The sequence below is a fragment of the Notolabrus celidotus genome, chromosome 1 (genome assembly GCF_009762535.1).
Source record: "Notolabrus celidotus isolate fNotCel1 chromosome 1, fNotCel1.pri, whole genome shotgun sequence".
In the NCBI taxonomy this organism is placed as follows: domain Eukaryota; kingdom Metazoa; phylum Chordata; class Actinopteri; order Labriformes; family Labridae; genus Notolabrus; species Notolabrus celidotus.
Window position 1 is genome coordinate 39623477 of NC_048272.1, and position 265444 is coordinate 39888920.

The 265444-nt window shown below is 40.8% G+C and overlaps 2 protein-coding genes across 2 annotated transcripts; one reads left to right on the forward strand and one right to left on the reverse strand.

Annotated features, from left to right (window-relative positions):
- Positions 1-87580: 87580 nt before the first annotated feature.
- Positions 87581-185907, forward strand: cntn3b (contactin 3b). Its single transcript, XM_034695787.1, has 23 exons — positions 87581-88166; positions 98278-98414; positions 104886-105021; positions 125012-125187; positions 138958-139056; positions 142348-142551; positions 145904-146006; positions 146302-146486; positions 153565-153701; positions 154142-154271; positions 154805-154955; positions 162248-162375; positions 167121-167296; positions 171115-171232; positions 173197-173355; positions 173629-173778; positions 176345-176415; positions 176758-176992; positions 177480-177589; positions 178491-178677; positions 181815-181927; positions 182027-182192; positions 182655-185907. The coding sequence occupies exons 2-23, from the start codon at positions 98360-98362 to the stop codon at positions 182744-182746; spliced, it is 3081 nt and encodes a 1026-aa protein (XP_034551678.1). The 5' UTR covers positions 87581-88166; positions 98278-98359; the 3' UTR covers positions 182747-185907.
- Positions 185908-223987: 38080 nt separating this feature from the next.
- On the reverse strand, positions 223988-239052 carry LOC117819944. Its single transcript, XM_034693495.1, has 5 exons — positions 238617-239052; positions 238004-238487; positions 224431-224550; positions 224250-224342; positions 223988-224149 (listed from the first exon to the last, which is right to left on the reverse strand). Exons 1-5 carry the CDS (start codon positions 239009-239011, stop codon positions 223988-223990), a joined length of 1254 nt encoding a protein of 417 aa, XP_034549386.1. The 5' UTR covers positions 239012-239052.
- Positions 239053-265444: the final 26392 nt, after the last annotated feature.

Here is a 265444-nt window from a genome sequence, read left to right on the forward strand (position 1 = left end):
GCAGCTACAGCCTGTCGGCTTCCACCTGAGGCCAAAATTCGAAGGGTAACTGCAAGTCTCTGAGTAATGTCTACAGGCATACTGTGTGTACTCTGGCGTGAGATAAAGGGCTGCAGACGACGAACCAAATCGTCGAATCTACTTGCCGACATACGAAAATATCGGAAGTGCATTTCCTCATCCATGTCTCTCAGCGGTTGAACAAGAGCCAAAAACTCCCCCGTGCTCTGCCGAAACCGATTAAGCGGTCGTACGTTCCATCTCCTCCGACGTCTCCTCTCTTGTTTTCTTTTCAATAGCTTCAGTATGATCAACTGCTGCTCAACATTTATCAGCTCCAACGCCAAAATACTACGCTCGATGTCAGTCGCCATGTTTCACTGAATACAAACAAAGGAACTGACGTATTATACGAAGCGAAACCGGAAACTGGGGCTCTGACAAGCATAAAAAACACACTGCCAACTAGCGTTTAGGTGGAGTATTGCAGCGCGTCACAGACACTCCGACGCAGAGGTATGACATGTCCACATCTGCGTAGGTGCTACGGCGTAGCCTATGCCGTAGCACCTACGCAGAAGTATAAATCAGCCTTAACCCTTACTGAATGTTAGAATCATAACCTGTAAATGTGTTTATAACTGGTTTATAATGACCATAATAGCTCATTTGTAATTGGTGAATCCATCATTTATAAAGTATGAACAAAGAGTTAGTTAACACATTATAGAGAGAAGTGTTACCATATATTCAGTATATATATATATATATATTATTTTTTATTTTGGTACTAACGGTGCCCCATACAAATTCATACAGCTGCCTAGCGGAAGTACCAAAATAAGAGCCTCAAAGCGATACAGATATTCCAACCATAGTCTGTCAGTACTGACTCCTATGGGTTACTAGCCCGACTGCCTGCTATAAAAATGTTGGAAAGGCAGGTTTGGAGGCCATTAAGAGATTTCACAACACTCAGAGACAGTACTGACCCAGTCTATGGTGCGGACAAGCTAAGTTGCTATTGCTAAGTCTGTATCTCTTTATGAAGCTTTTATTTTGGTATTTCTGCTGGTCGGCAGTGCGAATAAGCATATTGTCTAAATATTCTGGATTATTAGATTTAATATTTAACAATCAACATTTACATCTAAATTTCACATTTAGATTTAAATGTGAAAAAAAACTGCCTTTTAAAAATTCACACAATGTTTTTATGACGCTTTGGAGCTAAATGTGGAGAATTGCTCAGTCAGACAACTCACCTATACTTAAGATAAAGTCTATTGCAGCATACAGTATTGTGTTTGGCGTATTGGCTCTGAACCTCATTACTCCTCATAGATTATTTAAAGTCAGACATTTAGGAGTAATGAGATAGGACTAACCCCAAGAGCCCGCAGGTGGATGCCGGGGAAGAAATGGGTATGATGTTTGCACACAGCAATGAGCAGGACAGCTGGAGCACTGGCAAAGCAGAGGCAGAGACAGGAAGACTTGCAGCTTACATTGACCGCCAAATGACAGGATGTTGAGATCAGCTGATAGAGAGGATGGCGTGTCAGTATGACAAAGCGCAGCTCCAGTTGTCTGCCTGAACTAGCTTGCAGGCGGTGCTCTAATTTGGTATTTTCAGTGTGCACAACTTTACAAACAGTGCCCCATAGATTTCAGTCTGAACACACATTTATAGCTGTAGCTGCATCTTTTTCAACAAACTTAAAGATTGAAAATAACAGTTGTCCTCATGAAACATTACAGTTCATAAACTATCCATGTTGAAAGAAAAATAATATTAATGGAATACAATATTTTGAAAAGAAGAAGAAGGTCTTAACAGAGTTTAAATAGTGTAATGCACTACCAGACTGAATAAAACACCAAGCTAGAAAAAACAAAAAGAAACACAAATATTAAGAGCATTGTTCCAGGGTTAAATACTTTTTATAACAGCTGTTGCTGTTAGCAGAGGATCATTTTTTCCATTGTCAGCAAGACAAGAGGAGGACAGAGGCATCAAGAAAGTGAAGCCTCAAAGTAACAATAAGCACTGGTCGTATGCAAAAAGACCGAAAGCTCTTAGAGGATTCGAGTGAATTCAGTTACATAATATCATTATTTTCTCAGCAGAATGTTATCCTTTTCTGTATCCCCCCTAATTTTTATCTGAGCTTCTTTTTACAGATGACAAATCCTCTGGCACCGGTTTTGTTTGGTGTTCTGGTTTACAAAGAATCATACCAGCTGCTATCTTTTACAGCTGAGCAGTTTCAACATAACAAGTTCACATTTTAAGACAGTACGTACATGTCCTTGCTTCAGGGAGACTGGAGAGAGCCAGTGGTTCTGCAATGCATCTTTAGTTGTTGAAAATGAATGGTCAAAATAGACTTTGAGTAGAAACTCTATATAGATCAGAGGCAAAATGAAGGGATATTACTCTAAGGCGTCCATTATCTGATCATTTCAATACCACGGCCAAATAGAAAGTGCTGTCCCTGCAGCTTTTAGCATCACAGTCCTTTTTACAAGATGTGTCCATTGTACAGTTTTTCCCCCCCAGCTCATCAATCGATGAGCACTCCACCATCCACCGTTTCTGAGAGGCTGCGTTCAGAGCTCTCCATCCTGATACAATCTAGATGACATCTTAATAAAGGCTTGATGACCTTTCCCATGCAGCATGCAGTGTTTCACACTTGACCATTTAGTTAGGGACCAGTCAATGCTTTGCTATGTATCATTATGAGGAGACTCCATTTGGGTCGATATTCAGGGCACTGGCCGGTTTCCACACACTCAGCTCACTCTTCGTCTCTATGAAATATCAGTTAACCTGTGTGTGTTTAGTCTTAAGAGCAAGCTTTTGAAAAAGGGACATTTTGCTTTGAGAAGCACTTAAAGATTGCATGTTTACAGGACAACTTATTAGACAACATACATGACCTTTCAAACATTAAAAATTGTTTTGTTATGTTAGCGACTTGTCTTATACAAATCACAGCATGAAGATAGGTTTCATATTAGGTGCTAAATTAGCCTTGAGAAATCAATTTGATACTTCCTTTATATTTCAACCATGCCTGTCATAAGAACTGTTGGAATCAATCAATCTTTATTTGTACAAATCCCAACAAATCTTATCTTCAGACTCTAAACAGAGCAGGTCTAGAGCGTACTCTATGTTCTATTATTAACAAAGACCCAACCTCAAGACCGGATAAGATCCAGTCCCATCTTACAGACAGGACTCAGTCTGATCTCATCTTAATCCACCATGAGCAGAGCACTTTGCAGCATTTAGCAAGTTACAGTGGCAAGGACAAACTTCCTTTAACAGGCAGAAACCTCCAGCAGGACCAGACTCATGTTAGACACACATCTGCCTCTACTCAGTTGGGGTTGGAATGAGTGATAGAGGAGATTAAGAGAGAGAGTGATGAGTGATTGCATCTCCACAGCAGCAGCAGGCAGTCTACAGCAGAGATCCAGAGGAACCTACGAGACAAGGGAGCTCAGGGATGGTCGATGGTTTGTAAGTTTAATATGCGTCAGTGTCAGTTCCCCTGGCAGTCTAAGCCTGTAGCAGCATAACTGAGAACTGGTCAAAGCCTGAGCCACTGTTTGTATCTTGTATCTACCTCCATTATTTGACATTTAATGCAACTAGGATAAACTGTAGTTTAAATATCACATTATCGAATGTGATATGTATAAAGAATCCACTTTACAGTCACAGGGTTCCCACGCGTCCTGGAAAACCTGGAAAACACCTGGAAAATGGGAGAAAAAGTAAAATGTCCTGGAAAATTATTCCAACATGACTGCGTGCGACCTGACAAGGTTAAAAAAACACATCCCCATTCAACATTTGTGGCCACTTTTGTCATTCAGTTCTATATAGGTCAATTTATGCACTGATCCTCTGATTATTTATTTATTTATTTATTTCAGAAAGGCAGCTTCCAGATTCCTTTGCAGGCTCTTTTGTTTTTTACTTAGCTAATTTCATATTGTTTGAGAAAAGAGAAAGCTGAGATGAGAGTTGCCCATCATTATTACTTGGTTGCACTAATAAAGTGCTGTACATCTGTGGTTGCATTGTTCTATAATCAATTTGCCATCATTTTTCAGCATGTAGGAGTTGATTTCATGGATAGCCATGGACTGCATGTCTTTCAATGTAGACTTCCACTGAGAGGAACATATTAGATTATTTAGGAACTAAATTAGGAACTCAATTTAGACTGTCACACCAGCTTGATCATCATTGAAAATGTCTTGGAAATGTCCTGGAAAATGATCTCTGGAAAAGAGTGGGAACCCTGCAGTCATTTTTGGCCAGTAAGTATTGAGAGGGGGGTTAGTTATTGCTGTAAGGAGGTGAATTAGTCAATTTAGGAAGATGTACCAAAGTTTACAGTATAATTTAGTTTATTTTAAAAAGGACACTTCTAATCCAAGGTAATTCAAAAATAGCAAAATGGGAGGGGGAATGAGGGATGCCAGCAGAGGGGTGGCAGCCTAACATCAAAGGGTGTGTTCCAGGAGTGCAACTTGCTCACCACTCGTGAACTCACAGCAAACAGCAAACAGCAACCAAGGCAAACAGGTGCAAACTATTGTGTCCAGGTGCGCTTACCACTACCAACAGTGCAGGGAACCACAGAGAGTGCCTAGCCTCCACCAGCAGCTGGCAACCACCTCACTACAGGAAACAACAAAAGTATTAATCAAAGAAAAACAAATAAACCAGTTGGTTCAGTTTAAAAATGCATTAAGGCAAATACTTTCAACATAAGCAAAACAGCAGCAAGGCCTGAAATACAGAATATAAAACACATTACATATTAAAACTTCTTTATAACCATGTATAAAATATCAACCCTCAAGTTATGCTGCCTGACTTACCAGTTAACTGGATTCACTATAACAATGACAAGGTGACAGCTACCCAGACTTCAAGTCTTTACGCTTCAAATAAAAGGACCGACAGGAAAAAAAAGACACAAGTACAAGATATAAGATGGGTCCTTTAAAATATCTCCACATCTCAGCATTGAATTAACAATGTTTGAAAAAAACAAACCTTAGGAAAGCAGACACCAGTTCACATGAGGCAGAGAGGCAGACAGGGGGCTACTTCAAGACAAAATTCAACTTTGTTACTTTTAAGTAAATGCAAAAATACTTAAATCAAGTTTGGAATAATCATTCTGATTCCTAACCTACCTCAGCCCAAGGAACATGTTGCAACCAGCAAGCAGACATGACAAAGAGGCAGCCATGTTGCCAAAGGTGCTTTATATATGGTTCAGTTAATCCCAACAAATGTTATCTGGAGACTCTTTCCAAACAGAGCAGGTCTAGACCGTACTCTATGTTCTATTATTAACAAAGACCCAACATCAAGACAGGATAAAATCCAGTCCCATCTTACAGACAGGACTCAGTCTGATCTCATCTTAATCCACAGTGGCAAGGACAAACTCCCTTTAACAGGCAGAAACCTCCAGCAGGACCAGACTCATGTTAGACACACATCTGCCTCTACTCAGTAGGGGTTGGAATGAGTGATAGAGGATATTAAGAGAGAGAGGGGGATGATAGTGGTGAGACGGATAGTAGTAGTTGTAGCAGCTGGAGTCCCGCACGTCCACAGCAGCAGGCCGTCTACAGCAGAGATCCAGAGGAACCTACAAGACAAGGGAGTTTGACGTTTAATGCAAGTATTATAAACTGTATTTTAAAAAACATATTATCATGGTCAGTCATTTAGGCAATGTTTGGGCGAGTTGATATTTTAAAATGTTGTCAAACAGGAACAAGGCAGTGGCTTTGAATGTTTCAAATCAAGAACATGAACAAGGTTATGCTTTAAAAACAGCAAGAATAAGTTCTGTTGTCAATCTTCCCTTACTGTCTTCAGCTACAGACTACCTCAGTGAGCCAGCTGCTGTTTCAAGGCAGACAGCTCATTAATGTGAATGAAGTATTAAGGCAGGGACGTGTCTACATGGGCAGAGAGGAAGTTAACGGCACTTCTCCTCTCTTTGAGAATAGTATCAGATGATGAGATGGTACGAACATGTTGAGTCTTCTGGTGAATTTATAGTTATGCATTTACCCACTATAAAGGGTGATCCATAATATCATGAAAATGAAACTACATGAAAAATCGCCATCAGTGCATGATACCAAAGAGGGTCACTCTGTGAAACTGCACCTGCACGCCCAGGTTTAGTGAGACCAGGAACATTACAGCTCCCGCCTCTTGATTACGGAGCTCAATAATTCAGAGATTTAGCCAAGCCCTTGTTTAACAATTGAACGCCAATCAGCTAGAGAGGATCAATCTCAGCACAGTCACTCCAGTGTTTCCTCTAATGTAGATATGGAAGCATGTGTGTGGTCAAGTTTTTAGCTGCTGTTCTGCCTCTTGTCTTTCAATGACATTTGTTTTGACCTCTGAATCAGCTATAGAGAATACAAAGTGGAAAACTAATCATTTCTTTACAAGCTACTAGTTACATTTCCATGTGTCCAATATTAGTCATAAATGAACAGCCAGTATTATCAATCAATACACATTGAAGTCCTCTTTGGCAGATTTAATTGGTGTTGTCCCCTTTGTGCTGGTTTATCAGGTATTTAATTTGATCAACTCTTTAAACACAGACATAAAAAAGATACAAACATGTTCTCTAACAATTGAACACACCATCATGTTGACAGTTTATATTAAAATGCACTGTCAGTGAATACCATGAAACTTTAAAAAGGAATCCTTTTTTTCCCTTCCTTGATATTTCCTCTGATTTTCTGTCTGGTACCTTCCCTGTAAGCTGTGATTACCTTCAGCCCTGGAACTGGGGGTATGTGAAGTCTGGGCAGAGCTTTAATCAGGCTACCAAAAAACCTTGATGAGTTGCTGATGATGCAGGGTAGTTTTGGCAGTCCGCTTCTCCAGCTAAGTGGAGCAGGAGCAGCAGCAGCAGCAGCACACCGACTAAGGTCAAGCCAATGGAGTCTGAGATGCCTGAAAAGTTCGGCTGCTGTGGTTCTGTACAGTCCTGAAGTCCTGACCTTGACCTTGAGCTAAAGACTTGATTTAATCTGATGTCATCCATTATCCAGCCTGCAGATGCTAATACCTCTCTATGATACAGTTATATATGTACGGCTCAATGAGCATGCTTTAAAGCTGCATCATCAGTGGATACTGGTGGACTTGAGATCAAATACAGGTAATACTCAAATTGTCAGCGGTTTCTCTGGGTCACTCTGAAACTGATCCCAAAATTAAGTGAAGTGCTTATGCAGCACAAACGTGGCTAGCAAGCTAGCATGATGAATTGGTGGACTATTTTCAGCTGTGATCCCAGCAGTGAGTCTGGCTCCGTGCCACTGAGGGGTCGGCCCGACAACTTCGCATGAGGCCCTAGGGCGGGAGGGACAGGCAGGGCAGTGTGCCGGGCTTGCACTGGGCCTTGGCCAGCTCTATGAAGTGATTCTTCCAGGACAGCAGATGGGGGACTATGTGAGCTGGAGCTGCATTCCCTCAGCTCAGCCTGCCGCTCCAGAGGACTCAACCAGCTGGGCTTTGAATCATCCCAAATCATCTGGCCTCTGTCACTGCAGGTCCCAGCAGTGAAATCAAAACTTGCTCCTCCAGATGGAAAGACAGACATTACACAATATGTCCTGGTGCTCTTTGTGTGACTCGTGCCTGACACAAATACAGTAGTAGTAGCAGACTGCACATTTACAGAGCACTTCACAGCGAGGCAGTGATTTTATTCTGTTAATGAACACACAGTGATCACTTTACTGTCATGTGTCAGCAAGGAGGGCAGAATTTATTTTTCAAGATTTCTTCCAAACAAAAAAAATAAACTCTGACCACCTCTTTAAAAGTGCAGCGAGCTATCATTAATAATCAATGCACATATATGAAACCTACACTGGGAGAAAGAAGTGACACACCTGTTGTGATGAATTCCACTTCATGCCTCTCTCAGTAATCAGCTCCAAAAGGGCAGCATGCACTTCACACAATACCTGACATGCTGTGTGTCCATGTGTGTGGGTGTTCAGTGGAATCAACAACCCCAGATTTAATGAGGCACACCTGGCCCTCATTCATAATGACAGACTCAATGTCAACTAGAAAAGTTCCTTTTCCTTGCAGCAATTTGCTTGGACCAGCTCTTAGTTATGCTGTCATAGGCTTAGACTGCTGGGGGAACTGGCGCACTGACACACTGGGATCCTACCTCACCTGTCCCATTGAAAGTTACTAACCATAGACTTTTCTGGAGTCCCTGAGCTACCTTGTCTCGTAGGTTCCTGAGCCGTAGACCCCTTGAAAAAAAGAAAAGGAACATGGTGTGAAACCACTTTATTACACAAAGTAAAAAGTAGTAGAATTTATTTAGTTAAAATATTAAAATTACTCAACAAATAAGGAAATAGATACATAAACGCGTCATTATGATAAACACCCAGGCTCTTGTTCTGCAGCATCATTAGAAGCTAAATGTCATGCCTGCTAATTCCAGCTGTTTACAGCAATGAAAAATATTACATGTTCATCATACAGCCATGATATCATCCAGAATTTGTGTTTTCCTTTAACATGGACTTCAGCATGCTCTTATATACAAAGTCATCCCAGACTTTACCAGAAAAACTGATTTATTTCAGGGAGCACATTGATGCATTGCAATGGCTCTTTGAAGAATGTAAGCATGAAGATGTGAACATGACTTATTTGACTGTTCCTTTAATTCAAGTTAATTCATCATGCAGTCATAGAAAGTAGTGTAGGCTTGGTACTGTCATGAAGAAATGTGAAAAACAATAAAGCTCTCCATTCATAAAAACAAATATTTTCTACTCGAGTTTGAAGCTTTTAAGTTTGACTCCTCACCTGTAAACTTACCTGTAAGAGACTGTGAGGTTCCAGATGCCTCCCCTCTTTCTGTATCTGTTCTCTGGTCCTCCACTCGTCCTGCTATGTCCCCTGGGGTCCGTTCTTCCCCTGGTCCTGGTCTGTCATCGGCGGCCTTCCGCTCTCCTGGCTTCACCGCTCGCCTCTCACTGTTTACGGAGGGATGAGGAAGAGACGGGCGTCACATTCTTTATCCGACCAGCTGCAGACTCTTCCTCTGGCTCGAACTCCCTTTCTCCCTCATGTACAGTCATGGCCAAAAGTTTTGAGAATGACACAACTATTAATTTTCCCAAAGTCTGCTGTTTCAGTTTTTATAATGGCAATTTGCATATACTCCAGAATGTTATGAGGAGTGATCAGCTCAACTGCAATTAATTGCAAAGTCCCTCGAGTAAGATTGCACCTCAGTCAACCGTCTATCGAATTATCAAGAACTTCAAGGAGAGAGGTTCAATTGTTGCCAAACAGGCTCCAGGGCGCCCAAGAAAGTCCAGCAAGCGCCAGGACCGTCTCCTGAAGGTGTTACAGCTGCGGGATCGGGCCACCACCAGTGCAGAGCTTGCTCAGGAATGGCAGCAGGCAGGTGTGAGTGCATCTGCACGCACAGTGAGGCGAAGACTTTTGGAGGAAGGCCTGGTGTCAAGGAGGGCAGCAAAGAAGCCACTTCTCTCCAGTAAAAACATCAGGGACAGACTGATATTCTGCAGAAGGTACAGGGACTGGACTGCTGAGGACTGGGGTAAAGTCATTTTCTCTGATGAATCCCCTTTCCCATTGTTTGGGGCATCTGGAGGAAGGCTTGTTCGGAGAAGACGAGGTGAGCGCTACCATCAGTCCTGTCTCTTGCCAACAGTGAAGCATCCTGAGACCATTCATGTGTGGGGTTGCTTTTCGGTCAAGGGAGTGGGCTCTCTCACAATCTTGCCTAAAAACACAGCCATGAATAAAGAATGGTACCAGAACGTCCTCCGAGAGCAACTTCTCCCAACCATCCAAGGGCAGTTTGGTGATGAAGAATGCCTTTTCCAGCATGATGGAGCACCTTGCCATAAAGCAAAAGTCATAACAAAATGGCTCGGGGAACAAAACATTAAGATTTTGGGCCCTTGGCCAGGAAACTCCCCAGATCTTAATCCCTTTGAGAACTTGTGGTCAATCCTCAAGAGGCAGGTGGACAATCAAAAACCCACAGATTCTGACAAACTCCAAGCATTGATTATGCAGGAATGGACTGCCATCAGTCAGGATTTGGTCCAGAAGTTGATTGACAGCATGCCAGGGAGAATTGCAGAGGTCTTGAAAAAGAAGGGTCAACACTGCAAATATTGACTTATTGCATGAATTCTGTGTAATTCTCAATAAAAGCTTTTGATACTTAGGAAATGCTTCTAATTGTATTTCATTATACCATAGAAACATCTGACAAAAACACCTAAAAACCCTGAAGCAGCAGACTTTGTGAAAATGTAATATTTGTGTCATTCTCAAAACTTTTGGCCATGACTGTACATGTCCCGGAGACTTTCCCCTTTCATTCGGCGTGATTCCTCTGGTAAAACACACAGTAAATGACTGATAGTAAGCTGATGAATACACCGCTAGCCAGCTCAAGTTGTGCAAACTACGGTTACATTAGCTAACTTACAATAGTAAAATCAATCTCTAGAAATAAGTAGCACACACAAATCAGCAGAACTTACCAGATATTCCCAGCGTTTTAATGACTTTCATAAAGTTCATCTGGTCCATGGCTCGAGTCCTGTATGTCAACAAACCGAGTTGACAAGCAGACCTCTGAAAGAAGTCCAGTCCCTCTTTCCGACGTAATCCTCGTCAGTGTCTCCTCCCGATGCTGGTTGGCCATCGCGCCAAAGCGTCAAGCGAATTTGTCGCTGTAGTTGAATATTTTGAAATTGGGCGAAGACGCGATGGATACAAAATTTGCATCGCGAGTCGCTTCAAACGCATCGCCCGGCGCAAATTTGTGTCTACACATTGACTTTCCATGGGATTTGTTGTGTTTGGTGTGAATGCACCGTAACACTGCTGAAAAATGCAGAAGCATGAAATAAAAATAGCTAAAAAGCTGCTGAAATATTTGGCTATCCTGTTGAAATTCAGAAGGTTTAATACAAGCAAAAAAAAATAAGTGAAACTAGTTTATAACCCATAATTATTATATAATTATGACAGGCCCAATCAAATACTTAAGGAAATAAAACAGCTTTACACAGACAGACAGACAGACAGACAGACAGACAGACAGACAGACAGACAGACAGACAGGTGGCTAGAAATGTACAGTAGCTGTGTAATTATTAAAAATCTGATTGTTAAAGCATAAAAAAACATCAGGAAAAAGGAATTTACTTCCTGGCATGACTGAAAAAAAGGCTTGTATATGGAGACTTCATGTTGCTTAAACAGTAAAATCTCAAAAACTGTAAAAGATAGAAAATAGTTGAATTAAACACAAATAGATGAGAGATGTGTGAACGATTTGAAGCAGAAATCAAATCTGTGAGTGGAAATATGCTAAGGTTTTAGCATCTCAAAGTTGAATGCATTTAAAGAAAACTTTGTAAAAAGTGTTAAAATAAAGTTGAATAATTCAAAGGTTAAAGGAGAAGAAATGTGGAAAGTCATGGACTCGTATCAATTGCACAAAATTCAGAACAATATAATAATAATAATAATAATAATAATAATAATAATAATAATAATAATAAGAATAAGAATAATAATAACAAGAAGAAGAAGAAGATTAATAATAATAATAATAATGATAATAATAATAACAAGAAGAAGAAGAAGATTAATAATAATAATAATAATAATGATAATAATAATAACAAGAAGAAGAAGAAGATTAATAATAATAATAATAATAATAATGATAATAATAATAACAAGAAGAAGAAGAAGATTAATAAGAAGAAGAAGAAGAAGAAGAAGAAGAAGAGGAAGAAGAAGAAGAAGAAGAAGAAGAAGATTAATAATAATAATAATAATAATAATAATAATAATAATAATAACAATAATAATAATAATAATAATAATAACAGGAAGAAGAAGAAGAAGAAGATTAATATTAATAATGATAATAATAATAATAATAATAATAATAATGATAATAATAATAACAAGAAGAAGAAGAAGATTAATAAGAAGAAGAAGAAGAAGAAGAAGAAGAAGAAGATTAATAATAATAATAATAATAATAATAATAATAATAATAATAATAATAATAACAAGAAGAAGAAGAAAAAGAAGAAGATTAATAATAATAATAATAATAATAATAATAATAATAATAATAATAACAAGAAGAAGAAGATTATTATTAATAATAATAATAATAATAATAATAATAATAATAATAATAATAACAGGAAGAAGAAGAAGAAGAAGATTAATAATAATAATAATAATAATAATAATAATAATAATAATAATAATAATAATAATAACATTAATAATAATAATACAATTTAGGAATAACAATAAGTTGGAATGCTGTATCTGCATGTCAACTGAATGAGGCTCTGGTCTCAACAGATGTAAAGATACAGCATCACTGCATTAAGTATAATTGCAGCTCACATCTCTTTAAAACCAAAGTGGTTCAGTCTTCTTTGTTCAAGCAGTCAACACAAAGGCAGCTGATTCACTTAATGCAGGATTAAAGTCTGAATGAAACTAAGACCTTCAGACAGCCTGAACAAAATGTCTCTGTAACCCTAAAGTTCTTTAATGTTCTTTTATTTTTACTGCCCACTGAAGTCTTTTGTAGGAAACCACAGTATAGGCTCTGGTGTTTAATTAAGTTTTCACAACTCCTGTGTAAGAATGTGATCCATGAAGTTATTGCTCACTGCCAAGATATCGTCTGGGAAATAACTAGGCAAAATCCATAACCTGATGGTTTTATACCGTTGTATTTGCATAGATTCAACAAAAGATATTAAGTTGTACTCAACTCGACTCATTTTTATTCATATAGCACATTTCATACATTCAAGCATGCAGCCCAGCGTGCGTCACAAAAGAACAGAGAGACAGAAAACAACAGGAACAGATAGAATGATACAAGACTAAAACAAGATAGAGGAAAGTGATATGAAATACTTAATAGAATAAAATCAATTAAAAAAAAATCAATGAATTAAATAAAATCAGATTAATACCAGAAAATAAAATAAGATAAAATAAAATAAAAATGATCCTAAAATAAATGCAGTAATAATGGTAATAATGTAGTCAAGGGCTAGAGAAATGACTCCAAGTTAAAAAGCCAATGAAATAATGTAAGTCCAAAGTGTACTTTTAAAAACACCCACAGAGCTTGTAAGAGCTGATAAGACTATATTTTCATATGATAAATTAACTAACATTGGTTGCCTTTTTAATTTAAAAAAATATATATCTGTTGTTAGATCAAGGCTTACCATGGGTGAGACCTTCTATAATTCTCTGTTCCACTATTTTACTGTTAGAGGTTTTTCTTTAATCCATTGAAATCTTGCCATTAACAACTATTTGATATCTTATCATCGTATCATATTGTAGCATTGTAGTGACATTTCTATATTTTAAAGGTGACATATCATGCAAAATTGACTTTTTAATGGTTCTTTACCTGAAATATGTGTCCCTGGCATGTCTACAAACCCCCCGAAAATGAAAAAAATCCATTCTGCCCCTGTTTTGATTTCTCCACCTTTCTGTAAATGTGTGTGAAACGAGCCGTTTCAGACTTCCGTGTTTTTGTTACGTAACAACAATATCCGGTCTGTCACGGAGTCAGAGCTCAGAGCTTGTTCAGCCCATAGACTGTATAAAATAATACTGAATCCCCCCTCCGTTTTTCATTACCTGCACAAATGTGTGCTAACAAGGAGCTTAGGAGGGAGGCATGCTAGTTGTAGGCTGTCTTAATAAACACAAAGGTCGGTTTTACTCCCCACGTCTGCAGATTTGAAGATCTAGTGGATGATTTTTATTTATTATGGATAAGTGCTAGCGCTAGTTAGCATAGCTACATGTCGTAGCTGTGTACCAAGACACACGTCGACATACTGACAAATAGAACAACAAGAAACACAGAATCTGTGACCAATCCTTCAGAAAAGGTCCCGCTGCCTTTCTGGCAGAGGTCAGGTTTACTCCTCACGTCTGCAGATTTGAAGATCTAGTGGATGATTTTTACTTATCATAGATAAGTGCTAGCGCTAGTTAGCATAGCCACATAACTACATGTTCGCCCATAGGAAAATAAATTTAGAGAGGAGATCTCAAAAGTGTTTCATTTCTGTCTCCTAGACAACAATCCGATCTGTTTGAAAGCAAAATGAGACTATAGCTTATGTCTCCTGTTTCTCATTCTTTCCTTCAGAAAACAGTTACAAAAAGTCTCAGCTTAGTCTCCCTTTCAGTTCAAAAGGAGATCTGGTCAGAATCTGAAATGATTCTCAGGTATTTCTCAAGTGTTGTGACTCCTTTTGAGCTCAGGTGGAGAAATCAGGGAGCTCTCTCAATTGTCTCAATCTAACCTCATCCATTTGTTTTTGTCAGTTTTTGTGTCTCAAGTTGAGCTCAGATGGAGCAAAGAAAGAGCCTGAGCTCATCTTTTCATGAACATTTATAGTGCCCTGCAAAATTAAGATTTCAATGTTATTGTCCACAAACTTACAATTCTCATTAAAACATTTGAACCACTTCAAGATCAGATATTTAGATGTGAAATGATCTCTTCTTTGACTTCACAATATGGTCCTTCCTTTACAAGTCTGTTTGGAACAAAACCACTTCACAAAGATTTAGTGGATTTGAGAGAAAATGCAAAAGATAGAGATTTCATCCCAGGTATGACCGACCATTTATTTAAAATATGGGCCGCAAAAAGGGCTGAACAGATTTAGCCTGATTATTATAATTAAAGGGGTGGATTCTTTTGGGCGCTGGTGGTCTAGCGGTCTAAGCGCCCCACATACAGAGGCTACAGTCTTCGTCTCAGGGGTAGCAGGTTCGATTCCCGGCCAGTCGACCATTTCCTGCATGTCTTCCCCCGCTCACTACTCCCCACATTCCCTGTCTCTCTTCAGCTGTCCTGTCAAATAAAGGCAAAAAGGCCAAAAATCTATTTAAAAAAAAGAGAAGAAAAGCAGCCATTAATGAGATCTCTCATTTAAGTCTCAAATAAGACTCATGTCATGGTCTCAACTATTTCTCCTAGTGAATTTTAGGAGAAACTAATGAGAAACCAATGAGAACAATTTGAAACTTGATTGAGGCTGAAGTGAGAATCTCAATTTTGTCTCCAGAGACTTAGAAGAGAAAGCCTTGAGCAGTAAAATTTTCCTCTGGGCGTAGCTGTGTACCAAGACACACGTCGACATGCTGATAAATAAAACAACAAGAAACACTAAATCTGTGACCAATCCTTCAGAAAGGTCCTGCTACAGGCGCCTCTCCGTCAGGATCAGATTCTGGATCAGATTCAGAGGGTTGAAGAAACATGATCTCTGAGCAGCCGTGTATATTCAGCCAACATGTAAACATTAGATCAACGTGCTGGACAGCCGAGCCACATCCACTTCCTGAGGGGGCGTGGTCAGAGGGAAAACAGACTGTTCTGAGGAGGACTGAAGAAGAGGGCTTTTCAGGCATGCCAAAATCTGATTTCAAAGTGTTTTTTTGAGTATAAACTTTAAAGACATGTTTTGGGGACCTCTTAGACCAATATATATTGATGAAAAAAAGCGTGATATGTCACCTTTAAATGATACAAAAACTGTCCAAGCTTGAAGGTGAATTTCAGAGATGTCTTGTTCAACCTAAAGGCCAAACTTTAAGACATCTGGAATGTCATGTCCTTTCTTTAGTCACCTTGGGATATTACCAAAACAGATCAATAAAGTTCAGTAACAGAAACACTTTGACTGTATTGGACTCTAGGGCTTCTGCAAACCGTCAGGGTATCTGGGTGTGAATATGTTTTATGTCACATTCAGTGCAGCAGCTCTTGCGGGAAAAATGGAGGTGTGGAAACTTCACAACTTTTACAAGACTTGAGAGGCGGCAGATTATAAAAGGTGTGATCATTGAGTTTTTGTGTTTGTTGTGAGTAAAAAGAAGATTCTTTCTGCTCCTGGAGAAATGTTCTCTGTGACCTCAAACTCATGATCAGTGTTTGAATATATTTTGTCCAAAAATCTGTATCCTACATACTTGTTACTGTGTATAGATAATGAAAGGCCAGTACTCTTAGAGCTGGTATTCTTGTGTCATACTGGTTGTGTACATAATTATGTACACATTCAGGATTCAAGTAGGCAGTTAAACACACCACATATTTGCACATATTTGACCTCATACAACCTCCGCCCCAGCACTTTCTATTTTGATAAACAAAGCCGATGAAAAACCCCACACTAAGATATTTGAAATATATCATGTGGCAGCATGAATGACAACAGCAGGACTCTATCTATAGAGTCTGCCATGTTTCCACAGTAGCCCAGAAGGCTCTACAGTTTTGACTTTTTCTCAAGCTGGTTTTCTTCATACTAAGAGTTTTACCACAGGGAGGCATTTCCTATTATTCTGGTTTATATCTATGCCCTGGTTCCATTTACATGTATATATGTAGGATGGAAAATATCTTAAACAGAAACATGTTACAAATGTATAAACTACATGGAAGTCCAGAGGAGGGACAGATGCAGCATGTAACTGTATGCATGTCATTACACAACTGAAAATAGGCGCGTGGGTAAAAAACAGTAGTGGATCTAATCTTGTTTTTCGGCCAGAGGAACTTTTTCTCTGAACTACGTGCGTTTCGACCGGTGGACCCAGGGTCTAAATTTAGTTCAGGGGTAGATAATCTCCCCCCTAAAAAGCCCTTGCTACTATTCAAAGGTCCAGGGGCTTCCGGGGGGCAGGGCCTGCAATGCTGAACATGTCTTATTGGTAGATTAACCGCAGTGTTTTAATTCCACCCGTCGTCCACAATGACATCACACACATCTTTTTTTATTTGTTCTATCTTTTTTGTATGTGTGTGTACTTTTCAAAAGAAGAAGCTGTGATTCACTTGATTTAGCAGCTTGTAACAGTAGTCTTCTCTCAGCCCACCGTGAATGCGTCTCTCCCGGTGTTACGGTTTTAAAAGTGACCCTGTAAACTGGAGACCTTCAGCTGAATGTGTCAGTGTTGGTGGAGTTTAAACAGCTGTTGAAACTAGTGATGTGTGGATCGATACTGATATATTGATACTTCCGATAGTAGATCTTAACGCTCTAAAATCGACTCTCAAATCAAAATATCGATACTTTTGATTCTTCAGTCATTTGAGGCAGTGTATATCATTAACAGGAACACAGTGGACAGTAACTAAATCATTGAGATCTTGTCTATATGATACGCAGTTGACGGGAACTACAAGTTCTAATTCTTAATAATTAAACAAAAATATATTGTAATGGTTTTATTGTTTTACTTATTTTCTTTTTTTTGTGTTTAAAACACAATTTTCACATGTTTTGTATGATTGTTGCCTCTTTGTTTTTTCTGTTGTATTAGCTTGGCTATATTGTAAATGAGGCCGCCACCTCGATATACTTACGAGTTTAAAATAAATAAATATCTCAGAAATACACTACTTTTTTTTTAGATATACCAGACACATTAAGTTGCACAAAGTATCAGTATCGGATCGGTATCCCCGATACCAGCCTGAATTTTACTCAGTATCGGATTGGAAAGGAAAATCTGTGGTACCGAACATCAGTAGATGAAACACAGAGAGAGTTCCAGGGAATGCAAACTAGTTTAGTTTTTATAAAGATTTCAAAATATCCTCATCAGATATTTAATGATCGTCTAAAGACATTTATGAGGGATGCATCCGGCTGAGAGTCTCCAGTTAACAGGGTCGCTGTTTAAACCAAAACACCGGTCGATCTCTGCCACGGCTTTTTGAGTTCAAAAGGATTTTAAAGCCGTGTTGAAACGTCTTTGCTACTCGCGCTTATCTCCTCTCACGTGTTGATTCAGTGAATCCATCTGTGATGAAATATAGCACCATCTAAAACAGCACCAGTTTGAGTCTCTTCATGCTAACAGGCTAACTGTTGTGTTGCTCATTATGATACCTGCCTGTCCGTCTGCTTCTATGGTGTCATCTGTGATGAATGGCATTCGTCTTTGTTTTACTGCCCTCTACTGGTCTGGTGGTGTAGTGCATTTACTTTCCCCCCCCCTCCATACATCACTGGCCTGATTTGCACAATCTGCCCGGGACTTCAGCCCGCAGTCGAAACGCAGACAACAAAGGGGGCACAGGAACCTTTTAGTTCCTGGTAAAGTAGTTCTGAGTGCTAAAAGACCCCGGAACTCTTGGTCGAAATGCACCTTTTGTCACAACACTGGATGGTGCCCCTAGGCCCACTGAGGCCAGCTGTCACTCAGGGAAAGGAAGGATGGATAGACACAGTGACAAAGTGGCACAACATTAGACCAAGTTAGTCAAAAACTGTGATGATATGATGCTGATTTTCATACAATATTTATCAGTGCAGTAGAGACATTAAGGGCAGCTGTGACTCATTGTTATGGACAGTGCCAGAGCTGCCTGCTCCTCCTAGCCCCACCCTCCTGCTCTCACACACTACCACTCCTCTGCATGGACATTAAGCCTATCAGTTGCCAGCTTGCTCTTTCAGTCACACACCTGCAACCTGTTGTTAATTACTCCTCAGTATTTGAAACAGTCAGTTCAGATGTTCTATGCCAAATCGTATCCAGCTTTTGGATGTATTACTTTCTTGGATTTTGACCCCTGCCTGTTTCTCTGATTGGATTTTTGCCTGTTGCCTCTGTACTCTGCCTGCTTGGACTGCTTTATTGGTTTTGAACTTTGGAACCGACTGTGCTCTGCTCTGCCTGCTGGCTTATAAAAATTACAGTTTTGCATATTCCTGCTTTGCTCAAACGATTCTGCACTTGGGTCTTCTCTGAGCTGTGACACTCAGTGGGTAGAGTCGGTCGTCTCTGAATCAGAAGGTTGGCGGTTCAATCCCAGCTCCTGCAGTCACACGCTGAAGTGTCTTTGGGAAAGACACTGAACCTCAAACTGCTCCCTCTGTTGTTCAGCGGTGTGAATGTGTATGATTGAGATTAGCTAATACTGATGGTCCCTTACTATAGCAGCCTCTACCATCAGTGAGTGAATGTGGGGTGAATGGGTGAATGTGACGAGTAGAGTAAAAGAGCTTTGAGTGCTCAGAAAGAAAATAGATATAGAAGTACAAGTCCAATTAGCATAAAAAACTGTCGAGCAGCCAAGACAAAACTTGTAATAATATGAAAGTGGACCAAAAAGGACTGTCTGCAGAAAGAGTCAAGGGAAATCTTCCTGTGGTCCTTAAGTGGTCACTTTCACAGACTGACAGGGAAGTGTAAGAGCATTTCACCAAAGATGGATAGAAGGTATGAATGTAATCTGAGCTGTGATTCAGCTGAAGGTCTTGGAGATTGCCATTGAGGCTCCATGTGGTTGGTTTGTTCCCCTGTACCGGTCTACTAACTATAACCAGAACAGGCTCACTAATTATTCCTAGGACCGGTTCACTAACTTTCCCCAGGACCAGTTCACTAACTTTCCCCAAACAGCTCAGAGTTTAGACAAACAGCTCCGTCTGACACCCGGAGCCGAGCTCCTCTGCATGCACATACTACACTTCAGCCTCTGCTATAGTCAGACAGCTCAAACATGCAGGCTGTGAACTCTCTCTTGACCTATCAATCAAAGAGTTAGGCCACGCCCACACAGTCCTGAGAAATGCTCTGACCTGTAAAACGATCTGTTTTTGAACAGTTTTTTCAGAGTTGTGGATGTTTTATATTCCCTCAAATACGCATTACATTTTGATATTCTATGTGAATTTTAAATATTCCATTTACGTTTCCAGAGGCTTTAAGAACAAAGACCTGCTCAGGACTAAAGACTAAGCAAATTGCCTCCAACATGGCTGGGATCATTTCACTGGGCGACCTTACATAAAAGTTTAAGATTTTAGTAGTGGTGTTGAAATGAGCAGATAACTCACAAGAGGGCTTTATCCAGAATGTGAAGAGCAATAACATGTCAGACTGTGAGCATTCAGTGATGATCAGGCCTATGTATGAGTGTAAGAACAGTACAATGTAAAATCCAGTGCCTAACAAACACCCTCACACCTTAACGTGAGTGTACTCAGTTTGTTATGCTCTCAGTCTCTGGAAGGAAGAAGGTTGATGAGCCAAACTGTCTTTGACCACTTCTATAATTACACTGGATGCAATTATTGACATGTCATCTGATGCTCCTGTTATGATACACTGTATCAGGCAGCAGAGGGCAATGAGTCACAATGAGTTATATTACTATATCATATTCCCCAGCCTCTTCAGCAGGGTGATATATATATTAAAGACAAGCTATTAGAGCAGCTCGAATGTATAATGTTTTGTCTGTTCATCTCAGGTCCTATTTGCTATTGATATCACTTATTTGCAGTAAATTTCAGACTTCTATTGGACCCATTTTCCTTTGCATTAAAGGTGACATATCATGCAAAATGGACTTTTTAATGGTTCTCTACGTGAAATATGTTTCCCTGGCATGTTTACAAACCCCCCGAGAATGAAAAAAATCCATTCTGCCCCTGTTTTGATTTCTACACCTTTCTGTAAATGTGTGCTGAAACCAGCCGTTTCAGACTTCAGTGTTTTTGTTACGTAACAACAATATCCGGTCTGTCACGGAGTCAGAGCTCGGAGCTTGTTCAGCCCATAGACTGTATAAAATAATACTGAATCCCCCCTCCGTTTTTCATTACCTGCACAAATGTGTGCTAACAAGGAGCTTAGGAGGGAGGCATGCTAGTTGTAGGCTGTCTTAATAAACACAAAGGCCGGTTTTACTCCCCACGTCTGCAGATTTGAAGATCTAGTGGATGATTTTTATTGATCATGGATAAGTGCTAGCGCTAGTTAGCATAGCTACATAGCTACATGTCGTAGCTGTAGCTGTAGCTGTGTACCAAGACACACGTCGACATACTGACAAATAAAACAACAAGAAACACTAAATCTATGACCAATCCTTCAGAAAAAGTCCCGCTTCCTTTCTGGCAGAGGTCGGTTTTACTCCCCACGTCTGCAGATTTGAAGATCTAGTGGATGATTTTTATTTGTCATGGATAAGTGCTAGAGCTAATTAGCATAGCCACATAGCTACATGTTCATAGCTGTAGCTGTAGCTGTGTACCAAGACACACGTCGACATACTGACAAATAAAACAACAAGAAACACTAAATCTGTGACCAATCCTTCAGAAAGGTCCTGCTGCCTTTCTGGTAGAGGTCGGTTTTACTCCAAACGTCTGCAGATTTGAAGATCTAGTGGATGATTTTGATTTATCATGGATACGTGCTAGCGCTAGTTAGCATAGCCACATAGTATATGTTCGTAGCTGTGTACCAAGACACACGTCGACATACTGATAAATAAAACAACAAGAAACACTAAATCTGTGACCAATCCTTCAGAAAGGTCCTCCTACAGGCGCCTCTCCGTCAGGATCAGATTCTGGATCAGATTCAGAGGGTTGAAGTAACGCGATCTCTGAGCAGCCGTGTATATTCAGCCAACATGTAAACATTAGATCAATGTGCTGAAGAGCCGAGACCACACCCACTTCCCGAGGGGGCGTGGTCAGAGAGAAAACAGAGTGTTCTGAGGAGGACTGAAGAAGAGGGCTTTTCAGGCATGCCAAAATCTGATTTCAAAGTGTTTTTTATTGAGCATAAACTTTAAAGACATGTTTTAGGGACCCCTTAGACCAATATATATTGATGAAAAAAGCGTGATATGTCACCTTTAAAAAATTACAAGCAGCTACAAGCTAGCTGCTTGTGAAACAGACTGACGTTAATATTGATTTCCACAGTGATTCAGAGCATGTTATGTTAACCTAAAGCTGATACATGTTGCTGTTTATCATACAGACATGATTACATGAAGAACAGAGAGGAGGAGATGAAATACACAGCCGATGTACGGCCGATGAGCAGGGATCCCGGAAGTGCTGTAAATGCGGGATATAACGCCGCCGAGCAAACCAATCACAGGGCTCGCAGTCTGCGTCGATTCTACGGGGTAGTTACATTTTGGAGGAGGTGCACGTCAGCTACGTGAGTAGGCTTCTGCATAAGTACGGGAGCTACGCAGACCTACGGCGCAGGCTACGCCGTTGGTTTGACGCAGAAGTATAAATCAGCCTTAAGGTTCAGTTCAGTGTCTGAAACATCTTTCAGGGCGTAGGCGTCAGACCAAGTGATGAACTGCTTTTGCTATGGCACACATTTCTGATGAATGACATGTTTATGAGTTAAAATAAAGCAGTTTTTTTTTTTTTTTTTTTTTAGAAAACACCACTTTAACATGTAGTGGACAAAATCAGCAAAGACTTCTATGTGGACAGGGCGCACCAAAATCAACACAAAGAAATGGTTCCTATAAGAGCTCTAATGTTTGAGCCTCTCCCAGCATTCCATTGTCAGACAATGAGGGATTTAAAGGCACCCACACACACACACACAGACTAATTCAGGGCCACATACCTGAGAGTTTAGCTCAAGCCCTCTGGACATAATTGATTGTGTAAATTAGCGAACAGTAACCGTCCTAAATTTCACGCTGCCATGAAATACCTAAAATCAAAACAAAATCTCCCAAGACACAAAGTGGTAGGTCTTTTAATATTTCTTAAACAGAAATGAACACGAACAATCTGATGTGTTTGTGCATTACAGATGCAGTTCTTAACACAAATATTTACAACCACTTAAATCTCAATGTACAATGAACAGTCCAAGTGAAAACCCCGGCTGTGATTAAGACACAAACAGCCAGCAGGACTGCTGCAAGTGAACATAATGCCAGTAATGTGCATCTTATACTCTTCCTCTTAAGGCGGGTACACACTCCACTATAATCAGGCTGACTTTTGTCCCGATCTTCCCCCTTACGATCCAGCAAAGGCCCGATTGAATGATGTTTGCAAACGACATTGTGTCTGATTTTCCTGTGGTGTAGGGTGTGTTAAGAGCAAGCAACCTCCGGTCTAAAAACATGAGTCCAATGCGGAAGTGTTGAAAGCTGCAGTTCATCAAGGATCTGCTTGAGGCTGGCTCCGGAAGTACCGGGAGTCACATACACATGAATGGGAAAAAGACGATCTTTACAGCAGAAGTAAACATGTTTACAGCCTGGTACAAAAGACGAGTGGAGTCTAAGTAGCTCATTTCTCGATGTCCTCTCACTGTAAGGGGGTCGACAAAGAGGGATAGAGGAGAATAAGAGAGAGTGTGAGACAGTGATGAGACGAGTAGTAGTAGCTGTTGTCGCTGGAGTCCAGCACGTCCGTATCAGCAGTTCAAGGTTTCTTCCATTTAACAGGAAGTCTTGACCTTTCATGGTTGAACTTTCAGATCTCTATGAACACTATTCTAAAGAGAATGGACTTCAGTTGCTCTGTTCATGAGATTTCATCACAGGACCTGCTGTAATTTGGCTCTACATGAGTGAAATTGGTGTGATGTAACTTATTAATCTGCAGCAGACTAGTAAATCAATGATCTCCTAACAGTTAATCAATCAAAACCCCTGTTATTCTCAGAAGACCACTGTAGCTTCATTACTGTTCAACAATTAACAATGCCAGGAGAATGATTGGTACTCTGACTGCCATGATTAATGTGACTATAAAGTGGGAGGGGGTCCAATGAATTAAAATTTAAGTGTCAATTAATTACAAAATAGTCATTCATTAATTATAGAACAAGGTTTAAGTGTTTGATTGCTTTCTATTAACACATACCAACATGACTGACAGCAGGACTTGAAGGTTATGCACTCCCTGTTTAATCGTTGTTGATTGTTGGTAAAGCTTTTGTCTCATTTCACTTGAAGTTACTGGGCCTCTGCAAAATGACAGTAGAGCTGGATCTGCCCTCTTCTGTCCTTAATCTTGTTAAACTCTGTCACAAATCAGTGGCCCTGGTAATTGCTATTTGTACTCTCATGCCTGTTATCAAACTGTTTTTGAGACACACTCTTCTGGAGGCAATGGGCTGTTGCGGTTGTTTTTTTTAAGACGTTCCTAGTTCACAGCCAAACAACTATGTGACACTTTGATTCTATCTCTGTGCAGCTTCCCCAGACTCTGTGGCTCTACCTACTTTTTTATGGGATCAGGAATAAACAGGAGCTCACTGTGAGGACAGAGAGTGAGGAGGATAATGTGGTGAGTTGTGAAAAACTTTGTCTGACACTTGAATCCTGCTATTGGTTGTAGTAAGAAGTTAGCTCTGCCCCCTTTAGCATAACCGGCTTCCCCATTCAATGTCCGCAAGCTCAACCTTGTTTGATAAGAACAGACAGGTAAATAAAAAAGTCTTAGTCTTTGATTTAAAAGAGGTGAGAGTTGGAGCAGACCTGCAGCTTTCAGGGAGTGTGTTCCAGATATGTGGTGCATAATGACTAAACGCTGCTTCACCATGTTTCGTTCTGACTCTAGGAACTGAAAGCAGACCAGTACCTGATGACCTCAGAGGTCGAGGTGGTTCATACAGTAGCAGCAGATCAGCAATGTATTTTGGGCCTTAACCATTCAGTGCTTTATAAACCATCAGCGGGATTTTAAAGTCTATTCTCCGACAGACAGGAAGCCAGTGTAGAGATCTAAGAACTGGAGTGATGTGGTCTACTTTTTTGGTCCTTGTTAGGACTCGAGCAGCAGCATTCTGTATGAGCTGCAGTCGTCTGATGGGCTTTTTAGGGAGTCCTGTAAAGACCCCATTACAGTAGTCTAGTCTGCTAAAGACAAATGCATGGACCAGTTTTTCTGCATCCTGCTGAGACATAAGTCCTTTAATCCTTGATATATTCTTAAGGTGATAGTAGGCTGACTTTGTAATTGTCTTAATGTGGCTGCTGAAATGAAGGTCTGAGTCTATGACTACACCAAGGTTTCTGGCTTGGTTTGTAGCAGAGTAGTAACCTTTAACCTTTAACCTTTCTTCCTTGGCCCCAAAAACAATCATTTCAGTTTTTCTTTGTTTGACTGAAGAAAGAATGCTGATATGTCTTGCTCTGTGTATATATATTTTTGCACCCAGCCTCATTGGCACGTTGACAAGAAACATTTATGCACATTTAAATCAAACCACGAAAATCAAATAGGATCAAAGCCAGAGTGGAACGCCAGCTGAGGGACATTGGGTGGAGCACAGAGCAAAGAGTTTAAAAAGGCTGAGCATCCCCTATCACCTATTCTATCCTGCTCCAATCTCACTCAACTCTCACTAATAAGCTCAAGAATCTCCCACCAAGTCTGTCAAAAACTGTCTGGTGCAAGCTGGGCATTCTAGTATAAAAACCACTTAAAGCTGAAAATTCTGTGCTTATGAGAACCCTTTTCATATCATAACAACGCATGTCAGTGTGTAGCCTCTAAGAGGGGCTATTCAGGAGGACTCCTGATGGTAAGATAAGACCTTTCATAAGTGTGGACCCAGCAGTCTTTAGGTTCATAAAGCAGTGAAGTGCCACTTCAATGTCTTTTAATGGTACCGTAGTTTCAAAATTACCAATAACATGAACATAAAGAATAAAAGGCTCCAACTTCTTCAGTGCTAATGGGAAACATACAGCTTTGTGTGGAGAGATAAGATTTTCAGCCTTTTATTGACCACCCTTTCTCCCTTTTCAGAGCAGCAAATAGCTGTTTATAGCAAATCACTGATCATTGTTACGTTTTTTATCAGTTCGGCTTAGGCTACTTCACATGCGCTGCTTTGTGCTTTGCTTCTCTAGTGTCGAGTTTGCTCCCAGTATTTCTTTGCGGGCCCCTGTGGAGATGGAATACTCTTTCTTTCCTTCACCTCGAGCTGCAATCTGATAATTGTTTCTCAGAGCAACCATTTGAGACCGCAAAACCATGTAATCCCTGTACTGCTCTGATGGTGCTACAATAGCAGGAGACTGCTTGAAACTCTATGGGCATCATTGTGAGCTTGCTTCTTTTAAGGAATGCCTGTCAAGATTGCTGAGGTTAACGTGGGTAACACATGTCATAGTGAACATTCACAAAGACAGGAGCGATTTTCTTAAAGAGTGCACTTTTTTCTGCTGAAGGATGTTTCTATGGAGGAGAGGAATTTTATCTGTCAGCCTTTTCTTTTTTTGCTATACTAGCTTACTGTGGATGAAGGGCCTATTTTCTTCCTCAATTACTGCCCAGAATGTAAAACAATCCAATACTTTGAGACCCCACTGCACTTTTCATCACGTATACCACTCAGCTCCCCGTCATTGTCGTACCCTTTCTATGCAATATGGAAATTCCAGTATTCATGTTCTTCTCACCCATGGCGGTGTTGTTCTGAAGTGTAACACTACAGCAGATTGGAGTCTGGAATCTCAGGAAATATGGTGCATTTCTCAAGAAAAGATGTGTGAGATTGTGAAAGCCTGGATGTGAAAGACATGAAGGGGAAATGGAGAGGAGAGAAAACAAGAGAGGAGAGAAGAGAATAACCTTTAGATTGACCTTTGGAGACAGACACTGTGAAATCACAGCCATGGCATTTCAACTAAGCCAAATTATATTTAGAAATGAAATTACTAATTGCAATAGAGAGCTCCAATTCCCTCCTCTCATTATTTATTTCAGCTAAATAATTACTCAGTGAAAAGAATTGATTAAAATATATCAAGCTTTTTTTTCCTTCTCTAAGAAACAACACCCCGGACATTTTCAGCAAGGTGACATGTTATCAGTCGCTGAAATTTTCTGCTGTAGTATCAAGGCAACAACAACTGTGATTGTGTGAATTCAGGTGTAACTTACCATCATGCTGCTGTATGGTGAAGTCTATTTATAAACTGAACAAACATGCTGCCTACTTTTCAGCTTTTCCTTTAAAAGTGTCGTCATTTCCCCCGAGCTATCCATTTTTCATGAGAACTTTTGGTTGCAGCGCTTAATGCCTTTGAAAGCATGGAGGAACAAAAAGCTTCCTGCAGATTGCTTTTTCCCTCATTTAAAATGAACCTTAAAACAGGAGAGTAGCCTGACTTCTTGCAGGACAAACATTCAAAAACAGTGAGTGTAAGCAGTAACACCACTGGCATACAGATTGTCCTGGAGCACTTCTTTTCTGCTTAGTATCCACTACATTCAAAAGCTGGAGCCTCGTTGCCCTCTCAATGAAACACAGCCCTTTCCGAGTTTGTGTGTTCTTCGACAGTGTTTGCCAATGTTGCCTTCAAGTCAAACTGAAACTGAGGGATTCTCAAATCACCACTTCTTTTAGAAACCATCCAAGGCCACTGCCTGCAGCCTGCAGCCGATAGCCTGATCAGCAACAAGGACGAGACAAGCAGGCGGTGTGCTCTTCTCAAAGGTGTCAGTCATGTTGGGAAAGAAACACTGGTTCTATTCCGAGCCCAAAAGCTTTGTGCCCTGTGCATGGAAATTTGACAGACGGGTGCTGTGAATACACGGGCAACTTCAAACAATACTACTGCAATCCACAGAAGCTAAGAGTCTACCATAGGAGATAGCCTAAAACTGCCTCTGACTTCACCATACGCTGACAGTCTTTCTGAATCATGGAGTAGAACTAAAATGGACATTTTATATGAAAAATAGGACTGTCACATGAATATTTTTTTAAATGATGATGTATCATTGAATTTTAATCTTAAATTGAAAGCAACTGCATGTTTAAGATTCCATTGATATGTATTTCAAACAGTCTTTTAGTCCATATTAACAATATGAAACGATTCTCATCAGTGACTCTGGGAATCAAATAAAAGCAATGAAATGTGCTTTATGACTTTGACTTTTAGACTGATTGTTCAAATGAATATCACCAATCAATCATTCAATCAATCAATCAATGATGATAGTAGCTGTTGCTACAGCAGCTCGGTGGAGCCTACGAGACAAGGGAGCTCAGGGACTCCAGAAAGGTCTATGGTTAGTAACTTTAATGGGACAGGGAGAGTTAAAGTAAGTGGTGAGGGGGTTGGGGGGAAGGGGGTGAGGTAGGATCCCAGTGTGTCAGTGCGCCAGTTCCCCCGGCAGTCTAAGCCTATGGCAGCATAACTAAGAGTTGGTCCAAGCCTGATCCAGCTCTAACTATAAGCTTTATCAAAAAGGAAAGTTTGAAGCCTAATCTTAAAAGTGGAGAGGGTGTCTGCCTCCCGGACCCTGACTGGTAGATGATTCCAAAGGAGAGGGGCCTGATAACTGAAGGTTCTACCTCCCATACTACTTTTAGAGACTTGTTGGAAGCGTAGTGTTCTAGAGGGGTAATAGGGCACTATGAGCTCTTTAAGATATGAAGGTGTCTGACCATTAAGATCTTTGTCGGTCAGAAGAAGGATATTAAATTCTATTCTAGATTTTATGGGGAGCGTAGTGTAGAGAAGCTAACACTCGAGAGATGTGCTCTCTCTTCCTAGTTCTATTCAGTGCTGGAGCTGCAGTGTTTTGGACTACTAGTACTGCAACTCCACAACAGTGAGGTCTTCAAACCATGACTTAGAGGTATAGGAGACAGTTTCCAATCACTTATTCTGGGAAATACAATGTTTGTTATTATTTATTTAAAGAATAACACATTTAAAAACATGCAGGAGTACATGTACAAAATGTGGAGAACAGTTCAGTGAGTCCATAACAAAGAAGCACATCACATAGCTCCATTAACTCTGTGTGTTGTAAAAATGGTAGAATGTGAGGTTCACTTGTAAAAAAAAAAAAAAAAAAGAACGAGTCAATGAACAAAAAGAAATCTGAAATCTCTCACCTGAAATCTTCTCCGCCGGCTTGTGTGATGCAGTCGCCTGCTGACATCAGCCTGATCAGCTGCACCTGCATGTGTAACCGGCTGATTAGCGCTCATGCCCCACAGCAGTGTGGGAACCAATCACCTGCAGTTACCTGGTTGTCTGCGGGGATAAAATTGAGTGACGGAGCTCCCTTCAATCTCTGCAGAGCTCCGGGTTGAGAGCAGGTACGAGTCGCGTGTGTTAAGTGTTTTCAACGTCCGTACATGTGAGTAACTTTCACTTTTATTCCAGGACGGCGTTGTCTTGTCTTTTTGCCTTGTCTTTTTGTCTCTTTTTGCCTTGTCTTTTTGTCTCTTTTTGCCTTGTCTTTTTGTCTCTTTTTGCTTTTTTTGTCTCTTTTTGCTTGTCTTTTTGCTTGTCTTTTTGTCTCTTTGCTTGTCTTTTTGTCTCTTTTTGCTTGTCTTTTTGTCTCTTTTTGCCTTGTCTTTTTGCTTTTTTTGTCTCTTTTTGCTTGTCTTTTTGTCTCTTTTTGCTTGTCTTTTTGTCTCTTTTTGCCTTGTCTTTTTGTCTCTTTTTGCCTTGTCTTTTTGTCTCTTTTTGCTTGTCTTTTTGTCTCTTTTTGCTTGTCTTTTTGTCTCTTTTTGCTTGTCTTTTTGTCTCTTTTTGCCTTGTCTTTTTGTCTCTTTTTGCTTGTCTTTTTGTCTCTTTTTGCTTGTCTTTTTGTCTTTTTCCTTGTCTGTCTTTTTGTCTCTTTTTGCTTGTCTTTTTGTCTCTTTTTGCTTTTTTTGTCTCTTTTTGCTTTTTTTGTCTCTTTTTGCTTTTTTTGTCTCTTTTTGCCTTGTCTTTTTGTCTCTTTTTGCTTGCCTTTTTGTCTCTTTTTGCTTTTTTGTCTTTTTGCTTTTTTTGCTTGTCTGTCTTTGTCTTTTTGCTTGTCTTTTTGTCTCTTTTTGCTTGTCTTTTTGTCTTTTTCCTTGTCTGTCTTTTTGTCTCTTTTTGCTTGTCTTTTTGTCTCTTTTTGCTTTTTTTGTCTCTTTTTGCTTTTTTTTGTCTCTTTTTGCTTGTCTTTTTGTCTCTTTTTGCCTTGTCTTTTTGTCTCTTTTTGCTTGCCTTTTTGTCTCTTTTTGCTTTTTTTGTCTTTTTGCTTTTTTTGCTTGTCTGTCTTTGTCTTTTTGCTTGTCTGTCTTTTTGTCTCTTTTTGCTTGTCTTTTTGTCTCTTTTTGCTTTTTTTGTCTCTTTTTGCTTGTCTTTTTGTCTCTTTTTGCCTTGTCTCTTTGTCTCTTTTTGCTTGTCTTTTTGTCTCTTTTTGCTTGTCTTTTTGTCTTTTTCCTTGTCTGTCTTTTTGTCTCTTTTTGCTTGTCTTTTTGTCTCTTTTTGCTTTTTTTGTCTCTTTTTGCTTTTTTTGTCTCTTTTTGCTTTTTTTGTCTCTTTTTGCCTTGTCTTTTTGTCTCTTTTTGCTTGTCTTTTTGCTTTTTTTGTCTCTTTTTGCTTGTCTTTTTGCCTTGTCTCTTTGTCTCTTTTTGCTTGTCTTTTTGTCTCTTTTTGCTTGTCTTTTTGTCTTTTTCCTTGTCTGTCTTTTTGTCTCTTTTTGCTTGTCTTTTTGTCTCTTTTTGCTTTTTTTGTCTCTTTTTGCTTTTTTTGTCTCTTTTTGCTTTTTTTGTCTCTTTTTGCCTTGTCTTTTTGTCTCTTTTTGCTTGCCTTTTTGTCTCTTTTTGCTTTTTTTGTCTTTTTGCTTTTTTTGCTTGTCTGTCTTTGTCTTTTTGCTTGTCTGTCTTTTTGTCTCTTTTTGCTTTTTTTGTCTCTTTTTGCTTGTCTTTTTGTCTCTTTTTGCCTTGTCTTTTTGTCTCTTTTTGCTTGTCTTTTTGTCTCTTTTTGCTTGTCTTTTTGTCTTTTTCCTTGTCTGTCTTTTTGTCTCTTTTTGCTTGTCTTTTTGTCTCTTTTTGCTTTTTTTGTCTCTTTTTGCTTTTTTTGTCTCTTTTTGCTTTTTTTGTCTCTTTTTGCTTTTTTTGTCTCTTTTTGCCTTGTCTTGTCTCTTTTTGCTTGTCTTTTTGCTTTTTTTGTCTTTTTGCTTGTCTTTCTTTGTCTTTTTGCTTGTCTTTTTGTCTCTTTTTGCTTGTCTTTTTGTCTCTTTTTGCTTGTCTTTTTGCCTCTTTTTGCTTGTCTTTTTGTCTCTTTTTGCTTTTTGTCTCTTTTTGATTGTCTTTTTGCCTTTTTTTGTCTCTTTTTGCTTGTCTTTTTGTCTCTTTTTGCCTTGTCTTTTTGTCTCTTTTTGCTTTTTTTGTCTCTTTTTGCCTTTTTTTGTCTCTTTTTGCTTGTCTTTTTGTCTCTTTTTGCTTTTTTTGTCTTTTTGCTTTTTTTGTCTCTTTTTGCTTGTCTTTTTTTGTCTCTTTTTGTTTGTCTTTTTGTCTTTTTCCTTGTCTTTTTGTCTCTTTTTGCTTTTTTTGTCTCTTTTTGCCTTGTCTTTTTCTCTTTTTGCTTGTCTTTTTGTCTCTTTTTGTTTTTTTTGTCTTTTTGCTTTTTTTGTCTTTTTGCTTGTCTTGTCTCTTTTTGCTTGTCTTTTTTTGTCTCTTTTTGCTTTTTTTTTGTCTCTTTTTGCTTGTCTTTTTGTCTCTTTTTGCTTGTCTTTTTTTGTCTCTCTTTGCTTGTCTTTTTGTCTTGATTTAAAGACTCTGCTCAGTAACAGTGTGATTTAAAGATTCTGCTCAGTAACAGTGTTGAAGTATCCCCGTCCAGGCTGTGTAAGCAGCCGTGGCTGTAGCTACAGTTTATTGTGTCAGGCTTTTTTTCATGTCCTTTGCATCGTCTAATTTATTAACTAGCTGTGTGTGTTATTGTAGTGAGTGTGCCGTGTTTATAGGCCGGATACAGATAAGCCTGCCTGCAGTTAGCGGTGTCCCAACACTGATTTCTGGTGTCTGTTCATGAAGTAGTAATTGTTGTGTTTTAAAAACTATTTTGTCTAATTAAATAAAGCTTGTGTGTATATATATTTTTCCTAAACCATGCCTTTTGTATTCGTTTGTGAACTCACCTGTGTATTGTTAAAGGGGAAACCCTCTGTTAAAGGGTCAGTAACTAAAAATAAGTATATTGTTAAAACTCTTTGGGTGAAAGTCCCAAGGTGGCGTTGTTGGTATTTTATCTTCTAAACCCAGAAATCCCTTTCCAGCCCTAGCTTGGTTACACATGCTTAGCTCATGGTGGCACTTAACACACGGAGTACTTTAGAGATAATTTACATTTCAAGGATAGATTCACTATCACCGCTCCCTCTCTCTCTCTTATTCTCCTCTATCCCTCTTTCCAGACCCAACACGGTCAAGGCAGATGGCTGTCTAACATGAGTCTGGCTCTGCTGGAGGTTTCTGCCTGTTAAAAGGAAGTTTACATATCAAGTGAACATATAATCCTCATGTTATCTGTTGCATTATCGATGAAATAGTCCTAAATGTTATGAATCGGAGTACTAGCGCTGTTTAGAGGCCAATCGTCGGCGGCAGCCATATTGCTTCTGTCGAGGGATTGTGACGTAAAGAGGCGGGCTTTGAGCCTCCTCGCCAACAGCTACAGTGTTCCCGCCTGTCAATCAAGTCAGCTGTGGCTCTCATTGGAAGATTCTTAATATCTTCGAAATTGCTGTGTTAGAAAAAAATTCACCCCCCCCCCCCTACAGTGTGTGCTGATCGAGAAATGAGCTATCCAGACTACACTCATCTTTTGAACCAGGCTGTAAACATGTTTATTTCTGCTGTAAAGATCAGCTTTTTTGAATTGGTGTGCATGTGGTTTGCAGTACTTCCGGAGCCAGCTTTAAGCAGATCCTCAATGAACTGCAGTTTTTAGCACCTCCACATTGGACTCATATTTTTAGACCGGAGGTTGCCGCTTGATTTAAAGGCAGGAGTAATACACCTATCTCGTCCAAACAAGACCAAAACCGAGTTTAACCTTTCATGGTCTTCCATATCTTGCATTGCAAAGCAAAACTCCACACCACAATAACAGTGCAGGGAAAAGAAAGCAGAGACAACCTGACTGCATGAGAAAAGAGATAAGAAAGAGGAAATGTTCTGAGCTGTGCATGCATGAAATGTGATAAAGACCTTTTCTTTACACCTGTTCAAGAAGAAAAAAGAAATTCAACAAGATGCTCTTCAACTAGCTTTTTGTATCACGGGTAGCTAAATGCACCAACTGGAGAAGATAGTTTATCCTTGGGCTGTGCATGCTGTTCTGTGTGGGCTATGATTTTGTATCACTTAAAAATGTTAACAGCACCACTGCACCCTGTGATTTATATCTCAAAAGCATCTGCGATCAAAGAGTTGACATCACTGCCGATACCGAGATGTGAGCAAACATTTGATCAGAAGAGCGGAGGGTATGGGATATTTATTTGGAGTTTTGTGTGGGTGTATTTAAAAATCCCACTGCAAAAATGAGTTTTGTGTCACACTTGTGAATCATTCCATTCGGGCATTTAAATTTAAATACGCCTATAGAGGTAGTCATATTCAGATGCTAAAGAAAATCTTCCTTGATATCTTGTAACCATCAGGATCAGACAGTGACAGAGATCCGCCTGCAGGAAAAACAATCACAGGTGTTTAATTTTCGGACTTCATGTCAAGGCTGGATCAGGTGTCAGCAGAGTCAGTTGTGATTTGTGGACTCAGTAAAAGGTATGAGTAACAGTACCATGTTAGTCTTTCCAAAAAGCCCTGAATAATGGGAAACAGAAGCATGGTATCAGTTTCACTGTGAATGCTTCTACAGATGGATAAATATTTTCCGTCTGTTGTCTTCACCCCTGTCTGGATATGTTTGCTCTGAAAGCGAGGACAGGAAATACATTTTTTTACTGCTGCAATTTCTATTTCTCTGCTTTTCACATGAAATTGCAAAGCTGTTTTCCATTTTAGCTTTCACTGTAAATTCATGTGCAGAGACCAGAAGGCAATCTTGCCCTGGTTCTGAGGGCAAAGATTGTTGTCTGCAGATCTAATTTGGGCCACACTACTTGCTGTATGGGAAGAATAATGAGCAAATTCTTGGCTGATGCTGTGAGCTTGCCAGAGGCAAATCTGCCCTGCATGTGTCTCGACAAGTACGAACACTGTGAGCAGGGAGATCCCAAAAGTTCACTGATTCACTGAGGGATTTAAAGAACAAGGGAATATGATTTGATACAGTTTGAGACACATTTGAATTCAGAGGCTCTAACTCGTACATTGCAGGGTTAGAGATCCCTTTCTTTGATGAGTAAAATAATATGCTCAATGCTGGAGCAATTTACAGCAAATAAATGAGCTGATTATCTATCCATTTCTTTTGTGTTACTGTAGAAGATGTGAAATGTGAAAAATAAACATTAAAAAAAAGTTATCAACATTTGTATTCCTAAACTTTCACATCTCCTGTTTTCTCCTTTACAGAATTAGAATATGGACCATCATTTTAAACTCAACACTCTTTGTTGCGTTTTAGCAGCCCTCTATAGTCTATCTTTGACGTTTAAGGGCTTTGCAACAAGCTAAGGAGACATAATGACATAGATTTCATAGTTCATAACACCCTCTGCTTTTTTAGACGGTGCAGGAAGCAGGTCGTTTGCATTTATCTAAAAACTGCCTTTTTTAAGATAAAGCGGAGGGAAGTGATACAGGAGGATGTTGTGGATGAAGATGCATGGACTCCACTAGACCTCTATGGACTCAACTAGACCACTGATGGTGTGCTGTGGTATCTGACTCCAAGATGTAAGTAGTACAGTCATGGCCAAAAGTTTTGAGAATGACACAACTATTAATTTTCACAAAGTCTGCTGTTTCAGTTTTTATAATGGCAGTTTGCATATACTCCAGAATGTTATGAGGAGTGATCAGCTCAACTGCAATTAATTGCAAAGTCCCTCTTTGCCTTGAAAATAAACTTTATCACCAAAAACACATTTCCACTGCATTTCAGCCCTGCCACAAAAGGACCAGCTAACATCATTTCAATGACACACAGGTGTCACACACATTAACACAGGTGTGGGTGTTGATGAGGACAAGGCTGGCGATCAATCTGTCATGATTGAGTGACTGGACACTTTAAAAGGAAGATGGTGCATGACACCATTGTTCCTCATCTGTTAGCCATGGTTACCTGCAAGGAAACACGTGCAGCCATCATTGCATTGCACAAAAAGGGCCTAACAGGGAAGTTTATAGCAGCGAGTAAGATTGCACCTCAGTCAACCGTCTATGGAATTATCAAGAACTTCAAGGAGAGAGGTTAAATTGTTGCCAAACAGGCTCCAGGGCGCCCAAGAAAGTCCAGCAAGCGCCAGGACCGTCTCCTGAAGGCGTTACAGCTGCGGGATCGGGCCACCACCAGTGCAGAGCTTGCTCAGGAATGGCAGCAGGCAGGTGTGAGTGCATCTGCACGCACAGTGAGGCGAAGACTTTTGGAGGAAGGCCTGGTGTCAAGGAGGGCAGCAAAGAAGCCACTTCTCTCCAGTAAAAACATCAGGGACAGACTGATATTCTGCAGAAGGTACAGGGACTGGACTGCTGAGGACTGGGGTAAAGTCATTTTCTCTGATGAATCCCCTTTCCGATTGTTTGGGGCATCTGGAGGAAGGCTTGTTCGGAGAAGACGAGGTGAGCGCTACCATCAGTCCTGTCTCTTGCCAACAGTGAAGCATCCTGAGACCATTCATGTGTGGGGTTGCTTTTCGGTCAAGGGAGTGGGCTCTCTCACAATCTTGCCTAAAAACACAGCCATGAATAAAGAATGGTACCAGAACGTCCTCCGAGAGCAACCTCTCCCAACCATCCAAGGGCAGTTTGGTGATGAAGTATGCCTTTTCCAGCATGATGGAGCACCTTGCCATAAAGCAAAAGTCAGAACAAAATGGCTCGGGGAACAAAACATTAAGATTTTGGGCCCTTGGCCAGGAAACTCCCCAGATCTTAATCCCATTGAGAACTTGTGGTCAATCCTCAAGAGGCGGGTGGACAATCAAAAACCCACAAATTCTGACAAACTCCAAGCATTGATTATGCAAGAATGGACTGCCATCAGTCAGGATTTGGTCCAGAAGTTGATTGACAGCATGCCAGGGAGAATTGCAGAGGTCTTGAAAAAGAAGGGTCAACACTGCAAATATTGACTTATTGCATGAATTCTGTGTAATTCTCAATAAAAGCTTTTGATACTTATGAAATGCTTCTAATTGTATTTCATTATACCATAGAAACATCTGACAAAAACACCTAAAAACCCTGAAGCAGCAGACTTTGTGAAAATGTAATATTTGTGTCATTCTCAAAACTTTTGGCCATGACTGTATATCCTTTAAGCCTTGGAAGTTGAAAGGTGGAGCCTCCATGGATTGGACATGGTTACATTAGATGCCCTAATGAATTGAGATCTAGGAAATTTGGAGGCCAGGTCAACACTGATGAGGCTCCAAGCCACCTTTTTTTTAGTGCTCTGTGGTCCTGTTCTGATGCTCCAGTGCTCTTTGTAGGTACTTTTGCAGTTGAAAGGGGTCGGGATGGTCTCCAGGGCCCGTATGCACGTGAAAAAACTAATGGTGAAAAAAAAAACGATTAGCAATTTGCATGAGTCAGGTTAACGCCCCAACAAAAGATTAAATTTAACTGCAGTAGACCCCACTATTACAGGTGCTAAAAACAGGATTACTGCACCTGTTAAGCTGTTTAAAGGATAGCTGACATTGTGCCTATGCCTATCCATTTAAGACGTAATATGCAAAGACATTATTTTATTTTTTAGGTCCTCTACTGTGCGCTCAGTAACACCACATGCATTTACCCGGTTCAAGATCTTAAGCCAAGCTTTCCCTTTCTCCTTGTTTGTTATCTTTGACAATTGATTGCTGATAACAGCTGTTTGTTCATTCTATACTCTTGTAATAAAATATCAATTTCTTCCGCTGAAAATTATTTTTTTCTTGATCTTCTCTAAGTCACACCGGTACTGCTCACCATGTTTATTGTTGTTTATGCGTAGTAGGCATGCGCAATTTGTTGGATAGGGGTTTTCCAGGAAGTTCCCTGGACATATGACGTTTTGCAATAGCCTCACTTTCATGGCGCAATTACTTAATTGGCCAATTATCTGCAGTCGTGCATGCGGCTAACTAGAGGTGTGAAAAAATATTGATACAGCAATATATCGCGATACTTTGACCTCCAATATGATATTGATATTTCAACTCTTAATATCGATATTATTGTAATAATAAAAATTCACATTTTAGCCGAGTTGGAACTAAAATACAACTTCAGTATTTCAAAAACAATAAAGTGGAAAAGTTGTTTTCAATCGAATAGTTTTGACTTAATTTGTCCTTTCAATTTTGAGTAATATTGTGTGATTTACACTACCGTTCAAAAGTTTGGGGTCACTTAGAAATGTCCTTATTTTTAAAAGAAAAGCACAGTTTTTTTCAATGAAGATAACATTAAATGAATCAGAAATACACTCTATACATTGTTAATGTGGTAAATGACTATTCTAGCTGCAAACGTCTGGTTTTTAATGGAATATCTACATAGGTGTATAGAGGCCCATATCCAGCAACCATCACTCCAGTGTTCTAATAGTACATTGTGTTTGCTAATTGCGTTAGAAAGCTAATGGATGATTAGAAACATCTTGAAAACCCTTGTGCAGTTACGTTAGCACAGCTGAAAACGGTTTTGCTGGTTAGAGAAGCTGTAAAACTGGCCTTTCTTTGAGCTAGTTGAGTATCTGCAGCATCACATTTGTGGTTTTGATTATACTCTCAAAATGGCCAGAAAAAGAGAACTTTCATATGAAACTCAACAGTCTATTCTTGTTCTTAGAAATTAAGGATATTCCATGCAAGAAATTGCCAAAAAACTGAACATTTCCTACAACGATGTGTACTACTCCCTTCAGAGAACAGCACAAACAGGCTCTAACTACAGTAGAAAGAGAAGTGAGAGGCCCCGGTGCACAACTGAACAAGAAGACAACTACAGTAGAGTCTCTAGTTTGAGAAACAGACGCCTCACAGGTCCTGAACTGGCAGCTTCATTAAATGGTACCCGCAATACGCCAGTGTCAACGTCTACAGTGAAGAGGTGACTCCGGGATGCTGGCCTTCTAGGCAGAGTGGCAAAGAAAAGCCCATATCTGAGACTGGCCAATAAAAGGAAAAGATCAATATGGGCAAAAGAACACAGACATTGGACAGAGGAAGATTGGAAAAAAGTGTTATGGACAGACGAATCGAAGTTTCAGGTGTTTGGATCACACAGAAGAACATTTGTGAGATGCAGAACAAGTGAAAAGATGCTGGAAGAGTGTCTGACGCCATCTGTTAAGCATGGTGGAGGTAATGTGATGGTGTGGAGCTGCTTTGGTGCAGGTAAAGTGGGAGATTTGTAAAAAATAAAAGGGATTTTGAATAATGAAGGCTATGACTCAATTTTGCAACGCCATGCCATACCCTGTGGACAGCGCTTGATTGGAGACAATTTCCTCCTACAACAGGACAATGACCCAAAGCACACTTCCAGATTATGCAAGAACTATTTAGGGAAGAAGCAGGCAGCTGGTATTCTGTCTGTAATGGAGTGGACAGCGCAGTCACCAGATCTCAACCCCATTGAGCTGTTGTGGGAGCAGCTTGACCGTATGGTACGCAAGAAGTGTCCATCAAGCCAATCCAACTTGTGGGAGGTGCTTCAGGAAGCGTGGGGTGACATTTCTTTAGATTCCTTCAACAAATAAACAGCTAGAATGCCAAAGGTCTGCAATGCTGTAATTACTGCAAAGGGAGCATTCTTTGATGAAAGCAAAATTATTATTTCAACTAAAAATCATTATTTCTAACATTCTCAATGTCTTGACTATATTTTCTATTCATTTTGTAACTCATTTGATAAAAGTGTGAGTTTTCATGGAAAACACAAAATTGTCTGGGTGACCCCAAACTTTTGAACGGTAGTGTACATACATATACACCATCCCTATTTTTTCTTAGTTTACAGTGTACAATATCGCAATATATCACAATATTGTGATATCATGATATATTGTGATACTATCGTATTGTGACCCAAGTATCGTGATACGTATCATATCGTGAGCTTCTTGGCAATACTCACCCCTATGGCTAGCGCTATGACTGGTCTGTGGAAATGTGCTAATATTAGAGCAATTTGCAGCATTTAGCAAGCTACAATGGTGAGGAAGAACTCCTTAACAGGCTGAAAGCTCAAGCAAGGCCAGACTCATGTTGAACAGCCATCTGCTGCGACTGTGTTGGGATTGGATAGGGATACAGAGTGATGGATGGACTAAAACAATACAGAAAACAACAGCAAAAATACAGCTTTACAACAACAACAACATCCCATGTGATCAGGACTTATTGTTACAGTGCCAATAATAGTGGTACAAGTATGTGTACTATTTACAAGAACAGTTTATTGATGAAAACAGCCTGATCTTCATATTTTGGTAATCAACAGGTCTCATATTAGCATTTACAATAATGGTGATGAGAAAGGGGGAGGAACATAGACTGTATAAATAATGGACGTATCGTCAGCCATATTGGAAATGTTGAACTCAACATAGCAGCTGTCGAGTGAGTGTGACGTAAAGAGGCGTGTTAGAAAAAAATTCACCCCTGCACAGTGTGCCTATCGACAAATGAGCTATTCAGACTACACTTGTTTTTTGTACCAGTCTGTAAATGTGTTTTTACTGCTGTCTTTTTTTAATTAGTGTGTGTGTGGTTTCTGGTACTTCTGGAGCCAGCCTCATGGGGAACATCGATGAACTGCAGTTTTTAGCACTTCCGCATTGGCCTCATATTTTCAGACCAGAGGTTGCCACTTGGGTAGGGATGATAATACCAATTACAACATTTGTAGTCCAGCTATTATAACAGTGCGATGGCCAAAGTGCAAAACCTCCTACCTGAAAATGTTACATGTGCAGATAGGAGGTGTTGTGCCTCAACATATTCCCAGCAAACGTGATTGGAGGTTTTGGTCAGGTGACTTTTCTGTCACAATGAAGGGTGGGATTACCTGTGAGATGGACTGAAAATGTGCAGCCTTCCTTGTTCTCATCATTTAAAGTGAAATCCGCAAATCAGAAAATTATGCAAATAGGAGGTTTGGCATTTTGGCCATCGCTGTGGTGGTAATGGTGAGACTGGTTTTAAAGGTGACATATCATGCAAAATTGACTTTTTAATGGTTCTTTACCTGAAATATGTGTCCCTGGCATGTCTACAAACCCCCCGAGAATGAAAAAAATCCATTCTGCCCCTGTTTTGATTTCTCCACCTTTCTGTAAATGTGTGTGAAACGAGTCGTTTCAGACTTCCGTGTTTTTGTTACGTAACAACAATATCCGGTCTGTCACGGAGTCAGAGCTCGGAGCTTGTTCAGCCCATAGACTGTATAAAATAATACTGAATACCCCCTCCGTTTTTCATTACCTGCACAAATGTGTGCTAACAAGGAGCTTAGGAGGGAGGCATGCTAGTTGTAGGCTGTCTTAATAAACACAAAGGTCGGTTTTACTCCCCACGTCTGCAGATTTGAAGATCTAGTGGATGATTTTTATTTATCATGGATAAGTGCTAACGCTAGTTAGCATAGCTACATAGCTACATGTCGTAGCTGTAGCTGTGTAGCAAGACACACGTCTACATACTGACAAAATAAAACAACAAGAAACACAGAATCTGTGACCAATCCTTCAGAAAGGTCCCGCTGCCTTTCTGGTAGAGGTCGGTTTTACTCCCCACGTCTGCAGATTTGAAGATCTAGTGGATGATTTTTATTTGTCATGGATAAGTGCTAGCGCTAGTTAGCATAGCCACATCGCTACATGTTCGTAGCTGTGTACCAAGACACACGTCTACATACTGATAAATAAAACAACAAGAAACACTAAATCTGTGACCAATCCTTCAGAAAGGTCCTGCTACAGGCGCCTTTCCGTCAGGATCAGATTCTGGATCAGATTCAGAGGGTTGAAGTAACGTGATCTCTGAGCAGCCGTGTATATTCAGCCAACATGTAAACATTAGATCAACGTGCTGGAGAGCCAAGGCACATCCACTTCCTGAGGGGGCGTGGTCAGAGAGAAAACAGAGTGTTCTGAGGACTGCTGAAGAAGAGGGATCTTCAGGCATGCCAAAATCTGATTTCAAAGTGTTTTTTTGAGCATAAACTTTAAAGACATGTTTTGGGGACCTCTTAGACCAATATATATTGATTAAAAAAGCGTGATATGTCCCCTTTAAGGGTTGAAGCAGTTGGAGTAAGGCAGATCCACATCAGCATGACTTGCCCGACTGAGCAGAACCTGATTTCCACAATTCAAGAAACTGAAATAAATAAAGAATAATAAAACTTTCATTATTCAGCATGCAATGTCGATCAGAAACCAAAAAGTAGCCTGCTGAAGAAGAATTTTGATGGAGATATACCTGTGTATTTTTTCCCCAATCATTCACTCTCAGAGCTGCTTCTGTAGGACAGATATAAAAATTGAATCCATATTTTCAGGGACCCAAGGATGGTATGGCAACCCAGCACATCTTTGAATTACACGACAAACTAGCTTGTGAAAACCTCTCATTTAAGAGTCTAATGCATGTGCTGTAACACGTTAACACCACTGACTGGCTGCCACTCAAAATACAGGGATGTAAGAGCTATGGGTGACAGCTTGTTCTTGAATTACCTCCAGATAGCAGACTGTAGATAGATTACCATATAAAGAGTGCAGGGCTGTACATACCTTGGCACATATAATAACGGCAGCTTCTACCACTGTAGGATATGATGACAGAACTGCAGTCCTGTGAACGTGGGAATATGTTTTGAATGCACTGCTGGGGAGCCTGGGGTTGGATTTGACGTGCGCTGGATGTGATTGATTGTGTTGTTATTGCTAAGGACTCTCTTCCGGCTGCCTCCGGGACCCTTTTCGATCCATCCACTGTCTGTTTGTACTACTGCTCATAAATTTTACAGCCTGTGCTGGAATCTACAGGGAGCTTAAACAATTGCTTTATTGATGAATTTGGCTCACACTAGGAGGAGCACAACACCAGGCTGGAATAGGGATTCTCACTGTAATGGAATGAATATTGGTTGAATATTTTCAAAAAAATTTCATCAGATAGATTGAACTGGGCTCCGTCCATGAGGACTTACTTTTAAAAAAAAATCTTGTTTTGTAGGCCTTAAATATGAAATGCATCTTAAAACACAGATAAGTAATCGTGGTCTTTTAATAGCAGAGTCTGTCTTGTTTCATTATCTCTCAGTCTTCAAAATGAGTCTCAATTAGCATTAAGACTCATTGTTCATGAGGAAAAGTAACATCACACTTTTCATGACTCTGTCGGAAACATTAATTATTAAGTAGGAGCAATAGCACCGCTCTGTAGGTGTTGGCAGAAGGTGAGAGAAAGAAAGGCAGAGTACCTGGTGGTAGATACTATTAATGTACAGAGAAAGGGAGCCAGGAGGACTATTGGTGTTATTATTCTTTTTTTTTTTTTTTTTTTTTTTTCTTTCTTCTTTTTCTCTTGTCTGCATATATATTTCTGGTTTGTGTCATGTGTGTCACAAACTGTCAAATATTAATGCAATTCATTCTTGCAGCAAAAGAAAAGAAAGAAAACCTTTTTCTTCTGTGCTTGTGACTGTGTGCATGCAACCATCACCATCCCTCTTAGAACTCTGGCCTATCTTTTATTGACAGCTAATATCATGTTCCGTAAAAGAGGGCGTGCACACCTAGGTGGGCCAAAAAAAAATATATAAATAAAAATATTTTACTGCGAGAGCAGTCAGACCGAAGGACCCAACCCGCCGCGGGAGACCCAGGCCAGGGGACAAGCCAAGGACCCAGACCGGAAGCAAACAGGTACCGCCGGAGCACCCAGGGCGACCCCCAGGTCACCCAGTAGGAGGAAAGGGGGGCGAGGGGGGAGAGATCCCGCAGCCCCCCCAAGGGACACCCCCACAACACCGCCCCCACAGCCCCCCAAGACGGAGCCAAAGGAGCCACCAGGGCCGAGGGGGCCCGGCACCAGGAGCAGACAGCCAGGCAGATGGGCAGGACCAGGACCAGAGCCTGCCAACCGGCGCGCCGGAGCGGGGGGAGGGCGGAGGCGGCAGGGCCAATCCCCCTGCCCCTACCAGACGGCCTGACCACTCCCCCCAGCCACGCCCTGCGACTGATGGACCAGGCCGCGGGGGCATGGAGGGACACCCCAATGGCTGCCGTAGTCACACCCCCCCAGCTGCGCACCCCCCCCACCCCCCAAGAGGACCGCAAGGGAACCCCGGGAAACCCGGCCCCGAGGGCAGCCGCGGACCAGGCCCCCACAGGGAAGGGGGCAGCAGGGGGACGGAGGGTGACAGGGACACCAGCCACCCGCCCAGCCCCGATGGACCCCCAACGAGTAGGGCCGAGCCAAACACTAAGGCCCCGCCAAACCTGATCTTTGTGTGTGTGATATGATTTGAATTTTGATTTGTTTGTTTTTTTGTTGTATGTATGTTTGCTAGTGAGGTGGATTAAAATAGGAGGGGCAGGAAGGGAGGCGGGAGAGAGGGGGGAGAGCCGTAGTGCACTACTGCATCACAATCCGCCGCCCCCCCCCCCGCCCCGTATAAAACCCGACCCCCCGACCCTATATCTTTACCTATAGCAGTATCTAGTGAGGTGCATTAAAATAGGGGGGGCGGGAGAGAGGGGGGAGAGCCGTAGCGCACTACTCTGCCCCCCCCCCCCCAGTATAAAACCGGTCCACCCAACCCACACCCCCCACCCCATGTCTTTACCTATAGCAGTATCTAGTGAGGTGCATTAAAATATGGACAATGGTGCTATTATTCTTGTGCAACTGTGCTGACCTACATGATGAATTATATATTAAAGTGAACATCTTTGAATGGACACTAGAGCATGCCCAGGGACCTTAACCTCCTGAAATCAACGAATTAGCAAGGCGCTGTCTTTTTTTTGAAGAATAAATATTAAAAGGAGTACATGCTTAATTCTTGCCAGGATCAGCTCCAGGTTCCTGGTGAGTCAACTGGGGGTTGGGGAAATGGAGTGGTGAAATATTTATCAGTGCATTGCATATTCAGCTGAGGGTCCTTTGTGCGTGCTCGTGTGATCTTTCACAACACGTTCACAAATTAAATATTTATTGCATTTAAATAAAAAGTGGAGTGCCTAGTCTGGTCGAATGCTGGTGCGTTGGGAGTGTGTGCTAGTTCATGTGTGTGTGGGGGGGGGGGCTGGGGGCTGTCGTTCGCTATCACGGATGGTTGGTGTGGAGTCCCAAGAGGCGAGGGTGTGTTGAGCCTGTCAGGATGGAGATATGAGACTCACCTCCCTATCTGCTCATACACAGAGAGTGAAATCGGCCTCATCCAGTGTGCTGCTGCTGCCGAAGGGGCTGCAGCAGACATGATGCTTCTCTATGCCACTGCATACACAGTCAAACAGATAAGTACATGTCTATTCACTTTAAACTGATTGATATACAGATTGGATACAAAGCTTTGATACATATTTATTTTATTAGGCTTTGTATTGAAAAGGGAAACAAGTTCTGTCTTCTACTGGTCTCTTTTTTCTGTATATGAGTGAACAGTGTTTTGGTTTTGCTCAACATTCCTCAAAAAAGGATGTGAACATTACAAAGTAGTTGACATCATAAAGAGTTGCTTTACACAGAGCGGTATAAAAGTTTAATGAATTAGCATCAAAAATCGTTTATAGCTCTAACAGTGAAAGTGGGCCCATCTTTTTCTGAAAACTGTTTAGCACTAAAGCTGCCGTATAATGTTATGAAGAGTTTTAATGACTCGTCAGGTTTGGGGATTGATGTTTTGTTACTGTGTTCAATGGTTTTGTTGAGTCTTATTTCATGACTTGGTAACAACTGGTCAGCTGTATTCACACATACACTACCAGTCAAAAGTTTAGACACACCTTCTCATTCAATGGTTTTTATTTATTTTAATTATTTTCAACATTGTAGTTTGATACTGAAGACATCAAAACTATGAAATAATCTGGTTTTGCCATAATCTGGATTACAACAGTAGTCAAATAGGGCTATCCATTGTGTGCTAACCCTACCTTTGAACAACACAACTGATGGTCTCAAACACATTAAGAAGGCAAGTCATTCTACAAATGAACTCTTGACAAGGCTCATGTTAATTAGAAACCATTCCAGGAGACCACTTCATGAAGCAGACTGAGAGAATACCAAGAGTGTGCAAAGCTGTCATGAAGGAAAAAGGGGGCTACTTTACAGAATCTAAAATATAAAACATATTCTGCTTTGTTTAACACTTTTTGGTTCATTAAATAATTCCATATATGTTCTTTCATAGTTTTGATGTCTTCAGTATTAATCTACAGTGTTTCCAATAATTAACATAAATACAAACCATTGAATGAGAAGGTGTTTCCAAACTTTTTAATGGTTTTTAAACAAAACTCTGAAAACCTCCTGATTTTTTTTTTTATTTTTTAACCGAGTTGCCGGTGAAAGTACAAACAGCCAAAATGTTCACTCTGACTTTATCTGGACTTTTTCCTGCCAGCCCCCTAATAGAACTTCCATGTGAAGCTGGGGTGGGCTGATGTGAGGATGAAGAAGGAAGCATTGGTCAGATTTCAAACTGGATGAGTAGATAGGGGTGATGAGCAGGTGTAGACAAGAAGCGGGGGAAAATGATGGATAAAAACATGCATAGTTTGAAGTCATTCAAACAATTGCAAGACGAGAAGAGCAGATCTTTCTGCATTTTTCAGTTTGAACTTGGAATTGATATATATATATATATATATATATATATATATCAGTGGTTTCCAAGTTTTTTCTGCAAGTCCCCTTTTGGTAGATGGATTTTTAAGTGCCCCAACCCCTGACCATTACAACCAAACATCAGTGGTGGACAAAGTACACGTCTTCATGACTTAAGTCAGAGTATAGATCCTCCTGGTCAAACTTTACACCAATACAAGTGAAAGTTGTTCAGTCAGATTATGACTTGAGTTAAAGTCCTGGAGTACTTGCTTTTGAAAATACTGAAGTATTCAAAGTAGTTTTTAAAGTATCTCTAAACATATTTCCACAAAGCATGAGTGCTGATCTACTCTCAACCGAGGTACGGCTACACCACTGAGACAAACCAAACACAAGGACACCAACAGTTTATGATTTCAGAAAAGAAAACTCATCAGCTGACTTCAAAGATAAAGTAGTGAGTAACTAGAGCACTGATGGAAATGTAGAGGAGTCAAAAGTTTGATATTTGTCTTTAAATGGAGTAAAAGTGTTATGGTCCTGATTTTTGTTATTTGCCCTAACCCTCTCTCTCTCTGCCTGCAGGTTGCATGGGTAGGGGCGGGGCCGGTCTCCTCAGGAGTGAGGTTCATCAGGCACACCTGTCCCTGATTTTCTCATCAGCACTGGCTTCTTAAGCCGCCACCAAACACTCCTCCAGTGCCAGATTATTTCCTCTAGCCGCATGCTCCATGTCCCGTTGTAGCCTTGCTCCTGAGGAGATTCAAGCCACGTTTTCTGTGAACTTATCTCGAGTTGTTTCCAGAGGATTGATTCCTAGTTTTTTGTTTGTGAGTTTTTTGATAGAACCGTTTCCTCCTTTTTAGGTGATTTTGTGTTACTCCTAGTTTTGTACTTTTTCTCAGTTGTTTTTACCCGCTAGGCGCTTTAGTTGAACCTTGTTTTTTTTGCTTAATGAATATTTTTTTCTCTGTACTCTGCATTTGGGTCCTGGTCCTTTGCTCAAGCCGTAACAAAAAGTTCACCAAAAAACAATACTCAAGTAAAGCACAGATACTCAAAAACTGTTCTTAAGTACAGTACTCAATTATTTACTTTGTTACTGTCCACCATTGCCAAACTTACATCCAAATACACTGAAACACACTATCAGAATTGTCCTTTCCTTCGATTTTCTATACAATGCAACATGCCACTCCAACATTTTTAAGGTGTAAGAGCATTCATTTGTTTTTTACATTGTTTCAGAACTGACTTGTTTTATTAATGTGCAAGAAACGTGCTGTTATCCGTAGCTCAACGAATTGTAACTCACCTTTCACTCAGAACTGACTTGTTCTGCATCATGCTGTCAGGACTTCAGAGCACACACTGCGCTCTCTCATCATTACCAGCTATCGTGCAGGTGAAGCTGAGGGTGAGATGAGCTTTTTGAGGTACCAGTATTATTTCACCATAGTACAAAATGAAGAGGCTTCAAGCATGTCCACTTGCTATGATATGATGCCATACTCAACTCATGTTTGTGCCTGAGACGACAGAAAGATGTGCAATAAGCAGCTGTGTGTTCAGTTCTTGGTACATTAATAGCTTCTAACTTTTATTTCTTCTATTTACCAATGAATTTATTTTTACCTCTACTTTGACTAGAAAATATGACCATATCTTTCTGGTTTTAGCTTCCTTGCAATGGCTCCCTGTATGTTTTAGAAGTGATTTTAAGATTTTACTGATTACTTTTAAAGCTCTACATGGACTTACTCCGAGCTATACATAGCAGAACTTTTAGTACCTTACTGTCTTCAGAAATATCTATGAAAATAATTGTATTCCTTTAGAGTTCTTTTAGGGGAATTTTATGTCTTTTAAAATATGTTTTATTTCTTTATCCTGACTTGTGCGTTTTTATGAACTGCCTGTTTCATTTTGCTGCCCATGTTGTAACTTGGTTTTCGAAAAGTGCTCTACAAATAAAATGATTATTATTATTATTTTTTTTTTTTTGTAATATTATTATTATTATTATTTGTTACTACAGAATAAAGGTGTTTCCTTAAAGGTGACATATCATGCAAAATTGACTTTTTAATGGTTCTCTACCTGAAATATGTTTCCCTGGCATGTCTACAAACCCCCCGAGAATGAAAAAAATCCATTCTGCCCCTGTTTTGATTTCTCCACCTTTCTGTAAATGTGTGTGAAACGAGCCGTTTCAGACTTCCGTGTTTTTGTTACGTAACAACAATATCCGGTCTGTCACGGAGTCAGAGCTCGGAGCTTGTTCAGCCCATAGACTGTATAAAATAATACTGAATCCCTCCCCCGTTTTTCATTACCTGCACAAATGTGTGCTAACAAGGAGCTTAGGAGGGAGGCATGCTAGTTGTAGGCTGTCTTAATAAACACAAAGGTCGGTTTTACTCCCCACGTCTGCAGATTTGAAGATCTAGTGGATGACTTTTATTTGTCATGGATAAGTGCTAGCGCTAGTTAGCATAGCTACATAGCTACATGTTCATAGCTGTAGCTGTGTACCAAGACACACGTCAACATACTGACAAATAAAACATCAAGAAACACAAAATCTGTGACCAATCCTTCAGAAAAGGTCCCGCTGCCTTTCTGGCAGAGGTCGGTTTTACTCTCCACGTCTGCAGATTTGAAGATCTAGTGGATGATTTTTATTTGTCATGGATAAGTGCTAGAGCTAATTAGCATAGCCACATAGCTATATGTTCATAGCTGTAGCTGTAGCTGTGTACCAAGACACACGTCGACATACTGACAAATAAAACAACAAGAAACACTAAATCTGTGACCAATCCTTCAGAAAGGTCCTGCTGCCTTTCTGGCAGAGGTCGGTTTTACTCCCCATGTCTGCAGATTTGAAGATCTAGTGGATGATTTTTATATATCATGGATACGTGCTAGGGCTAGTTAGCATAGCCACATAGCTACATGTTCGTAGCTGTGTACCAAGACACACGTCGACATACTGATAAATAAAACAACAAGAAACACTAAATCTGTGACCAATGGTTCAGAAAGGTCCTGAAACAGGCACCTCTCCGTCAGGATCAGATTCTGGATCAGATTCAGAGGGTTGAAGTAACGCGATCTCTGAGCAGCCGTGTATATTCAGCCAACATGTAAACATTAGATCAACGTGCTGGAGAGCCGAGACCACATCCACTTCCTGAGGGGGCGTGGTCAGAGAGAAAACAGAGTGTTCTGAGGAGGACTGAAGAAGAGGGTTTTTCAGGCATGTCAAAATCTGATTTCAAAGTGTTTTTTTGAGCATAACCTTTAAAGACATGTTTTGGGGACCTCTTAGACCAATATATATTGATGAAAAAAGCGTGATATGTCCCCTTTAAAGGAGAGAGGAGAGGAGGAGACTTTTATTGTGGAGTTTGTCAGAAATGAAATGTGCTTATCATGGGATTGACTGAGCTTTAGCTGAGCTACAATTAGCAGCAGTTATCAGTAGTTACAGTATTTATCATTTCTCATTTGACCAAGTTTCACAGATACAGTCTTTCACTCATCTTGGACTAAGGCAACCCAGTCGTCAGTTGAATAACACCTTCCAGCGAGTAGACGTGTTGTGACAGAGATGTAAATCCCCGTAGTGCTGTTCCTTGCTGACATCAAACTCGGAGACTTGACTTGCTGAGCCACAACTCGTTTTCATTAATAAAAAATGACACCCTCCTCGACAGGAAGGGGGGAGGGCGGGAGGGGGCTCTTTGATTACTGTGGATCTGCTCTGAAGTGTCAGGGTGGAACAGGGGGAGGATGGTGGTCCAATCTAGTTGTTTTCAGTCACAAACTACCACGGTATGCTACAATTCTTATCCCCCACTGTAGCTTCACTAGAGTTGGGGGAAGTAAATATGTCATGTTCACACTCAAAGCAATTCCCAAATGTGTGTTTAAAGCGTTGGTCACAGTTAGGGATGGGCGATATGGAAAATGATGTTAAAACATTTCATATCAGTCGATATTGATAATTATCACGATAAATATCAAATCCTTATTTCATTTCAATTTAAAGTCAGATTTTTGCTCCTGAGTGAAAGTTGAAGAAACCAGACAGTTTGTTAGTTTGTATCTGGATTTAGTTTTCTGATAAACTTCTTGAATCCATCATTTCTGACAGTGCTAACAGGAAGCAGGCCTTTTGTGTAAAATTAGATTCTTGTGAAGTTTTAGTTTTTACATTCTTATTTTTCTCAGATTGAGGTTATTTCCACAATTTGATTTACATTTACAACAAACATATGTCAAACTGTGTTCTGTGTATCAGTTTATAGAGTATTGTTTTGAGTTGTGTTCTCCCCTTTAACATTACTAAGGGTTACAGGCAGAGTGATGTTGTTTCCCGGTCGTTCGGTGCTCCTTTGTGTTACGGTCGCGGTGGACATTAAACGTGTTAGAAATGCACTGCAGAAGTTGTCTCTGTGCTCTTCTGCATCCTCTAAGTAAATGTAATGAAGTGTATTAAGTTAATAGTTAAAGCAGAGTCAGCACAGTGTCAGACTAACCACTCGCTGTCACTCGTCGACGGCTGTGTTTACATTCAGCTCCGAACGTCTTTAAGCCGAGGGGTTAGACGGAGTCATGAGGAAAAGCTACATTAAAATTCATGCTGGTTTTCCGAGACTACCAACCCTAGCTTTAAAGCTAGGGCTGATATGCGACCATATGATGGTGACTGATTCAAAAGCGGTCCTCAGCACATTGTTTGTGTTTTGCACTACGTCAACTCATGTCTCACTCAGCGGTAAGAAAACACCAAAACATTCTCATAGTGAAAGTTAAAAACACAAACAAACATGAAATGTACGATTTGCAGGAGGAGGGCAGAACGGCAGGACAGGATTTGATTGGTTTAAAATTTGGGGAGCCAAAAAACGGTGATTGGTTGGTGTTTTCCCAGGTTTACTCAGCTGTAGATAGCAGCTTTTTTCATTTTTTTTTAAGAACACATTATGTATTGATTGCCATCCAGTATAATAACCAGTATAACAAAAAGTGTATCTAAACCTGACTACCAACCCCAGCTTTAAATTACTCCTTTACCTCAGGTCTCAGTGTTGCCTTCAGAGCAGACGGGGCCAGCCCGGCTGCATCATGACAGGAGCTAGCCAGATGTGACAAAGACATCAGAAATGAGCCAAACATAATTAACATTCAAAGAGTCATCATGTGGGGGCGGGTTATGTGAAGAATATTTCCTCCTCAACCTCAACAGCAACCATCACAACATGATGGAAAGCCTCTATTGATGAGCTCACCCCAGTACTGAGCACACTATTAATCACCATACTGTCCCCTCTGAGGCTCAGACTGGCTTCATGTTTTGGCAGTAAAGTGTGGTTATGAATACGACATAAACACACAGTGAACTGGGGTAAAATGTCTCTCCATGAACTACTTTTCTGATGCTGTCTCACTCTAAATATATGTCAACAAGGACAGGCTGGTGAGACTAAAAGGACCCTCTGCAGTGGAGCTTCAGCACAGCAGTGTCTCTAAGATGTAGCACCCGTTCATTAAAGGTTCATGGTGCATTGATGATAACTTTTATCCACCTCCCTTTCTCGGACTAATGGTTTTTTTGCTCCAATGTTGACATCTCACAGGAAGAAAGAATGTTCCTATCTTTGAATCACATCACAAGAGTTTGCTTTGTGTTTAATGCAGCATTGAGTTCTTTAGAGGTAAAAGCCAGATGTTCTCCGTCACAGACGTATTATTTTCACCTTCCACAACATGACAGAATTGCCTCTCTCAGAAGAATACATTTAAAACACCATGATACATTTTAAACCCTCAGCTTGCCCCAGGCACTCTGGGATTTATATCATGTTTCAGTGCTGAGACTTGAGAATGTATCACACGCCTATGCAAAAGCAAGATTAGTATGACAAGGGATTGGAAGTTTTTCTTTGAGCGTTAGTCAGAGAGAGTTTGGAGCACCTACTTTTTATTTAAATGCACAGGCAGTGATAAAAGAAAAAAACTGGAGGGACTTCAACTGATTAGTAATTTCTGATACATGGTGTAATTATGTTATCTCAAAATAGCAAGGGCCAGCATGGTTCTTTTTTTAGTGCTCAAGCTGGAAAATGGTATAAGATAGTGTTATAGGGTATTTTCTTAGAAATTGACTGTAGGCAGCTAACACTCCTGGTCCCACAACTTCTTCATAAAGGGAGAGGTTGGATTGTTTAATATAGAGTAGAGATAGCTACGCATATACATAGCCTTTTTGAGTGGCCTCATTTGCCTTATTCTACAGTTAGATCTGATCCAAACTAATATGAGGACCATGTCTATTCCTGTTCATCTGAGAGAGAAGCTGAGAAACAGCCCAAATTCAAGAAATATGCATAAGTGCTTATTTACACTGTACGACAAAACATATTAAACAGAAGCGAGAAACCACACAGGTAACACTTTACAATAAGGGTCCCTTAATTAGCGTTAGTTAATGCATTATTAAGCATTAATTAACAGTTTAATAATAGTTTAATAATCGTCATAATGTATTACCTAACATTAACTAACACATTAGTTAGTGCATTGATAAGCAGTTAATTAATGTCCACTGCTCAGAGTTAATTAATACATTATTAAGCATTAATAAAAGTTACAAAACTTAATTAGTTAACCATTAGTGAATGCTTTCTGGACCCTTATTGTAAAGTGTAACACATGCATCACTTAAGTAACACATTATAAATGCTAAACTGCCTCATAAGCATAAGCGTGTGCATCACTTTTAAGTGTCCTCTGGAAACACTTGTGTTGTGTTGCTGTCTATTTGCAGCGCGTTTTTCTAATGTATTGTGTTGTGGTCTTTGCAGTGCGTTTTCTAAATGCTGCGCATGTGTTGTCAAATTGATGAAGATGTTTTCTTAATTTGCTTGTGTTTTGTCTTTTTGCATGTGTTTTCTTAAGTTGCAGTGCTGTGAGCTCTCAGGGCCACCGTACTTCTCTGTGCCAGTTGAGATGTTATCTGTGATTATCTGTTTTATTCTAAATAAAATGTGTTGAATTCTGTATATGTGTTGCTTCAACTACATTTCAACTCATTTTGCTTCAGCGTATGTGTTACCTAAGAAATACATGTGTTACACTTTACAATAAGGGTCCAAAAAGCATTCACTAATGCTTAATTATGGTTAAGTAATGCTTATGAGGCAGTTTAGCATTTATAATGTGTTACTTAAGTGATGCATGTGTTACACTTTACAATAAGGGTCCAGAAAGCATTCACTAATGGTTAACTAATTAGGGCCCGAGCACCGACACGCAGTGGCGGCGGAGGCCCTCTTGTAACCCTAAGGATTATTAGGGCCCGAACACCGACAATTGTCGGCGAGGCCCTATTGAAACCCTAAGGATTATTATTAGGGCCCGAGCACCGACAATGTCGGCGAGGCCCTCTTGAAACCCGAGTGATTATTCTTATTATTAGGGCCCGAGCACCGACAATGTCGGCGAAGGCCCTATTGTATCCCTAAGGATTATTCTTCTTATTATTATTTCTTTCTTCCGTATTTTGTATGTCAAATGTGCTTGCCTTAACGCGGTGCAAAAGTCCCAATCTGTTGCACATGCACCAGGCCTGGTGAAAAATTCGACATTTTGGTGGTCCCGAAAAAAAATTCCCCAAAATGGCTAAACGGCGCCCCCTTGAAGTTGAAAATTTCAAAAGGCAAGCCCCATAATACAGTTCAACATACATGCATCAAATTTTTTTTGGTAAGGTGTCATGCCAAGACCTACAAAAAATCCTCTTAACGTCGTGGTGAAATCCCAACAGGAAGTCGGCCATTTTGATTTTTCTGTTTTTGACCCCTTTATTTTGGGTATGTATTTGTTCGAACTCCTCCTACAATTTTGCTCCCACCAACTCCCAACCACACACATTTTGGAGTGGACAGATTAACGATCAAACGATATCAGACAGAATTTCTCTACGTCAATTTTTGTGGGCGTGGCACTTCACTAAACTTGGAGTACATTTTTTCAACCGCTAAAGTATGTATTTATGTAAATAGCTCCTACAATTTTGCTCCGATCAACTCCCAACCACGCACATTTTGAAGTAGACACATTGACGATCAAAAGTCATCAGACAGAATTTCTCTAAGTCAATCGGTGTGGGCGTGGCCACGCCTCAAACTCTGATGTCTCGCCATGAAACAGGAAATACTTATAGCTCCTTCATACAGTGTTCAATTTGTTTGATCTTACATACACATGATCAGGGTCCATCCCTCAACACACCTATGGACTCATTTATCTACTACAGCCATAGCGCCACCCTCAGGAAATACACGGTACTGACATTTACATACAATCTCCGATCTCTTCCAAATTTGACATGTTTCATCATGGGCCCAGCCTGAACTCATATACATACACATGTTTGCCATATGAATAGCGCCACCTAATGGACACAGGCAGTATTTACTCTCAGAACATGTTTTTAACATGCTTATGATCCCAACTCTTTCTATAATGATCTGTGATGAACAATCCTTCAGAACATAATTCAAGACACAGCAGCACCTACTGGTGACAGGTGGTACTGCAATGTACACTATGCTGATAACTGCACAGGTAAGCTCACAGTTTCAGCCTCGGCAGCACAGCAACACCTGCAGCACATCAGGTGGTGGCTTACATCAGGCGGTCGTGCACATCTGGGACTCGCGCACATCAGGCGGTGCTTGAACGAGGGCCCGCACATCGCCGCTTGCGGCTTTAATTATTAGGGCCCGAGCACCGACAATGTCGGCGAAGGCCCTCTTGTAACCCGAGGGATTATTCTTATTATTATTATTATTATTATTATTATTCTTTCTTCCGTATTTTGTATGTCAAATGTGCTTGCCTTAACGCGGTGCAAAGTTCCCCAACCGCTGCACATGCACCAGGCCTGGTGAAAAATTCGACATTTGGTGGTCCCGAAAAAAATTCCCCAAAATGGCTCAACGGCGCCCCCTTGAAGTTGAAAATTTCGGAGGGCCAGCCCCTCACGACGGTTCAACATACATGCATGAAATTTTTTTTGGTAAGGTGTCATGCCAAGGTCTACAAAAAAGCCTCTTAACGTCGTGGTGAAATCCCAACAGGAAGGCGGCCATTTTGATTTTTCTGTTTTTGACCCCATTATTTTGGGTATGTATTTGTGTAAACATCTCCTACAGTTTTGGTCCCACCAACTCCCAACCACGCACATTTTGGAGTGGACAGATTAACGATCAAAAGTAATCGGACAGAATTTCTCTAAGTCAATTTTTGTGGGCGTGGCACCTCGCTAAACTGGGAGGACATTTTTTAAACCTCTAAAGTATGTATTTATGTAAGCTCCTCCTACAATTTTGCTCCGATCAACTCCCAACCACGCACATTTTGAAGCAGACACATTAACGATCAAAAGTTATCAGACAGAATTTCTCTAAGTCAATTGGTGTGGGCGTGGCACCTCGCTACATTTGGAGGACATTTTGAAAAACTCTAAACAGTAATATCTCTCATTTGCAATTATGGCTCAGGCTCAGGCCGGTCATGCATGATAAGTGCCCCAGCCTGAACGCCTCTATAGGCAAATATTCACCAATTTCATATAGCGCCCCCTACTGGCAGCAGAAAATCACGTCCTACAGCTTTTATCCAATCAACTCCTGCTTTGCTCAAAATGTTGTCGTCACACTGGAAATGAACATTTGTCAAAGGACTATTTCTAAGTCAATGGATGTGGGCGTGGCCACGCCTCAAACTCTGATGTCTCGCCATGAAACAGGAAATACTTATAGCTCCTTCATACAGTGTTCAATTTGTTTGAACTTACATACACATGATCAGGGTCCATCCCTCAACACACCTAGGGACTCATTTATCTACTACAGCCATAGCACCACCCACAGGAAATACATGGTACTGACATTTACATACAATCTCCGATCTCTTACAAATTTGACGTGTTTCTTCATGGGCCCAGCCTGAACTCATCTATATACACATGTTTGTCATTTGAATAGCGCCACCTAATGGACACAATGAGTATTTACTCTCAGAACAGGTTTTTAACATGCTAGTGATCCCAACTCTTTCTATAATGATCTGTGATGAACAATCCTTCAGAACATAATTAAAGACACAGCAGCACCTACTGGTGACAGGTGGTACTGCAATGTACACTATGCTGATAACTGCACAGGTAAGCTCACAATTTCAGCCTAGGCAGCACAGCAACACCTGCAGCACATCAGGCGGTGGCTTAAATGAGGCGGTCGTGCACATCAGGGAGTCGCGCACATCAGGCGGTGCTTGAGCGAGGGCCCGCACATCGCCGCTTGCGGCTTTAATTAGGGCCCGAGCACCGACAATGTCGGCGAAGGCCCTCTTGTAACCCTAAGGATTGTTTCGTCTGACTTTTCAAACCCAAATGTGCTTGCCTTAACGCGGTGCAAAAGTCCCCAACCGTTGCACATGCACCAGGCCTGGTGAAAATTTCGACATTTTTGTGGTCCCGAAAAAAAATTCCCCAAAATGGCTAAACGGCGCCCCCTTGAATTTGAAAATTTTGGGGGGCCAGCCCCTCACGACGGTTCAACATACATGCATGAAATTTTTTTGGTAAGGTGTCATGCCAAGATCTACAAAAAAGCCTCTTAACGTCGTGGTGAAATCCCAACAGGAAGTCGGCCATTTTGATTTTTCTGTTTTTGACCCCATAATTTTGGGTATGTATTTGTGTAAACTCCTCCTACAATTTTGCTCCCACCAACTCCCAACCACGTACATTTTGGAGTGGACAGATTAACGATCAAACGATATCAGACAGAATTTCTCTACGTCAATTTTTGTGGGCGTGGCACTTCGCTAAACTGGGAGGACATTTTTTCAACCGCTAAAGTATGTATTTATGTGAATAACTCCTACAATTTTGCTCCGATCAACTCCCAACCACGCACATTTTGAAGCAGACACATTGACGATCAAAAGTCATCAGACAGAATTTCTCTAAGTCAATCGGTGTGGGCGTGGCACCTCGCTACACCTGGAGGACATTTTGAAAAACTCTAAAAAGTTATATCTCTCATATGCAATAATGGATCAGGCCCAGACCGGTCATGCATGATAAGTGCCCCAGCCTGAACGCCTCTATAGGCAAATAATCACCAATATCATATAGCGCCCCCTACTGGCAGCAGAAAATACCATGTCCTACAGTTTATGTCCAATCAACTCCTGCTTCGCACCCAATGTAGTTGTCACACTGGAGATGAACATTTGTCAAAGGACTCTTCCTAAGTCAATGGATGTGGGCGTGGCCACGCCTCAAACTCTGATGTCTCGCCATGAAACAGGAAGTACTTATAGCTCCTTCATACAGTGTTCAATCTGTTTGAAGTTACATACACATGATCAGGGTCCATCCCTCAACACACCTATGGACTCATTTATCTACTACAGCCATAGCGCCACCCACAGAAAATACATGGTACTGACATTTACATACAATCTCCGATCTCTTCCAAATTTGACATGTTTCATCATGGGCCCAGCCTGAACTCATCTATATACACATGTTTGTCATATGAATAGCGCCACCTATTGGACACAATGAGTATTTACTCTCAGAACATGTTTTTAACATGCTTGTGATCCCAACTCTTTCTATAATGATCTGTGATGAACAATCCTTCAGAACATAATTAAACACACAGCAGCACCTACTGGTGACAGGCAGTACTGAAATGTACACTATGCTGATAACTGCACAGGTAAGCTCACAGTTTCAGCCTAGGCAGCACAGCAACACCTGCAGCACATCAGGCTGTGGCTTAAATCAGGCGGTGGTGCACATCTGGGACTCGCGCACATCAGGCGGTGCTTGAACGAGGGCCCGCACATCGCCGCTTGCGGCTTTAATTATTATTATTCTTTCTTTCTTTCTTTCTTTCTTTCTTCCGTATTTTGTATGTCAAATGTGCTTGCCTCAACGCGGTGCAAAAGTCCCCAACTGTTGCACATGCACCAGGCCTAGTGAAAAATTCGACATTTTGGTGGACCTGAAAAAAAAAATCCCCAAAATGGCTCAACGGCGCCCCCTTGAAGTTGGAAATTTGAAAAGGCAAGCCCCATAATACGGTTCAACATACATGCATGAAATTTGTTTTGGTAAGGTATCATGCCAAGACCTACAAAAAATCCTCTTAACGTCGTGGTGAAATCCCAACAGGAAGTCGGCCATTTTGATTTTTCTGTTTTTGACCCCATTATTTTGGGTATGTATTTGTTTGAACTCCTCCTACAATTTTGCTCCGATCAACTCCCAACCACACACATTTTGGAGTGGACAGATTAACGATCAAACGATATCAGACAGAATTTCTCTATGTCAATTTTTGTGGGCGTGGCACCGCGCTAAACTTCGAGTACATTTTTTCAACCGCTAAAGTATGTATTTATGTAAGTAGCTCCTACAATTTTGCTCCGATCAACTCCCAACCACGCACATTTTGAAGCAGACACATTAACGATCAAAAGTCATCAGACAGAATTTCTCCAAGTCAATCGGTGTGGGCGTGGCCACGCCTCAAACTCTGATGTCTCGCCATGAAACAGGAAGTACTTATAGCTCCTTCATACAGTGTTCAATTTGTTTGAACTTACATACACATGATCAGGGTCCATCCCTCAACACACCTATGGACTCATTTATCTACTACAGCCATAGCGCCACCCACAGGAAATACGTGGTACTGACATTTACATACAATACCCGATCTCTTCCAAATTTGACATGTTTCATCATGGGCCCAGCCTGAACTCATATACATACACATGTTTGTCATATGAATAGCGCCACCTAATGGACACAAGCAGTATTTACTCTCAGAACATGTTTTTAACATGCTTGTGATCACAACTCTTTCTATAATGATCTGTGATGAACAATCCTTCAGAACATAATTAAAGACACAGCAGCACCTACTGGTGACAGGTGGTACTGCAATGTACACTATGCTGATAACTGCACAGGTAAGCTCACAGTTTCGGCCTAGGCAGCACAGCAACACCTGCGGCACATCAGGCGGTGCCTTAAATCAGGCGGTAGTGCACATCTAAGACTCGCGCACATCAGGCGGTGCTTGAACGAGGGCCCGCACATCGCCGCTTGCGGCTTTAATTATTATTATTCTTTCTTCCGTATTTTGTATGTCAAATGTGCTTGCCTTAACGCGGTGCAAAACTCCCCAACTGTTGCACATGCACCAGGTCTGGTGAAAAATTCGACATTTTGGTGGTCCCGAAAAAAAAATCCCCAAAATGGCTAAACGGCGCCCCCTTGAAGTTGGAAATTTGAAAAGGCTAGCCCCATAATATGGTTCAACATACATGCATGAAATTTGTTTTGGGAAGGTGTCATGCCAAGACCTACAAAAAATCCTCTTAACGTCGTGGTGAAATCCCAACAGGAAGTCGGCCATTTTGATTTTTCTGTTTTTGACCCCTTTATTTTGGGTATGTATTTGTTCGAACTCCTCCTACAGTTTTGGTCCCACCAACTCCCAACCAAGCACATTCTGGAGTGGACAGATTAACGATCAAACGATATCAGACAGAATTTCTCTAACTCCATTTTTGTGGGCGTGGCACCGCGCTAAACTTGGAGTACATTTTTTCAACCGCTAAAGTACGTATTTATGTAAATAGCTCCTACAATTTTGCTCCGATCAACTCCCAACCACGCACATTTTGAAGCAGACACATTGATGATCAAAAGTCATAAGACAGAATTTCTCTAAGTCAATCGGTGTGGGCGTGGCCACGCCTCAAACTCTGATGTCTCGCCATGAAACAGGAAATACTTATAGCTCCTTCATACAGTGTTCAATTTGTTTGAACTTACATACACATGATCAGGGTCCATCCCTCAACACACCTATGGACTCATTTATCTACTACAGCCATAGCGCCACCCTCAGGAAATACATGGTACTGACATTTACGTACAATCTCCGATCTCTTCCAAATTTGACATGTTTCATCATGGGCCCAGCCTGAACTCATATACATACACATGTTTGTCATATGAATAGCGCCACCTAATGGACACAAGCAGTATTTACTCTCAGAACTTGTTTTTAACATGCTTGTGATCCCAACTCTTTCTATAATGATCTGTGATGAACAATCCATCAGAACATAATTAAAGACACAGCAGCACCTACTGGTGACAGGCGGTACTGCAATGTACACTATGCTGATAACTGCACAGGTAAGCTCACAGTTTCAGCCTAGGCAGCACAGCAACACCTGCAGCACATCAGGCGGTGGCTTAAATCAGGCGGTGGTGCACATCTGGGACTCGCACACATCAGGCGGTGCTTGAACGAGGGCCCGCACATCGCCGCTTGCGGCTTTAATTATTATTTGTTTCTTCTTTCTTTCTCCCGACTTTTGAATCCCCAATTTGCTTGCCTTAACGCGGTGCAAAAGTCCCCAACCGTTGCACATGCACCAGGCCTGGCGAAAATTTCGACATTTTGGTGGTCCAGAAAAAAAATTCCCCAAAATGGCTCAACGGCGCCCCCTTGAAGTTGGAAATTTGAAAAGGCTAGCCCCATAATACGGTTCAACATACATGCATGAAATTTTTTTTGGTAAGGTGTCATGCCAAGATCTACAAAAAATCCTCTTAACGTCGTGGTGAAATCCCAACAGGAAGTCGGCCATTTTGATTTTTCTGTTTTTGACCCCATTATTTTGTGTATGTATTTATGTAAGCTCCTCCTACAATTTTGCTCCGATCAACTCCCAACCACACACATTTTGGAGTAGACAGATTGACAATCAAAAGTTATCAGACAGAATTTCTCTAAGTCAATTTTTGTGGGCTTGGCACCTCGCTAAACTTGGAGTACATTTTTTCAACCGCTATAGTATGTATTTATGTAAGCTCCTCCTACAATTTTGCTCCGATCAACTCCCAACCACACACATTTTGAAGCAGACACATTAACGATCAAAAGTCATCAGACAGAATTTCTCTAAGTCAATCGGTGTGGGCGTGGCACCTCGCTACATCTGGAGGACATTTTGAAAATCTCTAAACAGTTATATCTCTCATATGCAATAATGGATCAGGCTCAGACCGGTCATGCATTATAAGTGCCCCAGCCTGAACGCCTCTATAGGCAAATATACACCAATATCATATAGCGCCCCCTACTGGCAGCAGAAAATCACATGTCCTACAGTTTTTGTCCAATCAACTCCTGCTTCGCTCACAATGTAGTTGTCACACTGCAGATGAACATTTGTCAAAGGACTCTTCCTAAGTCAATGGATGTGGGCGTGGCCACGCCTCAAACTCTGATGTCTCGCCATTAAACAGGAAGTACTTATAGCTCCTTCATACAGTGCTCAATCTGTTTGAACTTACATACACATGATCAGGGTCCATCCCTCAACATACCTATGGACTCGTTTGTCTACTACAGCCATAGCGCCACCCACAGGAAATACATGGTACTGACATTTACATACAATCTCCGATCTCTTCCAAATTTGACATGTTTCATCATGGGCCCAGCCTGAACTCATATACATACACATGTTTGTCATATCAATAGCGCCACCTAATGGACACAGGAAGTATTTACTCTCAGAACATGTTTTTAACATGCTTGTGATCCCAACTCTTTCTATAATGATCTGTGATGAACAATCCTTCAGAACATAATTAAAGACACAGCAGCACCTACTGGTGACAGGTGGTACTGCAATGTACACTATGCTGATAACTGCACAGGTAAGCTCACAGTTTCAGCCTAGGCAGCACAGCAACACCTGCAGCACATCAGGCGGTGCCCTAAATCAGGCGGTAGTGCACATCTGGGACTCGCGCACATCAGGCGGTGCTTGAACGAGGGCCCGCACATCGCCGCTTGCGGCTTTAATTAAGTTTTGTAACTTTTATTAATGCTTAATAATGTATTTATTAACTCTGAGCAGTGGACATTAATTAACTGCTTATTAATGCATTAACTAATGTGTTAGTTAATGTTAGGTAATACATTATAACGATTATTAAACTATTATTAAACTGTTAATTAATGCTTAATAATGCATTAACTAACGCTAATTAAGGGACCCTTATTGATTTACTGATTTTGTAACACACAATGCCGGCCTCAGTGACCGGGTTAAGTCTGTGAAGGTGGGCACGATGTCTGGGATCCTGCAAGTGCTGTAAATGTGGGAAATACAATGCAGCCGAGCAGTCCAATCACAGGGCTTGTGGTCTGCATCGATTCTGTGCATAGTAACATTTGGAGGAGTTGCACGTCAGCTACGTGCGGAGGCCTCTGCATAGGTACGGGAGCTACGTGGACCTTCGGCGGAGGATATGCCGTCGATTCGACGCAGAAGTAAAAATCAGCCTTTAGTGCTACCAACCCCTATTTCTTTAATTTGCAGTTAAGGACTATGACTTTAATTTTGGAAGTGGCCTTTAAATTGGGGTTGCTGTCGCTCAGTGGGTAGGGTGCTTTTACAGGATGTCGGTGTTGTGTGACCAGTCCAGTTTATTGTTGAGGTGAACACCCAGGTATTTGTAGGTCTCCACTCCCTCGATGTCCAATCCCTGAACTTTCACCGGTGCAGTCTGGGGTGTTTTCCTGCGGAAGTCGATCACCATCTCCTTGGTCTGAGCTGAAGGTGGTTTAGCTCACACCAGTTGACAAAGTCCATGATGACGATGGCTGTGTCATCAAGAACTTCTGGAGGTGACAGCTCCCAGATTTGTAGCTGAAGTCCGAGGTGTACAGAGTGAAGAGGAAGGGGGGGAGCACTGTCCTCTGTGGTACTGCTGTGCTGCAGACCACCGTGTCAGACACAGTCCTGGAGCCTCACATACTGTGGTCTATTGGTGAGGTAGTCTGTAGCCAATGCAGTAAGGTGACGGTCCACTCCCACCCTCTCTAGCTTCCCTCTGAGCAGAGAAGGTTGGACCGTGTTGAAGGCACTGGAGAAAATGACTCTCACAGTGCAGCCAGGGTTCTCCAGGTGGGAAACAGGATCTGTGAAACAGGTAGATGACAGCATCATCTACCTGACATGTTGATATACAAGTGTTATGACTGTGGGTCATATGTTTGAAGAGTGATCTCTCTTGCCACCCTACCTGGCGTGGTGCTGTCCTCCTCTCTGTGCATGTCCTCTCTTTTCCAGTGGTGGACAAAGTACACATCTTCATTACTTAATTCAAAGTATAGGTCCTCCTGGTCAAACATTACTCCAATACAAGTGAAGGTTTTTCTGTCAGATTATGACTTGAGTTAAAGTCCTGAAGGAATTCCTTTTAAAAATACTGAAGCATTCAAAGTACTTCTTAAAAAATCTCAAAACGTTATATTTTCACAAAGAATAAATGCAGTCAAGATTACATAGGAGTACATTCTTTTACATTATGTTTATTTAGATAACATTACTTGAAATCTCTAAAAACTATACCATGGAATAAAAACAGCAGCTAAGTTCCTCCAAACACAGACAACTTAGTTTGAAATGTTCATCTGGAGTGAAACAAACGTTACGTAGCTCAACACACCTTCTCAGGTTGGACTGTGAATGTTTGTTTGTTTGGGCAGAGTGGGAAACAGGGAGAACATTTCAAACCATACGTATCATTCTTCATTTCAAAAATCTCTAACACGGCCTGAAGATAAGACCATGGGTGCTCAGGTGGAGAATTATAGCAATCATTACCACCTCTACATGAACTGACTGATCTGAGTGAAAATTGCTGTGTTTGCTCCACGTTCAACCGTGGAGACACACAATATACAGTCATGGCCAAAAGTTTTGAGAATGACACAACTATTAATTTTCACAAAGTCTGCTGTTTCAGTTTTTATAATGGCAATTTGCATATACTCCAGAATGTTATGAGGAGTGATCAGCTCAACTGCAATTAATTGCAAAGTCCCTCTTTGCCTTGAAAATGAACTTTATCACCAAAAACACATTTCCACTGCATTTCAGCCCTGCCACAAAAGGACCAGCTAACATCATTTCAATGACACACAGGTGTCACACACATTAACACAGGTGTGGGGGTTGATGAGGACAAGGCTGGCGATCAATCTGTCATGATTGAGTGACTGGACACTTTAAAAGGAAGATGGTGCATGACACCATTGTTCCTCATCTGTTAGCCATGGTTACCTGCAAGGAAACACGTGCAGCCATCATTGCATTGCACAAAAAGGGCCTAACAGGGAAGTTTATAGCAGCGAGTAAGATTGCACCTCAGTCAACCGTCTATCGAATTATCAAGAACTTCAAGGAGAGAGGTTCAATTGTTGCCAAACAGGCTCCAGGGCACCCAAGAAAGTCCAGCAAGCGCCAGGACCGTCTCCTGAAGGTGTTACAGCTGCGGTATCGGGCCACCACCAGTGCAGAGCTTGCTCAGGAATGGCAGCAGGCAGGTGTGAGTGCATCTGCACGCACGGTGAGGCGAAGACTTTTGGAGGAAGGCCTGGTGTCAAGGAGGGCAGCAAAGAAGCCACTTCTCTCCAGTAAAAACATCAGGGACAGACTGATATTCTGCAGAAGGTACAGGGACTGGACTGCTGAGGACTGGGGTAAAGTCATTTTCTCTGATGAATCCCCTTTCAGATTGTTTTGGGCATCTGGAGGAAGGCTTGTTCGGAGAAGACGAGGTGAGCGCTACCATCAGTCCTGTCTCTTGCCAACAGTGAAGCATCCTGAGACCATTCATGTGTGGGGTTGCTTTTCGGTCAAGGGAGTGGGCTCTCTCACAATCTTGCCTAAAAACACAGCCATGAATAAAGAATGGTACCAGAACGTCCTCCGAGAGCAACTTCTCCCAACCATCCAAGGGCAGTTTGGTGATGAAGAATGCCTTTTCCAGTATGATGGAGCACCTTGCCATAAAACCAAAAGTCATAACAAAATGGCTCAGGGAACAAAACATTAAGATTTTGGGCCCTTGGCCAGGAAACTCCCCAGATCTTAATCCCATTGAGAACTTGTGGTCAATCCTCAAGAGGCGGGTGGACAATCAAAAACCCACAAATTCTGACAAACTCCATGACAGCATGCCAGGGAGAATTGCAGAGGTCTTGAAAAAGAAGGGTCAACACTGCAAATATGGACTTATTGCATGAATTCTGTGTAATTCTCAATAAAAGCTTTTGATACTTATGAAATGCTTCTAATTGTATTTCATTATACCATAGAAACATCTGACAAAAACACCTAAAAAACCCTGAAGCAGCAGACTTTGTGAAAATGTAATATTTGGTGTAATTCTCAAAACTTTTGGCTATGACTGTACAGGTACGACTAAACCACTGGGACAAACAGAACTACACAAACACAGTTTACTGTCTTAGAGATCAGATTTCAGAAAAGAGAAGGAAATTCATGAACTGACTTCAAATCTAAAGTAGTGAGTAACTAGAGCATTGATAGAAATGTAGAAGAGTCAAAAGTACAATAATTGTCTTCTAAATGTAGTGGAGTAGTCTACAAGTAATAAGTTTGGCAAAAAATAATACTCAAGTAAAGTACAGATACCCAAAAAATGTACTTAAGTACAGTACTCAAGTAAATTTACTCGGTTTCTGTCCACTACTGCTCTTTTCTGTTTTCCATCAGGCGCTGCAGGTGGCCACCGCGGATTGGACGTGAGGATGATGGTGCTCGGTTCAAAAGGGTGAACGCGGAACAACTTGCCCCCGTCTTCCTCATGCCCAACCTGCCCGTTTAGTTTGTGCTTGTTTTTGTGAATGAATTTCTGTTTTGTTTTTGCTATGATCATGTTCTTTTAAGCAATCCGGCACAGAGGTAGGGGAGAGTTGCTGTTTTCTTTTGTGTATTCGTTCTCTTCTGTTTTCCATCAGGGAGGTAGGTAAGGTTTTTGTCTTTTCTTTGGGTTATGTTGTTCTGTGAGGTAAGTTTGAATGTCGAGCAAGGAGATGTTCCTGTTTGTTGTTTTGGCCTTTACTCTCCCTGAAGTTTCATTAAGTTCTCTTGTGTTTGACAAATACATTAGCACCTGTTTTTGGACTGCAGAGATTTGGTTTGTTTATTTGCCTTGGGAGTGAGGAAGGGAGAGGGCCGTTTTGTGTTACACCTTGGTTCCCCTGGGCCAGGCGTAACACAGGACATAATTGAAAGTAACTAATGTGTTTCATGAGAAGCATGAGCCGTATGAAAGAGCACAAAAGACGATGAATAGATCATGTGTGTATTCTTTCATTTCCCCACTCTTGTCCCATATCAGACTTTTCTCCAGGCAACTTAAGGACTACCATGAACTGAACGGAAATCTGAGCCTCTTAAAAAATAATAAAGGCTCAGATCCAGTTGATAACTTCAAAAATAGTAACTGTCAGTCAAAAACCCTGCAACGGTCTTACTTTTCAATTTCTACATTCCTGACATGAACAGATGTTTAATGAAAGACAACTTAAACAAGACCATCCAGCCCAGTGTGTTGTTCCTGTTGAGATGTTCCTGCTGCCAGAGAGACAGATGTACAGTATGTGGACTCAAGCCCAGCCATTGAGTAGGATCAATAGCCCACCTGACAGTCTTGAAACCAGATTTCCACAGACAGAATCCCCAGGTGACAGCTAAGTGATGCTCCTCTTTTCTTTGAGCACTGAATATGGCACACTACCCCGCCACCCTCAACCCCTTCTCCACTGGTTACAAATACTGACAACTCGTCTCAGATACTTTCTTTTTACAGAGGAGTTTTGTACTCTCAACCATACTAGCTTTAGAGAAAGGAAAATGAATCTGAACTCTACACACATCGGGTTGATGCAAGCCACCAAAGTATCCACATGCAGTCAGGAGGAGGATCTTTGTTTTCCTGTGACATTAACATTCCCTATCCCTCCAACCATCCTGTCACAGATCAATGCAATGAAAATAAAAATCTTGATTTACCTTATCATTTAGAAAGGTCTGCACGGTGGTGCAGTGGGTAGTGCTGTTGCCTCACAGCGAGAGGGTTCCTGGTTTGAGTACCCGGTCGGGCACGTGCCTTTCTGTGTGGATTTTGCATGTTCTCCCTGTGCATGTGTGGGTTCTCTCCGGAGACTCCGGCTTCCTCTCACAGTCCAAAAACATGCTCACCAGATTAATTGATCACTTTAAATTGCCCGTAGGTGTGAGCATGTGCGTGAATGGTTGCCTGTCTCTTCATGTTTGCCCTGTGATGCTGTAGGTTGGCGACCTGTCTAGGGTGTACCCTGCCTTCCGCCCAAAGTCAGCTGGGATTGGCCCCAGCCCCCTGTGACCGCGGACGGGATAAGCGGTCAAGATAATGGATGGATGGATTTAAAAAGGTCTTGTATTGTGCATTACAAAATGATGTGTATTTGTGTCCTCAAAATGATAATCATATGTCCTTGTCTCGTAGACTTTAGATTAGGACCCATAGAAGATCCACTCGGTTAAAAGTTCCATTAACAAAAAACTGCCTTATCATCTGGATGCTTTTGGCCAGTGCCCTGAAGAACCCCAGTACACTGGTATTTTTTTAGAAAGTACCAAGTGCAATAAGCATCTAGTAGCAACAAGAAGCTGGACTATAGCCACAAAGAAACTCAAGGTTCTTATTGAAGGGCCTCTGCTGGCTGGAAACTTTGAGGCAACAGTGTTAAACCACTACCTCACCTAATTAAGATATAATGTGATTGACAGACACATTCAATAAAGATAATATGCCTCTGGGGTCAGGGGTCAATGTTGGGACCATTTTTGTGATACATGTTCCCAAAATTGAATCTGTGTGACCTCAAAATATATCAATCAATCAATCAATCTTTATTTATATAGCACCAACAAATGTTCTCCTCAGACTCTTTCCAAACAGAGCAGGTCTAGACCGTACTCTATGTTCTATTATTAACAAAGACCCAACATCAAGACCGGATAAGATCCAGTCCCATCTTACAGACAGGACTCAGTCTGATCTCATCTTAATCCACCATGAGCAGAGCACTTTGCAGCATTTAGCAAGTTACAGTGGCAAGGACAAACTTCCTTTAACAGGCAGAAACCTCCAGCAGGACCAGACTCATGTTAGACACACATCTGCTGAGACCGAGTTGGAGAGAGGGATAGAGGGCGATGAAGAGAGAGAGAGATGATAGTGGTGAGACGGATAGTAGTAGTTGTATTAGCTGGAGTCTGGCACGTCCACAGCAGCATGCCATCTAAGGCAGAGATCCAGAGGAACCTACGAGACATGGGAGCTCAGGGACTCCAGGAAGGTCTATATTTGTGTGAATGAAAACAATTGTTGTAGTGCAAACTTTTTTTTCCCATTTTCTCTATGAAAAAATAATTAAGACCAATCAGAAAACAACTTCACATTCTTTACTTTTAATGTCGAATTTAAATTGGATGATATAAGCCTTCGACTTTGTGCAAGCCAGAGCTTTTTAATAACATGCTAATATGCTGTAACCAAGAAGTGAGGGTACTTACAATTACTTAATATAACAATTACATGTATCATATTACAGAGAGAGAGAGAGAGAGAGAGAGAGAGAGAGAGAGAGAGAGAGAGAGAGAGAGAGAGAAAGATAATTTGATGGAGGAACTAATATAATTTAATATGAACATAAGTATGGACATGCATATTCGATTTTCACAATTACAGGCAGGCACAGTGTTTAGGGTCCTCCTGTGGAGTCATTCAATGCCTCAGCCTCAGTGAAGAGATCAATGTGTGAGGGACAAAGCCAAATGCCAAACCCTGGCCCAGAATGTGTAAAGCCTCAGTGTCAGTGTTGCTTTTCAACAAAAGACATGTTAATATATATATTGCAGTTATGGTGCTCCTTTATTTTCAGTGGTGCACACAAATTTCTGCTGGTGCTCCTGACTTTCTGAGGTCAGGAGAACCAGACCTACCAAGTGAGAAAGTTGGTAGCGCTGGTGAAGGATGAAGATTCTGCCTCCCAGATTCATCATCTCACATGTTTCCGTGGATTTTATTTTGGACATATTGTTAGGGACCAAGCAGTACAGCACGAGACACAGGTGTAAGTTTCAAAGAGAATGGATTTTTATTTTAGTCAAAATTAGGCAAATCCAAATGATAAGACCTAGGCCTATAAAAGAGGTTAACTTAACATAACTCAATTTAGCATAACAAAATGTAAGGTGTGAGCTAAACAAACAGACATCAAGGAACTTATATAGTGGTTGATCCAAACTAAGTTTAACTCAAGGGGTAAACAAAATGAACGCTGAATCAAATTGAATTCGAAGAACTACTAACTAAGCCCAAACCCCCACATGACATCAGAGCTCATGGTCTACTCCACCTTTTGATCATTCCAGGAAGTGCCATGCTCCCACAGCTATGGAGAGAATATTGTGTCTTTAATATGCAATTAAAAATAATGGATTTGAGAACAAAAAACACAATTTTGCAAACAAAATTATGATTTGAAAAATATGAAATAATGCTATGAATAAAGGAAATATATTTGTGATTAAAAATGTATCTTTATAAATCCACTCTTTTTTTGTTACAAACAAAATTATTATTCTCACGAACCACAGATTCGTTTGCGTTTCCAGTTTTTGCGTTTGCGTTTCCAGTTTTTGCGTTTGCGTTTCCAGTTTTTGCGTTTGCGTTTCCAGTTTTTGCGTTTGCATTTGCGTTTCTACATAACTGTCATGGGCGGGACCTCCCCTGAGAGATGCAAGGAGCCTCCTGATTGGTCAGTCTCACTCAGAGAGACGGTGTGACAACTTCCGCCCCAACAAGTTGTTGCCGCGAAGGGAGACATATCAACATGGAGAAACAGGTACGTTTTGCGTAACATACCTGTCTATTTTCTGTCTTATTGCTGCTATTAAGGTTACACTTGTCGTTCGTTCTTCCAGTGTTTTTTTCCCCTAACCGTTTTAGACGGCGGTATCAGACATTAACACCTAACACGCTGTGTGCTCGTCATAAGTGTAACAAATCAGGAGGCGTGTGTGTGGATTGTTGAGGGGTCATTCCTCCTTTAAGTTAAGTAAAAAGAAACTAAAAGCATAAAAGGGGCCATATTTTCACTGATCTTCAACCCTTAGGGTTTGATCATGTTTTATTTATCACTGTCGCTGGTACCAGAAAGCAGCATCAGGAAGCAGTTTACTGAGGTAACTGTTATTATGACTGTTTTCACTCATGGAGAATAATTTCCCTTGTCTTCACAGGAGGATGGAGAACCATCCTGATGGACCTTGTTCTGATAGTATATCTAATGAAAAAGTTTGTTTATTTATTTATAAACAGGCCGATAACTATGAAATTAGGATAACTGTCACTAAAGCCGGGCGGTAATAGAGTCAGTCACTTATGACGAGCACACAGCGTGTTAGGTGTTAATGTCTGATACCGCCGTCTAAAACGGTTAGGGGAAAAAAACACTGGAAGAACGAACGACAAGTGTAATCTTAATAGCACCAATAAGACAGAAGATAGACAGGTATGTTACGCAAAACGTACCTGTTTCTCCATGTTGATATGTCTCCCTTCGCGGCAACAACTTGTTGGGGCGGAAGTTGTCACACCGTCTCTCTGAGTGAGACTGACCAATCAGAAGGCTTCTTGCATCTCTCAGGGGAGGTCCCGCCCATGACAGTTATGTAGAAACGCAAATGCAAAAACTGGAAACGCAAACGCAAAAACTGGAAACGCAAACGCAAAAACTGGAAACACAAACGAATCTGTGGTTCATGAGAATAATAATTTTGTTTGTAACAAAAAAAGAGTGGATTTATAAAGATACATTTTTAATCACAAATATATTTCCTTTATTCATAGCATTATTTCATATTTTTCAAATCATAATTTTGTTTGCAAAATTGTTTTTTGTTCTCAAATCCATTATTTTTGATTGCATATTAAAGACACAATATTCTCTCCATACACAGCCAGATAACTCACTGTGTGGCTCCAGCCATCACATATTCTTTCACTGAATTCTTGCAGGTTAGCTAGAGACCTCTGTCACTTCAATATTGAGAGATTTCATTACAGGGTAATGGCTTAAATGGCCAATGCTTCTCTTTATCCTTGAAAGACAGACACCTTTGTCTTGGGAAACATTGTGCAACACTGGCTGACTTGCTTTGTTGGATGTCTGTGTAGAGTGGGCTTAATTTGTATTGTGAGGTTAGAATCTAAATTCATTTGACGGAGTGAGGTGATTACTGCTACAATGAAAAGCGAGGAATGAGGTAAAGATATGATTTATTTCAACAGATGATATGAGATAATTAACTCTTGGCACATGGACTCAGCAGGGAGAAATCCTGGGGAGTCAGCTGTGAATGGCAGCAGCACGCTGCATGTACTTTGGACCCTGATGGTGGTGGTGCTGCTGTCTGGTGACTGCTGGGACTTTAGAAATAAAGAAACTGATGAATCTCAAAATAATGCATGGTGATGAGAAAGACAGACAGAATCACGTTTGAAAAGGCAGCAGAGAGATTAATGGCAAACAATAGAGGCGTTTCAAAGTGCTTAATAGAGTCAAAACCAGCTGATCAGAACAGCTGATTATGACGGTCTCAGATAATGATGTCAGAAAATTCTGTTACACAAGAGGAGTGAGGTACCTTAACACAAAAAAACACAAGCTGCATGAAAAGCAATACAAAAGGCTTCAATGCTTCATTTGAAAGGTTGTTTAAAGGTGACATATCATGCAAAATTGACTTTTTAATGGTTCTCTACCTGAAATATGTTTCCCTGGCATGTCTACAAACCCCCTGAGAATGATAAAAATCCATTCTGCCCCTGTTCTGATTTCTACACCTTTCTGTAAATGTGTGTGAAACGAGCCGTTTCAGACTTCCGTGTTTTTGTTACGTAACAACAATATCCGGTCTGTCACGGAGTCAGAGCTCGGAGCTTGTTCAGCCCATAGACTGTATAAAATAATACTGAATCCCCCCTCTGTTTTTCATTCCCTGCACACATGTGTGCTAACAAGGAGCTTAGGAGGGAGGCATGCTAGTTGTAGGCTGTCTTAATAAACTCAAAGGTCGGTTTTACTCCACACGTCTGCAGATTTGAAGATCTAGTGGATGATTTTTATTTACCATGGATAAGTGCTAGCGCTAGTTAGCATAGCTACATAGCTACATGTCGTAGCTGTAGCTGTGTACCAAGACACACGTCTACATACTGACAAATAAAACAACAAGAAACACAGAATCTGTGACCAATCCTTCATAAAAGGTCCTGCTGCCTTTCTGGCAGAGGTCGGTTTTACTCCCCACGTCTGCAGATTTGAAGATCTAGTGGATGATTTTTATTTGTCATGGATAAGTGCTAGCACTAGTTAGCATAGCCACATAGCTACATGTTCGTAGCTGTGTACCAAGACACACGTCGACATACTGATAAATAAAACAACAAGAAACACTAAATCTGTGACTAATCCTTCAGAAAGGTCCTGCTACAGGCGCCTCTCCATCAGGATCAGATTCTGGATCAGATTCAGAGGGTTGAAGTAACGTGATCTCTGAGCAGCCGTGTATATTCAGCCAACATGTAAACATTAGATCAACGTGCTGGAGAGCCGAGGCACATCCACTTCCTGAGGGGGCGTGGTCAGAGAGAAAACAGAGTGTTCTGAGGAGGACTGAAGAAGAGGGCTTTTCAGGCAGACCAAAATCTGATTTCAAAGTGTTTTTTTGAGCATAAACTTTAAAGACATGTTTTGGGGACCTCTTAGACCAATATATATTGATGAAAAAAGTGTGATATGTCACCTTTAAAGGGTAACAACATTTATGATTTGGTTTAGTTGTCTCACACCTCATGTGCCCCCTGCAGAGCACTGTCACCGTTTCAAATGACTTCCACACATTTGTCAGAAGAGCTTCTGCTGTTCAATAGAATATCGACACTTCACTGTTTTGTGCTGACACGTTTGTGCTCTTTATACTTTCAAAGACCAAAGGTCTCATGAGACACTTTACTTTTCTGAAAATCGTATGTGGAGTACCTCAGGGATCCATTCTGGGGCCTCTGCTATTCAACATCTACATGCTCCCCTTAGGTCAGATAATAAGAAACAACCAAATAAAATACCATAGCTATGCAGATGACACACATTTACATCACCATATCACCAGGGGATTATAGTCCCATACAAACACTGAGTAAATGCATTGAACAAATCAATGACTGGACGAGCCAGAACTTTCTTCAGTTAAACAAAGAAAAAACTGAAATGATTGTTTTTGGAGGAAGAAAGGTTAAAGGTTACTGCTCAGCTCCAATCTGCAATGATGAAATGTTCAAACCAAGCCAGAAACCTTGGTGTAGTCATAGACTCAGACCTTAATTTCAGCAGCCACATTAAGACAATTACAAAGTCCGCCTACTATCAGCTTAAGAATATATCAAGGATTAAAGGACTTATGTCTCAGCAGGATGCAGAAAAACTGGTCCATGCATTTATCTTTAGCAGACTAGACTACTGTAATGGGGTCTTTACAGGACTCCCTAAAAAGTCCATTAGACGGCTGCAGCTCATACAGAATGCGGCTGCTCGAGTCCTAACAAGGACCAAAAAAATAGACCACATCACTCCAGTTCTTAGATCTCTACACTGGCTTCCTGTCTGTCAGAGAATAGACTTTAAAATCCTGCTGATGGTTTATAAAGCACTGAATGGTTTAGGCCCAAAATACATTGTTGATCTGCTGCTACTGTATGAACCACCTGGACCTCTGAGGTCATCAGGTACTGGTCTGCTTTCAGTCCCTAGAGTCAGAATGAAACATGGTGAAGCAGCGTTTAGTCATTATGCACCACATATCTGGAACACACTCCCTGAAAGCTGTAGGTCTGCTCCAACTCTCACCTCTTTTAAATCAAAGACTAAGACTTTTTTATTTACCTCTGCCTTCCTATCTTAGATTATTTTAACCCACTTTAAATTAAAATTTTAATGTAATTTTTAATATATTTCTAATTATCCTTTTCTTTTCTGTTTAATTATATTTGTCATTTTAATTGTGTTCTTTTATGATTGTCTGAATGTTTCCAATGCTTTTAATGTTTTAATGTAAAGCACATTGAGTTGCCCTCGTGTATGAAATGCGCTATACAAATAAGGCTGCCTTGCCTGCCTTGCCTTGCCTTCTGAAATTGTGTAAACTTGGAAACCAACAAGTAGCCAACTTGTTTGGCAGCTAATTGAGGAGCTCTGAGGTTGTGCCAGAACTGTGCTGGGAAGCTGGTTCTCATTTTAATTAATACCAGTGGATCTTCAAAGGCGCTGTCTAAGTGTGAAGTCATGGAAGACGCTCATTCAACCGTAGAGTTACAGAGCTCCAAGAAAACCAACTAAATACACGGATATGTTGGTGGAACTGAATATTTTTTATGTTTAAAAAGAAATATATATATATATTTCCTTGTTGCAGAGATGTGGAGATATTTTAAAGGACCCATTATATCTCTCGTATTTAGCGTCTGTTCTCCCGTTGGTCCTTTGCTTGAGGCGTAATGCCTTGAAGTCTGTGTAGCTGCCACCTTGTGTCATTGTTATAGTGAAGCCAGTTAACTGGTAAGTCAGGCAGCCTAACTTGAGGGTTGATTGCATATTTTATACATGGTTATAAAGAAGTTTTAACATGTAATGCATTATTTTCTGTATTTCAGACCTTTTATCGACTGCTGTTTTGTCTATGTTTTACCTGTATTGAACATTTTACCTACTTGAATGTTTTGCCTGTGATTGAATTTGTCTTAATGCATTTTTAAACTGAACCAACTGGATTATTTGTTTTTCTTTGATTAATACTTTTGTTGTTTCCTGTAGTGAGGTGGCTGTCGGCTGCTGGTGGGGGCTATGCACTGTCTGTGGTTTCCTGCACTGTTGGTAGTGGTAAGCTCACCAGGACAAAATAGTTTGAACCTGTTTGCCGTGGTTGCTGTTTGCTGTGAGTTCACAAGTGGAACACACCCTTCGATGTTAGGCTGCCTCCCCTCTTCCGGCACCCCTCACTTCCCCCTCCCATTTTGCTATTTTTAAAGGTGACATATCACGCTTTTTTCATCAATATATATTGGTCTAAGAGGTCCCCAAAACATGTCTTTAAAGTTTATGCTCAAAAAAACACTTTGAAATCAGATTTTGGTCTGCCTGAAAAGCCCTCTTCTTCAGCCCTCCTCAGAACACTCTGTTTTCTCTCTGACCACGCCCCCTCAGGAAGTGGATGTGCCTCGGCTCTCCGGCACGTTGATCTAATGTTTACATGTTGGCTGAATATACACGGCTGCTCAGAGATCACGTTACTTCAACCCTCTGAATCTGATCCAGAATCTGATCCTGACGGAGAGGCGCCTGTAGCAGGACCTTTCTGAAGGATTGGTCACAGATTTAGTGTTTCTTGTTGTTTTATTTATCAGTATGTTGACGTGTGTCTTGGTACACAGCTACGAACATGTAGCTATGTGGCTATGCTAACTAGCGCTAGCACGTATCCATGATAAATACAAATCATCCACTAGATCTTCAAATCTGCAGACGTGGGGAGTGAAACAGACCTCTGCCAGAAAGGCAGCAAGACCTTTCTGAAGGATTGGTCACAGATTTAGTGTTTCTTGTTGTTTTATTTGACAGTATGTCGACGTGTGTCTTGGTACACAGCTACAGCTACAGCTATGAACATGTAGCTATGTGGCTATGCTAATTAGCTCTAGCACTTATCCATGACAAATAAAAATCATCCACTAGATCTTCAAATCTGCAGACGTGGGGAGTAAAACCAACCTATGCCAGAAAGGCAGCGGGACCTTTTATGAAGGATTGGTCACAGATTTAGTGTTTCTTGTTGTTGTATTTGCCAGTATGTTGACGTGTGTCTTGGTACACAGCTATGAACATGTAGCTATGTAGCTATGCTAACTAGTGCTAGCACTTATCCATGACAAATAAAAATCATCCACTAGATCTTCAAATCTGCAGACGTGGGGCGTAAAACCGACCTTTGTGTTTATTAAGACAGCCTACAACTAGCATGACTCCCTCCTAAGCTCCTTGTTAGCACACATGTGTGCAGGTAATGAAAAACAGAGGGGGGATTCAGTATTATTTTATAAAGTCTATGGGCTGAACAAGCTCCGAGCTCTGACTCCGTGACAGACCGGATATTGTTGTTACGTAACAAAAACACAGAAGTCTGAAACGGCTCGTTTCACACACATTTACAGAAAGGTGGAGAAATCAAAACAGGGGCAGAATGGATTTTTTTAATTCTCTGGGGGTTTGTAGACATGCCAGGGACACATATTTCAGGTAGAGAACCATTAAAAAGTCAATTTTGCCAATGTCACCTTTAAATTACCTTCGATTGGAAGTGTCTTTTTAGATAAAAAATAAGCTAATTATATTGTAATAAACTTTGATAAATCTTCCTAAATTGACTAATTGACCTCCTTACAGCGATAACTAACACCCCTCTCTTCACAGATACTTGCAGTCTAAGTAATCAGTAAATGTGCATTTTCTTTTACAACCATGTCTCTGTCTTAATTCAGTTGGGTCAGTTAGATTTTTGTTTCTTTACTTGAAGTCAAATCCTCAGTTCCCCCCCCCTCCACCTTGCCACACATTGCTCTCATCTTTTAAACGATGTTATGATCTCATATCTCAGTTTGGAGAACTTAAGCTCTGTGTTTTCCGCTGTTGATTTCATTAATTTTCTGAACTGATAAACGTAATGTTTCCGGCACAGTCCATTAGCCTCCTGTTATTGAGATCAATGCTGTTGTCGTCATTGCTACTGTAACAGGCACGAGGATGGACCACGAGGGGCAGGAAGGAAAGCAATGGCAGAATGTTCTACTTAGCTTCCTGTAGGTGTTCAAAGACTGGCAGTGTTAGCTTAATAATTAGCAGGATTTGTCCTTGTGTGCAGCTGTGAAATTGTCTAGGCTTACTTCATAAGTCGGGATGAGGGAGATGGTGAAATGACTGAATTCATTTTTTGATTTTTGCTTCCTCCAAAGTTGTACACCAAAATTGTACTTCTAATTAGTAGTTTCCTTGATGACTGATCAAAAGGAAGATAATTTAATTGCCACTGTGTTACAAGGCAGCCCACTGTTTCCCTCAACAGGAGAACAGGAGAGTGATGGACTGGACTCTTGCAAGGTGTGTTTTTTTTGTTTGTTTTTTTTTGTCCTCACACTTTGTTTTTCTTCGGTACACATACGAAGAAGAGATCACGGAGATATTGCTCTTCCCAGCTTGTACAGTTCAGTAAGGCCCAGGGCTGAACATGACTTAATAAATACTAGGTAGTGGTATTCATAATACTTCAGATTTGACAGAAAATCTTTTCTTAAGTTGCTCTGACAGCCTCTCAACTTCACGCCAGAGAGCTATCAAATGGAATGGATTATTCCCTGTGTTCCGTGTCTACAAACCAAACTGAGCGGGCCATGACACTTCTCTTCCAGCAGTGGTTTGTGGGGTGGCATGCTGCCAAGTAACAAAGGCCCTAGCTTGGCAGAGCCATGTGACAGAACAACAGGAACATCTTCATAGCCCCGGCTCACCCTTCAAATTTTCACAGGTAAAGGAAAACAGCTGTGCACAGTCAATCATAGCCGCAAAGAATCGCTGTTTGACTCAGATGTGAAAACACAGCTGCTTATTGTGTTTGGTGCTGGAGTGAATCATACCAATTAATGTCCTCATGATCCTTCCTTCCTGGCAAATTTAGATAAATGCCTCCATCGGTTCTTTCTCGGAAATTACGAACAGTTCAAGCCTGAATATTAGTTCATCATCAACATCTGCAGAAAAGGCCATGTGTGATCATTCAGTGGCACTTAGCTTTATGCAACTATTTATATTGCTCCCTAAGAGCTCCCTGCTCTTCCTTACCATTTATTGAAATAAACATCCTATTCAATGTACTGTGGTACTCTGTGATGTAATCATGATTTGATATGAGCCATCATTGCCTGCTAGACAATGTTATTAGCATAAGAAAACACTGTGGAAGTTCATTGCTTAGAAAAGAAAACCCAAAGCAGGGAAAAACACATTATATGAACAATAAAATCATAACAACTTGCAAGTCAACAACATGTAAACTTACTGTGCTTAGGGTGTCAGGGAGGGGCTTAGGTGTGCTAAAGCTACCCTTGAAATAAACATCGCACCCTCACAGCACCCCAAGACATTTAGAGGTGTGATTCAATTATAAATGAAGTTCTTATGTCTGAGTTTTTTATATTTCAATTGAACTCAAGACTTCATAAACACATATTTTTCTCCTTAAAATATATAAGGAGAGCTGAATCAGATGATTATTTTCAGCCAGTTGCGCAGCACGCATTCAACCTTTGACCTTTCGTACACGTACTTTGTGTTTGAGCGCGAGTGTAGGATAGTTAAACAACAGTTTGTATCACAAGAGATCGTTTTGTACTTCGGTTAAAAACAGCAGAGGAGAGAGATGCTGATCCAGGTACGGCTCATTCAGGTTCTGTTTTATGGAGCTGAGGGAGATTTAGAAGTGTCAGTCACTGACCGGGACTAGGAGAAGTCTGAGGACGAGGAAGGAGGCCCAGGTTTTACTGTTGAGGAATCAGGCATTGCCAAAGACACTCGCGAGAGTCCATCAAAAATACCCATGCATTAAACGATAACATCAGACTGTTTTATTTTTATTTTATTTAACCTTTATTTAACCAGATAAGTCCCATTGAGGTCAAGACCTCATTTTCAAGGGCGACCTGGCCAAGAGGTCAGCAGCACACGTCAGAATAAATGGCACAACTCAACAACATGGAACATATATGCAGACAGTATGTAGAAGCAAACAATAATAATTTAAAAAGTGCAACTTATTTTCAAGTAAAGTGCAGTTTGTGAATATAAAACAGCATTTTAAAAACACAGGCACTGTTCTGGGGTCTTTCTTTCATTTAAGATAGACTTAAAGGTGTCCAGAGAGATGAGATCCGACAGATTCAAGTCCTTCTGGAGTTTATTCCAAGCAGTAGGAGCAGCAAAACTGAACGCTCTCTTACCGAACTCTGTCCGAACACGGGGAACACACATCCGCAAGGTGTCGCAGGAGCGCAAGGCATAGTGACTTCCTGATATCCGAAGGTAAACACATAAATACATTGGGACCAAGCCAAGTAGACATTTGTAAATTAGATGAAGCCAATGTGTTTGCCTGCGCACACTCAGGGATGGCCAGTCGGCTCTGACATAAAGCTCACAGTGGTGAGTGAGGCGTTTGCAACCCGTGACAAACCTCAGCGCGCTGTGATATACACTATTTAAAGACAACAAACATTTAGCCGAGGCTCCCAAGTACAAGACATCACCATAATCAATAAGAGGCAAGAATGTTGCAGACACTAAAAGTTTCCTCGCTCTGAGGGAGAAACAGGATTTATTCCTGTACAGGAAACCTAGTTTCACCCTAAGTTTGGAGACCAGGTTGGATATATGAGTTTTAAATGAAAGCTCCCTATCAAGAATAAAACCCAAGTATTTGTAATTAGCGACAAGTTCTATGTGGTTCCCTTGTGAGGTCACGATTGAGGGGACCTCAGATGGTTATTGTGAAGACATCAGATGGTAAGTGCATGTTCCTGGCTGCGATGCGTGAACTCAATGCATTTGGTGGTTCAGATTTTCCCAAATATACCTTTAAAATATCATAGATGTTTTATCTACCTTTCTACCTTTTCTACATTTTCAACAAGTTTAATTACATATTATAGATTTGTCCAACAGCAACAGTAGCGTTAGATAATATCAGTTTCCTTTTTCTTTGTGTTTGTACTTTTTTTCTTTTTTTCCCACATCTCCACCTTTGACAAGTTCACTGAGAGCTGTTACCCACAGCTCCGTTTCCTTTCGCAGCATAGACCCAAAGTGCACCAATAAACACAAAGTGTTATTCTCACCAGTGAATGTTGTTATACCTCTAACTTTAGAAAATTGGCAGTAACAACAGTAAGAATAGTACTATATGCTGCCAAGCCTGGAGCCCGAAAAACTCAGTGTCTCACTTGAAGCTGTATCTCACTGGAAAGCTCTGTACTCCTTCAGGTGGATTTCATCACATCCCTCTTGTTTTTCTTCCCTCTAACTTCTCTCAAAATGCCGGGTCCTTTCAGAAGAAAGGCTTCAGTGGAAAAAGTAGCGTGAGCACAAACCTTTTTTCCATGTGCACCCTTCAGCCATATGGTCCAGGGGAACCACTATGTTAGGGTATGGGATTTAGTGATGAGTTGGAGAGCATCAGGCACGAAGCCTCAAGAACAGAGGCCTGCTTGTTCTACCTAAAGTCTCTAAAAGTAGTATGGGAGGTAGAGCCTTCAGTCATCAGGCCCCTCTCCTTTGGAATCATCTACCAGTCAGGGTCCGGGAGGCAGACACCCTCTCTACTTTTAAGAGTAAGCTTCAAACTTTCCTTTTTGTTAAAGCTTATAGTTAGAGCTGGATCAGGCTTGGACCAGCTCTTAGTTATGCTGCCTAAAGGCTTACACTGCCGGGGACACTGACTGGGATCCTGTCTCTCCCCCGCCTCACTTTGTTGAACTCTCCCCGCCCTATCAAAATTACTAACCATAGACCTTCCTGGAGTCCCTGAGCTCCCTTGTCCCGTAGGTTCCTCTGGATCTCTGCTGTAGACGGCTAGCTGCTGTGGACGTGCCGGACTCCAGCTGCTACAACTACTACTATCCGTCTCAACACTATCATCTCTCTCTCTCTTCATCTCCCTCTATCCCTCTCTCCAACACTGTCTCAGCAGATGTGTGTATAACATGTGTCTGGTCCTGCTGGAGGTTTCTACCTGTTAAAGGAAGTTAATATTTAAAATTTAATGTTGCGTTCACACTGGTCATGAATAAAGTGATTTACTCATGTTATTTAACTTGCTCCATTCGAGAGTACCTAAAGACACAAATCTTGCAAGGGGATCAAGGGGAGGAGTTCCCTTTAAACACCACTCCAGTGAAGAATAATTGAATAGTGAAGTCGGTTATGCTAATTGAGGCAGTGCTAACTTCTTAGTAAAACTGATAACTGGAATCAAGTGACAGACAAAGGTTTTCACAACTTACTACAACCCCAATTCCAATGAAGTTGGGACTTTGTGTTAAACATAAATAAAAACAGAATACAATGATTTGCAAATCATGTTCAATCTATATTTAATTGAATACACTACAAATTCAAGATATTTAATGTTCAAACTGATAAACTTTATTGTTTTTAGCAAATAATCATTAACTTAGAATTTTATGGCTGCAACACTTTCCAAAAAAGCTGGGACAGGGTCATGTTTACCTCTGTGTTACATCACCTTTCCTTTTAACAACATTCAATAAACATTTGGGAACTGAGGACACTAATTGTTGAAGCTTTGTAGGTGGAATTCTTTCCCATTCTTGCTTGATGTACAGCTTCAGCTGTTCAACAGTCCGGGGTCTCCGTTGTCGTATTTTACGCTTCATAATGCGCCACACATTTTCAATGGGAGACAGGTCTGGACTGCAGGCAGGCCAGTCTAGTACACGCACTCTTTTACTACGAAGCCACGCTCTTGTAACACCTGCAGAATGTGGTTTGGCATTGTCTTGCTGAAATAAGCAGGGGCGTCCATGAAAAATACGTTGCTTGGATGGCAGCATATGTTTCTCCAAAACCTGTATGTACCTTTCAGCATTAATGGTGCCATCACAGATGTGTAAGTTACCCATGCCATTGGCACTAACACAGCCCCATACCATCACAGATGCTGGCTTTTGAACGTTGCATCCATAACAGTCCGGATGGTTCTTTTCCTCTTTGGCCCGGAGGACACGACGTCCACAATTTCCAAAAACAATTTGAAATGTGGACTCGTCAGACCACAGAACACTTTTCCACTTTGCATCAGTCCATCTGAGATGAGCTCAGGCCCAGAGAAGCCGGCGGCGTTTCTGGGGGTTGTTGATAAATGGCTTTTGCTTTGCATAGTAGAGTTTTAAGTTTCACTTACGGATGTAGCGCCAAACTGTATTTACTGACAGTGGTTTTCTGAAGTGTTCCTGAGCCCATGTGGTGATATCCTTTACACATTGATGTCGGTTTTTGATGCAGTGCCGCCTAAGGGATCGAAGGTCACGGGCATTCAATGTTGGCCTTGCCGCTTACATGCAGTGATTTCTCCAGATTCTCTGAACCTTTTGATGATATTATGGACCGTAGATGATGAAATCCCTAAATTCCTTGCAATTGTACGTTGAGGAACATTGTCCTTAAACTGTTCGACTATTTTCTCAGGCACTTGTTCACAAAGAGGTGAACCTCGCCCCATCTTTGCTTGTGAATGACTGAGCAATTCAGGGAAGCTCCTTTTATACCCAATCATAGCACCCACCTGTTCCCAATTAGCCTGTTCACCTGTGGGATGTTCCAAACAGGTGTTTGATGAGCATTCCTCAACTTTCTCAGTCTTTTTTGCGACCTGTCCCAGCTTTTTTGGAACGTGTTGCAGCCATAAAATTCTAAGTTAATGATTATTTGCTAAAAACAATAAAGTTTATCAGTTTGAACATTAAATATCTTGTATTTGTAGTGTATTCAATTAAATATAGGTTGAACATGATTTGCAAATCATTGTATTCTGTTTTTATTTATGTTTAACACAACGTCCCAACTTCATTGGAATTGGGGTTGTAGATAACCGGATCTCCTCTTGTTTATTCTAAAAGTAGGTAGAGTCCCAGAGTTCAGGGAAGCCACACACAGACACAATCAATCTGTCCTATTATTTCCATATGAATGAACCTTTGCTATTCAGTTTGGTCATACGTCACCAGAGGATCTCCATGCTGATTGGCTATCACAGCGGGAATTATTAGGTGAAAATCAGATTTTCAACTGTTGCGAATGAAGCAAGTCGAGCGTTGAACGCATCGTAAAGAGTTTGCACCATGCGCAACGCGTATAACCTGATCAATTTGCCCCGCCTAATCAATGTAATTTGTGTCGCCTGTCAAGAACTCAGGTCTAATCACGTCGTCATGGTTGCATTCATTGAATTATTTGATACATGTGAACAGATTGAATTACAAATATGATTTTTGAAAGATTGAATAAATATAGCGTATTCATGATAATTGTATGAAGAAATTCTGAACAGTATAGTCATAAATTACTCCATTTATTATTATTTCATGCACAGATGTGTAATGTTCAAATATGATGGATTAAAATGACAAAAAATAAAGCAACTTTAGATTTTTAAAGCCTCTGGAAAGTGGAATATTTAAAGTTCACATAGAATATCAAAATGTAATGTGTAATCAGGCTTCAACAAAAATCTGAGTGAAAATAAACATCCACAACTCTGAAGAAACTGTTCAAAAACAGCTCATTTTACAGGTCAGAGTATTTCTCAGGACTGTGTGGGCGTGGCCTAACTCTTTGATTGACAGGTCAAGAGAGAGTTCACAGCCTGCACGTTTGAGACAGCTATACAGACAGATTACAGGCAGTACGTGATTAGCAAAACAAGCTAACAGCTAAGACAACGCTGAGGGGAGCTGGCTGAGACGTCAGGAGACGGTCTGAGCAGGAGCGGAGTAGTTTTGTTTAATATGTGTGCAGGTGACTCAGTGTTTCATTTCTGATGGGTTAGATATTTATTTCATCATAAATATCCAAGTTAACCCCGCCTTCTTTATCCTAGTGTTAGAACTGTATCAAAAACGTAACTGTTATTACTTCAAAAGTGGATTAGAGTTCAGTTCCAACATTTTAAATATATAATAGTATGTAAACGTGACTATAAACATCATAGGTAGAAGATTTTGGTTGATTTGGGTTGCCAGAGGCTTTAATGCTTGTTTCTGTACTAATATTCATATTTTACCAAAACAATCTAAACAGCAGTATTTTCCAGTGATATATAGCCACTGTTATATAAGGAAACTACAGGGGTAAAACTCACGTTACAATAGTCAGTTTAAAGATTTATCTGTCCCTTTATTAAAGGTTTAGCTTTAACATGTTAGCATATATTTAAAATGCTGTGCTCTGTATATTTTGATTAGGGCTTCTTTAATTTGAAAGTTAGTCCATAAGGCTTTACAGCAAAGATGCTGCTTAAAGTTGCTTTGTAGTACACTGCAGCACTTGAAAGTTTGATTGTGAGAGAACCTTGTTTTTCTCTTGGCATGATCCATTGGGAGGTTAGAGTTCAGATTCAGCTATAAAGCAACCTGGTTGACCTGCAGCGCCTCGGTCCAAGAGTAATCAGCGGGGACTCCTGCTCGTCAAAACTGAAGCTGGGATGTGCAGAAAAGTCTCATTACTCATTTCAGCAACTCAGTTACCCATGGATGAAGGTGGAATATCTGCACTGGCAGTGAATGCAGTAATATCTTAAACCTGCTGACTTTGAATTGTTACTTTCCAAACACAGACACCAAATCTTTTACATCCATCAACGACCGATATGATACCGACTGGTCTTAATTAATAGCATTTCAATCAGGAGAGACACAATTTGAATATTAAAGATTATTTATTACAACTGAATGAATGATGAAACTTGACAGAAATCTTTGGCGAAAGGACTCTATGGGGATAATGTTGTGAGCGTAGGATGCATGAATTTGGCAGCTGAAGAAATCCCCCTAGAGTCCAGACACTGGTGGTGGTGGTTGATGATCCTAGGAATTGAAGACTTTGCAGAGACCAGGTGGAGATGGAGAGGTGGAGGGGTGTGCACCATCAATGCAAGAAGGAACTAGCTGGAGAGAGAGACGCATTTAAAAAGACAGCAGAAAGTTGATAGGCTGACGATAAGGGCGTGCCACTGAGCTATTGGATGACGCAGCTGCTGATTAACCAATGACAGCTCCGGAGTGTGCAGCTGGAAGCGGGTGAGCTATTGAACGAGGGAGAGGAGAGTTAAACAACTGCTGTGATTGCTTTATAGTCTTCCTGTCTGAACTTTCGCTAGAGCTACATATCATCCTCTCAGTATTTTCCATCAGTCTGTCTGTCTGTCTGTCTTAGACAGGGTTAGTACACTTTTTTCATGTTCAAATTCAAGTTCTTTTCAAGGACTTTTAAGGTCAATTTTCAAACTTTTCATGTACTGCTTTTCAAGACATACAGTAAGACAGGCATAAAGATTTGCACTGGGTGGTTCCAAATGATATCAGCTATAGTCCTGTCATTTTAAAACCTTAACAGGGCACATCAGCCTAATGCTTTTCTAAGGAGAAATCGTTTCATTTTCTTCATATCTTTTCTTCTGTTCAAACTGATATTGTTATTGATACTGTTATTAATAAGCCTTCAATGTTCAGACACAAGCAGTGGCCGCATCGCTGTCACTCACAGGGTGTTTGTAGCTCAGGGCCAGTCACTGCATGACGGCGGTCAGTCTGTGTTGGGTCTAGATGAGAAGCACCGTGTCATGCCTTCGTATCCAGCCTCAGAGCCTCCCAATCCGCAGCTGCTGCCTCGGGCATGACACTTTATTTTTAGTAGAGACTTGTCGCCGACCGACCGCAGTCATGTGATAACCTAACCTGCCTCCAGCTACAAACACCCCGCGGGTGATAGCGGCACCGCTGCTGGGAATCATCACACCACCTACACGTTATATGGCACAGTGCTTCTACATCACACATGCCTAGCATGTAGCATAAACAGGCGGTTAGCATCAAAAAATAATGGGCTAATTAACGTGAAGGGCTAACGTGGTGTCGCACTGTCCTGTTGGGGGCAACGTCACGTCACACATGACAACAGACAACATGTCACACACGCGTGCCCATCAGGGAGAGCGGTTATTGTTTTTTTTTACATTGGACTATTTTATTTCTCTCCATTTAATTGATCTGTTGGGTCAGATTGCTGTTAATTGTGAAATATATATGATTACAATTTCAAGCATTTACAAGCACTGACACCCAAAATTCAAGCATTTTTCAAACCTTCAAAACACAACATTAAAATGCAAGCATTTTCAAGGATTTCAAGCACCCTGCTTAGAACACCCTGGAGTTCTCCGCTGCCCAGAAACATTAAATATTCATAACTCCATCATTTTAAAATTTAAGTCAATCAACTGGATTGCACACTACCAGCAATAATCTTTCCAGTGATAGGGAGATTTATGTCGAGCAATGAGGGACAGTTGGTGAACATGAGGCTTTACAACTTATTTGACAAGTGTTAGAGCTATTTTTTGACAGTGTTGTCAAAAAAAGTTTTTTTTTTTTTTTGACAACACTGTCTTTCAAAGCTTCCTGTATTTTGAAAAGAGAATGCTGGCACAGCTTATGAAGAGTTTTGCAAGAGAGATATCCATTTTTACCAAATAATGACACCAACTCTTCCACTGTCGCAGATGAATATGAAAAGCTGCAGCTGGTAAGAAAATGGTTGTGGGTAAAGTGGCTAACGGAGCTAAAGTAGCAGTCCCATGTTTTATTTTAATTCATTAACACTAAGCCTCACACTTTTTCTCTAACTGTTGTGTGGATTTCTTCAGTGCAGCCTGCACTCTATTTCTCAACAGAGCTGTGGTGCCACTGACTTTCACAACTAACAGACACCTGAGCCAGGCATTTCAAGTGTTTAGCACCTTCCCTATAGAAAGACAATTGATGAGTATGATGAAGAACAACATTTATGATCAGTGTTAGATGTATTTCAGTTTCTATTTTGCTGCTTAAACGTCTGATTCACTTCCCTGTAGCTATAAATCAGAGATATGACCGCAAAGACTCACTGGGTTTTTTAGGTCTTCATTACCTTATTTCACAATGATGATTTTTTATAATGTAAAACTACCTCTGCAACTCACCACTGCACTTTATCATATTATTTTAGCCTGTACATATTAGTCAAGCCTATTTTTTTGTTTCTTGTATTTATAGCTGAGGTTATTGTTATTATATTTTTATTTTATTTTTTATTGTAGTTCTTATTCTTATTCCTATTCTTCTGCCTTGTACAAAGAGAGCACAGTTTACTAAAGTCAAACTCCTTGTGTGTTCAAGCATACCTGGCGAATAAAGCTGATTCTGATTCTGATTCTGATGATTATCACAAATGGGACTGAATCAAGTATGACTTGAACAATCATCTACTCGCTCAGTCAACACATTAAAATGTTTGAAAGTAAATTAAATCAATAAGCTTAAGGAGGCGAAAATATTCCTTGTAGCTAATGTAGCATAAAACACAGTGAAGGTGACAGTTATGAGTATTAATTGGTGCAGAATTGAAAGTGAATCTGAATTAAGGATGTATTTGTGCATCCTTGTGCCTGACTGCAGGGCAATAACACACATGCGGTTAGACTGAACAATATACTTCACAACAAAGAGCTGCAAAACTTCTCCAGAAATACACTGATTTCAAATGGTTGCATCATAAAAACAAAACAAACTTGAATGAAGTGACACCTGCCTGTGCTGTATTTAACACGCCCTGCTTTGTGGCTGTATGGTGCAGTAAAGGATGAACACCTCCAACACCTGAAACAGGCTTTGGTATTCTGAAATGATTTTGATTCTCTTTTATAAATATGTATGTATTTTTTTTTCATTTTATTTTATTTTCTCTATTCATTGATCGGGTGTATCGGAACCTCTTATGATCCAGTTAGACTGCTGTGCATCAAATTTCAATTCTCCACCAACGACTCCCATCCTAGGCGGTTGGTCACTTTCACTCGGTCTCTGCTCTTCGTACCATGTAAACAATCCACTGAGCCACTGTGCAGTCACTAACGCAGAGGAATGACAGGTGCCCACAGGCTGGTGGTGCATTACTGTGCTGCTATGGGTGTTTTCACGCGTCACCAGTGGGCGCTTCTTCCTGCGCACAAAGAAAGCAGAGCCCGGGGATGCGCACTGTGAGTCTCCTCTCAGAGGCACCACGGTCCTCTGTGCTTCTTGGCAGTGTCTCGCCCGTGTGTAATACGAGGAGGTGGGAAACCAGCACCACGCTGTAGTGTGCATCATCCTCAGACAGAAAAAACTCGGTAACTGTGGAATATAGCTATACCGCTGAAGAGGCTTCCGTTAGTCACATTTTGAAGACGCGCTTCAGACGGACAGAATAAATTGCGGAGCAGCACATCACTGCTGGAGCAGAGCACAACCTCCTCTTTGGCTCCTGGAAACACAAGAGTTGCGGAGAGAAATGTTATCCGCGTCCTTGAGCAGGATTTAATACGCTTTGCGCATACTGGAATACAGTCCAGGCAATTTAATGAAGAGGAAAAAAACAGTCTATATTCTACGATAAGTAAGTATCCACTCACTCAGCATCGCTTGCTTCTGCACACGATATTTCCTTTTATTGTACTATTGGAGAAAGTCGTAAGTTTTCCACCTTTGACTGGTAAAAAAAAAATAAACAGTAAAAAATACAAAATAAAATAACCTGAACTGTTTGATGTTGCCTCGTGCTTAAATCTTATTAAAGAAACTTACAGTGTGCATGCATACAGTGATCACACATGCATGATGCCGATAATTGCGTTTCCAGATGAGCCTCAAATTGTTTGGATGGTTCTGTAGGGATTTCTACTGCTGTGGCTCATTTCCCTCATCTAGGGCAAAGTCCATATGGTGCTGCTCTGCTCAGTACACTGGAAAAAAAGGCATCAGGACTCGCCACCTGAAGAAAAGCTTTATATCTTGAATGAGCTAATGTGTATTTCTTTAGGATTTTATTGAATGCCTTGCGTCTGTACCCTGGAAATCCTAACAACCTCTTTAAAAGTCATTTTCTCACACAATCTTACTGCATTCCAACAGCTGTAAACTACACAGGAGTGTGAAGAGAAATGAATGCAACAGCTCAGCTTCATTGCTTTTATTTCATAATTGTTCTGCCTGGATTCAAAGATTTGCCCAGCCATAGTTTCTATAACAGTATTTTTCCCTATCTAATGTGCAAAAGGACATACCTGGAAGAGTGAATAATGCCCAGCCTGCTCAATCTTCAAAGTATCCCACTGTTCAGCTGGGATTGTAATCACTCTTGCCTCTATTCATGTTTATTTATAGATCCTTTGCTCTTATTTTGAGCAATAGCCAAATGAAGCATGAAGCCATGCACTGAATTATTCTGATACAGCAATATCCAGAATAGCAGTGCACAGATGAGTTTGTAGTACCATTTGCTTCAGAAAACCTTTCTGATTGAACCAGAGTGGCAATTACATGCTACAGCCAGTTTCTTTCCCAGGGTGGCTGAGAAATAGATTGAATAGCACAGCACAGAAATATGTAAAGAGCCTGCCGGAGTGTTTCCTGCTCCTCATCCTTGACCTCAAGTCGTGTGTTTTGTGGCTACATCTAGAAATATGGTTCAATGGATGTGGCTGCTGAGGGGGGAGAGAAATGGATAGCTGCTCCCTCCTCTCTTAAAAGCACTTACTGTCCTGCCCCTGTGTTAGGGAGCAGCTGAGGGATGCAGCCGCGTTGAACGTTGACGGGAGTCACTGGGGGCGTCTGGCTGTCTTTCAGGGATTTAGTCATTTTTCACATGAAGATATACACAGCTGTGTAATGTCTGGAGAGTGTCCTTGTCAACAATTTTATTCCCACTGAAGTATCAAATATTTGATATGCCAGAAATGTTTGTAACCACTGAGTGTGGAGGTACAAATTGCATGGCTTTTTTTTAAATAACTTATACTGAGAAAGAAATGACTTCTTTCTATTCACTTGAGTGACATTTCCCAAGCAGAGTTATATACCCTCCTTTATTAAAAGCTGTTTTTTGTCCTCAAGCAGTCCAACATGACCTTAGCCTCAGTTCTAATCACGCTGCCTTATTCATACATGCAGAATGACATGTCAGGCACTCGTGTGAAGTGGGCTCTTTTTTCAGCCTGCACGGCTATGCTTTCTTTTTTAAAGAATTTCAATCACGTATTTCATCCACAGTAGCTCATGTGATATAGACTTGCAGGTCTTCAGTCAGCCAGAGTAAATTAGGAGGCATCAGTGCACAGTTGATTGTGAATTCTTCATTCAGTTGCCAAAGCACAGAGCAGCTGTGTATTCAGATGCGGTCCGTCTCTGGTGGCTGATCGTGCTCTCGAACGTCCTCTTGCTGAAGGATTTAATGGAGATGGCAGCAGATAGTGATAAAGACAATAACTGGTTGAAATTCATATATGTTCTACTGTGCATTCATTATGTATATGTTACAATTACAACACCAACAGGGATTATGCATGATGTTAGTCCTTACAGCTCTGTGAAGTGCATGTGATCTGAATCCAGACCTTGAGCATGCACACCCCTATGATAGAATCTCTCTCTTCCCTCATTAGATTCTTTTGCAATTATGCTGCCCTCACTGGGGAAATGGATGCCTTTAACCACCTTTCCTATCAATTATGTGCCAGACAACAGTCCCACTAAGCAAGAAGCCATCTCATTTACTCTGGCTTGTGTTTAGCCAATGACTTCCATTAGGGTTTAGCTTCTGTGGAGGCCAAAGTGTGACACCTCATTACATTTGGCAAAGCATTTTGTTTCTTATAATTTAGGTTGAGAAAGCTGAGGAAAAAAAACTGCAGTCCTACCTTCATTATCACCAGAAAGCCCAGAAGAAAATGTCTGTAGTTTTTTTTCTGTGTCCGGAATCTGTTTTGTTCTTCTTCTTTTGGATTTGGTTTTAAAGTCTCTAAAGGTCTAAAACAGCTCCTGCTCTTTTGAAGGTCAAAAAAGGAAAATGTTCTTTCTTAAATTGAAAAGTCGCTCTAAATGGCCTTTAGCATATCATTAGACACTCAAGATCTCCACTGAGAGCAACTAGCAAGCTGCACTCTGACAATGAAAAAGCTGGCATTATGGTGGACCTTTCACTGAAAGACGAATTCAGAAACAGGTCAACAATGAGGTAAATGCAAAAAACCAGAATGTCACTTCATGTTAAACTGAGGGCAGCGTGAAGCTGCGCTGATGCACAAACACCATTATATCAAGAGAGACACTTTCATCAGCTGTCCTACACACATTTGTAAACAAGGTCTTTTTGAGGAGATTCCCAAAAAGAATCTGGGCTTTGTGGACTAATGGGCTAGTGTGTTGACGTTGAGTCCTACAGAAAGAGGATGATACTGCACTCAAGCTGAGAAATGCAGCACATATTTTATTTTGCAGGAGAAAAACCCCACACCGTGTAATCCAATGTGATGGGTTTTAAGAGTGGCAAAACGCCCCCCTTAAATTTTAAAAGACAAACGGAATCCAGTCTGAATCACCTTGTGCCTGCTTCTACACGAGATGAGGAACAGTTACTGGCACCACACGAGTCGGGCTGAGCCAGCACTGCCTATTAAGATATGATCAGGATACAAGGTTGGCATTGCTCCTTCCTCTTCCACGTGATATTATTCCTATCCTTTTTCACCAAACCGCAGTCACTCCCCTACAGTTACACGTTGTTAAAACGTGCGAGGGGTGAGTATTTAGCTGTTTGGAAACGTTTAAAGATAGCCCTCGGTTAATTCACATAACGGTGTTCTTTGTAAGGATAAGAGGTTGAGGATGAATTCTTAATCCTGAGAGGCGCATCAGTTTCACTTACTGTGATGTAGGTCAGAGCTTGTGCAAAGCCCCTCTTTTGCCACTGACACTACAATTAGAGTCTTAAGGCTTTCCATTTCACCTCCCTGTCAGAAAAACGGAGTGGCAATCTGGGCCATTGATGACTGCTTACATCTGAGAACTGTAACTTCATTATGTTTGTTCATCTGCAGCATTTTTTTTTTCTAATCAGTCTTTAGGAGTGAGAGTGGCATTAATAGATAGGAGGGTGGAAAATACCTATCAGATTAAACCCTCTATCATATTTGATTCATATTAAGATAAACAAGTAATCTGCTTTAGATATCGCTGTGTGTTTTTGGCTGGACGAAGGAATTTAGTATCAGTTAAACGAGGAGATGACATCAGATTGTTACACTGCAACAGGGGATCAGCCCTCCTAATAGAGCTGCATTAGGCACCATCTTTAATTGATTCTTATTTGATTGCATTCAGAAAAAACGTAATTGATTTGAATTGCTTCCACAATGTTTGCAAACTCGAAAAGATAAACACGTTTCAGAAAGAACTGGTGAGGCTGATATTTCCAATCTTATATTTCCCTTTATGGGTCAATCTTTGTCGTCACTGGATATACTTTTCTCATATTTCAACAGTAAGAATTTATTTCTACCAGAATTGTAACACTGGTTGTGTGTTCAATGCAGTGTTGGTCCAGTGCACTGTAAACCTGAACAGTCCTTCTAACTCATAGCCATTCAGGGTACAGCACTCAAAACCAGCTATTTAGTTGAACCACCAATTAATTGTTGAGTTATTGTCGTATCTTGACCGCCCGTGATGTGTAGATGCAGAAGGAATCTTCGTGACACTGGCTTGCTTGCATAGTAATACGTTTATTACAAGAAAACAATACCAGTATCAAACAAGCACCCGGAATGCTTGGGAGAACAGCTCTGCAAATCTGCTGACTCCCAGAATGCTGTTGACCAGCACCTTTTACAGGTCTGCGAACCAATGACATAGCCTACTACCAAGCCCAAACTTATCTTGATCTCTAGTTATTTATTAAACCCTCCTGGGCTCTGCTAGCCTAAGGGTTACAAACAGAGCCGGCTCTACCCAATGTGGTGCCCTAGGCGAGATTTTAAATGGCGCCCCCCCTCCATCGGCGATTAACATGCACTTACAAAAGAAATCGAATAGCATTGCTTTTATCAATGTCTTTAATTTGTAAGGTAACATGTCACCAAATTTACATACTTAAATACAAAAAAATATGAAATAAAATATAAATACCCTAACTACACAATAAAAACTTGTAAATAAGTGAATAATAATAATAATAACAATAATAATAATAACAATAATGATAGTAATAAATTACAAATAAAACAATCAACATCAAACAATTTAAATAACCACACAGTTTGCTCACAAAAACTATATGCATAGGCTACATTTACACTCTGCAATAACTATATACAAAAACTAAATAAAATATATACAAAAGCTATATAAAAAACCTTTCTACAACTATTTACAAAACTATGTACAAAACAGGCATTTTAGAGACCTCTAGTGGTGGATTTTAATTACTGCATCCACTACCTACTCAGCCTCCCCTCTCCTGCTACAGCTGTACTTTCCTAGCTTTTCTCCCAGCAAAGTCATCTATGACGTCGTCATATGACACCTCACTGGAGACCACATGATTTATGCTGATAATTGAAAGTCCAGTGAGACGAGTTTGCATCATTGTAGACCTCAGGTATGTTTTAATGAGTTGAAGCTTAGAAAAGCTTCTTTCAGCTTTCCTTTTTTTCTTTCTTCTTTCCTGCTCTTCTTTTCTTTTTTTTTCTCCCCTGTGCTCCGGACAGTTTCGGTCGTTTTGACATGTTTTCTGGGGTCACATCAATAAATTCGCCCCTCCCCCCCACAGAGAGCGAGCAGGTAACGATCAGCCGGAGGAGGAGGAGGAGGAGGAGGGGGGGGGGGGGGGGGGACGCCGCCGCCCCATTGGTTTAAATTTGAATCAATGTGAGCTTTTCCATTTGAAGAGTTAATAGTAATAACTAGTTTTAATACAGTTATATTTAAGGTATTTTTTCCCTCTTTTGTGGCGCCCCCTAGAGGCCACGGCGCCCTTAGCATTTGCCTATATTGCCTATTGGAAGAGCCGGCCCTGGTTACAAAACTTGTCCATACATGTCACTAAATTGGAAGGGGGTCTCGACCAAATTCCTTGAAAGTCTGGAGCAACATAGGTTTCTCTTTGACTTGCTTCAGATACTTCATTATCCAAACCATTAATGTTGTTTTAATTATATGTGGATCAATTTGATTGAGTTAATATCCATGTTGAAATAACAACTTTTGAGTGTACAGAGGGACGCTGCGTATGACATCATCAACATCACCACGTAAGTCTTCACACTAGGGATGTACATTTTAAGTATTTTCCGTGATCGATTTTTGGAAATGTTAACGATCAATTATCGATTAATTGATTAAAAAAAAACATTATTATTCTTACGTCAAAAACAATGCTAAATACGTTGTTTTCCCCCTAAATTGTATTTTCTACAGCAACAGAATGCATACCACTGACGGGTTTGAATACGGGCACACTAGGGATGACCACAATAAATCGATTATCGATTCATTGATTGATAAGAAATTACTCGAAACACGCATTTTTGTTATCAATTTTCCGTCACGTGGAACAAACATCATGTGGTCTCATATTACACTCATCTATCAGGGAGGTGTTTTAAGTTTAAAGCATGTTTGGATGTGAATCAGCTGTTAAAGGTGTTGCGCACTGCGTAGACGCTCAGCTGGCGGCTGCGGTTGCGCGTCAGGTCTCCATGTGCGCTTTTTAAAAAGAGGATCAATACAAAACTGCTGCCAACAACAACACGGACACAAAGGTTCACAACTATAAACAGGATATTTCCCACCTTTGGATAGAAGGCAACAGACAGGTGGGAAATTCAGGTACACTACGTTTACAGATCAGCAACATCAGAGCCGTCTGAGCTTTTCTGCAGCGGGACTGATTATGACCCGGTTGCTCTCCCGGCTGACACCTGACCGAATACACATGTTTATTTCTCTCAATAAGAACGAGTAGACAGAAAACTGGACACTGTGAGTCTGAAGTACTTTTCTGTTAGTAGTCTCAGCCTTCACTTTATAAGATTATGTCCGCGTAGAATATTTTTATGAGCCTGATCGTTGATATTCTGCGTGTCAAACATGTGCCCGTATTCAATCCTGTCAGTTATATGCATTTTGTTGCTGTAGAAAATATTATTTAGGGGGAAAACAACGTATTTGGCCATGTCTTTGACGTAAGAATAATAAAGTTTTTTTTATCAATTAATTGATAATTGATCGTTAACATTTCCAAAAATCGATCACGGAAAATACTTAAAATGTACATCCCTAGGGCACACGTTTGACACGCAGAATATCAACGATCAGGCTCATTAAAATATTCTCCGCGGACATAATCTTATAAAGTGAAGGCTCATAATACTAACAGAAAAGTACTTCAGACTCACAGTGTCCAGTTTTCTGTCTACTCGTTCTTATTGAGAGAAATAAACATGTGTATTCGGTCAGGTGTCAGCCAGGAGCGCAACCGGGTCATAATCAGTCCCGCTGGAGAAAAGCCCAGACGGCTCTGATGTTGCTGGTCTGTAAACATAGCGTACCTGAATTTCCCACCTGTCTGTTGCCTTCTATCCAAAGGTGGGAAATATCCTGTTTAAAGTAGGTCATCCCTACTTCACACACTTGAAAAACCACAATGGCTGTGCTTCGCAAAGCGGCAAGTAACGAGGAAAGACAACGCCAAACCGCTGTACCGGTACAGGGAAAACCAACAATGATCCAACAAGAGACAGGGGGAGCAGAGGAACTAAATACACAGAGTCATCCACACATGTATGAACCATAGACTGTATAAACAATGGCCGTAGTATCTGTGACGTCACCCATCTGTTCCTGAGCGCTGTTTTGAAGTCAATCATCGGCGGTGGCCATATTGGAAATGCTGAACTCAACCTAACTTAGTGTGAGGAAAAGAGGCGGGGTTTGAGCCTCCTAGCCGACAGCTATGTGTTCCCGCCTGTCAGTCAAGTCAGTCATGTCCTTGTTTTGGCAGAAACTCATAATCTTAACATCTTCTGAACCATTGCGCTAGAAAAAAAATTCACCCCTTGTTCAGTGTGTGCCGATGAGAAATTAGCTACGTAGACCCAAGCTGTTTTTTTAACTCGGCCCTAAACATGTTTATTTCTGCTGCAAAGATCGTCTTCTTTGAATGGGTGTGTATGTGGTTTCCTGGGTCTCTGCAGCTAGACTCAAGTGGATTCTCAATGAATTGCAGTTTATGACACTTCTGCATGGGCTTCATATTTTGAGTGCAGAAGTCGCTGCTTGTTTCAATGCAGTGTTGGTCCACGGGCTTTAAAGTGATATTTCTTACATCTTCTCACTTGAGGATACTGTCTTTAACGTAACCCCACAACCACAAAGCTTATAGTTAGAGCTGGATCAGGCTTGGACCAGCTTTTGTCATGCTGCTATAGGCCTAGACTGCCGGGGGAACTGGCACACTGACACACTGGGATCCTAGCTCACCCTCTTCCCCCCCAACCCCTTCATCACTTACTTTAACTCTGCCTGTCCCATTAAAGTTACTAACCATAGACCTTTCTGGAGTCCCTGAGCTCCATTGTCTCGTAGATTCCTCTGAGCTGCCGTAGACGTCCTCCTGCTGCGGACGATCTGGACTCCAGCTGATACGGACGTGCTGGACTCCAGCGGCAACAGCTTCTACGACTCGTCTCATCACTATCACCTCTCTCTCTTACTCCCCTCTATCTGTCTTTCCAGACCCAACTCAGTCGAGGCATGATGGCTGTCTAACATGAGTCTGGTTCTGCCTGAGGTTTCTGCCTGTTAAAAGGAAGTTTTTCCTCACCACTGTAACTAGCTAAATACTGCGATGTGCAATGCTCATGGTGGATTAAGGTGGGGTCAGACTGAGTCTTACCCTGTCTTGGTGTTGGGTCTCTGTTCATAATTTGACATAGAGTGGTCTAGACCTCCTATGTTTGTAAAAGCGTCTTGAGATAACGTTTGTTGTGATTTGGCGCTATACGAATAAAGATTGATTGATTGATTGATCTCCAACCACACCAAAGAACCCACATATATTTCCACTTTAGAAACAGAGAATGAGACACTCTTACTTTAAAACATCACTCTGAAGTAACCTTTTAGAATAATTTGAAACACAAAGATCGATGTGAGCCGGTTCCACTTTACAGAATCAAAAACCTGCTCTATCTCTCCTAACCTATCATGATTATCTTGTTAGCAGGATGTCTCCATTGTTTGTTATCAAAGACAACAGTAGACAAGTTTATTGAGACAGCATTTTGAATTAAATGTGCAGTCATTTTTTACTAACAATTCTCTTTGTTTTCTTTGTTTGTTGATTTATTTGTGTGGCTATAATTGTAGGCTAGTACCTGGAATGGAAATACTATGAATCTTTAAAATGTGATTCCTTATGCTAGTTTTTATTCACAGTGCGTTTCAAAACCTTCCTAAACTGTGCTCTCCTGACGGCAATAATGCTAATAACGGTGTCAGAGTCCCTAAAAGCTCCTAAGAAACAGTGTTCAGAGGCTGTACCTGAGTTGTTCTGCTTCCAGTTGTAAAGCTTGTACAGCACCTTGGTCAGCTTTGGTTCCTTTGAATGTGCTATAAAAAAATCATCTTTAGCCTGACTGAACAATTAATAACTGATCTTAAAGGCCCTGTGAGGAGTTTGGAAATGGCTTAGAAACAGACTGAAAATGATACTGATGCCTCTTTATGACCTTCAATAGCAAACAAGTCCATCAGCAGCAACACTGGCACCTTCTCTGTTGTAATTTTTAATGCCTGAAACCGCCCTGGGAGGGTAGGTGTCAGACCAGATGATGGACATGTCGCTTCAGAAACAGCCTTTATTTGACTGTTTTCATGGAAAATAATCACATTGCCTGATAAAGTTGACTGTTGAACACAACAGGATAAGGCTTTTGTTGAAAACACTCCTTTTGCATGTATAGGACAAGAGATAAGAGGTATCACTTTGTCCACAAGGGGGGCGCCAGAATCGATACAAAACAAAAGTTCCTCACAGCAGCTTTAATGTGTAAGACGGTTTGTGTCCCCCCCTTTAAAGCAATGTGTTGGTAAAAGACGTAGAGTTTCCTGCATGTGAAACAATATGATGTAATGAAGTAAACACGCTGTATTGTGTTAGTTTTGGGGGCTTTTGTAATCTCTGTATATCTCAAGCAGGGATGAGGGAGATTTGGCCACCAGATCTATTGTTAGAGAATAAAGTGGCGTTTTCTGAAGTGAAGTATACAGCCTGCCAGCTCCTATTAATAGTCAAGTCGAAATGGAAAAGCATCTTTTGAGGTCAATTATTTCTTTGCTCACTTCTCTTTAAAGCTGCTGAATTGAGCTTGTTAGACTGGAAGTGAGGCGAGCACAGGAGAAGAAAACATGCTCATTTTAGCAGCTGCTCCTTTTTTCTATGCCACCTGAAAACCACACTGCCAGTACGGAGCTTCGGGTTTTCGTCAGCTGCTGTTTTCTCCCTGCTCCTGCTTTGTTCCCGAAGATCCACTTCTTCCTCACTTACTTTAACAATAATGAAAATATTACAAAAAGAAACACCTTCACAGTGCTTGTTCTGCTGATGACTGCTTGTCTTAATAAATCACAATGTCATATTTTAATCACTCCTATCATTGCTTTCCCTTCAGGTTGGAGTCCCGGTATTCACAGGAGAGCGTTCGATTCACAAGCATTTTTTATGAGTGTCTCTCCAGCCCTTGGAACCTAAAGATGATGTTACCATGGAAACAAATTATTCTACTATCAATCACTGGATGCCTTGCAGGTAAGATCCTAAACACATACAGTATATTCCCCAGTTCCCCATCACTTCAAATCATTGTTTGTGTTAAAAATACAATTTCTCTGGTGGTTTTTCTTATAATGAATTCATATTTGTTATAAGCAGCACATTGCAGCTGCACAATTACAGCAACCTTCCAGGGACAACATGGAGTCCCTTCCTATTCCTGTTTATGGCCTGTCCAGATCCTTATCAGAATCCATGTAATGAATCCAGTCCCATATTTTACACAGTCTACTTGCCACTACGCCTCCCTCTGCTCTTGTGTGGTTGGGAGAAGCAGAGCCACTTAACCAGAATGTCAACTCTTCTTGAAATGACTTTGTATGTACAGTATATCCCAATAAATGTTATTCAAATTGGCTCATGGGTATTTCACACCCAGTACTCGAGAGAGTAGGAGCCAAGCGGCCTCATCTTCCTGGCAGACAATTGTATCTAACAGGTCCTCGGTTGCTGCCTATAGGTGCAATTTCTTATTCAGCATTGCAATCATTTAGAAACTGTCAAAACACAATGAGGAATTAGATCATTAAGAAGTCTGAAGCTACTGTTCTCTGGCTGTGTGTCTTATGTCACATTACAAAAGACATCTTATCTGTTTGTGTGGCATTCTTTTTTTAATTTGAATCTTAATTTTATATTTCGGGATATATGTATGTATGTATAATTGTGTGATCGGATAGTGTATATATTCTTTTATGTATTTATTTAAATTGATTTAACCAGGAAAACCACATTGAGATTAAGAAGCTGATGCATCTTCCTCAAATGCCTCCTCAAAAATTCCAAAAACGTTTAAAGAAACAAGCTCCCTCAAACCCAGGCTCTCCTGATTCCAGGCTGCAGGAGCAGCATATCTTAAACTCTTTTTTACCCATTTCAAGACGCACTCTGGGGACCCAAAGCAAAAACAAGTTTTGTGACTGGGTCACAGAGCGGAGACTGTAGCTTCCAGTATTTTTTAAATGAATAAAATTGCATAAATATGAGGGAAGCAAATTAAGAATTGCCTTATAAACAAGGACATGCCAGTGCTGTCGACTTTATTGCTGCTGTGCAGTTATTGACCTAACCATGTTCTTATGCCACTGCTCTCTCGTCTTTCAATTGCCCCCCGGGGGATAGATAAAGTATTTTGAACTGAATTGAATTAAATTCGAGTTCACAGTAGGGAGGGGCTGTTTGAACCAAAACTGTGTGGTGAATAAATCAATATAAGGATTGTTACATTTGAAGATAATCCAGCCTCCTGAACAATCACCAAGAGTTGGTGTAGTTCTTTTTTACCCAGCAACACAGAGACCCTACTTCCCTGAACATATTATGTCACAATAAACCTGGGTTAGTTGAGTTGACCTCAACAATTCTAGTTCAAAATAGTTGCTTTGAACAAAATTAGTAATGGATAATAAAAAAAAAAGTAATTTATTTAACTTATTTTGATATAAAGTAAGTTAAGTGGATAGACTCCAAATCTCCAATACCATCAAGTCATATCCAGTATGCTTCTGATGTTGTTAAAGGGTTTTGCTGTTGGCTTTGCAATAATTCAAGAAGTTTGGAGGCAACACCAAACTCGAAACGCCTGACTCTCTGGGACCAAGGGATCACTGGAGAGGGAGGCCGCAGCAGCTTATGAGCACATATGTATAAACCTTGTGCGATCCTGCAGAGCCCAACAGAGAGCCACAGAGAGATGACACTTAAACCATTTATAGGGTGGACATTCTGGCTACAGATTAACTGAAAAATATCAATTAATGGATCCACAGACAAACTTGATATGGCACAATAAAATTGTGCATATGAATGATTATCTGCAGGATATGTGACCATATTGTTTCATTTCAAATGTAAAATAATAGTACATTTTCTGTTTTACTACATCAATCAATCAATCAATCAATCAATCAATCAATCAATCAATCAAAAAAAAAAAAACTTAAAATAGAATACATAAATTAAATTAAGATATAGATAAAAGTAAAAAGACCCCCACCTCATAATCCCAACCCCAGCCCCTACCCCACAATCCTAAGGTTAAGAACACAATATATGCAATAATAATAATAATAATAATAATAATAATAATAATAATAATAATAATAATAATAATAATAATAAAATAAATAAATAAATGAAAAAAAAAGAAGAAGTTTCTGAACGAACTGAGGAAAAGCTCTCATGATTTCTTCATGAGGAAACACTGGAGGACTCAACACAGGAAATGAAACTCCCCAAAATAAAATACATTTCTAAGACAATAAAACACTAAAATATTAATTCAATAAAAGAAAATAAGATGCTGCACTTAAAATGAATGAATAAATAAAACTAAATAAAATAAAAAGTGAATCAAATTTGAACTAGATAATGAATAAATAAACAAATAAAGAATAAAACTCAGTTAAAAGCGAGACTGAAAAGGGAGTTTGCTTTTAAAAAATGTTGATGCTCTGTGCAGCCCTCAGATCTTCATCCATTTACATTTATTTAATGTTTGCTTTAAGTAAAAGCAGAAAAAAAAAAAGTATGCTGCTTAAAATGTCCAGCCCGCTTAATGTCCTGCTCCTCAAATCTGCCCTAGTTAATGTGTAATTGAACAGCCCTGCAACACATCTTACAATCTCCCAACATTTTTTTATGTCTACAATGCAGATTTCTCGGTTTTGAAATACAGGAGTCGACAGGAGGAGATGACATGAAAGGAAAAGAGAAAGGAAAGCAAGAGGAGAGTTCAGAAATGTGAAGGAGAGAGAGGACCTGAGGTGGGAAAGAGCAGCACAAGCTGAGATGACAGGAGAGAGGAGGAGAAAGGGATACTCACCATTAGAGGAAAGGAATTAAGAATTAAAAGAAAATACAGAAGAGGAAAGGATACAGAATGGTAAAGGAGGACAAATAAGAGATAAGAATAAGTTATCCCACATGATGTGATGTAAATGCGTAGCCAGCAGCAGGCAGGGGACACTGACATGCAACGTTTACTTCTTCATGGGAATTAGCCATTTAATTCAACCTTAACTTCTTCAACCGTTTCAATCAGCAGCCATATCAAAATACAACGCTGACGCTAACATTAACATACCAGGACTCACCAGACTCAGTTAACCAGGGTTCCAGCAGTCGTCCTGAAGCAGGCCTGCTGGATGTGACTCCCGTCCTGTGTCTCCTGGCAGGGGTTCAACCAGGGCAGTGTCTGCCGCATATTAGCAGGAGAGGTAGCTAGTGGGCAGTTTGCTGGTGAAATGTCAGTGAAGGCAAGCTTTCACTTCTAGAAGCAAGTATTAAAGTGGGAAAGAAAGTCAGCAGACAAATGAAAAAAGTCTGTCGAGCTGCTTAATCAAAAAGCAACGCTTCCACAGCTCCACAGACAGATCCTCAAGTGAAGAAGCATAATGCTGACATAAATAAATAGAATAAATATCCATCAACCAGATGTAAACAGCAACCCCTTACATGCCTGATGAATTCAAATGTGGTAATATTCATGTAAAGGTTTTGTTGCGGGTTAACTTCTCTGTCCATCATCAATCAATCAATCTTTATTGGATAGCGCCAAATCACAACAAATGTTATCTTGAGACGCTTTTACAAACAGAGCAGGTCAAGACCACTCTATGTCAAATTATGAACAGAGACCCAACACCAAGACAGGATATGACTCAGTCTTACCCCACCTTAATCCACCATGAGCATTGCATCTTGCAGTATTTAGCTAGTTACAGCGGTGAGGAAAAACTTCCTTTAACAGGCAGAAACCTCCAGCAGAACCAGACTCATGTTAGATAGACATCTGCCTCGAGTGAGTTTGGTATGTAAAGAGGGATAGAGGAGAATAAGAGAGGGAGAGGGAGTGGTGATAGTGATGAGACGAGTAGTAGTAGCTGTACCCGCTGGAGTCCAGCACGTCCGTATCAGCTGGAGTCTTGAACGTCCACGGCAGGAGGACGCCTACGGCAGAAAACACTATTACTGTCAGTCATATTATTTGCATTTACTCTCCCAAAACTAAATAATTTAAAGCCAATAAAGTTAAAGCTATTCAATAATGTATCTAGATTGTATTGACTTTATTTCTATATAACTAAATAAATCTAGTTGACTGTAGCTCAACTGTCAGGCACTCTTAAACGCCGGTTTTTACAGTGCACTGGTTAAAACAAAGTGGTAGCCACATGCTTAAATGTGTTAGCTGCAGGATATTAATGAGGCTCCTCTGGCTGTCTGTTGGCTCCTTCAGTTAGTACCAGATTGTGTTCCACATCCTCTCCTTTTAAGCTGCTGGCAGATGACTACATCCTTATGGCCTCAATTAACAGTGACTGCGTAATACGAAATAGATGGTCTGAAAATAGATTACTCTGCTTCATTCGTTGACCTTGTCACACATTGGAAACCATTAATAAGTAAGGGAATATGTTGAGCGTTTTAAGTTCATCAGTCGCAAGCCACCGTAGACTTTATCAGAAAACTTAACTCCTATAATCGTATCATACACATGTTCCTCCTCGCAGTGATAGCCAGAGGGTTCTTTTTTAATTGCAGGAGTCAACTTCATCATAAAAAATATAAAATATTCCAGCAACACAGCAATTAATGTCAAATGATGGTAACAGGGATTTATACTTCTGAATGCAAGATGAGCAAGGAAATGCACACCCAGGGGATGGTCCTCATTTAACCTCCTCTGATTTTCTGTAGATATAGTGTACAGTCATGGCCAAAAGTTTTGAGAATGACACAAATATTACATTTTCACAAAGTCTGCTGCTTCAGGGTTTTTAGGTGTTTTTGTCAGATGTTTCTATGGTATAATGAAATACAATTAGAAGCATTTCATAAGTATCAAAAGCTTGTATTGAGAATTACACAGAATTCATGCAATAAGTCAATATTTGCAGTGTTGACCCTTCTTTTTCAAGACCTCTGCAATTCTCCCTGGCATGCTGTCAATCAACTTCTGGACCAAATCCTGACTGATGGCAGTCCATTCTTGCATAATCAATGCTTGGAGTTTGTCAGAATTTGTGGGTTTTTGATTGTCCACCCGCCTCTTGAGGATTGACCACAAGTTCTCAATGGGATTAAGATCTGGGGAGTTTCCTGGCCAAGGGCCCAAAATCTTAATGTTTTGTTCCCCGAGCCATTTTGTTCTGACTTTTGCTTTATGGCAAGGTGCTCCATCATGCTGGAAAAGGCATTCTTCATCACCAAACTGCCCTTGGATGGTTGGGAGAAGTTGCTCTCGGAGGACGTTCTGGTACCATTCTTTATTCATGGCTGTGTTTTTAGGCAAGATTGTGAGAGAGCCCACTCCCTTGACCGAAAAGCAACCCCACACATGAATGGTCTCAGGATGCTTCACTGTTGGCAAGAGACAGGACTGATGGTAGCGCTCACCTCGTCTTCTCCGAACAAGCCTTCCTCCAGATGCCCCAAACAATGGGAAAGGGGATTCATCAGAGAAAATGACTTTACCCCAGTCCTCAGCAGTCCAGTCCCTGTACCTTCTGCAGAATATCAGTCTGTCCCTGATGTTTTTACTGGAGAGAAGTGGCTTCTTTGCTGCCCTCCTTGACACCAGGCCTTCCTCCAAAAGTCTTCGCCTCACTGTGCGTGCAGATGCACTCACACCTGCCTGCTGCCATTCCTGAGCAAGCTCTGCACTGGTGGTGGCCCAATCCCGCAGCTGTAACACCTTCAGGAGACGGTCCTGGTGCTTGCTGGACTTTCTTGGGCGCCCTGGAGCCTGTTTGGCAACAATTGAACCTCTCTCCTTGAAGTTCTTGATAATTGGATAGTCGGTTGACTGAGGTGCAATCTTACTCGCTGCTATAAACTTCCCTGTTAGGCCCTTTTTGTGCAATGCAATGATGGCTGCACGTGTTTCCTTGCAGGTAACCATGGCTAACAGATGAGGAACAATGGTGTCATGCACCATCTTCCTTTTAAAGTGTCCAGTCACTCAGTCATGACAGATTGATCGCCAGCCTTGTCCTCATCAACACCCACACCTGTGTTAATGTGTGTGACACCTGTGTGTCATTGAAATGATGTTAACTGGTCCTTTTGTGGCAGGGCTGAAATGCAGTGGAAATGTGTTTTTGGTGATAAAGTTCATTTTCAAGGCAAAGAGGGACTTTGCAATTAATTGTAGTTGAGCTGATCACTCCTCATAACATTCTGGAGTATATGCAAATTGCCATTATAAAAACTGAAACAGCAGACTTTGTGAAAATTAATAGTTGTGTCATTCTCAAAACTTTTGGCCATGACTGTACAGACAACAGGAATATAAATGCACATTTTACTAAAAGAGTACAGTTACAAGTGGAAATGAGTTTCCTTAGAGCATCTGTGCCTCGGCTGTGTTTTTCTTTTATCTAAGGTAAGAGACGCGGGGGCTAAAGAGGCTTTTGATAAATTGACTTTCTACCCTTTCCCCAGCCTTTACAGAGGATGTCATATTTCAAGGGCCAAGATGGAGGATGGAGCCAAGTGACCTGATTTTACCAATCAACTCCCCCGACCAGCAGGCTACGATTACGTGCGAGGCAGATGGGAGTCCTCCTCCTCAGTACAGGTAAATTACCACATCAAAGTTAGATTCCCAAAAGTCTTGCCTCAGATGTTTACCAGTTTTCGCTCTCCACAAACATCACACGAAATCAATTGATGCTTGATTGGGTGTGTGAATCCTTATTTCTGTCTCAGAGAGGCAACCGATGGAATTGATTCCTGTTGAACGATGTGAATTAAATGCTTGAGAGAGGTCACGTAGGATCCAACTTAAAGAGAGGCTTTTCAGAGAGCCAGGCGTTTAACCGAGTATCCCTTTCGTATTGAACAAGAGGTTTATATTTCTATCCTGAGCTTTGTTAAAGATTTATAAACCATTTTTCAGAAATATGCCCACACTTCAGAAATGTTCAAGGTGAACTTATATGTCACCAAGATTTAAACTACTGTGAGGCTGATCTGATAATGAATAATATGGTGCAAGGTTGAATAAATGATTAGGGGAGAAAAAAGAGATGTGCACCACAGATCCTTTGATATCTTGGTGGCTATTCCCCGGTGGTGCAGGCAGCCCGCTCGGAGATGGCAGCTTGCGGTGTTTTTTTGTGGTAGATTGTGTTTCGGGGCTTGGTCAGCAGCATGTAGATGCAAAGCAAGCAGGAGAGAGAGGCAATAACCTTGTGAGTGACATTCTGTTAAATGCTTACATTTCCTATAATGTGTCTGCGCTGAAAAACATGGTCTAGGCACGGCAAGGGGGTTGGGGGTATCATTATTCTTGTTGTGCAACCTAAGCTTTCTCAGGATGGAGCTGAAGCCTTGCATTGTGTGCATTCTCTCACTCACTGGTGTCTCCATTGAGTTTGTCTTATTCTGGTTTTCTGTGGTGTTAGTGCAATGGTGGAATAATAGTGTTGTTTGTCAGTGCGGCCTCATCGTATTTTACAGATGAGTGAGCAAGTAATGTGTATGTCAAGGGTAGTTATTCACAGATTACCATTATGAGCTTAGCATAGTATGAACATACTGAACCTGCTCTAAAAACACATTCAATGCACCAAATTCAGTGTGTAATGTAATCAGCAACATAAAGTACAAATATTCATGACTAACTCTGTTTACGTGTCTTCCAATTGACACTCTTTTTATATATAAATTTGGCAGCATTAATGTTTTGATAAAAGCACATGGCTTGAATCCATCCACCCTGGGTCCAGTGGCATCAGATGGCATCTGTTTTTAGCACTAAAGTCTGACAAACAGACTTCAGGCTGTACTTCCAGCACCGCACAGCAGACAGACTAACTTGGCAAATAGTTAGTTTACATAGCAAGCCCATTTCCATCCTGGGAGAGGGATGATTCTTCTTTTACTCTTCTTTTCTTTTAAATAACCAAACAGAGAGAGTTTAAATTAGATACAAATTCAATTTTAGTTTAAATAAACATTATCTGCCTGGTGGGGGAATTAATGATCTAAAGTGACGGGCATATTTTCAGAAGTCTGGAATGAAAATAATTCAAAGGTTACTGTCAGACTAAAGTGAAATATACACGACCCTGAATAGATGCTTTTGCTGCAATGACTTTCAGCTTGAAGTTTTAAGTGTCTGAAATATTAATGATTGAAGAAATATGTTTCTACTTAGAGCATTACAGTAGTACAGCGTGGGAGGCTGTAAAATTAGAAACCATGTTTCAAAACAATCCTTCAGTGCTGACTGTTTACAACTGAGTCAAATGATGTACTGAGGCTTCTTTGCTAAAACAAATGATGAAGTAGAAATCATCAGGAGCCATTAGCTTTGTATTAAGCAGTCCAATCTGAAATGACTCCCTTTTTTTCCTGTTTTTTCTTTTTTTAAAGGTGACATATCACGCTTTTTTCATCAATATATATTGGTCTAAGAGGTCCCCAAAACATGTCTTTACAGTTTATGCTCAAAAAAACACTTTGAAATCAGATTTTGGTCTGCCTGAAAAGCCCTCTTCTTCAGTCCTCCTCAGAACACTCTGTTTTCTCTCTGACCACGCCCCCTCAGGAAGTGGATGTGCCTCGGCTCTCCAGCACGTTGATCTAATGTTTACATGTTGGCTGAATATACACGGCTGCTCAGAGATCACGTTACTTCAACCCTCTGAATCTGATCCAGAATCTGATCCTGACGGAGAGGCGCCTGTAGCAGGACTTTTCTGAAGGATTGGTCATAGATTTAGTGTTTCTTGTTGTTTTATTTATCAGTATGTCGACGTGTGTCTTGGTACACAGCTACGAACATGTAGCTATGTGGCTATGCTAACTAGCGCTAGCACTTATCCATGACAAATAAAAATCATCCACTAGATCTTCAAATCTGCAGACGTGGGGAGTAAAACCGACCTCTGCCAGAAAGGCAGCGGGACCTTTCTGAAGGATTGGTCACAGATTCTGTGTTTCTTGTTGTTTTATTTGTCAGTATGTCGACGTGTGTCTTGGTACACAGCTACAGCTACGACATGTAGCTATGTGGCTATGCTCACTAGCGCTAGCACTTATCCATGATAAATAAAAATCATCCACTAGATCTTCAAATCTGCAGACGTGGGGAGTAAAACCGACCTTTGTGTTTATTAAGACAGCCTACAACTAGCATGCCTCCCTCCTAAGCTCCTTGTTAGCACACATTTGTGCAGGTAATGAAAAACGGAGGGGGGATTCAGTATTATTTTATACGGTCTATGGGCTGAACAAGCTCCGAGCTCTGACTCCGTGACAGACCGGATATTGTTGTTACGTAACAAAAACACGGAAGTCTGAAACGGCTCGTTTCACACACATTTACAGAAAGGTGGAGAAATCAAAACAGGGGCAGAATGGATTTTTTTCATTCTCGGGGGGTTTGTAGACATGCCAGGGACACATATTTCAGGTAAAGAACCATTAAAAAGTCCATTTTGCATGATATGTCACCTTTAAGTTGTGTTTTATTGGGGGCATTTTTGCCTTTAATGATAGGACAGATGAAGAGAGACAGGAAATGTGGGGAGTAGAGAGTGGGGGAAGACATGCAGCAAATGGTGGACCAGCCGGGAGTTGTACTGGCGACCTCTGCGACAAGGACTGTAGCTTCTATACGTGGAGCGCTGAGACCGCTAGGCCACCAGCGCCCCAATCAATCAATCTTTATTTATATAGCGCCAAATCACAACAAATGTTATCTCAAGTTGCTTTTCCAAACAGAGCAGGTCTAGACCACTCTATGTCAAATTTTGAACAGAGACCCAACACCAAGACACGGTAAGACTCAGTCTTACCCCACCTTAATCCACCATGAGCATTGCACCTCGCAGTATTTAGCTAGTTACAGCGGTGAGGAAAAACTTCCTTTAAACAGGCAGAAACCTCGAGCAGAACCAGACTCATGTTAGACGGCCATCTGCCTCCACATTCAGGTATTTTTAAACATGGCCCCTGGTATTGTTACACATCTCCCTGCTGCTACAGTAGCAAATCTCCTGTGGTCTTATTCCAAAAATAAATGTTTGATTTCACAGATTTCCTGACATTTTTATCTGAAACACTCAGCTGTTGTTTATATTGCAAAGCCAAATACACATGTCCCTCCTGTGTTTCTCATATTGGAGTCAGTGCTTTTAATGAAAAACATATAGATTTTTAAAGGTTTATGTTAGAGTCAGCATTTGCTCACTGCTGGGGATTGACGTTTCTGGTAATGCTTTTAAAGACACTCCATTTCTACCCTTAATTTCACTCTGAGGACAGAATCCATTGGTTTTATTTGGGTTGCATCAGTTTTTCTGACACTGATTGCCCTTGACTTGTTTCCCCTCCGGCAAGGAGAGGACTTTTTGTCCTGGCAATAAAATAGACAGCATACATTCTGTGCAATTTATTTCACTGTTCTTGTTAGTAAAACCTAACAACGTCCTTAACAAACGCTCATGCTATGACTTTCCCTCCTGCCTGCAAACTGTGCCTGGACAAATGAGCAGCATTTGTATAATTAGATATGCAGAGCAAGAGGGTATTATATTTAGAGCTTAAGTTCCTCAGTTACTTCAGCTTTGAGAAAATCATCCATTTGGTTTAAAAACTAGGTCACACAATGTTTAAACTGTCAGTGAACATGATGTTAACAGCCGACCACCTCAGTATTTAACATGTTAGCTCTTTTAAGAGTTCAAACATTTCTGAATTTGCTGCTGTGGGAAAAGTCAGTCTAGATTAGGAAGCAGTAAACAGTTTTCACTGTTAACCATGCTTTAAAATCTTATGCTTGTTAATCGCAAAGGCTCCACTACTCTTTCTGATATCACTCTCAGTAATGGGCTGGTGCAGTATGTTTGATGCAACCTGCACAGAAAGAAAGCAGTTGTGTGTCTCTATCTCGCTCTTCATCTCCTTCTCTTTCTCTCTCCAACTCGGTCTCAGCAGATGTGTGTCTAACATGAGTCTGGTCCTGCTGGAGGTTTCTGCCTGTTAAAGGAAGTTTGTCCTTGCCACTGTAACTTGCTAAATGCTGCAAAGTGCTCTGCTCATGGTGGATTAAGATGAGATCAGACTGAGTCCTGTCTGTAAGATGGGACTGGATCTTATCCTGTCTTGATGTTGGGTCTTTGTTAATAATAGAACATACGGTACGGTCTAGACCTGCTCTATTTGGAAAGAGTCTGAGGATGATGTTTGTTGTGATTTGGGGCTATATAAATAAAGATTGATTGATTGATTGTGTTCATCAAGAGACATGGAGACCACGCTACTTAATATGGCAGAGGGACAATGCAAAGAAACAATTGAAGTCTGCAGTGTGGGAGCATTTCAGACAAACCACGAATGACCAAAGAGTTTTATTAGACGAAAGATCACTCCTCTAAAAAACCTGCCGCATAAAAAGTCTGACCCAAAGTCTGACTCAGTCAGACTTTTTATGCGGCAGGTTTGCCTCAGACCATGTTGAGGGAGCAAAGACATTAAAAGCACTTTTACCAAAAACAGAGCGAGTCCGAGGAATGACAAAAATAATTTGTCCATGGGACTGAAGATTACAGCCACTGACAACTTTAGGAATCAATGAAGACCATAAATAAGACAGTAGCTCCTGTAGTATAGCCTTATAGAGAAAGACATACCAATGCTCCATTCTTCTGTTTCCTCTTTCAGAGGGACGTGTGTTTGAAACATATAAAGCTGAAACCAACATAAATGCAGTGTTTTAGTTTCAGGAGTACATTATGTAACAGACTAAGTGCCCGATCTACTAAAGGTTTGCGTGTATAAAAACACGTGCAAACTTGATAGCGCGCGCAAAGCTGACGTACTAACCGGGTGCACTGAAGATTGCGTCTTTCAAATGGGCAAAGTAGCACTCGCAAATCATTTAGCGTGTTTGCCTTCATGAATATGCAGAATACATGTAGATCATCAGAACGCGCAAAATACTGGGAGGAGGAGATGCAAATGTAAACATTTAGCACACGCAATGTGATCTATCAAACCTGAAGCAGATAGCGGGTGGTGTTTTTGCATCTATATTTAGCACGTTTGAAAGGCAGGTGCAAACTGGCACAGCGTTACGCACACATGGCTGCGGTCACTGTAAAGCTCATCATAACATCGCTTTACAACATGCCCACAAAAGCTGGGCTTACAAGCATTACTAAATGTTTTAGTCAATCAAACCAAGAGAACAAAATAATAATAATAAAACAACACAAATTCAAAGCAGTTCAGCACCATGGATAGCGACCGCATCATGCTGACACCCACTTTAACTTTTTCATATAATGAGAGCACAGTAGGTCACTGTATCAACAGATATAAAGTTTAGTCAAATTGGCACAGCGGCCCACATCTTCACATACAAACAAAAAATCAATATGAAGTACTCGGCCTACTCACCACTGTTTGGACGAGCCTTAAGCTCCGCGGACTTGTCCACGATGCACTGTATGTCCATTTTCTTTGATCTGTCATTCTCAATAGATAACATGACATGTCCACTCAGTCTCTCCTGTCCCATCGTGCTCATCAAGGGGTTTTTAGTTAGTTTTAACTTGGAGAATGAGCGCTCACTGAGCTGCGCCAGGCAGCTCTGCGTAACTCCTCATCTCGTGCTTGCAGCAGTGTGTTGGGGTGAATTGACTCAAACATGTTCCCAGTTCCATTTAAGCTGGTGAATCTTTGGGACAGTTGCTGGATGATGATATCAGGTGTTAAAAACGTTCACCCGAAAGTTGCTCCCTGGGACAGTGAGGCGACTGTCTTCATCCAAGTGACGCCTAACTTTTCTAGAGCAAGACTGGCAGACTTAGCCTCATCAAATCGCTCTCTAAACTCCATCAAAACACTGATTGCGTTTTGGAGAAGAGTAGATGAGTTTATTTAATCGGCAGATCTTCAGTTTTTTTCTCACATCATTAACCTTTTCACAGATGGCCTCCCAAATCGCGTTTCTAACACTGAGATGTCTCTGCTGGAGTTCACCGATGTGTTTATTTCCCTCCTCCACAAAGACCTCCAACTCCATGTCTTCAAACTTCATTTATTGCTTAAGGCCACTCTGTTCTCTCAAACTCTCCATGGTGACAGCCGATAGCACACGCAAAATGCTCGTAAAATAGGGCGGTCCGCACCACTTTTGCACGCAGTCTTAGTAGATCACCTGCAACACGCCCAGAAATAGCACGTGCAAAATTATTATTTGCACATGCAAATTAGCGCTCGTTATTTGGGATCTTAGTAGATCAGGCCCTCAGTGATGAGTTCAAAATGTGTTGTTCTTTGCAGAGTTTCAAAAAAGCCTTAAAATACAAATTAATTAATGAATACAATATAAAATGAATAATAATAATCCTATCAGATTCAATTAGCTCTTCACACTGGTCGCTGCTCGGGCCCTAATAAAAATAAGGAGTATAAAGTAAAAAAACTGCTGTTGTTACTTTCTTTTTTTTTTGTACTGCTGATGTGATTGTGCAATATCATGGATCATACAGGAGAGACGGAAATAAGCCTTGGCCTTCAGCTGACTCCTTGTTTGGTCATTGTTGTTTTTTATGTGTGAATATTGAATATGTGAAACAAATCAGTATGAACATGTAACACTGTTATCTCTGTTTGCTAGATGACCACTCACACAAACTGTAGACTTTTTTTTCTTTTTAACTCAATGACTGAAATAAATGTGCATTCATGTATTCATACCTCCTGTTATACACAGAGTTTGCTGATATTAACCAGATCTGTGGGGGTGGATATCAGTCTGTTTGATATGTTTGACTTATTGTTGAGGAGGCGAGAGTGCAGCTTGCTGGTATGAAACGATCAGGTTGTCACTTAAAGTTTCATTCTGTAGGATGCTGTTTCCCACACTGTGATGCCCACACAGCTGCACAAGAAATATATGAAGGAGAGCTTTGACAGTTCATCGGTTGACAGATAGTTCAGTGTAGTGCCACACCATCCTCCAGGGCTCATAGCTGTGCTTTATAAATACACCTGTCATTGTGTTTACTATGAATCTGCTGTAAGACGAGATCAAGGGCACAGCAGTGATTGTAGAGGGGGAATAAAAAAAAGTAATCTGGCAGGTGTCAACTATCATGTAATATTACTTCAGGCAGATGTATGACTCTACCTTTGTTTACTAGCTGATCTCGGGTAGATGTATCAAAGCCTGATATGAGCTCTGAATCTGGATTTTTTTTAATCAGTTGTTTGTACCCAACTGTAATTTTAAAAGTGTATGTGTGTACCGGAGTATATCACATGCAGATATATGTACCCACACACAAATACATGCACAGACTCACAGGCAGTTATTCTTGTGTTCTTTTATTGCTCTTTTTATTTTACTGTGGAACATTTAGCTTGGTGGCTCAATGAACATATATTTATTAAAAGGCAGCAGCACTAACCTGACAAAAAATGAGGAGAGTTCACTGGTTAGCAGTTATATTTCCATTATCAGCTTGAAGCTTTTGTGTATGTGTGTGTGTGTGTGTGTGTGTGAGAGAGAGAGAGCGCACACAAGCGTGTGTGACTGCAAACCATGTAGTCTGGTCACTGCCCTCTCAGTAGGCGTCTGGCCTCGAGGAAAGCTAGGTGAGCCGGTGCTGCAGTACAATCCCTGGTCTATTTGATGAGGAGACCTCATGCAAAATTGATGTGAACTTCAAGGTCATGGTGAGTTCATTCAGAGCATGCCCAGATCAGCCGCGCCTGCAGCACAGCACAGCAAACAGGGAATATTCTCCTGGACTCCGGTGGGCTTACTGTAAGCTGCTCTCAGCCAGATGTGGAGGTAGATTCAATGTGATTCAGTTTGATGTATGGCTAAATTTCAGACCTCTACTGTGAATTCTTCACCTCTCTTTATTTTACTGATGCAGCCATGGAGTTGCAGTAGTGCTGGGCGATATTGAAAATTATGTTATCATGATAAAATAGTTCATATCAGTCAATATCGGTGATTAACACGAGAAATATCAAATCATTATTTCATTTAAATGTAAAGTCAGATTTTTTCTCCTGAGTGAAAGTTGAAGACAGTTTGTTAGTTTGTATCTGGATTTAGTTTTATGATAAACTTCTTGAATCCATCATTTCTGACGGTGCTAACAGGAAGCAGCTCTTTAATATAAGATGAGATTTTCGTGAAGTTTTAGTTTGTAGATTCTTATTTCTCTCAGGTTGAGCTTATTTCCATCATTTGATTTAAATTTACAACAAATATATGTCAAATTGTACCCTGTGTATCAGTTTACAGAGTATTGTTTTGAGTTGTGTTCTCCCCTTTAAGATTACTAAGAGTTACGGGCAGAGAGATGTTGTTTCCCACAGTGCAGTGAATGCATCACGGTTATTCAGTGTTCAGTTGTCCTACGGTCACGGTGGACATTAAACGTGTCTGTTGGAGCCATGAAGGGATTCAAGTGTTTATATTATCTTATTTTTGAGGTTTAGGGTAGTTTAGTGTTTGTATACTTTTTGTGGTGTTATGTTGTTTGTTTACAATATGGTTTATTGTGGGATCAGTTAATTAGGTTATTTATGGGTCATTTGTTAGGGGCGGGGATATTGAGTTCACTTAGGCCACCTGTGTTCCTTTGTTTTGCAGGTAGAGAGAGTTTATGCTATTTATCACTTATTTTTGCTATTTTCTGTTTGTGCACTTTATCATGAGTTGATTATCATTTTTTGGTAATAAAAGGTTAAACTTACCTTTTTGTGCATAGTTAATTCTTGCTTTTTAGCGCGTCTGACAATAACTAGGCCCAGTGTCAGCCTCTCAGCGGCTTTTGGCTCTTAGTAGTCGCTACAGTGTCACAGCAGAAGTTGTCTCTGTGATCTTCCTTCACCCACATCCTGAAAGTATATTTAATAATAATAATAATAATAATGCATTTTATTTATAGGCGCCTTTCTTGGCACTCAAGGTCACCTTACAACATTAAAAACAAACAGAGTTTAAATAACAAACAGTAAATAAAACACAATGTAAAAAGTTTTAAGTGAATGGACAGAGGAGTTGTGGTCAGATGGAGTAATCCAGTTTAAAACAGATGGGTTTTGAGTTTGGATTTAAAATGTGGGAGTGAGTCAGTGTTGCGGAGGTCAGGTGGGAGAGAGTTCCAGAGCTGGGGAGCAGAGCGGCTGAAGGCTCTGCTCCCCATGGTGACAAGGCGAGCAGGGGGTGACAGTGAGGTGGATGGAGGAGGAGGATCTGAGGGTGCGGACGGGCTGTGGCAGTATGGAGGAGGTCAGAGAGATATGGAGGGGCGAGGTTGTGTATGGATTTGAAGGTGAGGAGAAGTATTTTGTAGTTGATCCGGTGTGTGATGGGGAGCCAGTGGAGCTGTTGCAGGATGGGTGTGATGTGGTGGAAGGAGGCGGTGCGTGTGATGATACGGGCGGCTGAGTTTTGAACCAGCTGAATGAAGTGTATGAAGTTAATAGTTAACTCAGAGTCGACACAGTGTCAGAGTAACGACTCTGCTTTGAGCTGCTAGGTTTTGAGTTTTCTTCAGTGTCGCTGTCGCTCGTTTCATCCGTGTTTACATACTGCTCCGAACATCTTTAAGCCCCGCCCACCTCTCATCCCGCGACATGATTGGCTGTTCAATGCCGTCTTCTTCATTTGACTATTGTTGGGTGGCAACAAGAATTTAAGGCTCATTAGCGCCCCCTCAATTTTAAGTTGCAGGGGAGTGTAATTACATGTTTATTTATATAGAAATATAGAAATATGAGAGAATTCATGATCTTAAGGTGTGGCAGCAAACAATACAGGGGGTCGGCTTCAGTTGGGGGTGTAGAATGAAAAGATGAAGAGTCAAGGCTGACTTCACTTCAATAATACAAAGGTGGGATCTTTAGATTTACTTGGTAGTGGTGTGTGCAGTTCTACAAAAAATAACAAAACAAAATCATTTGCAGCTCAAACATATACAGTACACACATTAAGAACACAGAGTTTATTATGTAGCACACAGTACCTTAGCACTTAGTTTTAACCAGCACAAATACTGCAGTAAAACTATTCATCATGCAGGTACGTCATTGTGACTAAGTCATAAATATGAACTCAACAGGGACATGTGGTCAGGGGAGGCAGGTGATGCAGAGCCTTACCTGTATCATGAAGAGTAAAAAATAAATAATTATTAAAGGTGATATATCACGCTTTTTTCATCAATATATATTGGTCTAAGAGGTCCCCAAAACATGTCTTTAAAGTTTATGCTCAAAAAAACACTTTGAAATCAGATTTTGGCATGCCTGAAAAGCCCTCTTCTTCAGTCCTCCTCAGAACACTCTGTTTTCTCTCTGACCACGGCCCCTCAGGAAGTGGATGTGCCTCGGCTCTCCGGCACGTTGATCTAATGTTTACATGTTGGCTGAATATACACGGCTGCCCGGAGATCACGTTACTTCAACCCTCTGAATCTGATCCAGAATCTGATCCTGACGGAGAGGCGCCTGTAGCAGGACCTTTCTGAAGGATTGGTCACAGATTTAGTGTTTCTTGTTGTTTTATTTATCAGTATGTCGACGTGTGTCTTGGTACACAGCTACGAACATGTAGCTATGCTAACTAGCGCTAGCACTTATCCATGATAAATAAAAATCATCCACTAGATCTTCAAATCTGCAGACGTGGGGAGTAAAACCGACCTCTGCCAGAAAGGCAGCAGGACCTTTCTGAAGGATTGGTCACAGATTTAGTGTTTCTTGTTGTTTTATTTGTCAGTATGTCGACGTGTGTCTTGGTACACAGCTACAGCTACAGCTATGAACATGTAGCTATGTGGCTATGCTAATTAGCGCTAGCACTTATCCATGACAAATAAAAAGCATCCACTAGATCTTCAAACCGCAGACGTGGGGAGTAAAACCGACCTCTGCCAGAAAGGCAGCGGGACCTTTTCTGAAGGATTGGTCACAGATTCTGTGTTTCTTGTTGTTTTATTTGTCAGTATGTTGACGTGTGTCTTGGTACACAGCTACGACATGTAGCTATGTAGCTATGCTAACTAGCGCTAGCACTTATCCATGATAAATAAAAATCATCCACTAGATCTTCAAATCTGCAGACGTGGGGAGTAAAACCGACCTTTGTGTTTATTAAGACAGCCTACAACTAGCATGCCTCCCTCCTAAGCTCCTTGTTACCACACATTTGTGCAGGTAATGAAAAACGGAGGAGGGGTTGAGTTGTATTTTATACAGTCTATGGGCTAAACAAGCTCCGAGCTCTGACTCCGTGACAGACCGGATATTGTTGTTACGTAACAAAAACACTGAAGTCTGAAACGGCTCGTTTCACACACATTTACAGAAAGGTGAAGAAATCAAAACAGGGGCAGAATGGATTTTTTTCATTCTCGGGGGGATTGTAGACATGCCAGGGACACATATTTCAGGTAGAGAACCATTAAAAAGTCAATTTTGCATGATATGTCACCTTTAAATAAAAATCTTTTCAATTTTAGTTCTCTGCTCTGTGCTTTATATTGATTTTCCTTATGAATCCAATAACATCCATGATTTCATAGTCCAAATGGCTGAATTTTCATATTTCCTGTTCAAATAAATAATAATAATAATAATGAATTGTATTTATAAATAAATATAAACACATGGGCGAGACGCAAAGTGCGGCAGCAAGCAGCCTCACCTCACCTCACCTCAGATTGCGCAATCCCTCACTGACTGGGCTGAGGCTTGCAATTGTCAAGTGCTTGTTTCTTTTCCTTTTCACATCTCCAATATTATGTTTTTGGACACTTTTAATATGGACTCTAATTTTCAATAGTCAGGCTAATGCATTTAATATTTGTGTGTTACATATTTAGTTTTGCTGATAGCATAAAACCGCAGATAAAAAAGCGTGAGGTGAGGCAGACAGTACGTACTCTGCCACACTGAAGGGGGCCTACGAGAGCACATAAGTTCACATTGCTGCTGTTCTTCTATGCAGAGATGTAGCGCTGCAATTTCGAAATCAAGTGCGCAGCTGCAGTCCGTTCATTCTAAAATGTTGCTCTAATTGAAAGCCAAACATGGAAGATATTATATCTAACCTTAACAATTTCTCAAAACTGGACTACCAGTTGAAACTGGATCTAATGAATAAAGGAAGACCAATGCCGGAGCTTAAAGATCTGCTTCAAACATCAGGTCAAAAAAATAACCCACTCCTTTCAAACCGAGCTGTTTGGCTCATACATTTGTAAATCTGACTCCAATGTCAGTGCCTCACCAGCCGTGAACCTCACCACACGTCACTGGAACTTAAAGGTGACATCAAATCGACTTTTCAATGGTTCTCTACCTGAAATATGTGTCCCTGGCATGTCTACAAACCCCCTGAAAATGAAAAAAAAATCCATTCTGCCCCTGTTTTGATTTCTCCACCTTTCTGTAAATGTGTGTGAAACGAGCCGTTTCAGACTTCCATGTTTTTGTTACGTCACAACAATATCCGGTCTGTCACGGAGTCAGAGCTCGGAGCTTGTTCAGCCCACAGACTGTATAAAATACAACTCAACCCCTCCTCCGTTTTTCATTACCTGCACACATGTGTGCTAACAAGGAGCTTAGGAGGGAGGCATGCTAGTTGTAGGCTGTCTTAATAAACACAGAGGTCGGTCTTACTCCCCACGTCTGCAGATTTGAAGATCTAGTGGATGATTTTTATTTATCATGGATAAGTGCTAGCACTAGTTAGCATAGCCACATAGCTACATGTTCGTAGCTGTGTACCAAGACACACGTTGACATACTGACAAATAAAACAACAAGAAACACTAAATCTGTGACCTATTGTTCAGAAAGGTCCTGCTACAGGCGCCTCTCCGTCAGGATCAGATTCTGGATCAGATTCAGAGGGTTAAAGTAATGCGGGTCTGTAAGCAGTGTGTCTATTCAGCCAACATGTAAACATTAGATCAATGTGCTGGAGAGCCGAGGGCACATCCACTTCCTGAGGGGGCGTGGTCACAGAGGGAAAACAGACCGTTCTGAACAGGGCTGAAGAAGAGTGTTTTTCATGTGTTTTTTTGAGCATAAACTTTAAAGACATGTTTTGGGGATCTCTTAGACCAATATGTATTGATGAAAAGAGTGTGATATGTCACCTTTAATGTATATCCAGTAAATGCACTGAACTTGAAGAGGTTGTAGTTTTCTTTTTAATATTATAAAGACAAATATTAAAAAGAAAACTGTTGGATGTCAATACTAAATGTGTGGCTTTCTATGTGAGGTAAATATGTGTTGAAGTAATCCCAGGCTGCTCCGACAGACTCAAAATTGCTCAAATTACAATCGGGAGGTGAGGCTGAATAAATATTTGATGGCCCTCAAGACATGCGTTCAAATTTTCATCGCTTCCAGTGATTATGAAGCCGTGGGTCTGTTAATATGTTGATACTTACTATTTTTTATATAATCTGAATTTTAATTCACACTCTCACTACCTGCACCGCCATTTCCCCAGTCTCTAAATGTACGTATATATAGGTCAGATCTTTCTTTCTGGTGCACACATTTTCCCATTTAAGTTTGTATTTAAAGATCACAAACTTCGGAGTAGCACATGCCATTTTCAGGCCCTGATTCGACCATCCATGTACAACATTTCTAAATGAGACCCCTGCTCTCTGGGAGGGATTTTTTTTTTGACCAAGCTAACGTTCTTGTTGTCGACTCGCACACCGTATGTGTGCTGCACGTGTAGCCACTGAAAAGCAAACTTTGGTGACGCACCTTCTTTCTTAAAGGTGACATATCACGCTTTTTTCATCAATATATATTGGTCTAAGAGGTCCCCAAAACATGTCTTTAAAGTTTATGCTCAAAAAAACACTTTGAAATCAGATTTTGGTCTGCCTGAAAATCCCTCTTCTTCAGCAGTCCTCAGAACACTCTGTTTTCTCTCTGACCACGCCCCCTCAGGAAGTGGATGTGCCTCGGCTCTCCAGCACGTTGATCTAATGTTTACATGTTGGCTGAATATACACGGCTGCTCAGAGATCACGTTACTTCAACCATCTGAATCTGATCCAGAATCTGATCCTGACAGAGAGGCGCCCGTAGCAGGACATTTCTGAAGGATTGGTCACAGATTTAGTGTTTCTTGTTGTTTTATTTATCAGTATGTAGACGTGTGTCTTGGTACACAGCTACGAACATGTAGCTATGTGGCTATGCTAACTAGCGCTAGCACTTATCCATGATAAATAAAAATCATCCACTAGATCTTCAAATCTGCAGACGTGGGGAGTAAAACCGACCTCTGCCAGAAAGGCAGCGGAACTTTCTGAAGGATTGGTCACAGATTTAGTGTTTCTTGTTGTTTTACTTGTCAGTGTGTCAGTGTGTCGACGTGTGTCTTGGTACACAGCTACAGCTAGAGCTACAGCTAGAGCTACAGCTAGAGCTACAGCTAGAGCTACAGCTAGAGCTACAGCTAGAGCTACAGCTAGAGCTACAGCTAGAGCTACAGCTAGAGCTACAGCTAGAGCTACAGCTACAGCTAGAGCTACGAACATGTAGCCACGAACATGTAGCTACGAACATGTAGCTACGAACATGTAGCTACGAACATGTAGCTACGAACATGTAGCTACGAACATGTAGCTACGAACATGTAGCTATGTGGCTATGCTAATTAGCGCTAGCACTTTTCCTTGACAAATAAAAATCATCCACTAGATCTTCAAATCTGCAGACGTGGGGAGTAAAACCGACCTTTGTATTTATAAATACAGCCTACAACTAGCATGCCTCCCTCCTAAGCTCCTTGTTAGCACACATGTGTGCAGGGAATGAAAAACAGAGGAGTTGAGTTGTATTTTATACAGTCTATGGGCTGAACAAGCTCCGAGCTCTGACTCCGTGACAGACCGGATATTGTTGTTACGTAACAAAAACACGGAAGTCTGAAACGGCTCGTTTCACACACATTTACAGAAAGGTGTAGAAATCAAAACAGGGGCAGAATGGATTTTTTTCATTCTCGGGGGGTTTGTAGACATGCCAGGGACACATATTTCAGGTAAAGAACCATTAAAAAGTCCATTTTGCATGATATGTCACCTTTAACAACCAGTATGTGGCCACATCATTAACCAGCATCAGAAAGAGATGCCACTAATAATGGAAATACAGGCACTGAGGTTCACACAACTTTAAAAAAAAACAAGGCAAATGTCACAACTTTGAACCCTGCTGCTATCATCACCACCGCTCATGGTTTAAGTTTCTTTGTAGAGACCGCTAACCTAAAGTTTCTCTCACCTGCTCCGTTTGTTGATAATACTGCTGGACGGGATCCAATCTGTAAACATCAGGGGTCCAGGTCACTTGGCTGGAAGTGAAGCTTCCACAAATATTGCTCCCCCTGGTGGCTGGCTGCAGTATAGGTCAAAAACTCAGTCTCCCCCATTCATTTATATGGGGCTGCGGTCAAACTTTAAAAGATAAATACACATTGTTTGAAATGTTTCTCACATCCGTATGCTGTGGTGATATGTAGTGATTATTTGACTGTTTTGTGTTCAAGGCCTTTTTTTCCTGAAAAGTTTCTTTTTCATTAGTTATTAGAGGTCAGAAAAACAGGGTTTTACCTCCGGATTCACTTTGATTGGCAGCTGCTGTAGAGAGAAGCTCTGTAGGATCTCGTGACGGTACGCTTGTACGGTGGAGCTAGTTACCGTGGCAACACATAAATTACGTGGCAACACTGAAATTCTCTACTGCGCAGACACTGGCTGCAGAAAAATGTACAAGATAGCAGTGTTCAGGGACGGGGTTTTTTCACTTCAAAACCGTTCAATGCGAAAAGGCAGAGCGACGCTGTCCATTTTATTTACAGTTTATGGTAAACATCAGTAGCCTGCCGATTTAGCATGCTAACCAAAGCTAACGTTTTAGCCACACTGCTTACCAATATGAAGCTAATGGAAGCTAACGGTTTCCCCTCACCTTACAGTGTGTGGTGTCAACGAGCAGATGCTAAATGTGCCGGAACTCTTTTCCGTGGATTGATTTGACATGACGTGTGATCAGTTTGCCTCTGGCGTTGCTCATGTTAGTGAAAGTTAATAACTGCTGTCAAGGGGGTTTTGACCAATCAGAATGAAGCTTCTTAAAGAACCGGAAGATCAGTAAGAAAGCCGGGCAATAAAATGTAATATAGAGTGTGCATTCAAAGACTGTACATGTTGTATCCGCGCATGTCTCACACACTGTCAATATTGTCATAAGCTTTGTAATGACAAGCAGGGCATATGAAGGGAATATCATTGTTGGAAAAGTGACAGAATCATTCAGATTAAACGGCTGGCAAAGACTGTTAAATGAATAATGCACGTAACAAAATGAAACACTGAGTCTTTTGTACTCTGTCAGGCAGGACACAAGGGAGAGTCATGGCTGGCTTTGAGACTTCATGAAGCATCATATTAGCTGCCTGTTTGTTTGCCTGGGAAGAAAAACGATGACGCTGATTTTTCCCCCCACTTCTTATTACTTGAGTTGCCATTGTGCAGTCCTTTGACAGAGACAGGCATAAACATGGCATTCCAAAGACTCTTTGTTTCTCATATGCTGTATTGGAAAAGTTGTTTTTCATTCGCATTAATCATCGGAGATAAAGTCTTGTTAGCCTTCATGGTCTTATAACTATGACTCAGCTGGCTTCTCTGTCAAACAGTCATCCTCACACTAATAGGCTGCGTGCTGTCACTGAGTTTCAAAAGAGTATTTTTTTTTATTTCCATTTTCTATATTTTGTGTTGTGACTATGATTAATAACTTCCTGAACTAAGCTTGCATGACTGACCTTTCCTTGAGGGAAATGGTCTGTAGACAATGCAATATAAAGGTGTCAGAAAGCAATAAGTCAGAACACAGCAGAGCAAACATTGACTAATTAGAATCCACTCAGAGAGCGCATTAGTCTTTCAAGGCTTTACAGTCCTTTTCACAAGTAATTCATTCCTCTTTCAATATATTTATTCTTAGATAAAGATTTCACAATACACAAACCCCCCCCAAAGAAAATAAACCCATAATGCTCCCACAGAAAACATTATCAAAACAAAGCAAAACAAGACAAAAATAAAAAAAATAAAAAAAATAAAAAATAATAAAATAAAATAAAAAATAAAGAATAAAATAAAAGACATTTTTTTCTTTCACAGTGTTAGTACATGCAGCAAACACAACCTGAAACATGTACTGTATACATTTAACATTTTAATGTGATACATTTGATCCCCCTATACTTATTACTCTTACCCATTCTTCTTTCAGATAAGTTGCTATTGGTGACCAGTCTGTTATAAAAACTTCAAGAGTGCCTCTGAGAACATGAGATAATCTCTCTAATGGTAAAATAGACATGAGTTTTTCATACCACATTTTAACAAGTATTTCCAAGAACTCAAAATGTGAAGGTAATTTTAATCAGCTTTACTATATGAATAGAGAATGACAGCTATCTGAAATTATTGCAAAATTATTTTGTTTCAGATTTAAAATTGCCCTGTGTTGAAATGGGAATATTTAGCATTATCTAGTGGTCAGATTCTAGGATGAAAACATAGACTGTATAAAAACTGGACGTAGTCTCTGTGACGTCCACCCATCTGTCCCTAAGTGCTGTTTTGAAGCAGATTGTCAGTGGGTGCCATATTGGAAATGCTGAACTCAACCTAACTTCTGTCAAGCTAGTTTGAGGTAAAGAGGTGGGCCTTAAGCCTCCTTGCTAAAAGCTACGATGTTCCTGCCTGTCAATTAAGTCAGCTATGCCCTTATTTGGGCAAAACTCCTAAGTTTAATATCTTTAAAAATTCCAAGAACTCAAAATGTGAAGATAATTTTAATCAGCTTTACTATATGAATAGAGAATGACAGCTATCTGAAATTATTGCAAAATTATGTTGTTTCTGATTTAAAATTGCCCTGTGTCGAAATGGGAATATTTAGCATTATCTAGTGGTCAGATTCTAGGATGAAACCATAGACTGTATAAAAACTGGACGTAGTCTCTGTGACGTCCACCCATCTGTCCCTAAGTGCTGTTTTGAAGCAGATTGTCAGTGGGTGCCATATTGGAAATGCTGAACTCAACCTAACTTCTGTCAAGCTAGTGTGAGGTAAAGAGGTGGGCCTTTAGCCTCCTTGCTAAAAGCTACGATGTTCCTGCCTGTCAATTAAGTCAGCCATGCCCTTATTTGGGCAAAACTCGTACATTTAATATCTTTGAAAATACAGCATTATAATAAAACTCAGTGTGTGTGCTGATGGAGCAATTAGCTATTGAGACCTAAACCGCTTTTTGAACCAGGCTGTAAACATGTTTATTTCTGCTGAAAAGATCATCTTCTTTGAATTGGTGTGTATGTGGTTTCTGGTGTTTCTGCAGCCAGCCTCAAGCGGACGCTTGATGAACTGCTGTTTTTAACAATTTCACATGGGCTGTATATTTTAAGACCAGAGGTTGCCGCTTGGATGAAAAGCTTCCTTACTCACCCAGAAGCGACGGTGGCCTCTGAACACAACAACCGCTCTCTTCTTCATCGTCTTTGTCTTCCAACTGCTGCTTTTTTTTGTTTGCAGCCCTCATACAAAAACATGTGTGGCCCAAAGGTTGTCTGTTCTGAGCTTCTGTGGAAACATGTTGGTGCAAGATGGCAGCCTCTGTTGCTCCTTATGATTTATAAAAGGCTCAATCTAAGTTAACAAGACCACAATATTTATATACAGCTTATTATAATCTGAACATACTTGTTAAGTGTTAAGTTATATTCCGTTTCCACAGAGTCTGTTCTGCTAAAGCCACTAACTAAGATTTTAACATGAAAATAATGTCTAGCTCAGCAAGGGGAGTTGTGTAAATCAAAGTGAATCATCTACCTGGTATCTGTAGAGAGTTTTATGGCTGTGATCACTCTGGTCTACAGCAGCGATCTTTTGAACTGACAAAAGTTCCCATACATCTGTCTGAGCTAAAAACAGCATATAAATCAAGAGACTCTTACTCACTTTGCTGTGAAACATCATGATGTGAATTCTTACCCTCATAAAATTACATTTCTTTTCATTTCACATCAATTTGCACTTAATAATAATTAATTATTTATTCAGTTATTCTGTTACACTTTTAATTTATGAAAAAAAAAAAATAACCTCCTGAATGAATTATAGATTAAATTAAAGTTGATTACACCAAGAAAAAAAAAAGTATGCCACCAAAGTAGATCGGCTAAGCTTTGAAAGTTTACCTAAACCTACCAAAAAAATACTCAAAGTCAAACTGTTGAAATTGTGTGCAGAGACAGAGTCATCCAATTGTTTCTGGCCTGCAGTGAAGGAATCACAACATGCAGTAATTATTGATTATAACAAACCTTACCTTTATTACTCACCCTTTATTTCCTCAGCATGATGTGCTTGGACCGATCGTATTGATTTCTGGGGTAAACACACGAGTGTGCATTTCCAAGAGGATCAGCTACTGATTGTGTTTGCGTTTCTTCCAGATGGTCACTAAACGGAACACTCATTGATCTTGGGAATGACTACCGGCGTCACATGTCTGGGGGCAGCCTGATCATTAGTAACCTGGACAAGGACCAAGACATCGGGGTATACCAGTGCACCGCCGTCAATACACTGGGATCCATCATCAGCCATAGAGCCAGTCTGCAATTTGCATGTAAGTGAGGCGATGAAATGTTTCTGGTGTCACTCCGACACAGTGACATCATCATATGCTGTTTCTTTGTATGTGCTGAAAATCAGTATGATTGTTGTGTGTTGTATTATTGGAGCCCAGGCCCTCTCTTTTATTTCATTCACAGCTTCACATGTACTTGTTTGGAATCGTTATTCAGGAGTGGAAATGGTAATCCAAAGAAATGTCAGATGAAACAAACCCGTGGCTCAGGCAGTTCTCTGCCTGCCTCTGAACTCAATTGATTCTCATTAGTGATTCAGGTTCTGATAGCACCCATGCTCAGTACAAATTGACTCATATTTTTGCCAAGTGAAATGCTAGTCCTTCTGACTCAGAGTTTAACACGGGAAGGAGAGGGCAACAAAGAATGACAGAAGTGTTTGCACCTTTGTAATCATATATTTTGTATCGTACAACAGATAACAAGCAAAAGAGACAGCCTGATGAATTTTCTGCTGAATGGGCAAAAGATGGGAAATGGTAGGGTTGGGTGCAATCATTCAGACAGTAACTGTTTAGGCACCTTACCTCAATCAAGGCTGTTAAGTATTGATCATGTCCCAAGGATAGAGAACCGCTCACTTCCTCTCAGAAGATTATAATCCTCAGAAACAAATCTCACCTGTGAGGATAGGAAGTTAAAAAGAGCTGCTTGACATTTTCTCTAAATGAACAGTCGAGGGAGGTGTAGGATATCAGTACGGCTGATCTGGGATAAAAATGTCATGTAATCATAGATGCTTTCAAATTCAGCTGCACTTAACAGAAGCTAACATGTCTTAGTACAAGCCGCTATACAAAACAGAAACACATAAATGTATAGAATTAAATACATGTTTGTAAACCATAGAATAGAAAAATATTCACACTGCCTTAAAATATGTGATTCCATACCAAGTGGGAATCTTTTCATAGGTTGCACTAAAATTGTAATACACTGAAATTGCTGATGAGAATGTGACAGCAATGACTTACTGCATTATGTTTCTTTGCCTCCTTCCCTCAGTCCCATTAAAGCTGGGGTTGGTAATCAGATTTAGATACACTTTTTGTTATACTGGTTAAAATTATCTTTATGTCCTGATGGCAATCAATACATATTGTGTTCCTAAAAAAAGAGTGAAAAAAAACTGCTATCTACAGCCGGAGTAAACCTGGGAAAACACCAACCAATCACCGTTTTTTGGCTCCCCAAATTTTAAACCAATCAAATCCCGTCTAGCCGTTCTGCCCTCCTCCGCCTGTCCCCTCTGACCTGATGAGGTGCTTTGCTCAGGACTGTAGTCCGGATCAGAGTCTAAAAAGCTCTCACCAACAAGCAGAATAATTAATGACGTTCAGTAAGTCCTACAGAAAATATAGATTTATTGTAGCGTCCGTCCGGACGCTGTAGTGATGACGAGCCGATTCGTGAACACGTTGATCTTTAATAACCGGTCACTGTCGGCCGTGATCACGCCAACCAACAAAGCAACAATCAATGTTTGAATGAATGAAGAACTTCTCCTCTTGTCTCTCCTCTCTCCCACTCGCACACTCTACACCTCTCCTGATGCCTTCACCGACCGTCAACACTGTAGGAATTAAGAACATCAACACTGAACATGTTTAACAAACAGTAGAGTTGTTACAGTATTACATGTGTTATAACTTTTCTCCTGATATCGTGTCACCGGTGCAACTGGATAATGCTAGCATGATAGTTGTGAGTACTAACAGCAGCCATGTTTGTTTGTGTTTTTAACTTTCACTATGATAATGTTTTGGTGAGGACCGGTTTTGAATCAGTCACGATCATATGGTCGAGAATCAGCGGCGCTCGTGCATGTGAGCGGGGGGGCGTCGTTTTGGAGGAGCTCCGAGGGAGGAGGGGAGGGGTTAGACGGAGTCATGAGGAAAAGCTACATTCAAATTCATGCTGGTTTCCCGAGACTACCAACCCTAGCTTTAAACATCAGCTGGAAAAACAATGCACCAATAGCTCTTCCAAAATCTGGGGAATTATTTTCAAATATTAAAAAAATATATATATCTATATAACCCAGCCCCCCAACAGTAGAATGGTTCAAAAGCAGAACTTGCATCAGAACCACTGTTCACATGCTCAATCTCGAGTGACTGCACCTGCTACAGCCTGAGTTACTACATTGATAATTCAATATTTTCTTTTTGCAATATGTTGCTATTGAAAGCAAAATCAACAAAAAAAAAAGGTGCTTTATTTAAAAAAAATCACACATTGTATTTGGAATTTAAAGATTAGTTTTCTTTCTTCTTTAATCTTACTTTTTTTCAGCCCTCTGCCAGTAAAGAAGTAGAAAGACAGTAGCAAATAAACTGTACAAATAGACCTACGGGTTGCAATATTATTACTTGCATGTCATCAACCATTTCTCTAAACGGAGTTATATTGATTTTTGTTTTTCCACAAACAGAAGAGAAAAAAATCCAATCATACATCTTGCCTTTGTTTCACATTACACATTTAAAATAGTATATTAAGAGTGGATTATATAAAGAAATTTACATTAGAGAGAGAAGAGAAGAAAGAAAACATTAAAATCAAATACTGCCACTCTGTCATAGCGTACATTCCAGACAAGGAAACCCTAGTGGCCAGACCACTCCCCCTCCTGGTCGATGTCATGCATTTTGTCATTATAATACGTTTTCGTAAGCAAGTATAATACATGATAACAGAAGGCAAAGCTAGCTAAGCTTTATTGATAGTAGAGACACAATAAAAAATTAAATAAAGTAAAAGGAGGAGGATGCTTCTTGATTAGCTCTCTGCAGGTTTGCCCATTTAAAGGCACTATGAGGAGTTTTTAACTGGCTGAGAAACAGACTGAAACTGATACTGATGCTTCTTTATGACCCTCAAAAGCAAACAAGAACATCCACAACAACACTGACACCTTATCTGTTGTCATTTTTAATGCCTGAAACTGTTCTGAGGGGGAAGGTATCAGATCAGATGATTGATATCTTGCTTTAGAAACATCCTTTTTTGGCTGTTTTCGTGGCAAATAATCACACCGTGTGATAAATCTGTATGTTAAACGCAGCAGGACGCGAATATTGTCGGAAGACACAAATTTTGCATGTACAGTCATGGCCAAAAGTTTTGAGAATGACACAAATATTACATTTTCACAAAGTCTGCTGCTTCAGGGTTTTTAGGTGTTTTTGTCAGATGTTTCTATGGTATAATGAAATACAATTAGAAGCATTTCATAAGTATCAAAAGCTTGTATTGAGAATTACACAGAATTCATGCAATAAGTCAATATTTGCAGTGTTGACCCTTCTTTTTCAAGACCTCTGCAATTCTTCCTGGCATGCTGTCAATCAACTTCTGGACCAAATCCTGACTGATGGCAGTCCATTCTTGCATAATCAATGCTTGGAGTTTGTCAGAATTTGTGGGTTTTTGATTGTCCACCCGCCTCTTGAGGATTGACCACAAGTTCTCAATGGGATTAAGATCTGGGGAGTTTCCTGGCCAAGGGCCCAAAATCTTAATGTTTTGTTCCCCGAGCCATTTTGTTATGACTTTTGCTTTATGGCAAGGTGCTCCATCATGCTGGAAAAGGCATTCTTCATCACCAAACTGCCCTTGGATGGTTGGGAGAAGTTGCTCTCGGAGGACGTTCTGGTACCATTCTTTATTCATGGCTGTGTTTTTAGGCAAGATTGTGAGAGAGCCCACTCCCTTGACCGAAAAGCAACCCCACACATGAATGGTCTCAGGATGCTTCACTGTTGGCAAGAGACAGGACTGATGGTAGCGCTCACCTCGTCTTCTCCGAACAAGCCTTCCTCCAGATGCCCCAAACAATCGGAAAGGGGATTCATCAGAGAAAATGACTTTACCACAGTCCTCAGCAGTCCAGTCCCTGTACCTTCTGCAGAATATCAGTCTGTCCCTGATGTTTTTACTGGAGAGAAGTGGCTTCTTTGCTGCCCTCCTTGACACCAGGCCTTCCTCCAAAAGTCTTCGCCTCACTGTGCGTGCAGATGCACTCACACCTGCCTGCTGCCATTCCTGAGCAAGCTCTGCACTGGTGGTGGCCCGATCCCGCAGCTGTAACACCTTCAGGAGACGGTCCTGGCGCTTGCTGGACTTTCTTGGGCGCCCTGGAGCCTGTTTGGCAACAATTGAACCTCTCTCCTTGAAGTTCTTGATAATTCGGTTGACTGAGGTGCATCTTACTCGCTGCTATAAACTTCCCTGTTAGGCCCTTTTTGTGCAATGCAATGATGGCTGCACGTGTTTCCTTGCAGGTAACCATGGCTAACAGATGAGGAACAATGGTGTCATGCACCATCTTCCTTTAAAGTGTCCAGTCACTCAATCATGACAGATTGATCGCCAGCCTTGTCCTCATCAACACCCACACCTGTGTTAATGTGTGTGACACCTGTGTGTCATTGAAATGATGTTAGCTGGTCCTTTTGTGGCAGGGCTGAAATGCAGTGGAAATGTGTTTTTGGTGATGAAGTTCATTTTCAAGGCAAAGAGGGACTTTGCAATTAATTGCAGTTGAGCTGATCACTCCTCATAACATTCTGGAGTATATGCAAATTGACATTATAAAAACTGAAGCAGCAGAATTTGTGAAAATGTAATATTTGTGTCATTCTCAAAACTTTTGGCCATGACTGTACAGGACAAGAGATGAGAGGTATCACTTTGTCCGCAAGGGGGCGCCAAAATCGATACAAACCGAAAGTTCCTCACAGCAGCTTTAATGTAGTTTTGTCCCCTAATCACAAGTTGAGTAGGTTCTTTAGGTCAATAACTGAGCACAGGAGACCACATTTCAGTTAAATACATCTCACTACCCCTCAGAACCACACTGATCATTTCATGAGAGAGGACCATAAATAACTCTTGATGCCACAGCGTAACAGTTGGCAGTTTATCCTTAATCCAGTTTATCAAAATACATTTTCTAGCCAATAACAATAATTTGTCACACAGTGGTCGACATGTGGTTGTGTTAATGAAACCGATTTTGAGAGGAGGCTGAGAATGAATAGGCCTGAGTCCCTCTCGATGCAGGTCTGGACAATGCCACTCAGTTCTTTAGAAATTGCACCCCAGAATCTTTTGATCAGTTTGCTTTGCCAAAAATAGCAATAATAGGTTCCAACCTCTTTTCCACATTTATTGCACAGGGGAACCATTTCTAATGATGTTCAAATGTATGTTTACTCCTAGCAACCAACCATGCAACACTGAATTCTGAAACAAAAGCTCAGTGTTAATCTGTGAATTACTCAGCACTGAGCACTACTACGAACTGCAGGTGTAGCAGCCACAAGGAAACACTCAGCAGCACATCTGCTCCATTAACGGCCCTCATACACAGCCACAGCATTAATCAGACCAGAACAACATGGCCCTTATAACAAGAAACAAGAAAACACTAATTCAAGAGCCATGGATCTGCCTGGATCATCCCTCCAACATAATCTGTGACGGCTGCAATGCTACACGCATGTTTGCATGCAGGCTGAGGTGACAGACTGCGTGCTCGGTGGTGTGTTGACTGTATGCTTTTCTTATAGACTAGTCACAGAAAAGAGAACCTGACCTGTTGTCTTTTTGAATCTAGTAGCAGCTTTATCATTTGCCTATCCCATCTCCTGTGGTGTTACTATTGCATACAATTGTTATTTATTGTGATGGTTAAACAACATAATGCACAGTTCCACCGTCGAGGAGCTTGTTAGGCAAGATGCTTCTCTTGTACTTGTTTCTTTTCTTTTTCTTTTTCATAATTAGCTGCTGGGGGAAAAAATAGCAGAGAAACTAAGATGTGGAGCTATCTCAGGCACTCTTCATGTCCTCATAAAGTTATCAGGAAGTCCTGGTTACATTGCATTGCTTACATGTGCCCAGTTTGCAGGTGTGGGAAGTCTGGAACAACATTACTGTTGCACTTTGAAAGAAAGAGGTTAAAGGTGTAACTTATCGATGTTTACACGGACAATGACTCCAAATAATCTTCATGACTGAAGTGAAAGTATAGATCCTCCTGATCAAACATTACTCCAATACAAGTGAAAGTTGTTCAGTCAGATTCAGACTTGAGTTAAAGTCCTGGAGTACTTGCTTTTAAAAATACTGAAGTATTCAAAGTACTTTTTAAAACATCTCTAAACGTAGTTTCACAAAGCATGAGTGCAGTTGCTCCATTCCGTTTATCTAGAAAACATGATTTCATATCTAAAAAGTCTACCATGAAATATAAACTAAGTTACTACAAGCACAGACAAGTCTCAAATGTTCATCTGGAATCAAAGCAGTGTGTTAGCTCCAGACCTCCACATGCTTTCTCAGGTTAGATGCTGATGTTTTATTAAGGCTGTAATGAAGTTTGTGTGGTAAACAGATCAGAGATTTACAACAATACAAACAGTCATTCTTCATTTCAAAACCTCAAACGTGGGTTTAAAATATGGCCGTGGTGCTCAGGTAGAGAATCATCGTCCTTCTCAGTCATAGCCATCATCACCACGACTAAATGAACGCACTGATCTGAAGAACACCAACAGTTTACGGTCTTTGGGATCTGATTTCAGAAAAGAAAACTCATCAGCTGACTTCAAAGATAAAGTAGTGAGTAACTAGAGCACTGATAGAAATGTAGTGGAGTCAAAAGTATGATATTTCTCTTTAAATGAAGTAAAAGTAATAAGTTCCCCAAAAAATAATACTCAAGTAAAGAACAGATACTCATAAACTGTACCTAAGGACATTTACTTTGTTCCTATCCACCACTGGGTGTGACTTGTGGGAAAGAGAAAGAGACAAAACCCGTTCCACTCGGCTCTGTAAAGCTTTAAATGTGTTGGTGTATGGCCCTCAACCATTCACAGTCTCAGCTCTCTCATCTATTTTGTTTCAAACCATTTGGTTGGCAGCTGTGCCTGGTGAAAAAAACTCTGAGAACACCAGCTGCTCTGCACCTTACAGCAGACAGTCACATTTCAAGACTAGAGAGTGAACACAGTTGGCTGTTATAGCAACTAAAGAGTAATATAATTGTAATCATGTTCTTAAATAGATCCGATGCAGAATACTTTAATGATTTATTACTGATGTTACTTGATTTTTTGTCAGCAGAACTGACCATCACACTTGATCAAACACAGTGTCAACTCTTTGAGGTGTGCTACAGTCCCTGATCATGGTTAGATCAAGCGGCAACCTCCGGTCTCAAAATATAAGGCCCATGCGGAAGTGTTATAAACTGCAATTCATCGAGCGTCCACTTGAGGCTGGATGCAGAAACACCAGAAACCACATACACACCCATTCAAAGTAGACGATCTTTACAGCAGAAATAAACATGTTTACAGCCTGGTTCAAAAAACTGCTTGGGTCTATGTAGCTAATTTCTCATTGGCACAACCAAAAGATAATCTAGTCCCTCTAATATGTTAACTAAACAACCAACATCACCGTTGCCCTTGCTAGCTGGCACCAGAATTCGTAGTGGGTTAGCCAAATGATTCGTATCACTGTAGGCCCAAAGTGCTGGTTATAAGCTGCAGTGCTGCCACCTTCCAGTCGCTCAATAACAGCTTCTGCAGTAGTTAGAGCTATAAAGCTCTACTACTCCAATGTAAACAGGCACATGTGACAGATGGCATCTTGTTGCATGGTGTGGTTTGCCAGCATGTTGATCTAGAAAATGGAACAAGTTCAGGGGTCTTTTAGCCCCCTGAACTACTTTATCTGGAACTAAAAGGTTCCTGTGCCCCCATTGTTGTCTGTGTTTTGACTGCGGGCTGAAGTCGCGGGTAGACGTATGGAGAAAAAAAAGTAGAGGGCAGTAAAACAAAGACAAACGACATTCTTCACAGATGACACCATAGAAGCAGACGGACAGGCAGGTATCATTATGAGCAGCACAACAGTTAGCCTGTTAGCATGAAGAGACTCAGCTGGCGCTGTTTTAGATGGTGCTATATTTCATCACAGATGGATTCACTGAATCAACACGTGAGAGGAGATAAGCGCGAGTAGCAAAGACGTTTCAACACGGCTTTAAAATCCTTTTGAACTCAAAAAGCCGTGGCAGAGATCACCCGGTGTTTCGGTTTAAACAGCGACCCTGTTAACTGCCGACTTTCAGCTGGATGCATCCCTCATAAACGTCTTTAGACGATCATTAAATATCTGATGAGGATATTTTGAAATCCTAATAAAAACTACTTGTGTACTTGAAGACAATATATCAAACTAAGGATATAATACTGTGGATTTGTTGCTAAGACCAATTATCTGCAAAGTAAGGTTATAGTGAAATTACAGAGGAATCAGCAGCTGCAGCCAGTTTGTCCTCTAGCTCACAGAGTGACAGTGTGTGGTCAGTTCACTCAACTGACTCCCATCATACTTCTCTTCAGAGATCAGAGAAGAGAGGAGTGAATCCCTTGAAGCATGAGCCGATGTCTTATTCTGGAGAAGGTGTTTTTCTCTTCGTATCCACTGCTGTGTTTTTCTTTTTGTTTGTATCATATTTTTGTCTCTGTCTTGTTAAACTGTTATTTTTTGTTACACTGAGGCTTCAGGAAGTAGAATAAGATTATCTGTACGTCCCTTTTATGTTGCAAAACAGGATTTTATTTACCTACTTACTCGCTAACTTACCTACTTTCTCAAACACTTGCCTACAAGTATCCACTTACTCATTCACTTTCACTCATTTACTTCCTTCCTTGCACCCATCCTTACTGACTTGTATACCTACTTATTTATTACTCACTAAGGTGCTTACAATTTTCTTATTTACTAACACTCACTCACTTCCTTACTTGCTCACTTACTTACTAAATACCATACATGTTTACTCTCCTAGTAACTAACTAATTTAAATATTGGTTAGCACTTAGATACCTTCAAACTTACTTATCTACTAACTTGTGCACTGACTCGTTACTGACACACGGACTGGCTCCCTCACTCCATCACCAAGCACATACTTCCTTCCTTTTTGTCACAGTTATCACCTGCCACACCTGCTCAGCCTCTCAGCCCACTACATTTCCACTCCCCTTCGTTTACCTGAACCACACTCTCCTCATTAAGCCAACTCAAATCACCTGTTTCTCATTACCTGCTGCCAGTATTTAAGTCCCGGTCTCAGCCCACTCAGTGCCAGATTGTTCTCACTGCAAATGCAAGACTCTCCAGCACTTATCCTCGGACTGATCTCCCGGTTTCGACCCTGCCTGTCCCCGACCTTCCTTCCTCGTTTCTGCCCTGGTAACTACCTCAGCCTTCTGTCCCCGACCAAGAGATTTGCCTGCTCCTCGTCTGTTTCCAGCCTGATCCTCCACACAGCGAAACCAGCATCTCAACAGACATTGTGTGACCGGGTTAGTAAAGACCTACAAAGACTTGTTACCTGCTGTTTCCTCCGGGCTCCAGTGTGCTGCTTTTGGGTTCACCCTCACACCCGTAACACTTTTTGACTTACCTAACTTAATACTTACTGTTACAACCCGGCTCAGAAGACACAACAAAAAACAGGAGAGGAGATGAAGCGTGCAAAAAGTAATTACAAATTTATTCCAAAAGCAAATGATAGTACATAAACAAAAACAAATAGGAGCGCTGCGCCGTGGTGGCCACACTGGATGAGTGCAGAGGTGTGGCCGACCAGAGAGAGAGCCACACACCGACTGGGAGAGCTTTTATGTTGACTGCCTCACCGGCCCAGGTGCAGCCCATCACCTTGCGACCCACACAGACACACCTAGTGGTGTGGAGGGGTCGTCACACTCCCCCCCCCCCCCCTTAAGAAAAAAAGGAGTTCTGGCAAGAACACCTCAACTGCAGCTAACCAACACAAAACAACCTATAACTCTTGGAAATACACGATACAACACACTTGCTACTCACCTTTCACAGACAAAAAAAAAACAATGCATGGCACGCAGAGCTCCACACAAGCAAACGTCAACACAGCCGAAACTAGCTGGACTCCCCCCTAGTCTTCAGTTGTTACTCGTGGTGGGTATTTACGCACAGCATTGACGGCAATAATCAAATGATCTGCCTTCAATGACAATAGCCTGTCAGCCAAGGGAAAGCAACCATTACCTGGCGACTCCCCAGCAGCAGGCGATGTGCCCCAAAGACAACTGCTCCGGCCACGTTCACACCACACTAACAAACCCCCCAACAAACTCCAAAGGAAGTCGGCTCTGAAGCTTACAGGGACAGGAGGCGGCGGTAACTTACTGTTCGTGTACTCGGCTGTTTAACTCACTGCCCTCGTCTCAACTCCTCCCAATCAGCTGTGAATCATTCACACACTCACGCAAGTAGCTTCTAACAGCTGTGTGCTTGAGGTCACACTTTTACCCCCCGGGTCACATTCACAAAAATCTCCCAGTTAATACCCGAAACTACCTGGGAAAAACAACCCAGACGAGCCCCCATTTGTTAAGTCCCGGCGCAACAAAAAGCAGGAGAGGAGATGAAGTGTGCAAAAAGTGATTATAAATTTATTACAAAAGGAAGTGATGAAATGTGCGGCAACAAAAACAAACGGGAGCGCTGCGCCGTGGTGCCCACACTGGATGAGTGCAGAGGTGTGCCCGACCAGAGAGGGAGCCACACGCCGACTGGGAGAGCTTTTATGTTGACTGCCACACCGGCCCAGTTGCAGCCCACACCTAGTGGTGTGGAGGGGTCGTCACATTACTTACTAACTTCCTGACTTAGAGATTTATTGAATTTTACACTTATATTATAATTAATCTATTATTAACTTAGATACTTACCAACCAAGTGTCTTACTAAATGATGCACTGACTTGTTGACTCACTTACTGACTGACTCTCTTATCCCAAATTTACACAGGATGCGCAGCGTCGCATTACGCCTGCTCTGCGCACGTCCCAGCCAATACGTTCGCATTCTAGTCAATGCTAATGTGTACACACGTGACGTGTCTCAGCTCTGTCTGGGGAAAGTGTACCCACGCCACTCTGCCAGAGTCTATTTTCGGAGTCCACACCCAGCATGCATCAATCTGCACAGAAAAGAACGACCTGGACAGGAAGTCAGGCTCGAGGATTGCATGCCACATCGGCCAATTTCAAAATAAAACACCAGATACGGACTCCCAACCGTTTAAAGATCGTTTAGATCAGAAATACTCATCGGTTATGGATTTCAGCTACAAACAGCCACATATCAGTGATCCAGGTCGACTACATCAGGACTTTAAGATGTTAACTGTGTCAGAAGATAACAGGACAGCAAAGTAGAGCAGAATTATTCATATTAAACTAAACCTGCAAAATCCAAACTTTATAGTTATGCAGCATACTCAGAGATGATTAAAGCACAACGTAACAGAATACTCTCCAAATGAGCAGAAATTCAACCCCAGAAAGGCTCTGTGACCTGATGTTTGTATGTTGTTCTATCTATGCTGGACCCAGCTGATCCTGGCTGCTCTGAGCTGGCGCTACGCTCCAAACACGTCCTGTGTAGCAGGGCGCAAGCCGTCGGATGTAGCAAACACGCAGCGACGCGTTACGGCTGCGCATCCTGTGTAAATTGGGGGTCACTGAGTGACTCTCTTACTTACTTATTCACTTACTTGCTAACTAACTATATTTATGGACTGATTCAATGAATTACATTCTTACTCTTCAGAGAAGCTCGCTTCATTTTTCAGATTTGAAACCCTCTACATTCTCTCCTGAGAATCATACAGGTATTTAGTAGCGATGCTCATTTCAAGACAAAATACTTTTGATAATCATTAGCATTTATTCTGCGATTATTGGCAACCGAGCTCTCTTACAGCAGGTTTGAAAGTTGACACAACAGAGACTCACACAACCTTTTTTGTGCTGCAGGTGTAGACAGTAAAACTTTAACACACCACGACATACCCGTCCTGTTAACGGTCCGTTTGTGTGGCAGTCGCGTTAAAGCTAGGGTTGGTAGTCACGTAAAAACTAGCATGAATTTGACCATTTGATCATGACTGATTCAAAACCGGTCCTCCGCACCTTGTTTATGTTTTGCTCTACGTCAACTCATGTCTTACCCAGCAGTAAGAAAACATCAAAACATTCTCATAGTGAAAGTTAAAAACACAAACAAACATGAAATTTACGCTCAGGAGGCGGGCAGAACGGCAGGAAGGGATTTGATTGGTTTCATCATTTGGCTCCTGATGGCAGGGATTGGTTGGTGTTTTCCCAGGTTTACTCCGGCTGTAGATAGCAGCTTTTTTTCCACTCTTTTTTAAGAACACATTCAAGATCATTTTAACCAGTATAACAAAAAGTGTATCTAAATCTGACTACCAACCCCAGCTTTAACCAGCACCGGGATGAGGTGCTGCTATTAGTGGGCCCTTTCTCCACCTTTATGTTGGTGTTTCTGTGACGCAGCAGCGTGGCGTGTATGTTTACATTTCACAGCCATGCTCAGTCTCTACAGTGTTCTCTGTTTCTGAATCTCATACCTCTACACACGTATCTCCAGGGACGGTCACTAATGTTCTCTTCTTCTTTTTGTTATTTGATGCAGTTAGCATTCTTCTTCTTCTGTTACGACACTCTATAGCCACCGTCTGGCAGGAATACTGTTACAACCAGACACCAGTGAAAACTATGAAAAATTGCACTTTTAGAATGAGATAATATTCGCTTCAATTCTTCGATTTTTTACTAAATGAACGAATATTCAAGCATTTGAAAATCCTGTCCCATCCCTAGTATTAAGAAAATGGACTCATTTTTAACTCGTATTTCAGTTCAGCCGTCTCCTCCTGTGGCCTTCTCCGTGTCCTGCCGTGACTTGGCTGTGTTTGATACCTCTGTGGTCATCAGTGAGCCACTCATTAATCTTACCAACACTCCTTCCCATTTCTCTCCATAATCCTCCTCCTCCTAATTTCCCTTATCGGTCACACTGACTTTCTTCTGTTTGTGTTTTGAAGGCTTACTCTAGGCTGGTAGCCAGAGGGTGCAGATAGAGTACAGAGCGGATTGTAGCTGCTCCCCTCCATCAGTCATGAGGCCAGGGTCGGTTTATCATCCCAGGTTTAGGTTGTGTCTGCCAGCAACTGCTAATTCACTTGTAAGGGGTAGATTGTACTGAGAATATTGATGGGACAGTTAATGCTTTTAAGTGCAAGATTACACCACGTTTAAAAAAGATGTTACTTATTGCTCCTGGCACAGCCGACTGTCATTTGTCATGCACACTGCCTGCGTCTGCTGAGAACCCCCTTCCCCCAACACACACACACACACACACACACACACACACACACACACACACACACACACACACACACACACACACACACACACACACACACACTCATATCTATTCCTTGTATATGTGCACTCTAGCAGGATGAGCATAAACAAAACAGGTCTATCAGTTTCATTATTTGTTACTGAGATGTTAGTGAAATCTCTGCCTGCTATCAGGAGGTGTACCATGGCATTTAATGATGCCATATTAAAGCCCTGAATTCCAACATGAAGCATCAAGAATAGCCTACAGTGAACATGTTTGGGGAAAAAAGAAAATCACCTATTTTCGTGACTTGTTCGTTTAAAGAACCCTTGAAAATATATAGAAAGCCCATATTTATCTGACTGATCTTCCATGTTGTTGATGACGTTTTTTTCTTTTTCATTGTTCAACCTGCTCACTCTCCCTCGCTCACTTTATGTTCTCAGATCTTGACAGCTTTAAAACACAAACTGTGAGGAGCGCTGTAAATGTCCGTGAAGGCCAAGGTGTGGTTCTGTTATGTGGACCACCAGCGCACTCTGGAGGTAAGTCTGCTTTGTCTTAGTTACCCCCTTCTGTGCCTGTTGTCTGTTAGATAAATGTGCTTATGGTAGTTACCTCCACCTGCTTCACATGGCAACCTTCAGAAAAAGAGGACTCCCTAATTCCAAACTCTTTTCACACCTATTCCATTGTTCATGCTCTGTGATCATCCCTCTTACAACAACAAATACAACTGAGCACATTTCTAGCTTGATGTCTCTATCAGTGCATTGACTATTTATTTTCTTTTACAATCAAAGTATAAACTGTATAAATTATTAAAGTCTTACAGAAAGAGTTTGGCATTTTCCAAAACATACAAATATCTTCCTTTAAAGGTGACATATCATGCAAAATTGACTTTTTAATGGTTCTTTACCTGAAATATGTGTCCCTGGCATGTCTACAAACCCCCCAAGAATGAAAAAAATCCATTCTGCCCCTGTTTTGATTTCTCCACCTTTCTGTAAATGTGTGTGAAACGAGCCGTTTCAGACTTCCGTGTTTTTGTTACGTAACAACAATATCCGGTCTGTCACGGAGTCAGAGCTCGGAGCTTGTTCAGCCCATAGACTGTATAAAATAATACTGAATCCCCCCTCCGTTTTTCATTACCTGCACAAATGTGTGCTAACAAGGAGCTTAGGAGGGAGGCATGCTAGTTGTAGGCTGTCTTAATAAACACAAAGGTCGGTTTTACTCACCACGTCTGCAGATTTGAAGATCTAGTGGATGATTTTTATTTATCATGGATAAGTGCTAGCGCTAGTTAGCATAGCTACATAGCTACATGTTGTAGCTGTAGCTGTGTACCAAGACACACGTCTACATACTGACAAATAAAACAACAAGAAACACAGAATCTGTGACCAATCCTTCAGAAAAGGTCACGCTGCCTTTCTGGCAGGGGTCTGTTTTACTCCACACGTCTGCAGATTTGAAGATCTAGTGGATGTTTTTTATTTGTCATGGATAAGTGCTAGCGCTAGTTAGCATAGCCACATAGCTACATGTTCATAGCTGTAGCTGTGTACCAAGACACACGTCGACATACTGATAAATAAAACAACAAGAAACACTAAATCTGTGGCCAATCCTTCAGAAAGGTCCTGCTACAGGCGCCTCTCCATCAGGATCAGATTCTGGATCAGATTCAGAGGGTTGAAGTAACGTGATCTCTGAGCAGCCGTGTATATTCAGCCAACATGTAAACATTAGATCAACGTGCTGGACAGCAGAGGCACGTCCACTTCCTGAGGGGGCGTGGTCAGAGAGAAAACAGAGTGTTCTGAGGAGGACTGAAGAAGAGGACTTTTCAGGCATGCCAAAATCTGATTTCAAAGTGTTTTTTTGAGCATAAACTTTAAAGACATGTTTTGGGGACCTCTTAGACCAATATATATTGATGAAAAAAGCGTGATATGTCACCTTTAAGAGTGATTTTGTTACCTTTAGTTCGAGCTCTTTGAACTGTTTCCCTTTTTCCCATAAGCTAACCAGCTCCATGCTATAGCTTTATAGTGATGCACTTTTTACAAGAGGCAAAAAAAAGGTCTTTAAGTGAAAATCCACAGATGAAAACCTATTAAGCTGCACTTCTAGGGGTGTGTGCTGAAAACTGAGGACATGGACAATGGTTGCTGCTCCGCTTGTCTCGCTCTTGATACAGTAGCTTGCACAGTGGAACAACCAATTTCCTTCACTAGAGAACAGTTCATAACACATTGTATTGTGCTGCTGGATAATGGGTCTGATTACTGAGTGTGAAATAAAGTTTGACAGCTTTCCTCTGACAGAGGCTTATACACAGTTTACTGCTGTAACCACAGCGCTATTGAGTGTTCTCCCATTTACAGAAGTGAGTAAAAGTAAAGCAGTGACAGCTGGCTATTCTTTGCTTGCCCTCTTTGCCTCCTCCAATCTTATCTTCCTCCATTTTCTCTTTTCACATTTGAATTTTAAAGCATTCATTGGCTGTATAACCTTGTACACTCCTCATCTTCATCCTATAGGGCATCCTTTCTGGTTTGCATTACGCTTCATTGACTATAAACTCTGCAAAAGCTTTTCTCTCCACAACCACATTCATTATCACATCACTCAGATTGCTACAGTCTGTGAGGACAGACCCAAGTTCAGACTCAGACAACAGAGAAGTGGTGAAAGTAGATTTGTTACAGAGTTCAGGGGGGGGAATGATGATAGCAAGCATGGCAGATGGAAAGACAAAGGATGCTCATGATAACACGGACTGGCTGGGAACAGTCCTGAGTGTTACAGAGAAGTAGCAAAGTTAAAGCAGACAGAGCAGGACATTTTGACCAAGAAATCAAAGGTTAAAGGAAAAGATAATAGATACTGAACATTTTAGACTGTAAGTTACCAACTTTTAGAGAATAAATGCAGTCAACCCAGCATTGATTCTGACAAAATGCACTCTGATATGTTGTGCAGGGTCTATGCAAATGCAAATTCATGGGAATGACTTTTGACCATGATTCCCTCCTTCATAAGCGCCCTGGTGATATCACTCCTCCTTTGACTGTAAGTTTTGTCTCTGTTCATTGCAGATAGTTCAAATGTAGGTTGGGCTGACTGACTTTGAGGCTCATGCTGGCCTAATAGAAGGAGCTTTACATCTACATCATTGCCCCCAGCTAAAACACTCTGTTCCCTCAAAAGCGAGGAGGCTTGTAGACGGGGGGGACATGAGGGTCACTGCATACACCTTCCGTCGCTGAACCTCTCACCTTCAGAATGGTAGATTGCACAGAACATTGCCTTTCAAATCTGTGCAGTGACCGCTTCTCAAAGTGATGAGGTTATTCAGAGGCATGGCATGCCTCCCTTTTTTATGGTAGATTTACTGCTTGTGAAGGAGTATCACAACATATTATGCCTACCATCAATCCGTTAACCCCTTAATCCATCCCTCCACTACTTCATGCCTCCCATGAGCCAACCATGCCACCCAGGGACCTGGAGAAAGGAGGCCATGTGTCAAGGGAGGGCCACTGGCGCACTGTAATCCATTTTGTTTCGCTCCCTTTCCTTAGATCCCATTTCTTCTGCACTGATAGCTCTAACATTTGCACTAGCATTTATCCCAAAGGAAACAGAGATAAGGGGGGACAATTATATAATATTCTTCCATTTTTAGGCCACTGTTGGGGGGTGTTTCTCTTGGTTCAGATGTTTCTAATACTGTGGGTGTCGAGTCTATTCTGCTAAGAGCCAGGTAAGGCAGAGTAACAATGCTGCTCCAAGCTGAAATGTTATCCTGTCTTTTCCAGAGTTGACATTTGCTTGGATCTTCAACGTGTACCCACACTTCGTCCAACAAGACAGTCGTAGATTCATCTCTCAGGAGACCGGGAGTTTGTACATTGCGAAAGTGGAGCCCTCAGATGTGGGCAACTACACCTGTGTGGTTAACAACACGGTCACTAAGGAAAAGGTGCTCAGCTCTCCTACACCACTGGTTCTCAGAAGTGATGGTAAATGCTTTCAATTGCAAGAAACTTTTATGCTGCACCCCACTGCTGTGTCCATCTTTCCAGTAACATTCAGTCAGCCCGTTGACAACTTAATGATGCTGCTGACAGCTCTACATTTCAGTGGTTGAGTTGTCCTTAATGTTGGCTTCACTTGCTAGCAGAGAGAGCTGTTGTTAATTAGATGTCTGAGAATTTAGAGACCTTCAAGTGATGAGCTCCAAAGATGATGTGGTGTTTGACATTTAGGTTTGACAACAGCCAAAATTCTAGCTAACAATCTCCAGGGCAATAAAGCATCACCTGGATTTTTTTACCTGAAATATGACCAAGCTTTTCCTTTTAAAAAACTAAAAACTAAAATAAATGAATAATTACATAATAATAAATAAATACAGGAGAAAAAAATAACACTTATTTTAGAATTGACAGTAGTAGTGTTTCTTCTTCCAAAGACACACTAGCATGACAGAGCATAATACCATAACAGCTTTTTTTAATTGTATTTGATGTCTTTGTTCACCATTATGATACTGTCATGATACAAGAACACTGTGATCATCAAAATATTGTGAAACAATATCATAAAAAGGACAGGTGCAAGATTATTATATTTTTCTTTAAAAGGCCCATTTAAGAAATGAATACACATTAAGTTCTTGACAAACATAACCATGAGTTTTTTTTATGTTAAAGCTGCTGTGAGGAACTTTTGTTTTGTATTGGTTCTGGTGCCCCCTTGTGGACAAAGCGATACCTCTTATCTCTTGTCCTATACATGTAAAAGTAGTGTTTTCAACAAAAACCTCATCCTGTTGTGTTCAACAGTCAACTTTATCAGGCAATGTGATTATTTTCCATGAAAACAGTCGAATAAAGGATGTTTCTGAAGCGAGATGTCCATCATCTGGTCTGACACCTACCCCCCCAGGGCGGTTTCAGGCATTAAAAATGACAACAGAGAAGGTGTCAGTGTTGCTGCTGATGGTCTTGTTTGCTATTGAAGGACATAAAGAGGCATCAGTATCACTTTCAGTCTGTTTCTCAGCCATTTCAAAACTCCTCACAGGGCCTTTAACTCATATGAGTGTAACAGCTAAACTTCCATTCCTTCCCCTTCAGTTCTGTCATGTGAAAACAGGTGTACTCTCGTGCACTGCGTTAGTTTGTAGCACAGACTAATCCATTCCCCACTCGCTGCCAGTTAAATGGGCTGTAATTATCGCATCAGACTCCGCAGACCAGACCAAGTCCCCCCCATCAGAGTGAAGATTCCTCTGCAGATTTCCCCGTCGTCTCAGCTTTTTCTCTCTTTCTCCTTCTTGGTCTGAAAAACAGTCAGCTCATCTGTTCTTCACTTCTGTCTGATAACTAGAAGAGGACAGCGTCTTCTTATGCAGCTGTCAGCTTTGTTACTTTTATCACACTGGTCAGGACCATGTTATGTTGCACACATTGATGTCTTAGGGCCTGATCTACTAAGGGTTTGCGTGTATAAAAACACGTGCAAACTTGATAGCGCGCTCAAAGCAGATTTACTAACCGGGAGGACCGAGGATTGCGTCTGTCAAATGAGCAAAATAGCACTCGCTATTCATTTAGCGTGTTTGCCTTCATGAATATGCAGAATACATGCAGATCATCAGAACGCGCAAAATACTGGGAGGAGGAGATGCAAATGTAATCGTTTAGCACACGCAATGTGATCTATCAAACCTGAAGCAGATAGCGAGCGGTATTTTTGCGTCTATATGTAGCACGTTTGAATGGCAGGTGCAAACTGGCACAGCGTTACGCACACATGGCTGCAGTCACTGTAAAGCTTATCATAACTTTACAACATGCCCGCAACAGCGGGGCTTACAAGCATTACTACAGTTTTTACACACAGTTTATGTCATTTTTAAGTCAATCAAACGGACATGAAGTCTAACAAACCAAGAGAACAACACAAATAAATAAATAAAACAACACAAATTGAAAGCAGTTCAGCACCACGGATAGCGACCGCATCATTCTGACACCCACTTTAACTTTTTCAACTAATGAGAGCACAGTAGGTCACTGTATCAATCAATCAATCAATCAATCAATCAATCAATCAAGCTTTATTTATATAGCACCTTTCATACAAATAAAATGCAACCCAAAGTGCTTTACAGCGATTGAAAACAAGAAAGAAGCAGAAATGAAACAATGGCAAGACATATTAGTGGAAGATAATAATAATAATGATAATAATAAAACTAATAAAAATACAAATTAAATATAAGAACAACATACAAATAAAATAAAATAGAGACCAATGCACACCAAAATAAAATATGTGCAATTAAAATAAGTTAAAGCATCAAAATTAAGAAATAAAAATAAAAATAGTTAAAATAAATAGATTTAAAAGATAAGGATAAGAGTTGAAAAATAAAACTAAGGCTGAAAAATATCAATAAAACTGAGTAGATAAATAGAAAAAAAAGCTTGATATGTCCCCTTTAAAACCACATCACCCAGTCTAGCATCACTAGAGGACCACGGAACAACTCTGCTCTGCAACCAAAGCGGACACTCGTGCTTCCCTCTCGTTCGGGCGCGCGCTCACACACACAAACGTGAACATATGAACCCAGCAGACCGTCGTATGGTGAAATATAGATTTCCAGATGAGGCACAGTTAAAAGAAACGTGACCAGTTTGGACTGAATGAATGAGGGAGGAGCGCGCAGTTCAGTGGACCTGCGCTCGACAATGCAGCCCTGAAGAGTCGAGCGCAGATCCTCTGAACTTTCAGCACAGAGCGCCTCGTCAGAAGTTGATACAATGAATATAAAATTGCGTATCGTTCGGTTCATAGGGCGTACCGAACCGTGACCACTGTATCGAACGGTTCGATACAGATACACGTATTGTTGCACCCCTAATAATTACATAGTCATAAACATACTTATGAATATTATATCCATTTCTACTAAATGTTCTGCTTAACTCTGCTAAATCATACACACTGTAACTTTAAGAGACCTTAACTCTGAAAACATGCAGCGGTCTCTAAACAAGCTCTGACTGCCAGGCTGAGGTAGTGAAGGTAAGCATGAAGGGCATCATCACTCTGTGAAAAAGTCTTTGACTCATTAAGTTAGTAATATTGCCCAGCGACAGATCTCTTCAAAGCAACTCTCCAAGTCTTGTTCATTCTCAGAATTCTGTGTTATATTTTCTGAATGTTTAATCAGCCCTCTGGTGTTTTATCCTTGTCTTTTTTTTTTTTGGAAGCTGCCCTACTGTGTTCCTGATCTCTCTTTGATATGATATATGTGTAATGTGTGATGTTAATGTATCTCTTTTTATCATTTTGTAGGAGTAATGGGTGAATATGAACCCAAAATAGAAGTTCATTTCCCTGACTCAGTTCCAGCTGCAAAAGAGTCGGTGGTAAAACTGGAATGCTTCGCTCTGGGAAAGTAAGTCAGCCTCATTGTATGTGTGTGATATGAGCTGTATATTCTTAAATATGAACTGCTCCTCAAAATGATTTAAGAATGCACATGTGGATATTTATTCACAAAATCATGAATGCACTGTGGAACAAGGACAGCAGTATTTAAAGACAAGGGGGAAAGAATCAACGTTCTTTTTTATTTATATGGAACAATTATTCCCAAGGTGTTAGCTTCAACCACTTTGTGTTCTTAATCAAACTGTGAACACTGCAGCAGACCATTGCTATCAAAGGAACGTTTTGTCTATCTATTGCAGCCCTGTCCCAGATATAAGCTGGAGGAGAACCAGCGGGATCCCTTTCCCCAGCAAAGTCAAAATGAAGAATTCAAACGCGGTCCTTGAAATCCCCAACGTGCAGCAAGAAGATGCAGGGATGTACGAATGCATGGCAGAGAACAGGCGAGGCAAAAATGCTGCACGGGGTCGTATTTCATTCCATGGTAAGTGTACCATTTCAAAATTGAGTGGCAGTACACACAGAAACGCAGAATAACCTTGTGTGGACTACAACATATCTGAAATTGGATTACGGGGACTGCAGGGAGCCACAGGATGTACGTGTCTATATCAGATATCAGCATTTAAACCAAACACGCACTGTTTAAAAAAAGTTGGACTTACAAAGAAATTGAAACCTTTTTCGGTCAAGAGACTGATATTTAGATAACCTGTTTATTTTGAGTACACAATATTCAAACCTTATAGTTTACTGTAAATATGCAAGACTTCTGTCTGTATCTGTTAAAACACTTGGGTGATAGTTTGAGGAAACTATAGCCTTGAGCATTTTCAAAAGTGTATAAAGACACAATAAAAGCTTTGAAAACATGTTGTTCATTTCAATGCCAATAACCTACAATTTATATTAAAACATACAAATTTACATTTTAATGTAAATGTTAATTCATAGCCCTTGAAATAGAAATCTAGAATTTTTAGATTAGACTTTAGGTTTCTGTATTTATTGTCCTTACTGTATTGTTGTCAGTACCAGTGTTCCAATCACCACGTCAAATTCCTTGTGTGTGCGAGCTCACTTGGCAATAAAGCTTTAATGAATCTTGATTGGCTACGGTTACATGATGTTTTTTAATTCTGAATTAATAATTCCGAATTAAATAATTCCGAATTAAAGTTTTCTCTTTGGTGTTTACATGGAAATAGTAATTCCGAATTGAGTTTTACATGGAAAACACGTTTAATTGTTTTTATTCAATTCCTCTTAAGGTCTGGGGGTTGGGAAGGGTTCTGATTGGACAGGGGCGGGTGTGACGTATTTACGTTTACCGGAAGAAAACAGACTCCAGTTCCTGCTTCTTTCATTTTCGGTTACAACATGGAAGATCACACAAATTTCGCTTTGATTTTGACTATAGTTGTTAAAAAGCAGCTTGACACAAACGTACTGCTTCACTTTCGTCAGCTGAGGAGGAGAAGAGAGATAGAGGACCGGAGAAGGGAGGCGGAAGACCGGACTGTGGCGATTCAAAGCCGGTTAGTGCAACGGCTGCTCTACCTCAGCCTGAAATATGAGCCCGCCAGCGCGGAGTATGTGCGTCATCGCGACAGGACAAGGGAACGAGCATGTGCAGGACGACCGGAATTAATTTAAAGCGGAATGAACGTATACATGATAGAGGAATTATTCAATTTGTATTTAAAATCAGAATAAACCAGCCACTTACATCGGATTTAAGTTTAATTCGGAATTATCATTTTCATTCGGAATTAGGTGTTTACATGGTCATTTTAAATCTTTTTAAAGAGGATTTAATCTTAATTCGGAATTAAAAATCTCATGTGAACGTAGCCAATGGGTACGGTTACATGATGTTTTTTAATTCTGAATTAATAATTCCGAATGAAATAATTCGGAATTAAAGTTTTCTCCTTCGTGTTTACATGGAAATAGTAATTCCGAATTGAGGTTTACATGGAAAACATGTTTAATTGTTTTTATTCAATTCCTCTTAACGTCTGGGGGTTGGGAAGGGTTCTGATTGGACAGGGGCGGGCGTGACGTATTTACGTTTACCGGAAGAAAACAGACTCCAGTTCCTGCTTCTTTCATTTTCTGTTACAACATGGAAGACCACACAATAAGTTCAAATTTCGCTTTGATTTTGACTATAGTTGTTAAAAAGCAGCTCGACACAAACGTACTGCTTCACTTTCGTCAGCTGAGGAGCGACCGATAGATGATAGAGGAATTATTCAATTCGGATTTAAAATCAGAATAAACCAGCCACTTACATCGGATTTAAGTTTAAAGGCCCTGTGAGGAGTTTTGAACTGGCTGAGAAACAGACTGAAAATGATACCGATGCCTCTTTATGACCTTCAATAGCAAGCAAGACCATCTACAACAACACTGACACCTTCTCTGTTGTCATTTTTAATGCCTCAAACCGCCCTGGGGGGGTAGGTGTCAGACCAGATGATGGACATCTCGCTTCAGAAACAGCCTTTCTTTGACTGTTTTCATGGAAAATAATCACATTGCCTGATAAAGTTGAGTGTTGAACACAACAGGATAAGGCTTTTGTTGAAAACACTACTTTTGCATGTATAGGACAAGAGATAAGAGGTATCACTTTGTCCACAAGGGGGCGCCAGAATTGACACAAAACAAAAGTTCCTCACAGCAGCTTTAATTTGGAATTATCATTTTCATTGGGAATTAGGTGTTTACATGGTCATTTTAAATCTTTTTAAAGAGGATTTAATCTTAATTCGGAGTTAAAGAGGAATTAAAAGTCTCATGTGAACGTAGCCAATGACTATTGATTCTGAAATGAAAAAGTAATGTCCTTAAGATCTGATTCCAGAAATGAATAATCAAAGAAATATTGAAATTTTCAATCAGTTGATAAAAACATTCCTTCTTTAAAGTTTACTTTAGTCTTACACTATGGCAAGATGTTGTTCAGTAAATACTGTACAATATAAAAAGAAACAGCTTGCTATATATGAAGCTTAAACATTATTTCACTGCTCTGACATTTAACTCATAAGCTGCTCTGTAAATGTTTTCTACAGTAGTGAATGTAGCACTTAGCTATAGGATGAAAAGTTATAGTTTAAGCCTCTTTGAGGAGCTTTTGGTTTATTATGATCTTGGTGCCCCCTCCATACATCACTGGCCTGATTTGCACAATCTACCCGGGACTTCAGCCCACGGTCGAAACGCAGTCAACAATGGGGGCACCCCCATTGTTCGGACCATAGAGCCAAAACATTGGCATTGAAACACTTGTATTGTAAAAATTGTAACGGCATCAAAACAGGTATTGGCATTGAAAACGTTTCATTGAAGTTAAAATCACACACAACAAATGTTACATTATTTAATTTATAGATGTTTTTGCATTCTAATGTTTTTGAAGGACAATCATATCATATTTATTTGATGACACTTTTTTTTCAATGACAGATAATTTTTTCGATGACGCTTTTCTTTTTTTGAATACAGTTTTTTTTTTCAATGTTTCTTTTTTCAGTTCCAACTTTTTGTCACCGTTTTGGCGTAGAGGGGAGGGTTTGAAGGGAGGGGCCATGAGGGCGTGATTTAATAATAATAATAATAATAATAATAATACATTTTATTTATAAAAGCGCTTTAAAAGATTCTCCAAGCGCTTTACAGGAAAATAAGATAAAATTATACAATAGAAAAGCAAAGGAAAACAGTGCAAATAAAAAGCAAAGAAGAGCAAGGCAGCAAAATAAAACAAAACAAGAAAAAAAACAATCAATCATAGTTTAAAAGCCTTTGTAAAAAGGTGTGTTTTGAGTCCGGATTTGGATTTGGTGAGTGAGGGAGAGAATCTGAGGTGTTGGGGGAGAGAGTTCCAGAGGGTGGGGGCAGCGACAGAGAAGGCCCTGTCCCCCCAGGTTCGGTGCTTGGATTTGGTGAGAGGGGTGAGGAGGTTGGCGTTGGTGGAGCGGAGGTTGCGGGAGGGATTGTATGGCTGCAGAAGGTCGGTGAGGTAGGAGGGAGCTAGATTGTGGAGGGCTTTGTAGGTGATGAGGCGGATCGTGTGCTGAATTCTTGAGGGGATGGGAAACCAATGGAGGTTCTGGAGGACTGGGGTGATGTGGTCTCTGGAGCGGGAGTGAGTGAGGAGGCGTGCAGCTGAGTTTTGTATGTATTGTAATTTGTTGAGGAAGGGTGTTGGGTGTACCGTAGAGGATGCTATTGCAGTAATCGAGTCTTGAGGTGATGAAGGCGTGGATGAGAGTTTCAGCTGCAGTGAAGGAAAGGGAGGGGCGGAGACGGGCGATGTTTTTGAGGTGGAAGAAAGAGTTTTTTGAAATATTGTTAATGTGTTGTTGAAAGTTAAGTGACTGATCAAAAATGATACCAAGGTTACGGATGTGGGTGGATGCTGAAACAGTGGAATTATCAATAGTGAGTGAGAAGTCCGGGCAGGTGGAAGTACAAATGATTTTCATAATTTTCAGTTACGTGACCACCGCAGAAGCCTGGAGGGCAAAAAAGACCAAAGTGACATGACTGCTTCCATTCATTCAGACGTGTAAAACCGTCTCTTCCTTACTGAAAGGTCACTGTCAAGCCTCGACACTACATATTAACCTTCTCCTTAAAGGTGACATATCATGCAAAATGGACTTTTTAATGGTTCTTTACCTGAAATATGTTTCCCTGGCATGTCTACAAACCCCCCGAGAATGAAAAAAATCCATTCTGCCCCTGTTTTGATTTCTCCACCTTTCTGTAAATGTGTGTGAAACGAGCCGTTTCAGACTTCCGTGTTTTTGTTACGTAACAACAATGTCCGGTCTGTCACGGAGTCAGAGCTCGGAGCTTGTTCAGCCCATAGACTGTATAAAATAATACTGAATCCCTCCTCAGTTTTTCATTACCTGCACAAATGTGTGCTAACAAGGAGCTTAGGAGGGAGGCATGCTAGTTGTAGGCTGTCTTAATAAACACAAAGGTCGGTTTTACTCCCCACGTCTGCAGATTTGAAGATCTAGTGGATGATTTTTATTTGTCATGGATAAGTGCTAGCGCTAATTAGCATAGCTACATAGCTATATGTTCGTAGCTGTAGCTGTAGCTGTAGCTGTACTTGTAGCTGTAGCTGTAGCTAGCTGTGTACCAAGACACACGTCGACATACTGACAAATAAAACAACAAGAAACACAGAATCTGTGACCAATCCTTCATAAAAGGTCCTGCTGCCTTTCTGGCAGAGGTCGGTTTTACTCCCCACGTCTGCAGATTTGAAGATATAGTGGATGATTTTTATTTATCATGGATAAGTGCTAGCGCTAGTTAGCATAGCCACATAGCTACATGTTCGTAGCTGTGTACCAAGACACACGTCTACATACTGATAAATAAAACAACAAGAAACACTAAATCTATGACCAATCCTTCAGAAAGGTCCTGCTACAGGCGCCTCTCCGTCAGGATCAGATTCTGGATCAGATTCAGAGGGTTGAAGTAACGTGATCTCTGAGCAGCCGTGTATATTCAGCCAACATGTAAACATTAGATCAACGTGCTGGAGAGCCGAGGCACATCCACTTCCTGAGGGGGCGTGGTCAGAGGGAAAACAGAGTGTTCTGATGAGGAATGAAGAAGAGGACTTTTCAGGCATGCCAAAATCTGATTTCAAAGTGTTTTTTTTGAGCATAAACTTTAAAGACATGTTTTGGGGACCTCTTAGACCAATATATATTGATGAAAAAAGCGTGATATGTCCCCTTTAACTTAAACAAGAACACTTGATCACCACACTGTCAGGATAAAAGTGTCAGACTGTACACGAACGTTATTACTAAGCTAGCGTTAGCTAGCGGTGTCAACATGTTAGCACCGGAGTTGTTTACATCAGTCCACGCACTGCAACGATGTATGGAGTACTACATCAACTTGATTCAAACAATGATTAAAATACTCTGTGTTTACTTCAATATACCGTTAATGAAATGTTCGTTTAAAGACGTGTGGACTTTATCATTGTTTTGTTCCCTCAGCAGGGACAACAGAGCGTCGAATATAATGAATCCACATCTCCTCCTCTCAGGGTTTTATTTTTCAGATGGGATTCTTACAGGAATATTTCAATGTTTTTGAAGTGGGGTTGTATGAGTTTTATGTCACTATTAATTGTACTAGCCAGCTCGGCCCCTGTGGTGAGAAACTACAGGAGAAACAGCAGCAGGCTGGGCTACAGTTTCTGCAGACCGGGTCAGTCCTGCCATGTAATTCAGCTCATTTTGAAAGACTCTGATCTGAGCACTCATCTCGGTTTAGGTGTACGTACACTCCACGTGTGATTTTATTCAGCACTTCACTTTGACACCAGAAAGCCTGTTTGTTTTCACATTATTTACGGACACAACACAGACGTGCTCCTATGCCTGCAACGCACTGATCAGCTGATCAGGTCTGCAGCTTCAAAGTCATAAAAATACAACCAAACGTAATAGTGAGTGATTCAATGTCATGCCGTTTACTGCGGAGACACGTGGACACCTTCCTGAACTGGAGTTTACAGAGGAAAAGGAGATTCAATGCACTGGAGGACAAAGCGGAGGGACTGCAGAGCTAAACTGGAGAGCAGGAGAGATCCAGTTACCTGGTGGTGCAGATATGTACACTGTGAGCTAATGCACACAGTTTACACACAATGAACTGAGAAAATGTCTTGCTGTCACAAGCAAGACTTAACAACAGTCTTCTTAGACCCTATGGAATTAAGATATACCAGCAGATCACAAACTAGTGTGGCTATAATAATCAGCAAAACAAAACTCATACAACCCCACTTCAAAAACAATAAAATCTCCCTGTAAGAAGCAGAACCGGGGCTTGTCTCCTTGTCATATACCTGATAAACAACTGTTCAGGACTTTTTAAGTGTTTAAACACGTAGTTGGCAGCAGAGTCCAGTCATTTCATTTTCGTAGCCCTTAGCAGTGAGCCTTTCCTTGCCCTGCAGGGGGGGCATTCCATGAGTCTGTGACGTCAGGTGAAAAACAATGCAAATGTAAATCACGCCCTCATGGCCCCTCCCCTCAAACCCTCCCCTCCATGGCAAAACGGTGACAAAAAGTTGGAACTGAAAATTCAATCATTGAAAAACTGCATTAAAAAAAAAAGAAAAACGTCATTGAAAAAAAAAAATCTGTCATTGAAAAAAAAGTGACAAAAATGCTATAAATTAAATAATATAACATTTGATGTTTGTGATTTTAACTTCAATGAAACTTTTTCAATGCCAATACCTGTTTTGATGCCGTTACAATTTTTTTCAATACATGTGTTACAATGCCAATGTTTTATTTATTTTTTTTGTTTTAGGGTGTGTTTTCAATGCCAAATTTTATTTTCAATACCAAACATTAAAGTCATCATTTTGGCTCCATACACAGGAACTTTTTAGTTCCGGGTAAAGTAGTTCTGGGGTCTAAAAGACCACGGAACTCCTGGTCGAAATGCACCTTTTATGTTTTCTTATACTGATCTTTACTTTTCCAAAGCTAAACCTCACTGGCTCCAGACAATGAAGGACACAGCTCTCTCCATCAAGGACAGTCTTCTCTGGGAGTGTAAAGCCAGCGGAAAGCCTAAACCGTCCTACAGCTGGCTGAGGAATGGTCAGCAGATGATACCTGAGGTATGGAGAGTCATTAGAAGATAAAGCTTTCCATATGCATCCATGGTTATGAGGAGCCAGTGTCTCTGTCTCATTGAAGATCCCTGACCAACTCATCCAGTTAAAAATAACTTCAGACTACCATCCCAGCTGTCATCAGATTATTTTTTTCAGTTTTACAACGCGAAGAGGAAAACAGCCAAAGTCTATTTGAAATATGCCGGTGCAGTTGTCAACTTTTCTGTTTCTGTGTATGTATGCAGGTTTGCAGTTCTTCTCCTCTAATCCGTTCCCTCATTACACTCTGTACATACAGAGAATGCCACAAGGCTCATGAGGCTGTTTCTTTTCTCCTCCCCTGCTGTCCTCCTCCCTTCATGATGCCCCAGTAATTGCTGCTTGTGGACATAATAGACTGGCCCTGCAATGGATATGCAGAAGTGTTTCTCTTCTCTCCACAGGGCCGGGTACAAATTGAAAACGGGGCCCTTTCTATAGCTGAATTAAACCTGTCAGATTCTGGGATGTATCAGTGTGTGGCTGAAAACAAACATGGCATTGTTTATTCCAGTGCCCAGCTAATGGTGTTAGGTAAGATTGCATTTCTCCATCTTCTTTTACTACTTCTGTGTTTTGTGTGTTTGATCATCTCTTACCATAGGGTCAGCTTCCTATAGCTATACTACCAATCAATCTAACAACCTACTATAACTCTCCTTAGAAATCATTCAGCTAACACATTTGATGTCATGAGAGCTCTGCCAGCAAAATCTGAATCAAATGGAGTGTCTGCTTTTGCTCTCAGTCATTTCATCTTATTGATTTGGAGACTACATCACATCGGTTTCTGCCATTGTGCATGCTTTCTCATGTAGATGTGTTATCGATTTATTTTCAAAGGTTTGATGACTTATATCTGACTTGTCCATAAGTAATTCAATACATGCTGGCTGACAAAATGTGATGATGAATGTGGAAAACAGCCTGAAGCATTAAAACTTTTCTTTAGATTTCATACATTTAGGGGTTAGGGAGTGTAACCATTGCCTTTGCCCGTGCATTGCTAATTTCGAAAGATTCATGTTACCTAAATTCATGTTACACCCCCTCCTCCCACCCTGCAGCTTCACCTCCCATCTTCTCCAAAAGTCCTCTAAGGGCCTTGGTAAAAGCTCTATCAGGCACCGAAGTCACTCTTGAATGCAAGCCTGAGGCCTCACCCCCGGCGGCTAGCCTGTGGAAGAAAGGAAGTGAGATCCTGCAGGGGAGCGAAAGGTAGAGTAATAGTCCAAGCTTTTATTCACATTAACTGTATGGGGAATTTCACTTTGAATTTCACTTCATTTGTGGCTGAAGAAAAGGTTGTTAAGGAATATGAGAAAAGTGCAAGGGTAAATCGAACGTGCTGCTCGCGACCTTAGGTGTGAGGGATGAAGATGCTAGCTGGTGCATCAACACTGCATGCATGATATATTTAAGAAGATAAAAGCTCAGGAAATGGAGCAGCTGTTAAACATAAACCTTTCAAACAGAACAATGCATTTTGAATTACATTTGAAGCCGCTGCATTAATTGTCTAAAATAAATATGCTCCATTAATCGGTTAATAAAAACAACAAATCTGCAAAGACAAAGCCTTTCATGCAGATTTGCAAGAAGAGATATCTCATCAGATACGAGACTCATACGAGACGTATGTTGTGTAAATCAGTGCTCAGTGTAGTATTTTATGTATTGGGTTGCTGTGGCTCAGTGGTACAGTCAGTAGTCTCTCAATCGGCAGGTCGGGGGTTCAACCCTGCTGATTCCCGCAGTCCACATGCCGAAGTGTCCTTGGGCAAGACACTTAACCCTGAACTGCCCCCCGTGCTGCTCCTTCCAGTGTGTTAATGGTATCAGTTTATACTAATGTGCTCCACAGCACAGTCCATTTTCAATTTACCATTTACTTCTCTGTGTTATTTCTTATTGAGTACAGCAGCAGTTTCCTTTTTTATAATTTCACTTTAAAATCGCCCTAGAGTCCATACACTGGTGGTGGTGATTGATGAATTCTAGGAATTGAAGACTTGCACAGACCAGGTGGATATGGGGAGGTGGAGGGGTGCGCACCATCAATGCAAGAAGGAATTAGCTGGAGAGAGAGAGAGACGCATTTAAAAAGACAGCAGAAACTTGATAGGTTGACGATGAGGGCGTGCCACTGAGCTATTGGATGACAGCCGCTGCTGATTAACCAATGACAGTGTCCGGAGCATGCAGCTGGAAGTGGGTGAGCTATTGAACGAGGGACAGGAGAGCTAAACAACTGCTGTGATTGCTTTTATAGTCTTCCAGTCTGAACTTTCGCTAGGGCTACATTTGCCTGTAGTCGACGGAAGAACCCGGGATGTAAAGCTCTTTGTTTCACGATTAGTAAAGACAAAGAAGAACCCATTTGCAGAATATTGAGAATTTAAGAACGAAAGAAAACTAGGTAAAAAGTACTAACCAAACGTACAAAAATGTCCAATAAATCTGAAAATGTTCCAAAGAAAACAGGAGAGAACCACTGGGTGTACAACACAGGAGGCATGACATCAATCAATCAATCAATCAATCTTTATTCGTATAGCGCCAAATCACAACAAACGTTATCTCAAGACGCTTTTACAAACATAGGAGGTCTAGACCACACTATGTCAAATTATGAACAGAGACCCAACACCAAGACAGGGTAAGACTCAGTCTGACCCCACCTTAATCCACCATGAGCATTGCACATCACAGTATTTAGCTAGTTACAGTGGTGAGGAAAAACTTCCTTTTAACAGGCAGAAACCTCAGGCAGAACCAGACTCATGTTAGACAGCCATCATGCCTCGACTGAGTTGGGTCTGGAAAGACAGATAGAGGGGAGTAAGAGAGAGAGGTGATAGTGATGAGACGAGTCGTAGAAGCTGTTGCCGCTGGAGTCCAGCACGTCCGTATCAGCTGGAGTCCAGATCGTCCACAGCAGGAGGACGTCTACGGCAGCTCAGAGGAACCTACGAGACAATGGAGCTCAGGGACTCCAGAAAGGTCTATGGTTAGTAACTTTAATGGGACAGGCAGAGTTAAAGTAAGTGATGAGGGGGTTGGGGGGAAGAGGGTGAGCAAGATCCCAGTGTGTCAGTGTGCCAGTTCCCCCGGCAGTCTAGGCCTATAGCAGCATGACAAAAGCTGGTCCAAGTCTGATCCAGCTCTAACTATAAGCTTTATCAAAAAGGAAAGTTTTAAGCCTACTCTTAAAAGTGGAGAGGGTGTCTGCCTCCCGGACCCTGACTGGTAGATGATTCCAAAGGAGAGGGGCCTGATAACTGAAGGTTCTACCTCCCATACTACTTTTAGAGATTTTAGGTACAACTAGCAAGCCTGCATGTTGGGAGCGTAGAGTTCTAGATGGGGTAATAGGGCACTATGAGCTCTTTAAGATACAAGGGTGCCTGATTTTTAAGGGCTTTGTAGGTTAAAAGAAGGATTTTAAATTCTATTCTACATTTTATTGGGAGCCAGTGTAGAGAAGCTAGCACTGGAGATGATGGGAAACACTGGAAAAGACAGAATGATCTAACACAGGAGAGGGGAAACAGAGAAACTAAATACACAGGGTTACAAGCAACAGGTGTGAACACAGGACACAGGTGAAACTAATCAGGTTCACCAAAAAGAAGGTAAACATGCAAGGACAGGAAGTAAAACTAAATCAGGCGCACAGGGATCAAGAACTTCAAAATAAAACAGGACACACAAGAGACTAGACTAAGAAACACACACACACACACACACACACACACACACACACACACACACACACACACACACACTAATCATGGATAATGGATCACTAATAACCAAAGGAAGACATAAGGTTATAACTAACACAGAATACACACAGGGAGGAATCATGCTTGAAACACAACAAGGTAACTCTAGAAAATAAAACATGAAATCAATGACAGATTATAACACAAGGAAACCACACACTAAACAAAGCAGCTCATGCCATTTGACCAGTATCATACAGTATATGTCGGCTTCTTGATTTGTCATACAATTGTGAGTTGTGGCCACAGCTGCTGATCGCTGTGGTAAGTTACAGCTTCAGTTCACAAAGCAAGTCTTCCTTCAGTGAAAAGCAAAGCATCATTCTCTTCTGACTGATAGTATCACATGCAACGTTGAGACAATAGATGATTTAATAGAATTCAAACTAATTGAGCTGTTTATTAGCAGTCTATGGTTATTACAAACATTACAGTGCACTGTTGTGTGTGGCAAAGCTTGCGTTCATTAAGCACTGTATTACACACTTTTGCATTTTGTGCTTTGTTTAAAGCTAGGGTTGGTAGTCACTGAAAACTAGCTTGAATTAGAATGTAGCATTTCCTCAGGACTCCGTCTAACCCCTCCCCTTGGAGCTCCTCCAAAACGACGCTCCCGCTCACATGCACGAGCGCCGCTGATTTGCAACCATATGATGGCGACTGATTCAAAACCGGTCCTCAGCACATCGTTTGTGTTCTGCACGACATGAACTCATGTCTCACTCAGCGGTAAGAAAACACCAAAACATTCTCATAGTGAAAGTTAAAAACACAAACAAACATGAAATGTACACGCAGGATGCGGGCAGAACAGCAGGACAGGAATTGATTGGTTTCCTCATTTGGCTCCTGATGGCAGGGATCAGCTGGTGTTTTCCCAGGTTTACTCTGGCTGTAGATAGCAGCTTTTTTTCACTCTTTTTTAAGAACACATTATGTACTGATTGCCATTGGGACATAAAGATAATTTTAACCAGTACAACAAAAAGTGTATCTAAATCTGACAACCAACCCCAGCTTTAAAGGTGAAATATCACGCTTTTTTCATCAATATATATTGGTCTAAGAGGTCCCCAAAACATGTCTTTAAAGTTTATGCTCAAAAAAACACTTTGAAATCTGATTTTGACATGCCTGAAAAATCATCTTCTTCAGTCCTCCTCAGAACACTCTGTTTTCTCTCTGACCACGCCCCCTCAGGAAGTGGATGTGGTCTCGGCTCTCAAGCACGTTGATCTAATGTTTACATGTTGGCTGAACATACACGGCTGCTCAGAGATCACATTACTTCAACCCTCTGAATCTGATCCAGAATCTGATCCTGACGGAGAGGCGCCTGTAGCAGGACCTTTCTGAAGGATTGGTCATAGATTTTGTGTTTCTTGTTGTTTATTTGTCAGTATGTCGACGCGTGTCTTGGTACACAGCTACAGCTATGAACATGTAGCTATGTGGCTATGCTAACTAGCGCTAGCACTTATCCATGATAAATAAAAATCATCCACTAGATCTTCAAATCTGCAGACGTGGGGAGTAAAACCGACCTTTGCCAGAAAGGCAGCAGGACCTTTCTGAAGGATTGGTCACAGATTCTGTGTTTCTTGTTGTTTATTTGTCAGTATGTAGACGTGTGTCTTGGTACACAGCTACAGCTATGAACATGTAGCTATGTAGCTATGCTAACTAGCGCTAGCACTTATCCATGACAAATAAAAATCATCCACTAGATCTTCAAATCTGCAGACGTGGGGAGTAAAACCGACCTTTGTGTTCATTAAGACAGCCTACAACTAGCATGCCTCCCTCCTAAGCTCCTTGTTAGCACACATTTGTGCAGGTAATGAAAAACGGAGGGGGGATTCAGTATTATTTTATACAGTCTATGGGCTGAACAAGCTCTGAGCTCTGACTCTGTGACAGACCGGATATTGTTGTTATGTAACAAAAACACTGAAGTCTGAAACGGCTCGTTTCACACACATTTACAGAAAGGTGGAGAAATCAAAACAGGGGCAGAATGGATTTTTTTCATTCTTGGGGGGTTTGTAGACATGCCAGGGACACATATTTCAGGTAGAGAACCATTAAAAAGTCCATTTTGCATGATATGTCACCTTTAAATACCCTTATTAATGACCTCAGACTAGGGTTGCCAACTGTCCCGTATTAGCCGGGACATCCCGTATATTGGACTAAATTGGTTTGTTTCATACGGGACCTCAATTGACTATTAACTCTTGCAAATACAGCAGACTTCACTCTACAGATCCTAGATCAGATAAAACCACAGTGGATCATGTGCCAATAACACCTGCAAAAAAGGTGTGGAGAGGATTTTCTCTCTGATGGCCATTAAATGGTCAGACCCAAGAAACAGATGCAGCACAAAGCTGATCAAACATGAACTTCAAATATCTGTAAACTGTGACTTGTCATGTAAGGACTTGTCTCTGGCTGTGCAAAAGTACAAAAGAGTGCTTGAGTCAGTGAAGAGCAGCAAAAACTATCCATGGAAAAAGTTAATTTGGTGAGTTATACTCCTCCTTTGCATTAAATTTTTCTTTTGTCTGTTTTTTTTGATGTAAAAAGCTGAATTCACACATCATGCTCACACCACCATGGCACCGTGCACCTGTCCCTTATTTAGTAGTGAGAAAGTTGGCTACCTTACCTTAGAGTGGCAGAGTAATGTTACTGACCATTACAGCATAAAGAACATTTTAGATATTTGTTTGGTCACTCAGTGATTCTGTTGTTCAATATTTAATCGGTCACATTGGGGGAAAGACTTCAAGGAGGACCCAAGAGTAGATTTTAAAACAAAAAGGTTTTAATAAACAAAAGGTACCAATAAAACTTACTAAAAAACGTCCAAGAATAAATCCAAATAAAACATAGGGATCATAAGAAAAGAAACACAGAGAGAACACAGAGAAGACATACAAACTAAACACAAGAAAGATGAACAATAATCCAACACGGGACAGGGGAAACAGAGGAACTAAATACACAGGTGTGGAACACAGGACACAGGTGAAACTAATAAGGGGAATCACAAAAGGTGGGAAACACACAAGAGCAGAAGGTAACTAAACTGGAAACACAAGGATAAGAACTACAGAACAGAGAACACAAGACAAGACTAAGAAACACAAGAAAGTACAACAAGAGACATGGATCACTAAATACTCAAGGGAGACAAAGGAGAACTAATACAGAATAAACACGGGGAGGAACCAAGGCATGAAACACAAGGACTAAACTAAACATTGACTCATGACATAATCAAATACTCATATGGAGCCAAGTTTTAGTCCGACACTGAGCCGGGGTGGCGGGTCACCCTGAACATTCAAATGAAAGAGAAAATAATTAGAAATACTCTTACAACCTTACCACCTCACTAGCAAACATACATACAACAAAAAAACAAACAAAACAAAATTCAAATCATATCACACACACACAGATCAGGTTTGGCGGGGCCTTAGTGTTTGGCTCGGCCCTACTCGTTGGGGGTCCATCGGGGCTGGGTGGGTGGCTGGTGTCCCTGTCACCCTCCGCCCCCCTGCTGCCCCCTCCCCTGTGGGGGCCTGGTCCGCGGCTGCCCTCGGGGCCGGGTTTCCCGGGGTTCCCTCGCGGTCCTCTTGGGGGGGGTGGGGTGGTGCGTGGCTGGAGGGGTGTTACTACGGCAGCCATTGGGGTGTCCCTCCATGCCCCCGCGGCCTGGTCCATCAGTCGCAGGGCGTGGGTGGGGGGCGTGGCTGGGGGGAATGGTCGGGCCGTCTGGGGGGGGCAGGGGGGATTGGCCCTGCCGCCTCCGCCCTCCCCCCGCTCCGGCGCGCCGGTTGGTGGGCTCTGGTCCTGGTCCTGCCCGTCTGCCTGGCTGTCTGCTCCTGGTGCCGGGCCCCCTCGGCCCTGGTGGCTCCTTTGGCTCTGTCTTGGGGGGCTGTGGGGGCGGTGTTGTGGGGGTGTCCCTTGGGGGGGCTGCGGGATCTCGCCCCCCTTTCCTCCTACTGGGTGACCTGGGGGTCGCCCTGGGTGCTCCGGCAGTACCTGCTTGCTTCCGGTCTGGGTCCTTGGCTTGTCCCCTGGCCTGGGTCTCCCGCGGCGGGTTGGGTCCTTCGGTCTGACTGCTCTCGCGGCCCGGGTGCCGAGCTGTACCGCTCGGCTGATCTGACCCAAGTGGTATCATCTGCACCAGTGGTGGTCTTCTTACACAAATAGAACACAGCACGGTGGCAACCCTCTGCGACCCAAGCTTCAGTAATGATTGTGGACACTAAGGGTTGCTTAATCATTAGTATCACCCCACGGATTTTTTTTTTGGCATCATGGTGAGATGGTCCCTCTCCATCTAAGTGTGTTAGGTCTCTCTCTCCTTCTCTCTCCCTGTCCCTTTGTATATCCTTATGTAATCTTTCTTTCACTTTCTCTAATTTTTATTTTTATTTTTGGCCCACCTAGGTGTGCACGCCCTCTTTTACAGAACATGATATTAGCTGCCAATAAAAGATAGGCCAGAGTTCTAAGAGGGATGGTGATGGTTGCATGCACACAGTCACAAGCACAGAAGAAACATGTTTTCTTTCTTTTCTTTTGCTGCAAGAATAAATTGCATGAATATTTGACAGTTTGTGACAAACATGACACAAACCAGAAATATATATGCAGACAAGAGAAAAAAAAAAAAAAACAGTAACAGTATTCTGCTTCCCTCAGGATTACTTTGCTTCCCAATGGGACCCTGAAGATCGTCAACGTGACCAAACAGGATGCAGCCAGCTACACATGTTTTGCTAGGAATCAGTTTGGGACAGCGAGCACAACAGGGAGGCTGCTGATCACCGGTGAGTGCAACACAGATGGAAATGGACTGCACACACCATGTCGGTCTGAATGTAAGATGTCTCTATGCTTATTTTCAAAATCTGTTTTTGGAAAAATACTTTTTGAACACCATATCTTGTTTAAAAAATAAAAAAACAGTAATAGGAACACTTTCAATAAAACATGATATTTTGTCTCTAAACATTTCAAATACATTGTTTTCATTCTATTTTAACATGTTACATCTAAATGTAATTAAAATTCAATCACATGTGTAAATGAAGTACTTGTGGTACTGGTATCTACCATAAATACCATCAAAAATAACCAATGATTTTCTAGTTATTAGCACCATCCACCTCAATTTAAAAAACAACCATAGCCTCTGCTTTCCTCTGGTGATGGGTATGCTTTCTGTCTGTTTTATGGAATCATGCTCTATGTCAATTTCTTAAGGCTGGGGCTGTTCTTTAATGACCCCACAGTAACATTTTCTCTGACAGTGTATTTTAAGACAGTGTTTTTGGGCACACCATCTTCGAGCATAACGCTCTGACACCATATCTCTTGGCTGCATCATAACTATGCTCACTTTATGAATAATTGGCCTGCTTTGTACCCATCAGTCTTGTGTTTCTCCATCTTTCATCCCTGTGGCATTGCAGTTGTGAGTGACAGCTGGTGTCAATACACTTGTATTTTAAGGTCTAGACCCAGAATATTTGACGATCCCACTGTTTTCTGAGTGTACCTCAAGGATGAAAAAAACCTGTCTTACATTTGAGACATTACAGTATATAGAACCCTTATAGGCATTGACCACTCAAAGTTCTTTATTACACTACATGCTCTACAGTAAACACAAGTATATATCATAAATACACACCCTCACCAGTTACACTTATTGCACAAACAAACTAAGGTCCTGGTCCACAAAAGGGTTGTGTGGATTTTATGAATCTGTGTAAATGAGACAAAGAGACCCGGTCAAATTAAGCGCATGCAAAGGGTTAAATTCACCCAAAATGTTGCAGCAGAACTAATAGTGTGTCCCTGCACCGGTGCTGTTTAACATTTAAGAAAAGCTGTCATGCATTCATTTGGGACAGATTTTATTGTTATTGTTTTTGGGGCTTTTAGCCACCATTGGACAGGCAAAAACCACAGATCCTGTGACTATCATGAGTTGAGGTTTAGTTTAGTTATAGCCTTGGTTCCTACACATGTTTATTCTGTATATATAATCCTTTATCTCCATTGTGTTTAGTGATCCATGTCTCTTGTTGTATTTTCTTGTGCTTCCTGTTTTATTTTGTAGTTCTTGATCCCTGTGTTTCCAGTTTGGTTTTACTTCCTGTCCTTGTGTGTGTCATCTCCTTTTGTGAATACCCTGATTAGTTTCACCTGTGTCCTATGTTCACACCTGTGTTAATCACTGTGTATTGAGTTTCTCTGCTCCCCCTGCCCTGTGTTGGAACACTGTCTGTCTCTCCTAGTTTCTTTTTTCTTGTGTTTCCAGTGTTTTCGTTTGGATTTAGTTTCTTAGCCTTTTTAGTAAGTTTTGTTTATACCATTTGTTGTTTTATTTATTAAAACCCATTATTTTAAATCTGCACTTGGGTTCTCCTTCCACAATTTTTTCCCAACATGACCATGACAAGTGGGATGAGGACTGTAGCCTCCGCACCTATAGGGTACCTACATTTCTTACCGAGCAAAACCAGCGCCCCGTGGCTGATTGGCTTTTGACTGTAAGTCACTTGTTAAACTCTTTAATTTAGCATGTTTATATTTCATGCCTGGGATACCATTTGTCGATCCGAGATCAATGAATGTTCCGTTTTGGCTGAGAACGGCTCACAGCTTGTTGTAACGAAAGTTGAGCAGCCTATGCACAATTTAAAATGTGCAAACACCACTGGAGTACAAAGACACTATGACCTGCAGTTCAGGGGGGTATTCATTCAACCCTGTGCATGCACTCTGTGAATGAAATGGCGTCCTTTGTCTTATTTGCTTAGGTGTAAGAGGCAATCTTTTTGTAAATTAGGCCCCTTAATGTTTCAAACTGAATGAAATTTTAATTAGTAGGAGGCAGCTCAAGGTCCTTAAATATATATTAACAAGCATATTTTCTTCTGAGATAAAATGAGCAAATAGCTTTAAAGGGAAAGGCAGAAAAAAGAGGGCTGACTGGTCCTTGATTTTGACAGACAGTGGATTCCAACACATAATGATATGCAAATTGAAGAATTGTCATTAACGTTGGAGTAAGGCTAAATGTGTTCTCCTGTTCCCTATCCTTTTGCAAAACTGGGCTTGGTGGCCCCTGGTGGTAATTTATGTTGTACATGCAGACATTCAGGTCCTATTGTCCTTTATCCTAACCCTTTCCATTTTAATTAGCACTCTATCAATGCTAAAAAGACACAGGTGAAAGCATACCAATCTAAAACCACTCTAACAGCCAAATTCCACTAAATCCATGTCCGGTCCATCTCCGATCTGTCACGGCACTGGATCTGATAAATTTCTACTCTAGTCAATGTGTTAACTTCCACTTGATCCGCTCCGTTGCGTTCAGGCTGCGTCTCTGATCCGGCGGTTAAGTTTCAGAATAAAACTCTGTGTTATCACCAGATTGTGTTTCACTTAACTACAACAACAAACTGTCATGATGAGCGAAGCCAGGCCTGGAGTCAACAGGTCAGAGGTTTTCAGAGGACCAGAAAGACAACATGGATGAGGAGAGGGGGAGGAGAATCCTTGATTTAGTGATTACAGTGGGAAACCTCTGTCACATGACTCCAGCTGTCCGGCGGTCCTGGAGCCGGATCTCAGCCGATCGGCGACGGACCGGACATGGATCTGGTGGAAGTCCCGTGTTACTTTCAAGATACCTTCTTGGGACATAAAGAAATATGAACCCTTAACAAGCTGCGTCTTGTCATGGTTAAAAAGCTGCCATAGACATTTGCCTACAAATTGAAAGCTTTAAGTTTTCAGTATGTAAAGGTAAACTATCTATCAGCTATTTTTGGCTTGACAATATTTTTTTTTCTTTACAAGTTTTGTAGCAAATGTGGCATTAACAGCAAAAGTTTTAGTAATACAAATATGGTGGAAATCATACAAAATTGTTGTGAAGAGAGCAACAGCGCTCTGTACCTCATCCAGTTTTCGGTCAGGTTTTCACATTACCTCCACTCTTCTCAAACACTAACTGTAAGGCAAGGCAAGGCAAGGCAGCTTTATTTGTATAGTGCATTTCATACACGAGGGCAACTCAATGTGCTTTACAGTAAAACATTAAAAGCATTGGAGACATTCAGACAGGCATAAAAGAACACAATTAAAATGATAAAACAGAAAAGAAAAGGAAAATTAGAAATATATTAAAAATTACATTACAATTTTAATTTAAAGTGAGTTAAAATGAGCTAAGATAGGAAGGCAGTGGCAAATAAAAAAGTCTTAATCTTTGATTTAAAAGAGGTGAGATTTGGAGCAGACCTACAGCTTTGAGGGAGTGTGTTCCAGATATGTGGTGCATAATGACTAAACACTGCTTCACCTTGTTTCCTTCTGACTCTTGGGACTGAAAGCAGACCAGTACCTGATGACCTCAGAGGTCCAGGTGGTTCATAAAGTAGTAGCAGATCAGCAATGTATTTTGGGCCTAAACCATTCAGTGCTTTATAAACCATCAGCAGGATTTTAAAGTCTATTCTCTGACAGACAGGAAGCCAGTGTAGGGATCTAAGAACTGGAGTAATGTGGTCTACTTTTTTGGTCCTTGTTAGGACTCGAGCAGCAGCATTCTGTATGAGCTGCAGCCGTCTGATGGACTTTTTAGGGAGTCCTGTAAAGACACCGTTACAGTAGTCTAGTCTGCTAAAGACAAATGCATGGACCAGTTTTTCTGCATCCTGCTGAGACATAAGTCCTTTAATCCTTGATATTTTCTTAAGGTGATAGTAGGCTGACTTTGTAATTGTCTTAATGTGGCTGCTGAAATTAAGGTCTGAGTCTATGACTACACCAAGGTTTCTGGCTTGGTTTGAACATTTCATCATTGCACATGGGAGCTGAGCAGTAACCTTTAACCTTTCTTCCTTGGCTCCAAAAACAATCATTTCAGTTTTTTCTTTGTTTAACTGAAGAAAGTTCTGGCTCGTCCAGTCATTGATTTGTTCAATGCATTTACTCAGTGTTTGTATGGGACTATAATCCCCTGGTGATATGGTGATGTAAATGTGTGTGTCATCTGCATAGCTATGGTATTTTATTTGGTTGTTTCTTATTATCTGACCTAAGGGGAGCATGTAGATGTTGAATAGCAGAGGCCCCAGAATGAATCCCTGAGGTACTCCACATACGATTTTCATCCGCTCAGATGTGTATTTAAATGTGTATTGTGTATTGTGTATGTGGATGTGTGCTGTAAACCAGTTAATGTCAGAGACTTTGATAACTGTGATCTTTCCTCTACAGTAACCAATGAGGATATGCTTCCATCCCTGGAATACTATTTCAAACATTATCTTTCAGTTTGATCAAGGAACACATAGTATGAACTTAAGATATTATTAAGTGCCGCTAATGGAAAGGGTTGGAGTTAAGTGCTAATTAAAATGAGTATACATATTAACTGGTGATGGCAACTAGATTCAGCTGTCACTGGAGGTTATAGCATCACAGCAGTGTTCAAGGTCTTTGTTGCAGAGAAATTAACATGCTATGTTGTCCTCTGTTGTCTGGCCAGAGCCCACCAGAATCACCATGAGGCCCACTAACATGGAGATTATTGTTGGCGAGAGCATCGTGTTACCCTGCCAGATTGCTTGTGATCCAGCTCTAGATGTGTCTTTCTCATGGGCATTCAACGGACAGCTCGTAGACTTCCAGCGAGACAGCGACCATTTTGAAAGAGTGGGCGGGGTGAGTCATCTCAAGCATTTAACTCAACTACTTTCTGGCTGTGTAGGATTAACTGGGCCACACTGTGATGAACAAGGGTATGGTTCACTGCCCTGATGAGGGCTTCTTTAGACACCAAAGATACCCACGCAGGGATATGTGTTAAAACTGGTTCATTTAGACGTGTCCAAGTGGCCAGCAGAGGATGAAATTTCAAAGAGATCAAAATAAACACAAATATAAAGAATTGAACTCTTACACTCTTTCTTTCATACGCAGTTAAAGCTGCAGTGACTGTCACTATCAAGTCGATGCAAGGAGCCATACCTTTTGAATTGGCTTCTGTATGAGTCGCCCTGTGTTGCAGTTTTGAAGATGTATTGGTGAAATATAATTTCAGTCAAACAGAAGATAATCACTTTATAAAGTATTCATATTTTTCATCTTCTGAGCTCTAATTTCCCTTGCTTCTAGGGAGGACATTAATTGAATACCTTTACACTTGCATACATTTGAATATCTTTACCTTTTCTGATATGAATGCCCCAAAAATAATGAGGTAATAACCCAACTAGCATTCACCAAGTACAGTCCTGGCACCAGGATATTTTCATTTGAAATGCTTCCTCTTTTGGAATGATTATAAATGTGTTCCATTTGATGAATGGTAATACCAACTGAACAATGTCTTTATTTTATTATGCCGTTTATCCTCCACAGTCAGTTGCCTGATCTTCGTCATTGTCATGTTAAAGGCTGATATCATATCTTAATGTCCTTACAGTGATGTGGACAAAAATGTCCAACTCCATGAACGCAAATGGCAATTACCAATGACATTGAACTGTGCGTAGGCATATAATGAGATATAGTTTTCATAGAACCTGTTTCCCCTGTCCGGAGAGATTACCAGCACGCTGCTCAACAGCTTCTAATGAATTAATTAACATAATTAAAGCAAATCTGCTCATCACATCATTCTTGCCAAGCAGGATGCCTCGCTCACGATGGCAAGCACTTAGGTCGACCAGGTGGTGGCTGACATTGGAAAGAGAATCAAACATGGCAAGGCTATGCACAAAAAAAACTGTTGGGAGGAATGAGAGAAACTGAAAAGAGGGAAAAGAGAAAAGACAGCAGGAGAAGTGATCTCTTTAGCCTGTAGCAGCATACAGGTGGCACTCTGCTCGGCTCTGCTTTGTCCCAGTTGCTGTGGAGTTGACGCTATGATAATTAGCCGCGAGGGGTAATGAAATCTGCTCTGACTGCGGTGAGTTTTACCTTGCTTGCCCCTCAGGTGACTTGCAGTACACTTTTCACTCGCTGACAAGCTATGTGGCAGGCCGCTTCTAGAGGTGACTTTAACAGGGTGGATTGCATGAACAATCAGAATGAGAAAGGAATGATATTATACGAATGACCTATGTTGATATAAATGGTACATTTATTTTTACTTAGGCATAAATTGTTTCATTTAAAAGGAAATACACTGCCAGTCAAAAGTTTGGAAACACCTTCTCATTCTAATTATTTTAAACACTGTAGGTTAATAATGAAGACATCAAAACTTTGAAAGAACATTAATATGTTTTATATTTTAGATTCTGTAAAGTAGCCCCCTTTTTTCCTTCATGACAGCTTTTCTCACTCTTGATATTCTCTCAGTCTGCTTCATGAAGTGGTCTCCTGGAATGGTTTCTAATTAATATGAGACTTGTCAAGAGTTCATTTGTAGAATGACTTGCCTTCTTAATGTGTTTGAGATAGCGGTGCAACGGATCATCGTTGATCCGTGATCCGTACGGATGCCTCTCCACGGTTCGGCACGGACGTGGTCCGCGGATCGGTTGATGAAAAAAGTTGCGCGTGTTCACTTAATGACCGCATGTTCAATCCACACTCGCTCGTCAAGAGCAGCGGTAGTCATGGCAAGTGAAGGAGCAGAGGAAATTGAAACACCTCCTGCATCTCTTAAGTCACATGTATTGGAGCATTTTGGTTTCCCTGTGAAATACAGTGAAGGCTGAATGTGCTTGAGCCACGTTATGAAACTCTGTCGCGCACCCACTAGACCAGAGGCCGTCAATACGTGGCCCGCGGACCGCATCCGGCCGCCTATTTGTGGGCCCCGAACTGTTATTCCTTCACTTTGTGTTTTGGTCGAGTCACCGCTTGTTTACCGGGACTTGTCTCCATGTCAACATTACGCAGACAGGCTGTTACTGGGTCACTTAGAGTCCACTGCTGCGAGTGAAATTTTTAACTTTCACTTTTGTTTATGGAGCAGTTCACATATTGGCACTTTACCAGCTGTAGGACCCTAGAATGCACGAAAACGTTGTGTTCACAGTTTGCAGCTCAAATAAAAGTGGACGGTGAAAATCAGCGATTGAAAGAAGAATGGAGTGAAACTTTTGAAGTTCCTCTGCTCCTTCACTTGCCATGCCATGAAATGCAGTGAATGAGGCAGGACCGGGCCCACAGATAGGGTGCTTTGCACAAGCAGTAAATTTTGAGTTGAATCTTGTTTTTATTTTATGGGCAGTTTAAAAGCGTTTTACAAAATAAATGGAGGGACAAAGTTGTATTTGTATTTATTTTATTTTTTTTGCTGATCTGAAAAATGATCCAATCCGTGACTCAAAACCGTGATCTGATCCGAACCGTGAGTTTTTTGATCCGTTGCACCCCTAGTTTGAGACCATCAGTTGTGTTGTTCAGAGGTAGGGTTAGCACAATGGATAGCCCTATTTAACCTCTATTGTAATCCATATTATTGCAAAACCATATTATTTCATAGTTTTGATGTCTTCAGTAATGTCAACAAAAAATTTAAATAAATAAACCATTGAATGAGAAGGTGTGTCCAAACTTTTAAATGTAGTGTACATTCTATAGTTCAACAAATCAAACCAGCAATAAACTAATCCTACTAAAGTTGCTTCAAACTGTTCTTCAAAAGCTCCTTTTAAAAGTTCACTACATATCATCATTCTTGCATAAGTATTAACTGTTGAATGGGACAGACAAAACTGGTACAGTGTGAAAGTTTGTTATGTAGTTGTCTTTGTATACCAAACCTGAAGAAATCTACCCCTTACAATAGAGAGTGTGACACTTTGTGGTGCACACACTGTTTAAAGAGCTAAGTTGGCCAAACTGTTGTACCGGATAACCAGCTCAACATGATGGACATGGGCACTGCAGTTAATGGAAACTCAATTCCACACACACTGTCCCGTTACTGATGTGTATTAATCCACTGTCGAAAGGTCTAAACAAATAAGCCATAAATGATTGTCCAGTGATATTGCTAAGGGCTGAGGGAGAGACAAGGACATTATTGTTTTTGATGTTGTCCTGAAGTTTATTGACAAAATAAAATAGAAAAAACAGCCTCCATTTTTACTAATTTCATAGAAGCGTTCACATATAACTCAGTCATCGTATGCCAAATAAAACATACTATAATCACAGCCAGATACACGCACACCATGCTTAAGCTTATGTAATTACAGAATAATTAGGGATGTTTTTCCAATTGACTTGCCTATCTTTGTTTGCGCTGCATATTGCGGGCGTATTTGTGTAAAGGGGTTGGGCTGCTGGTTGGCTGGGTAGTATCTAAAGGGCAGCCAATAGCAATATTTGTGCAGTGTACATCTGCCATGTGTGTTGTTACTGTTTGAAGAAATGAAGAAAAAAAAAAAAGCCAGTGGCCTGGAGATGATGGGATTGTGCAAAGAGTTGTAAACTGGACAACAACCAAGAGCCACATTTTAAAGCAGTGCACAGCATCTCTGATCAAACCTCCTTTTAACTGAACTATTCTTTTCTAGAGTGTATCAGGGGATCTGATGATTCGGAACATTCAGCTGCACCATGGGGGGAAGTATGTCTGTGTTGTTGACACTGATGTGGAGAGCCTGTCCACCTCTGCAATCCTGGTTGTCAAAGGTAGGACAACCAACTGATTTCACGAGTGTGCTTTTATTTTCTCTTGCATGATTATTGTAAAGATTACTTTCTCAGCATGTTATAATAAAAAAAGTGTTCTTTGATAACTGCTGCCGGGATTCTGTGCTATTGAGAGACTTGACTTTAAAGGTGACATATCACACTTTTTTCATCAATATATATTGGTCTAAGAGGTCCCCAAAACATGTCTTTAAAGTTTATGCTCAAAAAAACACTTTGAAATCAGATTTTGGCATGCCTGAAAAGCCCTCTTCTTCGGTCCTCCTCAGAACACTCTGTTTTCTCTCTGACCACGCCCCCTCAGGAAGTGGATGTGCCTCGGCTCTCCGGCACGTTGATCTAATGTTTACATGTTGGCTGAATATACACGGCTGCTCAGAGATCACGTTACTTCAACCCTCTGAATCTGATCCAGAATCTGATCCTGACGGAGAGGCGCCTGTAGCAGGACCTTTCTGAAGGATTGGTCACAGATTTAGTGTTTCTTGTTGTTTTATTTATCAGTATGTCGACGTGTGTCTTGGTACACAGCTACGAACATGTAGCTATGTGGCTATGCTAACTAGCGCTAGCAATTATCCATGATAAATAAAAATCATCCACTAGATCTTCAAATCTGCAGGCCTGGGGAGTAAAACCGACCTCTACCAGAAAGGCAGCAGGACCTTTCTGAAGGATTGGTCACAGATTCTGTGTTTCTTGTTGTTTTATTTGTCAGTATGTCGATGTGTGTCTTGGTACACAGCTACAGCTACAGCTATGAACATGTAGCTATGTGGCTATGCTAACTAGCGCTAGCACTTATCCATGATAAATAAAAATCATCCACTAGATCTTCAAATCTGCAGACGTGGGGAGTAAAATTGACCTTTGTGTTTATTAAGACAGCCTACAACTAGCATGCCTCCCTCCTAAGCTCCTTGTTAGCACACATTTGTGCAGGTAATGAAAAACGGAGGGGGGATTCAGGATTGTTTTATACAGTCTATGGGCTGAACAAGCTCCGAGCTCTGACTCCGTGACAGACCGGATATTGTTGTTACGTAACAAAAACACGGAAGTCTGAAACGGCTCGTTTCACACACATTTACAGAAAGGTGGAGAAATCAAAACAGGGGCAGAATGGATTTTTTTCATTCTCGGGGGGTTTGTAGACATGCCAGGGAAACATATTTCAGGTAAAGAACCATTAAAAAGTCCATTTTGCATGATATGTCACCTTTAAGAATCCATCAATAAGTGTACTTTAAAATGATATAGCACTATATTGCCCAATGCAACATGGGATAAGGACCCTACTTTATTTAGAGGTATGTCAGCTTCTGGTAACTTGATATATGTGATGCTGAATTTTAAAAAATCACACATTCACACTAGATGATGTGACCTCTGGCCCAGCTGGATAATGTTGATGATATATGCTGTTTAAACCTAGCCTGCTATGGTGATTTTCATTGGTTTTCATTACCTTAACAAACTCTATAGCTGTCCCAGGTGCTTTGAGAGGGCAATGTTAGCCACAGAGAATTTATGGAATTGGCTCATTTACACATCAGCAAAATATCATGGATCCTATTTGAATAACTGAGCAGTGGAGCAAACATGATACAGAAAAAACGTGTAGCAGTCCTTTTCTTTCTCTTCTTCTTCTCATTATCGATTGCTCCCATGTAGCCCCAAATTCCTTTCCTCATAAATCTGGTGTCTATTTCCACTGCTGATAAGTCCAAGTTATCTCTGTGTAGGCCGGCTCATCGAGACAAAGTGAGAGAAAAGTACCTGCATGCAGAGCATGAGACATGAAAACATGGCCCTTAGTTAAAAGTGCAGCGTCGGCCTTGATCTGAATCAAGCTGAAAGATCTTCATGACTTTGAAAATGGGATACATCTTGGAAATGCTAATCGCCATAGTGTAACCTTTCTCATTGTTTAATTGATTTAGGCCCGCCGGGCCCTCCTGACAAAGTAGCGGTGGAAGAAATTACAGACAGCACAGCACAGCTATCCTGGACTCCTGGAATGGACAATGGCAGCCCCATCACTGGCTACATCCTTCAGGCACAGACGCCTTTCACTGTGGGCTGGCAGGCTGTAGACACAGGTACCATGAAACACTCCTGAAGAATCTATCAGCGATATTATGTGAATTTTGTTATTCCAGCCATGTCTGTCCTTGATGCTTCATTGGTATGAATGAACTTTGGTTTAGCAAATCCAAGGTTAATCCAGATTTGTACAATTTGGGGAATTAAATACAATTTATAAGATAAAATAAGTAATTAAATTAAATAAAAAAGAAACAGGCATTGTTCTGTGTAAAATTGCCTGAAATGTAGTGCAACTGATTTAAAATGAATCAATGTCTGATTTGCAGTGCCTGAAGAAATCAGTGGTAGCACGCTGACAGCAACAGTGGTGGGTCTGAATGCTTGGGTGGAGTATGAGTTTAGGGTGGTGGCCCGTAATACTGTTGGCCTTGGAGAGCCCAGCCCAGCCTCAGCCAAGACCAGGACAGAGGATGCTGGTATGTGAAACTCAGCCCTTCAGCAGGCACACACATAGATATCAATGTTTCTCTAAAGATCTCTAAAGCACCATGAATAGACCTTTCCTGAGATTTCTGCTATATTCTTGCGTTATATTGTACTTACAGTAGGCTATATGAGCCCGAGCACATGCAAAAGCTTTTATGATTCTGGAGAAGTCCAAAGTACATCTCTGTCAAAGAAAGCGCCTGGAAATGTTTGTGAAGAAATTTTATTTATTGGGATAAACCCCTTGAGATGTACCATCTCGTTTTAGAGGGGGTCCCAGACAGACAATAACAAATAGAAAACAGTGCAATACAAAATATACAACAAAACATGAATCCTTCAGAAGAGAAGAAACAAACAAACAAAAAACACACAAAAAAAAAAACACGAACAGTCAGACAATAGACCAACTTGACGACAGAAACAACAATAACAACAACAACAACAACAACCAAAAAAAAAACAAAACAGGGCTTGGTACAACCTTAAACAAGGTACAATCGACAAGGACAGAATAGAATACAATTCAATAAACTAAACTAAAGGAGCATTGACGAAACAAACAAAGAAAAAATTGTAACAATAATCGTCATAAAAAAAAAAAAAATTTAAAAAAAAAATGAAGAAAAAAATATATAGGAGAATAAAAAATAAGTAAAGGAAATAGAGGAACAGTGAGAGCTTTACTGAAAACATAGACAGTTTGTTTTGAAATGGGAAAACAAATAATTTTTAAATAAGGGAAAAGAAGATATAGAACGAATATTTAAAGGTAAGTTATTCCAGTCGAAAGGAGCCTGAAACATAAAAGCTTTTTTACCAACTTCCTTGGCTGCAAATGGTACTGTCAAAAGAAAGTGATCAGAACTTCTTAATGAATAACTTGAGGTGAGAGGTATTAAATAATATTTCAAACAATCGGGATAGTTCAAATGAAAACATTTAAAAATAAACTGATACCAGTGAAAAAGTCGTCGTCTTTCTGGAGGGAACCACCCGAGACTATCAAACAATATGCAGTGGTGTGTGAAAAAAGAACAACCTAAAATAAATCTGCAGAGTCTATTAAAAATAATATCGAGAGGATGAAGATTATTTTTTGTTGTATTTCTGTAAATGATGTCAGCATAGTCGATAATGGGTAAAATGAGTTGTGAAACTAGTCTTTTTCGAACATTGAATGTAAAGCAATGCCTAGAGCGATACAGGACACCAATACTATAATTTACTTTTTTAATAATATTCTCAATATGTGTTTTGTAATTCAGTTCAGAGTCTAACCACACACCTAGGTATTTAAATGTATTAACATTTACAAGATATCTGCCATCGTTACATTTAAGCACCAATGATTGAGATTTTGTTTTTGATTTGAGGTTTTGACGCACTCCAAAGAGCATGGAATACGTTTTATTCTTATTAAGTATTAATTTATTAGCCAGCAACCAAGTTTGCAAAATATCAAAATTAGACTGTAGGGTCTGTTGTATTTGAGATATAGATGGCTTGGATGTATATATTATTGTATCATCAGCATATAATTGAATATTGGTATTAGAAAAAATGAGTGGGAGATCATTAATAAAAATAGAGAAGAGAAGTGGACCTAATGTAGAACCCTGAGGGACCCCTCTCTGTTGAGTCTGAATATCAGATCTGCACCTTCTTAAAACAACACATTGCTTTCTGTTGTGCAGATAAGCATTAAACCAAAGCAACGCATGCCAGGAAAGACCTATGGAGTAGAGCTTATCCAAAAGCAGATAGTGATAGTTTGTCTTAATCTGTCTGGAGTCGATCTGAGATGGTTTTAAACAATGTCCTGTGTTCAAAGGTAGCTTATTCAATGTGTGTGAGTATATTTTCTATCAAGGAGCTGCTTCTTTGCTTCCTTTTTATCTGGCATCTGATTAATCAAAGAAAAATGAATGCATCAAACAGAGTGGGGAAACATCAGAGTAAGTAGCCATAGGATTGTTCAAAACAGAAACTACATCATTTTACATTTCAAGGCCTGTAGCCCTGGCAACTCTGTGAGAATGTTTATTCGGTTCAGTAGTGAAGCACTAACACATATTGCAGTTTTCCACAGTTGTTTGTATTTATCTATACTTTTATTTATTTGCTAATGAAGTAATGTTAATCTCTGTTACCAACAATAATGCCCTCTGGATGATAATGGGCATCAAACATCAATGCTGCTGCAGATATGACACATTAAATGTGTTTCTCCACTCAGCAAAGAACACTATATAGACATGCATGAGTACTTCTCCACCTACACCATCAGTTTGGCCAGAACACAAGTAGCAGAATCAGAGTAGGATAGGAACAGTACAACAGTACAACAGATCTTGGCTTTGTGTTTTTAAATGGAATAATATAATAAGACGTAACAATAAACACTGCTGACTGAAGTGTTTGTGTTTGCACAGAGTGAAGGAGGTGTGAGTTATGAAACAGGGCTTTGTCATATGTCTACAAGTATTGCTAAGAACTGTTGTGAAGCCCAGTAAACTGTGTTCTAATTGTTCCCCTCTGGGCCTTACCTCTCAGTTCCTGATACAGCTCCCACTGATGTTGGAGGTGGAGGCGGCACAAAGTCTGAATTGGTGATAACATGGGAGGTAAGTCATCTGTCACATTTTACTGTGCCAAGTAATAGTTTTGCTTAATAGAGCAAGATTAAATGGAGCCATTTTATGACCCTCATTAGAGCGAGACACCTCTCCTCTGACTCAGCCTCCAAGAGCCATTTTATCCTTCCAAATGCAAGGAAGAGAGCACTTCCTCTGGAGACTTTGCACTTTCACCACAATTACATAGCCATTCCAGGGAGGACGATCTGCTGAGTGTTCTGAGTGGTAACAGCAAAGAGGAGCTGTGAGGACACCGTGCAGTGACAGACCTGCCTGTTTCTTGCTCTGTATGCCTTTTAATATCACTATAGTTTTGTGTTTTGCTCCCAGCCTGTTCCTGAGGAACTGCAGAACGGAGAAGGCTTTGGCTACATCATCGCCTTCAGGGCTTTGGGGACGGTCATGTGGACGCGAGCCGCTAACTCCGCACCTGGCGTGGCACGTTATGTCTTCCGCAACGACACCATCCCTCCCTTCTCGCCTTTTGATGTGAAAGTGGGGGCGTACAACAACAGGGGGGAGGGGCCCTTCAGCTCTATTGCTACTGTGTATTCTGCAGAGGAAGGTACATACAGATAACCAACGAGGTAGAAGCGCTTCACTGTTATCCCTACTGTGTATATTTAGCTGAGAAAGATACAGACAGGAGTTGACAGCTTGGCAGCAGAGTAGCTTTAATAAGCTGTAATCTCTTTTCTCACAACTACAACTTTGAATAGTAATGATAAAATATATTTTATATACAGTTTCCCATTGCTGTTATTCCCCTTCCCTCTCAAGCTGGGAATGTCAGCTTGATATTAGTTGTGCTGGTAGATTACAGGAAATCCTAGCAGACACGCACTGCACCGCTCTGTCAGGGAGGTATTCTGTTAATTGAATTTGGGGGGCAGGTAGTCTTTCCTCATGTCAGTCACAGATCCCATTAAAAGAGAGAAGGGGAAATAGCTTTTTATCCAAACCACAGGTCTTATTCTGCGCCCTTCCTCTTTTTGCTGTGTGTGTGATGGTGCTCCATGTGTGCCTGAGTTTCTGGGGCTCTATTTCTGCAGTCCCCAGTGTGGCTCCTAAGAGGGTTAAGACCAGAAGCGTGTCTGCAGTACAAATTGAAGTGATCTGGGAAGTTCTCCCTGCCGTTCCTGAAAGAGTGCTTGGATATGAGGTATGTTGTGATTTTTTTTCTTACATTTTTTTTATCTCATTCCTGTTGCTTACTTGCTGCTACAAACTTTTTCTCTCAGTCGTACTCATCACATCTGACCACATCTTTCCATGTACTTAGTTTTATTTTATATGAACTCAACACTGTTGGCATGATAGCAAGAAAACCCACAAGAGGAAAAATAAAAATCCCCCATCCTTTCAAGATACAAAGAGGGCTGTGCTGTGTTTCTTCTGTCCTGGTGCTCTTTCAAAATCCGTCACCTCTGGCCCTCAGCGTAAAGTTCCCAGTTGCCATAGCAGAGTGGTAGAGCACAAAGCTCATTCCTCCAACCCAATCCCAGACTGGATTTAAGCCACTCTCTTTGGATCCATAAGGACTGCAGATATTGTATGTAGAACTCAATCCATGATTATGGATGTTGGAAAAGCAGGGTTATTAGAGAGAGCAGTCTTTGCTTCAGCTTAATTATCTATCAACTTCAATCGTATGTCACTAAATACCATATACACAACTATTAAAGATAACCCTGAGCAAGTATTGAATAAGTCTGTTTACGTATGTAAGGATTAGTTTACCCAACCTTTACATGGAGGCTAATAATCTGAAGCAGTTCACACATTACATTCTGTTTACAGGAGAAGAGTTCATTTAATTTAAGCATTTTTTTAAAAGTAAGATTCGTCGATCTTCACTTTTAATATTCAGTTTCCTCGTGCAGAATTAAGATTTAAGATTGTCTTTGTATCCACACTCCTGAGAAAAGATCCGTAACAGCTCCCCTCCCTCTTTTTCTGTTAAAGTAAAGCATTTAATATTGTATCATGACATTTTAACACCAATTAAGTGCATAACTGGAGTTTAATTGTTTGATTGATTATTACTTTTTTGTTGCCAATAGGTTGTTTACTGGGAAGATGACACAAAGCCTGACACTGTTGGAAAAGTGCGCATAACAGGAAACTACACACTGGTTAATATCACAGGGTTGAAAGCTAACACAGTGTACTACCTCTCTGTGGCTGCTTTCAACACGGCTGGCCCCGGGCCACAGTCAGTGCCGATCAACACCACCACAAAGAGACCACGTGAGTCTGTCCCACAGGGGAGCTTGCTTTTCCAATGGCTCTCCTGCATTAAGTATTTCATCCTCTCTAAGATGAGTTTGTATTAATAGCATGTTAAGCATGGCATTTCTTTGACTTTGCTGGTTGTGCTCATGATCCATGGTAAGAGACATGCTGGCCGTGCACTGCTTGTCACTACAAACTCTATGGAGACAATGTTAGGAGTTATAATATGCGGTACGATGGAGGATTACAGCAGTATCAAAGAACTAAACAAATCTAGATTTCAAGAATAAAGTCTTAAATTTACGAGGATTATCAATCAATCAATCAATCTTTATTTATATAGCGTCAAATCCCAACAAACGATATCTGAAGACTCTTTCCAAACAGAGCAGGTCTAGACCATACTCAACCCAACATCAAGACTGGATAAGATCCAGTCCCATATTACAGACAGAACTCAGTTCATCTTAATCTACCATGAGCAGAGCACTTTGCAGCATTTAGCAAGTTACAGTGGCAAGGACAAACTTCCTGTAACAGGCAGAAACCCCCAGAAGGACCAGACTCATGTTAGACACACATCTGCTGAGAGCGTGTTGGAGAGAGGGATAGAGGGAGATGAAGAGAGAGAGAGATGATAGTGCTGAGACGGATTGTAGTAGTTTTAGCAGCTGGAGTCTGGCATGTCCACAGCAGCAGGTCGTTTACGGCAGAGATCCAGAGGAACAAGACAAGGGAGCTCAGGGACACCAGAAAGGTCTATGGTTAGTAACTTTAATGGGACAGGAGGAGTTAAAGTAAGTAATGGGGGGGGGCGGGGTCAAAAGTCATGCTAAGGCTTTTTTTATTTCGATGTAGGCGATGTCAGCAGAGAAGCTGCCTGCACTGAAATTAGGAACGTGGATCATCTTGTGAAGTTATACTCAACAGCTACAGAAGGGTGCACAGCCATAGTTTCATAATCTTGATTCTTATGGCAATGTGGAGCTGATGTGCTAAAATATTAAGTATTCCGTTATTTTTATGAAATTCATATTAAAGTATAACTTCACAAGGTAAAAACAATGAGGCCAGCTGTTGCCCTACATTCCTTCAGGTGGCTGCAGGCTACTTTTTTTTTTTTTTATCCGTCCATTCAAAATAACAGAAAAACTCTGTGACTACTTTGTCATAAATGTAGTAGTTTATTCTCTTAAATTTACAACTTTAATCAAGAAATATGAAGCATTTTTCTAGTAGGTGGCGCTACTGTTGCTTCATAATGTTGTGTGGTTGTTATATACAATGATATTAAAGGAAAAAACACATGCACATATAGAAGGCATATAAAATTAAAGGTGACATATCACGCTTTTTTCATCAATATATATTGGTCTAAGAGGTCCCCAAAACATGTCTTTAAAGTTTATGCTCAAAAAAACACTTTGAAATCAGATTTTGGCATGCCTGAAAAGCCCTCTTCTTCAGTCCTCCTCAGAACACTCTGTTTTCTCTCTGACCACGCCCCCTCAGGAAGTGGATGTGCCTCGGCTGTGCAGCACGTTGATCTAATGTTTACATGTTGGCTGAATATACACGGCTGCTCAGAGATCGCGTTACTTCAACCCTCTGAATCTGATCCTGACAGAGAGGCGCCTGTAGCAGGACCTTTCTGAAGGATTGGTCAAAGATTTAGTGTTTCTTGTTGTTTTATTTATCAGTATGTCGACGTGTGTCTTGGTACACAGCTACGAACATGTAGCTATGTGACTATGCTAACTAGCGCTAGCACTTATCCATGATAAATAAAAATCATCCACTAGATCTTCAAATCTGCAGACGTGGGGAGTGAAACCGACCTCTACCAGAAAGGCAGCAGGACCTTTTATGAAGGATTGGTCACAGATTCTGTGTTTCTTGTTGTTTTATTTGTCAGTATGTCGACGTGTGTCTTGGTACACAGCTACAGCTATGAACATGTAGCTATGTGGCTATGCCAATTAGTGCTAGCACTTATCCATGACAAATAAAAAACATCCACTAGATCTTCAAATCTGCAGACGTGGGGAGTAAAACCGACCTCTGCCAGAAAGGCAGCAGGACCTTTTCTGAAGGATTGGTCACAGATTTAGTGTTTCTTGTTGTTTTATTTGTCAGTATGTCGACGTGTGTCTTGGTACACAGCTACAGCTACGACATGTAGCTATGTAGCTATGCTAACTAGTGCTAGCACTTATCCATGATAAATAAAAATCATCCACTAGATCTTCAAATCTGCAGACGTGGGGAGTAAAACCGACCTTTGTGTTTATTAAGACAGCCTACAACTAGCATGCCTCCCACCTAAGCTCCTTGTTAGCACACATTTGTGCAGGTAATGAAAAACGGAGGGGGGATTCAGTATTATTTTATACAGTCTATGGGCTGAACAAGCTCCGAGCTCTGACTACGTGACAGACCGGATATTGTTGTTACGTAACAAAAACACGGAAGTCTGAAACGGCTCGTTTCACACACATTTACAGAAAGTTGGAGAAATCAAAACAGGGGCAGAATGGATTTTTTTCATTCTCGGGGGGTTTGTAGACATGCCAGGGAAACACATATTTCAGGTAGAGAACCATTAAAAAGTCAATTTTGCATGATATGTCTCCTTTAAAAGAGTCTACACCAATTTGCAAAAGTCAGAAAGCAGTTGCAGGCAAAGTTACTGTGAGATACTTAGACAAACAATTGATGAATTAAAGAAATAAGAGATGGCATATAAAAATACAATCCTGCTATAATTATAAAAATCAAATATAGACTGGCAACACAACACAGGTCCCAGCTAGATCCCATCTGTATTTTTTTCTACTGTATTATGTTGTATTATCTAGTTTTGATTCTTTGCCCATCTCTAAAAGTTCCTTTTGTGCTGTGAAACTTAATGATTTCTTCCTTATTGTATTGTTTTTTAAGTTTGTGTTTTGATCTCTCAGGGCTGCCTTACCTAGAGTTTATAGTCACTTATGTTTCTCTGCTGCAGCACTTTTCAAATGGACCAGTTTTATGAAGCAGAAATTCTACTAAATTGATATGTATGCTGCATCGGCTTTGCGGAACAACTTGGAAAAAAAAAAAGTTTTGAAGTGCATCCTTTGATATATCTCTTGCTCTGGTTTCTTCTCTAGCTCCTAATCGGGCACCACTCAATATACAATGGACGATGATTGGCTCCACCCTCACACTTCACTGGGACCCCGTAGTGGCTGTGGAGACGGAGTCAAAGGTCACTGGATATGTGGTAGGTCCTAATTTGTTGCAGAGCCCTGATGTATCTTCAGAATGAAGGACGATGCTTCTTGTATTTGAATCTGCTCTTCATCATCCTCTCTTGCTACAGGTGCTGCTGAAGAGGCATCGCTACAACGACTTCAACTCTATCTTCAGCAACGAAACCACCGTAGAGCTCAACCTCTCCCCTAGTGACAATTATCTCATTCAGATCAAGGTCATGAGTGAAGGTGGTGAAGGTGCGGGCAGTGAACCCATTCACATCCATAAATTAAGTAAGTTTGTTGCTGTTTTTCCGGCTATGTATCATTTTCTCTTGGCAGTTGACAACACTGATAAGGCTGCATCCTTTTCCTATTATGTGTAAAAGGCATATTCTGAGATGCATAAATGCAACCTCTTCAGATATGCATGCACGGTGTCATCCATCTTTGCCATTGGGTTATTATTCCCTGTTGGCCGGCTGGATGGGGCTGTAGCATATCAAGCAGTAATGTGCTCCCATCCATGTGCTGGGGAAGAATAGTGCGGCTCTCAGTTTGCTGCTCTCCTCACGTCATGTGATGTGAACTTTATCATAATGTGGACATTGAAAACATTTCAGTTGGATGTGATTTACGATGACTTTTCAAGAATACATGATGACTCATCAGCGGAGAGCACAGCAGAGCGGAGATTGTTCCTGCAATGATTGGTTCGAGTTGCTCAGTTTTGTTCTTTTCCTCTCATTTTTGCAGGCATGGGAGCACAGGGCTCAGGAGCGATCCACCTCAGCCCATTGTGCCTCTCCTCACTCCTTATCAGTGCACTGCTCTACTCCGTTGGGTGATGTCTAATCATAGCCTGCAGAGAGCCTCCCTCCCCTTCCCTCGTCAGCCTGCTCTTTGTTAACCATCAACAGAACTGGCAGACGGCCCATGCTTCAGTTTCAAAGCTGAGCAAGACTGGACTCAACAGAACTCTTAAAGGGACTGTGTCATTTTATTTTAAACCATCCAAATAGAGATGTGGTTTTATGATTGCATGATATCTTTTAGTTTTTCCTCCAACGTCATAAGTACCACTGTCTCTGGTTTCCCTTTTAGCGGTTATGATGTCCACATGACTAATCTTCTTGGTATTTTATGAGATACTACTGCCTTAAAAATCATTCTACACCTGAAGTCCATACCAAAGTTGGTGACTGTGACTTGTGTCAAGGTTTCTTAAACTCACAGTTTTCATTTTGAATAAGTGAACCCACAAGAATTTATCTAAGGACAACTTCTCATCTGGAGATACGCCTGTAGTCATTTGTTGCAGCCATATTTTACTGTCTTAAAGAGGTACTTTTAGCTTAGCCAGCTCCATTGATAAAACTGAAACAGAAATCCATCATTTTCTACGTAACTTGGCCAAAAGATCCCATGTGGGCTCAAGTTTAACAGACTTTGTTAGATATATCAAAGACACATATACATCAACTCTTTCTCAAAGCCACTGGCGTAATATAAAGTAAGTTTGGGAGCCACAGGATCCTCAGCTTAGGGCTTCTTTTCAATACTTGATTCATCTTGGCATTTTGCTCTCCCTTTCATGCTCCTATAAATAATAAATGCTTATCACACACTACATTCTTAGTCCAGTGAAAGAGTACAGAATTGAGACATGGTGTTACTAAGTCAAAGTGATCCCTAGTGCGATGTTCTGTTTCTTTATTTAGACAACCAGTGTTCTATCGTATTACAGAACACGTCCCCTTACTCCCCTGATGTCCAGCAGGCCAAGTGCACAATGATCTACAGGATAACAGTGCCTTCACTACAGCTCACGTTGAACTTTCATTTCTTCCCTATCCTTTCCACAATGCTAAGCAGCAAAAAATATGTTGAAAAAGAGGAACTTTGGCTTTTCTTTTTAAATAAACTATGTAGGAAGGACAGAGGAATTGAAGACAGCAAGGGTTGGAAGCTGCAATTACTAAAATAAACACATTACATATGGCAAAAACAAATGGAGGTATTTAATTGTCTGTGGTATTACAAATTAATTCCTCCATTTGAGACATGATTTTTGGGATTTCAAAGCATCAAAACAATCGATGTCAAAACCGCTGTGGTGGAGCTCTGCCACACGATGGAGCAAAAAGAATGACAGTCCCTTTTCTCCGACATCATCTCCATTTATTTAAACACAAGAGTGAACAGTTAGAGAACACTGACACTCTGCTGAGGGAGCTGCTATTCCCATCCTGAGGAAGAGTCAAGGTGTGATCACTCTGGTTCTGACAGTGTTCATGTGGAAGTATACAGTCGTCGTTTGAACTGCTACACATTACTGTGCCTTTGACAAACACTGGACTGGGTAGGTCATTAGCTTGGAGGCTGTCACTGTCTGTGTTTTGCACTCTCTGCTCATCATCTCCGCCTCCCCAAAGTCGAATGAAAGCACAACAACTTGATGCAAGGTGACTGGATGTCCTCACTTAGCCATCTGAACAGGTGTGCGGACCCCTGAGGCCCTCATAAAAAGTCCAAACAGCCAACATAATAAGGCTGTCCTGTCTGCTCCTTGACTGGGTTCCATAAAGCTCTGTGCTTGTCGATTAGACTGAAGCAGAATAGTCAATGGGATATTGATTTTCCTGCCCTGTTATTACTGCTGTCACATTTTAGCTGCGTGATTGACTAATGTACATTGCACTTGATTGGTCGGGTTATAGTCAATGAGGTTTCAGATCTCCTCCACAGCTATACCTTCAGAAGCTTGTTTTTTTTACTGTTTGCTTTTGCAAAAAATGTCATTGTGTATCTTTTTTTTTAAGTATTTCAAAGTGTATTGTTACATTTGGACTTGGTTTTGAGCATTGACGTGAAATGATTGGCAGGTTGTTTACTTAATCTACACCTTACAGCATCATAGAAGCTCAGTCACACCAGGATTTAAAACGCCAACATGCAATGGCCAGAAAAAAAACCTCATTTCAATAGAAGTGCTGCAGACCGTAGCTTTATTTGTGTGGCAGGGTTAAGCCATGTAAAACAACTGCTTGGAAAACAGCTTTGATGAACTTTATTGCTGTTGACCAAACTGTCTGTTCATTTCTTACCCTGGAGAGGACAAAAAAAGAAAGGAGGGTTTTTTTGCTGTGTTGCGCTGTCCGCTCTATTTTTTAGCATTTTCAGAGGGAATATAACCAACTCAAAAAAACGACACGACCATGTTATTTAACATGCTAATGAGCCTTAACTGGCAACAGGAAGGCTATCAAACCTTGAAATTTTTTTTTTTTCTTATAATGTTCAATCCTGGCTTTGAATTTGTTGCCAAAAAGTGCAACATCTAGTCCACAAAGGCATACAGAAAAAAAACATTGCATGCCACTTTCTGGTGTGACCAAGCCCCAGAGCTCTGAGTGCAAATACTTGAACTGAGTGGTGATAGCATATCCATTAATATTCGTAAATACGAACATCATATTCAGATGTCAGACTCATAGGCTATTAAGTTAAAATGCTTCAATGTGTGGTAGTTTTCTCAGAGTTTTCTTGTCAATTGTTATTTAACTTAATGTTTCTTACCTCCGCCCTGATGTTTCTGGCCTTGTGCTCCAATTACATTTACAAAGTACAATCTAAGGGAAACTGTTTGGGCCATTGATACCAGAACACCAACATATCTACAGTATTAAGGTCCACAAGGTCAGCTTGTTTTCATTGTTTCTGTGCTGTTAGAAAGGATTGTAGGGTGAAGTGTAAATAGCTTGCGTATATTTTTAAAATATGGCCATTATAAACAACCTTATTGCTCTTATATAGTGTGTTGTCCTATCTTAATACTGGTGTATTAATCAATTATCTCTGTGAGATACTGACATGTAGGATGGTATTTTCATATTGAAAAGAAACTATTTTGAGTTCTATACTAATGTGCATGTTCATCATTGTTTGTGAGTTTGTGTTAGATAATTTTCTAAGCTATAACTTAATTAATAAAAATGTTATTCAAGCCAGTTCGCTGTTTGTCAGTTATTTTCAAGGTCACAAAAACAAAATGAATTCATGAGAAAACAGTTGTACATCTTCAGGCAAGCTTTCACAGCCCCGAGTTCAGGTCACTGTGGAGTGATTTAGGTTTTCGTATCAACTGTAATGCAGCTCTGAATCAAACTCTTAACTTCATCTCTCTGTTTAAAAGTTTGAAATCCTGGGGGCGCTGGTGCCCTAGCGGTCGAGGCTACAGTCCTTGTCACAGAAGTCGCTGGTCCAACTCCCGGCCGCTACCATTTGCTGCATGTCTTCCCCCACTCGGCTCTCCTCATTTCCTGTCTCTCTTCAGCTGTCCTATCCATAAAGGCAAAAAAGAACCCCGAAATATAACTTAAAGGTGACATATCACGCTTTTTTCATCAATACATATTGGTCTAAGAGGTCCCCAAAACATGTCTTTAAAGTTTATGCTCAAAAAAACACTTTGAAATCAGATTTTGGCATGCCTGAAAAGCCCTCTTCTTCAGTCCTCCTCAGAACACTCTGTTCTCTCTCTGACCACGCCCCCTCAGGAAGTGGATGTGCCTCGGCTCTCCAGCACGTTGATCTAATGTTTACATGTTGGCTGGATATACACGGCTGCTCAGAGATCACGTTACTTCAACCCTCTGAATCTGATCCAGAATCTGATCCTGACGGAGAGGCGCCTGCAGCAGGACCTTTCTGAACCATTGGTCACAGATTTAGTGTTTCTTGTTGTTTTATTTATCAGTATGTAGACGTGTGTCTTGGTACACAGCTACGAACATGTAGCTATGTGGCTATGCTAACTAGCGCTAGCACTTATCCATGATAAATAAAAATCATCCACTAGATCTTCAAATCTGCAGACGTGGGTAGTAAAACCGACCTCTACCAGAAAGGCAGCGGGACCTTTTCTGAAGGATTGGTCACAGATTTAGTGTTTCTTGTTGTTTTATTTGTCAGTATGTCGATGTGTGTCTTGGTACACAGTACAGCTACGACATGTAGCTATGCTAACTAGCGCTAGCACTTATCCATGACAAATAAAAATCATCCACTAGATCTTCAAATCTGCAGACGTGGGTAGTAAAACCGACCTCTACCAGAAAGGCAGCAGGACCTTTCTGAACCATTGGTCACAGATTTAGTGTTTCTTGTTGTTTTATTTGTCAGTATGTTGACGTGTGTCTTGGTACACAGCTACAGCTACGTCATGTAGCTATGTAGCTATGCTAAATAGCGCTAGCACTTATCCATGATAAATAAAAATCATCCACTAGATCTTCAAATCTGCAGACGTGGGGAGTAAAACCGACCTTTATGTTTATTAAGACAGCCTACAACTAGCATGCCTCCCTCCTAAGCTCCTTGTTAGCACACATTTGTGCAGGTAATGAAAAACGGAGGAGGGATTCAGTATTATTTTATACAGTCTATGGGCTGAACAAGCTCCGAGCTCTGACTCCGTGACAGACCGGATATTGTTGTTACGTAACAAAAACACTGAAGTCTGAAACGGCTCGTTTCACACACATTTACAGAAAGGTGGAGAAATCAAAACAGGGGCAGAATGGATTTTTTTCATTCTCGGGGGGTTTGTAGACATGCCAGGGAAACATATTTCAGGTAGAGAACCATTAAAAAGTCCATTTTGCATGATATGTCACCTTTAAAAAAAAAAAAAGTTTGAAATCAATTGCATTTTTTTCTTACATAGTGCTTTAAAGTGAATCAAGTTGTATTCAAAATTCATCATAAACTGTCTGAAAGACAGAACACACGTGTAAGTATAATTGTAATTCATTTTAATTATTATTTCTGAGCAGATAATGACACCACAGTTTGTTATGCGCCCTGTATTACTAGGTTTACAATTACTACAGGCATACAGGAACTTCCTCCTGAGAATACAAAGAGGGCATGTAAATCAATACTTGAGACAAAACTATTGATGTCTGCAAATATATTAAAGTAGATTGATTGAAATAATGGACAATTAGGCTGAAATTCTTTGAGAAAATTTCATTCCATCACTAAATATTTGTCTAGCTCTAAGAACCTGCTGCCACTCGCTCCTTAGTCCTTGCCAGTTTCAGGCTGGGGTCCGGCTGGCCTCCTCCAGTCTGAGCTTCTTTTGAGCTACACATTTTTGGTGCTGATGAATGTTCAAGATCTAAAAAGTGATGTATTAACTGAATATTCAAATCTCAGCTGAGGTTGAGTTTTCCACACCCACGCTGTTGACTTCTGCAGTGATTTCTTTCAAGACAACGTTTTTCTGATTCCCTTGAATGCCACTTTTCAGGCTGCAGAGCAGTGCAATTGTATTTATCTCTACCTCTGTTGTCATGGTGTCAATCTCCAGCTCAGAGAAAATTTTATTTTTTGATCTGGTGTGTCCCTCCATTTCATGAATTGTGGTTGAGGCGAGTTCACCATGAACATAAAGTGGTGGGGGGGGACATTTCAATGACGATCGTTTTCAGTTGCCACATTTATAAACACCTGATTGTGCGTACACTGGGATTGGGCCAGATTGGCACACTTCCTAGATCACACTTTAACCCTGTTGTAAGCTGATTTCTGCACCCAAATCTGTGTCGGTTTCTACACCAGATTGATAACTGAGGGCCAATGTGAGATATGAAGTCAAGATACTGCCTCACTGGGCGCTGATATGATAGGAGAGAGAGGAGAGAGAGAAGAAAGGGCAACAGTATGTCACCCAGTTTTTCTCCAGGAAAGGTTGGTATAGTCTTTGAGTGGTTTAAATCAACCTGTTTGCTAGTTTGATGTCCACAATGAGATGAATTACGTTGTAGCTAATTATACTAAATGGGTTTCCCCGTCCTCCCTACCAGACTCAGCAGCTGATATGTCAGCATGTGCACTGTCTCCCCACAACTCCCCAACAAGAAGGTGAGCAGCATAGCATGTCAAATAGCATTATTGAAGGGGGTCTGTGGGAATCTCTTTTTTCTCTCTCTGTCTGTACTATTACAAAAGCCTATAAAAACAAAGCTATAGCTAAGCTATATAAGCTACAGCCGATAGTCTGTTTTGGATGCTGGGCAGGTTGAAGCATTGAGTGATTTAGTCTGTTTTAATGTCAAAGAGATTACTGAAATAATAATCTAAAGGTGACATATCATGCAAAATTGACTTTTTAATGGTTCTCTACCTGAAATATGTGTCCCTGGCATGTCTACAAACCCCCAGAGAATGAAAAAAATCCATTCTGCCCCTGTTCTGATTTCTTCACCTTTCTGTAAATGTGTGTGAAACGAGCCGTTTCAGACTTCCGTGTTTTTGTTACGTAACAACAATATCCGGTCTGTCACGGAGTCAGAGCTCGGAGCATGTTCAGCCCATAGACTGTATAAAATAATACTGAATCCCCCCTCCGTTTTTCATTACCTGCACACGTGTGCTAACAAGGAGCATAGGAGGGAGGCATGCTAGTTGTAGGCTGTCTTAATAAACACAAAGGTCGGTTTTACTCCCCACGTCTGCAGATTTGAAGATCTAGTGGATGATTTTTATTTATCATGGATAAGTGCTAGCGCTAGTTAGCATAGCTACATAGCTACATTTCGTAGCTGTAGCTGTGTACCAAGACACACGTCAACATACTGACAAATAAAACAAGAAGTAACACAGAATCTGTGACCAATCCTTCAGAAAAGGTCCCGCTGCCTCTCTGGCAGAGGTCGGTTTTACTCCCCACGTCTGCAGATTTGAAGATCTAGTGGATGATTTTTATTTGTCATGGATAAGTGCTAGCGCTAATTAGCATAGCCACATAGCTACATGTTCGTAGCTGTGTACCAAGACACACGTCTACATACTGATAAATAAAACAACAAGAAACACTAAATCTGTGACCAATCCTTCAGAAAGGTCCTGCTACAGGTGCCTCTCCGTCAGGATCAGATTCTGGATCAGATTCAGAGGGTTGAAGTAACGCAATCTCTGAGCAGCCGTGTATATTCAGCCAACATGTAAACATTAGATCAACGTGCTGGAGAGCCGAGGCCACACCCACTTCCTGAGGGGGCGTGGTCAGAGAGAAAACAGAATGTTCAGATGCCAAAATCTGATTTCAAAGTGTTTTTTTGAGCATAAACTTTAAAGACATGTTTTGGGGACCTCTTAGACCAATATATATTGATGAAAAAAGCGTGATATGTCACCTTTAAAATCAGATATTTTTATGCTTACTGAATTTTGGTCGGAGGGGCAATTTGTTTAAGTAGCTTTAACCTCTTAATAATTGTAATCAATAAACTTGATAAGATAAACTTGAACACAATGAAATATCAAATCTTGCATTGCTGATACAGAACAGTATTATAGATCCATTATTCTGCATGATTCAGTGCTGCTCTTTTCTGTTGTGCATTCATTTTTAAAGACTGTTGTAACTTTGATTATGATGTTATTATAAATGGTATATTATGTGGTTACGGTAGTTGCGCGGGGTTCCTGTGGCCTTTGGTGATGGGGCCCCAATGTGATATTTTTTCATGGGGCCCAAAATCCCTGGCAGTGCTCCTGTGTAATTGTGACCCAGCTTTACTGCTGTTCAGCAGGTATTCAAATCCTGGATTCTGATTAATCAATACTCGATAACATACAGTATGTAATTCATTCTCAATAGCAAGAACTGCGCCAGTGACACCCAGATTAGTCAAGTCAAGTCAAATTTATGTATAAAGCACAGTTAAAAACACAGCAGAAGCTGACCAAAGTGCTGTACAATGCATAAAAAACACAATGTGAGAACAAACCAAACAATTATTAAGAAAAAGAGACAGACAAACGAACAACAAGGAAAACACAGCATTGGGAATGTACCTTATATTCAGGGCTAGACTGCCAGGAGACCCATGTTAGAGGTCTCAGAGGCTATATAGGGAGTTAGATTAGGGAGGGGCCAGACTACTCAGGGCTTTAAAACCAAATAGCAAAACCTTAAAATCAATTCTGAAGCAAATTGGAAGCCGGTGGACGATCATTCATATCCTCCACAGGGAGGGTAAGCAACAAGGTCATTCTGGAAAAAGCACCTGTCCACAAAGCCAAAACTTCTGCCACATGGTTCAATGACCATGACACTACTGTGTTTGACTGGCCATCAACTCTCCTGGCCTGAACCATAGAGAATCTGAGAGATATTTGTCAGATGAGCTGAGAGCCACTGTCAAAGCAGCCTGGGCTCAATCACACCTCAGTAGTGCCACAGACCGATTGCCTCTATGCCCCACCACACTGAAGGCTGATTTATACTTCTGCGTCTCCCCTACGCAGCAGGGGCTGACGCGGACATGAGCCCCACATACTTGTGCGTCGGTGTGTCCGTGTTGCGCAGCAATTCTCTGCCGAAACGCCTGAGGGCAGTGCGGTCTCTCTGATAGCCGGCCGCCTGCTTCCGGTCCCGCTACGATCTCTGTTTACTTTTCCACAGAGTTTCAGAGCGTGTTATGTTAATCTACAGCTGATACATGTTGCTGTTTATCATACAGACATGATTACATGAAGAATAGAGAGGAGGAGATGAAATACACGGCCGATGTGTGGCCGATGTCCGGAATCCCGGAAGTGTTGTAAATGCGGGAAAGACAAAGCCGCCGAGCGGACCAATCACAGAGCTTGCGGTCCGCGTCGGCTCTACGGGGAGTTACATTTTGGAGGAGGTGCGCGTCAGCTACGTGGGTAGGCCTCGGCGCAGGTACGGGAGCTACGCGGACCCCCGGCGTAGGGTACGCCGTTGATTCAACGCAGAAGTATAAATCAGCCTTAATGCAGTAATTTGTCATCAATGAGCACAAACAAGTGTATGAACAAACATACTTTTCCTTCATTGTATTTTTAAAATCCTTTTTTGATTGATCTTTGGAAACACTCACAAAAATGTAGGACACAAGATTTCTGTTTTTCCCAAACTGTAAGCTGTAATCACAATTCAACAAAAAGACTGAATTTGTTTAAGGTATATTTTTATTTAGATGCACATGTAGATGGTGGTGGTGGTGGCCTTGCAGCCCACTATATTGGCTGGCCCGTCTGGCATTTGCTGGAATTGCCAGTCCTAACCTTGATATGCTGTATGTATATCCGTTAAGGAAATAATAATATATATATATAACAGCCTGAAACTCTGAATACATGGAATGAAAGTCTTATGGAATGAAAATAATTTTCCAATTAAAAATGTTATTAAAATATCACTTGGTCTCTAAAAGGTCTCAAATTATTTTTTGTGCACTACGTTGCATCCATGTCTGCACAGCATTACATTTTTAGGGTTGGCATGATTTAGTGTGGTGAAGTGATGAGATCCAGCTTCAACTGATGGATAAACTCATGCCTATCAACACTGGCAAAAAAAATACTGAAGTGTGATGTTGCATATAAATCCAAACAACTGTTTTGATGTCATTTAAATACATTTACATGAGAAAAACACAGATACGCTACTAAGTCACACACATCTACCACGTTCTGAATAAGCCCTGAACTGAACAGTGGTGTATTTTTCTTTTTAGCTCTTTATTTCATTTTCACAGAGTAAGAATTCCTTCTCAGGCAAAAACTCAACTGAGGTGCAAGGCATCAGTTATTGGTGCCAGTACCATGTGACCATGTGGCAGGGCAGGTAGATCATTACTAATCTAGTTTATAGCATATGGTTCTCCTGAGAGGCCTCCTGAGGGTTTGACACAGGGCTTCAGTGATCAGGCGCCAGGGTTTAAAGGCAGTACCTGGATTTAGTGAGGCCTGCCAGGGCAGGAGAATGTGAATTAATGCTCAATGTTCTTTGACAGTGCTGAGCCGGTGGCTTCATCTATCCTGACAGGCTCTTGACTGTGTGAGATGATGAGCGACAGCTCTGCGTTGGCATTCGACACTGGGTCCTCAGCTGACAATGTGAATTATGAGGAACTGAAGGAGCAAGAGCATGCATCAGCAGACACCAACCTCCCACAATCCACCCCACCCTCCCCAGTTCTATAATTCCTTCAACAGTGGATTTACCACAGAGACCCCAGAGTCACCCCAGCACAGAACCCACACACTCCAAGCACTGGCTGGAACATGATGAGGCAATGGAACGAGATGTGTTACTGACCTCTGTGTCAGCATGCTACATTTCTTCCACATCTACACACAGCTTTGCAATTACTTTTTTTGGATGAATGATTGGATACCAATGCCTCAATAATAAACAGTGAGATTGGAATATAATGTTCCACATGGCCTGGTTTAATTCTATTAACCCGAGTTTAAAAGCTTGTTGAGTTTATAAGCTTATTTGAGGTTTTGGGAATTGACAGTGCTTAATATGTATCCTTGAATAAAAGATGAATGACAGAGTGATATGTCAGCCACGAGCAAAGAGCAAGTCTTTCATTGATCACCATACATGTGCATGCTTTATATACAAGTGCGACATAATTCTACTTAAATACTCCCTGTATGTGATGCAGCGTATTTTTAGAATGTTGAGTCATTCAGTCCCTCCAGGAGCTTGCTGGCTTGTGATAGGATTGCTCAAAATTCAAAGTCAGAGTAGCTGAAAAAAAGTGTAAAAAAAAAAAGAGGGTTCATAATTTGAATAACAAGAAATGGAATTGAATTATTTTCAAGAGTGAAAGCTATTGCTTTAAAGAAATATTGTGATAACGGAAAAGTTTTGTTTACTTAAGATGAATAACAGTGAAAGAAATATTACACATTTTGTCATGGGACTACTGTATCATCTCAACACTCATCTTTTTGGTCAACTTGAATATTTACTTAAGTTACAGTCATGGCCAAAAGTTTTGAGAATGACACAAATATTACATTTTCACAAAGTCTGCTGCTTCAGGGTTTTTAGGTGTTTTTGTCAGATGTTTCTATGGTATAATGAAATACAATTAGAAGCATTTCATAAGTATCAAAAGCTTTTATTGAGAATTACACAGAATTCATGCAATAAGTCAATATTTGCAGTGTTGACCCTTCTTTTTCAAGACCTCTGCAATTCTCCCTGGCATGCTGTCAATCAACTTCTGGACCAAATCCTGACTGATGGCAGTCCATTCTTGCATAATCAATGCTTGGAGTTTGTCAGAATTTGTGGGTTTTTGATTGTCCACCTGCCTCTTGAGGATTGACCACAAGTTCTCAATGGGATTAAGATCTGGGGAGTTTCCTGGACAAGGGCCCAAAATCTTAATGTTTTGTTCCCCGAGCCATTTTGTTATGACTTTTGCTTTATGGCAAGGTGCTCCATCATGCTGGAAAAGGCATTCTTCATCACCAAACTGCCCTTGGATGGTTGGGAGAAGTTGCTCTCGGAGGACGTTCTGGTACCATTCTTTATTCATGGCTGTGTTTTTAGGCAAGATTGTGAGAGAGCCCACTCCCTTGACCGAGAAGCAACCCCACACATGAATGGTCTCAGGATCCTTCACTGTTGGCAAGAGACAGGACTGATGGTAGCGCTCACCTGGTCTTCTCCAAACAAGCCTTCCTCCAGATGCCCCAAACAATCGGAAAGGGGATTCATCAGAGAAAATGACTTTACCCCAGTCCTCAGCAGTCCAGTCCCTGTACCTTCTGCAGAATATCAGTCTGTCCCTGATGTTTTTACTGGAGAGAAGTGGCTTCTTTGCTGCCCTCCTTGACACCAGGCTTTCCTCAGCCTCACTGTGCGTGCATTGAAATGATGTTAGCTGGTCCTTTTGTGGCAGAGCTGAAATGCAGTGGAAATGTGTTTTTGGTGATAAAGTTCATTTTCAAGGCAAAGAGGGACTTTGCAATTAATTGCAGTTGAGCTGATCACTCCTCATAACATTCTGGAGTATATGCAAATTGCCATTATAAAAACTGAAACAGTAGACTTTGTGAAAATTAATAGTTGTGTCATTCTCAAAACTTTTGGCCATGACTGTATATATATTTTAATCTCATCATGAAGTATGTAGTCCTCTTTGTGTTGGTAAATACAAGAGATATTGTTGCTGTTGTAGTAAAGTATTAGCATCAGACTATTAATATTGTCAACTTGAAAGCATGTTATCATCTACAAATCACTTCTACACGGTATCACCTGTCAGGTAAGTTAACAATACCAAAATAGAAATAATAATACGAGGATATGAGGGAAACAGGAACACACAAGGAAGGAAAATGCAACACAGCCAGAGCCATGAAGGTCTGTCATTTACAGAAAAACTGTGAGCTGTCCACACTGAAAAAGCACTTTTGTGGTCTGCTAACTGCTCAAAGCACTTTATACCAATCTATACTATACTCATCTACATACATTCACTGATGAAAGAGGCTGCCTGCTGTCCTTTCCCAAGGTGACGCCCGTTGATTGAGTTATTACATATTGTCATCAGACGAATGTATGGGATGAATGCCACTGAGGAAGAATGCCAGCTCTTCAGTGATGTGTCATCAGTGGTAAGTGTCAAATGACTTCCAGCCATGACTTCCTTTTCCAAGAGATATTTACATCATTTCTTTATGCATTACATGCACCACTGTAGTGCCCGTTTATGGGTTTCATGTAAGAGTCAGTATAGCAATACACAGTGTAACACAAAGGCTGTGATCTGGCTTACTCTGGGTGCAAATTAATGGGGTGGGGAAGGTTTCCCATCCTTACTTTTTATACACCCCCTCTGGTCAGTTTTTATCATTGGTAAGGATAGGTTTTATCCCCACTTTTGGTCACACAACACTACACGCAACTCATAATTCCACAGGAAGACGCTGCAAGTTGACCTGTCTTAACTGTCAATGTTTGCTCGCAGCTATGTGACATAGGTATCATTGTAGGTGTTTTTCAACCAGGGGAACTTTACCCCGGAACTACGTGCATTTCGACCGGTGGACCCAGGGTCTATGTTTCAGTTCAGATAATCTCCCCCCTAAAAAGCCCCCTGCTAGGGGCATAGTACTTTTCAAAGGTCACAGGGCTTTCGGGGTATTTTTCAAAATACCAGGAAAAACTTTTATCAAAATGAAGGATAAAAAAAGAGCTGTCTTCCTGTCCAGATCTACATCTCCCTGTGTTTCACATGATGTGTGCAATTAAGTGCTTTCGTCATCAGAAAGGACTTATGGCCATCGCCAGGGAAAGGGCTGATGAAAAGAGGCCAATGAAAAATGAATACAATACAATGAATGTTAAACAAATGTTGGTTTGCTGTGTTATGTGTTTTTGAACTGCTCGTAACAAAGATGCACTCAGACATAGACACACACACACACAGAGACCCTCACACAAACAGACCTCTGCTTATCTCTCTGCCAAATCAGGTCGTAAATACCTTTCTCTTCAGCTCACACTCTAAGCGCCAAGATTTTTGACATTTCAAAATTGTATATGAACACATGATTTTATTATTCTGAAGCTAAGATAAAAACTTTCATTGTAAACTTTGATAAGAATACGAAAGGTCCCGAAGTTCTACGACATATTATGACAAAGTTGTTAAAGGCCTGTTTTAATTGTGTTTTCTTCCTTGTGGTCAACATCACCATCTAGTGGAGAAGAAGCGGTAGCTGTTGTATTGTGTTTATCCCTGTGTTAAAAGCTCTGTTGCCTATTCTAAACTTCTCACTAGTTATGACCAAGGTTATTATAGTTTTGCATTTTTCATTAGTTTTTATTTTTATTTCGTTTTGACTTTTTGTTTTCAATTTCAGTTTAGTTTTAATTAGTTTTTGAAGCGGGTTTGCTAGTTTAGTTTAGTTTCTATTTTTTGAAAATGCTTAGTTTTAGTTTAGTTTTTATTAGTTTCAGTATTAATTTTAGTCTTTTTTGCCTGTGTGCCTGGCCGGGGGTTAGCGTCTGTTTCAGGGTTAGGGGGCTGGGCGCTCTCTCTTGCCTTGACAAGGTATGCTAGGTTAGCCGTCTTGTGTGAGCTTTTCAAATGGACTTTAAGATTAGTGGGATTGTCCCCCTTGAGAAATGGTCCACATATTTTATCACCTTCCATTGCAAGGCACTTACTCCTATCAGAGACAGTCATATTCAAAGTAATCCCAAATGGCGCTCTGCCGCTTTCTCCTGACTTTCGCTGCCATTAACGCTCTGCAGGCAAAGTGTGGACGCGTGCCTGCTTGTGCGAATGAGCCAACTGAAGTGAAACTGGCAGAAAACAAACAAAAAATTCATATCCTAAAAAAAATAGGGAATACTGGTGGATACTCTGTAGGATAGTACTCTCCCCAGGGTGTCGGTCAGAACACACTGGACAGGAGACAGGAGGGAGCTTTAACCGTTTAGTGAATATTCTCCTTATACAGCACAACAGTACAGCAGACCAAATGAGGCCACAGAGGAATAGGTATGAGTGTGGTCGGAAACACATCAAATAAATACACAAACATAAGGGTGATGGTCACAATATGGGCACTTAGGCTAGCATTACTGACCCTCTATATCAGGCATGTCCAAAGTACGGCCCGGGGGCCAATTGCGGCCCAATGTCCATTTATTTATGGCCCCAAGCTTCCATCTTAAAATGTGTTATTAATAGCAAAGAAATTAATCACCTTCTGAATTATGTGTACATTTGATGTTTCTATCAAGCGCAAAAACAAAACTAAAGTCAATCCAGAAACATCTCAAACAGCTTCATATGGACTACCTGTGTAAAGCCAAAGCTCTGGGAATTCTGCAAGACAGCAATAAAGAAGAAACACAAGAAGTCTTAAAGTTGACAGGTTTTAAAATTAAAGTTTTTATCATGATGTGAAAATGTTCTTGATGAACACAAAAGGTCAGAAGACACAAAAGAGGACCCAAGACATAATCAAAATTATGAAATTGTTCAGAAAAGGCAAAATTTGGTGCAGAAAAAATGTTCAGAATGCAGCAAAATAATTATTTGTTCTTAAAATGTTGTCTGCTAGAAGAAGATAACGTTTGCTAATGTTTACGTGGCTCGTGGAGAACTGAGGACTTCATAGTTACTGTTTTATTGAGAAAAAAATTAAAATCATTGTTATTAAATATTTCATATATAACTTTTAGGATTCCAAAGTCTCAGTAGGAGCCCCTGGCCCTGAGGTATTCTGACAACATCATATGTGGCCCTCTTTGAAAAAAGTTTGGACACCCCTGCTCTATAGTGTTAAATAACATGGTGACTCACTGATACATCCTTTTTTTTTTTTTTTAAACTTTGTTTATTGATTTTCACATAGAAAAACAGTTACATCCAAAATTCAAAGTTTACACATTTTCCACAAATGACATACTAAATACAAAACAACAAATAACCCCCCACCCCGACACATACTCCCTCCAGACTAACTAGATAGAATTCCAAAAAAAGGAAAACCTAAGATAAAAAGCAAATATAACAAAAATAAACCGATGAAAGCAATAATCTGAACATAGTAAGACACACCATGTTGATGCTCAGTCTAAAGACACGCAGCAAGCCGAGCTCTCAACATAAGACAAGAAAGGGTCCCAGATCTTTTTAAAGATGTGAGCCCTGCCACCAAGGGTCAGCCTAATCTTTTCAAGTATAAGAAAATAGAGTATACTCTTAATCCAGCTTGAATGGGTAGGTGGGGCAGAGGATTTCCAATTTAACAATATCAGCCTTCTGGCCAGCAAAGTCTTGAAAGCTAACATGTCCTTTTTGGCTGGAGAAAGAGCAGACAGAGGAGGAGACACACCAAACAAAACAGTACAAGCATTAGGGACCAGTTTTACTCCAGTTGCAATAGACAATGTTCCAAATACCCCAGACCAGAACGCATTCAGAGAGGGACAGCTCCAGAACATATGGGTGTAATGTGCTGATGTATGTTGACATCGATCACACAAAGAGGAAACGGTTCCATATATCTTTGCCAGACGAGCTTTAGTGTAGTGAGCACGGTGTAAAATCCTACATTGAGTAAATCTGTGTTTGGCACAAATAGATGATCCATGAACCCTCCGCAGCGCCTCCCCCCAAACTTCATCAGAGACCATCTCTCCCAATTCTGATTCCCAGGTAGCTTTAAGGGTGCTCTGAGAGCCTGAGCTAAGGTTGCAAATATTTGAATAAATAGAAGAGATTGCTCCCTTTAGTGACGGGAGGGGCTCAAAGAAGACATCCAGAGATGAATCATTAGGGAGAGTAGGAAAGCTTGGAAATGCATTACGGACAAAGCTGCGGGCCTGAAGGTACCTGAAGAAATGCCCTCTAGGAAGTGAGAATTTGTCTAGTGAGAATTTGTCTATCACTGATACATCCTTAACAATAAAATAAGCAATAAACAATAATCATTGATACAGAGATAATGATTCAGATGCTACCACTACAAGTACACTAATAATCATATCACTCTAATACCACTGCCACCAATTAACCATTAACACTTCTAATGATAAATGAACAGATCAGGATCATATGGGTGATTAATAATATGAGATGACGCATGCCCTCATGGCGTCTATTTTCTCTCTCGGGAGTTTTAACACATGTGAATGCCTATGGACAGGAAAAGTCAGTTCTCCGTCTCATTATACTTACCTGTTGGGCATTCACACAGGAACGGTTATAAACAGGGCAGGTAGTCAGAGCGAGAGAGTTTGTCTCTAATCCTCCTGCAGTTCTGCCTCGCTGTGAGTGCGCGCGCCCGTCAGCTGCAGGCTCTGTTCGGCACGCTCCCGCGCAGATGCAGAGAGCAGAGACGTCCACCCGATCAGTCTCGATCTTTATTACATATCCACTCAAAATACTGAGTTTAAGACGAAAACTAAAGACATGTTCTCTATCATTTTAGTTCCATCCATCCATCCATCTTCTTCCGCTTATCCGGGTCCGGGTCGCGGGGGCAGCAGTCTCAGCAGGGAAGCCCAGACACTCCTCTTCCCGGCCACTTCCACCAGCTCTTCTGGGAGGATACCGAGGCGCTCCCAGGCCAGCTGAGAGACCTAGTCTCGCCAGCGTGTCCTGGGCCTTCCCCGTGGCCTCCTCCCAGTCGGACATGCCCGAAACACCTCCCCAGGGAGACGCCCGGGAGGCATCCTAACCAGATGCCCGAACCACTTCATCTGGCTCCTCTCGATCCGGAGGAGCAGCGGCTCTACTTTGAGCCTCTCCCGGATGTCTGAGCTCCTGACCCTATCTCTAAGGCTGAGCCCAGACACCCTGCTGAGAAAGCTCATTTCGGCCGCTTGTATTCGCGATCTCGTTCTTTCGGTCACTACCCACAGCTCGTGACCATAGGTGAGGGTCGGAACATAGATTGACCGGTAAATTGAGAGCTTTGCCTTCTGGCTCAGCTCTCTCTTCACCACGACAGACCGGTACAGCGCCCGCATCACTGCAGACGCCGCCTCGATCCGTCTGTCAACCTCCCACTCCCTTTTCCCCTCACTCGTGAATGTCGTGGAATTTTCATAGTCTTATATATATGTATCTAAGAATGTTTAACTATTGTATTCTTTCAGTCTAAATGTCATGTTTAGAGTAACTTGTTTCCTATGTCATCTGTTACGGGCGAGATCGTGTCAGGGTAGTAGTCAAGGTCTCTCCCCCTGCTCCTGTCTTTATCTATGTGTTATGGCCGACTTACTGTCTCCAGAACTAGAGCACAGGTCTTCTTCCTGCTTGTTGTGCTCCTATTGTCCAAACATGGTTATCTAACTTTAGTGTCGTCTTCAGAGGGAATAAATACCATGCCAAGGGTTTTGTCTGGCAGAACTGACTTGGCATTGCACTGCACTCTCCTGCCTGTGTACTGTTATGTTATTTCTCCTTGATCAAGTTCTACATAAACTATTTCAACGTAAGCCGTCCGAGTCTCCTGAGTCTTCTGTGTCCAGTGTCCAGTTTGTTGCTGAATTCCATCGCAGTGAACAAGACACCTGATGAAGAAAAAGAACAGGACCAAGTGTACCCTGTCCGGAGGGCCACCGGAGCCTCACCCTGGAGCCAGGCCTGGGGTTGGGGCCCGCAGGCGAGCACCTGGTGGCTGGGCCTTCAACCATGGGGCCCGGTCGGGCTCAGCCCGAATGGGATACATGGATCCGTCCTCCCGTGGACTCACCACCTGCAGGGGGACTCACAGGGGTCCGGTGCGAAGTGGATTGGGCGGCAGTCAAAGGCGGGGGCCTTGGCGGTCCGATCCTCGGTTACGGAAACTGGTTTATTTTAGTTAGTTTTGTAAACTCACAATACAGTTTCAGTTAGTTTTGGGTTTTTTTTGTGAAGCCTCGTTTTTATTTTTATTTCAGTTAACGAAAATGTTTTGTCACCTCTCGTTTTCGTTATTTCATTAGTTTTCGTTAATTATAATAACCTTGGTGATGACATCTGCATCCTAAGATAATCGATAATCATTAATGAGAATTCATCTTTGACGTTTAAGGTACAATATATTTTCATGATTGCAAAAATCATGAACAGTGCCCATGAACCATCAACCCATCAACAACGACTCAATCGAGTTTAAACATAATAAAAAATACCTTAAATCAGAGAAATCACTCAGAGCTGTTGGTAACAAATGTGTTTCCTTGTGATCCAAGAGTCACATCTGAATTAAATATGATTTTTTTCTTGGATGGTGCAAAAGGGAAGTATGCTTCTTTGAGAATTAGCTGCACTCTGGGTGTGGTGCACGTAGAGTTTTATTGTAATGCTTGAGTCAAAAATCATATTTGGAGCTTGGATAAATTTAGTCTTTGTAGGATTTAAAGGGTACCCCGCATTTTATAAAATGTGTCTCTTTCAACCGCATTTTTTAAACTTTCACCTCTTTCCTCAGAAACCAAACAGGACCAGCTAAAGACTTTTTCACTAGGGCAGCAGCATGTTTGTTGTACTATTGCCTCCTGGCAAACACTGCTGCTGTCACATAAGACTCCTGAATCTCGCTGAGCTCTGAATACGGACACGGTCTGTCTTTTAGAACGGCTCAGTCAGCACAATTCCTGCCGTGCAAAGAGACTTCGTCCCAAGGCCCCAACCCCCACCCCGTCTCCTCGTAGTATCCGCTAATAGCAATCCACTTGATGTGTGAGGAGCACAGCTTGTGGTTGACCACAAAGCATTGAATCATTGTTCGTTAATAAAACACTCAACGCAGTGAATGCGTAGAGGGAATCCATCTCCAGAGTACCATCATCGACTGCAAATGAGACAGTGCAGCCTATGCTGATCGATTTCATTACAGGCAGATATAAGGGCATTGTGTTTACTGGGGAGAAAGGCAGTTTGAATGGTTCCTATTTACCAGATTTCGTTTTATATTCTTTAGGCCATCATGGGCTGGGGGTTATCAACAAATGGGATTGGGGGATTTTGGCTCATGACTTTTAAAGGATAATTTCATGACTTCTACAGCAGTTCTCTGTGAAGGGCCCACATCTAGTGATTAGAGTGGTTTTGAAGGGAGCCGCAGAGATCAGCATGAGGGGGTGAATGTGTGCAATGCCCTGTTTCCATTACAGCTTTCTCTAACACTGTTCTGTACTTCATATAAACTTTAAGTCATACAGTTAATAATATCCTTTGATGACCTCGATTTAACATATGACACTAGACAAAACAATCCTCTCCATAAATACAGGTTACTCTGCCATATCTGTATTTATGTTTTAATATACCTCCTTAATTTTTTCAGACTACATCGTAAATGAAGATGTGATTGTTTCTATATGTGTTGATTCATTTTCATCCTCATAAGCATTACTTAACCATAATTAAGCATTAGTGAATGCTTTTTGGACCCTTATTATAAAGTGTAACACATGCATCACTTAAGTAACACATTATAAATGCTAAACTGCCTCATAAGCATTACTTAACCATAATTAAGCATTAGTGAATGCTTTTTGGACCCTTATTGTAAAGTGTAACACATGTATCCCTTAGGTAACACATACGCTGAAGCAAAATGAGTTGAAATGTAGTTGAAGCAACACATATAAAGAATTTAACACATTTTATTTAGAATAAAACAGATAATCACAGATAACATCTCAACTGGCACAGAGAAGTACGGTGGCCCTGAGAGCTCACAGCACTGCAACTTAAGAAAACACATGCAAAAAGACAAAACACAAGCAAATTAAGAAAACATCTTCATCAATTTGACAACACATGCGCAGCATTTAGAAAACGCGATGCAAAGACCACAACACAATACATTAGAAAAACGCGCTGCAAATAGACAGCAACACAACAGAAGTGTTTCCAGAGGACACTTAAAAGTGATGCACACGCTTATGCTTATGCTTATGCTTATGCTGATGCTTATGAGGCAGTTTAGCATTTATAATGTGTTACTCAAGTGATGCATGTGTTACACTTTACAATAAGGGTCCAGAAAGCATTCACTAATGGTTAACTAATTAAGTTTTGTAACTTTTATTAATGCTTAATAATGTATTAATTAACTCTGAGCAGTGGACATTAATTAACTGCTTATTAATGCATTAACTAATGTGTTAGTTAATGTTAGGTAATACATTATAACGATTATTAAACTATTATTAAACTGTTAATTAATGCTTAATAATGCATTAACTAACGCTAATTAAGGGACCCTTATTGTAAAGTGTTACCTCAATTTCTTAAAATTTTGAGGGGAATGTAATGGGCTGTCATATTCCATGCACTGTCTGTGCCAGTTATAAACTTTCCTTGCCGTATCTCTGTGCAACCTACAGAAATTATGATGCTAATGCTAAAAAAGATGGCGCCGCGTGCCGGCAGGGGGGCAGGTCCTGCTGCTCCCTCACAGAAGAAACATCCCGTCAAATCAATCCATCCTCTACCACGACGAGACCTGGGCAGCAAAAAGAAAAGTAATACCAATCTATACAATGGGAGAGTATCCCATTGTCCCATAGACCCATATCTGTGACGTCACCCATCTGTTCCTTAAGCGCTGTTTTGAAGCCAATTGTCAGCGGGTGCCATATTGGACATGGATACTCAACCTAACTGCTGTCGAGCTAGTGTAAGGTAAAGAGGCGGGCCTTTAGCCTCCTTCCTGACAGCTACAGTGTCCCCACCTGTCAATCAAGTCATCTGTGCGTCTCATAATGGAAAACTCGTTTTTTTATATCTTCGAAACTGCCGCATTTATGAAAAACGTCCCCCCACCATACAGTGTGTGCCGATAGATGAATTAGCTGTCCAGACTACACTCGGTTTGTTGTACCAGGCAGTAAACATGTTTATTTCTGCTGTAAAGACTGCCTATTTTTTATTTGTATGTGGTTTCCTGTACTTCCTTAGCCAGACTCAAGCGAACACTTGAGAAACTGTAGTTTTTAACTCAAGGTTACCCAGGTTTTTAAGAGTGGTGATGAGACCAACCCAGAGAAATGTCTGCCCATCAGTATCTAACCTATTGTATCAAAGTTGGCTGAGGAATTGGTTGCCAAGCAATTAACAGAACATCAGCGATACTCCTCTCCACCCAATGCAGTTTGGAGTTCAACAGGATTACTCAACTGATACAGCTACTTGCTACTTTCTCGAGAATATGAAAAGTCTTTTAGACCAAGGGGGTTCGGTTTTTGGACCTAAAACAAGCTTGATAAATCATGAAGTGCTTCTTTCAAAACTTTCCAAATTAAATTTTTCTTTCAGTGCTCTCTGCTGGATGAAATCCTACTCGTCAAACAGGAAACAGTCTGTAATAATTAGAAATGTACCATCATCGTACCTTAGCTGTCTATTTGGAGTACCACAGGGCTCTGTATTGGGACCGATCCTATCTAGCCTTTAAATAAATGATTTAGAAAATGCTTGTCCAGATGTTAACTTGCAGTTATTTGCTGATGACACAGTTTTATACACACATGCTTAAACAAAGCAGGAAGTTGCAGCCAAGCTTCTGTTTACACCGCAATAGAAAAAAAATTGTATGCTTGTTTTTCTCTTGCCAGCCAGCAGAGGGCCAACAAAAATCATGTGCTCTATTAAAGGTGACATATCATGCAAAATTGACTTTTTAATGGTTATTTACCTGAAATGTGTGTCCCTGGCATGTCTACAAACCCCCCGAGAATGAAAAAAAATCCATTCTGCCCCTGTTTTGATTTCTCCACCTTTCTGTAAATGTGTGTGAAACGAGCCGTTTCAGACTTCCATGTTTTTGTTACGTCACAACAATATCCGGTCTGTCACGGAGTCAGAGCTCGGAGCTTGTTCAGCCCATAGACTGTATAAAATAATACTGAATCCCTCCTCCGTTTTTCATTACCTGCACAAATGTGTGCTAACAAGGAGCTTAGGAGGGAGGCATTCTAGTTGTAGGCTGTCTTAATAAACACAAAGGTCGGTTTTACTCCCCACGTCTGCAGATTTGAAGATCTAGTGGATGATTTTTATTTGTCATGGATAAGTGCTAGCGCTAGTTAGCATAGCTACATAGCTACATGTCGTAGCTGTAGCTGTGTACCAAGACACACGTCAACATACTGACAAATTAAACAACAAGAAACAGAATCTGTGACCAATCCTTCAGAAAAGGTCCCGCTGCCTCTCTGGCAAAGGTCGGTTTTACTCCCCACGTCTGCAGATTTGAAGATCTAGTGGATGATTTTTATTTGTCATGGATAAGTGCTAGCGCTAATTAGCATAGCCACATAGCTACATGTTCATAGCTGTAGCTGTAGCTGTGTACCAAGACACACGTCGACATACTGACAAATAAAACAACAAGAAACACAGAATCTGTGACCAATCCTTCAGAAAGGTCCCGCTGCCTTTCTGGTAGAGGTCGGTTTTACTCCCCACGTCTGCAGATTTGAAGATCTAGTGGATGATTTTTATTTATCATGGATAAGTGCTAGCGCTAGTTAGCATAGCCACATAGCTACATGTTCGTAGCTGTGTACCAAGACACACGTCGACATACTGATAAATAAAACAACAAGAAACACTAAATCTGTGACCAATCCTTCCTAAAGGTCCTGCTACAGGCGCCTCTCCGTCAGGATCAGATTCTGGATCAGATTCAGAGGGTTGAAGTAACGCTATCTGTGAGCAGCCGTGGATATTCAGCCAACATGTAAACATTAGATCAATGTGCTGGAGAGCCGAGGCACATCCACTTCCTGAGGGGGCGTGGTCAGAGGGAAAACAGTGGTCTGAGGAGGACTGAAGAAGAGGGCTTTTCAGGCATGCCAAAATCTGATTTCAAAGTGTTTTTTTGAGCATAAACTTTAAAGACATGTTTTGGGGACCTCTTAGACCAATATATATTGATGAAAAAAGTGTGATATGTCACCTTTAAAAGGGAGAAATACTTGCTGCAGTGGAAGGCTTCAAGTTTCTGAGTATTGTTTTGGACTCCAATCTCATCTTCAAGGAACACATAAAAAGAAGCTTTCCTCATTTCAAAGTCAGAAAAAGCTTATATTTTCTTATGACTTAATGTTTTACAACTTGGTCACAGTCACACAATCAGTACGTTAAAAGCCAACAAGTCGCTCTAGAAGATGGTAGAAGAAGCGGTCTGGCAGTGGACCTTCAGCTGTGTGTTTGTTTCGATGCCCTCCTGAGACTTGGCTTGCCTGCTCCTTCAGTGGAAGGAGTGTTATCCTTGAGGCTTTCAACTTTCTGTTTAATTCTTGTTTTGGTGGGGCACTGGGGGCCTAGAGGTCTAAGCGCCCCACATACAGAGGCCATAGCCATAGTTGCAGAGGTCGCCGGTTCGACTCCCGGCCGTAATCATTTGCTGCATGTCTTCCCCCACTCTCTACTCCCATGCTTCCTGTCTCTCTTCAGCTGTCCTATCCATGGAGGCAAAAATGCCCCCCCAAAAATATATATATATAATTCTTGTTTTGGTTATCGTCAGTTTAGTTAATGGAGTTGGTTTCTGTTCATAGTAGGTTTTTTACTTTTAATCTATTTCGGTAAATGAACCCCTTTTAATTTGCTTGTACTTTGTTCCTCTCCTCTTTTCCCTGGCTTTAGTACATTGTTACTCTCCTTCATCCCTTGACCATCTTTGGGGAGGAAACAGTGAATAAGAACAAAGGAGACTCTACTGAAAAGAATATAGAGCTAAGAAAATGAACGTGAATTTGTTCAGTTTTTGGACCATGAACTTAGTTCAAGAATAAAAAGAAAAGAACTATGAACGTGAACTAGTTCATTTCAGATTGTATGAACTGAACTTTGAAATAGTTCATTTTTTGTGTGAACTTGCACAACACTGGAAGTAAGAAGGTTATTAAAGGTGAAATATCATGCAAAATTGACTTTTTAATGGTTCTCTACCTGAAATATGTGTCCCTGGCATGTCTACAAACCCCCTGAGAATGAAAAAAATCCATTCTGCCCCTGTTTTGATTTCTCCACCTTTCTGTAAATGTGTGTGAAACGAGCCGTTTCAGACTTCCGTGTTTTTGTTACGTAACAACAATATCCGGTCTGTCACGGAGTCAGAGCTCGGAGCTTGTTCAGCCCATAGACTGTATAAAATAATACTGAATCCCCCCTCCGTTTTTCATTACCTGCACAAATGTGTGCTAACAAGGAGCTTAGGAGGGAGGCATGCTAGTTGTAGGCTGTCTTAATAAACACAAAGGTCGGTTTTACTCCCCACGTCTGCAGATTTGAAGATCTACTGGATGATTTTTATTTATCATGGATAAGTGCTAGCGCTAATTAGCATAGCCACATAGCTACATGTTCATAGCTGTAGCTGTGTACCAAGACACACGTCGACATACTGACAAATAAAACAACAAGAAACACTAAATCAGTGACCAATCCTTCAGAAAGGTCCTGCTGCCTTTCTGGTAGAGGTCGGTTTTACTCCCCAGGCCTGCAGATTTGAAGATCTAGTGGATGATTTTTATTTATCATGGATAAGTGCTAGCGCTAGTTAGCATAGCCACATAGCTACATGTTCGTAGCTGTGTACCAAGACACACGTCGACATACTGATAAATAAAACAACAAGAAACACTAAATCTGTGACCAATCCTTCAGAAAGGTCCTGCTACAGGCGCCTCTCCGTCAGGATCAGATTCTGGATCAGATTCAGAGGGTTGAAGTAACGTGATCTCTGAGCAGCAGTGTATATTCAGCCAACATGTAAACATTAGATCAACGTGCTGGACAGCCGAGGCACATCCACTTCCTGAGGGGGCGTGGTCAGAGAGAAAACAGAGTGTTCTGAGGAGGACTGAAGAAGAGGACTTTTCAGGCATGTCAAAATCTGATTTCAAAGTGTTTTTTTGAGCATAAACTTTAAAGACATGTTTTGGGGACCTCTTAGACCAATATATATTGATGAAAAAAGTGTGATATGTCACCTTTAAGTTTATCCTCTGCATTTGTAAATCAATGTCATTCTGCTTGCCTAATTTACATATTTTGTTTATTAAATTGCCACAGCATCTTTTTTCTACCCCAATTTCTGTGATTTAATTAAATAAATAGTTTGATTTTGTTTAATGTGTGAAATCTGCATTTTGTTTTGTTTTCTATCTATCTATCTATCTATCTATCTATCTATCTATCTATCTATCTATCTATCTATCTAGCTTGTTCTGTCGTCAAGATGCATATTATAGGATAGCCCCATGAGATGCAGCATCTCATTTTCAAGGGGGTCCCAAATTTAGTTTGGTGTGCTTGACATGCATTTGTAGTTAGTTTGGTTGCATGTGTATCTGATTTTCTGCGCTTTCAAATATTCAGTATGCATCTTTAATCATGATCAGTGGTGGACAGTGACAAATAAAATTTACTTGAGTACTGTACTTAAGTACAGTTTTTGAGTATCTGTTCTTTACTTGAGTATTGTTTTTTGGGAACTTCATTTGAAAGACAAACATCATCCTTTGAACTCCTCTACATTTCTATCAATGCTCTAGTTACTCACTACTTTTGCTTTGAAGTCAGCTGATGAATGAAAGACTGAAACTGATCGTTAACTTGCGTTAGGTCTGTCTCAGTGGTGTAGCCGTACTTCGGTTGAGTGTTGAGCAAATGCAGATCAAACGTTCTTCAGATCAGTGCGTTCATTTAGTCGTGGTGATGATGGCTATGACTGAGAAGGATGATGATTCTCTACCTGAGCACCACGGCCATATTTTAAACCCACGTTTGAGGTTTAGAAATAAAGAATGATTGTTATTGTTGTAAATCTCTGATCTGTTTACCACACAAACTTCACAGTCATGTATATTGTAGCTGTTTACATCTCCCTAACATTAGTGAGTGCTAACGTTAGCACAGCACCCAGGGAGTTTCAGGATCCCAATTGTGAGCTTCAGACCAAACATCTGGAGGCTTTCTTTGTGGTAGCGGGGGACTTTAATCAGGCTAAACTGACAGACATTTGGCCATGCTTTCACCAGCATGTCTCCATAGCAACCAGGAGAACCAACACGCTGGACCATGTGTATACAAACAGATGGGAGGCGTATAGAGTGGTGCCCCGCCGCCACCTGGACTTCTCTGATCACGTCTCCATCCTGCTGGTTCCTGCTCATCATCCTGTCCTAAAAAACAACAAGCCCCCACAGGCGACCATCACTGTGTGGCCCAGTGGAGCTGTTTCTATGCTCCAGGACTGTTTTGAGCGCACCAACTGGCAGATATTCAGAGAAGCAGCAACAGACCCTGACTGAATGGAGAGGTGCGGTCTCTTCTGAAGGCACGGGACTCAGCCTTCAAGTCTGGAGATGCAGTGGCACTGAGAGCAGCGAGGAGGGAACTGGTGGCCGGTATCAAAAGGGCAAAGACTACTTATGCCCTTAGGATACACGGTCACTTTTCCACCAACAGCCCCCGGAGCATGTGGAGTGGCATAAAAAGCATCACAGACTACAAAAGGTGGGATGCTGAATGCTCTCGGGACCCATCTCTCCCTGATGCTCTGAACACCTTCTATGCCCGCCTTGCATCATCAAAAATCCTCCCACAGCACCAGGCTCACAGCCCATCAGGTGAGCTGCCCTTCAGTGTGTCTGCCGTGGATGTGAGGGGGATGCTGTGGAGGATTAATCCCCGGAAAGCAGCAGGCCCGGACAACATCTCGGCACGGGTTCTGAGAGACTGTGCTCAGGAGCTCACAGGGGTCCTGACTGACATATTCAACCTCTCTCTCTCTCCCAAGCTGTGATGCCTGTTTGTCATTGAACAGCTGGTTTTGGCCCACATTGAGGATACTGTCGACATCAACTTGGACCCCCATGAGTATGCTTATAGGAAGAACCGGTCTGTGTCTGCCGCAGCATCAACTGTTGTCCACTCTACTCTGACACACCTGGAGAGCGGGAATTCCTATGTCAGGCTGCTCTTCCTGAACTATACTCCTGCATTTAATAACATCATTCCACAGACTTTAGTCAGGGATGTGTCCTGAGCCCCCTGCTGTACATGCTCCTCACATATGATTGCTCTGCAAGGTACCCGAACAATCACATAGCGAAGTTTGTAGATGACACGGCTGTGGTTGGACACCCAATGCCTGTACTTTCTGAGGAGGCAGAAGTGGGCCAGCCTTGCAGTCCTGACATCTTTTTACCAGTGTGTGGTAGAGAGCACACTGACAGCATCCATCACTGTCTGGTATGGGAACTGCTCTGTGGCTGACAGGAAGCACCCCCCTCCCCTCAGGCAGAAGGCAAAGCAGCCTAAAAGCCAGAACAACAAGGCTATGGTGTAGCTTCTTTCCAGAAGCTGTGAGAATTGTGAACTCTTCGACCTAGGTCTGTTCTCTGCACTTTACCACTGTGACTGCTTGCACACATTACTGCACTCCAGTGTTGGGGTAGTTACTCAGAAAAAGTAATGCATTACATATTACTAGTTACTTTTTAGAAAAGTAATATATTACTTTACTTAGTTACTCTCTGCCAAAAGTAACTAGTTACACTACTAGTTACATTACTTTTGCAATACTCCATAAAATGACCTTAGATGTATATAAACTTAAATCTTACATATGTCATCATCAGCACAAATACTAGTTAAAGAAGGAAACACAAGGTCTACCTCTTATGCTCTTTAATATAATCAAGGCAACAGCAGAGTTGTCAGTCCAAACATCACTGGACATTAAAACGGGTCAAAATATAGGCTACAGGCACTGTAGGCTTGTCTCAAAACAATATGATTTTAAAAATGGGAAACTCTTGTCACCATTAAATGTCTGTTTCTTGTTTAAGAACATGAGACAAGTAACTTCAAACATGGTGTCTTTAAAATACAACCCATGACCACCTGTTTTATAAACACACAAAATCATATTAATATATGCTAGAAATATTAATAACCAAAATTGTAACGCAATTAGAGATAGTGGCATCTATCACGATTTTAAACAAGGAGACTTTTTAAGAAAAAAAGCCGTGCATATGAGAAATAACATTAACTTCGATTTAACAGGCTCAACACTCGTATACAGTAGCTCACTCACCAGATCATGGCTTCTTACTGAACATGCTTCTCAAAGAAGTGGTTATACCTCATGAGGAGGAGTCTTTCAAACCTTTTCTCAGACAACCTATTCCTCCTCAGAGTCAGCACAAGACTGCCCAGGCTAAACAGTCTTTCAACTGGTGCACTTGAAGGTGTTGCTGTGTTATATTTCATGGATATAGTCTTAATTGTTGGGAAACGGTGCAGGATCTCAAACTCTGACCCTGACTTCAGATAGTCAATTACTTCTGACGGTGGCCGTCCGCTCCCGGTTACCTGTATTTTGCCCAGTATGTTGCGAAAAGGTTAAAATCCAGTCTGGGCTGTTTAACCAGTGTCATGCTGTTATCTTGTGCATCACTCTGGGTCGGGGGTTCTTTAGCCACCAGCTTTGTATTAGCATGTTGCCTCTGCAGGTGTTTGGACAGATTGGACGTGGAGTTCGTCGCGGTGGAAAGTTGTTTCTGTCCAGGGCACAGTCTATACTTCACCGTCAAATTCTTGTCCTTTCATGTCACATAGTCGAAGTAATGTGCATAACTCCAAAGAAAGATGCCTCGAAAGAAGATGCTTTAATCTGGGCGTCTCTATCGTCTCCGCTCTCACCCTCCATGACCTCTAGCCTAATTCACAGACACGTCATGTGAATAGGGTCAGAGGGCACCGCGGGGTCGCGCGTGAAAAGGGGCGTTTGTTTTGTTGTTCTGTACTCCCCTTATTTACACAGTCTATGGTCCTCCCGTAAGGCAGGTAGGTGAAGAGCTTAAAATAACCCAAGTAACGAGATCATTATTTGATTAGTAACGGTAATGTAATTACTATATGAGCAACAATAACGCGTTACATTACTGCGTTACAGACAAATGTAATCCCGTTACAGTAACGCCTTACTTTGTACCGCGTTACCCCCAACACTGCTGCACTCTCGCTGGTTTTAAACTACGTTTTTATATTTACTTACTGTAGGCTTTAGGTTATGTATTTATTTATTTATTTATTTATAGAGTCTACTTTTAATTTGTTATCTATTCTGTCTGCTGCTGGACCTGAGTAATGTGTTTCGTTCCTTCATGTTTTTAAATGTAACTGAATGGCAATAAAGTGAACCTTGAGCAAGTACTCCAGGACTTAAACTCAAGTCAGAATCTGACTGAACATCCTTCACTTTCACTATTGGAGGAATGTTTGACCAGGAGGATCTATACTTTGACTTAAGTAATGAAGACCTGTACGTTGCACTGATCGTGATAGATGAGAGGAGTATTCGATAATTCATCTTGATTGTGAAAACAGTGACAATTCCCTCCTAAAATGTCAATTATCAACATTTAGCTTAGTTACCTAAGGTAATGATACATTTAGAATACGTTTTTTGTGCTGTGTTTAAGGCACCGGGTCATTACCTTTTCGCAACAGAAAACACAATTATGATATTTAGCTTTAAAATCCTCAACCTAATGTGTATCAATTACCCATACAAATATAAAACAATAACAATGGAACCCTTCAACAGGTTTGCTGTGTCCATACATAACAGAAATGATCAGTAAGAATAGAATATTGCTGAACCTGCCTTTATGTCAAATGAAGTCCAAGCCTTAAAATGTATAACTCCAAACGCTTTGACAATTCAATCAATCAATCTTTATTCATATAGCGCCAAATCACAACAAACGTTATCTCAAGACGCTTTTACAAACAGAGCAGGTCTAGACCACTCTATGTCAAATTATGAACAGAGACCCAACACCAAGACAGGATAAGACTCAGTCTGACCCCACCTTAATCCACCATGAGCATTGCACCTCGCAGTATTTAGCTAGTTACAGTGGCGAGGAAAAACTTCCTTTTAGCAGGCAGAAACCTCAGGCAGGACCAAACTCATGTTAGACAGCCATCTGCCTTGACCGAGTTGGGTCTTGAAAGAGGGATAGAGGAGAATAAGAGAGAGAGGGAGTGGTGATAGTGATGAGACGAGTAGTAGAAGCTGTTGCTGCTGGAGTCCAGCACGTCTGTGTCAGCTGGAGTCTGGAACGTCCACAGCAGGAGGACGTCTACGGCAGCTCAGAGGGACCTTCGAGACAAGGGAGCTCAGGGACTCCAGAAAGGTCTATGGTTAGTAACTTCAATGGGACAGGCAGAGTTAAAGTAAGTTTAAGCCTATAGCAGCATAACTAAGAGCTGGTCCAAGCCTGAGCCAGCTCTAACTATAAGCTTTATCAAAAAGAACAGTTTTAAGCTTACTCTTAAAAGTAGAGAGGGTGTCTGCCTCCCAGACCCTGACTGGTGATGATTCCAAAGGAGAGGGGCCTGATAACTGAAGGTTCTACCTCCCATACTACTTTTAGAGATTTTAGGTACAACTAGCAAGCCTGCATGTTGGGAGCGTAGAGTTCTAGAGGGGTAATAGGGCACCATGAGCTCTTTAAGATACGAGGGTGCCTGATTTTTAAGGGCTTTGTAGGTTAAAAGAAGGATTTTAAATTCTATTCTACATTTTATTGGGAGCCAGTGTAGAGAAGCTAACACTGGAGAGATGCGCTCCCTCTTCCTAGTTCTAGTCAATACTCGAGCTGCGGCGTTTTGAACTAGCTGAAGAGTCTTTAGAGACTTATTGGGGCAGCCTGATAAGAGGGAGTTACAGTAATCTAACCTGGAGGTAACAAATGCATGGACTAGTTTTTCTGCGTCGCTCTGAGACAGGCTGTGTCTAATTTTAGAAATATTGCGCGAGTAAAAATAGGCTCACCTTTGAGATTTGCTGAATTTGGGAGTTGAAGGATAAATCTAGATCAAATAGGACTCCTAGATTCCTAGCCGAGGTGCTGGATGCCAGACTAATGCTGTCTAAGGTACTTTATTAGAAAAAGTCTCTCTGAGGTGTTTGGGGCCAATAACAATCACTTCAGTTTTTTCTGAGTTTAACAGTAAGACATTTCTGGTCATCCAGGTCTTTATGTCTTTAAGACAAACTTCTAATTTAGTTAACTGATTGGTTTCTTCTGGCTTCACTGATAAATATAGCTGAGTGTCATCAGCATAACAATGAAAAATAATTGAGTGTTTCCTCAAGATGCTACCTAGAGGAAGCATATACAAGGTAACTTGAACGAATTGAGATTGATCTGTTAGGTACGATTTAAACCGAGCTAACGCAGTTCCTGTAATGCCAATTAGTCGCTTTAATCTCTGTAACAGGATTTGATGGTCAATCGTATCGAATGCAGCGCTAGGATCTAATAAAACAAGTACGGAGAGAAGACCGGTGTCTGAGGCCATTAGTAGATCATTGGTTACTTTTAGCAGTGCAGTCTCTGTCCTATGGTGGACTCTAAACCCTGACTGAAAGTCCTCAAATAAACTGTTGCTCTTAAAGGTGACATATCATGCAAAATTGACTTTTTAATGGTTCTTTACCTGAAATATGTTTCCCTGGCATGTCTACAAACCCCCCCGAGAATCAAAAAAAATCCATTCTGCCCCTGTTCTGATTTCTCCACCTTTCTGTAAATGTGTGATAAACGAGCCGTTTCAGACTTCCGTGTTTCTGTTACGTAACAACAATATCCGGTCTGTCACGGAGTCAGAGCTCGGAGCTTGTTCAGCCCATAAACTGTATAAAATAATACTGAATCCCCCCTCCGTTTTTCATTACCTGTACAAATGTGTGCTAACAAGGAGCTTAGGAGGGAGGCATGCTAGTTGTAGGCTGTCTTAATAAACACAAAGGTCGGTTTTACTCCCCACGTCTGCAGATTTGAAGATCTAGTGGATGATTTTTATTTATCATGGATAAGTGCTAGCGCTAGTTAGCATAGCTACATACTTACATGTCGTAGCTGTAGCTGTGCACCAAGACACACGTCAACATACTGACAAATAAAACAACAAGAAACACAGAATCTGTGACCAATCCTTCAGAAAGGTCCTGCTGCCTTTCTGGCAGAGGTCGGTTTGACTCCCCACGTCTGCAGATTTGAAGATCTAGTGGATGATTTTTATTTATCATGGATAAGTGCTAGCGCTAGTTAGCATAGCCACATAGCTACATGTTCGTAGCTGTGTACCAAGACACATGTCTACATACTGATAAATAAAACAACAAGAAACACTAAATCTGTGACCAATCCTTCAGAAAGGTCCTGCTACAGGCGCCTCTCCGTCAGGATCAGATTCTGGATCAGATTCAGAGGGTTGAAGTAACGTGATCTCTGAGCAGCCGTGTATATTCAGCCAACATGTAAACGTTAGATCAACGTGCTGGACAGCCGAGGCACATCCACTTCCTGAGGGGACGTGGTCAGAGAGAAAACAGAGTGTTCTGAGGAGGACTGAAGAAGAGGGGTTTTCAGGCATGCCAAAATCTGATTTCAAAGTGTTTTTTTGAGCATAAACTTTAAAGACATGTTTTGGGGACCTCTTAGACCAATATATATTGATGAAAAAAGCGTGATATGTCACCTTTAAGAAAGTCCCAGAGCTGAACTGACACTACTTTCTCCAGGATTTTAGAGATAAAAGGGAGGTTAGATATCGGTCTATAGTTAGCTAAGGTGCCTGAATCAAGAGTGGGCTTTTTAAGGAGAGGTTTAATTACAGCCACTTTAAATGATGGAGACACACAGCCTGTCAGTAAAGACATATTGATCATACTGAGTAAAGAACTGCTAACTAGTGGAAGGGCTTCTTTTAGCAGCTTAGTTGGGATTGGGTCTAAAAGATAGGTTGATGGTTTAGCTGAAGAAACTGTTGAAACCAGTTCAGGAAGGTCAATGGGTTAAAAACAGTCTAGGTATACATCTGGCTTTAACGCCGTTTCAATGATCCCGCTGTTGGTAAAGGGTCCTACACTAGTTAAAGATAAGAGGTTACTAATTTAAACCCTAATCTTTAAGATTTTATCATTAAAGAAGCTCACAAGTGGAGTGAGCAACATACATAACATGATCTTTGCACAGTTATTGAGAAAATGTATGGAGAGAGCGCTTCCCCTATCTTTTTAAGTTTCCAGATTATGGCACAGGGAGCCCCCCTCCCCAGGCCTGGTCTGATAACATAAGATTGAAACCTCATCAGTTTGATGTCTTTTGTCAGCACGGTTTAAAATATCCTTAGAGAGAAAACCTAGATGGAGAGACGCTCCATGTCTTGGGCCTCATGTTGCCACACTGGGATGCCAGTAGTAAGTGTGACAGCTGGCTTCAATTCTTGCCTTTGTTCTGTCCCATAACATCCAGCTACTGCCGTCTCTCGTCAAGTACCAAGAAGAATTCCAAACATCCTTACAGGTGACAGCTGATGCATGATTTCAGCTGCTTTACAGGTAATGAATGCTGCTTTCACCATGCTAATAGAAATACCTATGTTTCTGTCTTTTGCAGCAGAGTCTGAGATTGGTACATGCTACGTGAGGTTGTTTTAGGAATGGTACTGGCACTTCCATCAGCTATAAAGTAGATATGACACTGCGCTCATAAGCCTGATGAAGCTTCAGCTCATAGTGATAGACGGACAGGCTCAGGAAGATTGCCTACCGCAGAGTTACAGGGCTTTGGTAGTTTCCACTTAATTGAGTCCGGCTCAATGAGCTCAGCTCTCACTTTAATTTGAAAACTGCAAGGAGGAATGTAATGAGAAAGTCAAATTCATAGATATGATGTAATTGGCTGACGAAGAGCTAGGGATCCGAACACATTTGATCAGCGGAACCTAATCATAGTTTAATTGGTGAACTTAGATTGCCTGATTAGATCTATTTACCCTTCCCAGATTTATGTTCAAAATTACATTCTTCTTGATTGCAAGCTTACAGTGTGTACTGTATCTATATGTCTTTATACTACCTAACATCCCTCCATTAGCAAGCAATTGGCTACAACTGGCAGGAGTAACAAGGAAACACTTCCTTTTAAGAGGCAGAACACTTCAGCAGAACAGGGCTCATGGCGAACAGCCATCGGTCACAACTATTATGACTGAGACAGTAGGATGGAAAAATGTAACAACAGCCCCACAGATAACACAGATTTCAGGCTACAACACACACTTAACTTACTGTTCTTGTCAAATTCAGGTCACCATAATTAAATGATATCTATTTTAGGACAGCTTAAGTTGGTGTTTAAAATTGCAACACTTTGTTTTAAAAGGTGACATATCACGCTTTTTTCATCAATATATATTGGTCTAAGAGGTCCCCAAAACATGTCTTTAAAGTTTATGCTCAAAAAAACACTTTGAAATCAGATTTTGGCATTCCTGAAAAACCCTCTTCTTCAGTCCTCCTCAGAACACTCTGTTTTCCCTCTGACCACGCCCCCTCAGGAAGTGGATGTGCCTCCGCTCTCCAGCACGTTGATCTAATGTTTGGCTGAATATTCACGGCTGCTCAGAGATCGCGTTACTTCAACCCTCTGAATCTGATCCTGACGGAGAGGCGCCTGTAGCAGGACCTTTCTGAAGGATTGGTCACAGATTTAGTGTTTCTTGTTGTTTTATTTATCAGTATGTCGACGTGTGTCTTGGTACACAGCTACGAACATGTAGCTATGTGGCTATGCTAACTAGCGCTAGCACTTATCCATGATAAATAAAAATCATCCACTAGATCTTCAAATCTGCAGACGTGGGGAGTAAAACCGACCTCTGCCAGAAAGGCAGCAGGACCTTTTATGAAGGATTGGTCACAGATTTAGTGTTTCTTGTTGTTTTATTTGTCAGTATGTCGACGTGTGTCTTGGTACACAGCTACAGCTACAGCTACAACTACAGCTATGAACATGTAGCTATGTGGCTATGCTAATTAGCGCTAGCACTTATCCATGATAAATAAAAATCATCCACTAGATCTTCAAATCTGCAGACGTGGGGAGTAAAACCGACCTTTGTGTTTATTAAGACAGCCTACAACTAGCATGCCTCCCTCCTAAGCTCCTTGTTAGCACACATTTGTGCAGGTAATGAAAAACGGAGGGGGGATTCAGTATTATTTTATACAGTCTATGGACTGAACAAGCTCCGAGCTCTGACTCCGTGACAGACCGGATATTGTTGTTACGTAACAAAAACACGGAAGTCTGAAACGGCTCGTTTCACACACATTTACAGAAAGGTGGAGAAATCAAAACAGGGGAAGAATGGATTTTTTTCATTCTCTGGGGGTTTGTAGACATGCCAGGGACACATATTTCAGGTAAAAAACCATTAAAGTCAATTTTGCATGTCCGCGGTCCGCGTCAATTCTACGGGTAGTTACATTTTGGAGGAGGTGCACGTCAGCTACGTGTGTAGGGCGCTGCGTAGGTACGGGAGCTACGCGGGCCTTCTCAATTCGTTGCAGAAGTGTAATTCAGGCTTTGCTCACACTGTGTATATATGTGTGTGTGTGTGTGCGTGCATGTGTGTGTGTTTGTGTGAGTGTGTGTGCGTGTGGCTGAGTAAGGGTGTTCATCTTGCTTGGAAATGGTTTCACCTATGCAGTGGTGTAAAAAGTACACTACCGTTCAAAAGTTTGGTGTCACTTAGAAATGTCCTTATTTTTGAATGAAAAGCACTGTTTTTTTCAATGAAGATAACATTAAATTAATCAGAAATACACTCTATACATTGTTAATGCTGTAAATGACTATTCTAGCTACAAACGTCTGTTTTTTAATGGAATATCTACATAGGTGTATAGAGGCCCATATCCAGCAACCATCACTCCAGTGTTCTAATGGTACATTGTGTTTGCTAATTGCGTTAGAAAGCTAATGGATGATTAGAAACATCTTGAAAACCCTTGTGCAGTTACGTTAGCACAGCTGAAAACGGTTCTGCTGGTTAGAGAAGCTGTAAAACTGGCCTTTCTTTGAGCTAGTTGAGTATCTGGAGCATCACATTTGTGGGTTTGATTATACTCTCAAAATGGCCAGAAAAAGAGAACTTTCATATGAAACTCCACAGTCTATTCTTGTTCTTAGAAATGAAGGCTATTCCAATGTGAGAAATTGCCAAGAAACTGAACATTTCCTACAACGATGTGTACTACTCCCTTCAGAGAACTGCACAAACAGGCTCTAACCAGAGTAGAAAGAGAAGTGGGAGGCCCCGGTGCAAAACTGAACAAGAAGACACGTACAGTAGAGTCTCTAGTTTGAGAAATAGACGCCTCACAGGTCCTGAACTGGCAGCTTCATTAAATGGTACCTGCAAAACACCAGTGTCAATGTCTACAGTGAAGAGGTGACTCCGGGATGCTGGCCTTCTATGTAGAGTGGCAAAGAAAAAGCCATATCTGAGACTGGCCAATAAAAGGAAAAGATTAATATGGGCAAAAGAACACAGACATTGGACAGAGGAAGATTGGAAAAAAGTGTTATGGACAGACAAATCAAAGTTTCAGGTGTTTGGATCACACAGAAGAAGCTTAGTGAGATGCAGAACAAGTGAAAAGATGCTGGAAGAGTGTCTGACGCCATCTGTTAAGCATGGTGGAGGTAATGTGATGGTCTGGGGCTGCTTTGGTGCAGGTAAAGTGGGAGATTTGTACAAGATATAAGGGATTTTGAATAATGAAGGCTATTACTCAATTTTGCAACGCCATGCACTTGATTGGAGACAATTTCCTCCTACAACAGGACAACGACCCAAAGCACACTTCCAAATTATGCAAGAACTATTTAGGGAAGAAGCAGGCAGCTGGTATTCTGTCTGTAATGGAGTGGACAGCGCAGTCACCAGATCTCAACCCCATTGAGCTGTTGGGGGAGCAGCTTGATCGTATGGTACGCAAGAAGTGTCCATCAAGCCAATCCAACTTGTGGGAGGTGCTTCAGGAGGCGTGGGGTTAAATTTCTTCAGATTCCCTCAACAAATTAACAGCTAGAATGCCAAAGGTCTGCAATGCTGTAATTGCTGCAAAGGGAGCACTCTTTGATGAAAGCAAAGTTTGAAGGACAAAATTATTATTTCAACTAAAAATCATTATTTCTAACCATGTCAATGTCTTGACTATATTTTCTATTCATTTTGTAGCTCATTTGATAAATAAAAGTGTGAGTTTTCATGAAAAACACAAAATTGTCTGGGTTACCCCAAACTTTTGAACGGTAGTGTACTTAAAAGCCATACTTGAGAAAAAGTAAAGATATCTTACTTGAAATCTACTCAGGTAAAAGTGAATGTCCCCCATTAAAAAAGCACTTGAGTAAAATTCTTAAAGCAGCTCAAATTAAATTTACTTAAGTATCAAAAGAAAAAGTACAAAGAAACAAAACAGGTAGAAATAGTTGTTTCTCTCACAAGCTTTATTAAGTTTAATTCTCCCTCCCTCATTAGTAGCTGTAGTAGTAAACATTAGCGGCTTACCCCAAGCCTAGGAGGGTTACTTCCAATAATCTCATCTATTTTAACTTCTTTTTATAAAATAATTTAACAAATGTTACATTTTTGTTGATTTCTAACTTTAACATTAAAAATGTAACTCGACAGAGTGTCAACATTTAAATCTGCTGAACTGAACTCTTTAAGGACTCAAAATGTCTCAAATGTCTCAATCTGGTTGTCCAAAGTCAAAGCATCAACAAAAATAATATTCAAGTCCACATAAACTACTGTCCCTGCAGCTTGCTGAAACGCAATAGCTGATTTGATAATAAGTTATGCCTCTGACATGGCAAATAGCCAATCATGTTTAAGAATTTCAGGGTGGCCAATCAGTTTTCAGAGGTGGCCATGGCCACCCCTGGCCGCCCCCTGGCTCCGCCACTGCCTGCCATGCTAAATATTCGTTCCCAGGCTGCAGAGGCAGGTAGTAGTGATGGGAATTCCATCTCTTTTTAGAGAGCCGGTTCTTTTGGCTCGGCTCACTACAAAGAGCCGGCTCTTTCGGCTCCCAAGTGGCTCCTCAGATTTTTTTCTTGTTTGAATGACTGTATTACCTAGAATAATGTTAAATTATATGTCAAATGAATTACTATTGTAAAAAAACATACATTATATCGAATGTGTATCATTTAAAGGCTTTATTTATATACTCAACACAGAGCAGAGTGTTACAGAAATTAAATCATAAAGTACAAAAAACAAGACCCATCACAGTTAGACAACAAGGTCCAATCTCTGACGTCTGTATATTATTCATGAACTTTTAAACCCCTTCATTAACAGCAGGTTCCCTTCACTGTATTTATTCTTCACTTATTGCACTGATGGATAAACAGTTGTAATGTCCATGACCTGGATGACTGAGATCCTTCACAGACACTTCTAATGTGTCTTTGCAGGTTTTTTGTGGACCCTGATTGATGACATTTCCACCTTGCAAAGTCTACACTCTGCCTTTAAACTGTCTATGCCTTTTAAATGTGTCTAAAGTTTACTGCGTTTCCTGCAGTCACTCATTTTCTCACCTTTCTAGTGCGTTCTGTCTTTCGCGCACGTTCTCCCTCTCGTCTGCCTCCTGTTGGTGTGCTCACTGTGCTGGGTGTGTCTGTAACCCCTCCCCTCCCCGTTCAGCTCAATGTAGACACGTGATTGGTCAAGACGCCACCATGTCTTGACCAATCACGTGAGGCTTTAACAGAAAAAGACGAGAGGAAAAACAAAAAGAAAAAAAAGACGGCTCCCAGTCAGGAGCCGGTTCCCGTCGTTCACTTCAAAGAACCGGCTCTTAGAGCCGGATCGTTCGCGACCGACATATCACTAGCAGGTAGAGTTTTGTTCAGCTTCACAGACAACTTGCAGACATAAGGGAACAATTTCAGTATTGAAAATATGGTCTCCATACTTATTACTGCAGTTAGTTAGTTCATTCACTTACTGCAATGTGTTTTATTAGGTTTCACGGTGAGTTTTTTTAACCCCATTATTTTGGTGTTTTTCTGCAAACACAGGAGGGACTTCATCCTGTAGGATGAACCTTTCATCCCGACAACAGCAAAAAGTTTTTTAGATATGGCCACGGGTGTCCGTCTTCTCCTGAAGCACAACTAGCAGGTTGAAGTGTGGAGGTATCTCCACTGTCACCAGTGGACGAGGCTGCTTCCATCATGTTGTTGAGACTAACGTATATTCACAGGCTGTGTGAGGTCTCGCTGAGATGAGCCTCAGCTTGATTTGAGAGCGCAAGTTATTCACACAAGAACACACACAGTCCTGATAATCCATACATCATGAGACAATTATGTTCACATTTTATTTTGTAACGTGTAATGACGGTGACAATATAAATGTAGCGGAGTAAAAATATCATTTTTTTTCTTTTTAATGTAGTGAAGTAAAAGTTAAAGTTGCAAAAAATATAGAAACTCAAGTAAAATATAGATACTCCCAAAACCTACTTAAGTACTGTAACAAAGTACTTTTACTTCGTTCCTTTACACCACTGAACATTTGCTGTAAAAATGAGCATTTTAATGGGCGTAAATGGGGATTCTATGACTTTTGGAACCAGCTTGTAGTGGACACTTGGGAAACTGCACTTCCTCTGTGACCTTCATCACCAACCGTCAGTTATTGTGCTACCTATATTTTACTGTGATGACCAGAGACAAAATGTAAGAGTGATGGATTCACATATTTTATGTGTGATGGAGATTTTCCAACAGCGAGCAGCAACTCAAGATTTTAGACACTTAAAGTATGAAACAGGTTTGATCATTTTTATTTCCATACTGTCACCATAAACCTCAATTTTTTTATTTCTCTTTAATTCAAGAAAGAAATCCCAAGGCACTTTATTGTAATGCTTTCATTTTTATTTGCAATATTTACACAGTTCAATAACACCCTACAAGGATCGAATCCTCGTCCCGGCGCGGTCAACAAAAGCTGCGATTCTCCTGAAGACTCTGAAAAACCACTTTGGCCTCTTCTTTTTGCCACCAGAGGGAGCTGTGGTCTCGGCAGGGGGGTCAGTTAGTGCAGCTTCATCACCTGGTTTCTCGCTGTCAGAGCAGATAGGTGGTTCCTCTTCAGGTGAGCTGGGCTCTGGTTCTTCTGCCTAAGACTCTTCAAATTGAGCCCGGTTAGAGGTCTTGGACATTGAATCCTCAGCGTCAGAGCGGGGAGGTAGACCTCCATCAGAGGACCAGGAGTCTTCATAGTCCCAGCAGAGGTGACAGGGTGTTTCTCCCTCTGAAAGCCAGGACTCTGTGTCCCTGTGAGAGGAGTTTTTTTCTCCATCAGAGGACCAGGAGTCTTCATAGTCTCGGTAGAGGGGACAGGGTGTTTCTCCCTCTGGAAGCCGGGACTCTGTGTCCCCGTCACTGAAGAGAGAGGTCACCTCTGATCCTTCTGCAGCCCAGAGAGGAGGTGGATCTCAACCCGAATGCCAGGAGTCAGAATCATGGTGGGGGTCAGTGGCTGCTGCTCTGTTGGGTGACCCAGTTGTGGGACCATCCTCAGTGGAGATGGGTGTCATGCCTTTGCCATAGGACCCAGGATCTTGGCAGATACCCATCATGACATCAGGCTAGATGGAGTACAACAATCAATCAATCAATCAATCAATCAATCAATCAATCAATCAATCAATCAATCAATCAATCAATCAATCATCCAGTCCTGTGTTAGGGCGAGGTTCAGGTCTGAGCAGCACGCTCCTGCAGGGGGCCTTAATGACCCTAAATGATCTGAGTGCATGTGTGATAGTGGTTTCTCAGTCACTTACTAGTCTGGGTGCTGGTTCAGGTGGGCCTTTTTGAAAAATTGATGCTGCAGAGCTTGATGGGGCGTGATTCTTTGGGACCCATCAAGGTGCGGCAGACCTTTAATGAGGTCCACAAAAGCCCTCCTATCCTCAGTTTCTGCAGGGCCCTCATCTGGATAAAACTGGATTTGGAAACGGATTCAGGTGCGTTAGACTTCACAGAGACAGATCAGTGACTTATGTTGATTCAGTCTGCACTCAGTGAGCACAGAGAGTACCTACATTCACCAGAGCATCCAGAGAGCTCAGCAGATCAATGCAGCTGTGACGATCTTCAGCTGTATATCCACTCACAGCTGTGTACTCCTCAGGAGTCTAAATGAAGAAAATACATGAGAATTATTTAAAGAGTTCAACTGAAGTCTTTAACTAACTCAAACAAAGAAGAGCGTTGTTACTCTACCAGAAGTCTCCATTTTGGACCGCCAGCAGCCTCCTCCTCGGTAAAAAAGAAACAAGTGTACCTGCCAGCATGGAGCTGATGGTCTTCCGGCTGACCCAGAACCTCTACCATGCACCTCATCTGTAGTCAGAACATACACAGTCACATCACCTGACATCCTGTGCAAGACTCTGAGCTGTTTAAGGAAGCCTACATACCGTTTGATGATCGCAATTCACTGGGAAGAGGTTCTCATCATCCATGATATGAAACTTTTAGAGGCCTTAAAGCTGGGGTTGGTAATCAGATTTAGATACACTTTTTGTCATACTGGTTAAAATGATCTTTATGTCCTGATGGCAATCAATACATGATGTGTTCCTAAAAAAGAGTGAAAAAAAACTACAATCTACAGCCGGAGTAAACCTGGGAAAACACCAACCAATCACCGTTTTTTGGCTCCCCAAATTTTAAACCAATCAAATCCCGTCCAGCCGTTCTGCCCGCCTCCTGCGCTTACATTTCCCCGGCGTGCACTCCTCCGAGTCCCCGTCTCCTGCCTCTACTTCCCCTGACTCTATTTACTGCCCCTCTCGCTCGTCCTCGGGCCTGTCCCCTCTGACCTGATGAGGTGCTTTGCTCAGGACTGTAGTCCGGATCAGAGTCTAAAAAGCTCTCACCAACAAGCAGAATAATTAATGACGTTCAGTAAGTCCTACAGAAAATATAGATTTATTGTAGCGTCCATCCGGACGCTGTAGTGATGACGAGCCGACTCGTGAACACGTTGATCTTTAATAACCGGTCACTGTCGGCCGTGATCACGCCAACCAACAAAGCAACAATCAATGTTTGAATGAATGAAGAACTTCTCCTCTCCTCTCTCCCACTCGCACACTCTACACCTCTCCTGATGCCTTCACTGACCGTCAACACTGTAGGAATTAAGAACATCTACACTGAACACGTTTAACAAACAGTAGAGTTGTTACAGTATTATATATGTGTTATAACTTTTCTCCTGATATCGTGTCACCAGTACAACTGGATAATGCTAGCATGAAAGTTGTGAGTAATAACAGCAGCCATGTTTGTTTGTGTTTTTAACTTTCACTATGATAATGTTTTGGTGAGGACCGGTTTTGAATCAGTCACGATCATATGGTCGAGAATCAGCGGCCTCTTGCATGTGAGCTGGGGGGAGCTCCGAGGAATGAGGGGAGGGGTTAGACGGAGTCATGAGGAAAAGCTACATTCAAATTCATGCTGGTTTTCCGAGACTACCAACCCTAGCTTTAATAAAAGTAATTATTTACATTCAGGGGGGAAAATGTCAGACCTTAAGATCACTATAAAAAAACCACATGTAGCCGCTCTCAAAACAAGCTGCGCTGGAGACCCCAGCCTGAAACTGTCTCTGCACACTGTAAGGGGGAGCGGCAGCACTTACCGGGTCTGTGTCGGGGCGTAGGGGGCACAGACGAACTTGAACCCGTGTGAGATGCAGTTGTAGCAAATATTCAATATCGTAGACCGCACACTGGTTAACCTACCAATTGTTTTCAATTAACTCCAATTCTAACCGGGGCAAGAAATCGCTCATGCACAATTAGGCACGAGGCAAACCAAAGTGTTACAATAATTATTAATAACTCCAGACATGCCAACAGGTTTTGATCTCATGTGAATGAATGTTCTGCTACTTGAATGGTCAGTTGCCATTCATTCAATAACAGTCAGGAGTAAAACAATCGTCTTCATGGTTAATCCTGTCATCAATCACATCTTTCTAAAAAAAACAACAAAAAAAAAACAATTTCAAATGCTAAGTTTGATTCAGTTTCTTCTGGTGAATTTACAGTTTTTTGTTTTTCTGTTTAAATCCCCAACAATATTTTCTATAGAGTTAACTGTGCACACGGGAGAGTTGATAAGTACTGAAAGCTTCTTAGATTTTTAAAGTAAATCAATAAAGAAAACACACATTTGTTATAGGAAGAAGTCAGCTGACAGCTCACGCTGCTCCTCGTCTTTATAAGCATTTTGCAGGGCTCAATAGAGAGCGAAATGTAAAATACATTTTAGGTGTTGTATCTAATTTAATGAGCTAAATCTTAATCTGTGAGCCTCTGTATGTCTGTCTGAAAATGCACTGTACTAATGCGTGCTAATTCTCCGCCACAGGCAGATTTACTTTGCTGCACCCGCTCCACACTGACATAAAAACGTGCATACATGGACTTAGACCTGGCATGGGATCTGAGTGTATCCTACGCCCACGCTCAGATTGATAAATGCAGACTTTTGCATGGAAATGGTCGTGCACCTTGTTTTCAGCTGAACGTACGTTTGAGAAATGAGGGCCAAGGTGTGTGGATGCACAGGTGATGATGCTGTTGATGAGATGTGGAGGCAACTCAAATTTTGTGAGCTTCTTTTCACCTCTCGCCTATGTACCTGTTCTTTGACGTTGATGTGCAAAGCCATTTCTTCATCTCTGCTTAATTTTAGATTGAACAGAAACAAGTGCCACACGTATTTCAAACATACGCAGAAATAAATAATATACACACTTCTACTAGGACATCGTAAATCTAAAACCTCAACAAGACAACACCACAATAGAGCTGCAAACTCCCTGCTCTCCCTCCTCCCCTAATATCTATTCGTCTGTGTGCACTCAGGGCAGTCCATTAACTGTGCAAGGTCAGTCTTAACCCTTTTCCTGCAAAACCTCATAGGCAGCCAACATCAAGCTCTCAACAACCAGAAAGGAGCTCAGGTTTAATCAGTTGTAGGACTGCCAATGATTATATTGCAGGGTGTGTAATTGAGAAGGGGAATCAACATCCAGGCAATTAGTCCAATGGCACCCTAGATCTTCTAGATGGCGTTTCACAAGGGGATGCGCCTCTAAGCCTATGTGCCTCGCTGTTAGGTCTACTGGTCTATATTTGCACCCTCTGCTACAGCTTCTCAACATCATTCACCACTTGTCCCCAGTGATGTCAACACCCCCTACTCTATGTATACAGATTTAAGAATTAAGGTTGTGCACGTGTGAAGGTTACACATTCATATCAAGCAGAAGGATTAACAAGTGTAGCCTGCTGCTTAAGATAGACATGTATATCCATAAAAACTAGACATGTTTGACAGACCAGCAATAAAACTGCCAAGACCCCAATCTACACCTCTGGAGAATATTGGTCCAGATATCCTTCCTGTATATCATGCTGCATATGTCATATTTTCTGGAATAAACTGTGACCCACATATGAAGGGATACATAATACTGCCTTTGGCTTCATTATGGGTTGCATGAATAGCAGCATTCGTCAAGAGGTTGTCCACATCATGTGATCAACAGTCTTTTATGTGTCCTGAAGATATAGGTCCACAGTCAACTGAAAATGCAGACATCTTATCAGCTACATACTAAAAATAAAATAAAAATCCATTCTGCCCCTGTTCTGATTTCTCCACCTTTCTGTAAATGTGTCTAAAACGAGCCGTTTCAGACTTCCGTGTTTTTGTTACGTAACAACAATATCCGGTCTGTCACGGAGTCAGAGCTCAGAGCTTGTTCAGTCCATAGACTGTATAAACTAATACTGAATACCCCCTCCGTTTTTCATTACCTGTACAAATGTGTGCTAACAAGGAGCTTAGGAGGGAGGCATGCTAGTTGTAGGCTGTCTTAATAAACACAAAGGTCGGTTTTACTCCCCACGTCTGCAGATTTGAAGATCTAGTGGATGATTTTTATTTTCCATGGAAAAGTGCTAGCGCTAATTAGCATAGCTACATAGCAACATGTCGTAGCTTAAGCTGTAGCTGTGTACCAAGACACACGTCTACATACTGACAAAACAACAAGTAACACTAAATCTGTGACCAATCCTTCAGAAAGATCCTGCTGCCTTTCTAGCGGAGGTCGGTTTTACTCCCCACGTCTGCAGATTTGAAGATCTAGTGGATGATTTTTATTTATCATGGATAATTGCTAGCGCTAGTTAGCATAGCCACATAGCTACATGTTTGTAGCTTTGTACCAAGACACACGTCGACATACTGATAAATAAAACAACAAGAAACACAAAATCTGTGACCAATCCTTCAGAAAGGTCCTGCTACAGGCGCCTCTCCGTCAGGATCAGATTCAGAGGGTTGAAGTAGCGTGGTCTGCTAGCAGCCGTGTATATTCAGCCAACATGTAAACATTAGATCAACGTGCTGGAGAGCTGAGGCCACATCCACTTCCTGAGGGGGCGTGGTCAGAGAGAAAACAGTGTTCTGAGGACTGCTGAAGAAGAGGGTTCTTCAGGCATGCCAAAATCTGATTTCAAAGTGTTTTTTTGAGCATAAACTTTAAAGACATGTTTTGGGGACCTCTTAGACCAATATATATTGATGGAAAAAGCGTGATATGTCACCTTTAAAGTAGAGTTAGTAAAATATACCGGCTAGTGTTTTAGATCCACATGTCCTTACAGTGAAGCAGCAAACTGACCCCACTTGTCTAAAGAGAAAGATTTTGTCTAAGGAAAACATAAATCTGGACATCCATGGAACATACCCAAAGAACGATCGTCACTCCTCACAAATTAATGTGAAAAAACCCATACAATGAAAATGCCATATAAGCAAAGTCACAATTGTTGCGGTAACATTCTGAAGAGACTTGTATTTTGGTTTAATTAATCCAGTGTCTGTGCTCCTTTTTCTGAAGCATGGTTATTGTATTTTCAACGTATGCTGTATAATTTATGGACGATATATCCGTGACATCACCCATCCGTTTCTGAAGTTCTGTTTTGAAGCCAATAGTCTGCGGGTGCCATATCGGAAATGCTGAACTCGACCTCCCTTCTGTCAAGCTAGTGTGAGGTAAAGACGTGGGCCTTTAGCCTTTTTGCTAACAGCTGCAGTGTTCCCACCTGTCAATCAAGTCAGCTGTGCCTCTCATAATGGAAATCTGGCAACCTCAATATCTTCAAAACTGCCATGTTATGGAAAAAATTCTCCCGTACAGTGTGTGCCGATAGAGAAATTAGATATTCAGACTAAGTAAGTAAGTCATTTTTTGAACCATGCTGTAAACATGTTTATTTCTGCTGCAAAGATCGTCTTTTTGAATTGGTGTGTATGTGGTTTCTGGTTCTTCAGGAGAATACTCTGTATAAAATATGGACGTAGTATCCGTGACGTCACCAATCTGTTTCTGAAGCGCTGTTTTGAGGCCAATCGTCGGTGGGAGCCATATTGCTGCTGATAAGCGATTGTGAAGTAAAGAGGCGGGCTTTGAGCCTCCTAGCCAACAGCTACAGTGTTCCCGCCTGTCAATCAAGTCAGCTGTGCCTCTCATTGGAAGACTCGTAATCTTAATATCTTTGAAATTGCCGCTTTAAAAAAATATTCACCCCCTGTACAGTGTGTGCTGATCGAGAAATTCATTATCCAGACTACACTCGTTTTTTGAACCAGGCTGTAAACATGTTTATTTCTGCTGTAAAGATCGTCTTTTTTGAATTGGTGTGTATGTGGTTTCCAGCATTTCCATAACCAGCCTCAAGCGGATCCTTGATGAAGTGTACAGTCATGGCCAAAAGTTTTGAGAATGATACAAATATTACATTTTCACAAAGTCTGCTGCTTCAGGGTTTTTAGGTGTTTTTGTCAGATGTTTCTATGGTATAATGAAATACAATTAGAAGCATTTCATAAGTATCAAAAACTTTTATTGAGAATTACATAGAATTCATGCAATAAGTCAATATTTGCAGTGTTGACCCTTTCTTTTTCAAGACCTCTGCAATTCTCCCTGGCATGCTGTCAATCAGCTTCTGGACCAAATCCTGACTGATGGTAGTCCATTCTTTCTTCTTCATCAGAGAAAATGACTTTACCCCAGTCCTCAGCAGTCCAGTCCCTGTACCTTCTGCAGAATATCAGTCTGTCCCTGATGTTTTTACTGGAGAGAAGTGGCTTCTTTGCTGCCCTCCTTGACACCAGGCCTTCCTCCAAAAGTCTTCGCCTCACTGTGCGTGCAGATGCACTCACACCTGCCTGCTGCCATTCCTGAGCAAGCTCTGCACTGGAGGTGGCCCGATCCCGCAGCTGTAACACCTTCAGGAGACGGTCCTGGCGCTTGATGGACTTTCTTGGGCGCCCTGGAGCCTGTTTGGCAACAATTGAACCTCTCTCCTTGAAGTTCTTGATAATTGGATAGACGGTTGACTGAGGTGCAATCTTACTCGCTGCTATAAACTTCCCTGTTAGGCCCTTTTTGTGCAATGCAATGATGGCTGCACGTGTTTCCTTGCAGGTAACCATGGCTAACAGATGAGGAACAATGGTGTCATGCACCATCTTCCTTTTAAAGTGTCCAGTCACTCAATCATGACAGATTGATCGCCAGCCTTGTCCTCATCAACACCCACACCTGTGTTAATGTGTGTGACACCTGTGTGTCATTGAAATGATGTTAGCTGGTCCTTTTGTGGCAGGGCTGAAATGCAGTGGAAATGTGTTTTTGGTGATAAAGTTCATTTTCAAGGCAAAGAGGGACTTTGCAATTAATTGCAGTTGAGCTGATCACTCCTCATAACATTCTGGAGTATATGCAAATTGCCATTATAAAAACTGAAACAGCAGACTTTGTGAAAATTAATAGTTGTGTCATTCTCAAAACTTTTGGCCATGACTGTAGGTTTTAGCGCTTCCGCTTTGGACTCGTACTTTAAGACCGGAGGTTGCCGCTTGTTCAGGAGCCAGCCTCAAGTGGACACTCGAGGAACTGCGGTTTTTAACACTTTTGCATAGGCTACAAGTCTTGCGGCTTGAGGTTGCTGCTTGGTTTTGAGTTTTATTTTGGTTACCGTTAACATTATTAGCAACTGATCAATGTCAAAACCCTTAAGAAATCTGCACCTTTGTTACTGCACCGTTTTCCCACTTGCAAGGTAGTTAGCTAATGTTCAAGGCAGCTAACTATTGGTAATGACCATTCCTTATTAAACTAAGTAAGTAAACAAATTAAAGTTACATTAACCGGTAATCAACTCACCATCAACTGACCAACTGTAAAGCTAGAGTTTCAATACAATACTCAAACCAAATACTCACCTTTAGGGCGATAACATCCACACAGGACAGGAGAGATGGAGCCACATGTGGGGAATTGATGGTGTGGAATACCCCTGTAGATTTGAGTTGGAGACCCCGTTCTTTGCCTGAAACATACTCAAATAATTACAAAAAATAATTTTTGCGAACCTAACTTATGAAATGAGACCAACTTAACACAAAAAACTTAATACAGGTAGATGACTACTACTACTACAACTACTTTGATGTAGTTTGCAACAAAATAGATTTTTTTTTTGTTAACTTAAAGCGAGGGTTGGTAGTCATGGAAAATTAGTATGAATTTGAATGTAGCATTTCCTCAGGACTCCATCTAACCCCCCCCCCCCCCCCCCCCCCCCCCCCCCCCCCCCTCCCCTTGGACGCTCCCGCTCACATGCATGAGCGCCGCTGATTCAGGACCATATGATGGTGACTGATTCAAAACCGGTCCTCAGCACATTGTTTGTGCTCTGCTCTACGTCAAAAACACAAACAAACATGAAATGTACGCACAGGAGGCGGGCAGAACGGCAGGACGGGATTTGATTGGTTTCATCATTTGGCTCCTGATGGCAGGGATTGGTTGGTGTTTTCCCAGGTTTACTCCGGCTGTAGATAGCAGCTTTTTTTCCACTCTTTTTTAAGAAAACATTATGTATTGATTGCAATCAGGACATAAAGATCATTTTAACCAGTTTTTTAAAAAAAATGTATCTAAATCTGACTACCAACCTCAGCTTTAACCAAAAGATAATTTTCAGGCCAACAATTTTAAGTTTTCATTTTTACAGTGTAAATACCCTTTCTTTTAATTTTGTTACAAAGATATGTGCCTCCATTAATTTCCCCTTTTTGAAGTAGTCTGCATTCTCTGTGGCAGAGTTTCAGTGGATCTACGAGAAATCACACTTTCATACTCTGGATATATTTATTCCTAAACATGCACATTTTAATTAAAGTTAGTCGTTAACTTGGAAACTAAAAAAGGCATTCTTCTGGATTTCATGAAAGAATGTTTGTGTCTACCCAAAGCCCATTAATAAGAAGACATCATATTTTATTACAGCAGTTAAACCGAGGCACCAGATGCTGTTTTTTATTTATGGTTCTGACAAAGTGGTTAAAGCATGTCTCCTACCCTCAGTGATGAAGAAACTGAACTCTCTTGAACTTGTAATATGACGTTGTTTGAAAGTTCAACTTGAACTTGAAAAACATCTCCAGTATATCGCGTAGCTTTCACCAGAGGTTGGAATAGAAAGTTAATCTGATATGATATGATAGGATATGAATACTGTATTCTTTTACATGTCTATACATAACTATGTGAAGTACAAGAACAAGCACTTCTCTGACATAAAAGAAAAAAAGAAAAACAAACAAAAAGAATACCCCAAAAGATAATCTAGAAATGAATTTCATTTCTCCCAAAGTGCTTTAGGAACATACAAATCGTAGATTACAAAGAATTTTGTTGGAACCAGAGTTAACAAAGACACATCCTGTTTTTTGTTTTTTTTTAAAACACACAGGAAAGATTTAAGTATAACATTTCTCCATCAGGGGGCCAGTTGTTCTTAAAATAAAAAGCTATAACAAATTCTCTCTTGACTCAGGGGGCCAATACAACAGACTCATTGCTAGATTGGGGTTTGGGCGAAAACATTCCATATATTCACACTTTCATTCACTATCAGTCCTAGTGATGGGAATTCCGGCTCTTTTTAGAGAGCCGGTTCTTTTGGCTCGGCTCACTACAAAGAGCCGGCTCTTTCGGCTCCCAAGTGGCTCCTTAGATTTTTTCTTGTTTGAATGACTGTATTACCTAAAATAATGTTAAATTATATGTCAAATAAATTACTAAAAACATTATATCAAATGTTTATCATTTAAAAGGCTTTATTTTTATTCTCAACATGGAGCAGAGTGTTACAGAAATTAAATTATAAAGTACAAAAAACAAGACCCATCTCAGTTAGACAAAAAGGTCCAATCTGTGATGTCTGTATATTATTTATAAACTTTGAAACCCCTTCATAAACAGCAGGTTCCCTTCACTGTCTTTATTCTTCCAACTGCACTGATGGATAAACAGTTGTAATGTCCATGACCTGGATGACTGAGAACCTTCACAGACAGATCTAATGTGCCTTCGCAGGTTTTTTGTAGAACCTAATTGATGACATTTTCATCTCACACAGTCTACACTCTGTGTCGCGCATGTTCTTCCTCTCGTCTCCCTCCTGTTGGTGTGCTCACTGTGCTGTGTGTGTCTGGAACCCCTCCCCTCCCCGTTCTGCTCAATGTAGACACGTGATTGGTCAAGACGCCACCATGTCATGACCAACCACGTGAGGCTTTAACAGAAAAAGACGAGAGGAAAAAAAACAAAAACGGCTCCCTGTCAGGAGCCTGCTCCCCTCGTTCACTTCAAAGAGCCGGCTCTTAGAACCGGATCGTTCGCGACCGACACATCACTAATCAGTCCCTCCAGGAAGTATCAACCAAATTCAACCAATCAGCACGATTTCTGCGCGGCCTTGCAATTTTATATAATCACCGCAACCTTAACCTCAGCCCTACATTTCATCATCAATTTCACTTCCTTGGAACATAAACGTAAGTCCTCACTTGATCGGCACTTTTCAACAACATAACACGCACAGAGAACGGGTGAAAAGAGAGGACAGCAGGCAGGAGAAAGTGACGTTGACAACGTTGTTATTTATATATACTCAAATACCCTTTTAGTATTAATAAGCTATAGATCACAAGTTTTGATTTTGTTGACGAGACGATGACGAGACAAAAACTTCAGTGGCGGACTGCTGGACATTAAGAATCCATGTTTCCCCCGCTGTGCGTCTTCAGAAATAAAAGTGATGCATTCCTGTCACAGGCTGAGTTATTATTTGAGTTTTGAGCTGCAGCAGATGTGCTTTATGAACCAGCTCTCCTGCCTCCACGCATCTGTTTCATCTTCATTGATGATTTTTACCCCCTGTGTGCGTTAGTGACAAAGACACAACCGGGGGGACGTCTGTTTAATATTTGATGTTTGACGTTTTTGCCGCTATTACTGTAAAAAGCTCCCTGCTGGAGCTTGATTTATTTCAGTTTGGTGAAACATCAGACACATTTAGTAAGTTTTGATCCACTCCTTGTTGAAAGATTCAGATGCATTTCAGAGTGCGTCTGTCACTGCAGGTGCATTCAGGGGCCGTCGTAAATGTGAAACACAGCCCTTTCGTGGCATTTCTCTGTGAATCAAGAGAATCAAAATACAGTCACAGTGGTCACATCAAGAAACTTTTCTAAAAACAACTGTAATTTAGCATATGTACTTGCCCCTGAGATGTCATTAGGGAAACAAACTTGGTAACACTTTACAATAAGGGTCCCTTAATAAACATTAGTTAATGCAATATTAAGCATTAATTAACAGTTTAATAATGTTTTAATAATCATTATAATGCATTACCTAACATTAATTAACATAATAGTTAATGCATTGATAAGCAGTTAATTAATGGCTACTGCTCAGAGTTAATTAATACATTATTAAGCATTAATAAAATGTACATAATGTAATTAGTTAACCATTAGTAAATGCTTTTTGGACCCTTATTGTAAAGTATAACACATGTATCCCTTGGGTAACACATACGCTGAACCATTATTAGATGAAAGGTAGTTGAAGCAACACATATAAAGAATTTTACACGTTTTATTTAAAACAATAAAACAGATAATCATAGATAACATCTCAACTCACACAGAGGAGAGCTTTGAACAACAATAAGGGTCCAGAAAGCATTTACTAATGGTTAACTAATTACATTATGTAACTTTTATTAATGCTTAAAGGCCCTGTGAGGAGTTTTGAACTGGCTGAGAAACAGACTGAAAATGATACCGATGCCTCTTTATAACCTTCAATAGCAAACAAGTCCATCAGCAGCAACACTGGCACCTTCTCTGTTGTAATTTTTAATGCCTGAAACTGCCCTGGGAGGGTAGGTGTCAGACCAGATGATGGACATCTTGCTTCAGAAACAGCCTTTATTTGACTGTTTTCATGGAAAATAATCACATTGCCTGATTAAGTTGACTGTTGAACACAACAGGATAGGGCTTTTGTTGAAAACACTCCTTTTGCATGTATAGGACAAGAGATAAGAGGTATCACTTTGTCCACAAGGGGGGCGCCAGAATCGATACAAAACAAAAGTTCCTCACAGCAGCTTTAATAATGTATTAATTAATTCTGAGCAGTAGATATTAATTAACTGCTTATTGATGCATTAACTAATATGCTAATTAATGTTAGGTAATGCATTCTAATGATTATTAAAACATTATTAAACTGTTAATTAATGCTTAATAATGCATTAACTAAGGTTTATTAAGGGACCCTTATTGTAAAGTGTTACCCAAAAACTTTTTTTTTAAATCGCAACTTTCACAAAAAGCTGTCACAAAAATCAGGCTTTCTGGGCCGCAACAATCACACAAAAATCCCCCGAACTCCTGGAGGGACTGCAATATATTCAGAGTTTCAGGCTGCTATATATATAAATATATGAGATATATATATATATATCATTATGAGGTATTGTGTGTAGATTGATGAGGGGAAAAAATGAATTTAATCCATTTTTGAATAAGGCTGTAACACAACAAAATGTAGAAAAAGTGAAGGGGTCTGAATACTTTCCGTACCCACTGTATATAGAGTTTCACTCCACATATTCAGACTTCATTCCAGATATTATTTCCTGAACGGCTTGTCATACATGTATGTGTGTGTGTGTGTGTGTGTGTGTGTTTATGTGTATATAAATAGCCCTTGTAAAAAACCTAGTTCTCTCTGGTGTTCTGCTGTATGTTCTTTTGTCTCTTTTCCCCATCATGCACTGAACAAATGGCCCTGTATGAATATTTCAAAAAAAGGCAGATTTGTTCATTTCTGCTCCCTGGTCTCAAGCATAAAGGCCCCTTTTTGCTGATGGCCCTTATGTCATAGTGCAGTTTATTGACATCATAAAAGACAGGCCTATAGTATTGTCCTTGGAAAAAAAAGAGTTAGCTACATGCTCTACATAGCATAATAAAAAGACTGAGACAGAGCAGCAGAATGTGAAGGAGCTGCTTCTTTAGATGGACAAAGAAAGAGAGAAAAAGTGTGCACCAGTAAGAGAGCAAATGCTTTACAGCCCTGGGGGCGTGGGCTGCTGAAAGAGACAGCCTAATGGAGGGTCCCTGTGAGGAGTGTTGACAGTTTATTTGCTTCAACCCTGTCAGCAGCACTCCACAGGACCACTGAGAGCAAGGACTCAGTAAATTCAGCACAAATGGGATCGCTGTGTCTCCCTCTTAATAAAAAATATAAATACATGTTAAACCCTAAAGTAGTCTCAAATCAACCTGCTGTTGAATTATCTTCAAAAATAAACTATAAATGAACTGCAAAAATATTAGCAGGAACATGAATAAAAAGACAACGAACAGAGGTTAACTTTTAAAAATAATAATTACAGTATATGGTCTCTGGTCGTATCAAGTTTTTAAAGTTTAGTTATTCATCAATGCTCATCATAAGGACCCGCCGGGTCATAAGCTGCTTATTTCTTGAGAGGGGCCAGTTCTTGAACACTCCTTCTCCTTTTCCGTGTCTTATTTTTTTATTTATATTACATGTGTTAATAAATGCTTTAGTTAAACTAATAAGCTCATATTGATTGCTCTGCCTTAGGTGCATTGGTTTATTGTGATGTGTTGAACACATTGTATTTCATTATCCATCAATGATAACGGACAGGAACCAAAATTACAAAAGTAGAAAACTAGAAAATAAACTGATGATACTGTGGATACGCATGGTGGCCGACAGCCATCCAGGAACACTGGCAATCATGTGATTTCCCACAACATCCAAATGACAGTACCCTGTTTGCAAAAGTGCTGTACACTACAGTACATGTGAGCATTTACACATTCACCCATACATTTACACACTGCTGGTCGAGACAGCTCTGAAAAGTTCAGGGTTGCCCATCAATACAGATTTGTTTGCATACAACGTTAAAGATATTTACTCATTTGATTTCTTGCCAAATGTTAGATATGAAGTTCAATATCTCTCTGTTGTCTCAGTGAATACAAACATGAGTTATGTGAGATCAATATAGCTTCACAAACAAAATTAAGACTGAACGGTGACACACTAGAGATGGTATGTATCGCTTGCATCTACAGTACAGGCCAAAAGTTTGGACACACCTTCTCATTCAATGCGTTTTCTTTATTTTCATGACTATTTACATTGTAGACTCTCACTGAAGGCATCAAAACTATGAATGAACACATGTGGAGTTATGTACTTAACAAAAAAAGGTGAAATACCTGAAAACATGTTTTATATTCTAGTTTCTTCAAAATAGCCACCCTTTGCTCTGATTACTGCTTTGCACACTCTTGGCATTCTCTCGATGAGCTTCAAGAGGTAGTCACCTGACATGGTTTTCCAACAGTCTTGAAGGAGTTCCCAGAGGTGTTTATCACTTGTTGGCCCCTTTGCCTTCACTCTGCGGTCCAGCTCACCCCAAACCATCTTGATTGGGTTCAGGTCCGGTGACTGTGGAGGCCAGGTCATCTGCAGCAGCAATCCATCACTCTCCTTCTTGGTCAAATAGCCCTTACACAGCCTGGAGGTGTGTTTGGGGTCATTGTCCTGTTGAAAAATAAATGATCGTCCAACTAAACGCAAACCGGATGGGATGGCATGTCGCTGCAGGATGCTGTGGTAGCCATGCTGGTTCAGTGTGCCTTCAATTTTGAATAAATCCCCAACAGTGTCACCAGCAAAACACCCCCACACCATCACACCTCCTCCTCCATGCTTCACAGTGGGAACCAGGCATGTGGAATCCATCCGTTCACCTTTTCTGCGTCTCACAAAGACACGGTGGTTGGAACCAAAGATCTCAAATTTGGACTCATCAGACCAAAGCACAGATTTCCACTGGTCTAATGTCCATTCCTTGTGTTTCTTGGCCCAAACAAATCTCTTCTGCTTGTTGCCTCTCCTTAGCAGTGGTTTCCTAGCAGCTATTTGACCATGAAGGCCTGATTCGCGCAGTCTCCTCTTAACAGTTGTTCTAGAGATGGGTCTGCTGCTAGAACTCTGTGTGGCATTCATCTGGTCTCTGATCTGAGCTGCTGTTAACTTGTGATTTCTGAGGCTGGTGACTCGGATGAACTTATCCTCAGAAGCAGAGGTGACTCTTGGTCTTCCTTTCCTGGGTCGGTCCTCATGTGTGCCAGTTTCGTTGTAGCGCTTGATGGTTTTTGCGACTCCACTTGGGGACCCATTTAAAGTTTTTGCAATTTTCCAGACTGACTGACCTTCATTTCTTAAAGTAATGATGGCCACTCGTTTTTCTTTAGTTAGCTGATTGGTTCTTGCCATAATATGAATTTTAACAGTTGTCCAATAGGGCTGTCGGCTGTGTATTAACCTGACTTCTGCACAACACAACTGATGGTCCCAACCCCATTATTAACCCTGATAAGGCACACCTGTGAAGTGGAAACCATTTCAGGTGACTACCTCTTGAAGCTCATCGAGAGAATGCCAAGAGTGTGCAAAGCAGTAATCAGAGCAAAGGGTGGCTATTTTGAAGAAACTAGAATATAAAACATGTTTTCAGTTATTTCACCTTTTTTTGTTAAGTACATAACTCCACATGTGTTCATTCATAGTTTTGATGCCTTCAGTGAGAATCTACAATGTAAATAGTCATGAAAATAAAGAAAACGCATTGAATGAGAAGATGTGTCCAAACTTTTGGCCTGTACTGTATATCTCAGTCTGGCTATACAGTTATACAAAGTGTTTCCTAAGTGACACACTTCACCTCTGTCCATGGCTTTAATGTTATTCTATTCCTCGGCATCCTCACTTACTACTTTTATTTTCATAGCGTGCATTCTTTCCCAACTGTCACAACCCTAATCTAAATGCATCTCTGAGCTGGAAAAGTATTTTAAATCTCAGTCTACATTCGAAGGAGTGATGGACGATGTGAGCTGCTCTGTGGGATGCAATGAGTGCATGTTTGGAGCAACTCCCAGTGTAATTGAGACATAAGGTGGTGACATATAAAACAAGACAATGTCAGTGATCATGCTGAATGCACAAGCAAAACATAAAGACTAAATATATGCGTAAGACAAAGCATTAGCGGAAGCTTTTGACCAAAGTTTTTCTTAACTCTAAGATTATCCTATGACAGCGCTCCTGTCATATTCACAACATGTCATGCTACAGTCCTCAAAATCCCTCTTGAAAGGGAAATACTGTTGAATACTCAGTGTTCTACCATTAAATGAGTAAAGCAGATAGTGCTGTCAAATCATGTTTCTTCCTCTTTAGAACACAAATGGTTAAATGTCAGATCAAATTAATTTGACAGCCAACTCAAGCATTTATAAACCTACTCATGCCATCTGCTGGAAGCATGCAGAACTCTTTTCTACTACTGCTCTCATACACATGTTCCTCCCAATGCCCCGATTCAACCATTGTTATTTCCATGCCTTAGATGCTTTTGACAGTAAGATACCTACACATAAAAACACTTAAAAATAACAAAGTTGTTACTTTAGAGCTTTTATTCTGGAGTGCACTTTTGACTTGTTACAGTGTAATACAGGGGTGTCAAACTCAAATAACACAGAGGGCCAAAATAAAAAAATCGGTGCAAGTCAGGGGCCGGACTGGTTTAATGTTTATTGCAAAACTTATTGAAATGAACTTATTGCACATATTGAACATTGAACTAGCAAAGCTTAAGTTATTGCCTATAAACATTTAAAAAATGAAAAATATGTTGCATTCATTTCTTATTGCTCAATCTGCAGCTTATCTAATGAACGAGCTTTACTAATTTCTTTTGAAAATATTTTTCCACAGGCCAACAACATTAGCAAAAAAAATTCTGCAAAGAAAACAAAAAATGCCCTGTGGTAGGAAGAAAAAGTGCAAAAAGGAAACATTAAAGCTCAGTCTGCTGCTCTGTGATGCACACTAGTCTAAGATACTCAGCATCTCATCTTGGATGCAAGTTTATCAATGTTTGGGGTCAGGCTCTGAGCTGAGGAAATCCTCAGGATTGAGTGAAGGTGTTCATCAGTAAGACGACTCCTGTGAGATGTTTTGTTTAACTTCATCAAAGAGAACAGTTGTTCACACAAGTAGTTTGGCAGCACGGAGAATGGCTCAAGTTTTCTTGCAACATCTGTGTGTCCCACACGGTGTGGTTTTAAAAGCCCTCACTGGCAGCGTCTGTGATCACACGGCCCGCCCCTGAAGCTGCAGGTTGAGCGCGTTGAGAAGGCTCGTGATGTCACACAGAAACGCTTCTTCACACAGAAACTTTGTATCACGGAGCTCTGTTGTGTCTTTCCCTTTGCTCTCCATGAACTGACAGATCTCCTCACGCAACTCGAAACACCTTTACAGCACTTTTCCCTGGCTTAGCCATCGCACCTCTGTGTGATGGGGCTAGTCACCATATTCTGAACCCAACTCCTCCAGAAAAGACTTGAACTGGCGCTGATTTAAACCTATGGCTCTTATGAAGTTAACTGCTCATGTTACGGTGCTCATCACATGGTCCATTTTCAAGGCTTTGCCACACAGCGATTCCTGATGTATGATGCAGTGATAAACTGTCAGCTCACCTGCGCTTTTTTCCTCCCGCATCCTCTTCCAGATCCTGCCCACTAATCCACTCTTTTGCCCGCACTTCGCGGACGCTCATCCGTCGTCAGTCCCACACGTTTATCCAAAGGCAGCCTCGTTTCATTTACACATCTGGATACCTCTTCAAAGAGATCTTTCCCCGTAGTTGTGCCATGCATTGATCTTAATCCCAAAAGTTCCTCTGTTACGCACATATGCTCTGCCTCCCACCTGTCTTGAACCCCCCTGTTTTCAAAGTCCACCTTTCGTTTAGCCGTTTTTGGGGGGAGAGGGATAGCTGAAAGTTGACTGCAGGTGACTAGCTTCATAAGGCTGATGATGAGCGGAGAAGGGTAACGGCTCTCGTGTGCGGGCCCTCGATTGACATGCAGTGCATTGTGGGACTTGTAGTTTTAGTGGTGCGTGATAAAAATACCGTCGGGCCAGCTCTATACATAATTTGATATTATCTCGCGGGCCAAAGATAATGCCACCGCGGGCCGGACTTGACCCGCTGGCCTTGAGTTTGACACATATGGTGTAATATGAAATGACATTTCTGGTCAAACACTAAACAGAACAAATCCCTGCATCATACACTGCAAATAATTTACCACTTGCCAATATTTTAATTCTTTAGAGTTATTTACTTGTTTTTAATCTTTGTATGTATGGTTGAATCTTAAATTGATTATGAACACGTCTTTTTTTGTCTTAATTAGTCTGGGAATCTTAAATTAAGTGAATGACTGTTAAAGGTGACATATCATGCAAAATGGACTTTTTAATGGTTCTCTACCTGAAATATGTGTCCCTGGCATGTCTACAAAGCCCCCGAAAATGAAAAAAATCCACTCTGCCCCTGTTCTGATTTCTCCACCTTTCTGTAAAAGTGTGTGAAACCAGCCGTTTCAGTTTTCAGTGTTTTTCATACGTCACAACGCCATCCGGTCTGTCACGGAGTCAGAGCTCGGAGCTTGTTCAGTCCATAGATTGTATAAAATACAACTCAACTCCTCCTCCGTTTTTCATTACCTGCACACATGTGTGCTAACAAGGAGCTTAGGAGGGAGGCATGCTAGTTGTAGGCTGTCTTAATAAACTAAAAAGGTCAGTTTTACATGTTTGTTTAAATAAAACAACAAGAAACATTAAATCTGTGACCAATTGTTCAGAAAGGTCCTGCTGCAGGCGCCTCTCCATCAGGATCAGATTTTGGATCAAATTCAGAGGGTTGAAGTAACGCGGGTCTGTGAGCAGAAAACAGCCTGTTCTGAGCAGGGCTGAAAAAGATGGGTTTACAGGCATGCCAAAATCTGATTTCAAAGTGTTTTTTTGAGCAATAAACTTTAAAGACATGTTTTGTTGACCTCTTAGACCAATATATTTTGATGAAAAAGAGCATAATATGTCACCTTTAAGTGTTGGCACCGGTCATCTTGTGAATCAGAGTTCTGCATCAATGAGTAGAGGTGTGAAAAAATATCGATATGGCAATATATCGCGATACTTTGACCTCCGATATAATATCGATATTTCAACTCTTAATATCGATTCTTTGTAAAAAAAAAAATTGGTTCATATTTTGGCCGAGTTGGAACTAAAATACGACTTCCGCACCTCCACTGCGGTAGATGGCGCCGAGGAGCTACCCCGCTGTATGTCCCCGCGGCATTGCCTGTAGAGGCAGTCAGTGCGCAGGTACAGCAGCCACCGAAACCTGTAGAGGCGAAGCAAACTACTCTGGATAACTTGCTTCCATCTGTATCACCTCCTGCTCAGCGCATCACGGAGTCACTTGTGCATTTTATTTGTAAAGATTTGTGGCCGTACAACGTGGTCGACAACGCCGGCTTTAGGTGTGTGGTGCAGACTTTAGAGTCGCTTTACAAGAGACCGCAGCGGGTCCACACGGTAAACACCGCTGTCCCCAAGATGTACGGGGAGGTAAAGGAGGCCGTAAAAACGTCTCTTAGCTCTGCACAAACAGTGGCCCTGACGTGTGATGGGTGGACGTCCAGAGCCACCGAGTCATATGAGACCATTACGTCCCACCACATCTCTGCAGACGCCAGGCCGTTTATAAGAGAGTCATCACAGAGGCTGCAAGGTCCCAAGGACTGTTTCAGGTAAGCTAAGCTAAGTCAGTGAACAACAGACTGCTTTTCACAAAGATAAAAAAAAAATCTTTGAACATTTTTCATAGAAAAGCCTTTGAAAAAACAGTTGATAAAACAAGTAATTGTATACATCTTAAATCAAATACTTGGTTTACATAAATAAGTAAATACTGATAAACATTAGTAAATATTTATATTCAATTAACAAATTGTGAACTTTTTTTTTAAATTTGGGCCTATATAATTCACTAAATTTCATGTGATGCTTTCTTTTCTTTTCTTTTTTTTAGCAGAGAGGGGTTGGAGAGGACGATACAGGCCACAGACTCAGACTGATGGAGAAAAAGAAGGAGAGGGGGATGCAGGGCTGGAGGTGCCAGATGAGGACAGAAACAACAGTCAAGGTCCTGAGGAAGAGGACAGCTCTGTAGCCACATCCACAACTAAGAAGAGATCCAGGGATTATTGTGGCCTTGCTGACCTTCTTGGTCAAACATATGCTTCAGGTGAGAGTAAGACATTTGAAATTGTTTTTTCTTCCTCTCCCTGCAAGTGAATTTTAAAGCCTCACTGTGCAGAATAATGTATATTCAGTGTCAAACAGGCTCGTACAATATTCTGGACACTGAAGCTGAAACATTCAACTATAGGGGAGCAAATGCTTTTGGTGGCCTTATAATATTTTGGAGAGTAATTTTTTTTATTTTTGGCTAATTTTTTTGTCACTGTTAAGGTCCTGCAAAGAAGCTGAAGACACCAGATATCCAGACAGAGGAGGAGATGGGAAGATTCAAGGGTTTGTATTTTTTATGCAGTCTATTCAGTTTAGAGACAGTGACAAGATAAATATATGAATTGTTTTTATTTATATTTGTGAAGTCAGTAACTCAAAGCACTTTGTTCCACATGTTCTCAATTACAGTGTGAGCTGCACTGCGGGTTAGGAGGCTTTCAGTATGTTGTTAAAGGAAAATCAAGAATAATATTTTCTTTAGAGCATTAGTTTAATGTCACAGTAATTTAAGTGACAAACTTTATGCACTTTGTTTTCAAGTTAAGTGTATGTATGTAACACTGCATTTGACATTCAGTATTTATAAAACAATAAAGTGGAAAAGTTGTTTTAAATCAAATAGTTTTGACTGAATTTGTCCTTTCAATTTTGAGTAATTGTGTGATTTACATATACACCATGTCTGTTTTTTTCTTAGTTTACTGTGTAGAATATCGCAATATATCGCAATATCGTGATATATCGTGATACTATCGTATCGTGACCCAAGTATCGTGATGCGTATCGTATCGTGAGGTTCTTGCCAATACTCACCCCTATCAATGAGTGAGATCCTTGAAGACATGTTTCAGACTGACATTTTATACTGATCTGAAAAGTTGAGTTTAGATGATCATGTTCCTTTTCTATGATCCTGTTGACTTTGATTTATGAAGCAGATTAAACTCATGTACATGTTTCAGGAGAAATATGTAAAACATTATTTTACTGTCAAAAAAAGAAAAATCAAAAATCTAACAAATCTTTGCAGTATCATCATCATTCCTTACGTATGCATCATGTTCTAAATTTGCACACTCTTTGGAGATGTCATTGAGCCAAATGGTCACACTGACTTTGAGTGAGGAACAAGTTATTTTATAAAAAAGCTTCACTTTGGGTAGAAATAATTTATGTTTGAATGAGGGGAATGAAGACGGGATGAGTGAGGCAGTCAGACATCTCTCAGAGAAACACAATGGAAAGAATGAATACAAATTCAGTAGCTTTAAGCTGCCTATGGGCTGAAGCAAAATTTTCACAACTTACCCTGGAAATGTGACCTTGGGTCCTACTCTTGTGCCTCGACAGGAAAAGCTTAACAGGTTCTGCATACCAAGAGGGGTGCCTCCTTGTTTTGGGTACAGAGGGGAGCCATATAATGGCAGGGTTTGACAGGCTGAACAGTCCCTCCCTCCAACTTCCCCTCTGTTTACTTTGTACAAGACACCTGGTGTCTTTCAGCCTGAACATTAGAGGGTGCAGCATAGAGTCTGTGCACTGCATTTGTGGAAGTGCAGCACACAAGCATTACTTACAGCACAGTGATGAGGACCCTCCTTCTCTCTGGGTTTCTCTGGAGTCTCCCAACAGAGCCATGCGACCTCCTAATTTCTAAGCACAATTCCTCCTAAACTAAAACAAATCCTAATAGAGAATGGTTAAACATCAGGCGTGTCAAACGTGCGGCCCGCCGGCCAAAACCGGCCCGCCAGAGGTTCCAATCCGGCCCGCCAGAGGTTCCAATCCGGCCCACGGAACGACTTTGCAAAGTGAAAAAATTACAGAGAAGATATTAACTGCAATTTTTCAATAAAAGCAACTACTATTTTAAAAAAAATTTTTTTAGAGCACTATAAGATGATCCACTAACTACTAACACTAGCACTACACCCCTGCATACAACACTGTCCAGCAAGCAAACTTCATGCTGGAGCTGAGGGGTCCAAAATAATCAACTTTACCTAGTTCATTATTATAATCTATCTTTTCTTTTACAGTAAACATTACACTCTGTGTCAGGTGAATGGGTAACCTGTGTGTTTGGTGTGTTCGCAGCAGGTTTCAGGGCTTAAAGAGCAAAATATTCGGCCCACTATGAGACTCATCATGGTGAAAAATACAACAGCTCTTTTTGTAGAAAGATACTTCATTAAATGTGAACATTTTCAGAATGTACTTGTCGTTATTTATAGGTTATTATGTTTTGATTTTACTGGTCCGGCCCACTTCAGATCAACTTGGGCTGTATGTGGCCCCTGAACTGAAACGAGTTTGACGCCCTTGGTATACATCCTGTGTTTACTGGATATACGGTTTCACAACTCTCATTTATTTACTTTAAACTTCCATTTATTCATTTATCTGTTGGGCATCTGATGGTGAATATCTAATAGATATATAGAAGGTGATCATGGTGATGGTATGTCCTTAAAGCCGCTCTGTTTACTTCAATGAGTTTGATAACTAGCTAAATGACACAAAGATAAAATAAAAGCAAAGTTTTAAAAGCTAATTTATGTTCTCTTATAGTCCTGAACACATCCCTTGGGAAAACCCTTTTCTGAGCAGTTATTTTAGAGTTTCATAAGAATAATAAACATTTTGCCTGTTTACCTGAAACTGCTGTCCGGTCATCTCAGGATAACTGCTGTCCGGTCATCTCAGGATAACTGCCCTTTAAAGAAAACTCAGATGCTTTCAGTGAGATCACAGAGACCATTTGGTCTTCTTATCATGCCGCTACTGTGTGACTTTCATTTTTTCACAACAGTGACAACAAAAGGTCTTGTTACGGGTGTGAGGGTGAACCCAAAAGCAGCACACTGGAGCCCGGAGGAAACAGCAGGTAACAGTCTTTACTAACCCGGTCACACAATGTCTGTTGAGAAGCTGGTTTCGCTGTGTGGAGGATCAGGCTGGAAACAGACGAGGAGCAGGCAAATCTCTTGGTCGGGGACAGAAGGCTGAGGTAGTTACCAGGGCAGAAACGAGGAAGGAAGGTCGGGACAGGCAGGGTCGAAACCGGGAGATCAGTCCGAGGAAAAGTGCTGGAGAGTCTTGCATTTGCAGAGAGAACAATCTGGCACTGAGTGAGCTGAAACCGGGACTTAAATACTGGCAGCAGGTAATGAGAAACAGGTGATTTGTGTTGGCTTAATGAGGAGAGTGTGGTTCAGGTAAACGAAGGGGAGTGGAAATGTAGTGGGCTGAGAGGCTGAGCAGGTGTGGCAGGTGATAACTGTGACAGGTCTTTTCTATTCTCTCTTCTGTTGCACATTTATAATCAATCTACACTGAAACTTTCTCATTTTTATCATACATCGTTTGTAACTGGATGCTGCCTGCGTGACATGTCCTCCCTGTCATGATGAAATGTTAATAAAATACAAAGGATATTTGTTGAGAAGTACACAGGAATCACTTTGCTAACCAAAGGTCCCCCATGTGTTCAATAAATGATAGTTACAGTTATATGAACATTTTGGACTAAAACTATCAGAATGAGACAAGGTTGTCTGAAAGTTTGGTGACAGGCGGAAGTTATTACACACAGATATATATAAATATAAATGTTATTTGGTGTTTTTTGGACTTTATAAGCAGGCCTTTTGACAATGATACTGTAACTATATATGTAAATTACCAACAAGACAAGGATAGTTGAGACGGAACCAAAAGGGCTTCTACCAGGTCTACACTTCTTCCTGCCCAGTGCAGTGCCATTGCAAGGTGTCATTGATTCTTTTGCTTGTCAGAGCCCCCCTGGTGAGAGCTTTTTAGACTCTGATCCGGACTACAGTCCCGAGCAAAGCACCTCATCGGGTCAGAGGGGACAGGCCCGAGGTTGAGCGAGAGGGGCAGTAAATAGACTCAGGGAAAGAGGTAGGGGACGGGGAGTGCACGCCGGGGAAATGTAGACGCAGGAGGCCGGCAGAACGGCAGGACAGGATTTGATTGGTTTCATCATTTGGCTCCTGATTTGTTGGTGTTTTCCCAGGTTTACTCCGGCTGTAGATAGCGGCTTTTTTTCACTCTTTTTTAAGAACACATTATGTATTGATTGCCATCAGGACATAAAGATCATTTTAACCAGTATAACAAAAAGTGTATCTAAATCTGACTACCAACCCCAGCTTTAAGTCCTGACTCTGAACAAAGCCATCATAACCCCCATCAATTATGTCCAGACACTCATAAAATATGTCATACCACCACTTACGTCAAGACCCTGAGAAGTCCCCCCTTCCCCCAAATGGTGGAAGGAAGACTCAAGTACAGAATTGAAATGAAAGGTTTTAATAAACAAAATAACAAAAGGTACTAACTAGTGATGTTACGAGATGTGCTGAGGCTTCGAAGCGCGTGTCGAGTAATGGAGGGGGCATTTCCGCGAATTGTGTATCGAGGCTTGCTTCATTGAGGGGAGGAGCCGAAAATGATGACGTCCGAAGCCTCGCTGCCCGGCTGTACCACGTGACTGCTTCGGCAAGTGGTTCAGATTTTGCTGCGAGGTTTGACAGCAATATAAACCCCTCAGGCTCCGTTCAAAATGTGGGTGTTTGATGGAGAGTTGCGGTCAGTTCAGACTTCGGATAGAGTTTTGATAGTTTGGACTCTAGAGTTTGGACAGCGTTTATATAGTTTGGAGAGTTTAGAGAGAGAGAGAGAGAGAGAGAGAGAGAGAGAGAGAGAGAGAGAGAGAGAGAGAGAGATGGTTTGAAGAGTTAGGAGTGAGAGGAGGACAGGTAAGACGGAGCCAGCTAGAAAAAGGGGAGTTAGGTGCGGACCTGTTGCGACTCTGGTGCGGTCTTGACCTAATGGTTAAGTTGCACGCCTATGATATAATTGGCCCGGTTTCTAGCCCAGCCTGCAGCTTTTTAATCGCATTTTCCCCCCACTCTCTCCCAGTTTCTACACTGTCCTCTCCTCTATAAATAAAATTAGTCAAAGCCCAAAAAATATAACTTTAAAAAGAAAGAAAGAGGAGGATTTCCCCTGTGTGGCAACATTTTGATTTAATAACTCCTAACTCCTAATAACACAAGCATATTCAGTGCCCTCTTCCTAGTTCCACAATCACTTTTACTGTCCTCTGTCTGCTTAAGCCAATTCCATTTTCCTAAAGTGACAGAAAAATATAATTACACAACCTGCCATATCATATGATACTACCATTTTGGGAAAATTTACACACACAGAATACATTCAAAAATATTGTATCATACACATATATGATAATTTATGTACAGAAATGATTTGGTCATACATTTTTTTGTAATTCATAGTCATTCCCATAACAGAAACAAAAATTCAATGCATCACACATTATGTGGTTAAGATCCAGCTGCATGTAATGATAAACCTGGCCAGTAGGTGGGTTCGTGTGCACATGAAGCTTCGAGTAATGAACCCTTTCTCGAACCAATTGGCTCAAGTGGTTCGAAGCCTCATGAGGCTTCATCTCACCATCACTAGTACTAACGAAACTTACTATAAATGTCCAAAAACTGAATCCATCTGGAAACACTGAGAAAACACAGGGACAGTGAAACACACAGAGAACGCAGCAGAGACGTACAGTGATCCAACACCAGGGCAGGGGAAACAGAGGAACTAAATACACAGAGGGATCAACACAGGTGTGAACACAGGACACAGGTGAAACTAATCAGGTTCATCAAAAAGGAGGGAAACACACAATGACAGGAAGTAGAACTAAACTGGAGACACAGTGAAGAAGTACTACAAAATAAAACAGGAAACACAAGACTAAGAAACGCAAGAAAATACAACAAGAGGCATGGATCACGAAACACACAAAGGATAACTAATACAGAATAAACACAGGGAAAACCCAAGGCAAGAAACACAATTAAAAAAATAAAAATCAACTCATGACACTTGGAAATGTTGTCATACCCTCCTTCCATTCCCACCCTTAAACAAAGCAACAAATTAAAACAAGGCAAATAACATTCAAATAAAAGAGATCCCATAAATCAGTGATACATGGTTAAAAGAAAAGTAAGCAAAGCTGAGGATTAAGAATAAGCTAGTTGATAGACCTGAGTTTTTTAGAGGAGATCTAAAAGAGGACTGTGAGATATCAGGCTGGAGGTTTCATAGATGGAGTCAGTTGGGCCCGAATTCCAACAGAACAGCTAAGTTTAGGTACTTTGTAGAATTGAACCATATTGTGTTCCAACTTGTACTTTTTGTAGCCAAAAAGGAAAAAGAAAGAAATTAAATAAACATTCAAAACATGCTTATAAATGTCCACTTTTGGCTCTGTGGTCTCCTAAATTTGCACAGCCATAGATCATAGAAAAGCACAGAACAAGGGTGGCATTGTGGGACAGGGGGCAGGAACAGGGAAGGCTTTAGTTTTGTATTCTATGCCAATGATGCTGGGCCTCTCTTTCACACACTGATTATTGTTTCCTGGTCTTACATGCAGATACTCGAACAGTGAAGATGTTGCTGCCACACACAGTTCTTTCACTGCCCTCCAGTGGCTCTCTTATACAAGTACATCTCTGTGACAACCCCAATATACAGCCCCCTAACCACACACACATATACAGCCATGGCCAAAAGTTTTGAGAATGACACAAATATTGCATTTTCACAAAGTCTGCTGTTTCAGTTTTTATAATGGCAATTTGCATATACTCCAGAATGTTATGAGGAGTGATCAGCTCAACTGCAATTAATTGCAAAGTCCCTCTTTGCCTTGAAAATGAACTTTATCACCAAAAACACATTTCCACTGCATTTCAGCCCTGCCACAAAAGGACCAGCTAACATAATTTCAATGACACACAGGTGTCACACACATTAACACAGGTGTGGGTGTTGATGAGGACAAGGCTGGCGATCAATCTGTCATGATTGAGTGACTGGACACTTTAAAAGGAAGATGGTGCATGACACCATTGCTCCTCATCTGTTAGCCATGGTTACCTGCAAGGAAACACGTGCAGCCATCATTGCATTGCACAAAAAGGGCCTAACAGGGAAGTTTATAGCAGCGAGTAAGATTGCACCTCAGTCAACCGTCTATCCAATTATCAAGAACTTCAAGGAGAGAGGTTCAATTGTTGCCAAACAGGCTCCAGGGCGCCCAAGAAAGTCCAGCAAGCGCCAGGACCGTCTCCTGAAGGTGTTACAACTGCGGGATCCGGCCACCACCAGTGCAGAGCTTGCTCAGGAATGGCAGCAGGCAGGTGTGAGTGCATCTGCACGCACAGTGAGGCGAAGACTTTTGGAGGAAGGCCTGGTGTCAAGGAGGGCAGCAAAGAAGCCACTTCTCTCCAGTAAAAACATCAGAGACAGACTGATATTCTGCAGAAGGTACAGGGACTGGACTGCTGAGGACTGGGGTAAAGTCATTTTCTCTGATGAATCCCCTTTCCCATTGTTTGGGGCATCTGGAGGAAGGCTTGTTCGGAGAAGACGAGGTGAGCGCTACCATCAGTCCTGTCTCTTGCCAACAGTGAAGCATCCTGAGACCATTCATGTGTGGGGTTGCTTTTCGGTCAAGGGAGTGGGCTCTCTCACAATCTTGCCTAAAAACACAGCCATGAATAAAGAATGGTACCAGAACGTCCTCCGAGAGCAACTTCTCCAAACCATCCAAGGGCAGTTTGGTGATGAAGAATGCCTTTTCCAGCATGATGGAGCACCTTGCCATAAAGCAAAAGTCATAACAAAATGGCTCGGGGAACAAAACATTAAGATTTTGGGCCCTTGGCCAGGAAACTCCCCAGATCTTAATCCCATTGAGAACTTGTGGTCAATCCTCAAGAGGCGGGTGGACAATCAAAAACCCACAAATTCTGACAAACTCCAAGCATTGATTATGCAAGAATGGACTGCCATCAGTCAGGATTTGGTCCAGAAGTTGATTGACAGCATGCCAGGGAGAATTGCAGAGGTCTTGAAAAAGAAGGGTCAACACTGCAAATATTGACTTATTGCATGAATTCTGTGTAATTCTCAATAAAAGCTTTTGATACTTATGAAATGCTTCTAATTGTATTTCATTATACCATAGGAACATCTGACAAAAACACCTAAAAACCCCGAAGCAGCAGACTTTGTGAAAATGTAATATTTGTGTCATTCTCAAAACTTTTGGCCATGACTGTATAGTACATGTGGTACATGCACACACTCTGTCAGCATGCAACTGGCCTGACCAGTCCATTAGCTCTTGCTTGCTTACTTAACTGCTATCTTCCTTTTGGTTTGTCTCATTTGGCACCCCTATTGCAGTACCAACATGTAATTATGGAAGTAATCGATTACATCCTTTGTAATATCATCTTCTCAACTCTCCATGTATTACTTGAAACCGAGATGTAACGTCAAATTGAATGTGGTAAGAAATCTCTGCAAAAATAAAACCAGACGTGGTGCAGAGGGGTTTTGAGCCAAACTGCAAAGAATGCACAGCTCTTGCTAAAGTCTGTATGGAGAGAGGAAGGGGTTAAAGGGTAAGGAGGTCACTATAGTGCAAGATCTACATGACAAGTATCTGAGGTCACACACAACCCCAGGATGAGGTCTCAGCAGGCAAGTTAGTTTGGGGGGGGGTTAATCAGTCAGACTGCAGGAGGCATGACTGTTGTGTTGCTAGATAGAATGAGTACAGGAGTCCTCCACTCTATACTGTCTGTATCTTAGCCATCAGACTCAGTGACTTGTAATAGCACTTCATTCATAGAAGAAGCCTTATGTACTTTAGAGATTGCTTGTTGTAATTTCACATTGCGCTTACAATTGATACATTTTTAATAGGTGCCCTTCCGGTGTCAGCAGTGGAAATATTGCACAAAAAGTGTTCTCTGGAAACCCCCTCCTGTGAATAAAATGCAAAAAAGTGCCCACTGGAAACCCATGTAGTGAAATAAATGTTAATAAAAGTGCACTCCCACCAGTGCTAGATAATTTATATGTGGCAAATTATAAAAATGTATTAATTCATTTCAGCACAAACAGATATTGGATTCATAAAGGATTTTTTACCCTCCCGTATAGATACAGGTTTTAGAAAATGGTCAGAATATGGGCTCACTAATCTATACCAACTCCAAAAAAATGGCAGCCTTAAGTAATTTGAAGAGTTAAGATAGGAATTCACTCTTCTGAACACAGACCTTTTCAGATATTTACAGCTGAGGAACTTTTTAACTACACATACAGAATGGGATAGAGTTCTGAAGGTCATTATTTCATCTGATTAATAGGCTCCAGTAGGACAAATCTTGACCACACTAGCTTCTAGACAGTGAGCTGGCACTTTGTGACAGAAACAAACGCTTACTATAGCTGTAAAGGTTGGATTGTAAGCTTTCATTTGCTTTATGGCTCGTTTAATTTGTACTGCTATCTTCTCTGTTCCTGGTTCAAACATCTTTAATATTTTTCAATTCATTACACGAACCCAAATCCAGCCCTAGGGATACGTAACTCTCCCTGGTGCAGTTTGGTCCCACAACGTCCTTAAAAACAATGACTTGTTTCTCTGGAAAGGACAGAATATCATCTTTACAATGGGCTAAAGCTTGTTATTAATAGACTTTACTAGCGATAAATACCAGCGTAGACGTTACCTCAATATTTAACCTGATTAACAGAGAATTTTCAGGGTGACAGCCAGGGACATGAGGAACAATAATCCATTGAAAGATCTTTGTCAGCTCTCCATGGTTTTTCAAAGTAAAATAATGAAAGTGCGTAAAATATCAAAGCGTCTCAGTGCACTTTGAGCAGAATTTAACATTATTTTTCTCAAAAACTGTAGAGCAAAATCTGCTGAAAGTTTTCAGAGTGACAGCCAGGGACATAAAGAACAATAATCCATTGAAAGATCTTTGTCAATTCTCCCAGATTTTTCAAATTAAAACAATGAAAATGAGTAAAATATCAAAGCGTCTGAGCGCAATTTGAGCAGAATTTTAACATTATTTATCTCAAAAACTGTACAGTAAAATCTGGTAAGAAATTTTACGGTGACAGCCAGGGACATGCGGAACAATAATCCATTGAAAGATATTTGTCACGTCTCCCAGATTTTTCAAAATAAAATAATGAAAATGAGTAAAATATCAAAGCGTCTGAGCCCAATTTGAGCAGAATTTAACATTATTTTTCTCAAAAACTGTACAGTAAAATCTGCTGAGAAATTTTAGGGTGACAGCCAGGGACATCCGGAACAATAATCCAGTGAAAGATATTTGTCACCTCTCCATGATTTTTCAAAATAAAATAATGAAAATGAGTAAAATATCAAAGCGTCTGAGTGCAATTTGAGCAGAATTTAACATTATGTTTCTCAAAAACTATAAAGAAAAAAAATGCGGAGAAATTTTAGGGTGAAAGCCAGGGACATGAGGAACAATAATGCATTGAAAGATCTTTGTCAATTCTCCATGATTTTTCAAAATAAAACAAAGAAAATGAGTAAAATATCAAAGTGTCTCAGTGCAATTTCAGCAGAATTTAACATTATTTTTCTCAAAAACTATACATTAAAATCTGCTGAAGGTTTAAAGAATGACAGCCAGGGACATGAGGAACAATAATGCATTGAAAGATCTTTGTCACCTCTCCATGATTTTTCAAAATAAAATCATGAAAAAGAGTAAAATATCAAAGTGTCTGAGTGCAATTTGAGCAGAATTTTAACATTATTTTTCTCAAAAAATGTACAGTAAAATCTGCTAAGAAATTTTAGGGTGACAGCCAGGGACATGAGGAACAATAATCCATTGAAAGATCTTTGTCACCTCTCCATGATTTTTCAAAATAAAACAAACAAAATGAGTAAAATATCAACTTGCTGAGTGCAATTTGAGCAGAATTTTAACATTATTTTTCTCAAAAACTGTACAGTAAAATCTGCTAAGAAATTTTAGGGTGACTGCCAGGGACATGAAGAACAATAATCCACTGAAAGATCTTTGTCAACTCTCCCAGACCTTTTGGAAAAAAAATATGAACATTTGTAAAATATCAAAGTGTCGGAATGCAATATCAGCAGAATTTAACATTATTTATCTCAAAAACTGTACAGTGAAATCTGCTAAGAAATTTTAGGTTGACAGCCAGGGACATGAAGAACAATAATCCATTGAAAGATATTCGTCACATCTCCCAGATTTTTCAAAATAAAATAATGAAAATGAGTAAAATATCAAAGCGTCTCAGTGCAATTTGAGCAGAATTTAACATAATTTTTCACAAAAACCATAAAGTAAAATCTGCTGAGAAATTTTAGGGTGACAGCCAGGGACATGCAGAACAATAATCCATTGAAAGATCTTTGTCAGTTGTCCATGATTTTTCAAAATAAAATAATGAAAGTGAGTGAAATATCAAAGTGTCTCAGTGCAATTTAAGCAGAATTTAACATTATTTTTTTCAGAAACCATACAGTAAAATCTGCTGAGAAATTTCAGGTTCACAGCAAGGAACATGAGGAACAATAATGCATTGAAAGATCCTTGTCAGTTCTCCATGATTTTTCAAAATAAAACAAAGAAAATGAGTAAAATATCAAAGCGTCTCAGTGCAATTTGAGCAGAATTTTAACATTATGTATCTCAAAAACTGTAGAGTAAAATCTGCTAAGAAATTTTAGGGTGACAGCCAGGGACATGCGGAACAATAATCCATTTAAAGATCTTTGTCACCTCTCCATGATTTTTCAAAATAAAATAATGAAAGTGCGTAAAATATCAAAGCGTCTCAGTGCACTTTGAGCAGAATTTAACATTATTTATCTCAAAAACTGTCCAGAATGAAATGCGGAGACATTTCAGGGTGACAGCCAGGGACATGAGGATCAATAATCCATTGAAAGATCTTTGTCACCTTTCCATGATTTTTCAAAATAAAACAAAGAAAATGAGTAAAATATAAAAGCGTCTCAGTGCAATTCCAGCAGAATTTAACATTATTTTTCTCAAAAACTGTAAAGTAAAATCTACTATGAAATTTTAGGGTGACAGGCAGGGACATGAGGAACAATAATCCATTGAAAGATCTTTGTCAACTCTCCCAGACCTTTTGGAAAAAAAATGTGAACATTTGTAAAATATCAAAGTGTCGGAATGCAATATGAGCAGAATTTAACATTATTTATCTCAAAAACTGTACAGTGAAATCTGCTAAGAAATTTTAGGTTGACAGCCAGGGACATGAAGAACAATAATCCATTGAAAGATATTCGTCACATCTCCCAGATTTTTCAAAATAAAATAATGAAAATGAGTAAAATATCAAAGCGTCTGAGCCCAATTTGAGCAGAATTTAACATTATTTTTCTCAAAAACTGTACAGTAAAATCTGCTGAAGGTTTTCAGAGTGACAGCCAGGGACATGAGGAACAATAATGCATTGAAAGATCTTTGTCACCTCTCCATGATTTTTCAAAATAAAATAATGAAAGTTAGTAAAATATCAAAGCGTCTCAGTGCAATTTGAGCAGAATTTAACATAATTTTTCTCAAAAACCATACAGTAAAATCTGCTGAGAAATTTTAGGTTGACAGCCGAGGACACGAGGAACAATAATCCATTGAAAGATCTTTGTCAGTTGTCCATGATTTTTGAAAATAAAATAATGAAAGTTTGTAAAATATCAAAGCGTCTCAGTGCAATTTGAGCAGAATTTAACATTATTTTACTCAAAAACTGTAAAGTAAAATCTGCTAAGAAATTTTAGGGTAACAGCCAGGGACATGCGGAACAATAATCCATTGAAAGATCTTTGTCAATTCTCCCAGATTTTTCAAAATAAAATACTGAAAATGAGTAAAATATCAAAGTGTCTCAATGCAATTTGAGCAGAATTTAACATTATTTTTCTCAAATACTATACAGTAAAATCTGCTAAGAAATTTTAGGGTGACAGCCAGGGACATGCGGAACAATAATCCATTTAAGATCTTATTCACCTCTCCCAAATTTTTCAAAATAAAATAATGAAAGTGAGTAAAATATCAAAGCATCTCAGTGCAATTCCGGCAGAATTTAATATTATTTTTCTCAAAAATTATACAGTAAAATCTGCTGAGAAATTTTAGGGTGACAGCCAGGGACATGCGGAACAATAATCCATTTAAAGATCTTTGTCACCTCTCCATGATTTTTCAAAATAAAATAATGAAAGTGCGTAAAATATCAAAGCGTCTCAGTGCACTTTGAGCAGAATTTAACATTATTTATCTCAAAAACTGTCCAGAATAAAATGCGGAGACATTTCAGGGTGACAGCCAGGGACATGCGGAACAATAATCCATTGAAAGATCTTTGTCACCTTTCCATGATTTTTCAAAATAAAACAAAGAAAATGAGTAAAATATAAAAGCGTCTCAGTGCAATTCCAGCAGAATTTAACATTATTTTTCTCAAAAACTGTCCAGAATAAAATGCGGAGACATTTCAGGGTGACAGCCAGGGACATGCGGAACAATAATCCATTGAAAGATCTTTGTCACCTTTCCATGATTTTTCAAAATAAAACAAAGAAAATGAGTAAAATATAAAAGCGTCTCAGTGCAATTCCAGCAGAATTTAACATTATTTTTCTCAAAAACTGTAAAGTAAAATCTGCTAAGAAATTTTAGGGTGACAGGCAGGGACATGAGGAACAATAATCCATTGAAAGATCTTTGTCAACTCTCCCAGACCTTTTGGAAAAAAAATATGAACATTTGTAAAATATCAAAGTGTCGGAATGCAATATGAGCAGAATTTAACATTATTTATCTCAAAAACTGTACAGTGAAATCTGCTAAGAAATTTTAGGTTGACAGCCAGGGACATGAAGAACAATAATCCATTGAAAGATATTCGTCACGTCTCCCAGATTTTTCAAAATAAAATAATGAAAATGAGTAAAATATCAAAGCGTCTGAGCCCAATTTGAGCAGAATTTAACATTATTTTTCTCACAAACTGTACAGTAAAATCTGCTGAAGGTTTTCAGAGTGACAGCCAGGGACATGAGGAACAATAATGCATTGAAAGATCTTTGTCACCTCTCCATGATTTTTCAAAATAAAATAATGAAAGTTAGTAAAATATCAAAGCGTCTCAGTGCAATTTGAGCAGAATTTAACATAATTTTTCTCAAAAACCATACAGTAAAATCTGCTGAGAAATTTTAGGTTGACAGCCGAGGACACGAGGAACAATAATCCATTGAAAGATCTTTGTCACCTCTCCATGATTTTTCAAAATAAAATAATGGAAATGAGTAAAATATCAACTTGCTGAGTGCAATTTGAGCAAAATTTAACATTATTTATCTCAAAAGCTGTACAGAAAAAAATGCGGAGAAATTTTAGGGTGAAAGCCAGGGACACGAGGAACAATAATGCATTGAAAGATCTTTGTCACCTCTCCATGATTTTTCAAAATAAAACAAAGAAAATGGGTAAAATATCAAAGTGTCTCAGTGCAATTCCAGCAGAATTTAACATAATTTTTCTCAAAAACTGTACAATAAAATCTTCTAAGAAATTTTAGGGTGACAGCCAGGGGCATGCGGAACAATAATCCATTGAAAGATCTTTATCACCTCTCCATGATTTTTCAAAATAAAATAATGAAAGTTTGTAAAATATCAAAGCGTCTCAGTGCAATTTGAGCAGAATTTAACATTAGTTTTCTCAAAAACTATACAGAAAAAAATGCAGAGAAATTTTAGGGTGACAGCCAGGGACACGAGGAACAATAATCCATTGAAAGATCTTTGTCATCTCTCCCAGATTTTTCAAAATAAAAAAAACAAAATGAGTAAAATATCAGCTTGCTGAGTGCAATTTCAGCAGAATTTAACACTATTTTTCTCAAAAGCCATAATGTAAAATCTGCTGAGAAATTTTTGGTTGACAGCCTCGGACATGAGGAATAAAAATCTGTTAAAAGATCTTTGTCACCTCTCCATGATTTTTCGAAATAAAATAATGAAAATGAGTAAAATATCAAAGCGTCTCAGTGAAATTTGAGCAGAATTTAACATAATTTTTCTCAAAAACCATACAGTAAAATCTGCTGAGAAATTTTAGGTTGACAGCCGAGGACACGAGGAACAATAATCCATTGAAAGATCTTTGTCAGTTGTCCATGATTTTTCAAAATAAAATAATGAAAGTGAGTAAAATATCAAAGCGTCTGAGTGCAATTTGAGCAGAATTTAACATTATTTATCTCAAAAACTGTACAGTAAAATCCAGTGGCGGCTGGCCAATAGGGGCGCTAGGGCGCCGCCCCACCACTCACCACAAGAGATTAAAAAAAATATATATATATATTTAATTAAATAATAAAATAATATTCTGAACTGTATGTATATATATATTTTTTAGATGAGCAAGATTAATATTATATAGTTAAATAATTATTAGTAAAGCTGTTTCGTTCATCTGTGTTGTTTGATTGGTGACGTATGTTCCCCATGGGTTTTTCCCAAAGACTGTTTTTCCCCGGTTTTCCCCCGGGGCGCAGAAATCTTTGGCCATAGACTCTGGTTAAAAGTTGTACATGCGCAGTAGCTCCTCTTCAATACAAGAGATAGGGCTGTGTCGGGGCGCACCTTCCCTGCGCCCAGAGCTGAATGCAGCTTAATTTACATACCACCACCCTCCCACAATAGGGCCGACGTCACAGCTGTCTGTCATAAAGCGCGGCTGAGTGACAGCTCGAGCCGTGGGAGTAGGAGACGATCGGACAGAGAAGCAAAATGGAGACAGAGAAGTTAAATAATTCAGTGAAGTCACTCAAAACATCACCTTTTGAGAGGAGAACGTACCAGGGGAAGCTCGGCGTGAAAGAGCGTGGACCTGATCAGCCCAACATCATCATTAATCAGCAGTCCAAAGACAGAGGGAGACAATACACCCGGTCTTTTTCCAGGACCTGGTTTAGCAACAAGGCTTGGCTAACTGCATGTAGTGATGCTAATGCATTATTCTGCTTTCCCTGCCTCCTTTTCCAAACGTCAGGATCTGACCCAGCATGGATAAAGACAGGTATCACTGATTTAAAGCACTTTTCAGAAAAGTTAAAGAGGCATGAACAAACTGGGATCCACATGGAAAACGCACTGCGATTAGCTATGTTTGGAAAAATAAACATATCATGTCAGCTTGATGAAGGCTACAGGATGGGGATCCGTAAGCACAATGAGGAGGTTGACAAAAACAGGCACATCCTATGTAAAATAATAGACTGTGTCAAGTTCTGTGGTGCATTTGAACTTGCCCTGCGTGGCCATGATGAAAGTGAGAGCTCAGAAAATCCTGGTGTTTTTAGAGGATTGGTGGATTTTGTAGCATCACTGGACACAGTTCTACATGGGCACCTGCAGACTGCCACTGTGTTTAAGGGAACATCTAAGACTGTACAGAATGAACTCCTTGACTGCATGCTGTCAGTTTTGAGAGAGTGCATCATTGAAGAGATCAGGAGTGCAGATTTTATCTCCATCCAGGCTGATGAAACAATGGACATTTCCACTCAGTGTCAGCTGGTGCTTGTGATCCGCTACATTGACAAAGCCCATGATGTCCAAGAGAGGTTTTTTGAGTTCATGCCTCTCCAAAGTGCCACAGCTGATTCCATTGCCACAGAACTTCTGGATAGATTGAGCTTCATTCTCCCCGATGACCAGAAGAGCAAGCTCATCGCCCAAGCATATGATGGTGCAAGTGTCATGAGAGGAATCACAGGTGGTGTGCAGAAGAAGGTCCAGGATGTATATGTGAATGCACACTATGTCCACTGCTATGCTCATCAACTCAACCTTATCATGCAGCAGGTGACTTCCCATCTTTCAAAAGTGAGGAATTTCTTCTCCGACCTGGCTGGATTCTCTGGCTTTTTTTCAAGATCTCCAAAGAGAACCAGTGTGCTTGATAGAGTGGTGGCCCACAGACTCCCAAGAGCAAGCACAGTGAGGTGGAACTTCCACAGCCGAGCTGTGAACACTGTTTTTGAGCACAAAGAAGACCTGCTCCAGTGTTTTGAAACCATCAGGGACTCAGGAGAGTTTGATCCTACCACTGTGAGAGAAGCTGGAGGGTTTGTGAGGCTACTGGAGGATGACAGTTTCAGCTTCTTCCTGAAACTGTTTCACCTCATCATGCCTCATGTGGACATTCTCTACAGCCAGCTCCAGAAGCGGACCATCGACTCTGTGTTTGTTCAGGGAATCACGCAGCAGTTCACAGACAACATACAGAAGACCAGGTAAATTAATTTGTATGTTGTGCTGTTTAATATTACTGATATTGTGTTAATCTCTATGATGCTTGAACAACTTAACATTTCTTGTTATTTTACCTGGCATCTAAAGCTTAACTTTTCTCTTCTGGTTCTGTTCAGAGATTCCCTCCCTACTCTCTGTGGAGAACACATTGGCAGTGTATCTCAGCTGGCCAAGAAACGCCGCACACTGGGCCCAGGTGATCTTCAGAGGGTCGCTACAGAGGTGAGATAGAAGCTTCTACAAATAATAACAATACAGAAAGATCTACAGGCTGGCATAATATTAAAAAGTATATGAATTATGTTACACCATAACAAACTAGAAACAACACTAGTGAACTGGCAGGAATAGTAATGCTATTATTTGACTGATTATTTGTTAACAAGCATTATACATAATGTAACAGTGCCCTCTGCTGGCGAGCATGTAATATCATTACTACACACACATTAATTGGTGATACATGAATAATATCTACACCTCTTTAAATAAGTACTGAGACAATGATTAGCTTACACAGCTTATACAAATGGTAAACACAAATCTCATTAATCAATGATCTACTGCAGCTATTTAGCCTACTGCACCAGTGGTAGCATGAATACTACAGTCACGAGACACCATCACCATGGTCACTTATCTATTACAGGTGATGCAGCAAGACAATTGAATCGAATCGACCAATATTAGCATCATTCTTACTGTAACACTACAACGTGAATTACATATAAAACAACTGTCCTGCAGAAGTTGATTTATAAGATAATTTCCTTGGTGTATGAAACTACTCACAATACTAGAATAACAGAACAGGATAAATATAATGCAACTAAACAAGTGACTCACTTTAAACTGAAAGACGCACACCAAAAGGCACAAGATGATTACTACTTATAAACTTCTGACTGTCTGTAGGAAAATGCAAAATCATCTCCTGTCTGCAGGGGCGGATCTTAAGCGCTGCAGGACACCACTCATCTAATTATTTGATTGACAGCTCCGTAACAATTACATTTAAGAACAACTGAACATAAAATCAATGAATCACAATTTGAAATCTGATGCCTACGCACAGTTTTGTACAACTTTTATAGAGGTGATATGTTAATTTGCATGGTTGCTATTAAATGAGCACATATATTCATACAATAAATAGTTTTTAGATATTATTACTAAGTCATATATATATTGGAAAGCTGATTTATAGCCATCTCCATATTGCATTAAATTGGTGCATTTATTTTTTAGGTTTGTGACACTATCTTGGGCCATGCAAGAGACCGATTTGCCTTCACAAATCATCTGATCAGTGCTACACTGCTGCAGGCAGACAGTTTCCAGCAGTACCAGAGCCAGTTCCCTGAAGCAGCACTGAACACCACCATGGAGGCTTACCCAGTGCTGAACAAAAACAAGCTGAAAACTGAACTGGCTCTAATTTACGGGAATGATGAGTTCAGGAGCTGCAGTGGTGCTGTGGCTCTGTACCAGCTCTTCATTGGGAACAATCTTCAGGATACCTTCTCAGAGACTGTGGCTCTGCTGAATATCCTCATCACAACTCCTATGACCACAGCTGAATCTGAGAGGTGCTTCTCAACACTGAAGAGAATCAAGACTTTCCTCAGGAACACAATGTCGAAGGATCGTCTCAATGCATTGGCCATGCTCTCTATGGAGAAGAAACTTGTTAAAAGCATCCCTGACTTTAACCACAGAGTCATTGAGAAATTTGCTTCTCTCAAGGAAAGAAGAGCAAAATTCATGTACAAAAAATAGAAGATGTAAATACACTGGTGTGATACCTCAGACATTTACCAAAAAGCAAGCAAACATGTACTATTTTGGAGTTATAGCCCCCCCTGGAGAAAACTCCACCAGCCGCCACTGATAGTAAGTGTAGTCAGTATCAACAGTATAGTCAGTGTAGTCAGTGCAGTCAGTGTAGTCAGTGTAGTCAGTGTCATCAGTGTAGTCAGTTTAGTCAGTGTAGTCCATTTAGTCAGTGTAGTCAGTGTGGTCAGTGTCATCAGTGTAGTCAGTGTCGTCAGTGTCGTCAGTGTCGTCAGTGTAATTAGTGTAGTCAGTGTCATCAGTGTAGTCAGTGTTTCAGCGTAGTCAGTGTAGTCAGCATGGTCAGTGTCACTTTGACTGCTTGCATCCACAAGCTATCTCCAAAGCTCATGACACATGATACAACTATCAGATGGATGGATGGATAGATGGATGGATGGATGGATGGATGGATGGATGGATGGATGGATGGATGGATGGATGGACTAAATTTTTAAAACCCATTATTTGTTTTGAGACTTCATCAGAAGACTCAGATTTCCAAGGACTACCTTAATCTTGCTAAAAATCAGTCTATACAGAAACACTTATGCGATCTATGAAGGGTTAGGGTTCTGGATTATTATTTGTAATAACGGACGACTTTCCGTTTTCTGTCAAGACATAACTGTGGAGAGATGAGGAGAATAGAGTCTAGTGTTTGGCTCGCATTGTGATGTCACAAGCCAGCATGGGGTTGACGGTCACCATGGAGATAATGCATCATAAAGCGTTGACATAATCTATGAATAGGACCCATTTTCATCTATGCCAACCAAGGAACCAACCAACCAGCCAACCAACCAACCAGCCAACAAACCAACAAACCAACCAACGAACCAACCAACCAGCCAACCAACCAACCATCCAACCAACCAACCAACCAGCAGACCAACCAACCAACCAACCAACCAACCAACTACCCAACCAACCAACCAACCAACCAACCAACCAACCAACCAACCAACCAACAAACCAAGCAACCAACCAACCAGCCAACCAACCAACCTAGTCAGTGTAGTCAGTATAGTCAGTTCCGTCAGTGTAGTCAGTGCAGTCAGTGTCATCAGTATAGTAAGTGTAGTCAGTATCAACAGTATAGTCAGTGTAGTCAGTGCAGTCAGTGTAGTCAGTGTCATCAGTGAAGTCAGTGTAGTCAGTGTAGTCAGTTTAGTCAGTGTAGTCCATTTAGTCAGTGTAGTCAGTGTAGTCAGTGTGGTCAGTGTCATCAGTGTAGTCAGTGTCGTCAGTGTAGTCAGTGTGGTCAGTGTCATCAGTGTAGTCAGTGTCGTCAGTGTAGTCAGTGTCGTCAGTGTCAGCAGTGTAGTCAGTGTTTCAGCGTAGTCAGTGTAGTCAGCATGGTCAGTGTCACTTTGACTTCTTGCATCCACAAGCTATCTCCAAAGCTCATGACACATGATACAACTATCAGATGGATGGATGGATGGATGGATGGATGGATGGATGGATGGATGGATGGATGGACTACATTTTTAAAACCCATTATTTGTTTTGAGACTTCATCAGAAGACTCAGATTTCTAAGGACTACCTTAATCTTGCTAAAAATCAGTCTATACAGAAACACTTATGCGATCTATGAACGGTTAGGGTTCTGGATTATTATTTGTAATAACGGACGACTTTCCGTTTTCTGTCAAGACATAACTGTGGAGAGATGAGGTGAATAGAGTCTAGTGTTTGGCTCGCATTGTGATGTCACAAGCCAGCATTTGTTGGCTAGTCTGCGTGGGACAACTCTCCTAGGTCTGCGGGCAGCAGTGGAACTGCTGGGGCCCCTGCATCTGCAAACAGGACGAGAAGTAGCGACCGTGACGCTAGAAACTAAGAGCATTGTGCCGGGTTCTGACACAAACAGTTAATGTTAATGGGTAAATGGCCTCTATTTGAATCCTCGCATTATGTCACTGATTTTTGCCGAGAAGAAATTTTTGATGTGTATTTAACTTTGGATTATTGGCTTTTATGATGTCATAGTTTTCCTTTCAAGTTAGAAGGTGGGGTTGACGGTCACCATGGAGATAATGCATCATAAAGCGTTGACATAATCTATGAATAGGACCCATTTTCATCTATGCCAACCAAGGAACCAACCAACCAGCCAACCAACCAACCAGCCAACAAACCAACAAACCAACAAACCAACCAACCAACCAACCAGCCAACCAACCAACCAACCATCAAACCAACCAACCAACCAACCAACCAACCAACCAACCAACCAACCAACCAACCAACTACCCAACCAACCAACCAACCAACCAACCAACCAACCAACCAACCAACCAACCAACCAACCAACCAACCAACAAACCAACCAACCAACCAACCAGCCAACCAACC

Bases quoted from the DNA above. Each gene is read 5' to 3' on its own strand.
- cntn3b (XM_034695787.1), top strand. From the start codon at position 98,360: ATGATGTTACCATGGAAACAAATTATTCTACTATCAATCACTGGATGC. The intron at 173,779-176,344 runs GTATGTGAAACT...CTTACCTCTCAG, and splicing joins GACCAGGACAGAGGATGCTG to TTCCTGATACAGCTCCCACT. The intron at 178,678-181,814 runs GTGAGTCTGTCC...TTTCTTCTCTAG, and splicing joins CACCACCACAAAGAGACCAC to CTCCTAATCGGGCACCACTC.
- LOC117819944 (XM_034693495.1), bottom strand. From the start codon at position 239,011: ATGGCAAGAACCAATCAGCTAACTAAAGAAAAACGAGTGGCCATCATT. The intron at 238,488-238,616 runs GCAGAAGAGATT...TGTGAGACGCAG, and splicing joins CTGCTAAGGAGAGGCAACAA to AAAAGGTGAACGGATGGATT. The intron at 224,343-224,430 runs GTAGAGTAACAA...TTCTTCATTTAG, and splicing joins GTCCAAAATGGAGACTTCTG to ACTCCTGAGGAGTACACAGC.